General features: G+C 39.4%; 10 protein-coding genes and 1 non-coding gene across 17 annotated transcripts; 5 read left to right on the top strand and 6 right to left on the bottom strand.

The window, feature by feature from the left end:
* The first annotated feature begins 73,296 nt into the window (after window positions 1-73,296).
* Window positions 73,297-109,785, top strand: lrmp (lymphoid-restricted membrane protein). Of its 5 annotated transcripts, none has more exons than XM_059325548.1 (39): window positions 73,297-73,489; window positions 74,735-75,462; window positions 77,057-77,167; window positions 78,172-78,352; window positions 79,738-79,796; window positions 79,882-79,957; window positions 80,972-81,130; window positions 81,222-81,339; window positions 83,550-83,600; window positions 83,781-83,858; window positions 84,107-84,163; window positions 84,322-84,381; window positions 84,926-84,990; window positions 85,217-85,310; window positions 85,900-86,046; window positions 86,409-86,510; window positions 87,211-87,362; window positions 88,987-89,098; window positions 89,995-90,238; window positions 91,486-91,538; window positions 94,044-94,143; window positions 94,850-95,027; window positions 96,040-96,127; window positions 98,622-98,668; window positions 98,865-98,953; window positions 99,079-99,272; window positions 100,437-100,521; window positions 100,744-100,786; window positions 100,911-100,938; window positions 101,560-101,700; window positions 102,817-102,951; window positions 103,127-103,274; window positions 103,685-103,725; window positions 103,830-103,898; window positions 104,411-104,469; window positions 104,714-104,812; window positions 107,206-107,232; window positions 107,851-108,005; window positions 108,708-109,785. In XM_059325548.1, exons 2-39 carry the CDS (start codon window positions 74,790-74,792, stop codon window positions 108,848-108,850), a joined length of 4,461 nt encoding a protein of 1,486 aa, XP_059181531.1. In that variant the 5' UTR covers window positions 73,297-73,489; window positions 74,735-74,789; the 3' UTR covers window positions 108,851-109,785. The 5 variants fall into 5 exon arrangements, with proteins under 5 accessions (XP_059181531.1, XP_059181530.1, XP_059181532.1 ...); XM_059325547.1 differs by having other exon boundaries at window positions 103,827-103,898; XM_059325549.1 differs by lacking the exon at window positions 107,206-107,232 and having other exon boundaries at window positions 103,827-103,898.
* dnai7 (dynein axonemal intermediate chain 7) lies at window positions 109,636-117,067 on the bottom strand. The gene is made up of 17 exons (XM_059326391.1): window positions 117,011-117,067; window positions 116,669-116,686; window positions 116,346-116,427; window positions 115,491-115,579; window positions 115,214-115,318; window positions 114,871-115,008; window positions 114,258-114,392; window positions 113,968-114,071; window positions 113,709-113,867; window positions 113,417-113,573; window positions 113,247-113,337; window positions 112,378-112,547; window positions 112,143-112,302; window positions 111,838-112,052; window positions 111,587-111,745; window positions 110,281-110,394; window positions 109,636-110,177 (listed from the first exon to the last, which is right to left on the bottom strand). The coding sequence occupies exons 1-17, from the start codon at window positions 117,065-117,067 to the stop codon at window positions 109,902-109,904; spliced, it is 2,229 nt and encodes a 742-aa protein (XP_059182374.1). The 3' UTR covers window positions 109,636-109,901.
* On the top strand, window positions 117,063-118,513 carry lyrm5a (LYR motif containing 5a). The gene is made up of 3 exons (XM_059325553.1): window positions 117,063-117,212; window positions 117,441-117,513; window positions 117,603-118,513. The coding sequence occupies exons 2-3, from the start codon at window positions 117,469-117,471 to the stop codon at window positions 117,813-117,815; spliced, it is 258 nt and encodes an 85-aa protein (XP_059181536.1). The 5' UTR covers window positions 117,063-117,212; window positions 117,441-117,468; the 3' UTR covers window positions 117,816-118,513.
* A 1,153-nt stretch (window positions 118,514-119,666) lies between these two features.
* Window positions 119,667-129,033, bottom strand: slc5a8 (solute carrier family 5 member 8). Its single transcript, XM_059325552.1, has 17 exons — window positions 128,791-129,033; window positions 128,371-128,490; window positions 127,883-127,948; window positions 127,725-127,776; window positions 127,541-127,608; window positions 126,999-127,037; window positions 126,498-126,613; window positions 125,807-125,947; window positions 125,570-125,699; window positions 124,269-124,357; window positions 124,032-124,141; window positions 123,878-123,945; window positions 123,712-123,798; window positions 123,410-123,627; window positions 122,133-122,236; window positions 121,972-122,060; window positions 119,667-121,888 (listed from the first exon to the last, which is right to left on the bottom strand). Exons 1-17 carry the CDS (start codon window positions 129,022-129,024, stop codon window positions 121,769-121,771), a joined length of 1,851 nt encoding a protein of 616 aa, XP_059181535.1. The 5' UTR covers window positions 129,025-129,033; the 3' UTR covers window positions 119,667-121,768.
* A 3,605-nt stretch (window positions 129,034-132,638) lies between these two features.
* Window positions 132,639-164,098, top strand: utp20 (UTP20 small subunit processome component). Its single transcript, XM_059326450.1, has 61 exons — window positions 132,639-132,821; window positions 133,767-133,847; window positions 133,960-134,026; window positions 134,147-134,279; window positions 134,365-134,553; window positions 134,704-134,785; window positions 135,141-135,278; window positions 135,484-135,639; window positions 135,818-135,970; window positions 136,071-136,205; window positions 137,137-137,214; window positions 137,297-137,475; window positions 137,599-137,745; window positions 138,316-138,404; window positions 139,089-139,194; window positions 140,110-140,260; window positions 140,376-140,438; window positions 140,517-140,684; window positions 140,782-140,858; window positions 141,755-141,834; window positions 141,929-142,187; window positions 142,307-142,486; window positions 143,468-143,558; window positions 143,693-143,778; window positions 144,343-144,465; window positions 145,910-146,076; window positions 146,845-147,053; window positions 148,300-148,443; window positions 148,548-148,627; window positions 148,723-148,958; window positions 149,060-149,204; window positions 149,336-149,423; window positions 149,648-149,791; window positions 150,650-150,703; window positions 151,596-151,748; window positions 151,834-151,989; window positions 152,097-152,237; window positions 152,341-152,478; window positions 152,566-152,705; window positions 153,595-153,677; window positions 153,771-154,102; window positions 154,188-154,327; window positions 155,344-155,500; window positions 155,589-155,687; window positions 155,814-155,981; window positions 156,230-156,396; window positions 156,515-156,662; window positions 156,751-156,867; window positions 157,757-157,927; window positions 158,881-159,012; window positions 159,125-159,235; window positions 159,323-159,472; window positions 159,888-160,070; window positions 160,221-160,352; window positions 160,441-160,573; window positions 160,650-160,834; window positions 161,472-161,543; window positions 161,634-161,927; window positions 162,989-163,115; window positions 163,219-163,364; window positions 163,446-164,098. The coding sequence occupies exons 1-61, from the start codon at window positions 132,771-132,773 to the stop codon at window positions 163,599-163,601; spliced, it is 8,460 nt and encodes a 2,819-aa protein (XP_059182433.1). The 5' UTR covers window positions 132,639-132,770; the 3' UTR covers window positions 163,602-164,098.
* A 49-nt stretch (window positions 164,099-164,147) lies between these two features.
* arl1 (ADP-ribosylation factor-like 1) lies at window positions 164,148-170,323 on the bottom strand. The gene is made up of 6 exons (XM_059326454.1): window positions 169,858-170,323; window positions 168,423-168,560; window positions 167,424-167,505; window positions 166,288-166,399; window positions 165,571-165,749; window positions 164,148-165,323 (listed from the first exon to the last, which is right to left on the bottom strand). The coding sequence occupies exons 1-6, from the start codon at window positions 169,859-169,861 to the stop codon at window positions 165,293-165,295; spliced, it is 546 nt and encodes a 181-aa protein (XP_059182437.1). The 5' UTR covers window positions 169,862-170,323; the 3' UTR covers window positions 164,148-165,292.
* On the top strand, window positions 170,310-182,611 carry LOC131961183 (DENN domain-containing protein 11-like). The gene is made up of 9 exons (XM_059326453.1): window positions 170,310-170,917; window positions 173,054-173,153; window positions 173,387-173,545; window positions 176,307-176,463; window positions 176,571-176,709; window positions 178,173-178,304; window positions 178,429-178,579; window positions 179,685-179,753; window positions 180,167-182,611. Exons 1-9 carry the CDS (start codon window positions 170,527-170,529, stop codon window positions 180,360-180,362), a joined length of 1,494 nt encoding a protein of 497 aa, XP_059182436.1. The 5' UTR covers window positions 170,310-170,526; the 3' UTR covers window positions 180,363-182,611.
* Window positions 182,612-183,433: 822 nt separating this feature from the next.
* On the bottom strand, window positions 183,434-194,118 carry LOC131961182 (FYVE, RhoGEF and PH domain-containing protein 4-like). Of its 2 annotated transcripts, none has more exons than XM_059326451.1 (16): window positions 193,856-194,118; window positions 190,633-190,734; window positions 189,465-190,038; window positions 188,873-189,347; window positions 188,457-188,602; window positions 187,453-187,609; window positions 186,692-186,830; window positions 186,426-186,484; window positions 186,084-186,227; window positions 185,701-185,873; window positions 185,470-185,500; window positions 185,280-185,363; window positions 185,054-185,179; window positions 184,813-184,956; window positions 184,549-184,686; window positions 183,434-183,936 (listed from the first exon to the last, which is right to left on the bottom strand). In XM_059326451.1, the coding sequence occupies exons 1-16, from the start codon at window positions 193,980-193,982 to the stop codon at window positions 183,649-183,651; spliced, it is 2,907 nt and encodes a 968-aa protein (XP_059182434.1). In that variant the 5' UTR covers window positions 193,983-194,118; the 3' UTR covers window positions 183,434-183,648. The 2 variants fall into 2 exon arrangements, with proteins under 2 accessions (XP_059182434.1, XP_059182435.1); XM_059326452.1 differs by having other exon boundaries at window positions 190,633-190,731.
* A 4,551-nt stretch (window positions 194,119-198,669) lies between these two features.
* Window positions 198,670-204,571, bottom strand: nopchap1 (NOP protein chaperone 1). The gene is made up of 4 exons (XM_059326350.1): window positions 204,447-204,571; window positions 201,289-201,363; window positions 201,001-201,134; window positions 198,670-199,733 (listed from the first exon to the last, which is right to left on the bottom strand). Exons 1-4 carry the CDS (start codon window positions 204,505-204,507, stop codon window positions 199,545-199,547), a joined length of 459 nt encoding a protein of 152 aa, XP_059182333.1. The 5' UTR covers window positions 204,508-204,571; the 3' UTR covers window positions 198,670-199,544.
* Window positions 204,572-206,688: 2,117 nt separating this feature from the next.
* Window positions 206,689-259,782, top strand: slc41a2b (solute carrier family 41 member 2b). Of its 2 annotated transcripts, none has more exons than XM_059325829.1 (11): window positions 206,689-206,784; window positions 208,795-209,475; window positions 212,208-212,315; window positions 216,403-216,474; window positions 218,453-218,597; window positions 219,809-219,955; window positions 227,229-227,376; window positions 227,921-228,000; window positions 238,614-238,745; window positions 239,837-239,985; window positions 256,929-259,782. In XM_059325829.1, exons 2-11 carry the CDS (start codon window positions 208,933-208,935, stop codon window positions 257,112-257,114), a joined length of 1,710 nt encoding a protein of 569 aa, XP_059181812.1. In that variant the 5' UTR covers window positions 206,689-206,784; window positions 208,795-208,932; the 3' UTR covers window positions 257,115-259,782. The 2 variants fall into 2 exon arrangements, with proteins under 2 accessions (XP_059181812.1, XP_059181813.1); XM_059325830.1 differs by having other exon boundaries at window positions 206,695-206,784; window positions 208,890-209,475.
* A 4,037-nt stretch (window positions 259,783-263,819) lies between these two features.
* On the bottom strand, window positions 263,820-263,891 carry trnaq-uug (transfer RNA glutamine (anticodon UUG)). The gene has a single exon. It is a non-coding gene; the product is annotated as a tRNA-Gln (tRNA).
* Window positions 263,892-276,720: the final 12,829 nt, after the last annotated feature.

The following is a 276,720-nucleotide window of genomic DNA, read 5'->3' as shown; positions in this document are numbered from 1 at the left end:
TGTGCTGTGCTAGAAAAGAACTGATTCGTACCATAGACTTTACATAAAGATGGATGACATGAAAGTGAAGCAAAAACATCTTTATCGCCATCTGGCAGCTACCATAAATGGGTGGGACTTCAATAGAGTGGCCCCATTAGTCAATCACCACTGCGCAGTACAATGGAAGAAAGTGGGGACATGTCTTCATTCTTAATATAAAGTCTGGTTCATATACAGTGATATTTCATCATACTTGTATTTAAATATGGGAATGGGGATTGGCAGTGGGCACTTTCACACAGTTTCTTAGATGACTTTCTACTATGTAGGTAATTACCGTGACAGCAATGCTTTACTTATTTCAACGCATCCTAGTGTAGAAACCAAAAAATGATTTAGCAACCCGTTTTCATGTACAATGTAGATAAACATGTAACATGTGATGTAGCCATTATACCCATTACTATATTTTTATTGTGATGCTATCAGAACTTTAATGTTAATTGAACAAAAAATAAATAGAAAAGACAACAATGATCTATGGCCATGCCTGTGACCATGTGACTCAGCCAACTTGAACTGTAGACTGGAGCTACCAACTACCAATCAGCACGTTCATGGAGTATTTTTTAACCGTCTGTATGATGAAACCCTCCAGTAAACCTCTTGATGTCCAGACCAAACAAAAGCCTTTGTGCAGGCAAAAGCTTGCAACCACTTCAAAACACTTGCACACTGGACAGCTTACTCATCTAACCGAGGCCCCGGCCCCAGAAGGGGGGGGGGGGGGCAGATCACATGGTTAAGACTGTTATTGGTTAGATCTTGAATGCACTTTTATTTAAGATATGAGGAGCAGAAAATCTCAGTTACACAGTAACATTTATCTTTAGTCAGCAATAAATGGAAGCCATTGTACAAAAATAGCCCTTGTATAAATGTCACATATTTACTAAAACAGTTAATAAAATCAGGAGATAAACTGAGCATGATTTATTAAAAGAAACTCAAATGTCATGTGACAAGTATTAGAATCAAATCACCTAAATATGTTCAGTTCACAGCATTCATATTTAATCTGAACTTTTAATGCTAAACATCCAACACAGTTACTTAGCAAAAGTCGTCAAAGCCCTCAGATGTATGAAAATGATATTTTATGTATAATGAGAGGATTCAACGATTTGACTTATGGTAAGAATTGTTCATTTATAAGAACAATGTAAAAGCAGTTGTTAAAGACATCATAAAAATCACACTACCCGCCCTCTATCACCACTCTCTGCCCCACTGTCCTAAAATAAGAGTGAGAAGCCTCTTTCAGAAGAAAAGGGAAGCAAAAAAGGACATGTCACAAAGAAAAGCCTTCAGAAGAAGAGGAAGGAATTGAAGGCAAGACAAATGTGATTTTGCTAAAGTTATGCTTCTGAGAAATGACACAGAAACAAAGACAAAGTCACATTCACACCAGTTGTCTTGTGACGATCTCTTAAAAACACACACACACACACACACACACACACCAACACGCACATGCGCGCGCACACACACACACACACACACACAGAACCTAAAGCATGATACACCTGCTTAAATAAAATACTGTAAAACTGTTTTTTTCCCAGCGTTTTAAAGGAAAAGTCACAGAAAGTTAAAGATAATTTGCGTATCCACCCCGTGGATAAAACTAAATGGGTTTTTCTTGGCCCATGCTACACCCTCCTACCAAGTTGAATGAAAATCTTGTTGACAGACAAACAAACCAATGTATATAGAAAGAATAGGGAAATTCTTTAACAATTATAGGGGATTATGGTACATTCTAGAGAATTCAGCCACTGTCTTGTGCTCTAATGTAATTTCCCTGCCACCAATGTAAAATGCATTGACTAGAAATGTAGGCAATGTCCATGTACTACTTTAATTTGTTTACAAAATCCCACAAATAGTTTAATATGTCCAACATAGTGACATACATTTAACTTCTCAGCATAAAGTCTAGAGGTTACACACACAAACACACTACATTTCAAAGCAATCTGGTGAAAGTGAAATAAAAGCACATGACGTGTGGAGCAATTAATTTTCCACTAGAGCTCCAGTCTATCTTTGATATAAACTCAACAGTCACCATGGAGGAGGTCAATAGTGGGAAGCACTCGTTTGTACTCGCTAGACTTGAGTGTTTGTATTTGAGTTTGCTCTTGACAGCTGTGGGCTGATACACACACACGCACAGATACTAACTGCAGGGTTCAGTGAGAGCTCTCTGGACGTCTGAGCATCAACTATGGATTTGTGGAGGCCTGGATTCTATTGCAGATTTGCCCTTTTGACCCAATCACTGAAAGTTATACATTATTTTGCACAGCAACTTCTGCAATTTCTGCTTTGGGTAAAGCAGAAGAGGACGGGAAGGGAGAAAAGAAGATAACAGGCCCAGAGTTGCCACATCCAATTCTTTTTCCCCGTGAAAATTTCTTACTGTGGTTCAGGACAAGGAAACTTAAAAACTAGGCAGAACTGCCATATTAGGCCAAATTATTCAAATGGTACCTTAATAAAAAAAATCTTCATCAAATATCCTTCTTCAAAATGACTAACAGTTAGTGCTAGAGGTGTTGACTGCGCATACGAACATATCCTTCACACGGGATGTTCAAACCGCCTGAATTAGTAGCTTTTAGCAGTGGAGCTCCCCTTACTGGTGAGTGAGAGCACCGGTGTCAGCTCAGATGTGATAACAAGGGCCTTACTTCATTGTCAAAAGCTTATTAAAAGTCCACAAAAGCCACAGAGACAACCTTGAAGAGATTAAGCTGTTGCAAATAGCTGGCTGCTGAGTTGTTAACCTTATGTACTGCCTGTGCTTGTATGGATTGTACTGAACTAAATGTGAAAAGTTGAACCAGAACTGAGGACAGAAGATGTGTCACGGTATATAAACAATGATGAATTGTCCAATGATGGTCTGGACAGTCTCGGCTGTTTGTTTTCTCTCCTGAGATCTGGCAACCCAGAAGAACAGAGGCGTGATTTGGAAGGAAATATCAACAAGACAAAAAGAAGGAAAGGATGTACACGCTCTGCTCCTACCACCTACCTGTTGCACATTTCCCTTTTGGCAGTCACTAGACACACATGGACACATACACTTTACCCCACAGAGCTGTGACAGGGAGAAGAAAGGAGGAGGAAGGTTGATAAAAACACTTAGGGCTGTCTTGGGTTTGACAGGGTGAGTAAAACACACCCAGCACAGATCCCTCCTCATGTCCACACAAACACACACACACGGATGTCTCTATTCATTTAGACTGTCACACTCACACACCCCCAAGAGATCTCACTTCCTCTGTCAGCCGGCTAAATTACAGCTCTCCTTCTTCCTGTCTATCTCTCTTTTCCTTTCTTTCTGTCTCCCTCACTTCTGTCTGAGAGACAGACAGCAACAAAGACACATGTTTGGCATGTTGTCGCTCTCTTGCTGTCTCTCCCGCTCTAACACAAGCTGCTACAGCTTAATGTTTTAATGTGATTAAATGTTCCGAGTAAAACAACGACATTAGGGAGAGAAATATCATTTGTGAGGGGTTGTGTGGGCCAGTGCCCTAGTGTGCCCTCTGAAGACAGACAAGGACAGCCTTATGGTTCTCCTGGCTCACAACAAGACAGCTCAGCTGGTTCAACTGCTGAACTTGTCATTGTGGACAATCTGAACAGAACCCACCTGACTGTCAGCCAAACAAATTAGCCAAGACGGAAACAAGAACTTCACTTTCTATGCCAACTATAATGAAGGCATTAAATTAAGTCATTAGGGAGGAAACATATTGGAATGTATGTAAGTGAAATTATTCATGCATACCAACTAGATGATAAGGTCCAAGGGAAAAATGTTATCTCTGAGACCACCTGCCATAAAGTCAACTATGAGTTATATAACATGACAGCATCACTTTCATCCCCTGTAGTTGCTCTAACTTCCAAGGAAATACTAAATAATATGTGAAAAAAAATTAGAAAATTACACAATGTCAGAGAATTATAATTAGGAAGAGTGATAAAACTTTTTCCTGCAACATAGCATACTTTTTTTACATTAATTGCTTGCATTTTGCAACACAGTAATCCAGTAGAGACCTAATTTATTGTATTTATTGTTGTTATGATATATCAAACAATCCAGCTTCCTGCTACTACAACAAGTAGGTCATACCAGCAGCCAAGCTAATGCGTACGCTAATGTTACAACATTACAACAACTTAACACACTCAAAATTTTTAGTATGATTGTTTTGACAATATATAACTGGACAACCCCCAATTAAAATCACTAAAAGCATTAGCTTAGGTAGCTATACAGGTAGCCAAGTCATCTTAAAGTTACATTAGCTAACGTTACTTGTCGCTATTCCATTAAAACGACATCAGGAGGATCAACGTGACTTAACATAAAGTGAATAAAACTTGAGTCGCGTCAGATTAATTGTCAATGGTAATGGTGATTATTTAACAATTAGGAGATTAACTCCCATGATCCCAATGCTACTTCACAATGTCATCAAAGTCTGTCTTTTGTTATGGTTTTGATTGAAAGACCCCTAACAGCAGAAGTTATATAATGTGCATAAGAGTCTACAGCAGGCATGTCCAAATTATTCCACAAAGGGCCGTGTGGCTGCAGGTTTTCGTTCCAACCAAGCAGCAGCACACCAGACTTGACTCAGTTAATCAACTGATCTCAGTCTTCAGACAGTTGATTGGTCAAACTGTGTGCTTTTGCTTGGTTGAAACTAAAGCAGACACACGGCCCTTTGTGGAATAGTTTGGACATACCAGGTCTACAGCCAGAGGAGCTGTTGAAGTTCTACAATACTACAATGTCATTTAGCAGATCATTTTATCCAAAGCGACATACATTTAAGAGTGCAGGCAAAGCAGTGCGTTACGCTTAATGCTAACATCAGCATGCTAACAGGCCCACAATTACTAATTACTAATGTCTAGGAAGTACTATTTACCATGTTCACATTGTAGGGTTAGCAAGAAACAGAGTACAGATGACGCTGATGGGAATTTAATTGGTTTATGACCAATGAGATAACCAAAGACATTACAATTCATCCTTATGGGGGAATGAATGTCTGCATCAAATTCCACGGCAATCCATTCAATAGTTGAAATATTTCATTTCAGCATTTTTCAGTCACAAATCTGTCCGACACAGATACGACTTTATTTCAGTCAATGCTGTGGACTACGTCTGTCATGATACATGTGTAAGTATGACCAAAACGATTCTGTTTTTTCTTTACTTATGCCATGCAAAATATTTCGAGTGCACAACAGAATTGTGGCTGGACAGATCCAGTGGTGTTTTATGTGCACTGATGTAGAAAAAGCAGCAAATTGAGTAAATTAAGTCAGATCTGATTCAAGCCAAAGGTAGTTGAGAGAAATAAAAGATGGAGCTAACTGGTCCTGTTGTGTCAGGCTGAGGCTGAGAATCAAAGCTATGGGACAAACTCTGATAAGATGACAGATCAACCCAGTTTAAATTATATGCATCAAATTGATTCAAACATAGACAGATGTCTACATTTTACAGGACATTCCTAGAGGAATCAGACTGGTTTTGTGATCTGTTCTAATCATTTAAGGGGAAAATTTCTCCCCCGCAAAAATGTAGAAATACTTCAACTGTACATGTACAGTATATTCCATTTACTCTCTCATACACACACACACACACACACACACACACACACACACACACACACAAATCACACCCAGAAGTGGAACAAGAGCTTTAATTCTATCTCAGCGTGTAAAAAAATGCTATTCAAAAGAGATTAATTCCACAGGAGGATTATTCCCCACATTAGAGATAATAGGAAGTAGGGTGGGGGATGGTGGACAACATCTGATTTCACAAACATCTAGCTAATCCCAGGTGTAACACATGTTGGTGTTCAAAAGGCAACTACCACTAACTGTGTGTGTGTGTGTGTGTGTGTGTGTGTGTGTGTGTGTGTGTTCTGTATGAGTTGCATGTGTGTCTTTTCCTACCGGCTGTACTTTGTGCGTTTGCTGTGGGTGTGTGGATGCAGATACATTCCCGTAGGCCAAAACAGCAGCTGTGCCCCCTGGCCTTTTCCTTACAGTGATCACATTGATGTCAGTTTTGCTACCGTTTATCGTTGACTGACATATCCAGTTCATGAAAAAGCTTACATTTGCTGATCTCAACATGCAGTGTCAGGCTGGAAAGGCCTCTGTTGCAAAGGAAGTGATGTGATTTACATTTCTGGTAGGAGCCACAGCAATTTGAAATAAAAGACCAAGGGCTGAGTAGTTGGCATGGACACCAACAAATAATAGAACTGCAGGAACTGAAAAGAGCACCAGTTACAAAAACTTCACCAGAAAATCACAGAAATAGGGCGTAGCAGTCCCACCCATACCACTTGATTGAAAGAAACAGTTCAGTGGCTGTAAAACATGATGTAGAAACTGATTTTGACTGGAACATTATTATCACAAGAAGGCAATTGTTATTATAAAATGTTTCAGAGAACAGAGCATGCAGATATCCATACTGATACTTGACTGTATTTTTCATCATCTTCATCATCAAGCTTGATCATCACGCAAAACAAATCATGTCATGCTCTTTGTCTATTTTGAGGGTTATTCAATTTGTAGGCTTGAAGTGACTAATTTTTTTCAGTTGTAATTTTTCATAACAGTTTATATATCAGGCAGTCTCACTGCAAAGTAACACAGGGGCTTCAAATGAACTGGCACAATCAAAGCTCTGAAGAAAGCACGCTGTTGGCAAAATGTCAACTAATGGAATAAAGTCAACATTGCCACTACTTTTTTGCAATTTACTTTATTATATCTTAAGTTAAGCAGTTCTGAGTATTTCAAGGTCAAATATGTAACAATTTCTGCAGCAAATTTTTTTTAATCAAACTAATGGTCTTCATTTGGTAGGCTGTCAATCCTTTTTGATATATAATTGAAAACTGTAAAAAGACAATTTATATTATGTTCAACACAATAAACTTTTGTTTTTTGTAAATATACATTCTCAATTTGATGCATTCTGGGTTTTTTAATGCCGTTTTACACAGCATCCCCAAATTTTTTTGGAACTGGGTTGTAAATATTTTAACCAGATAAAGGATTTTAATAATCGGACGTCTCGATCTTAAATTACTAGAGAAACAAGTTGAGCAAATCTTAGCTGCAGCTTGTCTCACAGCCGCTCCGGGATGACCTTTGTCCACCGAACAGCATCAGAGAAATACTAATTTTTACAATTTAATTTTTTAGTTTTTACGTGTTTAATTTGGATAATTTGGCTCCCGATAAAAAGTTTGCTTTGGTCTTTGTTTGCATTGAGAATCCCGTTGCACTAGAAAATGACAAACTGTGTGTTTAAAATACAAGATACACACACATTTTTCAAAGTTAGGGCATATTCTTGATAAAATAAGGCCAAATGAATGCAACTAGAGCTGCAACTAGCAAATGTTTTTAATGTAGATTTAATTTGCTGATTATTTTCTTCATTAAATCGATTATGGGACTTTTTTTTTATTAAACAGTCACTGAAGCAACAAAAAACAGCAGCACCAAAAACATTAATCCTGTGTGGCGTTATGAGATTGAAGCATTTCTCAAATAACAACATGAACCAGTCAAATAATTTCCTTATATTTACATGGCAGTAGTGGAATAGAGTATTAATTATTGTGTGTGTGTGTGTGTGTGTGTGTGTGTGTGTGTGTGTGTGTCAGTCAATCTGTCCACATCAACGACAAGGATGTTGGACCTACACCAGAAGGCCATTCAGGCTTTAAGATACAGATGCACACAAACATATGCTGACTCATTATGTGTGTATCAACCTTAATATGTAAATATTCTCTCAGTCTCTCGCTCTCTAAATAAATACTCACACACACAATTCTCTGTAGCCCACTTAACATGGATGGCCTCTGTCTCAACGAGCTCATCCCTGAGACTAAACACACACGCATGAACTGACATGCATGCACACACAAGACACAAATAAGACTTCTCATCACTTGAACTGCATTGTCTGTCTAGGCAGACGTAATCAAATCAAGGATGTCTCCCTCTTTTTTCCCTACTTTGGCTCTCTCTGTATTTCTCTCTTTGTTTCTGTCCCTATCTCTCTGTCTCCCTCTCTACCCCTAATGAGAATCTGGCTGCCACTCCGGGTGGTTGTTTGGTGCTCATTTCAAATGCTTCCCCACTCTAATGAGGGTCAGACAGCTTGGGTTCCTCCAGGTTAATTCTAGACTACAGCAATAAAACATTCTTTTTACACCCACGATAAATTATTCTAAAATTAATAACAGATTTAAAACGACTGTAATGGAAAAGAATTACCACAGATACATTACTATGGAGTTACATGAGGTATTTAAGCAGCAATAAGTCATTACAGCACAGTTAAGTCACTTCAATGATAAAAAACAGAACTGTAAAGTTACATTCAGCTTCATGAAAAAAACATGAAGTTTTGTATCAAGTCTACACTTCTGTCCATACTCTCTCATACGCATGCACGCACATGGGAAAATATTGTAACAGTCGGTCAGTTTTTTTAAACAAATATGCAGTTCTAGTCACAAATCAAGCACAAGCACCCACCCACCTTTACAAAAACACAACAGAATGAACAGGATAGGACGGGAGTCACTCTTGTTTGCCGTTGTGTAATGGACAAGAAATGTTTGTTTTACTCTGTCATGTGACTGAAACACAACAGTTTTTGTGTGGCTAGATGCATGTGTTATAGTACTATCGCTACTGGATTAAATTTGTGTTATAGTTTAGTCCCTTGAGACGTGTGTTTCACATCTCCATTTCATTATTCACAAAGTGTTAGCATGTGTCTGAGCGATGCTCTTCTTTCTTGTTTGTTTGTGTTTTTACTGTACACGAAAATATATCCAGTAGTTGCAGGCCACAAGTAAAGCAGGAACTAAGGTGTAACACTTTACCTTTAAAAGTACAAAAATAACAATTTTACCGCATCCACTGTTTCAAAAGGTGGTGCTTAGTACCTAAAAGCACATTTGTCAGCAACATCTTACAAACAGACAAGGAGGAAGGCACAAGGAAGAACCCTGCACCGTAATGTTAACAATAATTTTACAAAATTACATGCGAATACGGCTGCGAAAAAAACACACCTTTGCGTAAACACAAGGTGGCGAGATGTTTGGAAGGGCCGACTGCGCACTCATCCCTCCATCTGCACAGAAGTCACAGCGCTGCCTAATCATCGTCATTACAGCTGTTTGAAAAACTGTTTCCAAACAGGCAATCAAAGCCTGTCTCGATAATTAGCGGAGGGGAAGACGTCTTTGTGAGCGAACGGCTCCTCTCCCTCCTCCCACTGCCACCAATCTGAGAACACAAAATCAGATCTGTCTCCTATGAGAACACAAAAAACCTGCACATGTGTTTTTGCATGTGTGATTCATAGTGTGTGTGTGTGTGTGTGTGTGTGTGTGTGTCTGTCTGAATGTCTGTGTATCTGTGTGTCTGTGTGCGTGCGTGCACCGGTTGCACTTATTGTGCTGCCGAGACAGCTTGACTGAAAACAAACTGACAAAAAACATTTGAAGCAGAAAAAAACGGGAAAAAAACGCGCACACACAACAACCTGTCAAGAGCGAAATGCCTCTAATTTTTCTGTCATCTGCCAGCCGTTTAACAAGACGAGAGCGCTCTGCCCCCACACTCCTTCTTCAAGCCACGAGAGACAGAGATGGAGGGAGGAAGAGGAGGGGAGACGGAGAGGAAAAAGACGAGGGTGGGAAAGAGACAGACAGAGCATCAGATATGTCTTTTTCCTATCTCAAATCATTCGACTCACTTAACCTTTCCTTTCTCTCCAGGTTGTGGTCCTTCTATCTTTCTCTTAATCGCCCCCTCTTCTCTACCTCAGACAGGGGAAGAACAAAGTGTATATTTGAAACTATCAGGGGAGGCAGGGTAATAAGCACTTAGCCATTGGCCCTGTCTCTCTCAGACCAAACTCCAGCTCTCTGCCTCCAGCTCTCTCTAAGGGAGAATGGTGTTTATAGTAAAGGTCCTGTTCACTTTAATATGGCACATTATGCTGATGCTGCTGTCAGCTTACACAAGGGCACAGGTGGTGTGTGTGTGTGTGTGTCTCAGCATGTCTATTTCAGTGTACGCTGGCTTTTACATTCATTTATGTGCGTGCATGTGTACATTCACAGCAAATATGTTTGTGATGTGTGTGTGTGTAGTGTGTGTGTGTGTGCTTGCTGTCAGCTTGCCTCCTCTTGCTCCTCCAGCGGAGCTGAGGATCGGTGGAGACAGGCGGATAGATGAAATATTTAACTGTCGTGTGTTTAAAAGAACAACAGATGCTTTGTTCTGCTAATTAGCACTTAGCACAGAGAGCAGCTACAATGCAGTTGTGTGTGTGCATGGGATTGTTATCCAAACTCAGCTGGGGCTTTAAGCAGCTCCACTTGACTTGCCAAGTCCAATCCTGTACGCTCTTCCCCCAAACCTGGTCATACAAGAAGGTATTCAGTGGTACAAAAGGTGGTAGAGTAAGACCTCCAGCTAAGGATCAGCATGATGCAAGCAACTGTAAATATGGACCAAATTTAATGACAATTCCATAAAAGCACACACTTGTGGTGTCGCTAAAGGTGGTGATTTAAGTTGGGTTTAGTCAGTCGCTTGGCCAATCTCACAGTTTGCACCACACTTTGGACCAGAGCAAATGACATGCATTGAGATTTGGTGGTAAACCATCTTTTCTTTAAGGAAACACACAAATAATCTAATTATAATTCCAGGATTCTGCTGAAAGAATATTCCCCCTTTAACAAACACATAAATTATTCTGTAGTCATTTCATTTTACTTAATATATTTGAAAAAATTTATTAAATATAAATGCGTCCTTGATTTTGAGGTAGTTGTTTAAGTAACTTTAATATAAAAATGTTTGAGATAGAATCTACTTATTTTGATCACATTAAATACAATCTTTATGTGTATGTAATTCTAAATCAAGAGAATATTTGAATGAATCCAACACAATAGAATTAGTCTGTTTTTAATTGACAGGCACTTCCTGTTAAGTTGTAACGTAGTTAGATTTAATTAATAATATTGCATGCAATCTGTTCCCTAAATTTTATTGAGTAGCTATTGCTTATCTTTTTTACAGTGTACTTGAACATCAAATATTGGTTTCAGAAAGCAGCCTTCCAAATATCTTTGCATATTTATATCAGTACAAAATATCAGTAATCCATTTTTTTTTCCTCTGTAAAAATGGTAACAGCCTCAAAATCCCTAATGGTTTTGTCAAATTCTGCCGTTTCCATTCAGCTTTACTGATATAATAATACTTCACAATGTACATAAAAATAAATGAGTGGTAACACTCACTATTGGCAGTGAAACCCTTGTGGAAACCCTTTTAGCCACATAAGTTTCTGTACAAGTCAGTGAAAGCAGTACTACACTACTACACTACACCTTTGATTTTTTCTCATGAGTTATATCACTCTATACTAACCATGAGGGAAGCATTAAAAGAACCTTAAATTCTTCACCAAAGTTCTCAGGAGAGCCACCAAAGCAGTGTGACAGTACTAATTTTGTAAGTCTAAAATGATCAAATAAGAAAGATATTCAAGAAAAAAACAAAACTATGAACAACCTGGAGACGTAGGAAGGATTTTCTCACTAGTCCTCTGGAAGGCAGTTTGGCTTAAGGTAAAGTAGACATTCAGTTGTGGAAAGACTGCAATCCATTAGCCCAGCACAGCTCAGTTCAGCCCAGTCCGGTAGTTTTGTCCTTATATAGGGCAGGCTAGCGGACGGTCGTATAACACCCAAGTCAGACTCAGCTACAGCAAAACATAAATTAAGACAGAGACAACGGGGGCTAGTCCGAGAAAACACAAGGCTAAGACTGTCTGCTCTGATTCTGTCACACAAAACAAAAAGAGAAAGAGAGCAAACAGGGGCAATGTCATCCTGTACACAATATGGGTCATTATTACAAACACACTTTCATATCCTTTTGTTAGTGCGTTTTTCAGTAGCCAAGACATCACTATCTATAATGGTAACAGGAAAGGAGGGGCTTTGTATGCGTTAGTGTGCATGTGCGTGCGTGTGTCTGTCAGGTTGTTGTAGTGTCGTGGCCCCTCCTGTCCCTCTTCTGCCCAGAGATGCTTGTCTCCTCTCCTCTCCTCTCCTCTGACACTTAATCAATGCACTGGAAGTAGCCTTTCACACACAATCTAATTATATGGAAATGAAGGGAAACCAGGGGGCTCTATGCTAAGTGTGCTAACACACATGCACACACACATTCACTTGCACAACGGCAAGTACTCCCTGTGACAGAGAGAGACGGTAGGAAAGGTTACAGGCAAATGGGGTCTACGTTAAGTGCTACTCATATCAACAATACGGTCGTAACTGTAGTAGGTAAAGACACACACACTGCTATCGCTCTTAGCCTACATGTCATCTGTATTGTCTTGTTATTGGTCCTTATTGTGCTTTGTTTCTGTCCATCTATCAGTCACTGACACATGCACCATGCATGGAGTTGTAATCTTGTGCCTGTATGTGTGTGTGTGTGTGTGTGTGTGTGTGTGTGTGTGTGTGTGATGCTGTGAGTTAGACTAGGGTCAGGGTTAACTCCTATAATAAATCTGGCTTGTGCAGCCATTAAAGCCGGGATACTGCTCAGGCAATTGTCAAGGGAATCATCAATAAACTGTGACTGCTCAGCTCTCAATGCCTACTCATACTACACCGTCACAGCTCCCTCTTCCCACTCCTGGCTTTGGGAGTCACCACATGAGGATAAATACTGTAATGTTGGATGAATATCATATCCCAGGGGCAGGCAAAGTTTGGGAGTAACTGTTGCTTTATTATTGGCAAATATGGGAATTTTGCTTTATGTTCTTTTCAAGCTTGCAGAGTATGTTCTTGAATTCAGCATACAAGTGAGTCATAAAGATACATTGCTATAAACTGCATTTCAAGACATTAGGTGTAGAATTTTTAGGGGGCAATTTTCATCAATTTTGTCCAACAATGTTGTCTGCCACAGTGTCTTTTTTATACTACTGGTACCATTCACCAAGGTAAGACATTTTCCAGTAGACACATAAAGGAATCCATTTTTATGTAAACATTCATGTCCATTATATATAAAAGTACACATGTGATGTGTATGTAAGGAGAAGACATTGGGCTAAAGTTTCAAACTTAATGGTGGTATTCCACCACATCACCCAATGTGCCATTCACTTGGACCAGGAAAAAAAATGCTGGTAGGGTTATCAAATTCACACACCACCGATACAGTAGCAGTTAAGGTGGTTTGCCATCCCTTGTGGTTGGCTTGTTAATAGCGTGGTATTGCAATATCAATTTTATCACGACAGCCCTAGCTTATGACGCACAACATTGCCCTGGATGCATGCTGTGCATTTACAGTCCAAATAGCAGTTGTGATTACAACCTGCAGCACAGTCTGTTTTACAGTGAACATAGTTCACAGAAAGCAATAACTTCAGACTCATAGGCATATTATAATATTAATTTGATCCCATTATATAATGTACATGAATGTTTTGCCAAAAGGCGTCCACATCACTGAATACTGTTTGTTGGTCATTTCGGTGTGTGTGCGTACATGTCAGAATATGTGAAAGAAAGCGAGCGAGAAGATCATGATTGAGTCAAGCAACCTGACAGCTGTCAGTTGAACCTATTTCAGCTCAGACACATACACACACACACACACAAACATGTCAATTAGGAGCCCTGGTGAGCTGAGCAGTAGTGAGCTGATTGGGTCACATGTTTACTCCCTGCAGCCACTGTCAGCAACAGACCAACAATACAGTGGACACCACCTGACACAAAGACACAGAAAAACACACATATATGCACACATACACAAACAGTATGAGCAGTATACAGTCAGAAGTGTGAGAGCATCTGGTGAAATAAACAAAGCATATATAACTACAGGAGTAAAGCCTAGAAACACACACATGCAGACTGATACAAACACAGTCAGTTGCACTCAAACAACCACCCCTGTCACCCTACAGCTCCAGCTGTGAGCCAAGCTGTGTGTCGGTTAGAGGGAGGCAATAAAGAATACGAAATATGTAGAGCAATCAGAGATACTTTATAAGGGAAATTTGCAGTTCCACAAAAGCTAAAGCTTTTAAAGATTATTATTATTATTATGATTAACACACAATTTTACCAAATGCATGTCTGTGTTTGACATCACCATTGGATCATACCTGGGATACCAGTTGCATTTCAGCATAGGATATTAGGTCATTAAACAAACTGACAAGTTATTTGGGAAGTGAATGTAGCCAACGAAGAACACAGAGGACACTAGTTTATGTCCAGCAGTGAGCCATGCTGGACGACGTCATGACAACAACACAGATCAGAGTAAGGAAGGACAAAAGAGAAGAAAGGAGCGACACAGGAAGAATTAAGAGGATGTGGGCAAGAGAAGGGACTGGCCATGGTAACAATACAACAAAAAGACCAAAAGACTTTAAGAGAGAACAAGCGATAGATGATAGACAAAGTGATAAAGTCTGAGTGTGTGCGCGTGTGTGTGTGTGTGTGTGTGTGTGTGTGTGTGTGTGTGTGTGTGTGTGTGTGTGTGTGTGTGTGTGTGTGTGTGTGTGTGTGTGTGTGTGTGTATTCATTATAAAAGTGTTCTGATTGTCTTGGCGTCCTATCAGGTGGCATCAAACCCATGTGCGATCTGGAGGGGGAACTACAAAGTGGATCCTGGGGCCTGCAGAAAGAAGCCTTTTTGATCGCGCTAATTAAAAGCCATTTTGTTTAAAACAAACAGACACAAGTCTAATTGGCTCTTTTCCATAAGAAAGGGATGGATGTTGAAAGTGGAAGAACGCATGGAGGAGGGAGGAAGAGTGTGTGTCTGTGTGTGAGGTGGTGATGGTGTTGGATCAGAGGGAAGCTGTGCTCAGCCTGGCACAAACACTGTTCAGACACACACATGTAAACATGGAAGCACATACACATTGTATTACTGTGACCCACTATCAGCGATACCACTGCAAGTATACGAGGAGATAACAGGTGGAGATGATAAAAAAGAAAACAAACACACAAAGAAATTCATACAGCAATAAAAATTAAGTGAACATTTCTGTTATGTTGAACATATGGTGGAGTTAAACTGCCCCTAAAAGTTCCATTATTCTCTCTTCTGCAGGAGACGTTATGTCACTCTGAAACTTCAAACCTTTTTCTTTCTTCAAAAGCAGAGGGCAGTCAACTTTCCTTTATCATTTTTACTGTTTTTTTGCCTACCTCATCAGTGTTTCACCTGTTCAATGCTTTTAATGTCAAGCAGCAGCAGTAGGAAATTGTGTCAGCGATATAATACAGCTCTGATAAGTGTTAGAAGACTGAAGAGTAAAAAGTAAAAAATGGGATAAGATTGCAAACAGTAACAGTGAAATGCATGCATGCAAAATCATATCTGTTATCACATGTATGATTCCAGTGAAATCTTTTCCAGTGAGAAACATGATGTCTTCATTTAGAGACTTTTTTTTTACAGAGGAATACCGAGGACTGAGGAGCTTCATCACATAATGCAACCATAACCTGAAGCTCCATATCAGCAAATCCAATGAGCTTGTTGTGGACTACCAGAGGGACAAAGTTGTAGCCATGACAGTAAACAATGCTTTAAATATGAATAATGCTGCAAAGAAGCATATTCTAAAACGTGGATGTTTCACACATATCTACACCTCTGAAGCACAAAGGATCCATACAATCACCACGATAACATTCACCAATTCAGTATCAGAGTATATGTGAAATATGGTCACAATCACAATCCCCCTTTATTCCTGAGTTATGGTGTTACAAAAAAACATAATGTTCTGGCCATTATGTCACAGTGAAGTTGACATTTGACCTTTTTGGATATAAAATGTCATCACTTCAAAATTTTATCCTATTAGACCTTTGTGTGAAATGTTGTCTTAATTAGCGTATGAATTATTGAGTTATGGCCGAAAACAGTGACCTTTGGTCTTTCACCCCTCAAATCTAATCAGGTCATCATTGAGTGCAATTCAACATTTGTGCCAATGTTGGAAGATATTTTGTCAAGGCATAAATATGGGGTTTGATTTCATGAAAATTCTAAAGATTAGAGAAACTTTATGTGGCATAAAGTTTGTTTGAAAGATATTAGAAATGATGGTAAAGAAATTCAGCAGACGGCTCTCTCCACATAGATCACAATGGGAACATTCAATAAAGTCAATAATATAAAAAATATAAATAAATCGTAACTTTAGTTTTGTTTATCACTTTGTATCAAATCCTTGAGGAGCATTTGCACTTATATATACACACACACACACACACACACACACACACTGCACGTGTGTCATATGTACACACACACACTCCCTCAAACTCACACATGCACACCTGGGGCTCAACAGGGAACAGATTGTCTCCTTCCATCTCTGAGTCATCACATCACGGCCTGCAGCTCCTCCGGCTGAGTTCACACTGTTCTGCTAAAACTGACTGAAGTAAACTGAGCTGAGCTGGATCGGAGTGGGTGGACAAGTCTGAACTATACTCGACTGGACTGGACTAGACTGGATTGAACTGGGGTTAACGAGCCCTGCAAAAATTATATAATCCAGTTTAGCCAGTGCATTTATATTGTCAGGGCTGTGTGATTCAGTGGTGCCACAGTCGATATTCGACTTTCAGAAGTTAGCGTCTAAGTGGGAGCCCTGGGAGGAAGGAGGATTTGTGAGTTAAGTGGTGTATTCCTGTTTTTCTCTCACACACACCACCACACACACATACATATGCACATACACACACTACAGAAGTGGCACCCAAAGGCTATTTGAGCCATGAGAGCTGCGGGGGATCTTTTTCTTGCCTAAACTCACTCCATCATTGTCAAAGAGATACTCCTATAAATACAGCCATACACACACACTTTTGCCCACTTTATACACTAAGCTTGCAATGACCGACAAATACACAGTCTGTAAATGCACAAATTCTTGAAGAAAATGTTGAACATTTGGAATGTGCTGTACAAAGTAAACCTTCATCAAATGTTTTGCCTTGAAATGATAATACAGTGCCACCACCTATGTTTCCACAATCACTCACACACAAACAAACTCCAGACAAGGCTGTACCCACGTAAAGAAACATACGTATACTGTAAGCACTCACAAGCACACCGTCCCACTTTACAGAACCAAGTTACTGAGAACACACTTCATCTTTTCCTCACTGGCAAGGCCCAAAAAACTCACAATCTTTAGCGATTGTGTTTACAACTATGATAGAGGAGCGGGCGTCTTGAATGGGAGAGGCGACAGGGGGCAATTTTAACAACGTACACAATACACTACATTAGAGCAGCGCATCCCCGTCTTTCCGAAACAGAACATTCACTTATCTATATGATAATAGGAGAGCGCGGAGCTCAACGTGACAACAAGAGAGAGACGCAACACAATGCCGAGCGGCGCTTGCAGACAGAGCGTTCCGAGATGTAATCTGCTCCGAAGAGAACAACAGGGAGAGGAAAGAGAAAGAGGGAGATACAAGTCTTTATGTGCGACACAATTTGGAGTTGGTTGGATTGACAATGAAGCTGTCAACAACAAAGCGCAGACATCAGCCTGTTGTTAGGGAACATATCCGTGGAGGAGATATTGATGCTGAAAGGGGGATGAAATCCAGGATGAAACAGTGTGATACAGGAAGTACTGACAGCCATTACAATCACAGCTGGTAAGTGAAAGTGGACTGTGATTGTACACTTGATGCAGTTTGGATGAATTACAGTGTTTCTCTCTAATGTTTAATGTATGTTGAACAAACAGAACCTACTCTATGTGGAGCAAAAAGCAGCAAAATTGGGTAAAAGTGGATGTTTGCACCTGTGCTGAGTGGGGTTTCAAGTCTCTGTGTGAAAGCTTGAATGTATATGTATGATGGGCCTACTGAACTTAAACGGAATAGTTTGGGGAAAATGCTTATTTGCATTCATTTTAAGAGTGAGATGAAAGATCAATATCAATCTGGTATCTGTGCATGAAGTAAGTGGCCGGAGTCAGGACATGTTTGGCGTAGCTTAGCGTAAAAACTGATGGCAGGGGAAAACCGCTAAAATAGCTATAGCCAAGGTTCAAAAATAGGCCTCCCAACACATGTAAAACTAACTAATTACATCTTAATACGTAGCCTGTGTAAGGTACACATGAACATGCAAAAACGATCTATGGAATTTTCTTTTTCCTGAAGGAGCAGACCTCTCCAATCACCTGTTTGTCAGCTCCAATAAATTAATGCTAAATGTATGCAAATGTATGCTCTTATGTCAATGACAATGGAAAAAGATTACACTCATCAGGACGGGGAAATCAGTTCACAACTTTGTGGGCTCTCTAATGCGATCTAATGAGTATTACCTGCCCCGTCAATGTTTTTAAATGTAACATTAGAGTATAAAGAATGATGAAGTAAAGGTTAAGACGACAGGCTACTAGAGGATGTTACCTTTTCAGAGGAAGCCTCATATACATACATTTTGGCCTTCTGTTTTAAGCTTTGGCTTAATTTTTTTTTCTACTCTTAACCCTTACGCTACCTCTACACCTTAAGAGCTTTTGTTTTGTAAATGTTTACTCTGATTCCAGAATATTCACTTTTTTTTAAAGATGATTTTTTTGGGCATTTTTGCTTTTTATTGAAAGTGATAGATAGAAAGGGGGAGACAGGGGGGAGGACATGCGGCAAAGGGACCTCAGGCCGGATTCGAACCCGGGTCCGCCGCAGGAAGGACTCAGCCTTAATGGTACGCACTCTACCAATGTGAGCCACCGGGACGCCCAGAATATTCACTTTTCATTTAGCATCCCAACTCATTTTGAAAATGACAGGCTTTGGAAGTCTGATCTTGGCATTAAACAAGATAGATACATTATGCTAAAAAGAAAGCTTAGACGTGTTGGTGAAACTGGGCTAACTGGTTCCCCCTGCTCCCAATGCTAAGCTAGGCTAAATACATCCTGACATCCTTGCTCAAGCTTTCAGCAGAACACATTTCCCAAAATACTGACCTTTCCCTTTAAGATGGTATGTCACCACAGGACAATGAAAAACAATAATCAGTGAAAGAAAGAAAGAAAGAAAGAGAAAGAGCAAGTAAAGTAGAGGAGAAATCACAAAGGAATTGCACTTTCTCTTGGCTCATATGATCTATTATTAATCCAATTTTGCACGGACCCTTAAATTTTTTGGGGGGAGAAAAATCACATTGAGCAAATTAATGAGGTAAACGTAATGATCTGAGATGATCAAAGGATATCAGTGTTGGGCAAAGTATAGCCACCAATTAGTAAAACAAGCGCAGGAAAGGGACTAAAATATGCACCACCGCGCCTGATGAAAAGACAGGGTCAGAAAGAATGGACTAATTTCACAAATGAAACGACGTGCACCAAGACAGGCCCACATGTGTGTGTGCGTGTGCAAGGAAGGATGGGGGGGTGTATGCGGGTCATGTTTAGATTCCCCCTGGGTCTATGAGCAGAGAGAGTCAGGGAGGTCCCATAAGAGCAGCAGGAGAGGAGCTGGCTTTACTTTGATAACAATAATAAGGTATTTCTCTCTCTCCCGCTCTCCCTCTCTCTGTCTCCTTTTTTTATCCCGCTTTGGCACAATGAGCACTGCCGCTCTCGTTTGATCCATGAAAGAAGCTTGTTATGTTTTTTTGAAGAGTTTGATGCACAAAGGAACAGGAAAAAAAAAAGTTTGGAAATAGGCTGCATCTGTCCGACTTGGACTTTGGTTCATTAGGAAGGCCTCAAGGGGTGTACTTCTTTTTGTCGGTTCTTGTTTTGTTGTTATTTGAGATCTTTTTTGTTTGTTTTAAGAGGTGGGTGCTGCTTGACCCACAGTTTGTGTACAAGGTTCAACAGTGTGCACATTTGTGTACGCAAAGATGGATTGTTGCCCTGAAAAAAGGTAAAACTAGACGAAAGATTTTCACTGGAATGTTAAATGATTCCACTGACCCTTTAATATCCTGAAGCTCATTTAGACAGTCTCACAGACAAAAATTGGAAATTGAAAATAATGAGATCTCTGAATGATGAGGCAGCAGTTCACTTAGTTTTGTGGCTGAAGGTCTAGCTACAGAAACCCAGTATTAAACAGGCCCCTGGGATAAATTATTCAAACAATATTAGCATGTTGGTAAGCTGCAATGTTCCTGGTTCTTTTACCGTTATTTATTAACATCTTGGTTTATTAATTAAGTTTATTATCACGCTGCAGTAGGGGTGGGCGATATGGTCCGAAAAGATTATCGCGATATTTCAGAGTATTTTTGCCATAACGATATTCTTGACGATATTAAAAAAAATACTGTAAAAATATATAGAAATTTTAAGTCTGTATAAATAAATAAAAATCATACAACAAAATAAAAATCAATCATAAATTTAAATGTAGAGTAAATTGCAAATCTCAACAGTTGCCAAATACAAAAAATTACTCTTGACTCTTGAGTATAAGCAAATAATAAAAATGACCATCTCGGGGTTCCGGGGGGGCCTCCAGGAGAAAATTGTGTACATTTTGTAGTACAATGTGATCAATCTCATCCATTTTGAGAGCATTTAAATGTGAGCAAACACCTCACATAACGTTTTTCACAGTCAACAGGGCTTTCCACTAGGACATGGAGTAGCCAGACAGTGTTGAAAAAAAAATTGGCTAGGGGCATGTCCCACTGGATAATGTTTTTTCATAAAAGCCCAAATTTGATGCCTCTCACACATTCTAATGCAACTATTCCATCATATAAACTGATCTTATCATTGCCTATTTTATTTAATTATTGCAAAGGAGAATAAGGGTTCTTCTATGTTTTATTTAAGGCATCTTATTTTGACAGTCTTCTTGTAATTTCTGTGGTGGATTCTGTGCTCTTATTTTGAAAGCTGTATTTGTATAGCGACAGGAAGTAATAGTAGCTTATTGTGATTAAAACAACTTTAGTTGGTAACTAATGTTAGCTCGCGGCTAACGAACAGCATAATGCAACAGTGTGTTTGGACCTCTGACGACCCGGACAGGTTGATAGGATTTAGTTCAGCTCGCTCACATGCAGACGCACACGGACAGACAGGTAGGTGCTTGTTTTGAAGCGCAGTGGGAGGGCTAGAGATGGGTACCGAATTCTGTACTTTTATAGGTACCGGCCGAATTCTGTCGGTACTACCGAGTACCGATTCATGTAAAATCAAACGGTACCATGTTTCGGTACCTAAACGGCGTTAACTTTAAACTGATCATTGATTTCAATCTGTTTTCATTTAACGTCTTTGATTAACAAGCGTGCTGACGATCGCACTATTTTTTATTTTCCTCCTCGTCTGGTCCTGTCTGCTCACCACGGCCACTAGCTGCTGCCCTCTTCCACCCCGGTGCAGAGACGAACAGCCTGGCTCTGGGCCTGCTAGCCGCCAGCTGCTATCTCTCCAATGTCTCTACCCAGGCTTGGCCTTCGTCTGCCTCCAGATTGGACCTTCCTTATTCCGTTTGCTCTCTCCATTCTTCTGTAGACCAGTCATTAGCAGCTAGCAACTAGCTGCTGCATCGCTGGTCCTCCGCTAATACTCCGCTCTTCAACTCAGGAATATTACCTGCCACTTTACTCCAAACTGTCTCGCTGAAATTAAATCCCTCAACTCCTGCGTCATCCTCGATATGTGCACAGTGCAGCCCGACTCAACTTTGTTTATTCCAACCATGCCATGCCCACAATACTGTCTGACCGGTGCTGCGCAGCACAGCAATGATGTCATCACAACAAATCACAAGTGCACTTGCAACCCTTCTTTTTTTTTTTTCTCCTCCGTGCACTTGCCACCGCTCCTCTGCATTCTTTGATAACACTGCAACCTTCATGTTACAAAATGCACGTTCACTCAACAATAAAGCACTGCTCATCCCGGATTTTATATTGTTTTGATATATTTTTTAAAGTTTATATTTTGAGAAATAAATATGTTGAATTGAAAAAAATGTATTTTATTATTAAACAAATTAACATTTATTACCACATAAACGAACGCAAAAGTACCGAAAATTGGTACCGTTGAGTACCGGTACCGATTCCCAGGTACCGGGTATCGTTTCAAATGTGAAAGGTACCCATCCCTAGGCAGCTCGGTTTATCTATAAACAGCCCTACAATCAACCGGCCACCAGTTTCTGCTCCCCGGCTATCAAAGTTTATGATCCTATCTATGACAGAGACATTTCCCTGGAAACACAGCTAAAACTCCAAATCAGGTCACAGATATTGGTGTTTGCAGGTAAATTAATGAAGGAGCGGCATTTTTTTATGCAGAGCAACAGTTACTCTGAACACCTAAACAGGTCTTCTGGTGCATCTTGGATTGGTACTTCTGACTGACTTTTATATTGACCAAAATTATTTGAAAAGGCCCACAACTTGGACAGGAGACACTAATTCTCATAGAATTGACACTTAATAACAGCATCTTAATCCCAATCACAGTCAAGATGATTGAAATAAATTACTATTACTTGTACAGGTTACTGTATGAATCACACGCATAGCTCTGTGCTCACCAGATGAGAGGGGAGAGCTGCAGGAGGAGGTCTGGTTTTTTTAAAGCCATTTTTTGGGCATATTTTGGCTTTATTTGATAGTGTTAGAGATACAGAGCGAAAGGGGGGAGATGGAAATGCAGGAAAGGGCTCTAAACTGGAGTCGAACCCATCCCACTGCATTTCAAGGACTAAGCCTCAATGGTACCGGGACACCCCAAGGGCTGTATTTTTAAATTCTGGCAGAAAAAGTCCTACACCAGCTTTTTTTTTTTTTTTTTTTTTAAGATTTTTTTTTTGGCATTTTTACTGCTTTATTGGATAGAGACAGATAGAAAGGGGGAGACAGGGGGGAAGACATGCAGCAAAGGGACCTCAGGCCGGATTCGAACCCGGGTCCGCTGCAGCAAGCACACGGCCATGTGGTAAGCGCTCTACCAGAGTGAGCCACCGGGACGCCCCCTACACCAGCTTTAAGTTTAGGGTAACCCCTAACATAGACACACACTATTGCAATAACGCAAGTAAATATTCTTAAAAGATCATTCAATATATCAGGTATAAATAAAGATTCAGTCCAAACTCTACCTCTGCAACGGTGGAAAATCTTCACACACACACACACAGACAAACAGACACACACACACACACACACACACTAAGAGTGCCAGCTGCGAAGACTAAAAACTATGCTATGCTCATGGAGGCTTGGGTGTCACACATTACACACAAGCCTCCTGACTCTTCTCCCCTCCTCTCTTTTCTCCTCCAACTATTCATCCCTACCAGTGTCTTCTCATCCTGCAACATACTGCTGTTCATCTGTCCCAGTTTCACTCCATCTTTAAGGAGATTTGCCATCTTTTAAAGTCAAATATTGTAACAGCTCACTTACTAAAAGCCTCCACAGGGAATGAAAGCGTGCAGCACATCTCTCAATTTAATAACAATGGATCACTTCTCGCTTACAAAACAGAGGAGACGCAGGAGAAGGAGGGGGAGAGGAGAAGAAGAGAGAGAGGGGGGAAAGTTAACGGTTCCTTCTGATGAATTTTAATCCTGACCTCAAAAAAAAAAGACACAACTGAGAGGAGGGGGCTGGTATTTTTGTTTCATTTTAATTTTTCATTCTTGCTTTGTGTATTCTCCTAAGCCTCCGTATGACTGTGTTGAGGGAGACAATGTTAGGAGAAGCCACTTAAGCCCATTAGTCTAATAATTCATGCGTCTTGGCAGCGCACTCCTCAGCCTCGTCCAAAGTCTGCAGAGAGACGCAGAGAAAGAGAAGAAGATAGATAGATCATTAGATAGATGGATATAGAGAAATAAAGAATAAAATAGGGATAAAGTCTACAAAGGAGAGCAAAAAGACAAGGAGACTCAATGTACAAAGTGTGTACTTAAGTAGGCACTTAAGCTTTTATGAATTAGATAGATGAGGTGAATCCAGGTAAAACTCTGAATTTATACCTATAACAAATGAAAGGTGGTTTAATAAAAGAGTGTGCAACTCAATTTCAAGACAATATCAAGAAAATCATCTCTGATATTTAAAAAAACGAAGTGACAGGATACTATATCTATTTATGATATTGAGTGTTGAGTGGTCGATATCCAGACTGTCAGCTAGCAAATACGGATCTAAATGATACAATTTTTAAAATGGTTGAATGTGTGACATGTTTGTTCAGTGTCATGGATATACACAATGCGTTTTGATTATAATCACTGAATGTGAAAACTTTGTGTTACAGCAACACTTTACAGAGCATCTCTAACTTGTAGTTTGTCTTTCTTGTCAACTAAAGTTGTTGTATATTTCAATGCTCCAACTAACTGCACCACATCCACTGCATGCACCTAAAAGATCAGTCTGCAAACAACATCTGAAATGTGTGCCTGGGTGTCAATTTAATGAACTTTCTGAAAATTGACAATCCAACAAGCATGATTGATATCACAAAATAATATTTAACATATGTGTGGAAATGTAAGCAAAATCACAAGGAATCCAACCAAGCATATCCAACAAAAAAGGGAAAAGCATTAGAAGCTTTCTGTGTGCAGAATTCATTGTTTTGATGTTGGCAAAATAACATTGCATGCAACAAATCATTTAGTTGCACAACAGAATATTGTATAACAAAAACATGATACAATAGTGTCATCCTCATACAATTCCAATAAAAATCAACAATAGGATCTAGAAATATGGAAAGACAATCTTACATTATACACTTAGTTAATTTCTGAGGTCATGTTGGATTAAATATTATTTCACGAGACAAAAACATTCAAAACCACTTCTCAATTGTTTAGCCTATCTTATTATTTAACAAATGCCTTTTTGATTGCTGTTTATTGCACAATTTCTTTCACTTAAACAAACTCCATTTCAAGTATGCGAACATCTCTGCAACACTTGTGAACTGTTCCAATTTATACTCAGCTGTTATATTTCATCGTGCCATAAGTCACACAAACACGCTGTGATAGAGAGAGAAGAGGAGAAGGATATGCTCCAGCAGGCCGCCACATGTTGGGGGATTTGTTTACTGCTTCCTGTCTTGTACGAGATCAACACCCCGTTAAAGCACTGACACTCAAACACATACGGCTTTGTCACCTGAGCCCTTGTGTGTGCAGGTAGGTGTGTGTGTCAGTGAAAAAGAGAGAGAGAGAGGGTAGCTCATCAGTCGCATTGGGAAAATACCATTCAGAGACTGACAGATGTCTTTCTCTGTCTGACTCTTACCTGCATCTAACAATGTGTATCGCTCTGTGGGCCTGAGGACTTGTGCTACAAACACACACAAACCCAAGTAGAGTGTGTGTGTGTGTGTGTGTGTGTGTGTGTGTCTGTGTGTCTGTGTACAGTACATTTTTTTATCCGTCTAAAATGGAGCGGAAACCAATCCTTGATGCTACAGCCCGATAACAATACCAACCGCTGCTTGGCAACTGATACTGTATGACTGTAAATAACAGGCACACTTCACATTTAGCAGAGTTACATTATGACTTGGCAAAGGCTACAATTTCCTCTTCAAATAAACTAGCAGAGCAATTGTAGAAAACTGAATAGAAGAGGTCAGAAAAATAAATGCCTGATTATAAAATATATAGTGTAACATGTCAGAAATCAAAGTAAAGTAGCATGCACTTTCCCATTTGTCATGTACTGTATGAATCAAAGTTGGAACTTTCTAATGGTGACGTATGATTTTTACCTCAATAATGTTCTGTAGGTCAGTTCAGCCCTTACTAATGGGCTGTGACAACACTGTTCCATAAAGTAAATGGTTCAGTAGTTTGTTTTAGCGGTGAAAAAATAGATCACACAGAGGACACAGTTTTACGGTGAAGTCTCTTTAGACCTTAACAGCTTTGATTTTTACAGCTGCAGGCTACCATGATTGCTCAAATTGTCAATGAACAAGGAGAACAAAGTTTGTCTCCAAACTCTTAATGAACAAGAAACACTGCTCAAGGAAGTTCCCGCGGCCAAAGTCACACAGGCGCACACACTTACGCACACATTGCTTGAGCCATAAAGGCAGGCATTAGCTGGCAGGACGCCTAGACATGTAAGGCTTGTTAGAAAGGAAACTGCAGGAGAGTTTGACAAATACACACACACACAAAGGGTGTGAAATGGATGATTGGCTCATTATAGGGTTATGTTCTATTACTTGGCATTTTAGGAGGGAGACAACACATTGGAGAAAGTATTAAACTTTTACTCAAGTGTGTTTCCTGCTTTGAAGGTTGATATGAGGGATGCAACAGTATTTGTAAAGAGCCAATGCAGTCTGCGGTTGTTGTTAATATACTTGCCAACTGCCGAGAGGGCGGAGACATATACAGGCGTACACAGTGACGTAATGATGTGGCTCTCCAGCCTGTGGAAAGTTAGATTATTCAGTACACCAGTGACACTAGAATTTGTTTACTGTGATATGCAGGTTTTGCTGACAAGCAAAATGAAGAGATAATGTTGGGAGCAAAAAAGTTGAACAAAAAACATGTACCAAAACTTTATCAAAAACCGTGGCCTAAAAATCGAGGTACGGACCGTACCGTGGGTTAACTGTGCCATTGCACTCCGAATATGAAGGTGAGGATGAGATGTTTGCTAAATTGGCACAGCACGACTCTTACTTAAATTCAGAATGTCTGTATACATTTTTTGTAAATCCATCTAGTAAATGTTGAGATATTTCAATAAAAAAGTGAAAACTTTGATCTGCTGGGGGTGCTATGTGAAAAGTCAAAGGACCACCAAAGTTAGTAGAATGTCTCCTCTGGGGACCAGTATGTCTGTACTAAATTTAATGTATTCCATCTAATAGTTGTTGAGATATTGCACTGAAAAACAAAGTGCTAAACTGACTGACGGGCCAACAAACAGACTGAGATTGCCATCCCGAGACCCATGCCGATAGCATGAGAACTACTTTATCGGGCTTCAGTCCCTTTGATTTTTTAAAAGAAAATGGTGTTAACCATTAAGCTACACTGACTATACCACCTACTACAAATCATCATGGATAATACTGAACAATAGGCATAATTGGTACAGAAAAAGTCTAACAACTGGCCTCTAAGTACATGAATCACACTAATCTTGATTAACAGATATCTGCATTTGAATGCAGAATCTGTCATTAACAGGACAAGTTTTTGGTTTCGGTTGCATGCAGGTAAACAATCTGTGTGGTATAAGCAATAGAGGCATAACATACTGGCTTAAAAGGCAATCTCAGAACCCATCACTTTCTGATTATCTATCTAACGAGTTAGCATTTAATTATCTTTCTTTTATTTATATACATTCATTTGCAGATATCTATTTATACAGATTAGTCTTCTATCAACTACAACTCCATCCTCATGTCTTAAGTTGCTAATTGGTCTTCAGAAAAAAAGGAAGTCTTGTCCAGTCTATCTATTATCTGGATATTCGCTGGCTACACCAAAACACCAGAAGTATCTTGGCCTTTGCCCCAAGAGGCTAAATTGTCATCACACCAAAAGTCAATAGCTTCCAAGATTGCAATCACACAGCTCTGTCAACAGCCATTCTGTGAGCGTATTGTATGTGTCCTATTTTGTCATAGCTTTAAAAAGTAACAATTGTGATGGTGGTACAATAAAAGCTGGATTTAAGGGTTGTCAAGGAATTATTTTTGTACTGAATCAAATAACTAAACTAGTTGTTTTTCATATGTAAAATTAATGGAAACCAGTAGTTTGCTGATAGATGAAAAATTAATCTAAAAAAATATATTTGTCTCACTAGTGGAAAAAAAAATGCAAGTTTGAATAATTCTCATTCAAAATTCCTAACTTCATTTTAAATTCTAAGACATTAATCCGTCTAAAGATACCAAAATGAAACGACAAGTAGATACAAATGTAAGATTGTCTCTCTGTGACAAACACCTGGAAACCACTCTTATAGTTCTTTAAAATAATCCATAAAGTTTCCTAAAATATCAAGACACACAGTTCAATCCGATACTGTAGCAATTTCAGTAAATACAACAAACAAAACTCTTCCTACACAAATATTAAAGCAAGTCATGCCTCACAGAGAGCTACCTCTCTATCGGTTTCTCTCTCTCCCCTACTCATCCACCAGCTCTCCCTTGGTTTCCGAGAGACAGGGTGGTGATTGGCGGAAAAAAGCCCCCCTCAATCCAATCCCTAATCCTCAGCAGGCTTTCAAACATATGAATGGAGGAGGACCGGCAGCGGCTCTCTCGCTGTTCTGATCTGAGCGTTATTTTCTTTTTCTTGCAGCAATGGCACTGACAGAGGCAGCGGAGAGGAGCTGGTGCACGGGAAAAGCAGAAAAAGGCGCTCAGCCACCACTGCCTGCCCTGCTCTGTGCGCTCTGCGCCTTGGATAGCCGAGTCACACTGACAACGCACCCTTGTAACCATCGCTTCCACAACTTGTGTATGGTGGGAGGTATTGCTGTCTCTGTTACGACTTACCGGATGCTGCGTTGTTGAGGAGATTGTCTTTCCTGTGACTCTGTCTTTATCCGTCTCTCCCTGGAAAAGGCAGAGAGGTGATGGAGGTCGGGGAGGCTGCTGCAGCTGCTGGTGATGGTGGTTTGGGTGCTCACATTGATTTGTGTCACTTCTCTGTCTCTCTCTCGCCACTCCACCTCTTTCCCGCTCCGCTCTCTTCACTTCACTTCACTTCATATTACACACACATGCACGCACACACATAGACACAAACACACCAAGGTTTGGTTAAATTAGACAAGCCTGAGACACCTAGGGGAGGGGATGTCAATTTGTTTGCTCTCCAGAACAGGCACTACCACAGAGCCAAAACAGCAACCAACAGTACAGTGCAGCAGGCCAGCCAGCAACTCCCAAAAAAACTTCTCCTATGTAGTGTGTAAAAAGGCTACAACAACATAAATCTAACACAATTTCTTCATGATACATCATAATAATGACAATTCATTAGCATCCCAAGAATTACAGTCTGGAGTGGTCCCACAGGCTCTGTGGGTATTAGAATACAGTTGTGTAGCCATATTGGTCGGAGCTAATTTTGCAAACAGGATTGAAAGCATAGTGGGCGAATCTGCCCTGAAGCAAGATGCAGCTGTAGCCTGTCAAGATGAATAACTTTTAATGTGTCAGTATCAGGAGTTGTTATGCATGTCAACGCCACACAAAGCGTTATTATTCATTTAACATAGCTGTTTGTGCAAGCCAAGTTTCTGCTGGCCTCAGTGCTAGGCTCCGTTGGGTAACTAGCAGGTTAACAAGCCAGCTATTGCACCTGTTACCCTGAAGTTTGTGATTTTACAGAAGCACTAATTCCTATTTTTATATTAACAAAGGATGGAATAATAGTGTAATGTGAATTTCACTGTAGCTACAGAGAAATGTCACCTTGTTCCACTGCCACTACATGGCCATTTTTTTTTATTTTTTTTTTTTGCTGCCATGCAGATACAACATGGTATCACCCTGTTTCATAGAGTACAGCTGGCATAAATGTTTTTGCTAGTCGACCTTTTTCATAGCTGACATTTTGACATCTCATGGCAGGAAAAAAACACATTAATTATGGCTGCATTTTACTTAAGGTAAGGCAAGATAGTGGTTTTGTGGATGCTGGCTCATTTGACTAGCTTACTGGGACACTTAATGGAACTGAGCCATTGTTAATTAATGATATCAATTTCACCTGTGCTTCTACCGCTATGACATGTAACAATGTCTGGGTATCATTTTCTTATATTTCACCAATAAGCACGTTTTAAACTTCTACTAGCTACTGCTTATTTTCCACTCTTCCCCTTTCTTTTAAAGATATTTTTTGGCCATTTTTGGGCTTTATTGATAGAGACAGAGTGAAGGGGGAGACAGAGGGGAAGACAAGCGGGAAAGTGCTCGGATTCGAGTCGGATTCGAACCCGCTTACGAGGACAATGCCTCTATGGTACGCGCTCTACCAGGTGTGCAACCGGGGACGCCCCTGCACCATAGCCCTGCGCTCAAGTGCATGCTCTGGCTTTAGCCCATTATGACCATAGACTGTATATAAATAAGATTATGACGCAGTTGACATGACGTTAGCTGACTTTAGTCGGGTTTTCAATGGCGTTCGGTGCTTTCAATTCAAGCTAGGTTGACTTAAAGCCAATTGGTGGTGGTAAACTGTTTTTCACTCACATTCACCGCGTTGTAAAAAGGTTAACTTTATCTTTAAAGTATGAAACACTTACCGCTCCGTGGGCATGGCTGTGAAAAGTTAGTAACATTACTCCTGAGCAACTGTCAGGCCGTCTAGCTAGCGAAGATGCGCAAATGACAGTGCCCGCCTCCTGCATCGCCATTGGTCGGAGCTGCTCTCTCCTGGCTCACTCATTGGCTGACTTAGCGCTGTCCGTCATCTTCTATTTAATGACGATAAAGACTTTTACATTGTGAGGTGGTGGAAAACAATAGATATCTATGGTGACAACTAGCTGCTATTAGCAGTGGCGGTTCTAGACCAATCTTACTGCGGGGGCCAAGGAGAGGTGAATGTTTATTCAGATAACATTAAAAAAACGGCAAAGGTGATAGTTAAGCATTCAAAACTTTTATTTTAGCTTATTCAAATCGCATTTAAGGGTATTAGGAAGAGGGGCATCCCGGTGGCTCACACTGGTAGAGCGCTTACCATTAAGGCTGAGTCCTTTCTGCGGCGGAGCCGGGTTCGAATCTGGCCTGGGCTCCCTTTGCCGCATGTCTTCCCCTCTGCACCCCCTTTTCACTCTATCACTTTCAATAAAGCATAAAAATGCCCAAAAAATAATCTTTAAAAAAAAAAAAAAGTATATTAGGAAGATACAAATACATTGATTGAAACAATGAGACTAACAAACAATAACCTTTTATTTTTGTCCGACAATGACATTTCTCATTTTTGTGCACAATTACTTTTTTTATTTTGAATATGCAGTACAGTGAGAATGAGTATATATATATATATATATATATATATATATATACAAGCTATTATTGCACAATTCAACTTTTATATAATGTATACATTCTGGGTTCCTTTTGTGTACAATGAGATATTGTTTGAACAAAAAATAGGCAAGAATTGTTCCGTGGTTCATCGTTATAAATGTATTATTATCATCATCATTATATTATTTATTTGTAGGCCCCTGTATAGAACCACCACTGGCTATATTTCCTTCTATACATGGTTTCTGCCATTTTATGTAGTTCTTATCACGCTGATGTTTTTTTTAAGTGTATGGGAGGAAGTGAAGACGTGTCGTCCATTCTTTATACAGCCCCACAATCATTGCACCAACAACATGATTGTGTCACTGGCTATCCCAGTGCTCTGGGCAGCAAACTAGCCGCATCCCATACAGACAATGATCAAAATTATAGCGCCAATCAGTTTGCATACAGTGGTCCTGAAGTGTAAGGAGTAAATAGACTGTGATTGTAGCTCAACAGCTTTATAGTGTGTTTTTGTTGTATTTCCGAATTTAAGAATAACTATACTTATGAATACCTGCTATGGAAGCCCTCAAAAGCAAGGTTAAAAAAAAATTCACCTTGCCTTTCAGGGCTTCCGTAACCTCCTGTAAATCCACTAGAAATTGGTTGTACACTTATTAATAAGTTACAGTACTGAGTTGGACAGAAATCTAACTACCAACAAGTACTGGCACAGCTCAAGCTCTGGTTTGATGAGTGTGAAAATGATGTGAAATGGCCTTCACAGTCACCAAATCTCAACCAGACTGAAGAGCCATGGGAGATTTTGGACTGATGTATTGGACAGCGGGGATATATTTTCAAAGAATGATGTTTATCTCTCCAGAGAGATACTAAAGCAAGGAACAAGCTCTCTTGTATGAAGTCTCTTGAAGTATTTTCGAGTACCACCAGCCAGCTGCAAAGATCCACTCTTTCATTTCTGTGAAATCAATAGCAACAGTCTACTGAAAAACAGGGATGTTTTTGGTCTGCCCTCCACAGTGTGTGTTCACACACCCGAGACAAACATTTGTGTCAGTCGACTGTTGCCACAGTATTGATTTAATAAAAAAGAAAATAGAAAAATAAAATTTGTCAGTGCTCATCCTACTTATATGAGACTTTTATAGGGAGCACAGAAGCATGGCACGGTTGCCAACACTGCACTGAGATCCTTCTATTTATCTGCCATTATCTTAAATTCAGAAAAACTGTCAAAAAAAAAAAAAATATATATATATATATAGCTTTAGCTTATTGGTTTAGATTTATTAGTTGTGTGAATTGGTGTTATGACAAGCTTCCAAGCTTTTTATTTACAACAGCATCACTGTTTCACTACTAGACCATATAAAATGATGCTCACTCACTGTACCCCACCCTCTCTCCCTCCATGTATGCTTACTTGTTTCTAATGTGCGTTTTGCTGCCCACTGTACCTTGTAAATGCCACAGTATGGCTGTGCAGAGGAGAAAAAGGGCTCTGGGGCAATCAGCAAAAGCGCGGGGGCAGAGCGGATGTGCTTCAAAGGCTGTCAAAACTATATTATATGGTTGATCCCTGTCCAATTCACTTTCACAGTTCAATAGTTACTGTATGTTAAAGCTGGAAAAAACAAAGGCGCTCACTGGCGTCTCCTCAATCTGAAGTTAGCTCACACAAGAGGTGTGTGTATATGCGTGTGTGCGTGCGTGCGTGCGTACGCGTGCATGCGCGTGCGTGTGTGTGATGGAGAGGAGGTTCGTGGTCAAACGAGGGGAACGTCTAAATAGAGTGACCGCATAGGTCAGGTTTGACACACTTTATTATTCATTCACTGTCTGTCCTCAGCTGGGCTTAGCTCATCAGCACACACACACGCACACACACACACATATACACGCAACCTCCCCTAGGTGCGGCTTTTACTGCGCATATGCGCCTGGACGATGCACAAATGTCATGAGCAATAACTGGGATGTCACTCCAAATTCACTCCCCTCTCTTCAGCGTTTAGCAGCTAGCTAGCTCAGGGAACAGGCTCCCTCTCTCTGTATCTCCCTCTCTCTCACTCACTTTCTACTTGTGTGTGAGTGTGGTCATGTTTGTGCCCTGACTTCTGCAAGTCTACCTGTCTGATGCCACCCCCAAAGTTCAATAAAATTCAGCTACAAGAATCTGGAGTATCAAGATAGTGCTCCGAAAGAAAAAGGCAGGTAAATCATTCTTTTAAATGCCCCACTGGTACAAACTGGTTTATCTCGGTGTCAGTTACATCGTTTTGCCCTTAAAATTTGACTTACATTTCCTTTTTGTTTTATATGATATCCAAATCCAAAATAAAACAGCTACAGTTATTATTGTTAAAAATGACTAAATGTTTAAATAAGCGAGTTATCAGAAGAAGACCTAAGTAACTGGTCTCCATGCAGGACAAGAGCTCCCACTGAGGACAGTGAGTTCATGTCCTCTGTATTTTTTCTGTGAATTTTTGGTGTTTTAGCTGCAGAGAGTTTCCATTCTACAGTTAAAACACATGGCGGTTTTTAGACGGATTCCAGTGCTTATAGAATCAGCATTGAAACAGCAAACACCACTTAGAACCTCAAGTTTGAAAAAAGAACAGCAAAACATTATTCATGAGTTTTACATTTTCTCATGAATTCCTTTGTAATAGCAATAGTTATCTTAGAGTTCCTGGTTGTTGTGCATGTTTTTGTATTTGTCTTGTGTCTCTTTGGAGAAATATTGTGTCTCTTTGTGTCTGTTTGCTGCTGTTTCCATCTCTTTGTAGTTGTGTTGGTCTCTTTGTAGTCTTTTTCTGTCTCTGTAGTCATTTAATGTTTCTTTGTGGTCAATTTGAATCTCATCCTGGTTGTTAGGTATCTCTTTGAGTGACATTTTGCAGCTGAAGGCCAGAGGTGCCCCTTACACTTCGGGCCCCCAGGTCAGTGCCCATTCCCTGATCCATCCATGTTGATCACCTAGATGAATTATAAAATCTGAAGGAAACTTGATTATAGAATTATAGAAACTCCTGCCCATATTTTTGTTTGGGCAGGAGAATGGGGTGAGACTTGAATTTATGACCTCAGTATTTCTGAAATCCTGACTACAGCCCTGTCTCTTTGTCTAATTGTACTACAAAGACCTACATCTTTTCATGCTAATATGACATACTAATCTGTTTTTTCACAAAGCAATTTAGTTGTAAGGGGTTCAGTGTTTGGGTTTGTTTGGGAACCTTTCCAATATTGGTGTTGGTCTTTTTACTTCAAAACTGGGCATCAAAAATGCCCCAATTTGTTTAAAGCTGCTCCAAATCAAGATCATGTGCAGCCCTCGCTCCATCTCTCTCTTTCTCCTTATAGCTGCATGGATGTTGCTGTGTGTGTATGTGTATGTGTGGGAGGGATGGGAATCATAAAGCCTTAGCCATAATATGAGCATAACTTTTATTGCTCGATCTAAGAAAGGTCTTATTGTCAATTTCGTCTCTTTTCTCTTAGCACAAAACTGTCTCTGACCTCTCACCAATTTCCACGGATTCCTTTGAAGCTACTTTTTATGACCCCATATAATTTTTACAATCTGTTGAAAATTTCAATCAGGAATAATATGTTTGATGTAATTCAGTCCTTACGGAAAATTATATTACATATAACCAGTAATCATACACCCATTATTGAGCAAAAATGTAGAATTGAATGTTATGGGCCAATGTTCTGGGTTATTTCATGATTTTCTCTGGCCTAAAAATAGCTTTGCAGCCTGTCTTTGATATCATTAACAAAAACAAAAGGCACACACACAAACACACAGTGAGCATCGTGTATGACTTCTGAATAGCTTGTAGTACAGCTACCTTCCCAGGATTTGGCAGCCTGTGCCAGACCCCTGGGGCCCCGAAGCTTGAGAGCCGGGCCAAATGACACCCTGCTGGGGCGACAAGGCAGGGTCCTCCCCCAACCCACCTGGAACAGTAGGCCCCCAAAAACCAGCACATTTTCTTTTTTTGGATGGGAGAACCCATGATAAAAACAAAGACACTAGATGGCACAAATCAGTTCTGTGTGTTGGCTCATGGCTGCAGCAATTAAAGTCAGTCAAATAGTTGCAGGAACACGTTTCTGTCTCCGCTGAAGTTGCACTTGTTTTGCAGATGCGTCTTTAGACTTTGTTAAATAGCTGCTATTATATTCATCAATGATATCAATGCAGGATGTCTATTTATGAACTTGTTAAGATGGTAAAGATACTTATTATAATAAGCTGTGGTTAATACCCTCTGCTGTTTCAGGAAGGCAGGATGTGAAGAAGAGGGGTGACACACACACACACACACACACACACACACACACACACACACACATGCATACAAATTACATTCAAATTGAAGGTTGTTCACTTGATACTGTCTCCAGTTTTTGGTGATGCAGTAGACAAGCAAAGTATTATAGAGAAAATTGCAAAACTATAACCCTGGTAAGACAAAATTGCTGTTATTTTAATTTAAGACTTTAAATTCCTTAAGCAATAGCATGTATAAATCTAATTCTGCATTGCCCAACTACATTTAGTAGATTTCACACAGAGGAGAGATCATTTTGAGAAACATGTCTTACCTCCTGTCATGTACTGTATCTCCACAGATGCACCGCGCTCACATAGCTCAGGCTTAACCCCCCTCTAGTGACTGCAAACTAGCATTACAATCACACCACAGCAATCTCCAGTTATTAGGAAGCAGCTTTCCCCCTAAGCTTACACTGCTGGTTCTACAAGTACAGTATACGCTCTGCTAGACAAATATATCATGATATATCCATCCGCCTGGCTGGGCTATTCCAAGCCTGAGAAATGACAGAGAAATGCAGGAAGTCGTTGGAACATAAACAAGGCGCAATGGAGGAAGCAAGGGTCAAGGCGGTGCTTCCTGTTCCAAAACCACCTCTGTGTGCCTGAAAGTATAGACACTTGGCAGCAGTCACACAGAGGAACTAAACTCTTATTATTATTTTTACTGTTACTAATCCTTTTGTTCTGCATATTTTCTTCATCACAATTGTATAAACTTGAAGCTTTTTCTCTTGTGTTTTTATATAAGTAAATACATTTTCTTTGGTGTGTTGTTTCTATTTCTTTTTTTTTTTTCTAAATCAGTTGCTATTGCTATATATTATTCTATAAACTGTAAAAAATAAAAAATAAAAATAAAAATGACTTTTTCCTACTGAGGGCAATAATAATAATAATAATAATAATAATAATAATAATAATAATAGGTATATATACACGGTTGCCCATGAAGTTGGAATATGTTGATTTTTTCAGACATAATCCTGTAAATTGTGGTTTTATTTTTATTGTGATATGTTTGGAAGAGATAGATAAAGGGTATATATTCTCAAAACTTTATTAATCAGTCAATAATAAATCACATTGTCACAATCATTTCATGGAAAGAGGTTAAAAAAATATTTTGTTCCCACTTCATGAGCAACCATGTATATATAGAATAAATGGTTATTTAAATTAACATTAACCTTTACCCACAAAGCTGTATAGTATACTTTACTTTCAAGGAGATATTGGTACTAATAATGATATTTAAATGGAATAATACTGAATGTCTCAGATGTGATAGAGTTACAAAAACATAGAAATAACCAGTCTTTTGCAATTTGGGATTTTTGTCCACCTGCTTGCATCATTCTGCAGCCAGCTTTGATTTCCTGTGTTTTTTTCAGTGACTAATTAATATTTTTGCAAATGAATACAACCTAAAAACCTGTTCAAAGTCATTTAGGGGTTATGAAAACCTCCATTGTCAGATGTCCAGTTTGGATTAGATTCATTTCCCAGCCAGACAAAACGGCAGCATCTGGCCAGCATTATCATAGCATATCATAATGAATTCATAATCTGGTATTATTGAAGCATTTGGTATTATTCTCAAACTCAATTACAGTAATAGGAGTGTAATGATTTCAAAGGGTTTACGTATAGGGGTGGCAGACAGGACGTAACCTATCTCGTTCTCATTCTCACACACTGACAGATTACCTCCAAAGAAATCACCTCAGTCTCCATTTTGATTGCTACTCTGAATAACCTTTTTCAAAATGTGCTCACTCAGTTTGTCTCTTTCATTCTGCTTTTTCTTTGCAGGCAGTCCAGCGCTGCAGCCCACACGTCGCTTTGGACCACAATGCTCGCTAGATTCCACTCAAATGTCTTATCAGCACTTCAGAGAAGATGCAGTGTATCGAAATTTAAGGGAAGACATATGGTATACATGAGAATTATCTCCACAGACTTAGTGTAGTGTATACAGCAAGAGCATCTGTATCTTAATAGTATGAGCAGTGGTGAAGGGAGAATGTGAAAGCTCTGAGGGATTTGGGAGAAAGGATATGATTGCATTTATGTCCCATCAAGCAGCTTGCTGGATCCAGGGGAATGCCTAATATATATCTGTATTTGGTCGCCAGCTTACATCTGTCTGCTTATGGATTTATGACTTCAAAACTATTTGGGAAAAAAAAGGCGCCTCTCGACAGAGCCAGTGACTAATAACTAAAGCCGACAGGGATGGCAGGCAAACACACACACACACACACGGATAGACGTAACGACAAGGCTCGGCGACAAGGAACAAAGGAGTCGAAATCTGACACATTCTCTCTGACAGTAGGATAAAACTCACTCACCCCTCGAGCCATGCTCACACACACACACACACGCCACACACACATGCACACAATTTACTTCTTCCTCTGTCACACAGAGTTTTCCTCACAAACATTACATTTTCACACATAGAAACAGTCCCGTCCACATGCTAAACCTTTAAGATCTTCACATTAAGTGTGTTTATTCTCATTTTATTTAATCTTTCCTATACCAGGAGGTTTGGTTTTTAAAAGCAACACACATTTGTATAACTGCTCTTGGATCCTGAGACTGTGATGGATATTGAAAGGTTGAACACAGTGAGAGCATTTTGGCTGCAGTTACTGAGTCCATAAAAATGTAACACGTGTTATAATTCTGTCTCAGACATAGAGGTTGCTTCTCATAGCTGTTTCCAAGTTGGTAAAATAGCTTTGCTGCACCGAGAGTCTTCAAATCTCTAAACATATCTGCTATCTTCTTCTTCTTCTTTTAATGAGACATACAGGTAAATAGCAAATATGTAAAGCAGTATATCTGACAAAAACAACTCAATCCATATAGAGTACACACATTTGTATAATTGAGTTTTAGTTCTCAGTTACTTATGTTGCCTTATGTTTGATTCTTTAAAACACATAAGCTCCAAGTCTGTTCAGAGAGAAAGGGATGACATTTTCTGGAAAATTAAGATTCTGCAAAATACAATTAAAGCATGCCATGCATCCCTGCAAAAGTAGACATGTAAGGTTAAAACTTTAAAAACAGCATTCATTGACTTGTGGCCACTCAGTGGCAATAGAACAAGCTGTGAAGACACCATTGACAAATTGTCACAGTATTATTTCAATGTCTAGTGGACAGGGAGAAAATGCAAGCATTCATTTTAAATCCAGCTAATAAAAGTTAGCCACAATATTCACTCTTCTTTTACCATGATTTAGGTCTCCACCAACTCCTGAGGGAAATAACTGTAGATGCTAAATGCTTCACGAGCTAGTCGCTAACTTTATCTGTTGGTGCAGGGCAGCAAAATTATGGAAATAGTTTCCTGTGGGTTTTTCACAATAACATCTTTACATTGCACATATACCCCGTTTCCACCAACATTGATTGAGTTGAGTTATGAGTATTTTATCCCAAAATAAAAGGGTTTGGAACCAAAAAAGTTTGCATGTTTTTATCGACCTGAAGAGGGAACTGTGGCAATATCAGTGTCTTATTCTACAGGTTGGACAGACAGGATGGAGAAGGCAACAATGAAGAAGTCAAGTGAGAAATTGTTGGGGAAAAGTGAGTGGATTCATGCTTGTTTTTCAAATTCAAATTCAAATTTAATATTACTTTATTTATTCCTGAGGGGAAATTCAGTTAGTTAGAGTCTGTTAGCTCCGTTAGAATGAGACAGCCTGATGGCTGTAGGAGCGAAGGATCTTTTGAATCTCTCCGTCCTGCAACGGAGAGAGAGGAGCCGTCCACTGCTGTTTTTTTGGTCCATAAAGATGTTTTGTAGCGGATGATCCTGGTATTTCAAGATGGCCTCAAACATGTTGACAGGTCATCTCTCCACCACCTCCTACAGTGTGTCCAACCTGGTTCCAACCACAGAACCAGCTCTTTAGACCAGTCTGTCAATAACAGAACAAAAGATTAAATGTAATCAATGCAACCTACAACTTTGTATTTCCGTTGTGCATTGTGAAACAACCTCTATTGATGACACATCCTTGATTACAATGGTTCCTGCTTGGTTCTGTAGATGGCGTCAAGGGTCCTGAAAAGAACCGGTTCAAGAACCAGAGCTAATTTTGTGGAAAAGGGGCAACTGGTTAGTTAACCAATTGTTGATATAAAATATTGATTAGAGCAGCTTTAATGCCATAATTTTGTTAATCCGTAGGGCGGTTTCAGTTAGCATCACAGTCCACATAATCCACTTTAAAAGCAGCTCATGTCGACTCCAGTTGGTCCGACTTGATCTCCATTCAAATACATACCTAATACTACATGGCAGGCCGCATGGATTCTGACATCAAACGTGGTGCTGCACAACAATTGTGGATTGTGATTTTAAAATACATAAAGACAGAGACAAATGAAAGAGTCAGCGCTGGCGGTAAGATGAAATAATGAAAGAGGCAGATAGAGAGAGAATGAGAGGGAAAAATTTAAGGAGGTGGAAAGGTGAAGAAGATGTGGATGGGTGGTGGGGGGAAGGCAGATTGTGTGTGAGAGAGGCGTTTAATCCCCAGAAGCATCCTGACGGCAGCTGCTCTGTACAGATGGGGACGAAGGGATGCTGAAATACACACACACGTACACACATGCACTGTGTCACAGAGAGAAAAAAGCACTGTCGAATGTTGGAACCCTTTTCTAACACCCTCGAGGATCATGCTAAACATAAGGTAAGGGAGCTTGGTTGTGTTCCATTATTTCCCACTCCACTAAGGCCACTGAAGCTGTGTCATCAGCTGATTAATGAACACAATGCTCTTCCTTTCTCTCCGTCTCTCTCTCAATATGTTATCTAGAGTTTTTTCTGCTGCAGCACAGAAGTTTGAATCCCTGGATTGTCTGGGGGAGTGAATGTGTTGCGTCTGGTTCATTCCTTCTGTGTGGCTGCATGTATGCAAACTCCATAAGAACTCTCTTTATCATGATCAATACTCCTAAAAACTGCAAACACCAGCTGCCACTGCTCTCCAGTGTGTCATAGAGACAGAAGTAAATGAGTCCAAAATTTGACCTATGACCTCGATTGTTAGGCCCAACGCTATTTTGACTACTTCCACTTTTGCTCTTACTACACTCTCATCTGCTACAGTCTACCTGTGGCTGAGATGCTGATGGAACAAGCCCTTTTACCTGTTGAGATCTCTAGTAGGCATTAACATATAAATCTTGGGTATTGGCAACAAAATTACTTGGTTAGGTTAGGAAAAGATCGTGGTCTGGGATAAACTGGAATAAAAGTGTGTTGTTATGTAGCTAAAAAATATGTATGTGAGTATGTTACACATGTGAAATAGGCTAAGTACTGTGTGTTACATTATATATGTAACTTTAAAAAAGTTAACATTGTCTTTTGGAGCTGGACACAGGACACAAACAGCAGTCTCCTGCGTCTAAATAATGTTGTTTGACCCATCCGCCCACCCCAACGGTCCGGGTACTATAGTATAATTCCTTTTTCTGTCCAAACGAAAATACGAAAAAAGGAAAACAGTGCCCCCTTTTCCTTTTTTCGTTTTAAACCAAAAATGAAAAAACGGATTTTGCTATCAGCATCAAAAAACGAAATAACCAAACAACCTAAATGAAATAACGGCCGTTATTTGTTTTTTGCAAATTCATTTTTCCTTTTTTCGTTTCTCATTTGTTGATATGACGTCGGACACATCGGAAGCGGAAAAATAAAAGTCCCATCAAAATAAAAGTCCCGTATTAATAAGTACTTATTATCAAGCATAAAAAGGATTAAAAAACGTATAATCGTACACTAGTATAAGCTACTGTTCTCTGAACCATGCATGGTTCACATTTATTAACATAATTATTATTGATTATTAATTATAATCATAACTAATGCCAGCGGGTGAGCCAGGCATTAGTTATAGTAGCCTATACTGTGTTCGCTAGCATAGGCTACTGTTCTCTGAACCATGCATGTTTCACATTTATTAACATAATTATTATTGATTATTAATTATAATCATAACTAATGCCAGGCCTAACGTCATAAATGAAAGCTATCGCTATGAAAGAGTTTGTTTTTTAGTTGTAGGACATTAAAAGATTCCCTTTGATTATCACACTCAGAACATTGTCATATCATTCAATTACAGCCATAGGCGGCGGGTGAGCCTGACGTTTGGGAAGCCTATCTGACCACATGTTATACAGCCCGGTCGCCGGTGCTGATCACTTCTGAAGTACCTTTATGTTGTTTATCTTATCACCATGGCAACGCGTTGTCACCGGCAACTTGTCAGCATAGTGACGAACGGGCAGCAGCTGCAGCGACAACCTCACACACATTATGAAAATAATTATTATTAAAAATGAGAATTTGTGAAGTTATCGCTTCAGTGCTGATGTTTAGCCACAGGGTAGCGCTGTTATTACATGAAGACTAGACCTGAGGGCTTTAGTACGGTGGAGGCTCAACCAGGCTCTGTGTTCATGTTCCGGCTCAACAAAACCTGTAGCCCCGGTTAGAGTTAACTGATTTTATTTTCCGGATATTGTCCGGCTCTGAGCTTTGTGCTCTGTGCGCGTTCTCATCAAAGGAGCTGCGATCGCGAGCAAGCTTCCCCCATATTCCAGGGATTTATTATGACGCAGCTGCTGCATTGCGATGCCACCCTGGCTAAACATCAGCACTGAAGCGATAACCTCACAAATTCTCATTTTCAATAATTATTATGTTTATAATGTGTGTGAGGTTGTCGCTGCAGCTGCTGCCCGTTCGTCACTATGCTGACAAGTTGCCGGTGACAACGCGTTGCCATGGTGATAAGATAAACAACATAAAAGTACTTCAGAAGCGATCAGCACCGGCGACCGGGCTGTATAACATGTGGTCAGATAGGGTTCCCAAACGTCAGGCTCACCCGCCGCCTATGGCTGTAATTAAATGATATGACAATGTTCTGAGTGTGCTAATCAAAGGGAATCTTTTAATGTCCTACTTCATTTACCTTGAAAAAAAAAAAAAAACTCTTTCATAGCGATAGCTTTCATTTATGGCGTTAGGCCTGGCTTTAGTTATAATTATAATCAATAATCAATAATAATTATGTTAATAAATGTGAACCATGCATGGTTCAGAGAACAGTAGCCTATACTAGTGTATGATGATACATTTTTTCCCCTTTTTTTATGCTCGATAATAAGTACTTATTAATACGGGACTTTTATTTTGACGGGACTTTTATTTTTCCGCTTCCGATGTGTCCGACGTCATATCAATAAATGAGAAACGAAAAAAGGAAAAATGAATTTGCAAAAAACAAATAACGGCCGTTATTTCATTTAGGTTGTTTGGTTATTTCGTTTTTTGATGCTGATAGCAAAATCCGTTTTTTCGTTTTTGGTTTAAAACGAAAAAAGGAAAAGGGGGCACTGTTTTCCTTTTTTCGTATTTTCGTTTGGACAGAAAAAGGAATTATACTATGATACCCGGACCCCCAACCTCCTCCCTATGCTGACTTTTACACTTTTTATACAATGTCATCTGACTTCCTCCTTTATAGCAGCCCTGAACATGAAAAAAAATTAGTCTAGAGGGGTACATGGAGTGTCAAAATTTGACTCGTAGGGCGACTGACCGAGCTGGGAGTGAGAACACATTGTCTGCCCCACCACAGACATTTAGATATATTTTGGGCATTTTAGTGCTTTATTATATTATAGTGATAGAGGGGGCACAGAGGGGATAAGACATGCAGCAAAGGGCTAAAACTCAAGGACTCAAATAAGGATTAGGACTCCCTAGTGGAACGCACTCTACCAGTGATACCCCTTTTAGACCAACGTGAACCTAGTTCTAGTGCCGGGCTGGTGCTGGTTCGCAGTTGGTTCAACTTGCGAACCTTTTCAGAACCTGTTTGCTTTTCTTCAGAATAGAGAGCCACCTCAAGTCTCTGCAAGCATAATTTAAGGATGGCAGACTACACCGTCTGTTTACAGATGTTGCTCCTGGCTTTGCGAGCCAACATTGGCATCCAAACACGACTGGTACAACACATCTGTGCTGCTCGTTTCGCATGCTATGGACGGTGATTACGTTCCTATTAACAGTGAACGTAAGATGTTGATGTTAGCCTTGGTTATAAGCTAATGTAATCGAGGAAAAACAGGCTAGCATTACCGTGCTAAGCATTAGCGTACTAATGCTAGCCTAATTAATGCTTAGCACGCTAATGCTAGCCTGTATCGATCACATTTCAGTTAAACAAATAAAAAATAATAATAAAATGAATGATACATGTTTTAGTTGGTCTTGTTAGTCACGATAATCCTGCCCCCAGGCCCTGATGTAAACAGTTTGTGATTTGAGACCTTCAAAGAGTTGCTGCCACTCTGGAACCAGTTTTCTTGGACAAGAACCGGTTCTTTGGCTGTCAAAACGTGAAGAACTGGTTTGAGATTAGGCACCAGCTTCGAACAACCCTCAAGGCTACTACTTTTTGCACTAGCATTAAATGTTAGTACTGGAAGTACATTTTGCACTGCAGATAGTCAAATCCGATCATAATTACAAGAGATACCGGGCTGCTCTGCTTCAAAGTCAGCCTTCATTCCTTGCGAAGGTGCAAATTGAAAACTTTACCGAGCTACCCTTCAGCTCTGGACTTAAGGTTAAACTCAAGTCAACTCATTTAGCACTTGTCAGTCAGTTCACGCAAACTCAATACAATCAGGTAAAAAAGAGCCAATATATAAAAATGACACAGCAAAGCAGAGTTCTTTACTTGATGCTCCATAAAGTATAACCAGTGCTTTTAAACTATTAAACATCAACCAAGTTTCAGCATTGTCAGTGTCTTATCTGTCAGCTAAAGTCTGTCTAAATAAACTGCTGAATTGTACAGAAGAGAGAGTCTGTTAATAATGTGAAACAATGTCAAGACTGTGTGGACTTTTCACTGTTGAAGGCAGGAATGTGGAGCAGCTGGAGGAGATCCTTCTGAAGCTCCTGTTAGATATGTGAGCTATGTGAAACATCTCAGCTCAGTGTTTGAGAGTTAGAGTGACTGCATTGTCTTTCTGTCTCGTCCGTGCAGGAGTTTGGCGCCGGGAGTTTGCTGCTAAATTGGAAACAACATGAACAATCAGAGCATTTTAGAAAAACAACACAAAAAGAGTGTGAGAACAGCCTGTTTGCATTTTTGTCTCAATCTTACGCATTTGACCATTTTTAACCCTGTTGCCGTTTTTAAAAGTGCTTTTGGCGCCGTCACCTTGTTAATCTATCATCGCTTGTTCCATTTAAAGGTGGAGGATTTATTGTCAGCTGAGACGCGGAGGTGAGGTCACTTCATATCAGAGTGGTGCGGACTGCGACAATAGCCATTGTTCCTGGGACCGACAGGAAGTGTCTGCATGGGACTTCCTGCCGCAGATAGTGTACCTCTGGAGGGCAAAGAGGTGTGTGTTTGTACGTGGGTTCATGTGTGTGTCATTTGTTTCTTTAGTTGATGTCATCTCTCTTGTTTTGTCTCCGTCTGAGCCCCATCTCTGCATCATGGGACTAAGTTTTTGTCATTGTTATTTTAAAATAAATTGAAGGTACAATGAATTACCTACTTTTGTTTCAACATACAGACTTTCCTTTGCACATAATAACTTGCATATTGGCAATTTTGAAACAACAGTCACATCCAAAGGGATTTTATTTCATTCTTACAACAAACGTTTGTACTCTGATGTAGTGGTGCTGATGCAGTGATTTTGAGGCCAAAAGGCATGTTTTAGATTGTCTGAGTAGCATTGAAACAATATTTCTTTCAAGAATATTTTTAAACAAGTATTTTAAACAAGTGAACAACAGACATATTTATTTAACACAGCACATCCATTATGACAATAATGTACAATCTTGTCTCAGTCCCTCAACCATATATATATATATGTGTGTGTGTGTGTGTGTGTGTGTGTGTGTGTGTGTGTGTGTGTGTGTGTGTGTGTGTAAATATATATGGATACTTTGTCCTTTGAGTGATCCAGTAAAGTGCTGGAAGTTGGACTTCAGTAAAATAAAAGTAAATATACAAGAAAAACAGAAATAACCTTATATGTGCATTTTCAAAAGTTTTCAAAAGTTTTATCCAATTTTGCTGTTTCCATCAAGTTTTTCTCATGCAAATCTTCAAATCTGCATAAAAATTAATTGATGGAAACACGACTACTGTCATTGTACAGTTTTCAAATGGATTTAAAATAAAAAAGGATTAGCAAATTACCTATATTCAGTAACATATGATATTTAATCCAAACCATGATTGTTTTTAAGTGAACCATAAAACATGTACTCTCTTGTTTCCTTAACTAAGACATGTGGTTTTGTAGCCCAACAAAACTGCTACCAGCCATTTAATGGTGTGATAACAACATCAGCACATTTAGTAGACGAAGCTTGCACCTTCTAACCCATATGTATGAGGCTGGTAACAACTGATTACAGCCAATTAATGGGCTAATAACATTCAAAATAGGTCCAAGGGGAGGTGAAAGACAATATGTAACATTTGATGGGAGTTCGGGGCATGTCTACCTCTCCAATGGTGCCAAAATGGAGACCAGAGAGTTGGGTAAAATTAAGGACTGGTCATGTTGGAGAACATTCCTCTATTAGCTTTCCATGCGAGGACACACACAGAACATGTGGGTAAAGGAAGCCTCACCCCTTCTTACATTTGTTACAGTAAAGATCTACATATAGGTACATACGAGATAATTTGGCTTTAGCCACATGGGCCCCTTGGCACGACCTCAAACCATAACAGACAGGGGTGGGCACAGAATAAACCTCCTAAAACCCACTGCCTGCCTGCGGATGGGTAGAGTTATGATACAAAAGAACTTGTTTGTTTTAATTGCTGTAGTCTAGGTTTTGTTTTAGCAATATTCTAAACAGGCAAATTTTAAGAAACTTTTGAATGAAGCATCATAAATGCATTTTGACCTTACAGGTTTTCTGTTATAAGCTTTGGCTCGAAAAACGTTGTTGATCTAGCCCTAACTTTGCCCGGGCAGGGTTTTTTTTTCATAAGTCATCTGACAGTAAAAGGTTTAAACTTGACATGATATTTCACTGTGAAGGCGGTCAATAGGCATGTATGTAAACTTGCCTTTTGATGGAATCTAAATGAAACAGGGAAGTGCAACAAACATACACAAAAGAGGGTTTATGTGATTGTGATCAGGTCCATGAGTCCCTTTCTCCAGCTAGCCATTAAAAAGCACAGAATGGCATCACTCTGCAGTGAAGAAATAATCTGCTTGCACCCAACAAAATTGCCACTTAACTGCAACAATATCACAGTGTTTGATATGTGTCGGGCCGACAATAGGGCCTTCCGTACCTCTTTAGTTCTCAGTGTCTACCCATGTAAAATTATAGCCACGATCAATTTTGATAATGCAAGGGAGCAGCGGTATCCGGCAGAAAAATAACCATCTTGATTATTCCTTCTCATGGAGAATTTTTTTCTATTCTGTACTTTCTTTCCTTTTTCCAAGGTAATGGTAACAATTTTCTCTTTTCAGTCTCACTCGAGGCCTCTTTCTCTCACTCACTGGTGAAATGTGGAGCCGTTGTTTTTTGTTTTTTTCTGTCTTTTTCTGTCTTTTTCTGCGATGCTGAAAGCCTTTTGACCTACAAAGTAGGGTTTTGTTGATAGATTGATGCTTTCACACAGTGACATTAGCTGAATCGCCGGTGTTCAGAGGCCCGCGGTGCCACTCTGGAACAAATGCCCTGGAATTTTCCCAAATAATCCCCCTGTGTGCCTGTCGGTGTGTGGTGCAGCGTTGATCTCCGGGGAAAATGGAAAGCATCCATCTATATATTTGTCTGTTTGTCAGTCTGTCTACCTACCTTTTTACTAATCGTTGTCTTTATCGTGGGGGAGGGGGGGTGGGGGGGGTGGAGGTGCAGTAACCTTTGATGTGAAAGGAGATATAGATGAATATAGGGGTGGAGAGGGGCAGGGGCAGGAGACGTGGGATTTTGTGATGACAGCTATGGTATTAACACTTGGTGACACTGGTACAACATGGCATTATACCTTGACAGCGAGAAGAGAGAGGGAGAGAGAGAGAAACAGAGAGAGAAAAGATCAAAGAAGAGAGAAAGAACATTTCTGTTTGTCACATGAGAATGAGATGTTATCCATTAAACATTTTCTAAGCCTGCATTAGTTAAGATTGTTGTGTAGAAATTTACAAATTATGCTACGATAATTGCCAAGGTGGTGTTCCAGCAAAGAACATATTAGACAAAACACAGCCTCCCAGTGAAGAAGAGCTGCATTACCAATGATTTTGAGTTGTATTTCTGACAGGGGCTTCCATCGTTTTAATTCAGTTTAGTTTGAGATAGTATAATTACTTTAGATTTTAGTCAGGGTCAGGGATTAATCTGAATATAAGAGTACCTATACCAAACCTAGTTTCTATCTTTTATGCATTCTGAAGCGATTTCCCTTTAAAAAAATTTAAAAAGCAAAACAAAACTGTTCAGTTGGTTAAAGTTCGCCATGGTCATAGTCTGGGTCATCCTGAAAAGGTTCAATTTGGAGGAAAATATGAATGCCGTAATGTAATTAGAGCAACATTCCCTTTAATTATTATTTTTTTAAACTGTACAATAAAATGCCTTGTAATTTTACATGGCCATATCCAAGGTATCTCCTGAACAAAGATTACATTGAACATTTCAGAAAAACCTGAACCTGAAGGAAAAAATTTCCATTTATATGAGTTTTAAACATTTCCATTGTATTATAATATAATTTGATTTTCCCTGAACAGTAATGTGTGGTCAAACTACGTCAGATTGTGCATGGCCATAGAAATACATTTTTCTTTTCAGCAAACATAAAAAAATCTTTGATCAAACTAGGACTAGGCAAACATTTTATTTGGTATATAAAGGCCAGATGCAGAACACTTTCTGGTCCCAAGTTTGATGAAGAAGCTGACGTCTGATGATGTATGTTTATTAGTTTAAGTAAGCAAATGATACCCACGTTAAGCTGCAAATGACTTACTGACCTTATTAGCGTGCTAACGCTAATTCACGGTAGCTCGCTATAGGCCGCTAACTTCATTGACAAGCTAAGTTTAACGTTAGCTTAAAAGATATCATTAAGGTTTTTTTGTTTTTTTTTAGCGGCTATTAGCCCTGCTACCTTAACACCGGTGATCTCAATACGAGCTGGGGGACAGCGGAGCCGCCAAGAGACCTTTCGCCTTTCAACTTTCGCTCTAAACTATTTAAAACACCATCTACAGCTAAAGAGAGTTTCGCATCTGCTGCAGCCATGTTGGAGCCGTAAGAAAACTACAAGCTTCCGTCTGCCGGGTAGTACGCGTCATCGCCTTGCCGTCCCTCCCCGTTCTGTGATTGGATCCCTAAAACAAGGCTAAGAAACCTCCCTGGTTTCCAGACCCTTTGGCAGTTCGAAATGAAATCGAACGCGCAAGGCAGTCTGGGTATACCCAGGCTATAGAGGGGTCTGAATAGTTGCTAAATATAGAGACAAGTCGATAAGTTGGCAACACAGTTTGCTGTGTCAGTCTGTTGTCACGTTCGGACTCCGTTGGTTAGCCGCTACAGAAGAACCTGTATGGGAACAGAGGCCAAGGGGAACTAACTAGAGGGCGGAGCCAAAACACTCAACTGCTTTCCAAAAAGTACTCAGAAAGTACTCAATCGAAACTCGCCTTTTGTAAAAACGTTATTTGAGTCTTTCTTTGTCCTTTTTGGTTGGTCTAAGCACTGTTCCCATAACAGCATGGATAGACAGGCTAGCTTGCCCAGATTTTGCAAATGACGGATCACATTACCGCAGGGTTTTTATGGTGCTACTGTTGTGCTATGCTGCTCTGTCTCGTCTGTTTGTGTGCTGTCAGTGCCATTTTCTAGCATTATCAGTTATAGATCCATTTTGTATTGCTTGAAGAAATGGACGTACGGCGTAAGAGCTTGTGAAAATAAACAGTTGTGTGAGTGTCACAAGCTACTTAATGCTTGACTAGTTGCTTATTTTGCTGTTTGACGCTGGTCAGGTCGTGTACAGCAACTTTGTTTAATGCAATTGAGTTTTTTTTCAATGCAAGCACTCACCTGCCACACCAGTCACACATCTACAGTGAGAATAAACTGGAACTGCAGAGTTGTAGGCTGTGAAACAATTAGCCTCAAGATGCTAAAAGGCTCAATAGAGCTGAGAAAAACTGCAATAAAATGATGATTCTCTGATTGTTTACTACTCACAACTCATTTTACACTACACATCATCATTTCATCCATTATTTATACAAAATGTTGACCTGTACAGCATAAATACTGAAATTTAAACTTTCAAAGCTGAAAGTCAATGTGTTTTGGAAATTTTAGGTACGTTCTTCTATGTAGGAAGAAGCGGCCTATGAGTGTGTGCACAACAGAGAGGTCAACTGGAATGTACCAAAAACATTGAATCAATTGAAAACAACACAGATGCACTGAACGTGTAAACGGTATCATCAATGTGTCATTAAAATGCATGCCAGAGTGAATTGTGTCTTGCCAGGGCAGCCTGAGTAATGTTGTCTTTACATTCACATACAAGGTATTGTCAAGGCTTGCTAGCACTGGGTCACAGCTGAGGGGAGTTCAGAGGGTCCAAGACCAGCACCGCCAACCCCCCTCTGCCCAAACACACACACACACACACACACACACACACACACACACACACACACACACTGCCTTGTCAAAGGACCCTTTGTGTGCTGTTGTTTTTTCAGGGGAAATACTCTCTTTATTCCTCTGTGGGGAATATAAAGCAGCGATCACCTAATCACACACACTGAGAAACCCAGTCAAGCCCACCACACACATACACACACACACACACACACACACACACACATGCTTTATAAAAATACATATGCGAAAACACATACCCTGCACACACACGTTTGTATTGACACATGTAAATGACCACACGTTTGCACACACATTTCGAGACATGGGCAAAGGCAAACGCTCACACACACACACACACACACACACACACACACACACACACTTACAATGGGTCATTTATGTCCCTCTCTGCACCCCACATTCATACTTGGCAGGCGGGTGACGGCTCTGTTGTTTCAGTGACCTGGAGGAGAAGTTATGTGCTCTTAATTTATACATCAGGAAACACACCTCTCTCTCTCTCATACACACGCATACACATGGGTTTTCTAAGATAGAGCTGTGTTTTATATGCACTCATAAGTCAATAACAGGCTTAATATTAAAAGAGAAAAACAGATTTCTGGAAAAACAAATAAGAATAAGCCTCCTTCCTTATTTGGAAGAGAGAAAAAAGAGAGCGGGAGTAAAGTAACCTGGGAACCTTGAGCTGCCCCAGGGCAGAGTGTAATATTGATGATGGTTGCAAGACCTCAACTATGGACACACGCAGTGGTGTGGCAGCAGCATACATGCACACATTCAGGTCTAAACCTTACAAAACCAAGACAGAGGAGGTGCTGTTGAAAATGAAAATATCTAAAATAAGACGGGTGTGTGTGTGTGTGTGTGTGTGTGGTACCCACTGAGCACTGTGCTCTCCCATGGGAACACGAGCACAGCTGAGAGTAAATGGCAATTACTGTGTTTAACTGTTTTATCCGCGCTTAGAGGCAACCATACATCGCCGATTCCACAGAACATCATTAAAGCGCATTTAAACACACACACACACACACACACACACACACACACACACACATACACACACACACAAATACACACACTGTTACGTCTGGTGGGTTATCCATGCCTGTCACATCGTCATTTACTCAACCACAATGGAGTGATACAAATACCGGTAGACATATTTCAATATTCTGCTGGAGCAAATTATGATATCTGATTAGCAAATGATGGAAAAGGGTGTCACACACACACACACACACACACACACACAGATTCGCCAACACACACATTTGCACAGTTCATTTTAAATCGAGGAATTGCAGCTGATGGATAGACCAACAGTTAAGTGTTATGATGTGGTCATTTACTATGATGATTTGTGAAGCCAGTGCAGTTAAATAGGACGTTGGTATGAGACAATAACAATGTGTTACAGTACCTGCAAGGCTTCAGTTTAATCAGATTTTATTACATTCCATTAGTTCACATTAGATGTCAACAAAAAATCCACAATCCACAGATAAAGTAATTTTATGAAATGTAAAAGTATAACGTAATAGAAGAAAATTACAGAACAGAAAGAGGAAGAGCAATGAGAGAAAATGATGCCAAGTCACAGATGCCAAGAGAAAGAGAGGAGAAGAGGAGGCAGAGGCATCCTCTGCACTTTAACCTCTCCAGTAAGATGCATTTATGGATTTTGCAGCCAGGTCTCAAAATTATTCAGTATATTTAGTACACTGACAAAGCATTTGAAAAAAATGAGACAGTAAAATACTGAAAGAAATTGGACTTTTTTAATAAATTACAAATCCTAAAAATGAACATGCAACTGCACTGCAGACGCCATAATCAATATAAATATGTTTTTGTTGATGTGTAAATCTTGGCAATTGCTGTCATGCCTTAATTGAATGCATTTTAATTAGATATAACTATGTCAATATAAGAAACATATACAAGACAAAGAGAAAAAAGAAAAAAACGTAAAAGAAAAATACATACAAATTAAATAAATAGACATAATAAATAAAGAGAATACACAAATCTAGATATATAAAAAATAAAAATAAAAGCTTTTTCAGCTATTTATCACCAGTGTCTTACTTCATCCCACCATAGCATGAAGTGTAAGCTTTCCATCCTGCTTCTAGCAGAGGAGCATATCAATCAAATTCACTCCCCTGACCCAGTATAGATTTAATGCTGTTTACATTTATAAGTCGTACAGTAAAGCAGCTTGAATTTGAGTTTGGAAAAAAAAATGTAGAGAAAGACGAAGAGAGCGAATAAACAGAGTAGAGAAAGGTACCTTCTCTCCACCTTAATGTGAGTTGGCATTTGACAGGGATGTGTCAGACTTGTGTGAGTAATGAGAGAGAATGACTGTGTGTGTGTGTGTGTGTGTGTGTGTGTGTGTGTGTGTGTGTCTTAGAGAGAGAAAGAGCACTAACAGAATCGGGGAGAGAACCTCACTCTAGCTGCTGTGTTGGTATGTGCTGTTGCTCTACAGACAGACAGACAGACAGTTGTTCATTGGCCAGTTGGCTGCCATGGTCGCTGGGCTGGCACACTGAGGTGGTCAGCATGAAATGGGTGGCACTGCTTGTGTGTGTAAGAATGTGTGCGTGCATGTGTGTGTGACTCACTCCCACCTGCAGGGAGACGGAGCGGTGCCAGCCGCCAGGCCTGGAGAACATTACTCACCGTCAGGACCGACGTCTCCTTTAGATACACACACACACACACACACACACACACGCACAAAAATATTCAGTACACCACTGAATTATAAGTAGGTGTCCTGCATTCCAAGACAAAATGCGCCCACCTGCAAATAAAGTACATGCTTCACCCAGAGGGACTGAGAGAAGAAGCATAGAGAGGTTTTAATATTTACACTGCTCCGTGGTGGCAATCTAAAAATAAATAATTTCCATTTCAATTTTGAGACATTGTCATAATAATCATGAACAAACACTGTTGGCAAGAAGATTGGCAGCCTCTGCATCTTATGTTATGAGTCATCTCATCTAATTTTATAAAATAAAAATAAAAATCAGCTTGGTTGCTTTATGGCACGAAATAAGAAGAGGGTACTAATGTCGAGCAGTAAGGGACTGTATGAAAATGATTGGGGTAGAAAGTGTGCCTGAACATCATCTTTTTTAAAGACCTTTTTCTTTGGGTCCTACAAATATTGCATCACCCTCCCCACTAAAGTGCACAAAGAATTTAAGATATTCATATGTTCATGCATACTCATTATATATATTTATACTGTATATTTCCTATATTGTTTCTCTAATATGCTGTATTGTGATATATATCAAATATATATATTGCCCTACCACCAAGCCCTATGTTAATGGTATAATCATTTTCACTTAAGTGCAATTAGGAATTTCATAAACTTGTTTAAAAAATGCCCCTGCATATTCTAACCATTCTTTACTTTACTACCCTTCCTTCAGAAAAAAAGTATTTTAAAAAATGATGTCCCTCTCCCTATTTCCAAACCCTCTATTAATTTCCGTACTGGCCCTAAAGTGAGCTCTTGGCCTCTAGATTTTGGAAGTGGTGAAAAAAAAGCCTCAAAACACTTTTCTGATTACTTTTAATTATAAAGACAAAACCATTATCCAAAGAAGCTACCACCTCTTTGCAAAGAAAAAGAAGATGGTTTATAATGGGAAAGTGTTATGATCCCACTGGTGTTGATCCAACTGTGACATCTTAAATTATAAATTATTATATACATGCATGCCACATCTTTAACCCCTCTGCTTTACTACATTCAATCTCCAAAACCTGACCATCAGGAGAAAAAAAAACTGTCTATTAAAATCTGATCTAGTTAGTACAGAATGAGGTGAATACCAGAGCAGCAAAATGGCAGATCTTTCTCTTCTTCAGTACAAAATGAGACTTCAAGTGCCATGTGACAGCGGAGCATCTCCATTACAACACTGATGAGAAATAAAACAGCTTTTACCACAAAGCAAATCAGGCTTTGGCTCTGAAGCTGTGTGAGTGACACTGATCTCTCTGTGCATGTGTGTATGCCTGATCTTCATCCATCCATCTATCCATCCATCCATTTACTCTAAGCTCTTAAGCAGCGCTGCTGTTAAAAAGTCCCCTAAAACTCTAAGCCAAGAGCGATAACATGAGCGGCAGGAGGATAACGTTGATGTAATGTCAGACACACACAACTGACACCCAGTGTTACTCTCGTGTTAACAAAACCCATCACGGTCTGTCTGTCCGTCCGAAGGCGCGCACTAATCTGCTCTTAATCACAAGCTCTTATTTACAAAAAAATATATTTTTTATTAATGCAGAGGAGGGGGAGGGGGGTGAGGGAGAGGGAGAGGGGGATGATGGTGATAGTGGTGATGGTGATGATGATTTTGTGATTAAATGATGCCATCGTTGTGTTGGTGGATTAGGACGGGCATGGAAATAGATTAGTTCTGCAGTGGTTTTTCATCATGATTGGCAGGCCTCCAAAAACTCACTCCCTCTCCCTTTTCTCTCTTTCCATCTCCCCCTCTCTATGAAGCAGAGCTGTGTGTTGGGGTGTATGGTTTGTAGGCTGCTAGCACCACCTGCTGGCAAAGAAAGCCATAACTTCTCTTTCATTTAAATTGGACGGGACTGTGCAGGGGTTAGGGAGACGGCTCAGCCAAAAAGGTTTCTGAGGCAAAGGAAAGGAAAGAGGGAAGGAGGAGGAACACAACACATGAAGAGGCTTCCACACAGTGTGCATGTGATTCAATGAAGTGTGTGATAAGTATGAAAATTATGTCTTAATGAGGAATATCTTTTGGAAGATTCCTTGAGTAGAATTCCAGAGATTTGGAGCTGTTCTGGCTACACTGTCCTTGAAATTACTGAATATACGACTAATGTGTTTCCTCATTGATCTATATTCACTAGCAGCATTTTTCCAATAAAAAAAGGATTCTGTTCTTGTACCACACAGAAGTGGTTGGGTTGGATGCATTGGATGTAGTAAGCACATGACTGAGGCGTTAATTACTCCCCTGTGGTTAGATTTAGGTAACAAAAACACTTTAATTAATGGAATTTTTATGATTTTGGTTAAATATTCTAAAACTAACTACGCCCCGTCTCTTTTTGTCTGTATTTAATCAAGCCCACAATCTCTCTGCAATCCAAACAATGTGAGTGCCTAACCTTTAAAACTGTTAATCAAGCCTGCTATGCATGCCACGGGCAGATTATGAGACAATGGGACCCTGGCCACAGACAAGGAAAAGTCCCCACCACCTGTAGCAGCAAAAAACAGACTTTATAATTGTTTAGCTTCCTTTTGTTGTTGTTTTGCCTCTCTGTGGTTGTTTGGAATCTTTTTTTTTTTTTTTTAGTAATTTTGTCTTTGTGGTATTGTTGAGTCTCTTTGTCATTGTTTTGTGTCACTATTGGTTGTTTTATCCCTTTTCATAGTCACAAGTGTCTTTGTGTTTCTTTGCAGCTGTTTTGCATTTCTTTATAGCTGTTTTGATCCCCTTTTAGGCTTTTTTGTCCCTGTCTTGTCATTTCATGTTAAGCATGTTTATGATACTTTTATGTTTTATGATATTTTGAAAGTGATGGCTATGGCCCAGATGCTTTGGGCCCCTGGGCCTGACAAAGTCTGCAAAGAGAGGATGTCGGGGTGGATGGATGAGTCAAACAAACACAAGACTTTGACCCAGGAGACCGAAAGTCAACAATTAGTTAACAACATTATGGACTTACTTTCAAAAGTGAATTAATGTACCAAACTTACTTATTTTAAGCCAAAACATGATGATATGATCTTTTCCAAAACCTAACCAATATTTTTGTTGCCCAAACTTAACCAAACTGTGACTGTTTCACAATGTTAACCACATGTCTGTGAGAACATGTTGTGGGTCATATGAGAGGGTTGGAACAAACAACCTATGTGGTCGTATGGGTTGGAGGACTCGCTGATATGAATCAGAATCAGATTCAGAATCTATTACTTTATTGATCCCTGGGGGGAAATTGCTTTTGTTACAGTTGCTGATGTATAAAAAATAGAAATAAATAAGTATGTAAATAAAAATAAAGAATAAAAAGAGCACACTACGATAAATATACAATATAAAATATAAACGCAACAAGTCTTAAGTAAATAGAGATATGTACAAAAAATAAAATAGAAATATGAAATATAGACATACACTTGAAGTAAATAGAGAACAACAGTGTGACAAATTGAATTATTGCTCTTATTTCTATAGAAAGTTTATATTGCACAGATTGCACAGAATTATTGTAAATAAAGTTATGAATCATGTGGTCATAGCTGCTGAATATGGAAGCTTGTGGTGGTCCAACAGCTTATGGAGACACTGGTTTTTTGTTGATTGATCCATCTTGATAAAGTGCACATAAATGGCTGGTACTGTGGAGCACTCTGTGTTGTCTGTGAGACAAATCAGATTTCGATGTCTGGTCCTTTGTGTGAAGATTGCACGTTTCTATTGTTGGTTTGTTTTTGTTTTAAAATAAGCAGATTTGAAACTCTGAATGACCCAACTTTGTGTGTTCACAAAGAGCATTTCTACAAAGAACTCTTTCTTTTGCTCTCTGATTTTACCACCATCAAAAGTTGTCTGTTGATGTTGATGTTATCCTTGAGGTTTCACAGTGCTGGACATTTGTCGATGTGTTGTGTACAAATGCAAGGTGCTTAAAGGACATTAGGGTGTTTTTTTTATTCTGAGTGTACTATAAATGTGTGAAGTTCTGGAAAGAGGGACGGACCCTTCAGCATCAGCAGCCATTGCTCCTCTCTGTGCTTCCTCATTAGGGATTCTGAGACAAACAGAACAAGCAGACACACATATGTATAAATGCACTACACACACACACACACACACACACACACACACACACACACACACACACAGTTTGATTCTAATTGGGTGACCCAAAGCCACTGATATCATCTGCTATGGTGTGAGACCACAATCTCACCCAGAGCAGCCTCTGCAGTCACACCGCCTCCGAAGAAGACTGGAGGAGTGAGGGAAGGAGGAAGGGTAAAGAAAAGACAAATAGAAGACAAACTGGCCTGAGAAGGAAGGAGAAGAAGAGGCAGAACACAACAACAACAACAACGACAAAAACACAAAGTGGCGCCGAGTTCATTAATTAGAATTTCAAATTGGACAAACTCAAGATGACAGCGTTGCGCTTGTCAAATCAGATCATGCCCCGGCGGGGTGAGAGAGAGGGAAGAGAGGGAAGGAGGCACACTGCTCAGAGCCAAATACCACTCTTAGTAGCTGAATGGGTGCCATCTCTCTCTCTCTCCCTTTCCTTCTCTCTCCATTTCCTCTGATTACGCCGACCGCCTCCCCTCTGTCCCTGCCTGAATGTCACGGCCGCCTTAACAAGAAGTGACAATTAAAACATCATCGGCGTCCTCGGGCTGAATGGGAGCGGCCTGCCGGGGTCCCTGCTTTCTGTGTGAGAGAGAGAGAATAAAAGAGATGGGGGAGCTGGAGGGAAAAATACTATGAGCTGAGAGAAATAGTGAGAGAGATACTTTGGCAATACATACTCAATATTTGTGCCAATAAAGCTCAATAAATTGAACTCAGACAATGTTTGGATGTTTATATAAGGGATGGGACAAAGAAAACAACCCTGAAACATATGGTGTACATCATCAATTCTTTAAATCACCATGCAATGGTAAATTCAGTAATGCTGTGCCATGCAGGAATCAAATGAAACCATTCGTTTAATACAAATGTGTGAATTTACTGTCCTGTAATCAGATGTAATGAACACTTTCATGTTTGTAATACAGTTAATGATAGGCCTACTTACAATGAATTTACTGGGTACACCTGTACAGCTGAATTTAAACCAATAGTATTTATGTATGGGGATAAAAGAACACAGGCAGCACTTTTACCTCACAGCAAAAGTGTTGCGGGTTCGAATCCGGTTTGTGGCTCTTCTGTGTGGAGTTTGCATGTTCTCCCCATGTCAGCGTGGGTTCTCACTGGGTCCTCCAACTTTCTCCTACAGTCCAAAAACAAACACTTTATAGGTTTAATTGGTGACTCTTAAACACCCATAGGAGTGAATGAGAGTGTGAATGGTTGTGTGTCTCTATGTGTCAGCCCTGCGATAGTCAATGTCAGCTGGGATCGGCTGCAGCCCCAGTGACCCGAGTTCAGATAAGCAGTTAAGGAGAATGAATGAATGAATGAATGAAAAACAGATTCAAAAACAGTTCCTTCCCAAAAGCAATAACCACCCTGAACTCACATATGCACTGATTTCATACATGGACACAGACTCTCTTACTGTGCAATATTTTTTAATGAACAATACCTGACATTGTGCAATATCTGTCCTTCAACGTGCAATATATTTATGGATAACACTGTATAGCATCATATCTGCTTTGGCAAATTGAAAACTGTGCACCTCACCTCCCTTTTATGCCCATGTTTATATTATATAATATATATTTTATTTATATTTACTTTCCTATGTTTATATTGTATATTTTTATATTTTATATATATTTTATTTACTGTCGCACTGTTTTTTGAAGCCAGCTTTTAATCTCATTGCACATGCATATAGTGACAATAAAGGCATTATATTATATTCTATTCTAACACCAAAGACTTCAATCCAATCCAATATGACTATTACTATGGCAAATGTGCCAAAGATAAATCAGAGTGTAACTTCTGACAGATCCGCTCAATGCCAGTGTCTCCATCACTTCACACCATCTGAGAAACTTTAACACTTTTACATAGTTATAATTATTGCCTCAGAGCCTCATTAAGTAACTTTCCCAGTTAACACTTGTCGAATCAAAGTACATATCAATAGAATAGCAACTTAAAGTTGCTGTTTAGTGTTCCCAGAATGGTCTCAGTAGAGCTAACATGTCGTTAAACAATCACGCAATGTGTCCTCACCTGTCTGGATGTCATTTAGATCAGATTAGATCATTTTAATGATCCCTGTGGGCGAATAATGGAATGAAGAGCTTAATTTATAGCTAATAATCATCAAACAAACTATTGTGAGCATCTGATTGGCAGAAAAATAAAGGAAAATAAAGAAAACGTGCTGTGGTAATTTCACCAGTGGCCTAGATTAAGCAGGGTAGATGGTGTTTGACGTTTTGAAGTATGTTTTGTGTGTGTGTGTGTGTGTGTGTGTGTGTGTGTGTGTGTGTGTGTGTGCACTCACTGGGCTCTACACCAGCTGTGCCACTGCACACAAGGAAAGAGCTGGCGCCAAAATGAGCTGTCTTCACAAAGAGCCAAAAATCATCCAGCACGCACTGGACCCCCTTGCACACACACACGTGCACACACATATGTGCATCCATGTAGGCACAGACTGAGGCAGATATACAGACAAGACCTCAGTTAATGAGGCATGAATTTAGTGTTGGACACAGCTTACCTCCTGAGTTTTCAGTTTTAAACTAGTACAGTGCATCTTGAATTATGTTGCGTGTGTGTGTGTATGCACGTGTGTGAAGAGCCAAACAGCCAAGGGCTCTCCGGTTTGATGGCTTTCTGTTATGACTCCATTATGCTGATGGCTTTGGTTCGATTCCAGGTTCTCTGTGAGTGTGTGTAGGGTGGCAGGAAACCACTTACACTCCTCAGCATCATTAAGGATTGTGGAAGCGTCTCTGCAGAGCCTGGCTCATCGCTAAAGTTCCTGAACCTCTGGAAAGTACCGCACTCTGAGCACTTTTATTGCACCTGGAACTATCCAACACATTTTCACTCCCAACTCGTCACATTCGGATGCTTGGTCAGGACCCCTCGGAACCCTTTTTAAACCCTCTCTGTAGCCATTTATTTAGCCATTTTTCAACAGGTTCCCAAACCTTTTTAGGTCAAAGACCACTAAATCGAAATTAATGAACCCCCCCATCTAATAAGATTTTGCCCGTCTGATTTGTGGTTTTAGATGTCATACTACAAAAAGTGTATGATCAATTATGAAATGAGTATGAAAGAGTTGTACATTCTGTCATTGTGTTATGAATGGAATTATAGTGAAAATAAAGATTCCCCTTTTTGATTGGGAATAAAAATATAGAATCATTGTTCTTGAAAAGTTGTCACAAAACTTAGCCAAATGTTGTTTGCTGGGTTGAAATTTGAGTTTAGGCAACAAAACTGGGTTAAATTTAAGAAAAGATCATGGTTTGTGTTATATTAAGAATATTTGTTATGTAACATGACTTACGTACATAAGATAAAATAAATCAGCAATGACTTTTCCCACTGGACACAAATTGTGTGACCAGTCCATCCACCCCAACATCTCCCCTATGTGGACTTTTTTGCTCTTTACACTGTTTCACCTGACTTCCTCTTCATGAAAGCCCTGCAAATGCAAAAACTGCAGCTAGTGGGGTATATATGTGATGCGTCATAGTTACTATTTACTATTACTATACTATACTATACTATACTATACTATACTATACTATACTATACTATACTGTACTGTACAGTACTGTACTGTACTGAAAAATACATTAAAATCCAAGACTCCATTCACACAAACTGCTTCATAACTCTTACTCAAGAAACATAAAATGTTTTCTAACTATAAAATCTCTCTTTTCATGTGTAATCCCAGCCACAGCTGTATCCTGGATGTTGGTTGGAAAGCAGCAGCCACGGAGGCTGAGTTACTGTAAGTTATTGTGCAGTATTGCATGAGACATTAGCCTACTTTTGTTAATTATTTTGGACAGTTGTGTGTTTGCCATTAATTTAAGCTTAAAAGGAGTTAAAGTGGGGCGACACACTCGCCGCAGAGCCAGCATATTGCAGTGAGTCTACAAATATTGCTCATACATTGTATATGTACAGTAGTTTTACTTGTTGCATTATAGTGTGTGCTTCTTGTATACACACTGGTCATAGTGCATGCATTTTTTTCAGACTTCTTCATTGCGGCTACAACTGACAGGTCCATTCGCTATGCGTGAGTCTAAACTGGAAGAGAACAAAGGTCATGAAAAGGTTAGAAGATGGTCCTTGAGCAGTAACAAAAACCTCACGTTGCTGAACACTAAACTTCTCTCGCTTGCCGCCGCTTAATTGCGAGCAAAACACAAATCAAAAAACAAAATCAAATATCCGTAAGCAAATCTGCAAACTCAGCCACCAACAGAACACAACACAACAGAGCAAAGGAACTATAATAAAAATCAAAACAAAATGTTCCCCAATCCGTGACAGCCGCAGAGACAAATCCAATTATTTGTGTCTCATGTTGCAAATTTGTTCTAATGGTCGAAGTGAGAAAGTAAATAAACGCCTGCGAAGGGGAAACAAAAGAATGTGATTTCTAATTAACTTGAAAGAGGAACAGCAGGGCGACTTAGTAAACCCATCTTTCATCTGCTGCCTCAGACCACTCGTTTGTTTGTTGCACAATGTTGTCTTCAAGAGGGGCGGGAGGAGGAGTGTGTGTGGGGGGATAACACTGCACTGCTTCCCTCCAAATGAAATGTCAACAGATTTAACAGCGCTGCGGAAGGAACGCAGCGTTTTCCAGCGTTTTGTCGATTTTATTGTTCATTAAGCTTTGCTGCCGCCCATTCTCCCACCCCCCCCTCACCAAATCTTCCTCCTCCTCCTCCTCCTCTCCCACTTGTTCGAAGCTTCATTTGCAGCATCTTGGCTTTGAAGATCACAAAAGGCTGAGGCAATAATTGGGTTTGTGCAATTACAGCAAGCTTAATGAGAGAATTCAGGAGTTTGTCTTGCCCCTATCTCCAACTCTCCACACTCCACCATTAGACCGGCAACTCTCTCTCTCTCTCTCTCTCTCTCTCTCTCTCTCTCTCTCTCTGAAGCACCGAGATGTTATCGGATATAAAGATGCAGTTAACACACATCATGCATACACACAAGGTCTGGATGATGGAGGGAGCAGATATGCTAATCGCCTGACCAGAAAGACAAAGCAACAAAAACAGATGAAACAAACAGAAAGTAAACAGAGCACAAGTGAGAGACAAAGCAAAAGAAAAGAGGGCAAAAGTCACTAGTCGAAGAGATTAGCCACATCAACTCATCAAAGAGTTTAGAGGACATTTAGGAGATCAGAAAGATTAAAAAATGAAACCCAAAGGCCACTATCTGCTTATATCATTTAGACATGTGAGCCTGCAGGACATCCAGTGCAAATCCAGTCAAACTTTATAATTCATAATCATCTAAACAACTAAGCAAGGACACACTGACCTTAAATTGTACCACAGGAATATTTGTGAACACAATGGTAAACCAGAAATTTAAAATCCCTTAAATTGTTTAGCTCAGTTCACAAATTTCAAATAACTAACTATCTGTAGATTAAAATGTAGTATCCAGATCCTGTTCCTGATTAAAAGCACTTTTACAACAATGTTAAAACAAATTCTATTACAAGTAAAAGTCCTGCATTTAAAATCCTACACCACGAAAAGTAATATCAGCAAAGTCTCAAAACTAAAAGCGCACATCCTGCAAAAATACAACCCCTCTCAATACTGTTTCATCATGTGTGAACATGTTAGATTTTATGATAGATGTATCATTGCACAGGTAAACCTGCTGTAGCTGGTCTAAGTGTATTATTTTGTACATGATAAATATCAAAGCAGCAGAAAAAAAACATGTTTTGCTGCATAAATATGTATTTTCAGAACTTTTCTTTGCTTTTTTTGTGTGAAATGTTCAGAGCGTTCGTTTAAAGTATCAAAACTAAAAGTACTTGTTTTCAAGAATCGCCCCACTCAGATTGTTATATATATTCCAAATATATTATCAGATATTTTATATTGATGCATTTATGTAAGGAGCGTTTTCATTTTGTAAATATAGGGCCAATTTAAACTAAACTAAAATACACTGTTATATTTTAAGAAAAAAATCTTTTAAAAAAAGACAAAAAAGTAAATTCACTTTAAACTGTTTTTCATGTTAAATCTTGACCTGAAAAGTAACTAAAGCTGGCAGCTAAGTGTAGTAGAGCAAAAAGTACAATACTTAAAATGGAAATGTTTAAGTAAAGTACATGTACCTCAAAATTGTACTTTCAGTATTTGAGTAAATGCATTTAGTTACATTCCACCACTGATTATTACACCATAATTGTGGCTGTGACTTTTGCAGTAATCTTTCAGTAATATTGTAACCTGGAGGTAACCTACCTAATATAAAAACTGAGCTGATGGTAAACAAGGTATCTTCACAGACTTGTTTTTTTTGTTTTTTTGTGGATAGATTATGCTCTGGATCAGGCGACAAAAATAAAAATGAAAAACAGTGTAACTGAGCGTGTTAGGATTTCAGTTTATGTTTTTATTTTTTTTGACCTTTGAGTGAGAAGAGCAGAAAGATTTGGTTTACTGAGACCTTTTAGTCTGATAGTCATCTCAGCCCAATGTGGGCTTTTACATGTTAGAAAATAAGGATTTAAGCTCATACACCAACTAATAATAGGCTCATTACACAGCAGAATTACAGAAAGTCAGTGATACATAACACGCTCATTAACGCAAATTAAGCCTTCAGCAAAAAACATTATGAATCTGTTTAAACCTGTAGCGCTGTGTAGACTGTAGAGGTGGCGTGTTTGTAGGCCATGAAAATATTACATCATACATATTGTTAAGATATTTCACTTATTATGTACTTGCAGGCAAGATAGTGGGTATACAATGACTGAGGACCAATGGGGGTTGGTTAAAATAATAACAACAGAATATTTTGATCTCACTGTGTCACATAATAACCACTTAGATAACATACAGTAATGCAATTATGGAGATAATGTTAGTTGTTGTTAGGTCTTGCATTTAAATCTTTTATTGTGTAGGAGCTTCCTTTTCTCCTACAATTACATCACTGGATGCTGAATTCAAAGTAACCTATCACTATGCTAAAATCCTGAGTCCTGAGGGTGACAGGAGTGTAAAAAACACAGATGCTTAACCAGCTGTTACTGAGCTTGGAGAAACATCTGTGGGAAGTGTGTGTGTGTGTGTGTGTGTGTGTGTGTGTGTGTGTGTGTGTGTGCGTGTGTGTGTGTGTCTAGTGTAGTGTATCTGTGCGAACACCTACGTATATCCAAGAGTTCCTTTATTAGCCATGAAGACAATAGTGAGTCTTTATCGTGACTGGGGACGTCCAAGTTCTAAAATACATAGACACACACAAGTTAACGATCAGATCGGCTCTGTAAATCGACTTGTTACAGTGTAAATCATCAGAAGCAGAGAGAATATTAAATAAAAATATTATAATAATAAAACAAGAAGCCACATGGTCCTGACAACCTTCGAAAAAAAATTAAACTGCGCATGTGGCCACAAGAGGCCCAGAGTCTCAGCCTCAACCAAAGCACTGAGCTTCTAAAAGTTTAAAAAGTATTTATGATTACTTTGTTACTTTCCTAAAGTCCAACTCTTTGAAATGATCATCAAGCAGGTTGAGAGGGCAAAATTAAAAGAAGTAAAGCTAAGGCCTATACAACCAGCAGCTGTTTAGCTTGTAGCTATTTTTGACTCAAAATGTACTAGCATCCTTGACTCTATCGCCCCTATGAGGAAAAAATCCGTCAAGGCCCTGTCTAAACCGTGGATAAATGACTCTATCCGAGCTCTCAGGCGCTCCTGTAGGCGTGCTGAAAGGAGGTGGAAGAAAGATAAGCTACACGTATCTCGTGAAATAATGCAGGACTGTCTTTTGGAATATCAGAATGCTGTTAAAGCTGCCAAAGCAGGTTACCTCTCAAACCTTGTCTCAAACAACATCAACAGGCCAAAGGTTTTGTTCAATGTTCTGGACTCTCTTGTAAACCCATGCACCACTGATCCCATTGTGCCATCACCTGCTCTCTGTAACAGTTTTCTAGATTTCTTTGTCAACAAAATCTCTGCTCTGCGATCAGTACCGCCTGTTGTTGCCTCTGACCCCTCCAGCTCCCATATGTGCCCTGCTGTTTTTGACCAGTTTAAACCTTTATCGCCGTCTCAGCTGTTGGATGTAGTGCAGAAACTATGCCCCACAACTTCCCCATTCTGATAGCTTTCCCCCTCGTCTCCTAAAAAAGGTTTTTAATTCTGTGGGCTCATTCATTTTATTACTGTTTCATGCTTGTTTTAGCTCAGCCTGTTTTCCAGCTCCTTTTAAGCATGCCATAGTGCAGCCACTTATCAAAAAACCTAGCCTTGACCCATCCATCCTTGCAAATTTTCGGCCTATCTCTAAACTCCCCTTTCTGTCCAAGGTGTTAGAGAAAGTAATGGCTACCCAGCTGGTATCATTTCTGGAAAACAATGACATTTGTGAAAAGTTCCAGTCTGGTTTTAGACCTCGACATAGTACAGAATCTGCCCTTCTAAGAGTTTTTAATGATCTTATTTTAACTGTTGATTCTGGATGTGCTGCCATCATGGTGACATTAGATTTAACCGCTGCATTTGACACGGTAGATCATAGGACCCTGCTCTCACGCCTGGAGCATCATGTTGGTATCAAGGGTGCTGCCCTCATGCTGCTCCAGTCCTACCTTACCGATAGGAGCTTCTTGGTGCATTTGGGAGAATTTTCTTCTAGTGTGACCCCTCTTACTTGTGGGGTGCCTCAAGGGTCTATTCTAGGCCCTTTACTGTTCACACTGTACATGTTGCCCCTTGGTTCCATTCTCCGCAAACATAATGTGTCTTTTCATTGTTACGCTGATGATGTTCAGATTTATCTCCCCATACAAACGAACTGTAAAGACTCTGTACAATCTTTACTTGACTGCATAACTGACATCAAGACTTGGATGAGCCTCAGCTTCCTAAATCTGAATGACAGCAAGACAGAGGTCATTGTGTTTGGGCGTCATAAACATCACAGCGACTGTGCTGATGCTCTGCCCCCCTCCCTGGGTTCAAAAAAGTGCTCTGTCATTAGGAGCCTTGGTGTCACTTTCGACAGTGTTTTTAAACTTGACAAGCAAATCGGCTATGTGGTCAAAAGTGCCTTTTTCCAGCTGCGACTTCTGGCCAGGGTAAAACCGTACCTCTCTCCTAGTGTATGTAGGTCTAGACCAGCGCTCATTGCGACGCCTACAACTCGTACAGAATGCTGCAGCGCGTCTTTTAACAGGCACAAAGAAACGGGAACACATAACCCCAGTTCTGGCCTCTCTACACTGGCTTCCTGTCCGTTTCAGAATAGATTTTAAAATCCTGATGTTTGTTTTTAAAATTTTAAACGGATTGGCTCCAGCATATTTGACCGAACTGATACAGGTTCACAGACCGACTAGAGCTCTGAGGTCTGCAAATGAGTCCTACCTGGATGTGCCTAAATGCAGGCTAAAAACAAAAGGCGATCGCTCTTTTGCAGTGGTTGCCCCGAAGCTGTGGAACAGTTTACCACTGCATATCCGGTCGTAAAAGACATTGGACAATTTTAAATCTTCTCTTAAGACTAATTTTTTCTCCCAGGCTTTTGAACCTGCGTGAGAAGAAAGTTGTTTCTGTGTGCTGTATTGTACATCTCATCTCATATATTATTAGATTAAATTGTCTTTTATTTTTATTTTGTGAGTTTATTGTTATTCAATTATGTATCTTGTATTGGATTGGATTTTTTGTTTTATAAATGTTAAATTTAAAAAATGTAAAGTTGTGGTTTTACCAAGCGGAGGGTGACTGGCTGCAAAAAAAGGGTGTATAGAAATCTATGAAAAAATGGCCCCACTTCTTGCTTGATTTAATACCTCTAAAAATGATGGTTTCATTTAAATTAAATCGAGCAGCAGGGTATGCTCTAGGGCGGGGCTGCATTGTGATTGCAGTTGCTGCTGCAGCGACCTGTCAGTAATAATAGAACCTCTATTATCTGCATTATCTATCTGCACATTTGCACAGATTTTGTCTTAAAACTGGGACCCTTACACAGTTACTTAAAAGTTAATTGTGACATTTCTGTAGACTTATAATAAGCGTTTGATTGTAGCCAACTAACAGACACTCAAAAGAGTTGACTGTTATAATGCTAGGCTACATTTTGTTTTACTGTCCAAATTATTACAACAGTTGATTTAAATTATGGATGCACCTTGCCAAACAAATTAGCTAGCTAGCATTTCCTATGCTAACGGTAGGCTACCTGGCCCAGTTGGGCTGGAAACCTGTGTAATCCCCTCAGCTCCGCTCTCTCCAAACATGGTCGCTTCTGGCTCCCAAAAACCAAGCTGACGATGGCCAAACTTGCTAATAGCTTCCATTGCTAGTAATAATAATAATAATAATAATAATAACACAGTGGAAACAGACTATAGTAGTATATAGTGTAGTATACTAGCAAATGAATAGTCTATTAAAACATTTATTTTTGTTAATGTAATTCAGCAACAAGCAAGGGACTGGAACTGCTATCTATCTGGGTGATGCTGCTAATTCACTGGCTGCACCGCCACCAGTGCTTAAGAGCAATCTGGCACTAACCAAATCAGTCGATCAATATCCATATTGTTATGGTACTAACAGAATTACATTGATGTTGCAGAAAATCTATTGATCACATGAGCTAAAGTCAATATTTTATTCTACAGTACTTCAATGTCATTTAGCAGATGCTTTTATCCAAAGTGATGTACAAATGAGAGTGATACAACACAAGCAAGGATGAAGTCAAGACACATAACAAGAGTGAGTGCTGTGGGTAAAGTTTGAGTCCATTAGGACACAGTACTTTTAGGTCGCGTCCACCACCGGGGCACTACAGAGAAGAAGAGTCTGGTTTGAGATGCAAAGGCCTTCAGTGGCGGAGGAGCCAGACATCTTTCATGGGCTGGTTGAAGACCAGACACGCAGCCACGTTCTGGATCATCTGCAGAGGCTTGGTGGCAGGAAGACCCGCCAGTAGAGAGTTGCAGTAGTCTAAACGCGAGGGCCTGAACCAGGAGTTGTCGATTGCTCGGTCAGATAGGGTCTGATTTTCCTGATGTTGTACAGGGCGAATCAGCAAGATCTGGAAATTGAGGACACATGAACCTTGAAAGTCAGTTGGTCATCAGTCATGATACCCAATTTTCCAAGTATTGGTTGGCTTTACTGGTAGATTCGGGGATGGGGCCCCTGGTTCCCTAATGTTTGAAAAAAAAAAAAAAAAAACTCAACAAAAGTGCCCTCATGGATGCCAATGTGGTAGATAACACATGATGAAGTGCCCTCCAGGGTGTCCTTTCAGTGGACAAAACCTGGTTAAGTGCTGCTGGTGCCCTTATAATTATTTTCAACCCTGCCCCTCAAAGATCCTGAGTCCAGCAGTGCTTGGCTTGTTTTTATTGGCATCCGAAATCCATAGAAATCGAAACAGCTGCGGAAAGAAAATCACACCCATGGCTCATAAAGGTAGGACTTCAGAGTGATATTGATCTTCTCATCTGACGCTCAACAGTAAAATGCTCTTGATAAATTGTTGACTATATACTATATAAAGTAGATACATAGGTTGGTAGTAGATTTCAGTTAGCGTTAGAATACTATGAACTCTATGACATAGTCTATTTACTATTGCAAGGGCACAGCAATAAAAGCCAGTCTGTGCAGCTGTCTCTTACCTCTCCCTGGTAAACAACCCTGGAAATGTGAGCGACCAGGGTGGCAGTACCAGTGCAAAACATCTCTTTGACCCACTGTTGCTTGGCAGCGGAGACCAGCTGGCTCATGTTTAGGTAGCGCTCTGTCACCTTAAACATCCCCGTGCCCCTGAGCAGGACACAGTTCACAGTATAAATACAGAATGCAGCTTGTTATTCATGTGCAGGTGTTTGTTAAACAGAGAAAAAACGTATTATTATTAGTGCATGTCTACAGCTGTTAAAGCCGACTGACAGCTGATCCAGCTGTGATCCGCTGCCATCGTCATTAGAAACGGACGTCTCATGTCTCTTAAAACGTTTCCTCTCTCCTCACTTCGCTTCCCTGCGTCTCTCCATGCATCCCCGGTGTGCGGGACAAAGAAGCAAGGAAACAGCGCAAGTGAGGGAAGCAGGGATGCAAATAAGAGCTTTGGGAGAGGCCCCGAGAGTGCAGATGTAGAAGACCTGGAAACACTGACTAATCAGAGCTGCAGACTTAACGAGACAGGCACTAAAACTGAGTGTTTCAGACAAAGGTGAATACAGGTATATTCAAACATTCAGTATGAGAAAAAATAATATGTTTTTTGAACATTAAAACATGTAAATATGTTCTATTAAAAAACCCAAAAATGAGTATGAAACTGAAAATAAGCATAGCAGGACCCTTTAATAAATGGTTTGAGAGGGCTGAGTCTTGGTGTCATAAAACGTATGGTCAAAAATGTATGATTTAAAACATAAAATCCATTTCATTGTCACAAATCCTCTAAATGATTACCCTCAGGAGATGGCAGAGACCAAAAGACCATTTAACTTGTTGTCTGTAACTCCATTTCCCCCCCAATCTGTGTTTGGCCAGCAGGGGGTGCTGTAACATTAACTGTGTGACAGGCTCATTTTACAGATTGCCTCAGGCAGGTGAACCCCAGCTCACCCCTTAGTGACCATACTGATGCAAAACCAGACTCCAGCCCAGTGACACAGTTACAGCAATGAGACTACAAACAGAAAGGATCTGTGATCAGGCTATTACTTTATGTATATCTGCAGTGAAGCTATCTTTCTCAGCTATCACATTTAGAGGTCAAAGGTCATGGTTCAATCCAAAGTAGAAAAGCATCAAATTAGCATTGAGAGGGCTTGGATCTGAGTCCATTACTACCTTTATGACACTGCAGTAACAGCAGGTTGAGGAATATGTGTCACATTTATCAGGAACAAGGGCTGAAGGACTGAATTGTACAATACTTCCTTTAAAGAGACTTGTCTTGTCTTACTGGTCTGCATTTCAGTTACTTACCTGTTCCAACTGGCTGGATTAACCTGGCTCTTTATCCTCTCCCTCCTGGTGCAGAAGGTTGCCTGCACTATAATCCCAGATTACAGCATTGGAAAGTGGCAGGCGACCACAGTGCAACACCAGGTGAAAGTGGTCACATTTTTACGTTTTGGATTTATTTGGTACTTTATTTTATCTCATAGATTATTGTCTCTGATTCAGTGTTACCTCAAATGCCCATATACATGTTAACGTTCAATAACTGTTCCTTTTTTTCTAAGTTTGACTTCTCTGATAATGTTTATCTGCATTTTCTAAACCAAAGCCAACACTCATCCATGTGAGTCTGTGTGTGTCTGCACATGTCCAACTTAATCTCTACCTGAGCCTGCTGTCTACTATTCAGGGTCAGAAAACAAGCAAAGCTCCAGCTACTTAACGTGAGCTGGGAAAGTGGATTCTGCTGAGCAGGCTGCACCAGTCAGAAGAGAAGGACAAGCACAGGAGTGGATGCTGGCTTTGTCCTTCCCCTAAAAAATGGCGACAATACGGACATTATTCTACTGAGAGCAAGGGGACTTTTTCCAAGCACTTGGATATCCATTGGGGTAGTTTTCATGGATTTTTCGCTAAAATAAGAACACTGCTGGATGACTGCAGCTATCTGGGCCTTTCGGCACTGCTCATGGCAACATGAGGACAAGAAGCAGTGTTTCTGTGTGGAGCAACAGGGGGGATTTATAAGTGTCAGGAAGACAAGGAAACATCAAGATGCTGCAGCTGGAGCAGCTACTGAGGGTAGGTGCTCTTAAATAATAAGGACATGTAGAAGTCACAAGACAGTTGTAAAACTTCTGCCAATACCCTTTAGGCTTGGAGTGTCAGCCACTGAGCTTGTGGAAATGTACCTGTAACAAACAAATAAAAATGTTGCATTTACAAACAGATTTCAGATGTGCACTATTTTCTTTAAAAGCAAACTCAAACAGATGTTCACAACTAAACATGCTTTATAACTAAACAGATATGTGTCATCAATGTGTAAGGAAGTTGGTACAGATAAGGATAACCCAATGGACTGGAATAACTACTTAAAAGAGCCAGTTACTGTCATGAAACCACATACTTTTATACATAATTTTTTCTCACAATACCATATTGCAAATCCATTCCTATTGTTTATTATTTTATTTTCATATACTCATGTATATATGTACATTATTGTTTATTAGTGCAAATTTTCTTCAACTTGTTGCTCAGTTTATTCTGTCTTTAACTTCAACTATTTGCTTTTCTCTATTTAAGTACCTATGAGAGCATTGTAAAACCAGAATCAAATTCCTTGTTTGTTGCATGCAAACATGGCCAATAAAGCCTGATTCTGAACTGATTCTGAAACTATGTACTGTCATTGGTACTCTTGTTAGCCTACTGTACATTTCTCTAAGGCAAATGTGACTTTTAATTGATAGTATCGTGATACATTTTATTTTCCATCCATGTATACAACAAAAGCCACATTTTATACTTCACAAAAATATCTTGTTAAATACAAGTATACAGAAAAACTACCTTGTCATAGAATTACTGTATATCATTGGCCTTCACAAACTACATATAGCATTATATATAGGCTAAGAGGTGAACCTGCGTGAAGTAGGCCCATATGTCCCAAACAATAGTAAATAGGATCTTTTAATATAGGCTATTAATACTTACTGTCTGATTAAAGCACAACCTGTGTCACCCATATTTATCCCCAACATTCAAAATGAATGAAAAGTAGTGATAATTGTAGAACAAGTTACCTTCAGATGAGGAGAGAGGCATGAGCCAGAGGTTGCTATGAGGGGAAATGAATCTGGCACCTTTAAGTATTCTCCCATACTTTCTGTTTGCTAAGGTTGACACCAGTCTCATAACTGTGTTTACGCCAAAATACAAATGAGCCCAATTAATGTTTGGCACCCCTGACTTAACATTGATCCCCGCCCTGTGAGTATGGTGTGGAGTGGGTTAGGTGTAGGTGAGGCACTAAAAATAGGAATGGACAAACAATTTATTGGACTTTTTGGATGACCACCATATCGTCACACTGTTAAAATAATCGCCTAAGTCACCGGCCGGCCACCTATGGTAAAATCGCCTACATCCTCAGTTGATCAGATCATGTGATTTTACCCCTTTAAGATAATGGCCTATGTCAAGTGTGTGACTAAAGCTGATTTATTATGCCTAAGTCAAAATAAAATGTGACTTTTTTTGAACATGCCTTTGTGACTTAAGCAAGATATGGTAACACTTTATTTTGAAGGTGTCTACATAAGAGTGACATGAGCGTGTCATAAACATGACACGGGATGTGTCATGAACATTAATGACACTTTGAAGAAACATTAATGCTCATGATACTTGTCATGTCATGTTTCTGTCAGGCTTGTGTGACTCTTATGTAGACACCTTCAAAATAAAGTGTTACCATATCTTGCTTAAGTCACAAAAGCTTAAGTCGTTTATTTCTCTTAAATTACATAATTTACACACAGTGTTATTACTATGTCAATAGCCATCCTTTGTTACATCTGTTTTTGAGTTAAATGATCAATAAATGTCATATGTTACACTTTTGGTGAAGTTTTTTGTGTTTCCTGCTAAACTTGAAAAAATGAGTTAGGCGATTATTTTGACGGGGTGATGTTATCATAAATTGTGTTGTGTTGTATGTGTGTGTTGTCTCCTCTATTTGTATCTTACCTATGTACTGCTGTCTTTTATATTTTTATTTATTTTTATTTTTCTAGGGACTACGGATGCAAACTAGCAGTTTTGCTATAATCCGGCATATTTACAAAGATGTTCATTTATGTCCACTGCCCCTATCCAAAAATAAAGTGTTAAAGTAAAGTAAAGTAAGTGCCGTGTCCCCTTCACGCCGCAGGGAGGGGTGTTCCCTTATTTTTAGAGTCGTGAACACCCACTTTGGTTTTAACTCTTTCCGTCTCCAGAGCTCAGCTTCGCACTACCTGTGCGCGTGCTCTCTCTGCGTGCGTCGGACAGTTAGCCAAACATTTCGTCGTGGATATTTGCTTCTACAAGCTTCACCAGGTAACGTTAACGAACAAATATATCATGCTAGCCAAAGGCTATTCGAGAGACTAACACAAAATGTGTTTTAAGGCTTTGTGGTCAGGTGCATTTGTTTGTGTGGAGGTAAATCTGCTCTCGAAGCGCTGACAAATAATAAAAAAAATAATAATCGTAGAGCAGTGGCTGTCGTAGCTGTTTCCTTCAAAATCCTTCGATTCTCTGCTTTGCTATTTGATATGTTTGTTTTAATTAAGTTGCTTATTTTTGCACAGGTACTGCAACGAAATTAATTATGATATTCATACCAAATGTTTATTTAAACGGCAGGAAGTTAATTAAAGAAATACATAAATGCTGTTATGTTAAAAAGTAGCAAACAGGAATTAATTAGCTCGTTTGCGCACCTGGAGCCTAAGTAGGTGATGCTTTGTATCTCTGTACACTGAGAAGGCAGAATTAAAAAGTCTGACACGGACTGGATTGCATAATATAGATTTTGGTTTCATTGTATATCTCTTTATAAGGTGTGTTTGTGGTTACAGGGGGTTATAGTTTGATTCCCCATTCCTCATTTTATTTCCTCTCCATGTTTTTCATTTGTTCAACCCTCTATTGACTCCTGCTTGTTTTATATTTCTTGTATGATCCCATAGCTGTAATTTTTATAATTGTGCTACATATTGAACTAAAAAAACAACCCCATTTATTCTGACATGTATTGTGTTTCCACACTACTGCTCTGCCTGCTCACTTTATGCCCCTAACCCAACTAACCTGGGGTTAATCCAAACCAAGGATGGTAGTCCTGCATAGGCTGAATATGCAAATTATGCACTACCTTAAGGTGTTATGCTGCACAGTGTTGATCATCTACTTAAAACACTGCCATGTGGTTAAATTTATAAAAAAATAAAAAAACGTATTCATTTGAATTTGTCAAATTTTTCATGTTAAATCTCGACCTGAAAAGTAGCATAAGCTGGCAGGTAATTCTAGTGGAGTAAAAAGTACAATATTTGCCTCTAATATGTAGTGGAGTAGAAGTATAAAGTAACATAAATGGAAATATTCAACTAAAGTACAAGTACTTCAAAATTGTATTTAAGGTCAGCACTTGAGAGAATGGACTTGGTAACATTCCACCACTGACCGGCAGATTAACTATGGCTTTCTATGTTTTGCACAATATTTTTTGTCCTTTGTCTCCATTTTATTAACTGTTCATGCAATTAAACTGAATATTTTCTGCATCTCACTCCTCAGACTTCAGCCTCTCCTCTCTCCAGGAAGCCAGCACTGCAACCCTGCCATCAGCAGCATGGACTATTACACGCCCCAGCCCAGTCGTCGCCACAACCCTGTGGACAGCATCTGCCGCAAACTGCAGACCATTCAGTGGCGCGGTGACAGAGAGCCCAACTCACCTTTCCAGATACCCAAACTCTCCTCCAGCAATTACGACAGCCCACAAAGTGGCCTCAGGCACAACCTGGAGGCCATCCTGAAGAAAGGGACCCTGCACAAGGACGAGGGGGAGAGGGGAAAGGGAAAAGGGATGGGCATGCCAAGCCCTGCAACCTCCCAGAAGAGTAACCAGGGTTCCTCTGTCCCTATGTTCACCTCTTCCACCCCAGCATGCAACACCTCCACGCCAATTAACGTCACATACACTATAACTAGCACTCTGGGGGAGAGGAGAGGTGCTGATGGGAGTGATTTAAGACAGGTTAAGACATGGCAGAGGCATTGTTCGACACCTACAGCCCAGACCAAAGACTCCCCTTACTTTACATTCACACGAGGACCCCAGTCAGTGCAGCCCGAGAGCGAGAAGCTGAGCAGGAGCCCACCTTTTTCTCGTACCTTCACCCCAAACCACAGCACCCTCTCCTACAACCTCAACTTCTGCTCAGCAGAGACGGGGAACTCAACAGAGGTGGAGCTGCCCTACCCAGCCCTTGTTGTGAAAAGACTGTCCATGGGAGATGGAGGTAGGATTGGTAACAACTAACACTAACTGGTGGTCAGGTGGATTTGTTTGTATATGCAGATACATTTGCAATCAAGGGGCTTATAAATATTTTAAATAGTTGTAGTCAGAAGCTTTTAGCTCCTTAGGGAAACTTGTCGATTTTCAACCGACTTTGTCAATGGGATGTTTTGTTTTTTTCCAGGTAGAGTTTTCACAGTTACTCCAGTTGTTCTGCTGTCTGCCATTTACGAAACCTGGGGATAGCTTAGGGCTGGGCCACTATAGACCACTAGTCATATTCCGATATGTTAAGGCTGAATATCGATATACGTTATATATCCCAATATTTTTATTGCAAAGTGAGAGCAAATGTTCAGTCAAAGTCAAAGCCAAATATGACATGTCACAAGTAGTTTTATTGAAACCATTTATTTAAGTGAACATAAATACTGTATAACAACAGGAGTACCTTTTTTTCAAACCAAAGCCCCAAAAGTGCACATTTAAAAAACAAATATCTTAAATGAAAGTAGCCTATGCAATTAAATAGGCCAATCTTTTTCTGAAATAAATATATTTGTATGAGAAATGAATAACAACAAACGAATAATAACAAAAGAATAATAACAAACATTACAAAAGAACTAAATATGATATCAGACGCTGTATGAACAGTGTTTTATATAAATTCTATTATTCCATATCACATTTAAAAATATATCAATATATCTTTTATATAGATACATCACCCAGACCTAGAATAACTACTGTAAACAAATTGTTGAGATGCCTCTTAGCAAACTCAGCAACATTTATGTCCAGAGCCTTTATTATGAAAGGCAAGAAATGAGGGAGTGAAGCTGTGATGCACTGCCATTGACCATGTTAAAGACAATAAAAAATGTTTGCTGTCTCTGTTTAATCTACAGAGCCACATGACACTCATAGTAATAGGCACAGCTCATAACCCTTGGCTACACTTCTAAAAGCTATCAGAGGGAACAAAAGCACTATTCAGTGGTTGATGCACTTTCTTTGTGCAGTATGTTAAATGAGCCTTCCCTTTTCCAGGAGATTGTACCTGGTGGCAGATGGAATTGCATTGTGCAGGTGGCCCTTATTGGGCACTAATCTCAACACTAATTGTGTAATTTTCCTATAACCATTGTTATAGTCAACATTTACCTTTTTATAATAAGTTAAAGCAAAAAAAAGGGCTGCAGAACTCCAGCACTACAAATCTCTTGGCAGTTGTTTTTTTTTTTGTATAAATATCTGTTTCAAAACCTACATTATTTCATTTTTATGCTTAAATGTTCTCTATCTGCAATCACTACCACAGGGAAAGTGCTGACCTGACACCCAGTGCAACCAGTCATACTGTTACAGCTCCATGTTACTAAAATGAACCATGCTGCACATGATCAATGCAGCATGACAAAAAAGGGTTAATGGAGATCCCCAGTTTTCAGTTAGCAAACTAACCTGCTTTATGTAACTTTGTAATGGCTTGTGTGGCTTATAGAAAACGTACCATGTGTTTTCTTTGCTACGCAATTCAATACACTCGTGTACACACGTTTGCTGTGTTTGTGTTGCATATTCATGCTTAGGATCCTCAATGGCCTCTGAAAACAAGAAGGAGAATATGGCAGAAATCAGCCTGATCTGTGAGGAGAATCTGCTGGATACCATCTTCCATGCCTGCGACACCCAGCGTAGAGGTACGTTCATACTGTCATTAATGGTTGGGTCACACATTTCAGTCTTGTGAGTTTAATGATGAATTATAGCTTTTCATTGAGCAAAGTTTTCACTCGACTCCTTAATGTCACACAGTGTCAGCATTGTCTGATTCTTCCTCTTGTGCCTCCCAGCATTGGCTACACAGTCTCCTCCATTTATGTCGGGATGCTTTAAATTTTCTCACCAGTTCAGTTCAGTTCAGTGTTTTTTTCAAAATTATAAATTTTCTGGAGTGAACCATCTTGTGCAGCAGAGGGATGGGATATGTTCTCTTAGTACAGAGGGTGTTGTCATTTTTTTTGTGCCTGATTTCCTTTTTTTATTTTTCCCCGAAGAGGAAGATTACCCTGCATTATTTTTGTTATTTTCTCTTCACCTCTGCATTTTATTGCACCCTAAGTTACAGTCTCCTCCGTTGTTTGTCCTGTTGAGGTGATGCGTCTATTTTTTTCATTCAATCTACCTCATCCTCTCTGGGTCTATTTTTATGTAAAAAATAAAAGATAAAAATGCCTAAAGTAAAATTGTGAAGGTCTTCAGTTAAAATGTGATTGAACATTTGTGAATCTGAATTAATTGTGTTAGATTTTGAAAGAGCTTAATTACACTATTGCTGTGGACATATAGCACATTTCCGTCTAATTTAGCTTTGTGTTATGTTGTATATGAAATTAGACCATTTTGGGGAATAGTATCACATGTAAATATGTGAAAAAAGTAGTACATGGAGTATTGTCAGCGGTTGAATCTTAGTGAGTTTCACTTTGTAAATCTAGTCCAACCATTTCTGTTCTGATGTGTGAAGGCTGAAGAGCATTTTAAAAAGTGAAGAATTAAGAAACCAACTTTTCAAAACAAGTGTTATTTCTCCTGTTGCTTTGGTTACTGCTTTTGCTGCCGTGACCTCATAGTTGTAATAGGGTAAAATTATCCAAAAATGAGAATATTTTTCTTCAGTGTCTCTGTTATTGTCATTTTCCAGGTAAAGTGTATGTGTCTCACATTGTGGATTACCTGCGGCACACCACCAGCCGGAGCTCAGAAGACAGTGGACTAGAGGACCTTTGCAACATGCTCGATCCAGAACAAAAAGACGTCTCCATTGACCTGGATACGTACCACGCCGTCATGAAGGAGTGGATTGATGACTGCCGTAACAACAAGTACTGAACAGCAGACATACTACATCAAAGGCTATATTCAAAAATATTAGTATGCATATGATCTTTTATTTGGGAGTGCACTTAGAAATGGGAATTTTCAGGGCTAGTGCCGTAGTTTGGTGAATGAACGTCCTGGAATATCTAAAGTCAAGCTTTTGTGAGCAAGTTTCCAACTAGCTGATGTGGCCTTAAGCTGTTTGATAAGATATAAGCTTTCTGCTGGCTCTATATCTTCTGGTGAGGTTTCTGTGTTGCTAGAGTACCTATTCTAAATTGTAGGTGTGACCTTGACAAACTTAAAAGTTTTATTTTTAGTGTGAAACTTGACTGCTTCAGAGGTGAAAGAGTCATGGAAAATAAACAATGTGTGCAGTTATTGGTGTATTTCTTTGTAAAAGCGAGTGGGCAACAAAAGGGGAGTACTTTTGACCAGGTTTTACTCTTTAATTTTGCATTTTCTTCTTCCTGTCTTTTTTGTGTTGGCTATTATTCCCCTCAAGATCAGCGCTGTGACTAAATCATTTGATCCACATTTGATTTTTCCTTCTACACATTTTCCAGTTTCCAGCGTCTTTAACATGGCATGAAAAAACAAAGACAGCTTGCATCTTGTGCTTCTATTTTAGCCTTCCAGGAAAGAGCCACTCGTATATTCTGTTCAAGTTATGCAAGTAGATATTGTGTAGGTGGACGATGCATCAGATGAGAGATTACTGGTGAGAAATTTTCCCCCATAGTTTTAACTGCATGTATCTCCCTTTTAACAGAGTTTCTTTTGTCTCAGAGGTTTGCTATGACTCTGGTGATAAATTAAAATTTAAAAGATACATACTATATCTGTTTACCTCTTATGTAAGTGGCCACATTATATAAAACTGAGAGAGAAGATGTGAACTCTATTATTTTCTGGTGTCTAAAAATTGGCCTGGTGTGTGGGCTGTAAATAAAGCTAAAGACTTCATCCTTAGAAGTGCTGCAACTGCTGTGAGGTCCAATGTTAGTGATGATTCATCTTGTTACCGACTAAACCAAAAGGTCCCTGCGTCATCTGTAGGTAAAGACGAACTTGTATCTATTGCGTGGCTGGCCACACACAAGCATAACTGTCCATGAGTAAGAACTGTGCAGCAGCCAGCGAGCTCTGTTTGCAGTACAGCCAGGGTCTGTTTGTACATCATGTAGAGGATGGACTGAGCAGAGGGCTGACTGTTTTTGTTGCTTATTGTACAAGGCACCGACAAATTAAACAGTTCTACAAATCATTTCAGCATTTTCTCAGGAGTCTAAAGGAATTCACATAGTTCATGGCGGCCAAATCCCTTAAAAGATAGTGAAAATGATTGATCTTGCACATTGTGATGTTATATTTCTCTTTTGTGGCTCAGGGAAGACATAACTGATGACATGACTCAAGACTCGGTCAAATTAAGAGACAGCCTGTCTGGTAAGTGTGCTTATAATCACTTGTATGTTTAATAATTCCTGGAGATTTAATAATTTGCATGTGTTTGGATCTCTGTGTGTTTTAGCCAAGAGGTCCATGTTGCTCAATATGACCTCAGGGAGCTTGGAGGCCTTTGGAGGGGAGGCATCCAGAGCAGAATTGTAAGTGATGTCTGTGAATTAGTGAGAGTATCCATGTTTTTTTGTAAATGGGCAATACCATAGCAATACCATACCTTTTTTATTTGTATGTATGACCACCCATGCCTGGCCCTGAATGAGGTTGGGGGTGAATATGGTTGGAATGGTTTCCATGTTGCTGTTGGATTTACTAAATTAAATGTTTTTAATGCTTTATCGTACATTTAATGGTATTCACCTACATTGTATTGGTGGAATTTCAGAGATGTTTGTCTTAAGTGGCCAGGTACCACTTGGGAAAAGCAAGAACATTTGTTTTTTATTTATTTTACAGTAATTTGGATTAAGGATTGGATTAAGGGCCCTTTAAATTAATTTGAGGGGGAAGTTCATCTCAAGAAGCACTTTGAAGTTCCAAAAGACACTAATGCAACCTCAAATATTTAGGAATACACCCATAAACATTTTTTTGTCTCTTAATGCTTTAATTTTGAGCTGCGTGACATGTTGAAAGTTCTATCCATGTGTTAAAAATAGACATATATTTGCACTGAGGCAACTTCTGTGTCTACAGTAACTGACAGTGTAGGATTAGTACAATACATTTTTGGGCTTGCTGTGTGTTGCCTTATTTTCTATGCACGTTGTTGGATAGATAAGTTCTCTGTAATAATCTACTTGACATGCTAGACGATAATTCTAAAGATAAAATGATATTTTTTACTGTATCTGCAAATAAAAGATTTCCACAGCAATAAAGTAACCTGCACACAGACCCTCTCTCTTACAGTTTGGAGACACATGCATCCGTCCTGCTGCTGTGTGAGGGCAGCAGCAATTTATTAAAGTCAAAGAAAAGGGGACTTTATTTTATATTTGTTTTGGTCAGTGTAAGAAGGAAAGCGGATGTTTCAAGGCAATAGGGTGAGAGTTGGCAACCCTGTGATAGTGAGAAAGATAAAGCTGAGCACCAACAGGGTGCAATTTGGATATCAGGAGGGACCAGTTTAACCATTGTGTGCGTTTTCTTCTCAGTGAGACATCGGAGCTGGTTTACTGTGTTGCCGACCTTCAGATGAGCAACCAAAAGCTCCAGGAGGAGGTGAGGAAGCTGAAGCAGGTGGTGGAGGGCATGGAGGACACCAACCAGAAACTGGCAGAGGAGAATGAGGATCTACGCAATCAGGCCAGAGTGTAAGATGTACTTTTAATGCAAAGGCACAGTACAAATTTCTTGCAGCACGTTGTAGTTTGTTGACTTCCATCAGCTTGTCCTCACACACAGTAACCAGCAGCTTACCCAGAAGGAGAAAATTCTGAAGGAGGAGGTGGAGGAGATGAAGGCCACTCTGAGCTGTACAGAGGAAGGCAGAGCTCGCGCCTCCGCACACAGCAAACATGTGGTCAGTCAAACTTTGAAGCATATATATATATATATATATATATATATATATATATATATATATATATATATATATATATATATATATATATATACATACATACACTGTGTTCCAAATTATTATGCAACTGAGTTTTTTTTCTCAGATTTTCCTAAATAGTTGATGCAAATGACAGTCAGCATAATTTAAGTCATCAACCGTTAGTTTAATGAATTGTAATGTAATTGGACAAACCTCCCAATGATAACAGTATTTTTTCAAATATAAAAAACTTAAAATGCACTGTTCCACATTATTACGCACGACAGAGTTTTATAACATTTTATAGGTTTTTAAGAACTGAAAATGCTCATTTTTGGATTTTACAGCATTCGGAGGTCATATTTACTGAAATCAAAAGCTATTTCAATCAAAATCATCTTAACAGGTCAAGTTACATTTTAACATAGGACCCCTTATTTGATAGCAGCTTCACAATTCTTGCATCTATTGACCTTGTGAGTGTTTGGGGAGTTTCTGCTTGAATTTCTTTGCAGGATGTCAGAATAGCCTCCCAGAGCTGCTGTTTGGATGTGAACTGCCTCCCACCCTCATAGATCTTTTGCTTGAGGATGCTCCAAAGGTTCTCAATAGGGTTGAGGTCAGGGGAGGATGGGGGCCACACCATGAGTTTCTCTCCTTTTATTCTCATAGCAGCCAATGATGCAGAGGTATTCCTTGCAGCATGAGATGGTGCATTGTCATGCATGAAGATGATTTTGTTACGGAAAGCATGGTTCTTCTTTTTGTACCATGGGAGAAAGTGGTCAGTCAGAAACTCCACATTCTTTACAGAGGTCATTTTCACACCTTCAGGGACCCTAAAGGGGCCGACCAGCTCTCTCCCCATGATTCGGCCCAAAACATGCCTCGCCACCTCCTTGCTGACGTCGCAGCCTTGTTGGGACATGGTGGCCGTCCACCAACCATCCACCACTCCATCCATCTGGACCATCCAGGGTTGCACGGCACTCATCAGTGAACAAGACTGTTTGACAATTAGTCTTCATGTATTTCTGGGCCCATTGCAGCCGTTTCTGCTTGTGAGCATTGGTTAGGGGTGGCCGAATAGAATAACTGATAGAATAACGCATAACTGCAAGCCTCTGGAGGATCCTACACCTTGATGTTCGTGGTACTCCAGTGGCACCAGCAGCTTCAAATATCTGTTTGCTACTTTGTAATGGCATTTTAGCAGCTGTTCTCTTAATCCGATGTTTTTGTCTGGTAGAAACCTTCCTCATTGTGCCTTTATCTGCACAAACCCGTGTGTGCTCTTAATCAGGCACAAATCTCTTAACAGTACGATGATCACGATTACGTTTTCGTGAAATATCTAAAGTTTTCATACCTTGTCCAAGGCATTGAACTATTTCATGCTTTTCAGCAGCAGAGAGATCCTTATTCTTTCCCATATTGCTTGGAAATGGTCATCTGCTTAATAATGTGGAACGCCCTTCTTAAGTAGTTTTTCCTTAATTGGGCTCACCTCGCAAACTAATTATTACAGGTGTCTGAGATTGATTTCAGTGATCCAAAGAGCCCTGAGACACAATACCATCCATGAGTTTAATTGAAAAACAAAAAATGTAATCTTTATGACACTTAAATACAATTTGCGTAATAATTTGGAACGCGGTGTGTGTGTATGTGTGTGTATATATATATATATATATATATATATATATATTCCATTAAAACATCCATTAAAATGCTTGTTGTTCAATGTAACCTTGCAAAACTGGAAAATATAGCCATGTCTTAGTTTTTCTTTAGTATTGCAGAACAGGATTTTGATTACACCTCCCTCTATAAAACAAAATGATACATTACATTTATGGATATGCAAATAGTTTGTCTTGTGGTTTTCATGCATTTCAGGCACATACTTTTGCATTTTGGCTTATGTACTGTAACAGAAAATGTTAAGCACAATTAGAAAAAAATCAGCAAGCTTTCACCAAGGCTTAGTGTGTTAGCCACAGTTGGCACTCTTCAAAAAAAAGTCCACATCCCAGACCAGAAATGTCATCGAAACGTACAATATCTTAGGGATTTTTTGTGGACTTTTTGTTTTTTAATGTACAAGTTATCAGAAAGTTATAGAGTAAATGACTTAGGACCGATCATGTGTTTCCATAGATGCTAATGATTAATTTTCTTTTTTTCAGGAGAGAGAGAACCAGAGTCTCATTGCCAAGATTGCTTCTCTTCAGGAAGAGGTACTTCACTGTCCAAAGAGAACTTTTATTAGAGGAACTGACAGTAAAATTAATGACCTGACTTCACAGGGAATCAATAATACAACCATTTATAGATAACTTACAGAGAGTATATTGTTACAAGTTTGTACACAAATGGATGTGACCAGCTGCCCTAACTACCCTGTGATTGCTCCCCAGAACTTTAAGGTCACCATGGAGACAGACGAGCTTCAGAGGAGAATAACGGAGCTGTGTGACATTAACGGTGACCTTCAGGTACCTTTACAATCTGCCCGTTATAAGTTTTAGATTTTGCTCTGCATTATTACATATTTACTCTGCCTCTTAGTACTCCACTCACACAGCCTTCTTTTATTCTTTCTTCCTTGCCCTCAGGCATTTATCTTCATTCCTCACAAATGACTTTGCATATTGCGGATCTGTCTCAGACAAATTAATGTTACTGCTGCCATAGGACTGTGTTTTCTTTATGTTGTTATGTAACTTCCTTTCCCTGTCCTCAGGTGCAAATTCACTCATATGATGGTGTTGTTGGTGAAAAGGAAGCTTTGATACGAGAGGTCAGTGCTATAGTATCCATTTTTCTGTTCACTGTTCTAATCACTTTTCATATAATATTATTTTAGAAAGTTTTAATTTCTTGGTGAAGGGACAAATTATTTTTCCTGTTTATCTACAAAACTCAAACTGATCTTGTGTTGTTTACCTCCTTTTACAGAAGAGTATACAGATAAATGAGCTGAAGTCAGCAGTGGAGGAATACTCCTCCATCACAGAGGTGAGTGTGTTGAACTTCACATCATATTATTATTTAAGTTTTTATTTGATCTATTTCCACTGCTTTTAAACTGCAAACTAATTTTTAACTGAATTTGGTTTGTAGAAAAATGGGCAGTGATTCTGATTTCCTGTGCGCAGTAATGTAAAATAATTATGTCTTAATCATAAAACACTTAAAGAGGCTAAGAAATACTTACCATGAACTTAAAGTAGTGATTTTATTTTCCAAAATGTATATGAATATTTGGGTTTAGATGTTGAAAGCTAAATGTGATTTTCTAGTTTCACACAAGCAAAACCTTAATCTTGCTATGTGGGAACTTTAGCTGACAATTCTCTGCCATGTCTACTGTGTTGCTACAATTATCAGCATGTGTGTGGTGAAGACCGACTGTGTGAAATAAAACACCTGCTGTCCTTCCACACGCGGGTCTTGTAGTCAACAGATTTGTTCTAGTGGAGAAGGGTTCAGCAACGTAGTTGACCTCTAAATAACTAATGCGATGGACTGAGTCATGCTGGTTTACTGTTTTTGATTCCAGCTGCTGAGGGCAGACAAGAGCAGGCTGGAGAACCAGATTCAGATGATGCATCCAGCCCTGGCTGGGTAAGTGCACCAAGAATAACCTGGGCTTTGAGAAATAATGGCTTTAGGAAAATATTTACAAAGCAGAAATATTAGCCAGCTTTCACACTATGACTTTATGGAGGATAAGCCCTCTGCCCCAACTAAATCTTTTTTTTTTATTTTATTTTTTACTTATTTTCTAATTATTGTCTTTGTAACCTGTTTGCACTACACCTCTCCACCCCCATCTCCCTGTCTCTCACAGGGCTGGTCTGTCCCTGTCGGTGGCCTACAGGTTGAACCAGAGCAGTTCAGGATCCTTGCAGACAGAGTTGGCTCTGGCACAGTCACCACTGGAGGTCAGCACTCCCTTACTCTGTCTGCTACATTTGCTCACCTTCTATAATGCTCTCTATTTTTCTTCTTCATTCTCTTAGCTCTTATTTACCTGTTACTTTTTGCCTCACATTCTAACATTATTATTATTATTATTATTATTATTATTTTAATTTCTCTGCACACACCGACACATAATTTATGACTGCTGCATCTCTTGGACATATTCCTTGTAGAGGAGAAACTTTTGCACTTAAAACCTTGAATGCACCCTACACAGATGGAGCATTCACCCTGATCAACCACTGACGATCAGCCACAGACGAGGCTGGTCTAGATGTGTTGTGTAATCTGTTTATAGAGCCCCTGATCTCAGCTGCAGTTCAGGGAAGTTTTTTGCCTCCAGGCAGGTGATTAATCTCTAAAAATATTTCTTCAATAAACTGTAAGGCTTCCTGCATAGGTCAAAAACGACAAAAGGCACTGTCTGAACATTATGTGCAGTTCTTCACATGCTGTGTACAGTCCAGCCTCTATATAAAAATTTCACGGATAAAAAGTGCGTGAAGTCTCTTTTGCTTGCTTTTTTAAATAGATTGTTATCTCCTGCAGGCTCCCCATGGACTTGACCATTTGTCCACCACTATGAGCTTTGCCTCCCCGCTGGATGAGACACTGGACAAAGAGGTGTTGATTATGCTGCAGGGACCCAATCCTGAACACATGGCTCTGGAGTTCAAGAGCCTTCTTAATAAACTGGTAACCAAGCATGATTAAGTGTGTATAAAGCCCTGACTTACACTAGGCTCTAGTGGAGAATAATTATAGTTATCTACACAACAATTCCATTGTTCTCTGTAAAAGAAAAAAAAAAGTATGTTATGTTTGACTACAAATTACTGTAAATGTCACTCCAATTAGTATGACTTCAGCTACAGAAGATGTAAAAAGCAGTTTGGTACAAAGACAAACCTTTTCAAAAGTTCAACTTGATTGATAATCATCAACCTTTTTGCAAGGCATCTATATTTGCATGAATACATTTTAAAACAAGCAATTGTATTTAATTTAATCTAAAAATATTATTTTCTCACGACATGTATCCTCTTTACGTTCCTCAGAAAAGCGAATTCAGAGAAGAAACCGACTTCGTCTTGTCTACAGCTAGAGGCTTGCTGGACGACTGCACACAGCCAACAGGCAACACCACTACCAGTCTGCAGGTCAGATAAACTTCACAGAAACGTTTAAATTCTGTGGTCAGTGTCAGCCAACCTACAGCACTCAATATAAGCGAAGAAAGGTTGCAGATCCACAGTGTTCTGCAGTCTTTGTGCCTGTGTGCATTCTTATGTTTGATTTCAGGTTGAAAAGGTCCGTCTAAGTACTTTTATTATTTAAAAAAATCTATGAATCATGGAATTATGTAAAGTGATCTCTATCTCCCTCTCCTTCCACTTGTTGCACTCCTTTTCTATTTATCACTGCTGATCTGCTCTTTCACTCCTTCCCACTCACTATCTCTCCTCTCTAGAGATCTCTCACTTATATAACTCTCCAACAGGCCCCATCCAAGCAGTGTTGTTTAGTCAGTGTGTTGTACCATGAACACAACCCACTCCCCTCCTCCCTCACAACTTTCTGTATCTCTCCGTCTCTCTTTCTCTCTCCCCCCTCCTCATGCATTGTTGCCACTCTGCATTCATTAGCCACGTACTGCCATACAGCAGTAAACATAGCAAATGAGACAGAAATCATTAGTGGAGCAGAGCTGTAGCAGTAAGTCTGCTTTCTGTTGGTTCTTTGGTGTGCCGGCTGAAATGGAAAGGGTTTTTTTCAGTTAGGTGTCAGAACCTTTTGGAGGTGTGAAAGCCACCTAGCTATTACGGCCTTGCGGCTGACCCTCGCCTTGTCTTGCCACAGACGCTGCAGGCCGAGCTGGACACGAGGAGGACAGACTGGGCCATCAGCCTGGACCAGCTGGCCCAGTACACAGACTCACTGGAGAAGGAGCTGATCAAAATGGCCAGTAACATGAGGAGGTCCCGCACTGAGATCCTGCACCTTTCAGTCAGGTGAGCAAAGCTTTGCTGTCTGCAGCACTCCCTGTGAATGTTAAAACCAGTGGGCAGTCGGTATGTGAGCTGCTGAGCGCCGCATGAGTGATGTTTGAGAATTTGGTATGAGAGCAGAGGAAGAGGAAAGAGACGGACTGGCAGTGAATCTTCTTCTGGCTAATTAAAGACAACTTGACTATAAGGTAGGAAAACTTTTTTTTGAGGAGGAGGTGCTCTTGTGCAGTAGTGATCTCATTGGTTGGATTAAACCCTGGTAGGCAGAGCTTAAGTATTCATGTTCTAGCTAAGTAAGGTAATACTGGTGTCACTTGAGAAGACTTGGTAGGAAAGCTAGAAGCTGATCTTCCATGTTTTATACAATCTTATAGCTGTCTCTGTAAATTTGTTAAGGTGCCTGTGGAGCTTCCAGAATCTTAAATTCCACTGAAGGAATTAATACAAATAGGTTACTAGCCAAAGCTATAGAGGATTTTATGTATCTAAGAAATTATATAGAAGTCAATTGCTGTGTCTCATTTGGACACTTCTGTGTGTATACTGTGTACACCCTGTACTTAGTTGTGTAGTGCATGTATTTCAATAGGGCACATTTTAAATAGAACACTCGGCAGAACTTTTGTGCTCTCAGCAGAACCACTTCTTAACGCTACTACCAACATTTAACTGCGATTTTACTCTTAGTGCAATGTATTTTGCCAGTGCATTTTGTGTTAATGGATACCTGCTAGTGTGATGGCATTAAAAATGGCAAATGCAATTATGGAAGAACCTGAATTGAGACATAGCACACACTTCTAAACTCACTTGATGTCAGACCTCTGCTAATGTGGGTAGTATATGTGCTATCCAGTACTCTGTCTCAGTTGACCAGTCAGTTGTGCTGATTGGGGAAAGACCTGTCAATCATCCTGACCTCAATGACCCCCCCTCCCCCAAAGGGCCCGCCTCACTAGGTCTGGTTCTGTGCCAACTCTGGACTTTACTCTGACTCTGTGATGAGTTTGACTTGGGCCTTGTGTGTGTCTGTTTGTGTGTGTGTTCATGGAGACGGACATCCCCTTCAGATATATAACGGAGCTAGAGAGTGTGAGACCAGAGAGGGAGAACTGGTCAGGCTGTCCATCTTGGATTTACTGGTGCTTAGTTGCCAGGGTGACCTCAGGAACTTTAATACTGTTTGGGAGAAAATAAAACTGAAGAAGGCTCATTGTAGGTATAGCTTTGGCTCCTGCTCTGGAGTGCTTGCGCTAATACAGACAAGAAGACAAAGGGCTAGGATCAGGGTTTTGTTGGAGGACACATTTGAGGTTTGGTGTAGTCTGAGATTAGATGGTCGGGCTGGGACTGGATCTACAAAAGTGAAGTGAAGAAACCGTTGCTGGGCCAGTCGGAGAACTGGCGGTGGTCACCCTGGGCAACAGAATGGGACACTGCATGGGCCTGCGGATTGGGTACAGTATGTTCACTGTACTGTCTTCTTGGATCTCTTTGCATGTCTTTCCACAGATCTCTGGACACTGAAGAGTGATTTGATAATCTGGTTGTTTCTTCCACATTTCACCTGGGGGAAAAACAAGGTTTTTCTTTTTTTATTAACAACATTTTCTGTTGTTGCATACAGGGTGCAGGAGCAGGAGAACCAGAAGCGGCAGCTCTGTGAGGAGCTGGAGCAGCTAAAGACACCTCAGGACAGCAGAGAGGCCTCATGCCAGACACCTGCACCAGAGGAAGAGGTCAGAGAGGAAGGGAGGATATATAAACTAAATTCAGTAAACAGCAGCAGCCACTTGCTTTCACTATACATTGTTTTTTAGACTAAACTATTAAACTAACGCGATCAGTGAGGTGTCACCTACACTATTTGAATGTTCACTTGCATGAAAGTCATTATTTTTGGAATACATTCAACTTTAATCATTTACATGTGTGTTTTTGTAAGTATTAACTTTGTATATTAGAGGCTTTGCTTGCAAAGCAGTCACAGAGCTCTTACTGTATTCAGACAGATGGAGTATCTGGTAGATGAGAGTTGAGTGTGAGTTGGCGGCTGAAGTGGACATGTGCACCCACACACATGCAGAATCAGATGCGACCACACACCTACGCATTGCTCCTTGCACAAAATGCACTGACACGCTTGAACATTTCCTACAGCACCATTGTTTTCACTGCAAAACAAAATGAGTTTGGTGGTGAGGTGGATAGACTGCATACAGAAACCCCCCAAAATTCAGTTTGTACCTTAAAGTAGTTGTGTCAGTATATGTGTGGATAAGGGAAGAACTGATAATGTTATAATAATGTAATGGTAATGTCTCTTTTCACAACAAAAAGATAATTTGGTTTCATTTCTATTTTGCTGACAGCTTTGTTAATAGTGGTCTTTAATGTATTCTTTTCAGAAAATACTTTACATTGTGTCCAGTACTTCTTTGATTCTTTTGATTTTTTTTGCCAGTGGTGCTTTCAGCAATGGTGGAGGTCATTGCTGAACTTAAGCCTTGTCACCTTCTGTTGGATTCTGCCAAAGTGGGATCTGTTACAGTCAGACTTCTGCAGGCTTTTGTGCATCTCAAGTCTCCATTCTATTTATTAAGACCTCCACTTTCCCACTTTATTTTAATTTTAGCCTGGAGATGAGTTGGATTGGGATGAGGAGTTTGCCCTCCAAGACTTCCTGAAGAACGAGTTAGCAGAGAGGAATTGCAAAGAACAGGGTGGGCGAACAGACCGAGGTGAAGAGGAGGACGGGGAGGAGAGGTGGACAGTGGTGGACACAGCTGGAGAGGGAGAAGTGAGGGACACATCCACTCCTCAGTCTGCCCTCATAGGGGAGGCCCAGCCTGGGCACGGTGCAGCAGGAGAAGGTCAAGGTGAGTGGGGACACTAATGTGAACATAATGGACATTCAAAGAGAACCACTCAATGTAATAATACAAGTGTACTCTAACTTTTCATTTCAAACTGGCTTTCAACAGATTAAAACTTCAAAATTTTTCTCAGGAAAGTTTGGGAACTGAGGAGTCTTTCTTGAGCCTTTAAAACCCAATATAAACCAGAATTAGCCAAGAGCTAACTGAAACCTCACAAAGCCAAGACAAATAGGGCTCAACAAAGTTTAATATTTTTGTAGCCCCATTCTGCCCCCTTCTAGTTCTAGTTTCAACTCGGTGGAGTTTAGCCTTGAGCTAACCTTAGAGAATGTCAACTCAAACATGCTGCTGCTTCATCTTAGCATCAGAATATTGAAAAATACTCAAATTGAATCCACTTTCCTAGAACATGTCATCATTGATATTGATTATTCATTATTTCAGCTATTTAAGTTTTTCTTACCCTTTTTAAATCCCTATTGTCATGACTTTAAGTTCAGTCACATGTCCAGCTGGTGCAACAAATTGCAGGTTTCACCATCTCTTACAAAGGATAAACTCTACAGGTGAAAACGGTGTACGGACTCTGTTATTGTCTTTGGGTGTTGGTTTGTGTGTGTGTGAGCAAGAAAGAGTGTGTGTGTGGATTATCCCGCTGTAATCCATGGAAGTCACAGGGCACTCAGCCACCCTTGAAGCACCAGTACAGTACACTCACTCACTGTAAGGATACACACACTCTGAGGCCCTTGGCAGTAGACCCCTGCCTTCTATGGCTGTTGTGGCCCTGGTCTTATAAAGGTTGTGAGTGTGTGTCTGTCTGTGTGTGTGTGTCGACACAGTATGTGAAATCCTCTCTTCCTAAAGGTCCTTGTATGGCCAGGTGCACGACCGGTCTGAGGCCATGAAGTGAGCTCAGTAATCCCCCATTCCTCTGCCTGCATGAGCGGCTGGCAGGCAGTGAGAAAGAAAATGAGAGTGTGAATGTAGTCATTAATGCCATGTTAGCCATGCATGGTATTTTAACCTCTCTGCCCCTCCCTCAACTCAATGCCTTGCATAATAGACAGTCTGACCTTTTATGGTAAAAGGTGGGGTTGCTTTTGGATGGCTGTTAACCCCTATAGATGAATTGGAAAAGTGTTAAGGCTTTTATGGAATACCTTCATTGTTCAGTCAGTTTTGACCTTTTCTTTCCTACTTTAATTTTTCCCTGATTAATACTTCTTCCTCTGTATCTGTTACAGACTCTGCATCATGCACCAAGTCAGAGCCGGAAGTGAACTGTCAATCTTTGCAGGTAAATTGAATTGTAACATTTTCCTGTCTTGGGATAAGGTATATGTGTTTTATAAGATGTTAGCTGTGTTTGAGATTGTGCATGGATGTGATTATCCTTTTTAATAAGTTTTGGTTTTTTTTAGGAAAATCTTTCATAGTATATCTTTTGAGGAAAGTACAATGTATGGACTCACGACTAATGTAATGTCCCTCAATCATCACGTATCGTCCACTGGAAGTGTGTGGTGATGTCTTTACCCATTTCACCCATTTGCTGTTTATTTTAATTTTGCTGCGTAACACCAAAGTGCAACATCATAAGCACACATTGAAGAGGAAGCTACAGAAATGGCAAAGGGCACCAGAAAAAAACAACGCAAATATGTCTTGAAGCAAAACACCAACTCGATGTTCTAAAATGAGAGTAAATCTGCAGTCGGCTTTTACTTTTTGCTGCTTTTACAGTATGTGGTGCAACATTGGGCTGTATTTTGGCACAAATTTGACAATTGCCTTGAAGTAGTTCAGTTAATTACAGAAATGTTTTACTTGCATTTTAATAAATATAATATTCTGGATCCCTAAAAACAATATCTAGAAAACATCAGAAAGCCACATTTCTTTCACTTGCTGCAGCATGTAGCATTTAAGAGTAAAGTCAAAGTTCATCTTGAACCTCATCTGCCCTTTTTCCAGTGGGGAATTACTAACTCCAGGCTTTTTCAATCTCTGTGGGACATCACAATTACATTCTTACTCTGGGCTGAAATAATGCCATGGCCTTTGGGGAAAGCTTGTTTGACGATCCATGTTGAGAATAAAAGACAAACCACATTATTGTCGAGGTGACAGTTTGCTGGTTTTTACCCCCCACACCTGCTGAAAATGGGAGTTGCTTCTATCTCAACCACAAACAACTACTACTGAGGTTCTGAGCAAGACGATGAATTTCAGCCTGCTCAATTTCAGGCCAACATTTCATGACTGTACTGTGGTTGTACTGGGCAGCTGCCATGTGTGTGACAGTTGTGTAGCTGTGTGTCAGCAGGAAGCATGACAATACAAAAACAGATTTGGTTCTGAGCTAACCCTGGCTTAAAAAAACCCCAACCTTTTTAAGAAATGTTTAATTTGAGACACAGATCTCTTCTTTTTTTGGAGAATATAGTTACACTTCCTTTGCAGCGGTGGGAAGGAAGTAGGAAGTTTTTAAACTTATGATAAACGACTTCAAGGTGGATTACAGCAATGACACTTTATAGGACCATGTCCTGCTGCTGTGGCATAGGGTTTACCTGTGAAGTATGAAGAATTTGTAGTTAATATTATAGAAAAACCTTTCAGGCTGCTGTTGATTTATATTATTTTCACTAGCTTATGAGTATGTTTAGTCTCTTACATTTGTATTGCTGAGGTCTTTTCACAGCAGTGAGAAAACAAAAATACAGAATTTTCACATTTAAAAATATCCAAAATTTGCATTTGTTATATATAAAAAGTTTTGGATTCAGAGAGGAAAGGCTCTTGGAGATGCATGGGATTTGAACGTTTAAATTGACATGTAATTTAATTTCACATTTCTTTTACATTTGATCTGAAAAGACATGAAGATGGGACTTTTTTGCAAATTCTTCCTGGTAGAAATGAAATATGCAGGAGCATCCTTGAATGCTTCAAGTTATCTTAAGTCTACATGTTATTAGGGTGATTGTTACATTGTACACATATTATTTTCTCTCTCTCCTATTTCACACGCTGAGCCTCTGCACTCTCTTTATCGCTTACTTCTCCTCCTTCTACCATTTGCCTACCAAATAGCTCTTAACAATCATTATTCACAGCCGCTGCTCACAGGCAGCAGTCTGCATGTTTGTGCTGAAGCTGTTCGTTTCCTTATATAGAATGACAGTTATGAAATGTGCAGGTCACACTGGGGTAAAAGGGATAAGAACTTGCTGTTATTGGCAAAAGAAAGGATTATGCACTGGCATTCGAAGAAAAACATGTATTAAAAAATTGTATGCACCAAATAAAAATGCACGCTATACACTAAACTAATTATTAGTTAATATGATCTCAGTGTATTTTCACACTTGCTGATCTTGGATGTTATTCATTTGACTCACTTTGAGTCCTCGATGCTTAATTAATTTCATGCCTGCAAGGTTTTTAAAACTAATTTAAACACTCCATCATTGTTGCAGTCAGCATGAAAGTGATGTTTGCTTTTGAATTCCTATGAAGATGACAGTAATTGGGGGTCTTTCCAACAATCCATCACTGATAGAACAGATGCTTTGTGCTGTCTGTCAGCTGTTAGATTTTCCTGACTCCTTATGCAATGTCTTCTCATCTGACAAAGATTTGTTTCTATTGACTGACTGTGGGCCTGCTGTTTGCTACATGGTTAATGTGTGTTGCTTATTTGATCTCTTCACCCCTTTTTCTTTTTGAATATTTATCGTTTTGCGTGTGTGTGTGTGTGTGTGTGTGTGTGTGTGTGTGTGTGTGCGCGTGTTTTCAGGAGGAGGCAGCAGTGCCATTGAGCGCCCACTCACAAGCTGTCAGCATTAGACACCCAGAGGCGGATGCTCTCCCTGATCTGTCCCACTCAGAGAACAACAGTAAGACCTCCGCCTCCCTCCCTCTCTCTCTCTCTCTCTCTCTGTAATTCACTCTCTATGTGGCTCACACTATCTTTCTGTTACACTTTCTTCTTCCCCCAACTGTCAGCTAGTCGCTCTGCGTGCATTTACAACTTTACCAAAGAGTGAGTCATTTCCTGGCTCACTTGGAATGTTTGCTATTTGTTTAGAGGAAAAACACTTTAGCAAATTTTAAAAGATGAAGGTCAAACTCTACTAAATACCACAGTGTGAACATCGTTTTTGTTGTTCTTTTTTTTCAGTCATTCGGTGCTGTGTAAAATGATGCACTTAGTGACTACAGCAACACAAATGTTATTAACTGGATAAGTAATTATTGATATCACTTGTGTTCATTGATTACTGCTTATTTAGCTTTCCAATATGAACTACACGAAAAGAGAAATGTTACCAGATTTTAACAAAGGTTGAAATCATTTCCCACAGCATTAAATAAAACATTTAAGTGCATATATTCCTTTTGCATTAAGTTCACACTGAACTACTATGTTCTGGTGTCATCAAAATTCAGTCTGGGAAATGCAGCAAATCTGAAGTCTGATCATACTTCTATCTATAATAAGAAGTATGGGGGGAAAAAATGACATCAATGACCTGTAATCATTTAGTGCGTTGACCATAATTGAAGTGTAACTTCACACTTTTATTTTTCTTGCCTCTGCAGATGCCGAGGCTCATGAGCCTGCAGAAACACCCTCCTGTGATCCAGCCCAAAATCTGAGCAACTCCCCTAAACACGACCAAACGGTCACACCCAGTAACATCCCTTCCACAGAAGACCAGATGGTTCCTCCTGACAGCACATCGCCTGGACCAGATGAGGCTATTACCCAGACTGAGAGGTGAATAAAGACATTGATATTGTATTCTATAGACTGTGTACATAATCAGAGTATTGGAATGCATTTCTCCTCATGAAAATATCATTACGTACATAAAGCATGGCATATTGCAAGACTTTGGTCCAGTCACTTTGGAGGAATGTTAAAATATAATGGTAATTTTGCCATGAAAATTATGTTCTGCCTTTATTTTTGCTGAGCAACCAATTTAGGGTGATCACTGTACACAGGACTTTTCAACGGTGACACAGCATATGTTTCTCGTTATGCCTTCTGAACCATTTCCCATGTCTCATCTGATATAATATCTGATTTTACAAAACAATGAAAGCAGTAAAGGAAGACAAAAATATAAAAGGACGGTTGCACACCACGGACATCATGCATCTGCTGGTGACCGAGCTGTTAAATAATATTCACCTAATATGATGATTTGTGTAGATGGGTAAAAAGAGCCTGCTCCAACCAAAGCTGCAAAGCAACATTATCTATTTTATGTTCTTACATAGTTTATGCCCTAATCGGGGCATACCTAACACACCTCACACCTAAACAGGAACTTTATCCACAGGCACACCTGTTCAGTTGGTGTTTGAAATGGCATATCCCACCTGAGGGGCACAAAAAGGAAATTTCCCTTACCACACAGCCTCACCCTGCATCCTGACTCATTTTCATAGCAGTATAAACTATCCCTGGTAGATCTGAAGTTGATGGGCATTCTCAATAGCCATAGATGTCACAGTCGAAGTCACCATTTTACTGAGTTTCGTCATTTCCCTATGACTTGGTCCACATTTGCCAGTCAAATGGGTGTTTTCCTGGCTGTGGGAGGAGTGTGTAGGCTAATTAGTAAGTCCTCAGCCATGCTTTGCATATAGGCACAGTCCAACTACAAAGACACAGGCTGTTCCTCATCGCTTTTACTGTTTCATACTATAACAGTTGTGACTTACAAACACAAGTGAGAATATGGATAGTGCTTAACAGTTGACCTTTCACCTGTGGTCAGCACCCAGCCCACCAGTGAGGACCACAGGGGACAAGAAGAGAAGGAAGGCGAGGCGGACTCCAGCATAGGAGCCATGAGTCGTATAAAGGTTAGTAGCAGAGGGGAAGTGTTTTATGCACGGGGGAATACAGCTTCCTCTATTCTCTTCAGCACCAGCTCCCCTTAGCTTCCCCTTCCTCTTTTTTGACCCTCTCTCTTTCTCTCTCTGCTTCTTCATGTGTTTAATAGCTGAGTGAGAGTAGGTGTGTTTTGAATTGAAGGGAGTTCAGTTCAGTGGGCAGGGCAAGGGCTGGCTTTCCTTCAGAAAGACTGAGAGGGAGTTCTTGGGCACGAAGAAGAGGAGAGGGCAGAGATGTAAAATTAAGGGAGAGATCAGAGGTTCAGGCAGCCATCATTACTGAATGCTCAAGTCTATGACTTGGGGAGGACTGGCTATCGGCTTCCCTGAATGCTTTTGCCAAAGGAGGCAAGTACTATATATTTAATATGGCTTACTAATAGGGCTGGGCGATGAGGCCAAAATCTTCTATAGGTCATTTAATATTTCCTTAAAATTATATATAACGCTTTAGTTTTTTTTTAAAGTAATTTAATAAATAATCTATTTGAAATAACAACATGGTAAAACTTAATTGTATATACACCTGTGTGAATTAATAACTTGTTAAATTAAAGGTATTTTTTCAGGGATCCGAACATAAAGGGCATCCAAATGACATGACATAAATATTGCCACAATGCAGTTTAGCTTCTGGTTTTTCGACATCATGAAAGAAACAATGTGGAAAAAAATATATGCATGGTAGGCATTTTTATATCATTTGTAGAAGTGATTTTGATTGAAGTATCATAAAATATTACATAGAAAATGAAGAATGCCATTACCATTTCCCTGTATGCAAGTTATTTTTTTTCATTGAGTTTAATTAACGCTCCAAAAGCCAAAGATATTCCAGTTACAATGATGTCAAATACTTCTTATTTGAGAGGTTGCAACTACAAGGTTTGGCATGTTTGCTTGATAAATGACTTGCATGATTAAAATATTATCAAAAATGTTGTCAGAAGGACTCAAAAACTAACTAACGTTAATATAAAAGCAGAATAATTTGTTAAAAGATTGCTGCGAAGGCCTGGACACAGTGGATCATCACTGTGTCCTCTGTCTGTCTGGACCAATTAGTGTTTACAATGAGTTGCTTTGTTAAATAGTCTATACAATAAGGTTGTTTCATGTTAACTACGCCCAGACTCGGTTTGCAGTGTTTTCATGTCAGAGCCAAGGCTCTCTTGTGTTGTGATGTTGCTGGTTTGGACCCTGCTGAGGGATCGATCAGTTTGGTTTATTTAGTTTCCTACCTGCTGGTGGCGTGCTGGACTACTTCCCTGCTGAGAGATCGTCTGAGGAAGCCAAGAAAGGCTGGCTTTGACACTGTGGGTGTGTTCAGTATGTCAATAAAATGCAGTTTTCCACTTAAATTGGCTGAAAACCTTTCGTTGACCAGGCTTCTGTAAGGCTTTTTATGATTCAAGGAACGTTTTTTAATCTGCCAGCGAGTTCATTGGGTTTCTAATGAACAAAATCATTTGAATATATTCAAATAGTTGTTTTACTTGTAAATGGAAGATATTTTCATAGGACATCTCCCTATATGTATGTTGGGGAATAGAAAGATTAGAAAGAAAATGTTTTGGGATTTTTTAAACGTGTAATTAGCTCACAATTCATATTTTTTTTAAAGATGTCATGAACCGTCCCAGGGAAAAAAATGGGGAAAATCAAATATTTTCCCTGTGACAAAAATCCCTACCATTTTTATAAATGATAAACATGACTAATGACATGACAGTTTTAGTCAAGCACATGGTACCTGCAGTGACATAACTAAGATGTTGTCGCAGGACATGATAAAAATCAAAGTTGTTCTATGTTATCACTGTATTATTTTGTAAAGAAAAGCTTAAAATGATGTCAACTTTTGGAACCAAAATTTTTCAACCAAATGTGTTAGATTTGAGTATGAGGTAACAGAACAGCAGACAGTTTTGTTTTGCTTCCCAGTTTCTATGGATGTAGATAAACATTGACGTCTCTTATGGATTTATACTCGAAGAAAGGCTAAAGGCAGGTCCCTCCTATTTCAAGCTTTGTCAAAACGGATATTATGCATAGTCATTACACAATATCCCATTGCATTGCTCTGAGCGCTCACCTTGCTCCATTGTGTGAGTGTGTGTTCCATGACTGTGTATGCACGCAGTCCGCCTCCACTACTTAGCACTGAGCCAGTGTTAACGTGTTCTCTGAGCACCCCTCTCAGCAACACACACTCTCAGAGCTGCAGGGCTCTCCATGAAGCAACACATTATATAAGGAATCAGTCCAATCTTTCTCTTCGACACACTGTACAGCTTAGATAGCATTTCACTGCCATGGGACAGGTACGCTACATGCATGTGAATGAATGTGTCTTTTAATCATTGACCGTTTCTTGTAATGTGGGGCAGAAAAAATGTGCCGCAAGGCCACCTGTTGTTTTTCTCACCCCCCTCCGTCCTTCTCTTACTTTGGTCCATCTCAGAGCCTGAGCCGGGACCAGTCGGCAGACAGATCAGCAGCGGAGGACAGGTGAGTGATTCACTGTCAACTGTTCAGGAAACCTTTTAAACTTGCCCTGCTCTACTGTCCAACTGTGGTAATTATTGTTGAGGATTTGAGTGATTTCTGCAAAGTGGGAACTTCACTAAAAGCCAAATGCGTTATTTAGAGACATTAAGGCTTAGATTAGTTTATTATGTAAAAATGCACTGTATGTGTGTTCCAGCACGTGTCTGCTACCTGTGTTGGTTGAGGAGGAGGAGAGTGTGCAGGACAGTACAGCCGAGGTGCCAACAGTAGCCGCCAGCATGGAAGGTAGGAAGACAATCTGTGTGTATGAAGCAGACAAAGAGAGACCTTTATTTTTCTGTTTGTTTACTCCCTTCTTACATCTACGTGTAACTTTGAACACCCACACACCAACTCTCCTTTCCTTCCAGGGACAGACCGGCTCACCAGCAGCGGAGCGACCACCTTCTCTGACAGCAGCTCTCCTCAGTCAGCATCGTCGGTCACGTATGCCAGCCAATCGGGGAGTGGCATAGGCAGCATGACCTCTGACCCCAGCCAATCGGAGGACAGTGCAGCCAAAAAGGACTCCCTCCCCCACAGTGGCAAGAATAAAAGGCAACTGGTAAGACCTGCTCTACTGCCACCATCTTCTCAACTGACTACTGATTAGTAATTCCACATATTAAGTCGAGACGCTATTAAACAGAGACACTAGTTTTTTTTCCTGCACTGGTTAAATTTAAGGCATTTTGCCTCTGTAATGTTTTTTTCTAGCCACATTTGCATATTTAAACACAAAAAACCTCTAAAAACGTGTAATATCTATAATCAATTCAGGAAGTTTTAAGGTGATCTCTATTAGTTTTTACCTTTTAGTGTCTCCCCTTATTTAAAGTAATATCCTGACTACTGCTGGAGGTGTAAATTAGGGTCATTATACTAAAATGTGTTATTGTATCTGCATTTTATTTAAATATAAAGTAACTAAATATAAAGTAAAATTTATATTTTACAGTTTTCTAACATGTACTTTTTTTTTCATTATTATAATTGTTATATCTATTACTAGACCCTAAACTGAGCTCAGAACAGAATTTCTAGCAGGTGCTTTGTAATACAAACAATTATAAAAAAAAAAAAATTCAGCTGTTACTAGCCATCCTAATAAATATATATATATATATATATATATATATATATATATATATATATATATATATATATATATATATAAAAGAAATAAAAAGAAATGTACATGCTAGTTTTGGTTCAGTTTTATATTTTCTTCATAATGCTTACTTTTTTTTGTTCAACACATGTTTTGTCATAGTTTCAGTTCAGACTAGTTGAGAGTGGATTTTATGAAACACCAGAACCATTGTGAATGCATCCAGTGTCATTCAGTTTATATTTCCTTGTGATTGATGAGATAGTGCCTGTGGTATCTTTATTCAGCATGACTTTATGACCTGAAGAGAAATGCTGTCTTTCCAGCTATGTGAGTGTGTATAAAAAAGAGAGCAGGAGGAAGGTAGAGTGCATAGTTTCATTTCCCCTCCGCACAGGATCAGATCATTTCATTAAGAGCCAACTCAAACTATCTGCTTTGACTCTTCACATTTCACCTGTATTATGTAAAAGCTGTTGAAGGAGAAGTGAGGGAGCGAGTGAACGGAGCAATATGGATGTTGAGGGCATTGTTAGCATGGAGGGATCAGAGTTAAAAGGAGACCAGGAGGGGGAGGATGAGCGGAGAGAGGCACTAATGTTTGTCCGGACGCTGCAGGAGCTGTCACGCAACATGGAGGCCATCGAGGAGCACAAGGTCCAGGAGGACCAGAGTGAGACCAGCATGGCCACGGAGAAGGAATGTATGTGTAATAAATTTGCTGTACACTGTTGCATACTAAATATTATACATAATATTTACCACCTGTCTTTTGATATAAAATTGAATTTGTTTAATGAGAGCTTGTACATCTACTTTGAAAATCTAAATGGTGAATGTACCATTTAATGCCTTTGACAGGTTTGGCAGGTATTTGTTGTGCCAGATGATTCACTTGCTTATCATTTCTTTTTCATTTTTTTAGCGGAGACGTCAGATGGCACCCACAAAGAGGGCAGAAGGGACAGGTAAGACAACACATGATCATAGTAACACAACGGAACACTTTAATAATCTATCACATTCATAATCATCCATGTACGTATACAAAGTCTTGTTATAGAGTCATTATTGTCATCTTTTTATCTGCAGCCTGTCACCTAATGACAAGGAGATTGAGGTATGTATATCATGACATCTAAGAGCTGCATGCTGTAATTAGTAATGCAAGTAATTACTGTGTTAGAGACACTTTTTTAAAATCATATGTCTTAAAAACAGGACACTTTTTGGGGGGGATTTATTTGTGTTTTAAGGTAGATCGTCTAGCTATCTGCATTAGAAAAATATTCAGACAATCTACTTACAGACTGCTCAGCACAAATTCTAAAGTTGGGTAATTCTTTTCTATACACACCATGTGTCAACCCTATGTGTGCACCCATCAGAAACACTGACGTTCAAATTTAGTCAACATATTAGTAAGTTACTTTCAAACCATCAACATAAAAAACTGACATGTCTTTTCATGAATGCACCAATGGCATTCTTTGTGTATGAAACGTGAATGTTTTTACAGGGAAGTGTGGGCATTTAATGATTCATGTTGTGTTACTTGCTGGCACAATAATGTTGTCTTTGATAGGTGGAAACTATTATCTTAATCTTAAACAAGGAAATGTTAGAAACGTTCACCTCATCTGCAGTCGGCAGGATATAATGTCATGTACTGTATGTAGACCGTCAGTGAGTGCCAAAAAAAACTTGAGTCAAGTATCTTTTTTTTTTTTAATGTTTTCAGGCTGAGTTCCAGCGTTTGGCATTGGGCTTCAAATGCGACATGTTCACTCTGGAGAAGAGACTCCGTCTGGAGGAGAGGTCACGTGACCTGGCTGAGGAGAATGTGCGCAGGGAGGTGTCCAGCTGCCAGGGCTTACTGCAGGTCAGTGTGCATGTTTGTCTAACATTCAAACTTTCTGTGGATGGAGCGCTTACTTAAAGAGCCCCCTAAATGTCTGACCTTGACTATGCAGGCTTTTATCCGTGCAAAATTTGTCACTAGAGAGGTATTTCTCATTCCTCTTCTGGACGAGGAGAAGTCTGTGCACTTCCTTTAAATCTGAGATTAAAAGGTACACCAGGCAAGCTAGATTAGGCACATCACAACTTTGAAATCCAATCAAAAGCGGTAACACCACTTCGATTGCAAAAATGACTGGTCAGTAAAGACAACATGCTGTATGTTTCACAGCCTCTTACTCTGGGTCAGCCACTGCCAACAGGCTAACAAATGATGTGAAAAAGCTAAAAGATGCTAACTTTTAGTCAGTGATTTGGGTGTCGTAATGGTAAGTAGTGCTTTAGTGCAAAAAAATAAATTTCAAAATCTGGTTGGCATACCCAGTGAGTGTTGTAAAGGCTGACTGATGCAAGCTGTGCTAGCTTTGACAGACGGGTTCAAAGTTTATTTAAGAAACTGTTTAATGAGTTTTCTGCAGTCATTTTTGGCTATTGTAAATAAATGAGGTGAGAGCTGCATGAATCGTGTTAGCACCACAATATACAGTCATGAACGGAATTATTAGACCACCCTTGTTTTCTTCAGTTTATCATCAACCTTTTCCATGTTTTCTTGATAATAATCAAAATCATTATCACGAAAACCATGGAAAATGTCTAGATATCAGCTCTTAAATTAAACTCTTATGAGCTATTTTTTGTTGTAATTACATATGTCCAAACAAATGTACCTTTAGTTGTACCAGGCATTAAAATGAACAAGCAATTGAAGAAAGAGGGTGGTCTTATAATTTTTTCCTTGACTGTAGTAGAGGGAATGGATTTTGTATCTTGTTCTACAGCTTCTCTTGTTGTCTATATATAAAAATGTGGACCGTTAACCTGCATCAATAACAATCAGTGATTATTTTTTAGTAAATTAAACTGAATTAAATGTGCGTTAGTGATTGAGTGGAAAATCCTGTGATATTAAGGCGCGGCCTTTCTCTTGTTCGTGTCTTTTGCCAACTCTCTCTTCGTCCTTCTGTTCTCCTCCCAGGCTCTGACTCCTCTGTGTGAGGATGACAACCAGTCCATGGAGATCATCCTGAGGCTCCAGAAGAACCTGGACATCCTCATCCAGTCCATGACCAGGGTGTCCAGTCGCTCTGAGATGCTAGGAGCTATTCACCAGGTGGGATAATGTGTGTGTTTGTGTTGCCAGCATTTCTTTTCCTCTGTTTTGTGGTGTGATGAAAATATGAGCTGAACTCCAATTTGTATTCCTGTGCCAACAAGAAAACCGCTTGTCCTGTCTGGTGATTTTGATTCTGATGCTTTAATGGGGCCTGTGTGTGTGTGTGTGTCAGGAGAGTCGTATTGGTAAGGCTGTGGAGGTGATGATCCAGCATGTGGAGAACCTGAGGAGGATGTACACCAAGGAGCACGCCGAGCTCCTGGAGCTCAGAGAGGCACTAATGCAGAATGAGAGGTCGTTTGGATCACAAACTGAAAGAGGTAGGGAATGGTTGCATAATAGTTGCATCAAAGTGCAGTACGTTTTTCGACCGATGTTAACAGTTGGCACCAGTTTTGATATCTTAAATTCAGAGACAAAATACTTGTTGGTTGACAACTGTAATCACATCCACTCATAATTTTCTTTCAGAACTAAATGAATGCTATAGTTGGCAAGAGACTCTTGAGATGCATCTTGCATTGAAATTTATATTTTAATGCTGGTTTCGATTTTACTGTAGCTATGTTTAGTGTTAAACCTCCATATAACATTGGCTTACTATAGTGGCGTGTGCGTGCGTGCGTGCGTGCGTGCGTGTGTGTGTGTGTTTGTGTGTGCGCGCGCTCAGTGATTGCACACACAAACAATAAATAAACATACAAGGTAACGAAACTCCTCCTCTTTTTAGATGACTTCCGTGGCAAAAAGCAGACAACACAGTACTACAAGGTGAGCTGCAGTTAGGCTTAATATGATCCCAATGTTCTACTTAACTCAGGACAGTTGTTTGCTTGATATGTTTATAATGTTCTTCTGTTTTTATGCCCCAGCAGTCGTCAACCCGGCGGGTCAGCATAGCAGCAATCCCCCGCACTGGTGGAAGCAACATGCACTTTGACATGGTGTGTGCCATTTCTTTTGTTAACGAAAGCTTAATTCAGCTCATGTAGCAGGTCCTTCAGTGAGCAAGTTGTCTTATTTGCACCCTTAGTACATTACAAATGAAAGCATGATTCAATAGAAAGTTAGCATCCTGCTAACTAAGTGCAAATTGTTCTGAAGGTTGAAATATGATCCCAAAAGTGTCACAAGTATATTTTTTATAAACACATTGATTGCTCCCTCTATAATGACATATCGACATTTAAACTGTGTGAAGAAAAATTGTTTTTGTCAGAGAGTTTATGCTACAATTCCCTAAATTCAGTGAAAGTCAAAGCATGAAAAATGTAGTATGGTTAATTTACAAATGTTAAGTCTCATGCCGTACTTGGCCCAAATGTATGTCAAATGTAGACAGGTTTTAGTATGACAGACAGGTTTAACATGTTTGTTGTTATCCCTGAGTTTGTACAAAGGAGCAATTTTGTGTTGATTAATCGTTGACTTAAATTGTTTGCTTTTCCCACCACAGTCGAAAACGCAAGACTGCTCAGAGGCTGAAACAGAGCGACTGACCAGGCGATCCCCATGGTAGGTACAAGTTAAGGTGTTAGGGTTTGGGATACATTTTCCTGGATTGTAATGTGTAGAGTGACACGTGTAGGGGAGAGTGTGCTTAAATGAAAAGTAACATAAAACACTCCAGCATTGTTTCTGATGTGCAGGAAGCTACTGGCTGTGGTTGTATTTTTCAAGTCATCAAGGCTTGCTGTACCATGACATGAGGGTTGTTGTTGTTGTTGTTATGCCCCTATGTGATAACAATGGTTTCCAGGAATGTGGCAGGGAAGAGCAGTGCGCGCCCCCCACTAAAGCGCTTTGTTAGCTCTGCGGCCTGGGTTGATACTGAAGAGCCCTCTCTCTTGATGAAGGGGTAAGACATGCCAAGAAGAAGGGTACCACGCTGGCCGCATCGCACAAGTTTTTCACAGTTGCCCCAGATGCATAAACATGGCAGTTTACTGGTGTGACATCATCATTACCATACCACCCATGAAGAATACTGTGATCTTTCAGTCCAGTTTATATTTTTCAAAATGACCTTACAGTGGATGTTGTATGGAAATGTAATAGTACACAGTGTAAAACTGGTTGTGATCACCTCTGGTAATTGGTGCAATTAAATAACAAACAAACATTGAAAGAAAATGTTTTTATTTGCTCATATCTGTCTCCATGCTGACAGACTTTAGCAGTAAGCTTAGAGCTTAGACTGCTGGAACAAACTCAAAACAACATGTTATCATTTGAGCCCAGTAAATAATCAATAATGATGACATCAAACCACAAATGGCCATTTTTCATGCATCTGGTCCCTCTTTGCATGGGGAAGCGTTTATCAGAAGCCAACATCCTTTTTTACCAGGGAGTATTAGGGCATTTGTTGATTTTAAAAAAAAAAAAAAAAAAAAAAAAAGAGTACAGAGCTGTGGCAAGGGGGTGTTTTTTTTTAGGAAAAGTATTAGTCGGGAATTTACAAGAACAAAATCGGATTTAGCAATAGAAAATACTTCAGCCAATAATCACAATATTGGTCTGGGATTTGAATAGTCATGGCTAAACTTGAGAATATCTGATTTTTTTTCTTGCAAATGTACGACTAACATTTTTCTCTAGATATTAACCCTCTTCCCAGACTCTGCATAGTCTTTTTTTTTTTTTTTTTTAGCTACAATGACCCAAATATGCTTCTGTGACATCTTTCCTTAATGTAAAATTTAAAAGCAAGAGACTGTTTGGACTTTTTAAAAAACATTTTGCTGGCATAATTTAGCTTTCAAATGTTTGGATGAGGAGAGTAGAATTTGATAAACTAAGCCAAAACTGGAGCTTAGTTGATACGAATGAAGCACTTTTAATGCTCTCCAAATATCTGAAAGGTTGTGAAATTGCTTTGTGGGTTCATGATATAATATTGAAGCATGTAAGTTGAATTGTTTTGTCTGCATTTTTGTTTTGCAAACTATCTTTGTGTGTAGCAGGGGAAAGATAATCACTGAATACTTTGTGGCTGCATATGCATGAAATGTGCATGTGCAAATGCAGAATCGGCATGGTTTTGTGGCCATGCTTGTATTTGAATGTGCAACTGAAAAGTGCGTTTGTGAATGCCTGACCCACGCGTGCCCACAGGACGGCCTACGACAACACCGACTGCCAGTCGGAGGACGAGCCGAAGGAGGAGCCGGTGGCAGAGAGGAGGAGGTCCAGTCTCAGTGAGCTGGGCAGCAAACTCACCTCCCTCATTCTGCCCCTCAAGACGTTAGTCCAACCAAAATACCCACCATTAACCTACTGCAGCACCACTTTCTGCCAGAAAAGCTAAGAGGCTAGCTGCATCCTGGAAGAGTTCATCATTTAGCCATTTTGAGGTTCCAGTAGCTTCGAACTGATTGTTTGATCATCTGAGACATGTTGGATATTTTTATTTCTGTTTAAGGTTAAACATGATTTCTGTGGTGTTTTTGTACTTCAAAGATCACAGTCATCAATGTTACCAGTATGTACATTTACTATCAAAGTTGGTGTCTGATGGTGGCACACTGTAGCTTTTACACCATTGTGGCTATCGTTGCTCATGCACTATATGTTAGTGTATAATGTTCCCTATTCTGTTTTACAAAATTGAGAAAATAATCTGCTGGAGCAGTTTTTAAACACCATCAAATGTAAAAGATTTGCTGGATATTTTTTCTGAAATTGTAATAGGGAGCAGCAAATTATACTTTAGATTATCATGTATGTGTTACAAAAACTCATTGTAACAAAAGGCTGAGTTAGTGTATGGAACCTCCTAAGTGATGAAATTCTTCCATTATATGGGTCTGTGCTGGACTAGCTTCTTCTTTGCTCCAGGGGTTCATCGGCTTTTAATCATGTTGACAGAATGTTTTTACTGGAAGGGCCAGAAATGGTTTCCTTCAGCTTTTAAAGGAGCAGTTCAGCTCCAAAAGTGAACTGTTCCTTTAACTGTCTTGAGATCAGTGTATGCCAGTGTGACAGGGATTTTAAAAACATCATTTGTGTCTCATGCATGGATCTCAAGTTGTGATTTGCAGTGTGCCGCTAACAAAGCATCTGATAACTAATTCTCTTCACCCGGCTTAGACTTCTGTCATTTACTAACATGTTCAGCCGCCTTCACAATTTTATATGCAAACTACTACACTTGGACTATGTTCTTTATTTTTGTGGGTGTTTTGTGCAAACAGATCATGTGTTGTTCTGAACTGTCCTTTCCTCTTTTCCTCCCTGTGCATTGCTCAGGAGTCAGGATGAGCTGTTTGTAATGCTGTAAGTGTAGGGAGGAGAGTCCAAAGTGGAAGTGCTTGTGGATGATTTCTGTCTAAAATAAACAAAAACAAAAAAACAACAAATGCATGCATAAGGCCTGTATTTATCAAGTAGGAGTGCCAATCAAAGGCCACTTACAGCCTCATACTGACTCTTTAAATGACTGTAAAGTGATTTGAAGCAGCACTCCTACTGTTGACAGATTCCAGGCCAGAATTGTCAGCCGCCTTTGCCTTCCCAGTCGATGCTCAAATCCACCTCCATGCCAACCGCTTTTAACTGCACTTCTGACAGCTTTTTCATTATGCTGATGATGTGAATGGTTCTGCATCTTTGACACTGAGACAGGTGGTAAAATGCGCTTCATTGAAGCCACTTTAGATTGCACCAAGCTGCAGCTAATTCACCGCCTGTCATCCATTGCATTAGTTACCACAAATGACCTAGTTTTTATTAAAGTGTCCTGTGGTGACTTTCCATTACAGAGAGTCATTGTCATTGAGTCATTTATGGTAACTTATCTCTTGCTTTGTCTTGGACCAATTTCTTATTCTCTTATGCCTCTTTTTATATCAAATATACGGTAACATTTTGTACTCTTGCATTGCCCACCTCCAGTCCAAGCCCTTCCTCCAGTCCTACGTCCACAGACCCAGGAATGGCCCAGTCTCTGTCCCACAGCCTGACCTCATCACGGGCGGCGGCGGCGGCAGCTGTAGCCAGAGGTGGCAGAGGTCTCTGGCTTTGGTTGGCCATGATTGTGGTGCTGGCAGGTACGCTATTGTCTATAGTACTTATTTTAAGATCATTCTTTTCAATCTCAGATCATAAAAATACTTTGCTACTTGGATTTGACAACAAAATAAACAATCCACTCTCTACAAATTATAATTATTTTTTACATTTTAGTCTGTGTTGTACATTTTCCAACCATGAAACAGCTGCTGCTCCTCATAAAGGGACAGTTGACCCTCAAAAATGCAGATATGCATATAAAGGTGCATCTCAACTAATTTGAAAATGATGGAAAAGTCTATTTCCCATAGTTCAAGTCAAACAGCCCCAACCAAGTATTGATAGCATATCGATGGACATTTTTTTCAGAGGCCAACATTTCCATATTGAACATTTAACTTTTTAAAATTGGTCTTCTGTAGAAGACACTGAATTTTAGGTCTTCATTAAAAGTTAGCTATAATCATTATAATTAGAAGAAATTAAGACATGAAATGTTTCATTCTGTGTGTAATTGATCTATATAATGTGTTATTTTTTTAAATGCACTCGCATCAAAACTATCTAGATTGACAAATAGCACTACAGATAAGAGAAAAAAAATTACTTTTGATTTTGGGGTAAACTATCCCTTAAATGTAAGAGTAACTGTCAAATAACATTTTCCCAAATGCACAGAGGCACAGAGTACCGTCACGTCTCATTCTGTGTACTAGTAAATATTGATTGTTCACCTGCAGGTCTCCTGGCACTGCTGGCCAGCCTAGTGATGCAACCTGCGGTAGATGCAGCCCCTGTGGGGACCGGGGACTCCTGGATGACCATCCAGCAGCTGCTGTGGCCCTACACGGGGCTCCGGCATAACGGACAACCCCCCGTCTAGCTCCTGAGATTCGGGGTGGATGATGTTACTGCCCATCAGCCCTCTGCAGAAATGATCTGTGCACGGTGGTGGTTAGGAAGAAAGCACAGTGTACCACTCCTGAGCAGAGGCTGTTGGGATGTTTACTGGTGCCTGAAGATTCCTAAAACAAGACTTGCATTGACACAGGCCAGGCCTCAGGGGATAGTTAACCCTACGGAGGATTTTATGCATCACATCACGTTTGCTAAATTAGTTAGTCTGTGTGTGTATGCGTGTGTCTGCGTTTTAAGAGAAGAAGCAGTTACAGGTGGTGGAAGCCAGTGTCCTTTCTGGGCTGCTCAACATCCTTAACACATCATGATGCAGTTTTCCCTGCAGTCAGTGCTGCTGGCAAGAGTTTACCCGGACCCGACACAATCTGTCAAATCAGGCTTGATCAGTCATCAGAGCTCATACAATGCTGACCAATCACGTCACATCTTCATCAGAATGACTGCACTGATCCACTACGTCATACAATGGGCCGCTGTGCAGTTTTCCATTGATAACCACCACACACAGTGGCTCCAATTGTGCCACATGGCTTTTTAAACAGATTTCATGCACTTAAGGAAACAAAGGACTGTCAGCCTTTTTAATGGAATTTTGCAGAGGAAATTTTATAACTTTTAAGTCTATTAACACTGGTAATAAAACTTTTATTTTAACTGTTTTAAAATTGTTAAATCTATATTTATGTGAGTTTGATAGTTTTGAGTGTGGATATGTGAATATGTTTATTTTTGTTAAGTTATAATTCTACATTGTAACAGTCTTCACACCAAAGGGTTTTTTATTTTCCTCTTCAAGTACTTGCTGTGGTTGTCACCGTTTTCAACTTCATACTCTTTTGTATGTTCCAAAGAAGATGTATGGAACTTTGCACAAATAAAGTAGCCAATTCTACAATCCAAGATGTGTTCTTATGTAAATCCAAAAGTACATTTCAAGTTCAGATTTAATCTCTTTAATTTGTTGATTTTAAAAAAAAAAAAAAAAAAAAAAAGCAATCTCATGTGAAGTTCATAAGTTATGAATACATGAGGGGTCTGGTGGCACAGAGCAGGCTCTGCACTGTATCCACGAACAGATAATTGGATTCTCTGGTCTTGATTATGCCGTCAGTGCTCATGTTGTCCTGCAGCATGTGAATGAAAGTGGAGTGAAACTCACTTTCAGGATAATGGTCTGGAGAGAAGGCCTCACTGTTCTTTGTGATTCCTAGCTTCTGACTCCTCTGAGCGCCCAGCAGGTAGAGACTCCATGAGCCCCTAGGCACCGGGTCAGGGCCATGGTGCTCACACACCTGGCAGGAAAGAGAGAAGAAGCACAATTTGTTCATTCCAAGTTAGCAGGGAAAGGGATAGAATGCTAAATTTAATCACTGTTTCTACGTGTGAGCAGAATACCTGCATGACTAGATGCTCAGCTCCACATTTGGCATTCCACTTGCTCCATGAGAAAGCGCAGGCAGAGGCAAAGAGGGCCATCTGTTCGTAGGCAGCATGTTCTGTAAGTGGGTCCTGAAGAGGAGAGAAACCACACAGTACATTTATAACATGGAAATGTTGGACTGTCATCTGGTGATATGCAAGCAACTTTTAACAGTAAAAGTAAAGTAATACAAGTTTGCATGATGGGAGTAGGTGGTTTACAAGTGAGTATTGTGGCATGGTAAAAATGTCCATATACATTATAATGGTGATTAGTTCAAGCCAGAAACATTTCATGTTGCATTGTCTTTGCATTGTGCCACAATCCAATCATGTTACTACCCCCATCTGTCAAAAACTTCCCTTTCAAAAATCTGATTTGTTAAATTATTTTTAGAGCCACACTAGAAGAACTGCAGTGGTGGCAAAATTATTCTGAAGTACTTATAATGCAGAATTGACCCACTCAGATTGTTTTATATATTCTAAATATATTATTGGATTATTATTGATGCATTTATGTAAGCGCCGTTTTAATTTTCTCAAGGTAGTGCTCTTTAACTACTTAATATACTGTTATGAGGTTTAATTTAAAAAATGTCTGATCACTTTAAATGAATCATGATAAATCTTGACCTGAAAAGTAACTAAAACTGTCAGCTAAATGTGGTGGAGTAAAAAGTACAATATTTGCCTCAAAATGTAGTGGAGTAGAAGTATAAAGTAACATAAAATGGAACAAGTACCTCAAAATTGTACTTAAGTACAGTACTTGAGTAAATGTACATTCCACCACTGGAGCATTGTGACCGCAAAGTAAAAAAAAAAACGAATACCTCAACCACTGTAAGATGGATTGCCATGGTATTTTTCTTGGTTTTCATGGTATTTGACTGTGGTGATGCCCTGAGTTTTCGTGTAGTGCTACTGTAGCAGTAAAGATGGACTTATTTTGGTTCAGAGTGAAATTCCAACATCTATTGGGAGGATTGCCATAAAACGTGGTGCACACATTCACACTCCCTCAGTATGAATTTTATTTATGCACCATCACCAGGCCAACATTTCCATCAATCTCAGCTTAGCAAATGTAAGCATGCTGACACACTAAATAAAATAGCGAACATGATAAACATTATACACATTAGCACTGACAGATCTGTGGCTTCATGCTCAACCCTGGTTTGTGCATTCAGTGCAGATTTGGTGACAAAAAAGCGTAACCTGACTCAAATCTAGGATCTTTTTCAATTCTGAAAGCTAACAGGTGAAAGATGCAGACCTTGCCGCAGGTGCTGATGTATTTCTCCGTGTACTCATTCACAAAGATGTTGATCCCTGTGTTGAGCATGGCTCTCTGCAGGGCGGGGCCGCTCATCCACTTCCCTATGAGGTGAGAGAGACCTTTCTCTTGGTCTGACTGCAACATACACTGATTGCTCTGTAGGTCAAATATGCACAAACACAAATTAAAACACCCACACTACATCTTTTGATTTTTTTTCTTCTGACATGTACTCTTTAGTCTCTTACCTGGATCGTGATTCTGAGGTCGATGAGTGCCCCGTTGACAGTGAAAAGAGCAGAGTCTTGGCTCAATGGCCTAAGCTCCCAACTCTGGAAGGGAAAGTTGGCATACGTTTCCTGCATCAGTACAAAGGCTTGGAAGGAGTCCATCTTGAAGGATATTTTGGCTTCTGCCTCCTCATAAGACACATCTGTGATACCGTCCATCCTCCAATGCTTCACTGCATGGAAAAAATACTTGTATTACTTCTTTTTTACATTTTACTACATTGGAAAGGGTATTACACAACGTGTGTTCCTGAACGTCCTACGTGCAGCATCCCAGCGAGCCACTTGGGGAGTTTCCAAGAAGACGACAGAGTCGGGCAGTGTCACAGACACCCCAACAGGAGGGCAGCTAAGAGCTTCACTATCATCTAGGTTAGACTTCTCCACAGGGTAGGGGAACACCTGGAGCCCTTTGTCCAAGAGCTAGAAAAACATGAAGGTAACTTTAGCTGCTGGGCTTAGTGTAAGCAGCAAACACTGAAACCCTTTTCTATTTACCTGTCTAATTTCCCAGCCTTTGACCTGGTGGGCTTGCGGCGGGAGGTGGAACACGTCATAATAGAAGACCCCACCCAGAGGTGTATACTGCAGTAAGTCCACCACCTGGACACACTCACCGTTGTCCATCATTGTTAGCTGCACTAAGGGAGAAGCCAAGTCCCCCTCCGCTGAAGAGAGGAAAAACAGATCATCAATCCATTTTTGAAAACAATTATTGATGTCTTAACCCCTTATCATTCAGCCCTCTTTATAGAGAATTGGGGGTGGCGGCAGTGGATTTTTACACATGGGGAAGCTGGGGATCCAAAGTATATAGTTCAGAACATTAATATTTGGCTGTCTGAAGTACATTTCCAGTTCAACTATGTCCCATAAGTTGTTGCAGCAATGTTTGAGTTGATACCATTTGTTACACACATTTGGTGCTGAATTTGGCTTTTTTAAAATTTATTTGAGAATGGATAAAAGTGCCAAGTACCCTCCAGAAAATGTACATAAAAACACCAAGACCTTTGGAGCAACTTATAAAAATCCATGCTGGGATTTCAGAAACTTTGGTCATTTTGGAGATTTCTGTATTTTCAGCGATTGGATGATGAGCACTTATGTTCTTTAAACTGCTGAGAAACCCTCTTATAGTCAACATACCCAGGAAAGCTATGATATCATGATGTGGTTGGTACCAATGGATTCCTCAGGTCTTCTAGTTTCATATATCACTAACAGGTTAATCTACATTAAAAAAAACCCTGCCTAGACCATGTATTAAAAGACCTGTCAATCATTTTCAGAGACAGCAGGTTGAAATCCTGTATTTCTGGATTGTTTTTGTGTTTATATTTGGATTGTCTGGCTGAACATCTTACCGCCAAGTGCTTCCATCTGCGTCTGTATCAGGCTCCCTTGGCCTTCTGCAGGCTGCGCACTGTTTATCCTTGACTGTTCACTGGCTGCACTCTGGGAGATACAAACACAATGAGAAAGCAAACATCACAATTAATTTAGACACCCAGACTAACAACTTGTCCAATCCTACCTTCCTCCCGTCAAACCCTTGGATGGACTGCACCTCCAACTCGTCAGCTCTCTGCTGCTGTACCTCGTTGTCTTCCTTCACTTCCCCCTCTCTGTCTGTCTCCTCCTGCTCAGGTACATCTATGTCTGCTGGGACCTCCTCAGCACCTGCAAGAGACCTGTGACCAAACATTATAAGGAAAGAACACAGAGGGAAGGGAGCATGGTTAGGAGTATTACCAGCGTATTATGACTGGAAAGGTATTCGTAGTAGCATAACTGTAGTTGTGGTAAAAGCACTATCAGATAGGTACCTGTGACTGGGTGTGTGTATACTCAGGTGGGCCATCCTGGCCAGCAAGGACAGGTGATCATAACGTGTGTGGAGGATCCGCACGCCGATATTACTCACAGCCAGCTGTTTGGGAAGCTCAAAGCCCAGGGCCGCCTCTTCAAAGTTTAAACCTTTAAACCTAAATGGACCCATTGGAAAGAAAGAGAAATACTAGATATTTCCTTTTATTGTCACATTTAACCCTGATTATCTATCTGTAGTAGGTTCCTCACACATACCTTGGGTTCTTCTTGAGGTTGGCCCAGAGACACAGTGTAAGGTTGTCATCTTTGACTACAGTCTGCATATTGCCTGTCTCAGTGTCAATGTTTGCACTGGCCTTCTATAAAAAAGAAATGAGAATAGTTCCAAAAAAACATCACAGTGTTTGCACATCATATCTTGGACTTAAAGTACTAAAAAGCAACCCATGCACACACTAATAAATCATTTTTATTATATATAATCCTTCTTATAGTTAAGAATGTGTGACAATGTGGAGGCACAGGTAAAACTATAATCCACGTACCTTGAGGATCTCCTCAGTGGTGAGGAGGTGTTTAGAGTGGATTAGCTCCTGCAGTTGTATGAGACCCTCCTGGTACTTCTGGCCCTCTAGTGGATCTGTAACATCTCTGAGCAGACCCTCCAGCTCCTCAATAAGCTATGAGGGACAAAGTTCATTTATTTATTTATAATTCTTAAATGTCATTTAAAAAAAAAAAGTTATTTAGTTATTTTCCCCAGCAGTTGTCCTGGATACTGTGTAGGTAGAACATATCAATATTGTGACGACTATATGGAATTTTATGGCCATCTGTGTTAAAAATGCATACTGTTCAGCACTTTGGATAAAAGTCGGGAGTGAAATTATCATAGTAAACTGATTATAATTTATTTATAGGATAAAGTGAGCAGTTTAGAAAAACTATTCAATCGTAATTATATCAAAATAGATCCAATTCATATTTCTAATACTTAAAAAAAATCAAATCAAACATTTCTTTCCTTAGAAAACTGTAACCCACAAATATTTGGTGCTTATATCTAATAAATAATTAGTTAACTAACTAATTAAAACTGAGTCAATTCACTCTGTATTGATTAGTGAACTAATGGCATGTACACATCTACATACAGACCTGTAGAGCAAGGTTACATTGCTTGAGCACGAGTGTGATGTCAACCTCTGGGTCATCTCTCCATAAGCTGATATATGTGTTAATTTCCTGCTGTACTGCTGCGTCCGGGGTGCCGTCACAATGCATGTACTTTTCCCACTGGACACAGACAACATCACATGTGTTAATGTCAGACATAAGTTAGATGAATTTGAATTAATTCAAAAAACATAATACTTTTTGTATCAACATTACGGTTTTGTTTTTCCATGCTGGTATCTGATTATGTGTGGATAAGAAAGTATTACTGCATTGTTTGCTCAGGAAATCATTGGTAATAACACGAGTCACACATGCCACACACCTTGGCTTTCTCCACTGCATCTGTTTTCCAGTTGGTCACTGCAGTATGATTCTCCTCCAGTAGATGGCGGAGTTCGTTCAGCTCATCATCTCGGCGCTCTTGGTCCTGTCACAGCGAAGCAGCTTGCTTAAGACAACAGTGAATATCTACAGTGTATATAGCTGGGTTTATTTGAAACATAATTTATATTCAAGAGCAAAACCAATCATATAATGCATACCACAGCTATTGGGCATGATTGATATAGTAATAAATTCCATTTCCAGGGACATCTTACTTTTAACTCAAGCCTTTCTAGCTCCTTCTCCTTTCTCTCTCTTTCCAATCTTTCCTGCTCTTCTTTCTCTGCTTGCAGCTTCGCTTCCTCTATAAAGCAAAAACACACAATGTGCACACACAATACTTTAACAACATGTATCCTTTTTATTCCTTAGTGGAAGCCCAAGACAGATTAGGTATATTATCATAGATTTCTGCAGGTTCAAGCCCCCTCTTCAGCCACTGAATACCTGTGGGGTGGACATGGAGGTGGTGCCAAGTTATAAGTATCTCTACAAAAAGGGGCAGAGCTGCCTCTTTTTCTTAAGGAAGCTCAAATCTCTTGACATCTGTAGTAAGATGCTGCAGATGTTTAATCAGTCTGTGGTGGTAGTGTGTTGTTTTATGCTGCAGTCTGCTGGGGAGGCAGCATCACACACAGAGATGCAAGGTGGTTAGACAGACTAGTCAAAAGAGCTGGTTCTGTGGTTGGAGCCAGGTTGGACACACTGGAGGAGGTGGTGGAGAGATGACCTGTCAAGATGTTCCAGGCCATCCTGAAATACCCAGATCATCTGCTACACAACACATTTATGGACCAAAAAAAACAGCAGTGGACGGCTCCTCTCTCTCCGTTGCAGGACGGAGAGATACAAAAGATCCTTCTCTCCTACAGCCATCAGGTTGTCTCATTCTAACAGAGCTACCAGACTACCTGAATTTCCCCTCGGGGATAAATAAAGTAATTTTGATTTGATTGGATTGATTGATAACAGATTACTTCTCATCAGTTTCCTGTAGAGTTTAACTACATGCCAATGGTTCCAATGTGTTCCTTAGTCTGCCCCTGTTGAGAGACAATTGAAGGGCCTACCTTCCTCTCGCAGCCTCCTCTCCTCCTCCTCTTGCAGCTGCTTGGCCTTCTGGGCCTTGGTCAGCTTACGTCCCTTGGATGACTTTGAAACCAGCAAAACATTACAAATTAGTGTTGAACAGTGGTAACTCACTTCTAAAAAAAGGGTCAATTACTGAGGAACAGGGTGGGTACAGAGAATGTAAGTGGCAATTACTGTAAGAGTTGAACGGTTTACTTAATTCCTGCCTGCCTGCATACATCTTCAACTACATGCCTATGGTTATCAGATTAATGTAACATATCTATAGAATCTAAATGTGCTGACTGACATTTGCTCATACCTTTCCTTTCTTGGGTGGCTATCATGCACAGGAGGAAACATGGAGAGAAAGTTAAAGAAGGTTTACAATGCGAATTCAAGACACAGTGGAAACAATTGGTGAGAAAATAAAGAAGGAAAAAGAGCATCAAAATAAAAGGTTCTTCTTCCTGCTAACGCTAACTTGAAAACTACGTTTTGTGTTAACGTTATATTAACTATCATATAAGTTAGTTGGTTGTCTTTACCCTTACTTTTTAGGTTTTGTGACATTATGATAGTAAGTGCGGTTCAAACAATATGAATATGTCAATATTTTAGGCCAAAAAGAGTAATTTATTCGAAAAACAGTGTAAAAACTTACCATACTGAAAATAAAAAGCGCTGTCGCGTCTAGGTCGCCATAGAAACGTTTACGCATGCGTAGTTATCTGTTTTTATTTGCGACACAACGCAACGACATACGGCTGTGTGTACAGCTGGGCTGCCCAGAGGAAGGACAAAGGAAAGGAGAAGTGTCTTTATTATCGTAGCACTTGAATAAATTCACCAACAGAAGAACACATGTAAATATAAATGCACTGTTTAATAAGGTTGTTCGTTGAGTATGTGGTTAATCCAGTATTTGTTAAATGCTAACTGACATGCTAGCTGCTCAGCTGTAGCTGTCGCAACTCTTTCAATGTAGCAGTCTGACTGATTATATTGTTTAACTGGCTTCTTCTCGCCCACCAAATGCTTCTGTCATTGTCTTCTTAGTTATCAATTTCTCTTTCATCTTCTTCTTGTTTCAGAAGTGTGCGTGTCCACCTCGTTGCTGACATGGCCAACCCTCTACGGGCTGAAGTTATCAAACTTTACAAAACTGTAAGTGTTTTAGTTGATGACACAGGGTGTTTAGGTTCGGTTGTGTCCTGTGCTGGTTTTAATTCACGTGTTTGTCATCCTTTAAAAAGCTGCTGTACCTTGGCCGTGAGTACCCCCAGGGGGCAGCTTACTTCAGGGAGCGCCTGAAGGCATCTTTCATGAAGAATAAGGACGTGACAGACCCTGAAAAGATCCAGAAGCTGGTGGCCCGTGGCGACTTTGTCATCAAGGAATTGGAGGCTCTCTATTTCCTCAGGAAATACCGAGCCATGAAGAAGAGGTATTACGACCCAGAAGAATAACCACACACACACACACACACACACACACACACACAACATAACGTTAAACAGCACTGAGTGATCCTCCAGGCTGTGAGGCAAGTTCAATCAATCTGTCCATATTTAATTCAACATACCATGCAAAAGTGTTATTTTTATGTACACACCTCTAAAAATGACATGAAGTACAGATTATTCTGCAGAAATATTTAAAAAAATCCAAGTTACCTTTTATATACATAGATGAACACGGCTTGCTCACAAAGGAAATTGAAGATCAGTCAGTTGGAAGTGCCACAAAGGGGTGATAATGAAGCTGTTACACAATGTGCTTTGTATTTTTTTATACCTAAGTTATACCGTAATGGCCAGTGTTGTTCTAAACTGTGGAAGCCTACGTTTCAGACTGACTGATCAGTATTGTACAATGTATTTTCTGTGTATATATTTGTAAATACATGGTCAAACTTATTGAAGAGTGAATGTACATGACTATGTCTCAATGCACTATTAGATAGAAACGTTTTGAAACAGTAATAACTGGTGTCATAATAAATATTTAAAAAATCACAGCAGTGTTTTTCAACAGTTTAACTCCTTTACTAACATTGTTTTTATGAGATCAAGAAGTATGTACGAGGAATACTTTTGAGCTGTTTTCAAAGGGAGGTTTGGAGAGATTATGCAGAATATTTGAAATTCCATCAAAAAACAAATTATTAAAATTCTGTTTTTTTATTGATATGAAAATGTTAGAAATGCCCCAAAATTCCCTACAATTGCAAGGTTAGGAATTCTGACATACTTGATTTTTTGAGAATTTCTTAAAGGGATAAAATGAAATAAAAAGGTAATCAACTGAGAAAGTCATTATAATTGTCATAGAAAATCTTTTGAAAATTGTTGTCTTATTTTTGGCACCTGACAAAATGGAACAGAAGTAACTAATTGTCTAATAATAATACAACAAAATGACTGACTATGCCTTTATTATATATTTATAGTTTTTATGAGGCATTAATTAACATAATAACTATAAGGGAATTCATTTAAATCATAATATATACCCTGGATATAAATTATTTGCAATTATAACTTGATGTCACAATAATCTGTGTATTGTGCATCTTAATTGGTATCTTTTCAGGTGCCAAATATTGCAAGTAAAAATAAACCACTAGTGTATTTTTGTCCTATTGATTTTACACTACAAATGACCTCTTGTTCTCACAATTACTGTATGAGTCAATCATTCCTCAGAGACAGTTATATGTTTACTTGCCATCACTTTTCTGTCTTTAGCGGTGAACAGTATGGACCTCTATGGTCGGTGAATCAAAATACTGGAAAACATCACAGAACCACACACTATACCATTACTCACGCACAAATCTGAGAACAAAACCCACACTCACCTCATACGTGCTGGTGATGGCCAGCCAATAAAAGACCGGGAGATAAACCACCATTGTCACTGGATAGAAGAGACCAAACAATGATTGGCTCCACAATGGTACGCCTTGAGACTATGGATGTTTTCAGTCAACAAGTAATGAGTAATAACAAACAATTAGGTTAAAATTAGAACTACTTTGGACAGAAAGCTTTCAGCTTTTGAGAAGCAGCCGGCTGCAGGTGAAAACACATTTCATTGCAGTTAAAAAAAAAAAAAAAATCAACTTCTCACCCCACTGACAAAGGTTCTCATTTTAAAAAAAAACTCACTCAGCAGGCTTGATCAGATATAAAATCAGTCAGGAAAAGATTATTTTTGCATTTGGACTCCTGCATGAAGCCTGTCTGCTGTAACCTTAGCTCAGTTGAGTTCGCCAGCACTACAGCAGCTGACAAGTAGCTGGCGCTCAGTGACAGGGAGACAGGCAGAGCTGTCAGGCTGTGACCCCATGTTAGGAACTCCCTGGGGCTTCTCTGGCCCTTGTTCACCTACATGTAGAAGTCCCCAATGGCAGCAGAAACCACCAGCATGAGAGAAAACACCACATAGGAGACAGCTACCAGAGCTCCCGGACTGTTTGGTGGAAGTCAGACCAAAACTTTAAATAAATTAACTCTTTCTACATCTTCTCACTCAACAACGAAAAGCAGAAAAATGGCCTTGCTACCATTTATCTCTTAAATGTGAAAGTCAGTCTGCTTGTACTTGTTACAGTATTTTTTAGTCATTTAGGAAATAAATGGTGTTCAGGTAGTATACCAGTCCTTTTGTTATATGATTAAGAGATATAAACTGATTGCATTTGTAGCACCACTAGGGGTCAAGTGCAATGCGCTTTAATACATAAACTGCTGAACAAGCATCTTGAATTTTTTTAATTATTTTTTTTTATTGTTGTTTGCAATTAAAAAACATACAATCACAAAGAAATAACAGTACAAGAAACAGATTTTTTTAAAAGTGCAGGAAAGATCAAAAAGACCAAAGGGCTTAGAAGCGACCCTCGCTCTTAAACCTATAAATAACTATCCTTTACTTAAATTACATAGCTAGATGAAAATAAAAAAATACAAACAAAATATAAACAAAACACTATGATACAAAGGTGATCAGGACGCCTGTAGGGATTTTTTGAGCTTGGTCTTAAAAGTATTTAAAGAGGAACATGATTCTGTTAGGTTTTTTATGTCATTCCACAGCACTGCACCTTGATTAACAAATGAGAATTTGGCAACGGAGGTCCTACAGAAAGGAATATGTAATTATTTCTTCTTGTAAGATGTGCATGATAAAGAGAATTAAACTCAGAGTAACTATGAAAAAAATTAGGTAACAATGCAGGAAGGCAAATAACTAAACATAAGAACCCGTTTGATACTTATTGACCTCATAAATTTTAAATAGTTGCAATTGTTTAAATAATGGTTTAGTTGGGGCTAAATAATTAAAGTTGGTGGCAGTTCTTACAAAGAATTTCTGAAACCTATGAATTGCTTGTAAATAAGAATGGTAAGTGCTCGCCCAAATTATATTACAATAAGAGACGTAAGGATAAATTAAACTGTAAAACAATGTTAGAAGTGTGCTCTTTTTCAAATGGTGTTTGACCCTTTTTATAATGCCCAATGCTTTTGAAACCTTCTTACAAACAAATTCACAATGATTCTTAAAACAGAATTTTTCATCGATGTAGACACCTAAGAACTTCACTGATGAAACTTGTGCAAGTGCACTGTCATTGATATAAATGTTGTCTCTCTCTGCATTGTAAATCTTGTTCTTATTTCTAAAAAAATAATAAAGTTAGATTTCTTGACATTGATTGACAACTTATTAAACTTGAACCAATAAGAAAAATTGATGAGCCCAGCATTTCCTTTAGCAATAAGGGATCAAAGTTCTTGTCAGTGACAAAGAGATTTGTGTCATCAGCGAGTACTATAGGTGACAATAAGCTTCAGGTTATCTCAAAGAATTCATCAGTTATTGCAAAGTAGGATAAAAATTGATTGGCTTATATAATTGAAATGGATTGATGGAAAAAAAAAGTTAAGCAGATTTATATCAGCAAAGTCCAAATATGATTCTGACAAAGTTTAGGTATGATAGGCCCAACCGGTTTTGACATGTTCACAAAAATAGGATTTGGGAAAATTGAGAAAAGTTGCAAAATTTTACATATGGAGTAAAGAAGCAGATGAATATCACCTTGGGGACTCTACAAATTCTTTTAGCAGAGAAGATGGAAATAGGAAGAAGAAAGAGAGCAAATCTTTCCATTCAACAATTTTTAAAATTTAATAAGTGCATTGACAGTTGGACAGGTTGTCATCCTAACACAGGGCTAACACACATAGACAAAGATTTGCAGTTGCATTCACACTTTTTCAATTTAAATGAACCTGACCTGCATGTCTTTAGATTGTGGGGCAAACTCAGGGAAACACACAGACTTTTTTTCTGTAATTCATTTACATTTCTGGTATTTGACGATTAAATATATATCAAACATTGCATTTCAGGTGGGAATGCTGGGTTTTGTTAAATCCAGCTCAACGTCACAGAAAGCAGGATTAGTGCTTCCAACTTTCTTCTCTCTGTCCTTTGCAAGGTCAAGTTGTCCTGTTCGTTTCATGACCTCAAAAAGGAAGAGCACAGAACAGAAAGTCAGTAGCTGTTATTAGTCGATAGCATTTGGCATTTGACTGCTGCAGCACTTACTCTGTCTTTCAAAAACTTGAACAGGTGATAAAGAGTTGTGTCTTCTTTCATTAATGTAAACTTAGATTCTGCCTTCACCTTCCAGCCTCCTGAGATACACATAGGAAAATGCATCAAAATCTGTACTTTATTCAAAAAATGCAACAGAAAATATTATTTACCTGTACAAAGGCTGACCAACAGTCCCACACTGATGGTTATGATGGTTCCGATAGGACTGAAGTAAACGTAGGACAGAGAGTACCAGTTATCTGCAAAAGGAGACCTGGAGGTAAAAGAAAATAGTACCAGAGGAGTGAAATCTTACACATACAGAGAAAACTATGAAATCAACATTTTAAAATGTCTTCTTATGGATGTTCTATATAATTAGACTCTCCAGCAGAGATCTAGATAAACACAACAGGTTTGTTCAGTGTTGGTAGTTATAGTATATGTGTAAGTAGGACAAGTAGGACATATTCGGCTTTGGAGTGAAAAATTACCGGCTCAAAATTGCTTTGTCATCACTGGAAGTTTAAGTGTCACCTCAGTGATTGTTTGCATAAGCAACAGGTAGTGTAATGTGTGTGCAAACTTGTAAGTTATGTAGCGTTAGCTAGTGTTTACCTTTGATTTAACAGGAGATAACTTCAAATAAAAAATAAAAAAATACTTTATTTAATTAAATGTTATTAAATGTTGCAACTTTTCTCAATTTTTCATCATCACTGCCTGAAAACTCAGGCCTGAACTTATAACTTTACAATAAACAGCATTGTTCATGCAAGTGTCATAAAATTTTTATTACAAGTGAATCCTTCCCAAAGCGTCTTTAGGAATTTGATAAATAGCTCTCCTCTTTACTTACCCCTATTGTTTGGGCATCCAGGCACACAACAGCTATCCACCATGTGCAATCCATATAAATCCAGCTGCTAGCAGTCATTTGCCAAGCAATAGTCCTGCTTTCCTGCCAATATTGATTTTTGATTTTGTGATGTCAACTACCAGACCACAAAAGGTAGAACTGCTACTACAGTGCCGTTACAGTCAATCCCCAGCTGCAATGATGGTGCAGATACGCTAAGATCGCAGATGCGGAAGACGCGCAAACCCTGACCAAACAGAGTAGACTGGACTTTTTGGGGAGTCAGGAGATGAATGGTCTTTTTATATACAGACAGTATGAGAAAAATAATGTGTTTTTTTTAAATATTAAAGCATGTAAAAATGTTCTAACTGAAACCCAAAACACAAGTATGAACCTGAAAATGTGCATATGCCCTCTTTAAACTCAATACTTAGAAAACATCTTATTAACATGATATCCCAATGTTCTTGTGCTACCATATCATCATATACATCCTTAAAGGCAGGCATTACCCTTAGTTCAACTGAAGACACCAAATATGGCAAATAATGCAAAACAACAAACGTTATACAGTTATACACTTACCTGCCATCAACATCATGTACTGATGTTATGCTGACTGAAGTTGGCAGTGTTGGCAGAGCAGTGGAGGTCCAGTTGAGGCTGTCAGTGATGGTGAAGTTGCACCCCTTGGTAGTCAGTGACAGGGGTCTGGTCAACTCGGAGGGGGGAGGGTATATCTGGGCTCCAATGCCCACCCACAGGGATACAAGCAACCCTGACACAAGACCGGACAAAGCTCCCTAGAAGCGATTTTAATCACTGAATTATTGGAATCACAGAAACAACAAAAAAAAAAAACTGCAGTTAAATGAGGACAGGCTTACTTTGGAGTTGGCAAATGGAAAGAGGATACCAATTGTAAAAATCCCAAGTAAAGGACCACCAATGATCCCAAATATACTGATCGTTGCCTGTATGAAGAAGAACATATCAATTAAGCTGCACACTTAATTTCTATAATAAAAGATGAACAAAACAGATCCACTCTACCTGTAAGATCCCTCCCATGAGAGAAGCCACTCCAGCCATTCCAATGGATATAACCCCATATGTGAGAGCTACAAACAGCATTAGGGACGATCAGTTTAAGTATTCAACAGACTGATCATTCATCTGATACTGAACATGAGGGCAATCTACTTACTCAGTCCTTTTGAGGCCCATGACAGGTGTTTCTCAGACATGTTAGTGCACGGTTTGATAAGGTCCTCTACTGTCACTGCAGCCAGTGCATTGATGCTGGAAGACACTGTGCTGGGGTTGATATAAAACCCACATAACACAGTTTACCCAAAGAAGAACCATCATATAAATACAAATTCTCCCTGTGTGAGTTTTATCTGTTGGGTGAAATAACTTCAATGTTAAGTACTGTCTTAACCTGAGAGATGCACTGTATGCAGCTGCAACAAAGAGTCCAGGAAGGCCAGGAAAGTTTCCCAAGATGTCCATCACCAAATATGGCATCAGCTGCAGAGAAGAATTGACACTAGATTAACATATTTGATCAGGAGAGTTGAAGCCTAACAATGCATACATATATTCATTGACATACAGTTCATGGACAGATAGTAAAACAGCAGACTCTTGGGCACAGATATGTAAGAGACACCCAAACTGAGAGAGTCTACTTCACATTTTGCGTCCCCTTGTAGTCATTTTCTCTCTATTTGTATTACTTTTTGGTCTCTTTGTAGTACTTTGTATCTCCTTGTTGTAAGAGTAAAATCAATCATAACCACACACACACACACACACACACACACACACACACACACACACACATATACAGTCATAATATCAAAAAAATATTAGACCTTTGTTTTCTTCATTTTCTTACAACTAAAGGTACATTTGTTTGGACAAATATAATGATAACTAGCCATTTTCATGGTTTTCCTGATAATGATTTTGGTTATTATCAAGAAAACCATTGAAAATGGCTAGATATCAGCTCTTAAATTAAATTCTTATGAGCTATTTTTGTAGTATAAAGCCTATATATAGTCACGTATTACCCTGCTGTTGAAATGGTGTTGTACCATCTTCCTGTATGTAATTTTTCATCTGACCTAACCTGTCCTTGGTAGATTTAGTTGGTGTTTACTTGCTTTGCTGTGTGAGGGGATGAGGGAACGTTCCGTTCTCATTAACTTTATCATTTCACAGAAGTGGTTGTGCTCAATGCCAAGCTCCCTTTTTTTTCTTAAATCTCTGATGCTGTAACCACAAATATGAAACTGTATCTCATACATTCAGTGAGCTGAGTATGAGCTCTGGCCTTCTCCCCCTTTGTCATACTTTATTATTCTGTTTTATCACTTTGTTCGCTTCTCCGCAAGGAAATGTCATTTTCACCACAGTAGTCTTTTTTACAGCTATTTTTTAAAATCATTTTAGTTTTCTGTCTTTTTCTAATAATTTTGTGTCTCGTTTTGGTTATTTGATATTGGTTTTTAGTTATTATGACCTTCCTTGATATCATTTGATTGATTGTTTTGCATCTATTTACAGTTTTTGTCTTTTTTAGTCATTTATGCCCCTTGTAGTAACTCTTTGTGGTCACCATTCGGGTTTGTTTGTATTTTCAGTTTGTCTTTGTGGTAGTTTTTCTCTGTTGTCATCCTCTCTTCCTTTGCAGTCATTGTTAAATTAAGTAACCTTTGTTACTCTCCATGGTACCTGGTCAGGAGCAGAAACCAGTCCAGCTGTCCAGGGGTCACAGTTCTTATAGACTGAGAAGAGGCACATTCCTGCAAACACTGAACACAGCAAGGTGGACCACAGGCCAAGCAGGTTGATGTAAAGAGATCTGGGAAAAGGGAGAAACACAGACTAGCAAAGCACATGGACAAAAACATGTAAGAATGATTCTTCAGTACACTAATTGGTCCTGGTTAACGTCTCTCCATGACTCACAGTCTGGCATGAGTGAGGCTCTTGCAGGACATGTATCTCTGGACCTGGGCCTGGTTGATGCCATAGATACTGACCCAGACAAATACCCCTCCAATGGTTATGGTCCAGAAAGTGTGTCTCCTCAAAGGGTTTGTATCAAAACTAGTGAAACAGAAAATGACGACAGTTTGAATTTAAGCAAAAGATGGACTTAAAATAAAAAATATTTTTCTGAGTTAGCAGGTTAGGTGACATTTATGGACTTTACAGGTTAATGAAGAACACCTAAACAGTTGACCAGTAGTTTATATGACACATTTTGTCTCTTTCACACTTATTCACTTAACACACTTTGCAAACTTTTATTGTCCTTTTCGTGTAGAATACAGACTTAATAGCAGTCAGCTTCTTAAGGATAAAGCTTGGAACTAAACTTTTCAGCACCATGGATAGAGACAGACCAAACTAACTTGAAGGTTTCATTACATTACATTACATTACATTACATGTCATTTAGCAGACGCTTTTGTCCAAAGCGACTTACAATAAGTGCATTCAACCTGATGGTACTAGACATAGACCATAGGAATCAAATAAGTACATAACTTTAAGAGCTAACTGTCATTGCTTAAGCACATAAACACAACAGATTGTAGTAGTGTACTTCCTGTTCCTTTTGTTGACTGTTTCCTTTTCCTGTCCTTATACTCACTCCAAAACGTTGAGTCTTCCTCCTTGTTGTGCATCAGAAATGATGGGGAGGACTCCACCTTGTACGATCACAGACCTGATGATGACAGACAGGAAGCCTGCAAGCATGACACCAAGCTGGAGGGGAAATTTTGATAATTTAGAACGCTTCTTTACCTGTTTTTGTCCCAGCAGTGGTCCTAATTTGACCAGTTTGTTACATTTAAATTATTGCACATGGACAACATGTTAAGTCTAATGCATTATCCAAACATGAGAATAAGTGCTGATGATTTGAATTAAATTTGGCAAAGATTAAATGACATTTTCCACTTTTTGTATAAGTGCAGATCAGTTTCTTGCTGTGGTGGCCTATAGCTGCTGGTGAAGAGTGTTGAGAGAGCTACTGGCAACCACAAAAAGGTATGACAGATGTACAATAATACCTCACTTGGTCAAATCTGATGGATTAGCACCTGTTGCACCATACTAACCACCAACATGTTATGTTGCAGAGGCCTACCTGAAACACATCTGTCCACACCACTGCCTTCAGACCACCCTGTAACAATACAGACCACAAACAGGTGACGTGTTTACTGTACATTCAAATCCAGGAAAAAATCTGGAGAAAGCCCTCAGTGATGTCAACATTTATTTATATATACAGGTGCATCTCAATAAATTAGAATATGATGGAAAAGTCCATTTCCAGTAGTTCAAGTCAAATAGCCCAAACCAAGTATTGAATCACATAGATGGACGTACTTTTCAGAGTAATATTCAAATTTTTTGAGACACTGAATTTTAGATCTTCATTAAATGTAAGCCATCATCATTATAATTTTTAGAAATTAAATAAATTAAAACATGAAATGTTTCATTCTGTGTGTAATTGATCTATATAATGTGTTATTTCCACTTTTTGAATTGAATTAATGACATAAATAAACTTTATATGATATTCTAATTTATTGAGATGCACCTGTATAAAATAACAAGTTTATGAATTTAAATTTTATGCACAGCAGAACTCAGTTGGGCACATTTACCGTAGTTACATACCAGTGTGCAGTAAAAGGTACAGACCACGCCTGTGGAAATAACTACACCCCACAGATCCAACCCAGTCACTGCAGAGAGAAAGAGGCTTTCAGACACACTCAACTGAGCAGAACCATACAGCTTTAAGTGCCCTCATGCAGGAGTGTTTCACAATTGTGACGGCTTTGGACTGAAAGCAGCATACCTTGGTTTAGAGCCAGAGCTGGGGCATAAATGACGATTCCGGTGTAGAGGATCTGTGACAGAATACAGACACAAATAACCTTCAGGTGTCAGATTTGCTGTTTGAAAAACTGAGTGGTCAAAGCCCCGTCATTATGTGTTGACTGGCATCTTACTCACTGTCTGAACAATGAAGAGCACAGTTCCCAGCAGACGGGTTGCTCTGTTGAAACGCAGCTCCAGATACTGAGCATAGACAAAGAACAGACAATATGTAATGTACATATGTATATTTTATCATATTGTGTTATCACAAATCGACCACTGACCCTGCTTTACACAAAAGTACTGACTCATTTTACTCCTAAGGTGCAGTGTTTGAACTGATCTCTAGCCACCATTGTTCATGTCTATTCCAGGGGTTTCAAAACAGAAACTTCCTAAGTATGAAATCCCATCTTATCTCAGTTTAGGATGACATTTAGAATATTTTGGTATAAAATAAATATGTTTCAACAAAGACATGCTCTCTAGTGTAAGACAATGTTGAATATCTAGGTCAGTTATCTAGTATTTTATAGGTAAACAAAGCATTTGATATATTTCATGACTTTGGGAATAGAACAGAAGAGAAAAGCCACACAATCTTAAAACCAAACCACACTCACCTCATACGTGCTGGTGATGGCCAGCCTGTAAAAGACTGGGAGAAAGATCTCAGATGTGACCACCATCGTGATTACATAGGAGAGACCATAAAATCCAATACTGGCTCCGTAGCGGTATACCTACACAGTTAATAATAATATGACTTAGTAATGTTTTTTTTTCTTGTTTGTATTTGTATATATTGTATATTTGTATATTTGTACATTTTACGATCATACATCCATGTGTTCCCTTTATAATTACAATGGTCTGATGAAGAAGCCTCATAACAGCTCATAAGTTATGTTCCTTAAAAAATCCATGAAACTGCACTAGGAAAGTGATGCATTTCGTCCCACTAAAAAGTTTTCTTGCATTTAAAATAAATCTGGTAATAAGAGAGATTTAATTTGTCCCTTTGGAATCTGCTGGGACCTTACCTCAGCTGGGTTGGACAACACTGTGATGGCTGACATGAAGCTGGCAGCCAGGGACAGGGAGACAGGCAGGGCTGTCAGTCTTCGGCCCCCCATTAGGAAATCCCCAGAGCTTCGCTGGCCCCTGTCCGCCCAGGCGTAGTAGACCCCGATGGCAGCGGACACCAGGAGCATGAGGGAAAACACCACATAGTCTGCTACTGCGAAGGAGCTGGTGACCGGAGAGACCCCTGACATTTTGGTGGAAGTCAGACCAAAACTAGAATTAAAACTTTTCACAAAGTTGTTCAAACCGTCCCATGTGGTTTGTACTCAGAGTACAAAATCTGATCCTCTATGGATGAATGGAAGTCCTGATACACCACCTTCTCATTCGACATTGAGCTGAGAGCAGGACCACGGACCGAAACCTTTTATGTGTGTGTACGTGTGTGAAAAAGAGGGAGAGAGAGAGAGAGAGAGAGAGAGAGAGAGAGAGAGAGAGAGAGAGAGAGAGAGAGAGCATTCCAGGCAGGTACATGTGGAGTCAACAGGAGAAGGAATTGTTCACCTGACCACAGGCTAAAGCTAACATAAGTCCAAACCTTCTGACACACACACACACACACACACACACACACACACACACACACACACAGGCACAAATTTGAAACATATCTAGTAGAGGATGGAAGCTGTCAAAATATAAAATCAAAAATGATGATATAATGGATGATATAATAAATAAATGAATATGCCATTGAATGTAGCAAAAAATAATAAGCCCACAAATTTATATTTCTGTTTTAATAAACTTTATTGTTTATTTACCCTTATATTAATTGCCCCATTTAATTCCCCCCTTTAGTTTTTTCTAATTAATTAATTAATTCATTTTAATTTTAAATGTATTTTAAAATATATGTATTCATTTTAAAATGTGTATATTTACTATTTTCTTTACACATTTCTTTAAGCATGTTTTCTTTATTATGTAAATACTGTCATTCAAAGTATGTCATGGGAACTAAAATATCCATTTAGGTTACATTTTATCAATTGATTTATTCCTACATTTATTTTTATTATTTTTGGTACATAATGGCATATTAATTTATTTATCGAGTCATGTATTTATTTTTTAATTAGTTTAAAAGTTGTTCATCCATGACCTAGCACCACTCCTCTCAGTCTCCTCCTATTCTGTTAACACTGTTTAAACGTATCTCTCATGTGTACAGTATCTTTGCAATATTCACACTTTTACACTTAGAAAACATGTATTCAATTGGGGTGATTCTAGACAGTATGTGTAAAGATACATTTATTAGATAAATAGATGCAAAAACAAGCACACCACATTTTAATTTATATGCTGTTGGTCTTTTTTGTGCAAGCCAACTGTCTTGCTTGTCTTTTTGTAACTTTTGGGCACAATACTCCCCTGTGCCAGGTTTTATTAATTGCCTCTGAAATGTGTGTAGGAGATACTGATAAGGAACAGACTTCTGACTTTTAAACAACCAAGCAGGCAGAGAGGAGGCAGCATTTGACTAACCTGTGGTTTTATTAATAATTCAGTTAATGATATGAGAAGGTGTGAGAAGGGACTTTCTGGATTTGTAAGCCACTTTGTGGTGATCAGAATCCTATTGAACACTTGTTGTACAGACTTGGGTGTCCTTGTGTGGTATTCACTTTTGATCCCATTAATCATTTTGCAGGGTCAAACTGACCTGACCTTTCAGCATTTGTCTGTAATCAGTCAGGAACTAAAGTGAATACTTTAGTTTTTCTTTATCACCGAACATAATTTGACACATAAGTGTTTTTTTGTGTCGTTTTTTTGTTTAGGTATGTATTGTTACTTCTGTTTGAAATGTTAGTAGTGCTTTGAGAGTTTTCAGAGGTGCTTGTCTGTTCACAATAGTGATGTATTTCAAAATGCCTAGCTTGCTGTAAAAGATCAAGTGTAGTGTAATTACAAGTAATAGATTTATGTTCCCACCCTGGTCAGCTTCTATTTCAGTACATCTTATCTCAGGCTGTATGATGTGAAAAATGTCCAACACCAACACAAAGCTGTGTGTGTGGGTGTGTTAGGCTACTCCAAGCAAAGATTTAGAAAAGGTAGTGTGAAGAAAACAGCCTGAACTAGAAAATCTTGGATCAAACACTAAATAATTGACACACATTTGCAAAGGGGTAAGAGGCTGTGAGCAGTTTTTCTTAGTTATCTATGAAAATTAATAAATCATCATATCAGCACAGTACACCTACTACAGTAGGTGCCTGCATTTATAGATGTGGACTCGAGTCACACGATGTGAGTTTGAGTCAGACTTGAGACACATATTTGATGACTTTAGGGTCAACTTAGCAAAATTATAAAAAATGTGCAACTGGACTTGAACTTTAACACCAATGACCGGTGACTTCACTTGAACTTGAGCCTTCTGACCCAAAAACACATGTATACCTTCCCCATACGCCATGCTATGTGCTCGGAAAGTCAGCACTACTTTGTTGATGATTGAGTTAATTTGCACTTGTTTTAGCAAACTTCTTGACAAGTTTTCTGAAGTGAATACGTTTTTACTTGGGACTCGACTAAAAGTACTTCAGACTAACTTGTGACTTGCGAAACAATGACTTGGTCCCACCTCTGCATGCAGTAGGAAAACTAATATACCATTACTAATTAGCGAGCATTGGAGATATACTGTCAATGAGCTGTTTAATGTGAAGAAAATTTGTTAAAATTACGTTTTTTTCCAAATTTAACTTGGCAAGACTATTATTCCAAAATTACAAATGAAGGACATAGTAGAACAAAAGCTTGCTTCAAATGGGGCAGGATTTTAAATTAGCTTTTTACTGGTGTTCAAAACTATCATTTTCTTCATTACAAGAGTAGCTAATGTACGGAAGACGATTGGGGCCAGGTAGGAGAAAAAAATAACGAGAGGATTTTTTTTTCAATATGCAGTTCAAGAAAAAAGTCGAAATAATGAGAATAGAGTCGAAATAATGAGAATAAAGTTGAAATACGATTTCGAGAAAAAAGTCGAAATGACGAGAATTCGGTAAAGTTGGAAAGATATTCCCAGATTTGTGTCAATAAGTCATCAGAGTAACATTGATTTTAGAGAAACGGCGTCTATCCAAACAGTTTTGTTGATATAAATGTCATGAAATGAGCAATAACTACAATATCTACAGAGGGTCTACTACAATAAGGGTGTAGTTGTACTAAAATCCCCCTACACACAAATGGGCCATTCTTGGTAGTAGCTACTATAAATATTGTTTTGGGGAAAATCTGCTTTTATGTAATTTAGGTGAATTTTTAAGACGTATTATATTATATTATATTATATTATATTATATTATATTATATTATATTATATATAAGTATTTTCTCAACATTGCATTTCAACCTTATTCACGCCATTGTATTTCGACCTATTTTAGAGTCTATGATATTGACTTTATTCGACTTTTTACTCAAACTTAATAATTTAATTAATGTATTTATTTATTTTTTCTCCTACCTGGTCCTAATAGTCTTCCGTAATAATGAGACACGGGAAATTTGTTGTTGTTTTTTTTCTATTTCTTTTATTTCTAACTGATTTAAACATGGTGCGGTCGATTTTTTTCTTACCTCTATTTGGTCAGTGGTTTCATGGCGAGTAGTTTCAGTTTTTCACCAGTTTTTCACCTAACAAATGTAAACGAAGTCAGTAGCGGGGAGGCGTGGAGCCTCAGACGAAGGCGGAAGTGAAGGCAGATATCTCTCTCGCCTCTCCGCTTGTCTTCGCCTACCACGTGGAGTAAAAATTACCCAGAATGCATTGTTCAGCATGGCTGCTCCCTGGTGTCGGCGTGTGTGTAAACAGTAGCGAAGAGAAGAAACACTTTTTCTAGTTTTCATGAATCATTTAAATCTCACGAGGACATTTGGAATACAAGTAAACACGTAAATAAGCAGCAAGACAAAGATGAAGATTAAATCGAAGTCTTCGTATCACAAATCTGAGAACACCTACAGGGTGAGAGTCACTAACTCACTGCAGCATGATGCTAATAGAGACACACGGAGATAAAAACAACCGTGTTAATGTAGTATCAGTTTGTTTGACAGGTATTTTATGACCAAACATGTAGCGAAAAACACTGTTTCTTTCACTCAGATAGTATACTGCCCTACAAAGCCTAACTGCAGTAACTATATTTTTGGTCGAAAATATGTTATAACTAGAAATGAACTCCTTTATGTCTGTTTTATCTTGTGACAAAGTTTTAGATTTCAAATTTGCTTTATTTCAGAGAAATAATACTGTGATACAGTATAGCCTTGTATTTCTTCATTGTGTTGAATAGTGAAGACAAGAATAATAGAAATGATAAGTTTATTTGATAGGGAGATTATTTTCCAGATAGTAATTCAGTAAAAAAGTGAGATAAAATTATATTTAGACTAAAATATAACATTACTTTATAATATCAAGTCTAAAATACACAAATATTTGAATAGAATTGTAGAATTGTTAGAATTAGAATTAGTTAGAATTGTAGAATTGTTTGTGCATCACTATTAGAACCTTTTACAGCAATGCAAAACCAGAGTGCAGTAACTACATTTTTGGGGACAAAGGTTAAATAAATCATCATGATGATTATTCATCATGATTTTTGAGCATAAAGATGACATCATCAATACATGTAGAAATATGTGTCTTCTCACTTACCTACCTATAACTCATTTGACTTGTCAGTTAAAAAATACAAAAAACTTTAAAGCAATTTTTTTCAGTTTTACCCTTTGCGTAGTTACTGCAGTTAGGCTTTGTAGGGTAGTACAGTTTAATATGTTATGGAAGAGATGGCATTTAACCTGTCTTTAATATAATTCTATAATTAGATGATAATTCTTAGATCGGTTGTCTTTTAACTGTAGCAGATGATAACCCCTTCTGACATGTTTTATTTTCCAGTTTCTCACTTTTGCTGAAAGACTCGCCAATGTCAACATTGATGTCATCCATCGTATTGACAGGACTGGATCTTATGAAGAGGTTTGTACAGTCAGTAACTTCGGAAACATAAAGATTCATCTTATTTATTTCACAAGCATGTGTGTTCGTGCTTGCATCCGATTGTTTAATGACTTGTTTGCTTCTCATTCAGGAAGTAGAGACATACTTCTCAGAAGGACTGACAAAATGGAGAGACCTCAACTTGACAGAGCATTTCAGTATGTATAAAATATAATAATCATTTGGTTTATTATCACCTGTAGGGACAAAAATAGTGTAATGTTTCTACTAGTAAACCGGAAAATGCTGTTTGTAACGTGAATGCCTTTCTTCCACAGCTACATTTCTGAAAGAGGTTTCCAACCAGAGCCAGTCATTCAACCTGCTGGTTTTTCATCAGAAGACGATAGTGGAGACTCTGAAAACACACCTGGCTGTCAAAAACAGTCTGGCCTACCAGCCACTGCTGGAGTAAGTTGTCTTGTGTTCACCAGATTATAGAAATTGTTGTTGAATTAGCAGATGAGCTGTATCTCTCCTCTCCTCCTTCCTCCAGCCTGGTGGTGCAGCTGGCCAGAGACCTGCAGACTGACTTCTACCCACACTTCCCTGACTTCTTCATTCTGATCACCTCACTGCTGGACACCCAGGACACAGAGGTCCTGGAGTGGGCTTTCACCTGTCTCTCCTACCTGTACAAGTACCTGTGGAGGCTCATGGTGAAGGACATGCCCAACATCTACAGGTGGGAAATAAGACCAGTCAGACTCTGTGGATGCTTTGCCGATGGATCTGTTTTTTGCTTTTTTTTGCAGCATTCACCTATTATTGATGTGTTCTTGGAGGAGTGCACATTTCTTATGCAGGAATATTAAAATCTCTTTTCACCCCACAGTTTATACAGCACACTGTTGGAGCACAAGAAAGAACACATCCGCAATTTTGCAGCAGAGAGCTTCTCTTTTTTGATGAGAAAGGTGAGTTATTTGCAGACTGCTCAACTATATATAAAAAAAAATCATAATCACAATTATTTTACATGATTACTCATTGAATTTGTAAACACCATGCATTTATTGTACAGGTGCATCTCATTAAATTAGAATATCATAGAAAAGTTTATTTACGTCAGTAATTTAATTGAAAAAGTGGAAATGTCTTGTCTCTTGAACTCTCAAACTTTTAATTTTATTGTATTGGTGTTGTGCTGCTGCTGGCATTGCAATTTATAAAGATTAATACAGTTCCTATCTATCCATCCATCCATCCACCATCTAAAGTTAAACTACTTACAGTAGTAATGTTTGAATGATGTCTCATTGTGTCACACAGGTCCCAGATCTTGATGCCCTGCTGAGTCTTGTGTTCTCAGACCTGCAGCAGCACCCAGACAAAGCGGAGGGAGCAGGTCAACTGCTGTTTGAAATGTGCAAAGGAGTCCGAAGCATGTTTCACTCCTGCGCTGCAAATGTGAGTTTCTTTTCTCAAGAAGTGGGCGCTGTCGTGTGCAGAATCTTTGTGACGGACAGAGATTTCATTTCAGAGTTGTTTAGCATGATGTGAAGTGTTGACGTCTGTTGCGAAGAAATCTAAAGCCTTGTAATGTGTAAATGAGGACTGAACAAAGCTGGACAATAAAATTCACAGTAATCCTGAATTTTCTGTTACCCTCCAGGCTTTCACTGTCGCTTTGAATAAGCTCGGACCCTCAACCAACCCAGGAGCCTCCCTGCCGTGGGACACTGTCAGGGACGCTCTGGATCACATGGCCCAGGCTGCGGCCAATCACGTCGAGAGAGAACACATCCTGGTTTTGTGGGAGTCCTTACAGGTGGGCAAGGTGTTTTAATGTCAGTCAGAGCATCCCAAACCCCTCCCAGACACTCAGACACTTGGATCTAAAAGGCATTGAAGATCATCGTGTGTGATCAGCCCTTTCTCCACCCTCTTAAGGATTTCTTGTTACTTTCCCCGTCTTGTGTGTGATGGTGGTGTGTCTTCATGTGCAGGTCAGTGTGGTGGAGGTCCTGGGTATTATGGAGGTGAAAGGAGAAGAGGCGGAGCAGGCAACAGAGCAGCTGGAAAGGCTGCTGTTCATTCTCCACACCCTGGTGTCCCACAAGGACGGAGCCAAGGTCTCCAAGCCAGAGGCTGTCTGCCAGGTAAAAGAACACTCATTTGAGAGATATTGTTATAAAAGCTATCCCCTTTAATAGGGTATTTTTGCTGTATTTTTGTCATGTTATTTGCTCTTGCCTACAGACGGTGTTGCGGCTGATTCAGAGCTCGTCTCTGTCGGCTTCTTGTTCCCGCCTGCTCCTCCAGATCACCTCCTCTCTGCTCCTCGGGGAGAACATCACTCTGCGCAAAGAGCTCATTCAGGAGACTGTTCAGAAGGTGTGTATTTGTGCCAAGGACTATAAATAATGGACATAGTGACAGTGACGTCACCCACTGGTTTGTGGCCCGTTTGAGGCATCGAGTTCGGTGTTACACTCGTCGCCATCTTGTGTTGCCATCTTTTTTTTTCGGAAATGGGGAGCAGACCATATCTGGACTGTAGAGGAGCGAGAGGGATCTGATCACTGACTACACGCCTCTCTACACCTCAACCTGACTGAGAGAAGTGCTAGTTCATGTTAGCATTAACTGAGATGTTCATTTTGGTCAACAAAAAATAAAAACAAAATGTACGTTACTTACCTCAGAAAAATAAACAGCGACTCCTTGGAGTGTCTATTAGTCCAACCAAACACTGAACAAGACATTTTTAATTGACAAAATGTTTAAAAAAGTCGAAGTTCTGAGACCAAACTGGTAAACACCCTTTATATATATATATATATATATATATATATATTTTTTTTTTTTTTTTTTTTTTTTTTAAAGTTTATTGACAATATACGCATTGTTCTGCTTTTCTCCTGATGACGCTCGCCTTGTTAGTGACCTGTCAATCAAAGGTAGCCACGCCCCAAATTGTACACTATTAACATCAAATTGTCTTGAACAAGATTTTTTACTTGCGATTGAGACCATAGTGTTGTCCTGAATTTTCTTCTGAGGTAATAAATCAAGTGAGAACTTTTCTAATTTTGTATTGAAATGAATAGACTGAAATGCTTTGCAGCTGCTGTCAGCGCCCCCTACTGAAATTTTTGGTAGAATGCAGCTTAAGGCACTTCCTGGTTTGCCTCCCTGCTCACACCATGAGGTTGCCGCCTGGTTTGTGCTGAATAGGAGAAAATAATCTATTTCTTTTAGAATTTTTCAACATGTGCAGTTTAAGTACATGTGTATAAATGTGTCTCTCCGCCTCGTTCACAAGGTGTTTGGCGGCACAATGGGGCAAGATCTGATCCTGGAGTTCACCAAGGAGATGTTCACCATGAAACAGTTTGAACAGGTGAGTCGTCACTAGAGTTACATCCAGGATTTTTCTCTGATTTCAGTTCTCCCTGACTCTCCTCTCTGTCCCTCTCCTCCAGCTCTTCCTCCCCAGCCTGTTGCGCTTCACAGCTGGGTTGTTCGGCTGTGGCGATCCTCTGTCTCGCCACTGTGGCCTGGATGTGCTGGTCAGTCTGATCCTCGCCAAAGCTCCGCCCCCCACAGATGGCTCCTTGGCCTTTGAAACCTACCCACTGCTCTTCACGGGGCAGGCCACAGGGTGAGATACTGCAGCAGACATGTCATGTTTCATTTGCATCAGATACATTCTGACTGATGCATTCTAAAAGTCTCCCTGAATGTATTATTTTCCTGGAGCTGAATGTGTTTGTCTCCTGTTTAGCAGTCAGGAGGCTGGTAAGACCAGCAGTTCAACATCAACAGTGCCAGAGCTGGTGCTGTCCCTGATCCAATTTCCTGAGGAGCAGAACCAATCCATCACTGACCTGTCGCTGCCCTGGGCCGCCCTGGTCCTTCTACCACACCTCAGGTAACACACACACACACACACACACACACACACACACAAAGGAAAATCTCTTCTCTAACGTTGGTCACATAGTCATTGTGTTTGTTGGTGGGTTTCAGTCTGAATAACCTAATATACAGTCATGGAAATTATTATTAGACCATTGTTTTCTTCAAATTCTGGTTTACTTTAATGCCTGGTACAACTAAAGGTACATTTGTTTGGACAAATATAATGATAACAACAAAAATTGTTCATAAGAGTTTAATTTAAGAGCTGATATCTTGACATTTTCCATGGTTTTCTCGATTATAACCAAAACCATCATCAAGAAAACTACGGAAAATGTCTAGATATCAGCTCTTAAATTAAACTCTTATCAGCTATTTGTTACCATTATATTTGTCAAAACAAATACATATTAAGTTGTACCAGGCATTAAAATGAACAAGAAATTAAAGAAAACAGTGGTCTTATAATTTTTTTCCATGACTGTAACTGCAGTAGCTGTAAGGTGATGCCTGTTTGGTCTGACTGATGTATTCTGTTTATTAAACTGATCTTTTCTTTTTATGTTTTTCCATTTTTCAGGCCCATTACTTCAGCTAGTGTGGTTCCTGCTGTGACTGCCTTCTTAAACCACCTCTTGTGTGAGATTGAGACAGAGAAACTGGGAAAAGGTTTGTGATTTCTCGTTTTATTTTTATGTGTGAATTTGTATGAAAAGTGTTAGAAGAATAAATAGCAAAATGTGCATGGCAACTAAAATGGCTATAATTATAAGTGTTGCAATGGGTGATTAGTTTTTTAGTAAATTAGCAGAAAATATATCTGCAAGGATTTTGATAAACAAATTATCTTAGTTATGGAGTAAAAAAATAATTTACATTTGTTAGTAACAGCTTCTAAAACTCAAATATTTTCTTCTTTCTTCACTTTAAATTGAAAATTTTATATTTTGGGGTTTTCAGGTAATCTGTCAAAATAAATAAGCTATTTGAAGACATTTGGGCAGAAGGGAAAAATAGTTAATAAATTATGATGATAAGTTGCACCTCCATAAATTACACTTAAAAAATACATCCAGTCGACATCACAAATTGTTGAAATGAAACAATCGAGCCAGTGAGCACCGGTTGTTTCTGTACATTATCACGGACATTAAGCAGAAAATTTAACCAAAAACACACACTTGTCTATAAAGTATGATCATCAACAGCGTTCCTCAAAAGTTCCTCATTAGGAATCTCCTTTAAATCTGTTTCTCTTTCGAGTCTACCCGGACAAGCATGAAAATGGAATCAAGATTTTGAATTATGCATTAAGTTTTTCTAGTTCTGATGTCTTCCTCTTCCATCCTCCAGCTGGCCTGTTTGTAGCCAGACAGGCCCTCAGCTGCCTCCTCAGCCTGGACGGCTCTGCCCAGCTGCTCTCACTGGTCACTGTGGACAAGATCAACTCAATCCTACGGTAAGGACCGCATGTCTGTGTTTATAAGCCATATGTAGCTTTATTTAGTTTGTGTGTCACAACCATAGACCGTATATAAATAATGGACGTAGTCACTGTGACGTCCCCCACTGGTTTGTGGCCCGTTGAAAGCATCGAGTTCAGCGTTACACACATCACCATCTTGTGTCGCCATCTTGTTTCCGATACGGGGAGCAGACCATATCTGGACTGTGGAGGAGCGAGAGGGATCTGATCACTGACCACACGCCTCTCTACACCTCAACCTGACTGATTCATGTTAGCATTAACTGGAGCATTAACTGGGATGTTAGGATGTTATGAAAATTCAGTGTGAAAGGGTCAAAGCTATGAGGCCAAACCACTGAACGTCCTTTTATATATATATATATATATATATATATATATATATATATAACATTATTGACACGTTACCGTGAAGACACATTGTTCTGCTTCTCTCATGATGATGGCTCGCCTTGTTATTGACCTGTCAATCAAAGGTAGCCACGCCCCTTTATTTTCTATTTTCTTCTAGATGGGGCCATTATTTGAACTATTAACATCAGATTGTCTTGAAGAAGATTTTTTACTAGCGATTGAGACCATAGTGTTCTGAGGTAATAAATCAAGTGAGAAGTTTTCTCATTTTGTATCGAAATGAATGGACAGAAATGCTTTTGCAGCCGCCATCAGGGCCCCCTGCTGGAATTTTCACTAGAATGCAGCTTAAGCCACTTCCTGGTTTGCCTCCCTGCTCAGACCCGGAGGTTGCCGCCTGGTCACAACAGATTGGTAATAACTGTATAAATAGAAATAAAACTTTTGTTTTTGTTGCTGAATGTAACAACGAGGTTCCTTTTACCAATAACTTAACAGTTTAACTCATGACTGTCATGTTTATTACGGTTACAGGAAGTTTCCCACAGACCACTCTGCCCTGTTGCTAGGAGACCTGTACTACACCCGCCTGTCACTCAGCGGTGTTTCAGAGCATCTGTCCCACAGTGCACTGCTGGAGCTCCACCAGATCCTGCACGCCAACCTCTCCTCCAACATCTCCAAGGTATGTGTGCAGTATACAGCTGCATTTCCACCTATAAGCTGCCAGAAAATATCAAAAGATTATATGAATATGTTGATATTTTTACCAGCAATTAATGAATTGTTTTTTCTCTCAGATCCGCCTGCTGACTCTGAGGATTCTCTCTCAGTTTGAGGCAGAGCTCCCTCCGCAGACAGAGGTACGACTGTCAGTCCTGATTCTTATGAAATTTAAATACAGGAAACAGTGCAGCTCATGTTTCCGCCCCTCTGTCCAGGGTGAGGAGAATGTGGAGGTGCAGCCGGTGTTTGCAGTGTGCCTGCAGGCTGAGCTGGTGCCGGCCTCAGTGCAGGACTACAGAGAAAAGCTGCTTCACCTCCGGAAGCTGAGACACGACCTGGTGCAGCGCAGTCTGCCTCAGGGTCCGCCCGGCACCTTCCAGCAGGTACAGAGCACGCTCTCCTGTATTAGTGTCATACTGATTATTTATTATTATGACTTCTATCTGTACACAAATGTAACAGATGATTATTTTCCCTCAGGTGCCTCTGCGTTACCTCATCGCAATGCTGTTTGTCAACTTCAGGCCGCTGTGGGACGCAGTCATTGAACTTCTCGTGTGAGTATAAAAGGATCCCGCCGAAATAAATTCTTCTGAAATAAACACACTTATGATATTTTGATTCATTGAGTGGTTCACATTTTGTCCATAGCGCTCTTTTTTTTAATATAAGGTGAACGTTTCTGTACAGTGGATGTACATGGATTTTTAATTATTTTGTCACTTTGAACACATTGATTTAAAATGAGAAATGCGAACAATGCTAAGGCCTCACTGATGCAGAACTTTGTCTGAATTGCTTGAATAAATAAAACAAATAGGGCTACAACTAACGTCTGCGATTGTAGTGATATTCTTTTTTTTAAATAAACATTTTAATTGAAAAAGTCATGTTTTTTTCCAGTAGTATATTGTCAATAGTATAAAATTACATTTACAGTCATTTTGGTCAGCTCTGTCCTGCGACCTTGGCGTAAGTGCCAAGACTTAATGGCAAATACACCAAATTGTGCCGTTTTTAAACGTTACATGTTCCAGTATACGTACATTGAAAAAATATTTAGAACCCTGTAACGATTATATTCATCACGGACCAACCTACTATTTATTTTCTCAATTATTTGTGTGGCTTATAATATTTCAGAAAATAAGGAAAAATGTCCATCCCAGTTTCTTAAAGTCCAAGACAGTGTGTTTAAATGTCTTCCAAAACCCAACATTATTCAATTTAGTATGATATAAAACATGAAAAAGCAGGAAATGTTCATGTTTTAAGAGGCTGAAAACAACATTTTCTGCCAGTTTTGCACAAAAACGACATTAACATTTAATCACTTATCAAAACAATTAGCAGTTATTTTTCTGTCGATCAACATAGATTCATTAGTCGACTAACTCTTGCAGCAAACAAACAAATATTCAACATGTTAAATGAGTTTCTGTCCTCCTCACAGGACTCATGCTAGAGGGATGGACAACAAGGACTTCTGGAGGGTCTACCATGAACACCTGGAGATGGTGGCAGGGCTGGCTGGTAAGGCTGCAGGATCCTGGTGCTTCATATGATCAAGTTTTGAAATATGCAAAAAAATGTGGTAAACATAGATCTTCCTTTCTGAATGTCATAGAAAAAGAATTGCAGGAGGACAGTGAGGATGATGAGGAAGAAGAAGAGTCGGGTCTGCAGGGCGAGCCGGGCTGTGATGTCATTGAAAGCGGGGACATGGGAGTGCTGTTCCTCGAACAGGTGAAGTTGACCTCCAACCCCAACGAGAGGACGGACTTCCCCAACTTCCGCAGCCTGCTGTGGCGCTGCATGACCCAGTTTCCTGAGAGGGTGGAGCCACGCAGCCGGGAACTGAGCCCTCTACTGCTCCGCTTCATCAGGTCAGTGATGAAGACGAGAGCGGTGACGGATATTTAAGAAAAAGAATAATCGGATTGATCATTTTCTGAATACACTGTCAGTCTGCTAGTACCGACCCTGGTGTTTCTTTTGTTGCCAGGAATGAGTTTTACCCCGCCGACCTGCTGGTGGCTCCCACTCAGGACCTGAGGAAGGTGGAGGACGCTGCCCTAGAGGAGTCTGGGATGGCTGGGGAGGAAGAGGAGGAGAGAGAGGAAGAGGAGGCAGAGGAGGGAGGCAAACAGCAGAGGAAGGCTCTTCCAAAGAGAGCTGCTGCCAAGTAAGACATCACAGTCACACTCATTGTTGCTTCCACCTTCCTTCTCATAGTCGTTACTGACCATAAAACAAATTAATTAGTTTCCCTATTTTCATAAATTGTGTTCTATTTCCATCATAATATTATGTTGTTACGCAAAAATAGATGAAATAGTAAGGATGTCCACTAAAAAAACTTTATGATAACTTACTTTCAGATAATATAATCATAATTTAAATTTTTTTTTATTTAAAGATACAGTGAGTAGGATTTCTCCAAGCTTGTTAAATATATCCATTTGAACTTTGTTTGCTTGGATTTTTTCACTGTATTTGCATTTTTTTTCCTGTGCTGTGTCCACCTTTCTCAAGGCTTACTCTTGGATGTAGCTTAAGACCTGGCATCTGGTTGCTAAGAGTTTACTGAGCCCAGCCCTCACCCCACGAACACACAAAAAACAAATAAATTCAAGCAGAGGCAGGGTCTCTACAGACACGTCCACACACTTGTAATGGGTCATAAATGATTATTTCGAGTCTAAATGTTTTTGTATTTGTTTGGTGAAACTCCTACTCATTGTGACGTTACTAAAAGAAGCCACATTTCTTTAAATTAAATTGTTGATGTAAATGTGGATTGAGCTAAAAGAGCCTTTCCTACATAAATGGCCTGACATTGACTAAATGTAGATTCAAAACTGATCAGGACCTCATCACAGAAAGTAAACAAGATTATAAATCTGACCAGATTTTGAAAACAGCTGTGATTGTTTTTCAATAATAGCAGCATACAAGTCAGGGCCAAAAAAGTACTGCAGTTTGATACCTGGCTCTAAACACTATCAGCTCGTCAAATATGACAGGGATAAAGAGCACATATAGTTTATACCGTTGAGATATATTTCTTTAAGACCATTGTATCTGTATTTGTGTTATGTTGTTTTAAATATAATTGATATATTTAAATATAAATATGCGGAAATTTTCTTTTATTTCCGTCCAGACAGCTGATTGCCCATCTAAAGGTATTCGCCAAATTCACCAACCCTCGTTCTCTCTACCTGGAGAGCAGCCTCAGTGAGCTCTACAACCAGGTAAGCCTAACACCTCACACACCTCGTCTCAGACAACCAACATGGACCTTTTCTTTCTTAATATATTACGGTTGAGTATTTTGTAAGGCATGATGTAGTGATGATATGTGATTTATGTTCCTCTCTGTTTTCAGTTGCTCTGCCATCAGGACCAGCAGATCCAGAGAGTGGCACTGGAATGTGTTCTCACATACAAAGACTCCAACATAGTGCCATACAAGTAAGAAAACTACTGTAACCACCAGAAAAGGAAAGCAAATATACAGTGATGGCTCCCTTTAAGCAACAATCTCCCATTCTTTCTTCTCCTCAATGAGGTCATTGTGAGCATCCTCGATAGGAATCAGAGCTCTCTACGGTTACAGGCGGAGGAATGTTAACTTCCACCTCAGTGCTGACATCATTGTCAGTTATCAAGCTCTCAGTTTCCTGTACCTCCAGCCTTCCTGCAGACAGATGTGTGTTTCTGAGGAAGTTTAGCGTTACAGATGATTGAGTGTGACTGTTTGTTCTGCATCAGGCTGTCACACTGACCTGATTCCAGGAGTCAGTGAACAGACCCTGTGATTCAGCTTGTCATCAATCTATACCTTATTAAATGGTTATTAAATACACATGTAGTATTATTATGATTTGGCTCCATTATGGGCAATTAAGAGTTTTTAAAGAATCTTTAAATTTATGATTGTCGTCTTGTGAATAAGTCTTTGTACAACACATTGAACCCCTGCCAGCTGCAGGGTGATGTGTGTTTTGACCCCTGTTTGTGTGTGTGTTTATACAGGGAGAATCTTGAGAGGCTCCTGGACGACAAACACTTCAAAGAGGAGATTGTCCATTTCAATATTTCAGAGACGGGAGTGGTTGATGCTTCACACAGAGAAGGACTCATCCCATTGCTCATGAGGTATGTGTGTGTGTGTGTGTGTGTGTGGCAGAGTTCATTTTTTCATGTGTTTTAGCTCCCTCAAAGGGATTGGTATCACTGTCTGTACATTTAGCTTAGCATGAAACCAGGTGGAAACAGCTAGCCTGGTCCAAAGTTAACAAAGTCCACTGCTAAAAATAATTAATTAACACATAGGTCTTGTTGAATCTGTACAAAAAAATGTCAAGATGAAGGTGAGCCTATATTAGGGATCATACATCACAAAGCAGGGCGAGACAGTCAGCATTACTCTGTCCACATTTTAGAAAAATAATCTTCTGCCAGCTCCTCTTAAGTTTCATTTAATTATTTTTTTTACAACCAGGCTATTTGTTGCCCTGTTTCCAGTCTTAAGGCTAAGCTAATGTTAGCTAGTTGTTGCTTCATATTTAGCGGACAGACGAGAGAGTTATCTGTCTTCTAGTTTATCCCACGGCAGGAAAAACCGTAAGTGTATTCCCTAAATGTCAAACAATTCCTTCAACTTACTCAGAATCACTTACAGCTAAATGAGAGTATTTTTTATTGACCTATAAAACAAAACCCTGAGTTACATATTAGCCAATCAAACAGTCCATATTAAACTGCTTCTCATCTGCCGGAAAGCAGCAGCTGGCTTTTAAACAAGAGGAATGTGTTTGAATCTTTCACAGATTCCCTGTCCCCAGCCAGTCTGTCTCCAAAACTTACCTTGTTGACTTAAATATATATATATATATATATATATATATATATACAGTCATGGAAAAAATATTAGACCATTGTTGTCTTCAATTTCTTGTTAATTTTAAGGCCTGCTACAACTAAATGTACATTTGTTTGGACAAATATAATGATTACAAAATAAATAGCTCATAAGAGTTTAATTTAAGAGCTGATATCTAGCCATTTTCCATGGTTTTCATGATAATAACCAAAGTCATCATCAAGAAAAGCATGGAAAATGTCTAGATATCAGCTCTTAAATTAAACTCTTATGAGCTATTTTTTGTCATCATATTTGTCCAAACAAATGTAGCTTTAGTTGTACCAGTCATTACAAAGAACAAAAAATTGAAAAAAAAAAACTAGGGTGGTCTAATATTTTTTTCCATGACTGTATATTGGTTTGGTGTTTCATTTATGCAGTAATATGAATGGAAACTGCCTTTTCCTCTACTGGTGACTGCTTGTTTTTTTTCTACTCATTTAGAAAACATCAGACATGAACTTTGGAAAAATTACACCTGTTCATACATAAATGATTGAAACAATGAAAGATGTCATTTTTTACTTCCTGTTTAAAAATTACTTTGCCCACCACAACTACAAGAGGCATTTTTTATTGATTTTCTATTTCAGGAGTTACTAATGTACAACAGAAGTAACTTACACTTTGGTTTGGTCTCTCAGTCACCAGCCCTGTGTTTGTTGTTTTTGACAGGATCCTGTTCGGCCGTCTGCGCAGTAAAACAGGCAGTAAGTTTCAGGGGAAGGCGAGCGCCGCCTCCCGGTCCTCCATTATCCTGCGCTTCCTGGCAGGCTGCCAGGCCGAGGAGCTGGGGATGTTCATCGACCTGCTGCTGGAGCCCGTCAGCCATCACAGCCAAGGTAGGACAACACTGTGGTAGGAAATGAAAGATGTTCTCAGTTGTTAAACTGAGTTTCTAAACCGCAGACAAAAACCTTGTACACTGGCTTTAGAAATGATTCAGACACTTTTATTTTTTGTGCACTATTATGTCACAGAAGTCATTTGAATAGAAAGAACTACAATTTTTGCCCATCAATCTACACTCAATATGCCATAATAGTTCTTTCATTTTGCACCAGAATTAATAATACTCAAAAATGGTAGAACATGGTATTAATTAGAATCTGTTTATAGTCTGCCACTTGTTAAGTTCTCAGTCTACAGTTATAATAAATTATAAATAAATAAATAAACCAATAGCAAAAAATGGCCATAACAATTTTAATTCATTAAGGTGATATATTCTGAGAAATTAAACTTTATATTTTGTAGTTAAAGTTTTAAAGACGTTAAGTTTTGCTTCATTTTACACAATAATAAATTGGATGTGGTATTTTTTGCTGGTATAAAAAAACCCAGAATAGTTTAAACATTTCTGAAAACATTTCTCTGTGCTTTAGTAACATGTGATAAAGATTTATAGACAGATGAAGAAGACACAAGAAATGTATAGTTGTTTCTTCCACCTACTAGCAGCAAACTGCATTTAGACTGCAGGGGTCGGTAGGCTTGAATGATTCTAAAGTATACAATATACCAATGCTCCCCTGACACTCAGATGTAAAATAACCCCAACAACAACAACAGCATTTTAACAGTGAAGTCCCTTGTCAATCTGTCCTCAGGTTCCTGCCTGGCAGCAGTGGAGAAAGCAGTAGCTGAGACAGACGTGGGTGCCGTCCTGCCGCTGGGCCGCCAGCACAGCCTGCTGAACATCATTAATGTGGTGATCCAGAAACTGGGCCACCTCATCAACATCTACCTGCCAAAGGTGCTGCAGATCCTGCTGTGTGTCACCGCCTCCGTCTCCACCGTCCTGGACAAGAGGAACCAGGTAATCAAGACACACTGATACCATTATTTGTTTGTTTTTTACACAGATTTTTATTATCAGATTTAAAAACTACTAAATTAAATTGCCAGGTGAAACCTACCTACCAGCTTTTTAAAAAATATATATTTTACTGTCAGTAGATACCCCACCTCCTGTTGTATACATATTCTATAGTCTATAGCAGTAGTTCTCAACCTTTTTGAGTCGCGACCCCCAATTTAACATGCATGTTGTCTGTGACCCCCACTTACTGAACACAATCTCACACGCACAGTTCAGATCATACAAACTCAATTGATACGACGAATTTTGGACAAATAATGAAGCAGACAACAACTAAAACATCTCTCTGACCAAAATGACCAAAGATTACATAAAATTAAGCAAAAAAGGAATCAAATTGACCAAAAAAGACACAAAATGACCAAAAAAAGACACAAAATGACCAAAAAAGACACAAAATGACTAAAAAAGGACATAAAATGACCAAAAAAAAGGAAACAAAATGACCAAAAAAGACACAGATTGACCACAAAATTGTCAAAAAAAGACACAAAATGACCAAAAAAGGCACAAAATGACAAAAAAGACATAAAATGACCAAAAAAAGGAAACAAAATGACACAAAATTGCCCTAAAAAGACACAAAATGGCTCTAAAAAAGAAACAAAATGACCAAAAAAGACATGAAATGACCAAAAAGACTAAAACACATTACCATGGAGACAGAGCTGACTTCCAAAATGATTTGGCGACCCCCAGAAATCACCTCGCGACCCCAATTGGGGTCGGGACCCCAAGGTTGAGAATAGCTGGTCTATAGCATAGTGTCCATCCAGTGACACCAGAAACTAAAAGCTTTGTAACTCCCATAAGGTTTGGCATAGATGTTTGAAATGTTTTACTGCTGTGGGTGACAACATGTAGATACGTATGTTGTGATCTGCATATTTCTAGCATACCGAATGTTGAAGTTATTGTAAGTCAAATGACTTATTATAGACAAGGACCAAAAACCTTTTTTGAGCCATGTTTGAACTGATTGGTTGGAGTTTTAGACAATGAGATCTCATACATGCATTTCGGCCTTACAGTTCTTCTATTAGAAAGTTTTCCATTTGGTATGACAAATTCCAAAAAAGGATTGGTGGAAAAAGGTTAAAAATGTTTTTTATAACACTGTGCAGCTGCTTTCAGAGATGCAGACCTGGCTCCTAGTGTTGAGTTTTTCCTCTGTTGTCTGCAGCTGCGTGCAGGTTGCATCAGTCCTCTGAAGAACCTGAGGCGACTCGGCATCCTGAGGATCCAGGACTTCTTTGACAGCTTCGACTCCTACAGCTTCAGTGGAGACGAGCTGGATGCTGTGTTGGAGGCTGTGGTTTTTCCTCAGGTACGTTTTGCAGACAACCTTTTTGTTTTATGTGGGTTTTTTTTATTGTGTTTTCTTCTTTGTTTTTGCCCACATATGCCTGGTTAACGTTTCTTTCTGTACAGGTGTGTCGGCTCCCCACAGAGAGCCCTTACTCCCCCACCCCTCTGCTCAAACTCATCCATGTATGGTGCAAAAATGCCAGGTTAGACTCTCCCAACTCTTGTATCTATCTATATTAGTAGTTTTCATCCAAAGTGAATTGAAGGAAGTACAATTTTTTCTCTCTCCCTGTCTCAGGTACTTGCCCCTCTTGGCCAAGCCGAAGCCAAACCACCCTGAGTGTGATATCCTCCTGAACGTCTTCGCCCTCCTCTCAGCCAAGAACGCTTCCACAGTGACCATCGCCGTGGTTATGGACATAGCTGAGTCCCTAGCAACCACTAAAGACTTTGTTGCCTCGGAGGCTGAGACGGAGCTGAGTGTTAACGGCTGTGTGTTCCCGCAGCCTAAAGAGGGCGCTTTTGTCACTGCAGGTTAGCAGTGTTGGCCTTATTTCATCCAGAATACACAGACTGTAAATATCTTCCAACTCTAATCGTTAAATTAAATGTGCACGTTGTTGTATTTCCTCCAGACTCACTGACTCAAGGCTCCAGACTGCTGCTGCCTCACATATCCACCCTGCTGCAGTACCTGAGCGGAGTCGTACGCAACACAGACAGACTCAAGAAAAAGAAGTTCAGGGCACAGGTGGCCAAAGAGCTCAACATCCTCTCCAAGTTAGTGTTCGATTCTAATGAGAACATACTGTGTCATTTTTCCTTTTCACTTTATGTAACATTTATCTCTTGAAAACTGCAATTGTCTCATGAAACTATTTTTTTTTAACGTATGTCTTTTTCTCTGTCAGGGTCAGTCGATTCGTGAGCGACAGGGAGCAGAGCTCGGTGCTCATCAGCCTGTTGCTGCCCTATCTGCTGAAAGGCCACAATCCTCAAGTAAGAATAACCACCTATTATGTTTCTGTAATAAAAACTGTCATGGTCAAATGAGATTGGTTTCATTTTATAATTTAAGGGACCGTGGTCATTGATTTTGGTCTTACAGTAGGTTGGATATGCAGACATCAGAAATGTTGTTTGGGCCAAGTTTGAGGTCTTATAACAGATTCTCCATCTCCATGCTGCCTATGAATGACTTTAATACTGTGTGCTCATTTCAGGAGACAGAAATTGACATCCTGGCCACAGTGCAGAACCTGCTGCGACAGTGTGTGCAGCCCTCCGCCTTCCTGCGGCCGCTCTGCAAACTCTTCTCCGTCATCCACAACAAGCTGCCCAGACAGGCCCTCACTAACGTCTTCCAGGTACGGCAGAGAACCTCACTAAACATTATATTTACAGGTGTACTGTGTTTGTAATTTAACACTCTAGTCCCTAAGAGCGTTTTCTTCTTTTGCTCTTTTTTTGTAGTTACTATGGCCTTCTTTTTTTATTGCAATATGTACAGTAAACTGCAGCTCCATGGAAACAGCACAATCATTGCTTAAAGTAGGGGGAACTTAAATATCTATTTTGTGCAGTATAACAGTTATAACGCCATATATCATTAAAAGAAAAAAAACGAAGTTAACTTTCATTGATAATTTATTTTACAAAAAATGGTTAAAAATACAACAAACATTTGAAAGGATTTTTTTTTGGAAAGTATTTTTCCAGGTTCCTACAAGTGTTACCACTATTGTAAAGAAAATGGGGCTCCACATGCTATACATATTGAACTATTTACATTTATATAACCTCTCTTACAGCAACTCATGTTCTTTCTGCTCTATTTAAACAGCCTGAAATTGAGTTATTATTATTATTATGTGACAGTTCGTCTGAACTGAGTCATTCATGACTTCCCAGTTTCAGTGAAGAGTGCGGAATTTAATGTTTTTTACATGATCTGGTTAATGCAAATGGTTTATTTCTAGAAAATTTTAAAATGAAAGCTGTATTTGTGTGTTTCCAGTTTATCACTTGCTGTTGTGTTGTGGTAACCAGAAAGACACTGTTTTTCTTTTATGGGGTTTTGAAGTAGATGGGGCTTAAGATATCTTATATGTGTTTCATTAAAGCATGTTTTAGTAGAAACCTTAAATTAGTATAAACGTAGTATAAAGTATAAACCTGAAAATGAGCATAATATGTCTCCTTCAATTTGTCTGCTCTGCTTTCAGACTCTGTCAGATCTGGAGCCTTCACTCACGTACATCACTGATTTAACAACAAAGGTAAGATCACTTATTCCATTCACATTCAATATTATGTTATTATTTATTTACCAGGAAGATCAGTGAGGTTTCCTTCAAGTCAAGTCAAGTCAATTTTATTTATATAGCCCAAAATCACACATCACAGATTTGCCTCAAAGGGCTTCACAGACTGTACATAGTACGACACCCTCTGTCCTTAGACCCTCACAGCAGCCAGGGAAATACTCCTTAAAAAAACCTTTTAACTGGGGAAAAAGAAGAAGAAACCCCAGGGAGAGACAGAGGAGGGATCCATCTCCCAGGACGGACAGATGTCAATAGATGTCGTTGTACAGGGCAGGTCAACAGAGTAGAGTAGAGTAGATAGAGGTTGAAGGGGGAGAGGGAGGGAGGATAGAGAGAGACGGTTGAGAGGGAGAGAGACAGAGAGGAGCAGGAGTTCTGGGAGGGGCAGCATTCCCATCTGGGGCCGAACAAGATCCACGGCAGTGAGACCAGCAGGAGTGATGCCAAGCAGAACCACAGCACGACACCCTGTGAAAGAGAGAGCAGAGAAAAGTGCGAGTACTCTGGGAAAATACAAGCTCATGTCATGTATTATTGGGAGATCAGAGAGAGAGAAGAAAAGAGGGGCCCGGTGTGTCGTGTCCCCTGACACATTGGACCTATAGCGGCATAACTAGGGGCTGGTCCAAGGCCTCAGCCAGCCCTAACTATAGGCTTTGTCAAAGAGGAAAGTTTTAGGTTTACTCTAAAATAAAGAGAGGGTGTCTGCCTGTCTGGTGAGACTGGCAGAGCCTTAAATTATTAAACCCTCTAGAGGTCCCGCATTTAATGTCTGGTGTCTATCGACACTCTATCAACTACTTGTTTACAACCAGTAAAAAACACTCATGTTTCTCCTCTGCAGCTTAACGCGTTTGACAGTCGACACTTGGATGAGATCCACTTTGACGTGCGTCTCACGGCTTTCCAAGACGCCACCAGACGAGTCAAAGACATGACGACTCTGGACCTGGACTACATCAACGCCATCATGCACAACTGCTTCCACACCTATGAGGTAAGCTGGTTTGTGATACAGATATCCTGCCCAAAGTAATACTAATTTAAGAGCTTTGACTAATTTCCCTCCTTTCACCCTCCAGATTGGTGACATGTCACTGGGAGACAACGCCACCTTGTGTCTGTCTGCAGTAATCACCCAGCTGGCAGCGGTCGGGGCTGGAGAGCAGCTCTACAAGGACATCGTACAACACACCATCCTGGACGCAGTACACAAGGGGCTTCGCAGCAAGACGGATGTAGGAAAACACACATTTCCTCCTGTTTCTGAACACACAAGCTGAATCAATCTCACTTAGTATGGAGCATGTGATAAATTATGATCTCCTCCTCTACTCTCCACCAGAGCGTGCAGCATGAATACACCACCATACTGGCCTGCCTTGTAAAGACCTTTCCTGCCAAGAAAGAGTTCAGAGACCTGGTGCAGCTCACCAACTACAATGACCTCGAGTCTGACTTCTTTGAGCACATGAAGCACATCCAGGTAAGAGAGAAACCAGGAGCATTCTCTCCTCTACCTCCCTCCTCCCTTTTATCTGCCTGTTACACACAAACTGACTGATGTTTGTTTTCTTCTTCTTATTTAGATCCACCGTCGGGGTCGTGCCCTGAGGAAGTTGGCCAAGCAGCTGATGGAGGGCCAGGTGGTGATGACGCCTCGCTCTCTCCAGAACTACATCATGCCATACGCCACGACGGCTCTGCTAGATGAAAAGATGCTCAAGGTGACCCAGACGTACATTCAAAACTTTAAAAGAAAACCATGTTTTGTTTGTTTGTGTGTCTGACCGTCCTCTCCTCACACTCTGCAGCACGAGAACATGATCTCAGCGTCGGTGGAGATGGTGGGCGCTGTGTGCCGCAGGCTGACCTGGTCCAAGTACCTCTACTACCTCAAACACTTCATCCACATCCTGCAGACATCGCAGGCTGAGCAGAAACTGGCTGTCAGGTGGGATTGTCTTGTAAATCATCCCTTTTTTATTGTTTTTTAATCATAACATTGCTTTTATATAACTCTCTGAACTCTGCAATCCATCGGAGGGCTTTGAAAGGGTTTTTTTGTTTTGTTTTTTGTTCTTAAATGCCAAAATAAAATAATTTATCATAGAGTGACAGAGTTTTATATTTCTGATGTGCGACGAATGTGAAAAATAACCAAATCTAAGCTTGAAATGGTGATATTTCATCAAAAACACTATATTCTATATCGCTTATTTCAAATTTCACCAAAAATATAGTTTGTACTAACCAGATCCTGTAAAAAAAAAAAAAACATTCTGGGCTCCTCAGTGCAACTTGGAATCATGTCATGTGACAAAAATTCAGTGAAACTTTAACTGAACAACAGGCTGTTCACACAGGGCTGAGAGGAAAGGACAAGAGAGTTATACAAAATTAAATTGTTTAACATGGATAGCATATGGAGGCCCTGTTTCTTTTTTGCAATATTGGTAACACTAAATATGACATAATATAGATAATTAAAGAATATATAGATTCTGTTTTTTTAACAAGTTATTAAAGAAATTCAAGTTATGTCTTTTCTTTTATGATTTTGGCCATTATAACTGTGTTAAACTGCACAAAGGAATGTTGGAATTCTCCCTCCTTCTACGTGATTGTGCTGTTTCCATAGAGGTACAGGACTTAAATATTGCAGTGAAAAATTAAATGTGACAGAACCAAAAAAAACCCTGAAACAGATCAGGGTTCAAGGGGTTAATTCATGACACTAAATTTAACATGATTTATGTGTTTTTTGTTAACTCTGTAATAAAAAAACCCTCCCATTTCCCCTCTTTCCTTTCCCCCCTTGTGTTGTACCACTTTTACTCCAGTTTGCTGGTCACAGTCCTGGAGTCTTTCCATTTTGACCATCAGACCCTCAGCAGAGAAATGGAGGCTGCCAAGGCCAGAGAGGGTGAGTACAAAGTCAGATAAATGAGATATAATGTGTCAAATTTCAAATTGTATAAACAAAACATCCTAAATCAAACTTCATATGTTGATCAAGCTGCGAGTGTCGTGGTGGAGGCAGATGAAGAGGAGCTAGCTGCAGCCGACGAATCAGACGCAAGTGATGATGAGGAGGAGGCCATGGAGGTGGACAGTAAGGCTGCTCCGTCTGATGTGCCTATGGAAACATCCACCACCACTGGAGAAAAGGATGTCCCCTCTGAGGAAGCAGCCACCTCTGAAGCCAAAGGGCCAGCTGCTCCTAAACCCTGCGTAGTGTCCAGCGGGCTGCCGCACAGCAAAGAGGAGCTGGAGTCTCTGATCAGCGCCATCTATCAGACTGTTAATAACAGCGTGCTGCCTCGCCTGCAAAAGTGTCTCAATGCTAAGGTATGATGTGCACACATACTATGGTTTAATGTGTTCTTAAAGCTCTAAACAGCAGCTGAATAGTAGAAGTGTGTGTGTCATGTAGGTAAAACGTGATGATGAGCACAAGGCGGTGAAGTCTAAGGAGGTGAAGGATGAGGAGGTGGTGAGGATACCGATAGCCTTCGCCATGGTCAAACTGATGCAGACTCTGCCTCCTCACATCATGGAGGCCAACCTGCCTGGGTACGCATTTACTGTTTACCAACAATGATGATGTATTTTTGCGGGCGGAGCCTAACTGGTGGCAGAAAGTTTTTGAGGAGGGTCGTTTTTTGACATCCCATAAAATGGTGTTTTTCTGGACATATTATGCTCTTAAACTTATCATCAGACTACATTTGACCCCTTTTAAGCATTTTTAGGCATGTTAAAATTCGACCATTTTTGACAAAAATCGATAGACTATAGTATGACTTTTTTTTGGTAATTTTTGGACATCCCATAATATGGTATTTTTCTGTCATTTCTGGCCATATTATGCTCTAACAGGTACCAACAGACTATAATTGAACCATTTGAAGCATTGTTGATTGGTATTTTGAAATTTGACCATCTTTGACGAAAATCGACATACTATAGTATGACCTATGAAATCATCTGAAATTCCCGTATTTACACAGTGCTCATTTCATACATACACACAGATCAACACTTAAGAGCTGTGCGGCTGCAACCTGTGATGATCAGTTAAATTAGAGCAGGAATTTGAAGTCAACTGCTCTCTAGGAAAATCACATATGTAATTAATAATATATATATATATATATATATATATATATATATATATATATATATATATATATATATCAGAGAATTTTGGATGATTTCAGCAGTCCAGTCCGTCTGTTGAATGGATTGCAACCATTAACGTGTCTGTCCAGTTCAAAGGGATTCTTTGACAAAAGTAATCGATATGAATGAACACCAGTTGTTTTTTAAAAACTTTTTCTGTTCTGACATCCAACAGCACAGCAAGACAGCTGAAACTCTTCTGTTTTCCTGTTTCCTTATTGTTTTTATAGATTGCAACTGTATTCCGCTAAGTTTTCTGCCACCAGTTTGAGCACGCAACTACCACTGACGTAGCTGTGGCGTTGACTCCAAATTGGTCTATATACAGGACCGCTTAAGATGTTGCTGTAGTTTTACGTCACTTTAGTGAGATGCATATTTTGTCTGTTTGTTTGTGTGTCATCCAGGATCCTGATCAAAGTGTGTGTGCTGCTGAGGAACCGTTTCCAGGAGATCCGTGACGTGGCGAGGGGAACTCTGGTGAAGATCCTCGAGACTTTGGGCGGCAGGTATCTGCAGTACCTGCTCAAAGAGATGCAGGGGGTTCTGGTCAAGGGCTACCAGGTAGGAGAGCACACAGGGACACAACCATGGAAGCATCTCACTGTTGTCTTTGAAAGTCCTAATGTTCTCTGTGCTCCCCTCTACCCAGGTCCACGTGTTGACATTCACAGTGTACCAGCTGCTGTCAGTCCTCAGTCCAACCATGAAGAGTGGTGACCTGGACTCGTGCATGAACATGCTGATCGATGTAAGAACGCTTCACATCACAAACCCAAATAGAGTCCACTATGTCAAATGATAAAGATAGTGTTTTTGTTTTTGACACGTAGTCATTTTTTTACCATCTTTTCTGTACTTCTTCCCTGTTGGTCAGATCTTTAACAACGAGCTGTTCGGAGCTGTGGCGGAGGAGAAGGAGGTGAAGGGGATCGTCTCCAAACTGATGGAGGCGCGACACAGCAAGAGCATGGACTCCTACGAGCTGCTGGCCCACTTTTGCAGCAAGGAGAGCATCACCAAGTTAATACTGCCACTGAAGGAGGTGAGAGGGGCTGAGGTGGCGGATATAAAAAGGCATGCTAAACCCTTGTGCAAACCTTTAAAAAACAATCGGACCCATTATGACCCCTGAAGACAAAAGTGCCTGCATTATATATCCATATTATTTTCCACTCATGCACAAGGATTAAATATGCAGTAATGATTATAAGTTGCAAATCAGATGATATTACAAGAGAGTCTTTCTTCCTTAAAACAAAAGTGACATAAAGCATTTAACTTGGCTTTCAGATCCTGGAGAATTCATCCAGTCTGAAGGTGTGTAACCGGGTAGGAGCCGTGCTGCGGCGACTGATCCTGGGTCTGCTCATCAACGAGGGCATGACCTCTCGGGATATCTTACTGCTGTGCCACGGCCTGGTCAGCGAGAGTCTGCCACTGCTCACCAAGAGAGACCGGTACGCACACAAACACACAAACAAACACACAATCTCACATCAGTACACAGTTAATCACTTTGTCGTTTATTTACCACCTACCCTGTATGATGCTGTGTATATGTGTGTGTATTTGTAGAGAGAAAGCCTCAGCTAAGCCTCCCCCAGACCCCAGACTGCCCCCGCCCAGCTGCCTGCTCCTGCCTCCAACTCCTAAGAGAGGAGGTCAGAAGGCTCCGGTCAGCAGCCGCACCAACATGCACATCCTGGTGGACGCTGGCCTCAAGGTTGAAACACTCCCCAAGCCAGGATTCAATAATGTAATAGATTTGTTTGTTTTTTCTTTACAATCATGTGTGTCCTTCTGTTTTTCAGCTGCTCCACCTGAGTCTGAAGAGATCCAAAGTGACGTCGTCAGACGCCTCGACTCTGGAGATGCTGGATCCGTTCGTACTGCTGCTGCTCGACTGCCTCAACTCCATGCACGTCAAGGTACTACAACTTTATGATTACATGGGTACATTTTATCCCCATAACTTCTTAGCATCTGATCTCTCAAATAGGTAAAATTACCACACGTATCAACAGAGTATAATTGACCCATTTTAAGCATTTTAAGGCATTTTAAAATTTGACCCTTTTTCAACAAGAATCAACACTTTTCAACAACTTTTTTTCAATTTATTGACATCCCATAATATGGTGTTTTTCCTGTAATTTCTGGCCAAATTATGTTCTAATATGTATCAACAGACTATAATTGACCCATTGTAAGCATTTTAAAATTTGACAAACTTTAATACTACATGTATCAACAGACTATAATTGAGCCATTTCTACCATTTTTAGGCATTTTCAAAATTTGACCATTTTTGACAAAAATTGAAATGCTATAGTGTGACTTTTTTTCAGTTTTTTGACATACCATAATATGTTGTTTTTCTGTCATGTCTGGCCATATTATGCTCTAATATGTATCAACAGAGTATAATTGGGCTATCTCTAGCATTTTTAGTAATTTTAAAATTTGACCTTTTTGACAAATATCGACAAACTATAGTATGATTTTTTTTAGGGGTCATTTTAAAGATGATTTTTTTTTGGCATTTTGTTGCTTTATTGATAGTGAGAAATAGAAAGGGGGTGATAGAGGGGAAGACATGCGGCAAAGGGAGCTCAGGCCGGATTCGAACCAGGCTCCGCCGCAGCACATGGCATACATGGTTAGCGCTCTACCGGTGTGAGCCACCGGGACGCCCCAGGGGTCATTTTAGGACATCCCAAAATACTGTGTAAAAAATATTTTGTTACCTAAATAAAATTGAGGTAATAACTTTTACTCCCTCCACCCTCCTCTTCTGTCCCGCTCCCTCCCTCCCAGGTGATCACAGAGGCTCTGGTGGCATTCACTTGGCTGTTGAAGTTCCCTCTTCCAGCCGTGGAGCAGAACGCAGAGCAGCTGACTAAGCAGCTCTTTGTTCTCCTGAAGGATTACTCCAAAGCCGGAGCCGCCCGGGGGGAGAACTACCACCTGGTCCAGAACTGCTTCAAGGTACCACAGATAATAACAACACATGTATGCACACACCTGAAGATAAACAGGTGATTCCATCTGTCACTGTGAGGAAATTCCCCTTTAGTTTTGTGAAAACACAACAAAGTAGTTGTAGACAGGAAGTGTTTATGCTCCTGTATTATGAAAGCAGCTTTCTGGAATATTATGAGACTTTTGAAAAGAAACAAAGAGTAATGCAATATTATTATTTTTTGGAACACCTCAAATGAAATCATGCAAATGTCATGGATTGGATTGATAGAGAGTACAAACTGAAGTAGAGGTAGTAACGTGACATCACCCACTGATTTGTGGACTAGAGTTTGGCATTATGGCCGTCACCATTTAGATTTTTTTGGATCGTGATTGGACCATATTTGGACGAGAATGAGGAGCTGGAGAGGACTCTTAATTACCAGCTAGTGCTAATAGCTTACTTGGTGATATTAAGTGAGATGATGATTTTGGTGAGTGATAAACAGACAAAATGTAGTTACTGGGAAAAAAAGCCAACTCCTAATGCAACATTTATATGACCAAATTTATAGGCCAAAATGTTAGTTATGATTAGCAATGTGCACAGTCCCATTAAAACACACTGCTATGCCTCTGTTGTGATTGACAGGTTGCGGTGGACAATCACAAGGTAGCCACGCCTTAAAGCATACTCTACCTAACATATTTTTTACTCTAAACATAATTAACTAAATTAACATCAAGCTGGATGAAAAAAGTTTACGGAGGTTTGAAATTAAGTAAGAAGTAGAGTCATTTTCTCATAGACTTCTATACAATCTGACTTCTTTTTGCAACCAGTTTATTCGCCCCCTGCTTTCCATGAGAAAGCATTGGCTTCACTTTTGAGACCCAGAGGCTGCTGCTTGTCAGAAACCTAATAAGGAAAAAGCAGATAAAACTGCAGCATTGGTTTCTGTCTGTTTGTCTCTCAGGCCATCACCATACTGGTGAAGAATGTCAAAAGCAACCAGATCTCAGAGATCCAGCTGCAGGTGCTGCTGGGGTACGCGGAGGAGGACATCTATGACCAGTCTCGCCAGGCCACCGCCTTCGGCCTGCTCAAGGTAACATGAGTGCATGTTGTGCTGTGGTTTTAATGAGCAGGACAAATATGAAGATTAGAAATGGACAATTTAATTCAAGGTTTTTGAGATATATTTTTTGTATCTCCTTCAGGGGATTCTGTCCAGGAAGCTCATTGTTCCAGAGATGGAGGAGCTGATGAAAAAAGTGGCCAAGCTGTCTGTCAACGGCAGCAACGGGATGATCAGAATTCACTGTCGACAGGTACTCACACTTTTTCCTCTCTGCTGTACACTTAAGGACAAAAATGTTATTAAGATTTTGTATTAAGCCAGTGTTGACGTGTTGCAGATCTATCTAAAATACCTGCTGGACTACCCTCTGGGGAGGAAGCTGAGGGAGCACCTGGACTTTGTGGTGGCCCAGCTGAACTACGAGCACGACACGGGCAGGGAGTCTGTGCTGGAGATGCTGGCTTACATCTTCCAGACTTTCCCTCAGGTGAATCTATGAATATATATCTCAAGTCTGCATGTGCAAGAAGTGGACCAAAACAAACAACCTTTAGGGTAGTTAAGGAGTATTTGCTTTTTCAAATATGTGGAATTACATTTATACATTTTTATTCATTTATTTATTTTTTCTTAATTTTGTTGTTTGACATTATTTATTTTCTCAATCAGATGATTCTGTCGTGTTTTGTTTTTCTGATACCTTATTCATCTTGCTGTATGTTTTGATATTTTGTGTTTATTGAGAAAAAAGCAAACACCACCCTGTTCAGATACTTCTGTGAATAATGCTTCACAATAAAAAAGCATTAGTCAATACCGCATGCATCATAACCCAGATTACTGGCATATAATCCATAATTAACAATTTATCAGACCACTAACACATTTTTTTGTTTGTTCAGAAACTGCTGTTGAAGCACAGCGGCTTGTTCTTCGCCCCACTGGCCCTGGTCGTGGTTAATGATGACTCAGCGCGCTGTAAGAAAATGGCCTCCATGGCCATCAAGGCCCTGCTGGGCCAGCTGGACTTGAACAACCAGAACATCCTGTACGCCCTCGTCAATACCTGGATGAATGCAGAGAAGGTAAACACACACACACACACACACACACACACTGCTAGGGCAAGACATTTATCCATAAGGGAATCTAAATCAGCTGATAGTGTGCTTTACAGTACTTCTCTTGACTTCAGTATGCCTTTAATAGTCTTTAATCTTTTATTGCCCTCCCAGGCCAGCCTGCGGCGCCTCGGAGCTCAGGTTTGCGGTCTGTTTGTGGAGGTGGAGGAGGAGGCGTTTGCCCGTCGCTTGGACGACCTGCTTCCTCTGCTGGAGAAAGAGATAAACCCTGACAACTACGAAGATGTGAGGCCACGCATTAACTGTATCTTTGGCCATGAGTTTGCAACCCGAGGAAAAGGAAGCATCTTAACTCTTGTCTCGTGTCTTTCAGATCGAGGAGGAGCAGGAGGAGAAAGGAGCAGACAGGCTGCTGTTCAGTTTTCTGACTCTCATCACCAAACTGAGCAAACACTGCGGCCTGCTGGAGCTCAACAAGCCTCAGGACACACTCAGTCGCATTTGGGGTAAAGGACCGTTCTACCACACCAGCTCTTGATGACACATTCAGCACACTTGCTCATTTTTTCCTCTTCTCTTCAGGTCACATTGAAGCCCACCTGCGGTACCCTCACTGCTGGGTGTGGCTGACCGCCTCACAGCTGTTTGGTCAGCTGTTTGCAGCCCATCAGGGGGAGCAGCTGGTCGCTGTCTGGAGAGGAGAGGGAGGAGATCGTTCTCCACTGTCTCCAGCCACAGCCTTCATCACCAGCGGCCTGGACAAGAAGGTGAGGACTCGTCTTTCCAGCTGTGATCTAATTTCTGCATCTCATTCTCACATGTGTCAACAAACTATAATAGACCCATTTCTAGCTAAAATCAACATACTCCAGTAAGACTTTTGTTTGAGGGGGGTCATTTTTGGACATCCCATAATATGGTGTTTTTCTGTCATTTCTGGCCATATTATGCTCTAATATGTATCAACAGACTATCATTGAAAAAATGTAAGCACTTTTAGGCATTTTAAAATTTGACCATTTTTGACAAAACTCAACATACTTTTCTTCAGTTTTTGGATATCCCATAATATGGTGTTTTTCACTATTTTTGGACAAACTATACTACCACATGTATCAACAGACTATAATAGACCCATTTCTAGCATTTTAGGCATTTTAAAATTTGACCATTTTTGACAAAAATCAACATAGTATGACTTTTTTTGAGGGGCTCTTTTTTTGGACATCCCATAATATGGTGTTTTTCTGTAATTTCTGGCCATATTATGCTCTAATATGTATAAACAGAGAATAATTGACCCATTTTAAGCATCTTAAGGCATTTTAAAAATGTTCAATTTCGGCAACTCACTCCTATTGTTTTTACTGTTTTTAACTTTTCTGCCTTCTTCTTGACATTTAGATGAGAGAGCTGGCGTTGTCTTTCTGCCATCAGCTACAGTCAAAGTACCTAGACACGGCGTCAGGAGAGCAGGTGCCCAAACTCCACCGAAACACATTTCAGTCAAAGCTTGATTCAATCACATGAGATTTGATTGACAGGTATGTTGCGCTCTGCCCACAGGTGATCAAGAACTTGCTGTTCGTCGGCAAGGTGATCTACCTCGTTTCTCCCGAGTCTGATGTCGCTCCTGCTCAGGAAGAAGTGAAAGAGGAGGAGAAGGAGGAGCAGAACGGAGATGACAAGGAGCAGGAAGAGGAAGAGGAGGATGAAGATGACAAGGAAAAGGAAGAGGAGGAGGAAGAAGAAGAGGAAGATGACAAGGATGATCGGCCTCCTTCCCTGCTGTGGTTGATCAAGAAGCTGTCGCTGATGGCCAAGAGAGAAGCAGCGTACACTCCCAAAGTTCCCCTGAAGGTACACATACACACTCAAGTTCTTTGGTTGACTTCAGACACATCAGGTTATGAAAGACAGTTGAACAAACCCTTCACAAAAGATAGGAATGTTTATAAAAAAAGTGTATGTACAGTGATGGAAAAAAAAATAAGACCACCATTGTTTTCTTCAGTTTCTTGTTCATTTTAATGCCTGGTGCAACTAAAGGTACATTTGCTTGGACAAATATAATGATAAGAACAAAAATAGCTGATAAGAGTTTAATTTAAGAGCTGATATCTAGACATTTTCCATGGTTTTATTGATAATGATTTTGGTTATTATCAAGAAAACCATGGAAGATGGCTAGATATCAGCTATTAAATTAAACTCTTACGAGCTATTTTTGTTATCATTATATTTGTCCAAACGAATGTACCTTTAGTTGTACCAGGCATTAAAAGAACAAGAAATTGAAGAAAACAAGGGTGGTCTTATTTTTTTTTTCCATGACTGAGCCTGAATTTTTTTTTTTTTTTTTACATACAGAGTGTAAGAGAGAAAACTTGAGAAAACAGTGTTTAAATATATAAGTAGGGTAAAAAATGTTTTAACTAATAGCTATTACTATGACACATTTATTATTTACAAGACAGTTATTTAGGTTTCTGAGATTCTATGGTTAAATATGCAAAATAGGCATTATCCAATGCTATCTTTTGGTGAATTAAGGGGAACTACAGACACAAATAGACAAAGTGTAGTAAAATATACACTTAAATGATTATTTTGGATGTTATGGAAGCAGAATAGTCCAAAATATTAAAAATGACTAGCGCACGAGCCTCACCTTAAGTATAATTTCAGGACAGGGTGCCAAAATGTATTCATCATATTAATAATAGAGTCAGGGTTAATAGTTTTATTGCTAAATATTTTCTCACTAGTGATAATTATGATCTTCCAAAGCCATTACCATATACAACACCATAAACCAAAACTGGCATTTCAATTTATTTAAATTCTGTCACTGAAAACAGTTTTTTTTTCTATTGTCGAAGTTGTAAAATAATTTTCTTTCCCTCCCGTCTCTCCTGCAGAGAACATGTGTGTTTAAGTTCATGGGAGCGATAGCCATGGACCTGGGGAAGGAGCGACTCGGCCCCTATCTGACCACCATCATCACTCCTCTGTACAGGGAGCTGGACAGCACCTATGCAGACCAAGGTAAGTGCTCTTAAAAAGCCTGAAAAAACTTTGTCCAAGGTTAATTGGTCAGACTTCCTACAAAAGTAGTGATTCCACTGAACCGTGCCCTGTTTCTGTCCAGATCCCACCCTGAAGAACCTGGCACAGGAGCTGATAGAGCTGCTCAAAAGACACGTGGGGCTCGAGAGATTCTCTCTGGCTTTCTCTGCTGTCCAGAAGGAGTTTTCACAGAGGCGAGCGGCACGCAAACGACACAGAGCCATGCAGGTATGATGGTTGCTAAAGCCCATACACACAAAAAACAAGTTTATTCCTACCATTCAATTTGACTCCTGTTTTTCCCCTCAGGCGGTGGCTAACCCAGACATTGCAGCCAAGAAAAAACTCAAGAAGCACAAGAACAAAATCGAAGCCAAGAAGAGGAAGATCGAGTTCCTCCGGCCGGGATATAAAGCCAAGAAGCACCGGAGCCACGCACTCAAAGACCTGGCCATGGTGCAGTGAGCCATGTGGGCGGAAACACCGCTTTACCAAGGACACTAGGACGAGATGAAAGCTGGGCAGTTGACCCGGGAATGTGACTTGTGTGATTTAGCTGGACATATCCATGTTTTTATGGGTTAACTGGCTGTAGATTCCAAATTGTTACATGATGACTTTTACTGTTGTAATTAATATGTGAAAGCAAAACTCACATTGGGCCAGGAAAGACAGAAAACAGATGTACCACACCTGGTTTGCTTTGTGTGTGAAGAACGAGGATGTTGTGAAAAGCCCAACTAACCATGCTAAATGATGATAATCTAATCCATCTCTTCAGTTAGGAATCCACCATCCTACTCTTTTTGTACAAGGAAATGGAAAAGAAGCATCATGTAACAGTTGTTACACAGCTGGATGTCCGAGTGTTGCTAATGAACTCTTTTTATCCCTGCTGTGGATCAAGTGCAGTTAAATGTACAACTTTCTGTAATTAAAAAAGATGACATTTTTACTGATAATCTTCTGGCATCACAGTTTTGAAAATCAAACAGCCTTAAGACAAAATGGTACAATCACTGATAGCAATCTTTACTGAGAATCATTTTCACTGTACAAGCAGATATAAATATGCAACCATAAAACTTTGAGCATACAGTTAGTGTTCAGTAACTAAATGACTAATATGCCAAAGCTGCACCCAATGACTTCAATGGAAAAAGGCTTTTAACTATTAAATTATTTTATAAAAGAGAAAAAAAAGTGGGAACACAGATGACCAGGAGGAAACAAAAACAGAAATCCATAACATTGTATCTGCCTGACTATATAGTACAAAAAACAGCCCAGGCTGCAGTAACACTTGGTCAGAGGAAGTATAGTGGATAAGGACATTTATTTATTTTTCACTTATTGAGGCCAAATTTGCGAAAAAAATCAGAACGTTACCTACAAGCTGGCAGATTGTTTACAGAGGTATGTCACATACAAAGAAGGATTTAATATTTGCTGCACTGAACATAGAAATTCAGTGTTGTATGGCTGGTCCAACACACTATCAAAAATAGTCTGAGTTGGTGATCAGGCAGCTGCTGATCTCAATGTTTCTGACAATGTTAATGCCTTTATGGGAAACACTGCCACCCAGTGGATCTTCAGTGCATCTTGCTGACGTGAGTGCCAATCAACTACTGATAACGCAAACCCCTTAACCCCTCTGAGAAGATGAAGCTACAATACATTGTAAAAAGCCTCAGGTGTCTTTACAAACAGAGCCTTGCAGATTCCTCTTAATCCATGATAACTTATTTCAGTGTTGACATGTAAAATTAGCAACATTTATCACATCTGTTCACAGGTATTGCAGATTGTTTTGCATTTCCAAACAAATGAAGATATTAACTAGTCCATCACTGATGTTGTACAGCTAAAAAAAAAAAAGCTTCACTTGTGGCACCAGCGTTGGGAGCATTGAAGGGGCTTAGTGTGTGAGCATGCCCGGTCCAGATGTTACTGCAGCCTTCATTTGTAAGTCCCAGGCTTGAAAGGCGATAGGCATTGGGAGGGCTCGGCCAAGGCTTCAGTTGGGTTGGAGACGGGGAGGAGGAGTGCAATCATGGGTCCAGTGGAAAGTGGGTGGTGGAGGTGGGGTCAGTCACAAGGCTTCATACAGAAGGGTCAAAGGTCAGGAGTATATACACAACGGGTGGTAGCCTTTACTGCCGACTCTTGAGGGAATCCACCAGCCTACAAAGAGGAAGAGCAAATACAATTCAGCCTCAGTAAACACAGAATAGATAACATGCTGTGTAATATGAACCAATACTGAATAGTAATGTAGTTTTATGAACGTCTGTATGAGCCCTCCACCTTTAAAATAGCTGGAGTGCTCAACACAAATGCAGCTCATACCTTATTTCCTACTTCACTTTATACATTAAATTACTCCCATTTCCATTACTTCTCTCTAAATAAAAAATATGGTAAAACCTACCATTCCATTGCCTCGTCGAGCCCTACGCCTTTTGTGGCCGAGGTCTTGAAGATCTGCCATTTTCTGTCTTTGAGGGCAGGAAGGCCCAGAGAGTTGGCCACCTCAGTGGGTGTCATCGCCTGGTCCATGTCCTGTTTGTTTGCAAATACCACCAGGATTGCTTTCTTCAGCTCTTCCTCCTGGAAAAGACCCAAGGTCACAACATGAAATCATCAACAAAAAGACGGAAAATTTAGAATAGCTAAAACATTTTTTTTTTTTATCACTGTAATGGAAGCAAAAAAACAGCTACTAATACTTCATGAAAGTTAACCACTCTTTAACACCTCACTTCTAAAAAGTTGTTCCTCTTTCAAAAAACTGCTATAAAATTATTAATTAATATTTTTTTACTCACACTTTCTGAGTTCAGTCCTGAGCATAACTACCAAATATTATTTGGATTTATTTATTTTTTAGATACAGTTAATTATAGACGCAAATTACATTTTACTTCTCACACTATCTTGTCAAGTACCAGTGTTGACCTCATGGCTGCAGTAGAGGAAAAGTGATGATATTCTCAGACTAGAATTTACCCTCTGCAGACATTAGATGTCAAGGAAATCTATCCAATAGCCTTCTAGTAATTTCACTCTGGAAAAAGTGTCCCCACAGCTCTGCCACAATGATGAAATGATGGTAGTTCAGGTTGTAATTCAGAATAAGGCCACTTACCTCCAACATGGCCACCAGCTCAGACTTTGAGATGCCCATCCTGTCGCGGTCGCTGCTGTCGACGACGTAGATGACTGCATCTGTGTTTGAGTAGTAACACCGCCAGTAGGGCCTGCCGAGCAGAGAGGATGTCAGACGGGAGAGGGGACAAAGGAAGATGGAGGGATAAAAGAGAAGATCAAAGAGTGAGTGAGCCAGATGCAAGGAAGGTCATTTCCCACATAAGGTACATCTCAAACAATTAGAATATCGTGAAAAAGTTCAATATTTTTTGTCAATCATTTCAGAAAATGAAACTCATATTATATAGATTGATTACACAGAGTGAAATGTTTCAAGCCTGTTTTTCTTGTAATTTTGGTTTAGAGATAATAAAAACCTGAAAGTCAGTGTCTCAGAAAATTAGAATATGGTGAAAAAAATACTCATGGTGTCACACCATAATCGGCCAATTAACTCAAAGCACCTCTAAAGGTTTCCGGAGCCTGGTGATATCTCACTCTGGGTCAGTAGGCTACACAATCATGGGGAACACTGCTGACTTGCCAGATGTCCAGAAGACAGTCATTGACACCCTCAATAAGGAGGGAAAGCCAGAAAAGGTCACTGCTAAAGATGCTGGTTGTTCACAGAGTGATATATCCAAGCATATTCATAGAAATCTAAGTGGAAGGGAAAAGTGTGTCAGGAAAAGGTGCACCAGCAACAGGAATGACCGCAGCCTTGAGAGGATTGTCAAGCAAAATCCATTCAAGAATTTGGGGAGCTTCAGAAAGAGTGTTCTGAGGCTGGAGTCAGTGCATCAAGAGCCACAAATCCACAGACGAATCCTCGACATGGGCATTCCTCAAGTCAAGCCACTCTGAACTGAATACAATGTCAGAAGTTACCTGGGCTGTGGTTTTTGGGTTGAGTTTTGGGTTTTCATCATCTGTAAGCCATAATCTTGGAATATTTCACTCTATGTGTAATCAGGCTATATAATATACGAGTTTCACTTTCTGAAATGATTGACAAAAGATATTGAACTTTTTCCACGATATTCTAATTTTTTTTAGATGTACCTGTATATACATTTCCACATAGTTACTCCTGGGAGCTCTGCAGCACAGCCACCATCTGCCACTTCCACCTACCTGATACTCGTCTGTCCTCCCAGATCCCACACCTGGAACTTCAGGTTTTTGTATGTGACTGTCTCAACGTTAAAGCCGATTGCTATGTGGATAAACAAAACAAATGAGTACAGTGAGAGCCTTATTATTACCACATGGATATGCAGTGAGAATTCCCTTTTGTGTGCTGCAATTATAATATGCACTGCAGTACACAGTGATGTTGTATTGTTTAAGTCTGTGATGGGCATAATTGACTTAAATTAGTTGGAACATACAGTTTCTCTTATACAACTAATTGGTTATGGTTAGCTTCATTATAAAACTTCAAATCTACAGTACCCCTGTCTATATTCCGATATAGATATATATATATATACCCAAATCAATTAACCACAGGGACAATGCCATGGGAAAGTGAAGTCTTTGGGGCATGGTGGAAGGACTCATCACAGTTACTCCCTTGGGAGTAGGGAATATGCATCTGCACATTCACATTGAAAAATAACAATAAAACACCGCTAAAATTGAACTGTTGTGCAACTGACTGCACACAGCAAAACGTCAGGATTTTTAAATGCAACATGTAATGAAATCAACACTTGTTTGCAAACCTGTCTACCGATGACCAGAATATCTTTAGAAGACCTCATGATAATAATCCTTGTTATCCCACTTTAAAGTAGCAAGTTTATCTGTATTCCTCCATGGCCTTCAAATCTGACTTGTTTGATTTGTTGTTGATCAGATTTGTTTCTCTCCTGGTATCACAGCTGTCTTCCCTAACACCAGCTATCAACTGTAATTTCAAATCCAGTGAAACTGTTAATCAGACTAGTTGCCTCTCCTTGTAAAAGAATTTGCCTGCAGGATAACGTGTTGATGTCAATCATAATATAATTACTGTACATTAATAGGCTGTTCACATACCACTATGTGCATCTGATAGAGTGAGAATTTAACCAATATGAACCTGAATAAGTATGGATGAATAAAGAAACAGAGTAAACTAGTACATACTGGGGATAGTGGTGACCACCTCTCCAACCTGCAACCGGTACAGAATGGTTGTTTTTCCTGCACCATCCAAACCCAGGATCAGAATCCTCATCTCCCTGCTGCCAAACAGGCCAGCGAAGATACTAGAAAATAAACCACCTGAAGAATAAACACACAGGGGAAGAAATTAGTGCTGAGAAAAGCAGTATTGATTAGGGCTGAACAATTATGGAGTGCAATATCCAAAATCGCAGAAGGCGCAATATTTTTTTTCCAAGGCAAAAAATGTGTCAGATTACAGTTCTGAGTTATAATAATCATATTTTACAGAATTAAGGAAATGCTTTGTTTGGTACAGATGCTTGCAATAAATTAATAAAATAAATGAATAATCACACCACGACTATTATATACATTTTTCAAGGAAAATACAAATAATGATGCAAAAACAATCAGTCCTAATTATATACAGTCATGGAAAAAAATATTAGACCCTTGTTTTCTTCAATTTCTTGTTCATTTTAATGCCTGGTACAACTAAAGGTACATTTGTTCGAGCAAATATAATGATAACAAAATTAGCTCATAAGAAAATAGAGTAAATAAATTTTAAATTTTAGAACACTTGACACCCTTCAAGTTGTATTATTACTATGTAAATCTCCTTTTATATGTAAACCTTATTATTTCTGTTTTGGTATTTGATTTGACTCCACCTGGGTTTTTGTTTGTTTGTTGTTGTTTTTTTATTTATGTATTGCTTGCTTTTATTTTTCTGCTATTATTCTGTTCTTTCGTGTTGATTTGAAGCATAAATTAACATGCATCTTCTTTATTTTTGAATGTAAACGAAAAGGAAAAAAAACAATAAAGAGAAGTTGAAAAAAATAAAAAAGGAAATGGTTTGGTCAATGGTTAACCAACTCCCATAGGAGTTTAGTTCTAAATTACACGAACAAACAGACAAATGTGAAAGACAGGAAACGAAAATAAGTAATATTTTCCTTTTCGTCACCTGAAACCAGCTCCTGTCCTGATTTGCATGACAGTGGCCTAATTCACTGTCAGTTTGTGGTTAAACAGGTTAGCTGTGGTTAGCTTAGCTTCACTAACTGACGTTATGGCATGCATGATTTAACTGAAGACTGCAGGTTGCTTTACATCTAGTTTTTTTGATGCCAAGGTGTTAGTATAATAAACAGCTAAGCATTAAAGCTGGAGACATAACGTTAAAGAGCTGCCAGTGTCCACACAAGAACACCATGGATGGAAAAACACACTGTAAATAGCTAACGTTAGCTACAGCTAGCTAGCAGGCAACAGTCGCACTGCGCGATAAATGAAGCAAACAGATACAAAACAGAGATAACCCCATATCTAATTATTCATACGTATGTAGTTTACAAGTACAAAAAGGTCAAAAACATATTTATCGACCATTAGTTAAAATACTGACCCATTTCGATGAGACCACGGTCCTTCAGTCAGCAACACAGCGGCAGGTTTGACTTCTTCCGTGTGGCTGACGTGTCGCTGAACTATGTCACCAACTCTCGCTTCAATTTCTCCTCACAACATTCGACACATTTAAAATGTCACGTTTAACCGTAAAATTGACTAATACCACACATTTAAAATGTCTCTATGACAAAATTGACATATTAAGAGTCTTTTAGATTTTTACACGTGAAGTTACTTTGTGAAAACATTAATCTTTTCATCGAAAGTGCTGCTTGTGAAAAGAAGATTCACCCCGACGCTATGGTAAAGGGTGCATTCAAGAGTCCAACTCTGAGTGGCGTTACCAAATGTTCAATAGCTATTCTTTGTGAAGGGAATGTGACAGTAGCTGGTGAAGGGTTTTGAACGCAACTCACACTAGACGAAGGAGTTGCCCTCTCCCAACAGCATCAAATTTATGATCACCTCAGACAAGAAAGATTATAAAGATAGATGTAAAAGCTGCTACGCGCAACGTTAATTTAATGCAAAAATGCAACCTTTCTGAACAGTTTACAATAACTTTACAATGCGGAAATTGCTCTGAGCTGTAATTATCAACGGATGGACCTGGTGCCCGTCGGCTGAGACATCATTTACAATCCGCTGTGAGACCGCCGACAGGATGGTGGAGCGGTCGGACCGAGCCCCTCTGCTGGACTGGGAGGAGGTTCCGTCCGGCGGAGCGGCACCGGCGGCAGCACACGCCAAGGACCGACTGGCGAGTCCCTCCAACAGCCGGACCTTATCAGGATGCTCCGTGCCGGGGCTTGGGTGGAGCGGCGGTCCAGGGGGTCCCACTCCCAGCAGGTCTGTCTCCAACGCAGACGGCTGCAGCGCCCCACCCGCGACCTCCAGCACCCCGGCGGGCAATGATGAAGCGCTGCATCCCGACGACGAGGAGCATCTCTCGGATTCAGGATCGAGGGAGGTGTCGCTGGAGGACAGGATGGTGAAATGGGAAGAAAAGGACCAGATTGTGTCGGTCTTTGTGGTTACATTCAATACAAGATCAGGTGGGACATAAAATATGCAACATGGAATTATCATTGCTTTTTAAATAACAGACCAAATGAAGGGAAAGGATCATGTTTATGTACAGGAAAAGAGAAAATAGATGAAGCCTGCCTCGTCTATTGCAAGCAATTTCTGTGTCTGACGCCCAAAATGAAGAGCGCAAGTCTGCAGAACCTTCTCCTACAGGTGTGGCTTTTTCTGACCTGGCCATAAGTTTAGAGACGTGATTAAACGCCATCTGTAACCTAACTACAGAACAGACACGTCAGGATGAGTTGTGTGATGGAAATCAATCAGCTGGTCGTTTCTGCAGAGCAGGCCTATACATTTTTAATGAGGGGCATGTTGAAGACAGGAAGAGCCCCTGTGAAATAGTAGCCAACCAGGTTACTTACCTAGAGGGCTGATCAATGTGAGAATCATAAGACTTTATGTTTAAAAAGAATAGAGCAAACATCACTTGATTGCAACAGAGATTCCCTGCAGGGTGTAGCCAGGTGCAGTATGCTTTTGCAGCATGTCTTAACATGAAACCAATATAGGTTGAGGAACAAGTTATAACGATGCATTTTAAATATTTGCGCACTGAAAGGTCACTGATATTAGTACTCCACCTGATAGGGGGTTGGCCTCAACCTGAAGCCAATAAGTATGACTCCAGGTAGATTAGCTGGATCATTTGTCTGTACAATCAATACTGTACAACCCTGGACCTTCAGTCCACTGATGCCACATGTTTCCTTCATAACAGAACCAGGATTCACCGGGTAACTCATGAGATACAATTCAACACATTACTGTTTGCAATACATCAGGATATTAACAGAATATACATTGGGAAAAATCTATGATATGAAATATAACAAGATATTTGGTTTTGGTGCAACATTATACGTGTACCAATAGAGGAAAACATACCCTTTATTCAGCATATTGCAGAATTGTACAAGTTAAAACAGTGTATAACAAATTGCACGGATCTGTAGCACTCAAAGGAAAAATATCTGCAGTTTGTGTGCTCAAATGTCACTCATGGTAAAATAAAAAGCAAAAATATTTCTCTGCCTTAGCATAACAACAGTATGTAGGCTTTTAGGACAATCACACCATTCCTACTGACATAGTAAGTGTTTCGTCTGCTATCAAAAGGAGCAATCCACCCAAAAATCCCTTTTTAAAGGTATCCCTTTTAATCAGGTGTAGGTAATGTACTTACCTGTTTTTGAGGGTGTAATATGTGCAGAGTTTTTTTCAATTTTGGGGGGTATTTCATTTTATATATATATTTTTAGAGGGTGCAGTTGAGAAGAGACAGGATATGAGGGAAGTGAAGAAGGCTAAAGACATGCAACAATGTCATTAAGACAGCCTGACGGTTCATTTTTTAAGCGGACAAATGAGATTTCCTAGAACATTTCTGAGTCTTAACTGTACTCTACCAAGTAGAGGATTAATTAGAATAGGATTAGGATTAATTTGAGTTCTCCACTTATTATAACTCTGCAAAAAGAAGACAGGAGACAACATTAATTTGACGATATTTTCTAACAGAATTTAACCAAGTGTTGAGAGCCACATGATACGTCACAAATCAAAGCAAAACATTCTGATTTTGTGGCTTTGTTAACGGAATGTATAATAAATAATGAAAATATTACACCTCTAGTGGCCTTTTAATACTGGTCTATCTGTGCAGGAACAGCTTTGATAGGCACTTTGCATCGCATGATACTTAAAGCTAAATGCTTAAAGTCAATACCAGCTGTCAGAGTGGTAACAGAGCATCTTTGGTGTTCAGCCGCAGGTGGATGATACAGACCTGAAGGCTCATAACTGAACTCCTATTTCTGTAGGAACTCCACTGGCTTATAAGTGCAGCTAATGATTAGATTGAAAACCACACTGGCTGAGTCACCTTCTGTCTCCCTGCTCCTATCAGACCATATTTGCTCAGCTGCCGCTCGAGCGTCACCGAGCTGCCTTCACATAATGAATTCCAAGGAATCCAGTCAGGCTGTTGTTTCAAGAACATAAAATGAAACGGTGATAATATATCTACAGTCTGGGCTTGTATCGGTGCTTGTCTGCATGCCTGTGAGTTTTAATGTTATCTCTCTGTTGTGTGGGTGTGATAGGAAACATGCTGGAGTGGTGTCTGCCCAAAGACATGGACCTGGAGGGAGTGGAGTTCAAAGCCATCGCCAGCGGCTCCCACCGAGTCACTACAGACTTCATGTAAGTTGTTTGCCTTCTTTGCATCCTGAAGGACACAACTGAGTAGAGGAAGCAGCTTTTCAGTATTAGGATGCGGCCCCATGTCTTACTCCTGGCAGGACAGAGAGACACAAGTGTTGCCTGGCAAAAAAAAAAAAAAAAAGCCCAGCCATCTGGCAGTGCTTTTGCTTTTCATGACTCATGGCTTCGTCTGTCTCCCTCTCTCCCTCTCCCCTGCACCCATCCATCCACAGATACTTCCGGAAAGGCTGCTACTTCGGCCTCGCCTGCTTTGCCAACATGGCCGTGGAGAGCACGGTGGAGAGGGGGGCGAGGATGAAGTCGGTAGGGATCCTGTCTCCTTCCTACACCCTGCTCTACCGCTACATGAGCTTTCTGGAGCACCAGGTCAGGTAAGAAGAGCTGCTGTGTTCGACTGGTTGGTCTGCTTATGTACACAGCAGGAGCTATTACTCTCACTGAGCAGAACTTGTCGCAAAAAAGTGAGAAACGCACATCATTTCCCACAGCCTAAAGTCATCACTTTAAATTTCTTGGTTTGTCCGAACAACGTTACAAATCCCAAAGATATTCAGTCAACAAAATCAGTCTCACCACAATAAAGTGCTGCAGGGAGGAGCTATTATTGTAGACCAACCAGGATGTTAGTTTGCCCAAGTTCCTTTGACAAAAAGCCAATGTTGTTATTGGATTTGGATTTTTTACAGGAAATAAGTTCTGGCACCTTTTGTTCAGCAAATTAATCTTCACAAATGAACACCACTTTTATGATTTTTAAATCGTAAATGAAGGTAAACGATATCATTAGGCTATAAATGATCTATATCACTGTCACATGACTTCAACATCACCACCACTAAGCTGACAGTGATGTTTAATGTCCCCAACAACCTGTGTGGCATTTGACATGTTTTATGCTGTGGAACACAATGTGAAAATCACTTAAGCTTGAGTTGTACACAGACCCTATTTCAGCCATATAACCAAAAACCCATTCAAAAACACCATCAACTTCGAGACGAGTGAACTGGGGGTGCAAATTTGCCATCTCATGTCCAGGTTTTAGGTCTCATCTATGATACTTCATGTTCATTTAGTAGCTGTTTTAAGTTTTTGATCATATCAGACAATCTTCTTCAGAAGATTTTGAAAATGTAGATGTTCAAAGTTTTATTTTTCCAGACACTGTTAGGTCTTCTCGTGTGAATACATTCAGTTAATAAAACGGAAACAAAACCTCATTTTGAGAAGCTGGAACCAAACTACATATTTTCCCGTTTACCTGTGGAGCCATTTATCAATCGAGATTGTATTGGTGTGAGATACAGGGTGTTGAAGATATTGGCAGCAGAGACACATCTTGTTGCAGTTTCATGTAAGAAATATTTTTCCTGTTATAGTTCTTACATGAAACTATTCAGAACCAGGTCTGTGGATTATCTTGAGTAACCAGGTCATAATTTCTGGAAAGAGACATTGTTTTTGAATTGAGAGGTTTCAAGCTTGACATTATTAGTCCACATGTAAGTTCACATATGGCCACTAGGGGCAGCTAGATGGCCCTTTTGACTCTCCTTAGCCTAGTTCCTCTTCTCTCTTTTTCCTCATCTCAAATTAAACCACTCTCACTCTTTCTATGACTCCCGTTTTCTCTCTCTAAACAGCGCTACACTTGCATTATCTTTAAACCCCATTAATGATTTTTGTGGACAGGCCTGTGTACTTCAGAGTTACACCCCAGGATTTGTCACAGCCCTGCCACACTTTCTCTTTGAACACAGCTCACTCTTTATTCAGTCTCTTCTCTCCCCGCTCCTCCTCTCTTCACAGTTCCCACACTCTGGCCTCTCCTGGCCTCCAGTCATGCAGCGGTCATGCTCCTTACTCATCATTCCCCACGTTAGCTCGCTCTAGATTTCCCATCTGCTGACTGCCATAGCAATTATATAAAGGGCTCACTGTTGATCATGAGGTGGTTAAGAATGGTTAAGAATTTGTGGATACTTTCCCCTTTTTCTCTCCTGTTTTTTGTCTCTATTTCTAACTTTGAGTCTGTTATTTGTCTTGTAGATGTTTGCAGTGAGCAGAACTAATTTGAACAGGGAAATGCTAATGTTGCTAACAAAGACAAGAGTGATAAAAGAATATGTATGTTGGCGTAGAATAACAGCCTACAATGTGTTTGTAAGCCTTGGTACAGTAGGTGATACATTAAAATAAAAGCTGCTGGTATATCAAGAAAATTGAATCTTCAAATCAAGTACCAAGAAACCTGCATTCCTAGTCTTGATTACTTTAGCAGAACATACTAATAAAGCCTTCATTTTAAAATATCACATGCAGTTGCATAAATTTGCATATAGACTTGTAACAGCTGGATTAATACCCTGTGCCTGGTTCATTCTAAAATGCTAGAAAGAGCTTTATTCAAGTAGCATGTGAAAATATGCTGTGACCATTGAACTTAAAATGATGTAGCTAAAGTAGAATGGGACAGATTTAGTGGGTATATATCTGGAGGGAGCAAACTAAACTCGACAATAACCTGATCAGTTTGGTACAGTACATCTGTAATTGTCGCTCTGTACTAATGCCACTTTATTGAAAACAAATAACTGCCTTTCTTAAATAAATGGGTTTTTTTTAAGTTTGCTTATGTGCCTGTTTTTGCTGTTATATTATTTTTTATATAATTCAGTAAAACTTTAAATTATATAAATATGTTAGAAAGAGGGCTTCTGAATTTTATAACATTTGGAAAATATTTCTGGAACTGTTGAGGAATGGAGATATGGAGGAGGCGGTGGGACAATAAGATAATGAAAAATATCTAATTTGTTGTTGGGAATGTAACCTACAGTAAGAATACTCGCCACAGTTTAATATATTTTTTTGTATTTTTTATTTTATTTATTTGTTTTTTTTTGTTGTTTTTTTTGTTATCTACATTTATTTAATTATTCATTTGTTTTGGTCCTTTTCAGTATTATTGATATTTTTATTATTATTTCCATTGCTGCCATATGTTTGTGAAGTTTTGGTTGTTGGATGTTGTTATATTAACACAAAAACCAATAAATATATGTTTAAAAAAAAAAAAATTATATAAATAGAATTTACACAAAAAAGGTATTTTTTTGTCCCCTGCTCCAGGCTTCAGCTTCAGTCCCCAGGCCACTACTCTCCTCTGGAGGCCTTTTATGAGGACAAGAGAGCACTGCTGCCTCCCAGTGGTGATGGTGTTGTAACTGCATGTCCAGCCAACGCCTGGGGAGCAGCCATCAACCACAGCATGCACCCTGAGATGAAGGTAGTTGGCACATTTCCACTTTTACAACTACCTCAGCTGGTGTATTCTGTTTTACACAATATAACACATTAATCTTGTGTGCCTCTGTTTGAATACCTGTGGACTAGATCACCCACCCTGCAGGCTGCATGTCCCAGTTCATCCGCTTCTTTGGAGAGCAGATCATGGTGCTGTGGAAACTGGCTCTCCTCCGCAGACGCATCCTCATCTTCTCCCCTCCGCCTGTGGGCGTGGTCTGCTACAGAGGTGAGAATAGATTTATTTAAATAGAAGTTTAAAGGAATAGTTCGACATTTATGGAGTTATGCATATTTGATCCGACCCCCGAGTTAGATCAGCGGTCAGCAACCTTAGAAATGGGTGCCACTCGAACGCAGTTTCTTAACCGATGGCACACTAGCAATAACTGCTAAGAGAGTTTTTTTTTAAATGAAGTGCCCTCTCATCTGCATGGCGAATGACCTCTCGGATAAGGATGGCAGCATTCTTCCATAGCTCATATTTCTGTTTGTTACACTTGTTTCTCCCTTTTCGACATTTGCTGCTATTGCAACATTTTGTTAACGAGGGAATGTCATTTAAAGCAGTTGAAATGGGAACGGTGCATATTATTTGTAACCACAGTGGGTAAAAAAAGTACAACTATTTGTTAAGTTTATCCCTGATGAACAAGATTGCTGGAAGGTTGATTTAATCTCTGATATGATGTTTTCATAACCAGATGGACTCAATACCCAGTACTTTCTTGGTTTCAATTGTTATAATTAAATACTGTTGAACCCCAAACTGGCCACAAGATTAGAACAGATAAACAGTACATTAGGCTATATGCATCATCATAATTATAGATAGATAGATAGATAGATGGATGGATGGATGGATGGATGGATGGATGGATGGATGGATGGATGGATGGATGGATGGATGGATGAATAGATAGATAGATAGATAGATAGATAGATAGATAGATAGATAGATAGATAGATAGATAGATAGATAGATAGATAGATAGATGGATAGCAGCCACCGCCTTCCAGTTTTAGAAACACATTTGACTAAAAAGGAGGGGACGGGAGGACCCAGCTTTACATCCCATAAAATCAAGAAGCCCTCTTGACCCCCTGTGAAGCTTTGTTGACCCCTAGTGGGGGTTGAGACCTTCAGGTTGGGAACCAGTGGCCTATACGGATGGAATAAATAAGCTAAATAAAACAACAGATCTGTTGGAGATTTAATTTTTCATGTAGTGCCATAATAAACGTAATGTTAACCTTAATGTCGACATGGCACACTGATTAACAAGAAAATGTAAAAATGGCACTCAATATCAAAAAGGTTGCTGACCCCTAAGTTAGAAGCTTGCTCTTGGAGATATGAAATAGTGCATCTTATGAATGTAAAATCATTCATGTAATTAAATAAACATTGTAAAAAGAAATAAATAACCAATTCATATTTTACTTTCATAACAGTGTAGAATCTTTTACAGCTCTGAACCCCCTTACATGTGTTCAAAAATGGTGTCTTTTACTAATTTATTGTATGAGTCTGGGGATTACACATCAGTGACATTCAGTTTCTCTCCAGCTGTATCAGCGTCGGACAGCCTGCATGTCATTCACACACTCACATCCTGTGTCGTTTTACATCTCTCCCACACTCATGCATCATTTTTCTAATTTCACCCTCCACCCCCTCGTCCCTCTCAGTGTACTGCTGCTGTTGCCTGGCAAACATCTCCATCCCCGGGATCGGTGTGGCTGTGCCCGAGTTCCGCCCATTCTTCTATGTTAATGTGGCCGATATCAGCGCGCTGGAGAACGAGCTCTCCTACGTGGCGTGTAAGTGGATGCTCGAAACATGATAACATTTGTGAAATGCCCCACTGAAAAAACATTGGGTCTAATATACATCTTTAGCATGTCTGATTATCATCTCCCGTATCTTAAATCTTTTTATGCTTAGGTACTACTGAGAAGATCTTTGAGGAGAAGAAGGATCTGTATGATGTGTATGTAGACAATCAGAATGTAAAGACCTACAGGGACGGCCTGAAGCCTCTGCTCCGCCTCAGCACTGCAGACAGGGAGAAATATCGCAAACTCACTGAACAGAGGTAGGTAACATTGCTTACATTTCATAATAATTAACAGGGTGGGAATTAAGAGTGAAGGCTTGTTATACATTTAGCCAACGAACATGTATTTCCCATGCAAGCAGAGTTTGATACAGGTGCATCTCAATAGATTAGAATATTGTAGAAAAGTTTGTCAGCAATTCAATTCAAAAAGTGAAAATAACACATAATATAGACCCATTAGACACAGAATGAAACATTTGTTGTCTTAATTTATTTAATTTCTTCTAATTATAATGAGTATGGCTTACATTCAATAAAGACCTAAAATTCAGTGTCTCAAAAAAAATACATTTTTACAAAAGACCAATTTTACAAAAGTATGTTAAATATGTAAATGTTGGCCTCTGAGAAGTATGTCCATCTATATGACTCAATACTTGGTTGGGGCTGTTTGACTTGACTACTGGAAATGGACTTTTCCATCATATTCTAATGTATCGAGATGCACCTGTACATCATATTTCCTCTGTGCCATAAAGTATAAAAAAAAAACATCAGGGTGCCACACTATTCATTTTTGTCAACCACTCATACACCATCCTGATAATACTTCAAAATGTGTGTTAATACGCAGCTGAGATTAGTCCCCAACAAATGCATTATTTACCGTTGAGTAAAACTACAGAATGCAGCCATTTTTGTAATAAAATAGCAAAAATAAACATTGGTGCTTTATGTTCAGTATCAGTCAATTACTGACTATTTCAGTAAAGAATAAATCAATGAGACAAACTAACTGAATGAGAGAGCAGTACACCAGCAACTCCAGCACTCTTGGGTAAAAATTGCATCTGCTACTTTGGTGTATGACCAAATACTTGCAAAACTAATTCAATTTTGTGATAAACATTAGCAAATATTAGCATGCAAACGCACTATAAACTAAGATGGTGACCCTGGTAACTTCAGCATGCTCACATTGGAATTTAGCTCCAAGAACCTGTGTGCTTCAATATAGCTTAATGCAGCACAATGTGCATCAGTACATTTGACAGTATGAATTATAAATACTGTGTTCTGTCCAGTAGGCTTTCAAAGAAACAGCTACAAATAAAGTATGTGTGTCTGTGTGTGTGTGTAGGCAGATGTTGTTGTACTCCCAGGAGGAGAATGGAGACTGTGTGTCCAGTGAAGAGGATCTCTTTATTCTGTAAGTAACACATGATTCATTTAACCAGCCAGTGGAGTGATAACTACTGATTAACCACTGTGCGCAGAGAAGACAACTTGATCTTTTCATTTGAGAACAGTCAGCACTGTGGCAGCTTAGAAAAATTGAATCAAAGAGGTAATGAGCCAGGCAGAATCTCCTGACCTTTCTTCTCCTCTTACAGTAAATGTAGTAATTAAATCTCACACGGGGAAGATGTGTGCTTGTACCATCTTATCACTGCTACTGTTTAGAGACGAGATGAAATGGAAAATACAGGGTTGTGGGAGGAAAGCATACAGCACAAGGAGGATACAACAAAGGGGAAAGACAACTTTGTATTTGAATTCTAAGAAGAACCATGTGACAAAATCTCAAACTACCAATTTACTTCTAAATCTTGACTCATCCAGGTTTTTCCTGGAGCAGAACAACAGGATTTTCCAGACCCTCAGCGAGGTGGCAGGGAGCCCCGATCCCACGCTGACCCAGGAGAGTGTGAGGGCCATGGGTCTGGATCCCCATGGAGACAGGCTCTTCCTGCTCCACCTGCTGGAGATCTACGGCTATGACACCCTGCTGGTGTCGGAGCAGCTGTGCTGCAGTTGAGACACGACAGATGTCTGGCTTTGCGCCTTTCATCACTGCTGGTTTAAAAGGGGAGTTGATTTGCCTCGAGCAAATGTTGAGTGCTGCACTACTGGCTTCTTGGAGTCTTCAGGACTGTTTGAAATTTCAGTTTTTTGTTGTATATCCCCATGTTTCTTTTGTTCACTGCGATTCTGCTCCTTCACAACCTGATGGCAAGGGCGACATCAACGGTTAACTCTCATGTATTATAACCAAGAGTAATGTGGTCAGTTCAACTTGATGCAGCCTGATGGAGACTTAAGATGGATTACTCACCACTGGCTGACATGAAAACTGGATCGTATACAGCTGCGGAAATTCAACACTGAGCCACGTTTTAAGCCATGGATGGCAGGTCCAAACCCCAGATGATGATAAGATCAAATAAACACTAAGGTGGCTTGAATTGTACTTCAACATCCAAGTTGAATGATGAAGATAAAGCCAGTGATTTGGAGATTTCCAGTCAACAAAATGTGCACTGAGGATTGATGTATAAACGTGAAAAAGAGGTAGCCGTCCTGTAAATAATCTTGTTTTTCCTTTATGTATAGTGTGTCAGTGTATGTGTGTGTTATGGGGTCCGCCTCTCTGCCAGTGTTGCTTTCCTTGTATCAAGTGCTGGATTTAAACATCCCAATTTTAAGCCTCTATGTCCAAATCAGGGCCTCCTTTCTTGAAATCTAACTTATGTCACTACAAGCAGGTCAAACCACTTTTGCCATGTCTGTAAGCACTGCTGTTTGAGAGGCACTTAATGCAACAAGTGTTTGCCTGTTTGCTATTTAATGTTAATAATTCCTTTTGGCCTGAGCTTAGACCAAATCAGATTTTTTAAATGATGTCCAACAGGCAAGGGTGATGTCCACATGGGCATAGAGGCGATTTGAAATTGCTTATTTGCACCCGCGCTGTCAGCTGGGCCTGCACTTCAGAGGCATAAGCTGTCACACAATGAGCACTGTTTAGTCTTTATTGCTTTCCTCAAAGTTCCAGTTGTGTTTGCAGCTCTAGTATCAAGACAAAGACAGGCCTTCAGGGTGCGAGTTCACAACTTCAGATGATTCTGAGACACTGACTTGATTTATTTAACAGCTAACGTCTGCAGAATAGATCATAGAGAATCGGTTAAGCTCTGTACATTTTGAAGCGCACCATTGCAGCATATGCTTTAGGCTTTGTCAATAGAGAAGTTGCGCTTGTTTGCATCTTATGCTGTGTATTGCTGTTGACACATGGTCATGCATAAGTGGCATAAAAAAGGTTCTTGGTTATTTGCAAATTAAGTAAGAATGTTAAAGCTGCATTAATCAGATTTTGCCATTAGAGGATGGAATAACTAAAAAGTGACAGATACATTTTACAGGGGAGCAAGCTTGTCATCTTTTGGCAGAAAACATTTGGGGTTTCAAGCTTGAGTTAAGTTTTTGTTTTGATGTAGCAAATGCCAGCCATCACAATTTGTTTGTAATGTTAGGTGTTAACATTATTTCCATGGCCAAGTCTGACATTAGCTAGCTTATTGTTATTCTAAATCCCACCCTATTGTTATTCTAAATCCCCCCAATCTTGTATTACCTTACTGATATTAGCACTATGGGACTACTCATTTAACATTTACATTTTGTCAATGACTACAACATAAATTAAGTTCCTCATGCAAAGTGCCAACTAACTTAACATAAATAATAGCACCATTTGGCTCAGTTTTCTTTAAGCCAAGATAATATTTTGCAAGACAATTTGCTTTTGGATTTGTTTTAGAACATGGGACTAATTCATGAGACATTTAGCTGAAGTATACATTATTTATGATGTAGTTAATCAGTGCTTGATACAGTAACTGTCATTTAAGAAAAAGCTCACTTAGCTCAACAAAAGTTGAAATGAAACAGCCTTGTGACAGTTTCTTTTACTTGTAGTGGTTGTGAAATCAATTTAACGTCATATGTCAGCCCCATCTTTTAATTGACCAAAGAGAGTGCGATTGCTAAAAGCAAAAACACATCAACTTTTAGCCTATTTACACATTAGCGTTCACATGGCATCTTGTGTTTTGCTTTCTTTTAGCTTTTCTTTGGCTCTACAAACTCGTGAAAAAAATAGCTTTTAGCTGCTAGCTGCTCAGCTTTCTTCAATAGCAAGCTGCCAGTTTTGTGTGTCCTGTTAGCGCTGGACAGGAAGCATGCATCGGCTTTATCTGAACATTAGTTCTAAGAACAACAGTCTATTGACACTGGAAACATAGTTGATGAGAGTAGTAATGTGGAACCATTCATTAAGTGTTTCATAAACCCAGAACTAGCTTAGTGGCTTAAAAAAAAAAAAAAAAGCATCATAGAGCTGCAGAGATTAGCAATAATTCTCTGCAAATTTGAGTTTGCGAATCTAAAAAAAATACTGATTAATGCAGCTTTATGCATTTTTTTGCCTTGGATGGGACGTTTTTCATTTCAGCCTACATAACTCCATTAGAACAGGTACATTTTTGCTACTAGTATGCAACATCAAGGTCAGTGTTTTGGTGAATTTAGCACCATAACTGCAACGCGACTGCAATGATAAAGCAAGGCTCTATTGAAATAACACTTAAATATCACTTAAAGTCAATCATATTGTTAATGTCCTTCTGAAAATGATGATTTTTTTTTCTTTCTGATTGAAACATGTCGCACACTAAGCTAACCTGGTGCTTTGGTTACTCTGCACATACGAACATATTGTTATTAGTCATTTTTGGTTTAACAATGATCATTGGTCTTTTTTTATGTATTGTGTTTATTTAGAGTTTAAGTTTAGCTGTGATTCTTTTTGAGTGTAAATATTCAATTGCTGTAACATTATCTGTCAAATGGGATCAGTTGAATGTGTTTTCTAAGGCAATTATGATCCCACAGAGCCTTTGTGTATCACTGAAACCCTCATGCAATTATGTGTTCAACTGTCTGCTGTAAGAAACCAAGTATATTTTCACACCACATTGCATGGCACCTTAGATCACATGTACAGCGCTGAAGCAACCGTCTGTGTAGCTGAAGGGATAGTCTGACTCATGTTAAAACACCTTCACTTTATTTATTTTACTGTAAACCATTTCAGAAATAAAGTGCATCGCCACTTGTAAGGAAAACAGTTCTCAGTCTGAATATTGTCATCAACCTTTACATTCCTGAATTTTACTTCTAGATTTCATTCATTTAATTACATCAATAGACTTTCATCTGTGTACATGCATGTGTGAGTACTTTCCGTAGTGCCTGAACATTCAGTAGTAGTTGTCAGTGACGATAAATCCCCTTTCATCTTTGACACCGTTAATGCCACATCTGGAGCCATTGGTGGGGATGTCATGGCCATTGAGCGTGCACTGTCTGCCTGTCACAGCAACTTTCAGAGCCGTCAGCCAGCTCTGTTTGAGGTCCAGTCCATCGCAGGAGAAAGTGTGGGTGGTTTTGGATTGGCTTAAACAGAAACAAGGCTGACCCTGGAGCTCCTGAAGGGAATCCTCCACACTGCAGCCCAGTAGAGGGATACTGGAAAGGGGCTTCACATCCTGGAGAAAGAAAAGCAGGTGTTACAGAATCAGTGGTATATCAATGTTAAACATAGCTGTAAGAGGTTTTGGACATATGGAAAAAAAACGTGAATAAATGAGTGAAGAAACTGACAAAACCCAGGGCACAAAATAAGTTGCTGAACGGTTTGGTTACACTGAAAATGATGTGAATACTCCATGTTCTACATAGGACTAAGAGCATTGCTGCCACAACAATATTTTTTAACTAACCAGGAAAAAAACATTAATGTTTTAGAAAACACAGACATTACTCTAACCTTTAGCTGTCTGGGGAAAAAAGTCTGCTTTTGCAGTTAATTGCGCAAGAGCTCATCACAATATTTGCAGTGTTTCCCCTTTTCCCATGTGGGTGATTGCATGATTGCACATGATGACTGAGTTTGAGGGGGAGTGACTGTGGTGACATTTGTTTATGACAACATCACACGCATATCCAATAGAGACAGTCCCACTCAAATATACAGACGAAATGAGTATGTAGCATCATTAATTAAACTTAAAAAAAAAAAAAATGCCATTAGTTTTTACATAATTTAAAAAAAAGGGATAAAACAGTACATCGCATTGTTACATTAACCCTATTCCTACCTGTGGGTCAGTGTACAGGTGGAGGACCAGAGGTTCAGTCCGGGTGATAACAGACCACACCTGTTGCCAAGTCTTGGGGTTGTCACCGTATAGCAGGAAGCCACTTATTACACAGTCACTGGACACTGGTACCTCCGACTGGGAGAACACATAGAAGGAAACACAATGCTGCTAAAGACTCATAACATCCGTGTTATGTTGCTTTATGCTCCTAAAAAAGATCAGACCTTCTTTAACCTTTAGAAAACACACAGGAAGGCTCACCTCCAGTATCCGTCTCTTCTTGCCCTCCACCCTCTCCTCTCTCTGACTGGTCAGGATAGAATAGCAGGCTTTACACACTTTGTTCAGCTTGTTGCCGTCATACTCTAAAGGCACTTTATTGTCTGAACACTTCCAGCACACCACCTGGGGAGCAGAGAAACCATCACTGCCACCTTGTCCTGAAATAAGGCTTTGTCTGGATTGTGTGTTTGGTACAAAGCTGTCACATGTCGTCACTCACGCAGCCGCAGGCTCTGCAGTGATGTCTTCTCCTGGTGAGTGCGTTGAAAGGGTCCTGGCATTTCATACACACGCTCACCTCGTTGTCCCTGATCCAGCGAGGGGCACGTCGGCCCAGTTCCTCAGTCTGTAAGACACATGCACTTCAGCTGGGATGTTTTATAGTCTCATTTTCTGAATAGATTATAAATACATACAGCCTCCTTATGGAATATAATCAAACTTACTGGTTCTTCTACATTTAGCTCCTTAGAAGCCAATTTGAAGGTTTCATTTTTCTTCTGAAACACATCAATGGCTCCTTGAATTACCTAGAAAAAAAAAGTTGTTTTAGAAAAATATTGAATATTTTCCAAATCAATGTACTATTTAAATTACTAAAACACTTTATTAAAACTAAAAAAAAAAATCAGGTACCTTTATCCAGTCATCTCTGTCTTGTTCAGAGCTGGAAAACAAAAGAAGCAAAAACATTAATTATACATTAAGTGCACTTAGTGATTATGTTCACAGACACATCCACTTTCCAACTAGAACAGCTTCCACCAAGGCTGCACAATCATCAAAGTGACAAATTTACAGGTAGACAAGATTACTGATAATGAACAAAATCAACTCAGCTAGTATGACTACTTCACACATACACACCTGGCCTGCAGCTCAAGGGTTCTCTCCTTTCCTGAAACCTGAAAAGTATATGGGTGATCTTCATTGGTGGTCTGCTGCACCTCCATGTTGTCCACCCCAATCCTGCAGCGGACGGTGAAACGCTGCCCAACTAAACTGAACTTAGGACTGCAGCACAGCAGAAAGTTGTTGAACTGTGGAAAAAGGATATACACCATTATCTACAAGGTTCCCTTCATGAAATGTAATATGTACCATCTGTATTTAGGGCACTCTTAGAAAAAGTGCAGTTTAAAATAATTCTGTGATTTACTCTATGATAGAAAGAGAAAATAAATGCACATTCAAAGGTTTTTTGACAGGTAATGAATAATTTTAGACATATTTGTCCATGTGTTTCTAACCAGGAATAGGTGCCTCTCCATGGCGGATGTGTTCCTAGCAGCAAGCTTGAGCAGACGACCTTCCCTGAGAAACTCGTTGGTCGGGTTGACCACCTCCTCCTCTCCAACCATCTCATAGATCTCCAGCAGCCGCTTCAGGCTCTCCTGTAGAGAAAAAAATAAAGAGAAACACTGAAACAAGATCTGAATGAACACAGTTATGGCTCTTAATGGTACATTTTGGCATGTTAGTGACAACAGATTTAATTCAGGATTGACAATTTAATACAATTATTAGTGTTGAAATTAAATGAAATCTCACTTAGCAACATGGTAAATGATGTGGTATGTAATGGAACGTACAGCTTTGTGGATGGCGCTGTTTGAGTGTGTGGCTGCCATGGAAATGGTCTGCAAGGATTCTGCAGGAGGAGACAAAGGAAGAGGTTCATTCTGCTTATTACAGACATAACGACCCATCAGAGACAGACTGGCACTTTATGAAGGAATAGAGGTACCATAAAAATAATACGCACACTTGGAGCCAAAGAAACTCTAAAAGATATTCCATTATATAGATTTTATAGATTCCTGCTCAGAGCAAGGATATTGGTAGACAGCATACATACTGTGAGCAAGATCATAATCTGGATTATCCTTGGGCAGTTTCTTGAGGTAATCCCTGAGCAGCATTTCATAACGTGGAACCCTCTGGACTGGTTCCAACATGTGGTGCTGCAGGGTCAGGCTGCCACACACATCCTGGCTCTAAAACAGGACAACATAAACACGATTTTTACTACTTTTAACAAGAACCAAGGAACATGTTCACATCACTCCTGTTTGAGTGTCCTTACACTGGCTCCCAGTATGTTTTAGAATTGATTTTAAGATTTAACTGATTACTTTACGGGCCCTTCACTCCCTGCTACATCTCTGACCTCTTAACAACCTACACACCAGTCCAGGCAGAGGTCTCCTGACTATTCCAGAGGCCCGGCTGAAAACTAAGGGGGACAGAGCATTTGCAGTCAGGGCCCTGAGGCTCTGGAACAACCTGCCCGAGGAAATCAGCTGAGTCAGTGATCTCTTAAGTCTCTTCCTAAAAGATACTTTTATCGGAGAGCCTTTCCTGATTTTATTTTTAACTGCACGGAATGTGATTTTCTAAAATTACTTTTAGCTGTTGTTTTATGTCTTTTTAAGTTGTCTTTGTAAAGCACTTTGTAACATGTGTTTTGAAAAGTGTTCTATAAATATTTATGACTAGTATAATTTTTATTATTATTATTATTATTATTATTATTATACATAGCATCTCACTCAGACCGCTGTACTTTTAGGTGCATAGGAAAAAGTGCCATCACATACCCTTTAGCTTATGTTTTACCTGTATGTCCTGGATGATGTTTCTGAAGGCAGAGGAGCGTTCAGTCCAGGTTCTCACCAGCTCCATGGCCTGATCAAAGTTCCTGACGTAGTCTGCATACATCCTTAGGAAGGGTGCATGCTGCAGCAAAACAGTACCCAGGCCTGGGCTCTCACACCTAGATTTGGTGAAAGTGCAGAAGGTCAACACATTTAAAAAAAAATAAAAAAAAGTTAACTTTGAAACTTTCACAGTGTATTTTCAGTTCATGAAAGCTATTTAAAACATTTTGGTTGCCTAAAAATGCCTTGTTGTACTAAAAGACAATCTAATGAGTCAGCTGCTCATTTTATCTGGTATGTATAATTTGTTGCAAGCCCGTTATTTAATAGCCAAAATAAAATAAAAAAATAGAATTACGGATGCACCTTGCTAAACAAGCTAGCTAGCTAGTTCTAGCATTAGCTGGTAACTTAGCATCCTCTTCTCAAACACAACCTTCTCATCCAATTATGGCCAATTCTGTCTCCAAGTAAAACAAATGGTGATGGCCATCATGTCAAATTCAAGTCAAGGCTTCAAAACAGTAGTCCAAAAACCAATAGGTGACATCAATCAATGTCAATGTCCATTTCTTTTATATGCTATACAAAGACATTCAGCATCTTCCTGAAATGTACTAGTTTCCATCAGTCTTCAGCAAGTAATGCAGATGATCAGTTGAGGTCAAGTTTAACTGGTCAAGAACAGTATTTTTCCTTAAAAAAACCTAGATTCAACCTGCTACCACAAACAACTGTATCTTCAATCAAGAAACCTTGCCACCTCGCCACCACCATGTTTAAACAATTAGTTAGTAGCATATGCCTTGGAAGAGCTTTTATCAGTTATAAAGTGGTTTGTAAAAGTGTACCCAGTAATTTGAATTTTCACATAGCAGGTAGCAAACTTTTACTACTTTAAAAGGGCAGAAGAGGCATATATATTGTCTATGTTTATGACATAGCATCACCCACATCACCCACCAGTGGCTGATGCAGTTTTCCAGGTCAGGTAGCAGGAACTCGTTGTGGAAGGAGTAGATGGAGGAAATGTTGGAGAAGATATTTCTTATCACCTCTGGAGGGAATGAGCCTCGAGCTGCCTCCTCTGTAAGGCGCGAGCAGAACACCTGAGTGGGAGTGGGAGTAAGAGATGCATGACATACTGAAGTTCATTTCACACTTACACAAGAATGTAAATAAAGAGACACGTTTGATGTGAATGTGGAGATAAAGGATATCACTGTCATGTTCCTTATAAGAATGACGTTTAAGGAGCATTATCTATGAAACAATGAAGAAAAGTCTCTGAATGCACAAAAGTGCCTCCATTTCTTTTTTTTTTGCATCAAGTACATTGTATTTTATGGAGGAAGCCACAAATAGATGACCACACTGACCTGGTCTAGCAAGTGAAGACGAGTCACATAGGCCCGCTCTGTCTGCAGGAGTTCATTGGCAATGTTGTATAATTTTTTGTCTGCGTTTTCTTCCTCTTTTGGCTCGTCTCCTCCTCCCTCCCTCATCATGTCCTCATCATTTTGTTCACCTTTAGTCTCTTTGTGGATCCTGCCATCTTCTGTGGTTGGCTCATTCCACTGGCAGGAAGACTTGGAGCCATATCCTACAATTTTTTGGCCTTCTTCCATTTTATGATTTATTCCCTTTCCATTTACTAATGCACAATCTTTCCCCTGCACTATGCCAGTCATTTGTCCTGGGGAATGCACTTTGCCGTTACTTAACAGATGAGCTTCACTTGTGTCATGATTGAGTCTGTGGTTAACTGGTGATTTAATGGTGATGCTTGGTCCATGGCAGTTGGGTGATTGCAGTGGTTTCAGTGGAGAGCGTTCAACTTTTTCAGTAGGAATCCTGCAGACATGAAGCATTAACATTGAAAATGTAAGTGATATTTAGAAATGATCAGATTCTATGTAGTGCTTTACATACTATGGGAATATATTCAGAGAATCAAATTTAAATTCAAACCTGCTCTCTTCCAAGTACATGATCAAGTCAGGCACGCTCAAAGATTTTCCCGTTTTCTTCTCTTGTCTTTCCATCTTGCTGCTTGGGATTCTGTGCAGTCCTAACCAGGATCTAGAGTTGTTAGTAGGGCTGTAGCTCCCCATCCTCACAGGGCTGGGGGTCCGCAGTAATCCTGCGAGAGGGCTGTGGTTTCTTGGGGACAACTTTGCAGGGCTGTGCCCTCCTTCCCTCAATGGGCTACAGCTCTGAATACCTCTTTTGCCTGGACTTGGAGATCCTAAAAGAGGACTGATTGCAAGATGTCGAACCCCCTGAGTATATCTGTCAGGGCTGCTATGTGCTCTAGACACTCCATTCAAAAAACTGTTCCCTCCTCCTCTGATAGGACTAGGGGAGCCTAGACAATTCTGTTCTGGGCTGACACAGGACACGGAAAATCGATAACCTCTGGAAGGACTCTGGTCTTGCTCTGTGGAGTCAACTTGCTGAAGTATTAATTTCCCTGTAGTGGGACTGTAGGCTTGAGCTTGTCCTGTCCTCAGAGGACTCTGAAGGTGAGCTGGTTTAGGAGGCACTGCAAAGAGATAAACAGCATGGTTAGGTCATTTTTAATCTCAGTAAACAAAAATCTACATATAAATGTAGAAAACTGTTCATAGCGAGCCCCTTTATAGCCAGAGTAGCATTGACCAATAACGTTTGAGCGAGCTCTGGTTCCATGCAGGAACTTTTCTTTTCTCCATTTAGATGCATTCATATGTAGATATCGGTTTATAGAGATACGCTGAAATGTTGTTTGGACCCTTCTCGTGTGGGAAATTGTTAATTGTACAGTAAACAATGACCAATGCACAGAAGAGGAAGTCTAAGGCCAGTTTATCCATTATCCAGATATCTACTGGCTACACTAGAACACAGAATACTGACTGGTGCCCCCAGAGGAATAACTGTCATCAGCCTGTTAGCCATTGAGTTCTGAGATGATAATTCATGGTTATAGTACGATACCTTGAAGGTTCAGTATAGTCAACAAAATATTTAGTGAAGACAGACAGTCATCTCAAAGAATAAGGATGGATCTACTGATTAACACTACTTACAGTAATAGCCTTGCATGGAAAGCATTTATTTTCAGGTTGTGTGTGTAGGCTCCTGGACTTCGACATACCTTGTGGTTTGAAAGACGATCCTTTAGCTGGGCTTCTTACGTTGTCCTCCTCTGCCTCTGCACGGCCACAGCTGTAGGAGCCACACACTCCACTGCTCACTACTAAAAGAAAAGTTATTTACAAAGTTACTATTTTAACCAGGATGTGTATTTGTCCAGTGACCGCATGGCAATGTTTTCTGTCTACAGTGCTTCTTTCAAAGTCTACTGAGGCTGTATCACAGTTATACAACCTAACATTGTCTTAAACATAGATAAACAGAATGCAATGATTTTCTAATCCTTTGTGATATATATTCAACTGAAAACTGTACAAAGACAATATATTTTACTTTCAAACGCTTTTGAAAATATACTCTTTATTCTGAGTTTGATCCATTCTGTTTATTTGTACTATTTGGAATTGGGTTGTACTTGATGAAATATTGAAAACACAAAATGTCAATTTAGTTTGCTGCACCTTCACAAAAAGTGGAAAAATCTAAATGTAAAGAGTTTTCAACTTTGGGATCTTTACGACAACTAAAATTTTGAAATCTGAGGAATCTATTTTGCTGAATCCTTGGAAACTACATACAAACTTAAACCATGTTGAGGGTATGATTCAGTTCCTCCTGAGCCTTCAACTGCTAACAAATATAAACACAGAAAAAACTCACAGTACTGTAGTGTGGCTAATTTCTTGGTTGATTATTGTTATTGCTGAAGCGTTTCTTCTAAATGGTTTTTTATTGCATCTTGTACTTCTATAAGCACTGCAGGTTATATCTGTACAGTATTCTGCCATCCTGATATCTTGTATGAGGTCAGTGGTATGAAGTCGTCATGTGAGGGCCATGAGCCTTTTTTTATTTATTGTGTATGTGTTATTTGTAGCACACTGTGAATGTATTTCCCTTTAGACTAATAAACCATCAGAACCAATTGTTTTGATAAATTCTGAATTCAGAATAAAAGCAAATATACTCTCAACTCCTTTTCCATGCATGTACACACAAACTGTAGCCATTAAAAAAAAAAGTAACAAATTCCTGTGTGCTCATTCTTGGACCAAAGACTTAATCGGTTAAAATTATTAATTAGTACAAAAGTAGAGAATTTTCCAGGTGAGGATTACTTTTTGCCAAGAATCATAGTTTAAAGGGATAATTCTTTGTATAGTATACACTGGTTTTGTATTTGATCTAACACATTCAATGCTATTTTATTACTCTCTGAAATCTGACCATTTGACTGACATTCTTACTTCACAACAACTCACTGCTTTCAAATTGTGTAACTAATTTAAAATTGTGTAACTATTTGATTTCTTACCTGCAGATTATATCCAAACTTATGCAAGATTATCCAAAACTTGTATAACAAAGTAGAGCTTTGCTGTTCACTCCTGGCTCTGTTGAAGTGTAACAGATTTGTTTGTCATGTGCAGAGGGCTAAAAGCTGACTTTCTTAACAATGCAATACTTCCGCTTTCTCACTTCTCTCTTTTCTCCATAGAGTCTAATGTTTACCAGTTTAACAAGTTATTTTGGGGTCTCAGAGGCTACATTCAGCACTTTTCTAAAGAGAGTACTACCACGACCACAGAATCTTGTATTTGTTCAAAAGCACTAACCTCTAGGTAGAATACAAAACCGTTCAATTATTCAAAATCCTGTAGCATTTGAGCTTGTTATTTTCAGTCCAGTTCAAGAGATATGGGGGGGAAAACAACCTCTAATTCAGGAATAGTTTAACAACAAACTTTAACAAGCTTTTAAATGCTTAGCTATCATACTGTATTTAAAGGACAGAAATGGGAGTGAATCAGTGGCAGTGTGTACATGCACACCAGTATTGCATTATCATTCACAAACCAACTAGCAAACAGTTAAAAAGGCTGGTGGAGAGATGCATCCCCAATAGAAAAGCCCACATTTCTAGTTGGAAGGAGAACCTACTTTTAAAAATGATAAATAACTTTGCTCAACAGGTTTTTGAATATGCGCAACTATTGCAAGATCAACATTTTCATGAAGGTGGTTGAAGTAATGAAAAAGGGAGACTGTGTTTTCACAGCACAAGTCTGCCACTGGCGGAAAACCTTGAAGAAGAATTGTTTTTTTGTCATAAAGAAAACAAAATGGCGTGACTCCAGAAGCTCCACTTGTCTCTATTTCAATTCGATAAACATATTACATTGCATTCAGTATGCATGGACATGTAAATGGAAGATTTTTGGAATATTCATTTTCTTTAGACATGTATACAGCTTGGTAGGAATACAGCCTTTTTCAGAATAACGACTATAGTACTCACTCATCTTATCTGGACTACAATCAATTGCTGGTTGTGACATATCTACTTCTTCTAAATTTTAACATCCCTCTTGCAGAAAATAGCATAAAAAATTAACTAATGGCCATACTTTGAATATTTTGTGAGGGTGCTTGCTTTAACAAGCCTCACAGTAGGCCAAAGAATAATTTGCATCGTTGGTTGGGGGGATGGATGGCACTGTTGAATCCAGCATCTGACGGTACCATTGGAGCAAACATACTTCTTTAATCTAAACAGATAGCTCTGCCTCTATAGGGGAACAGAACGGCTTTGTGTGTGTGTGTGTGTGTGTAAAGGGGATTGACAAATGCCGGTCTCAAGACACACAGGCAAAGTCCAGGCTGAATCAGGGGAAAGAGATTTTCCTGTGGTAATCCAACAAGCTAAGAGGCTAAATACCAAGTGTAGTGCATACAATGTCATTATATTCACAATCTGACAAGGGAAAATAGCACGTACTGATGTAAGACCAGCACAACTCTATGTATTAATGCCCTTATCAGCTGCCCTGGCCACCCTCTTACAGAGCAGTTTGAGCCTTTATAATCTGGTTAATCTGGTTGGTGTTAACACATACATTTGCCTGACATATTGCAAAATATTAAGATTAATATCACAGTGTTTCCAAACAATAACCACATATATCCATTATCTTTGTCATAAGCTCCACTAAAACTCACCAGTATATGGTGACAAGAACAATATGAATGTAGCTACTACTGGTCACTTTCTATGCATTTTAGCAGGTATAACAATCACAGTTTTGTAGTTTTGTTATGCAGCCTTCACTGAAAGTAGACAATATAGGCCTAGTACTCGATTCTTATTGTGGTTTTGAGTAAGTATTTCGGTTAGAATTAATGCCCTAAGTGAAAAAACTACTCTTAAATTATAGGTACGTCACCTGTGTGTGAGCTGAGGCAGTCCCCCGCAGCACCTTTGACCTTCCGTCTGACCGCCACCCGTCTGAACTCCTCCGTCTCACGGCTGCAGTTCAGAGTCAAACTATGCCTCTTCTTCAAGTCAAACATTGTTATAAAGGAGCCAAAGTTCCAACTTCAGCCAATGGTTTCTCCAAAAGACGGGTAATTTGACGGGAGAGAGAGAGAAAGCAACGTCACCCCAAGACTCAATTGCTTCACGTGCTCAATCACCACATCTAATATCTCTACAGCTGCTCGACAAGCCCCGCCCACCATTTAAATCACCGGAGACACTGACCAATCAGCCGCCACTCAGCCATCTTTCACCTTGGCGAGGAAATCTCTAAAATCGATGAAAATTGGACGATCTTATCCATTTACATGTCATCACTTTAACCCTCCTGTACTCCTGGGGTCCTTTGTGACCCCAAATCATTTTAAACATAAGATTAATATAGGTTAACTTTCATATTTTTTTTACAGACGTATATGTATCTGTGTTTGTGTGCATATATAGATATAGGCATTTATTTATTTACTTATTTTTCATGTATTTATCTTTCTACCAACATGTTTTTTCCCTAGTTTATTTCTTTATTAATTTTATTTTCATCATAATTATTGCTATCATTATTATTGTTGTTTTCTTGTATGTGCCTTCTTGTTCTATGTTGTTCATATGTTTAAAAAAAACTTTCATAGAATTGCTTTAAATTTTCAGCATATGTACCCCTCTGCATCCTTTATATATATTAGTATATTTAACTAAAATTGACCAATAATAATGGAAAAAAAATATTAAAATTATATTATCAACGTGTTGGTCACGAGTTGCCTTAAAAGGTGAAAAAAATAGTTGGCAATAATTTTTTTCTACATGTTCTCAAACCAGTCAAACCAGTTTTTATTTTATTTTTTCTGACATCAAAAAATGAACAATGCTTTCAAAACTCACTATAACTATTAAAAAAAATCAGGTTTTAATACTTTTTTTTCTCTTGAAATTAGGCCTAATTTTGTATATTTGACTAAATTGACCAATAATAATGAAAAAATATGAAAATGATACATCATTTTTTTGGTCATGAGTTGTCTTAATAGCAAAAAAAAAAAAAGAGTTGGTAATACATTTTTTCTAAATGTCCTAAACCAGTCTAATGTCATGGGGTCATTTTTGACCCCTGAGCACCACAGGTGTGATTCTTTTTTTAATTTTTGCTGACATCCAAAAATGAACAATGCTTTCAAAACATAAGTTTCACTAAAAGTGGACATAACCTACTCTGTGCATTCCCATCAAGAAATTATTATTTCACTTTAACTATTAAAAAAATTCAGGTTTTATTACTTTTTTGTCTTGAAAAGAGGCCTAATTTTGTATATTTTACTAAAATTGACCAATAATAATGACAAAAAAAAAGAAAATTATATATCATGTTTTTGGTCATGAGTTGCCTTAAAAAGGTTAAAAACCACATGTAAGTAGTTTTAGCCAATACATCTTAATATTTCTTAATGAAGCACAAATAAATAATATATTATATGTACAAATACCAATACTTATAAATAATTGGTAAAAAAAAAAATCTTCATTGGCTCCAATTTCTTCAGGGATAATACGGTTAATTTCATGCAATAAATAACTATAACTACATATGAATGTAATAATTTTTAAATTTGTGTTACATCTGCTTTTTGTCACTGGTGAACTGGTATTCACACAACAGTGTGTGTTTACATTTACAGACCGAGGTGTTTACAGACATTGAATTTTATTTACAAACTTTATTTCAACCTGTTTCAACCAACAATAAAGTAAATATGTTCAGGACACATCCTAACTTATTTACATCTTAGCATAACCTTTTTTTATTTTTTAAACTCAAATCAGTTAATGTCATCAAATGTGCAATACGTATATGTGAGCTTCCTCAAACTGTTTATGGGATTGTTTGCTTAGTTCAGCATTTAATTAACTCAGCAGAGTTCAGTCAGAGCTTTTCACGTTCACTGGTCTTTCCTGCCCTCTAGTGGAATTTCTTGGTACAAGATTGTGGAAAGAAGCAAACCAATTTTTTTTTTAATCACACAAAGGGTTGTTACCTGTGGTTTAACAGATTGAAGGTATGACCAGGCATCATATAGATCAGGGGTGGGCAATTCATTTTCACACAGGGCCACAAGACCAATACCACGAAGGTTGCAGGGGCCAGACCAAAACTATGAACTAAATTCTGCTCAATATTAATTTAATTGCTTTATAAAATACAGTAACTTATCTGGTTTTGAGCTGCTACTGATAAGAATGCATGTTATGTAAAACAAATATAGCAGTAAAAAGTAGTAAATACTCCAATCACTATATCTCTTTTCAATTTATTTTAAAATTAAAACACACCTGTAAATGACGATTAGCAAGGTTCCTATTGGTGTTTTCGTATTATATAGCTTATTTTTCATGTTTGTAATTTTTTTTAGGTGTTTTACAATGTTGTGATGCTTTTATTATTGAAAAGGTGCCGTCCAGTATGAAACGGGTGCTTTAATTTTGAAAGGTAGTGACAGGAAATAACAGATGGAACGGTGAGAAGAAAAACGATAAATAAGAAAAACGGTAAATAATAATAGTGCGTCCTCAAATTAATATAAAGTTGATATAAAGTATCAAGAAGGCTCCTATAGTGGCTGGCTGACAGGTTTGTTAAAGTTTATTTTCTTCTCCAATATGACCAAGTGCAATGACAAAACAGCATTAAAATGATGTAGCTCAGTGCTGCAGAGATGCCTGAGCTACAAATTTTGTTCCTCAGATGTAAGAAAGCATGCTCATTTGGTACAGACCCCAACAAATGTCGCATCATCATGATTATAATAGTTTTTTTGCAGTGAAAATTTAAACTAACTAAATTGTATTATGCTGTGATATCTATTAAAAATAATCTTGTTGTGATTTTTCTTACCATTTCCTGCAGTCATACCTCCTGGCACGTCTTCCATGGCCTCTGGTGCATCCATCATGCCCTCTACTTTGTCCGCTGAGGCTGGAGTGGATATGCAGGCTGAAGATGGAGATATGGTAAGTGTGCATGTGTTCAATTTTGATTATGTAGATGTATAATTATGACACAGTAAAAGCCCTCACAAACTCCTGGTGTGGAGAGCACCACCCGGTGCAAGTAGTGCACCTGCTCAGTGGCCTAACTGCTGTCGGTTGGTGGAGAACATTTCTATTAGACTCTGTGATCTCCACCGAGGCCCAGTGAAGAAACAGTGGAGGCAAAAGGTGTGTCCAGTTCCACACTGTTGACACTGGACACAGCCAGTACCGTGGCAGAGTGTATTGCCCTGCGTTTGATACACTCACCAAACAGCTGTGGTTAGAGGAAATGAGGAAGACATATTCTAAATAGCATGTAATATAGGCTATTGTAAATAAATAATCCAGTGATCCGAGTTCAAATCTCGGTGGAACCTTACTTGATTATCCCCAACTATGGTCTTAACCCTGTAAAGTACACTGAAATCACCTTGTAAGGGCCAGTGGCAGCTTTAGGCAGCTTTCCAAGTTGTCTTAGGGGGACATAGTATTTCCAGACATAAAAACAGCTTTTGAGTTTGAACCAGGCTGTAAACACGTTTATTTCTACTGTGAAATCGATCATTTTAACATGAGGGTCAATCTAACTTGCTCCCTTCTGCAGCCAGTCTCAAGTGGCTTAGACTGCTTTAACCAAGGTTGTGAATGCTTTGTTCCCTGAGTTATGGACTGTGGCTCAGGAGAAAAAAGAAATGTTTTACACTCGAGTTGATGTGATATAACTCTATGGATATAACCAGACCAGAAGCAACAGAAGGAAACAGGTGGAGAACAGGGACCACCTGATCTGCTGGACCAAAATAGTTGACTCCCTGTAATTATTGGACAAACATAAAGCAAGGATTTAACTAGGTTATTTCATTCATAATAAGATACTTTTAATTGCCTGTGTTTATTGAGCACAATACAAATGCATGTAATACAAACAAATTATTCAGTTATCTGGATCATGAATAAGCCTTTTCAAGTTATACCCACAAAATTAAGTAATTTTCAGCGATAAGTAACTTTTTTTCAAAGAGGCACAAGTATCAAAATATTGATATTTATCATTTCAAACAAGATTGTGCAGGTTAAAGAGAAAACATCAGTTGTACAACCATGACTCCAAAAAAGGTTGGGACACTGGGTAAAAAGTAAATACATCAGAATGCGATATGGTGCTATCGATTTTTGACATTTATTAAATACTGTACTTTGTTTACCTTATCAACTTCATGGCGTTCTGTAAATAAACTCAAAAAAGAAAAGACTAAACTGGTAAAGCTGTATACATACTGTCAGTGGTGGAATGTAACTACATTTACTCAAGTACTGTACTTTACAGTACAATTTTGAGGTACTTTACTTGAATAGTTCCATTTTATGTAACTTTGTACTTCTACTCCACTACATTTTGAGGTAAAGATTGTACTTTTTGCCCCACTACATTTAGTGGCCAGCTTTAGTTACTTTTTAGTTCGAGATTTAACATAAAAAACAAAATCAATTTAAAATGATCAAACATTTGATTAAACTTAACCTCATAACAGTATATTAAGTAGTTAAAATGAGCCCAGCCGTTACAAAATGACAATGCTGCTTACATAAATGCATCAATACAAGTAAAGTAATAATATATTTGCATTATAAATAATCTGAGTGGGGCCATTCTGCATAACAAGTTCTTTTACTATTTATCTAGTTTTGAATGCAGGACATTTACTTGTAGTGGAGTAATCCTACAGTGTGGTATTAGTACTTTTACTTACGTAAAGGATCTGAATACTTTTTCCACCACTGCATACTGTTCATATAGCCAAAAATATGGCTGTATATTTACAATAAAAAAGTTAGCAGTTTAAAGATTAAGTATGAGGCCTTTCTACATTTTCATTTGAACAGATATTGAATTTAACATATGTCAAAAATGATTAAGCAAATGATCCAACTTCTTTTTATTAACGTTTTAGACAGCATCACAACTTTTTTATGAATCGGGCTGTACAAATCAAATATACTTTGCAACGCTATGAGCAAAAGATTTAAACTTTCTGACATATCAGAACCAAACAACATGACATTTAGTCATTATCTGCGAACATCCTAGAAGAATCAATACAAGTGGATGTAGCAGGCTATGTGTACGGGGCTTTATTGTCATTGCCATTTACCTCATGAAACTTCCCTGGTAACCCGTCCTTCTCCAGAATATCACATGAAAGCACAAATAGTTTGGAGGTTAAATTGACTGTGTAGAAGCTCATGAAATGGCCAAAAACAAGGTGATTCACAGTGTCACACCAAAACACTTCATGTACAATGAGAGCTCAGCTGATGGACAGACTCCAAAGGCACTTTTGCAGCTATAACCACCAAATGTACAAAATGATATTTACTGTTCCCATAGGGATTAGGAAGATTTGCATCCCTCCACACAGGAGCTTCCTGTTCTCTGTCTCTGTGCAGTGGGTTAAACTCCCTCCACATCTGAGGCAGACTGAGGACAGTCAGTCACTGGTCTATTTAACCCGCATTACCTCAGAGGTGAAAGAATCACAATATCCAGCCCAAAAGTCTTTGAGGCCACATTTCTACACTCCTTGTTGATCAAGGACCTGGATGTTGGCTTTTTTCTTCGTGCTTTTACCTCCAGGTAGTTTGAGGTTTTGTTCTGTGACCTCGTTTTCCTCCTCAGACTCCGTGTCCTCCTCAGAGTCTGAAGCCTCCTCTTCCTCTTCGGAGTCGCTGTCTGACCCGCTGAGCTCCACCAGCGCTACATCCTGAGGACAAGAGTAGGATATTTCATGACTCGATCAACTGGATTGGATAAGTATAAGCATTTCTATTTTTTTAATAATTTGTTTAATAATTGTTTAATTGTTTAATTTAATTTGTTAATGTTTTTGTCTGTTTTCCCTCCCCTTCACACGCACTCCATGAAAGCCATTGCTTATGGTACACTTGTAAAGGAAGAGGGATTTTCTTAATTTAATTGAAGTATTGTCATGCAGGTCTGGTCTCAACTAGGGTTGCAAAAATTTTCCATGGGAATAAACAGGAATAAACCAGGAATTTACAAAATTGAAGGTTGGCCCTTAACAGGGAACTTAAATATAAAACACCTTTTTGATTTTCTATTCCGACCATTCTCTGTAAACCCTAATGAAAATCCAAGTAGTTTGAGACCAGCACGTCTGGCACCAACAACCATGCCACGTTCAAAGTCACTTAAGTCATCTTTCTTCCTCATTCTGATGCTGCTTTCAACTTCAAGCCTAAATGCATTGAGTTGCTGCCATGTGATTGGCTGACTACATATTTGCCTTAACGAGCATTTACACAGGCGTAGCATACCCTCCGAAAGATGGTGGACCCGACTGATGGTTTTCACAATGTTTATTTCCATACAACTTGTGAACTTGTGCCTCCTCGGGGGGTTGCTATTACAGTCAGCCTTCGCCGTTTTATTATTGTGTTACCGTCACGGCTTTATTTTCCTTTGTTTACTTTAGCTTTTACTGCCTTTACTGCCTTTACTGTCAGCTTGTACCGTTGCAATTGCTTGGTTTTACCGTAAGACACAATACCGCCAGGAAGTAGGAAGAGAGTTGGCGATCCTTCAAAACAAAAGCTCATTACTAACATTAGCTCAAAAACGAACAATAGGCACATAAAAAACAGATGAATTGCATTTTTACCATGAACTTAAATCATGAATAATATTTTTATACCCAAATCATGTTAGAATGTATTTTAAACACACTTTTAAGGACTTTTTAAGATTTAACCCATACAACAAACACAAGCTGCCCTCTAGTGGACAAAACGAGAAACAGCCTTTCACAAAACCAAAAAGTGGTTTGTTACAACAGGTGTACCTAGGAAATAGCTGGTGAGTGTATAGTGCAGTGAAAAATGAGGCCACAATGAGTAAAATGTGGCACGAACAAACAACAAAGAAACTGCATGGTGCTCAGATGGTTAATGTTTAAATGTACATTTCATGTTGGAGGTTTTCTCATTGAGAGGAAGCAGACAGACACTCACCATCTCTATGACCCTCTCTGCCTCCTCCACACTCTCAATGTCGAAGTGTCCAGCAGGAGCTTCATCCATCTGCTGCTTCAGCTTCTCGTTGGCCTCGGCCATCTGAGGCAGGAAGCTCTGCAGCCGCTCAAACACTGAGGCACAACAAAACAAAACGCACATCATCATCTTACCTCTGGGTCAAAGGGTGTTTGTTCTTAGTTTTACTGCAAACAACTAATATCCTAATAATATCTGAACAGACACTAATAGAAAAACAGCATGCAGGGAACTGATGTTTGGTCTCACCACTGCTTCTCGGGACCCTCTCTGTCTGGAGCGGTCTGCCAGCTGTTGGCTTGAGGCGAAGTTTCTCACTGAAACCTAGCAGCGCAACAAACAAGCACACAAGTTTTAATAGTACCAGTTTCTCTTCAGTGAAAGGATCAAGTCAAAATACATAATTTGATGTCAAGTGTTGAGAAAAGGCAGTACAGAGTCACAATAGAGTAACATTCTGGTTCTGGTTCAAAGTTTTCCAACCAAGTAGCATTTTTACAACAGTGTGAATGCTGAGTGGTGTGCAGACTACAACATAATGACAATTTCTTTTAAAATCAATACCATAAACTCTGCAGCTGTACCTGTCACATTGATTAGAATATTGTTTCCTCAATTTCAGCTAAACCATGTATGATGTTTTGACAAATTCATTATAACGAGCAAGCGGCCATTAAAAACTCTGCTTTTTAGGTTCTTGTATGACGTGGAGATTTCTCTCATAGAATACGCATCAGTGGAATATTAATTGAATAATTTTAGATTTATTTTGCAAAGATATATTGTGTTATCAGTAAATATCTTTATTAAAACTCCTTAGTATACTGGCAGCTGAAAGTTTTTTTCCTGAAAACGAATTGGCTATAGTGGGCTCAGTTTTAATAATTGTTATCATATGAAACTAGCGGTCCTAAAACATCCATTGGTACATTCAATGTCATGAATTATGCTCCAAAATTAAGCTGAATTTTGGTGAGGGGAAAACTGACAAGCCTATTTTCAAACATGCAATTTTTGCAGGAATCACAGCATGGATTCGTCTATGGCGTTCCTTAAGAGATTCAACTATTTTTTTGACAAATTTAATAAATTCTCAAGTGGTAAAAAATCATACAATGTAGCACCAGATTTATGTAACAAATGGTATCAACACCAAAAATTGCAACAGTAACTTAATATCCTGATGATGATTCAACCCATATCATATAGTCTTGTCCAATTTAAGATTATTTTTTATTTAATTAACATTAATAATCCACTGTACAGAACATTGTTGTAATTGTTACAGTAACAACAAGTTTATTGCAGGAAACTGTGCTAACAGAAAAGTAAACCGTTTCACTTTGGAATTAAATTATAATTCTTTATTAATACTATACTGCCCTACATTGTCAAACTGCAGTAACTACGCAAAAGGTAAAACTGAGAAAAACTGCTTTAAAGTTTTTTTTTAACATGTTTTAACTGGCCAGCCAAATGGGTTATATGTAGATAAGTGATATTACACTTAATTCTACATGTATTGATGATGTCATTTTTATGCTAAAAAATCATGATGATTTATTTGACCTTTGACCCTAAAAATGTAGTTACTGCACTCTGGTTTTGTATCGCTGTAAAAGGTTCTAATATGAATGCACAACCAGAGGGGAGTAACTATAATGTTGTTGTCTTCTTTCAGCTTTTATATTTTGTTTTCAGTGAATAAACATTTTCAAATTGATTTAATTATACCACTATTCAAAGATTTGTGTCTTTTAGACTTAATATTATAAAGTAATGTTATATTTTAGTCTTAATATAATATTATCTCACTTTTTTACTTTATTACTATGTAGATAATAATTTCCCTTTCAAATAAACTTATAATTTATATTATTTTTATGTTTAAATTAGAATATTATCCAAAGCAGGCCGTGACAATTACTGCTTGATTTTTAGTTGGATTTTGTGTTTTTTATATCATTTTTTCTCTGAAATAAAGCAAAATTGAAATGTAAAGCTTTGTCACAAGATAGAACAGACATCAAGGAGTTCACTTTTAGTTATAACTCAATTTTGACCAAAAATGTAGTTACTGCAGTTAGGCTTGGTAGGATAGTATAGTTGACAAAACATTTCCAGAGACAAAACATTAAACTTTTAGCCTAATGGAAGAGATAAGTCTGTGAACCTTCGCTGACGTAGAATGTATACAGTAGTTGTGAAAAACCCAATACGGACACGCAGTAATACCAGCACGAAGGTGTCATTATAAGGGTCAGTGACTAATAAGGGTTGGCAAGATGTCAAATGGTGTAACCACAAAAAAATTATAAATATTAAATACTTATAATATTAATGCCTGTGGACCCCTTGAAACTTCAATTTTTATTATTATTATTATTATTATTATGTATTTATTTATTTTATAATTTTCTCTTATACGTTTATCTTCATTCATTTATTTGTTTTTTCTATTTGTTTTATTTTTGTATTTTTTGACTATTACTTTGGTGTTTTCATTTATTTTGTACTTGCCTAGTCTATGGATGTATTGGATAAACTGATGTGTGCTCTGACAGCTGATATAATTATGCATCCAAGGAAAATCCAATAAAAAATAATTTTGAAAGAAATTTGGGGGGTGGGAGGGGGGTTGTCTATTTATTTTTCATTATTATTATTATTTTTTTCGCTTTTTTTATTTTTCAACTCAATATTGTTGATATGTTTGGTTGGTAGTATTGCCATTGTTATTAATTTATTTTTTGTTTGTTAAGCTACACTACCATTGCGTATCTTCATTGTTGCTGTTGCTATTATTGCCCAATGGATGCTTGCAACACCTGCTTGTTTGTTTGTTTTGAACTAAATAGAAAAAACAATAAAAAATTGATCACAAAAAATAATATTAAATACTTAATCCACCTACCTTGTATTTAAGTGGATTTATGCATATAATTACTTCATTCTAAAAAACATCAAATGCATTTATTTTTTTAGTATTTCTACATTTACACATTTTGTCAATATTGAGCAGAACATATTCTAAAAACCACCATTTTTTTTCTAAAGTTTTGACAAATTATGTAAAATTTGTTATAAACCATAGCGTTGAAATATAAACGTGGATTGTATTTTTTTCTCATTTTAGTTCACATTTACTTTCCTGTATATAATCAGATTTTTATGGGGGGAAAATTACTGGTTACACCAACTGACACTGGGTTAGTTATTTATACAGTCTATGGTTAGATCACGTCATTGACCCATGAACATATTAATTGAATTAGTAAACCAACTTAAAGAAGCTGTAACGTTAGTGAGCTAACATTTTAGTGTATCGTAGCTAAACACTGTGTTTTTCTTTCTCAAACTCGCAGCATTTTCTTTCCAACTCTATCCTCTAATAAAAACAGTCAAACCTTCTCCGTTCCCACATGACAGCAGAGCCTGGGAACTCGTTTTCTTGGTGTTTAATTCCATTTTAGAGGCGACACGACTGTGTTTGCATCGACATGTGTATCACTAGTGAAAGCAACATCCGGGTGGAAGGTACGAAATAAATTATGAAGCAATGATTCATATAGCGCCCTCTACTGTTTCGGAATACTTTGGGAAATTACACTGTGAAGTTGGTAGTAGGTAATACACGCTGATATGCACGTATTACAGCATCGTAAAATATCTCCATTTCGATGGGGCCATATCGGAAAATGTAATAAACCGATTATCTTAATACACGGTCGTAATTTTAGGGGGGACACGGGGGACATGTCCCCTGCACTTAAGATCACAAAAGACCGTTTTTGTCCCCTGCAGTTTTTACCGTCCAATAGAGAAGAGTCAGGCACTAGGACCAAGCGGAAAACGGCCGCTCAAGCTGAAGCCTGTTTCATTTTGTTTAATTATAGTTTAGTAATAGTAATATAAATAGTTTTCCTCTATAACCGTATCATAAAAAAATGATGATTGTTAGGTCAAACCAAAAAAGGGAACAGTAAACTTAAAAGTAACAATAGAAAACTAGAATAACTACTAGAAAACATAGTGAACTGAAAGAGTTTGAGTTTTATAAAAAAAAAACACCTCTGAAAGCAAAATTTCATCCATGTCTTAATGATATGAAGCTGGACAACTCCTATAGCAGCAAGGTGTACCCTGCGCCTGCGCACTACAATCAAAATATCTGTGTGGCACTTTTTGTTCTGACTTTAAAGCTTGTATGTGTAGCAAGATGTCCCACTCTGACTTGCTTTTGGCCTCCCCTAAACCCGTAAGACGGAATTGACCCAAATAATGATAATTTTGTACATCATCATGAATTATCTTTGTATTTATTGAGTGTGCTTGAAAAAGCACACTATATACTATTCACCAGGCTTAATCCTAGATTTTATTTTTCCGTTTCTTCCGTGTTTTTGTGTGTGCTATGACTTTTCTAAGGGTTTCGGCAAATGTTTTTCAAATTATTCAGAAAAAAACAGGCCAAAAAATCTCCCCAATGTTATCCTATGGAGAGGCTAGAGTGGATGACGTCACCACTAGCGTGTAGAGGGAGAGAAAATTTGTCAAAAAAATACATTTGGAAACTGCACTTGAGGCTGCAGATGCTACTCTACAGAAATAATCTATACATAGAAACGTAGGAAAATTCATCTTCTCACTCACATTCGTCTGCTAAAACTGTCAGACTTATATTTCAGGCGGCAACAGTTTGAATTGTAGTCTAATGTATGGGTGAGAGTCACAGGCAAGAGACATGCACACTCAAAATTTATTTAGAAATTTTCTAGTTATTTGTCTTTACCGAGAGCTTGTCTTATTTGATATAGTCATAAACTGCTATAAACTTTTGCTACAAAAATAAAGTGAATACAATTTGTAATGATTACATGCAAGGGAAAACTCAACCCAATTTTGCACAAGCTGTATATTTTGCCATTAAGCTTTTAACTATGTTCCGTTCGCATTAATTCATGTCCTTGCTGTGAATCAATCAAACAGTATCTATTCAGTTCTATGCGCCAGTGTGGATCACAGACTGTGGTGCAGATTGCACCCACCAGGGCCGGTTCTAGGCAGGCATATATGAGGGGGCAGTCAGAAATGTGAAGGGGGCATCATGTTGACACATCATGCTCTGACACTTTTCTTTCTGTGCTTATAGCAACAATGCTTTCTTCATTGTTCTATGTGCCCCCCCCCCCAACCTGGAGAAGTGGATTGCACTTTGTCAGGCCGCTACCTTCAGACCTGTCCAGGTGTCCCACCTGAAGACTAAGCTCCCGCTGGTTTAAGGTCTTAAGGGCACTGAGGCATGCAAACCCCCTGACCACAATAAGGTGGCAATTTCTGAAAAATAAAAATAAAATAAATGAATAAAATAAAACACCCTTCAACCAGATTTCAACCAACAATTGTGTATCGTGTATCCCTTTTTCGGCGGATTTTTCCGATATTGCAGATAATTTTGTCAAATTGTAATGTATATTCATTTTGTGAGTATATTAAAATTTGCTTTCTCAACTTCTAAAATTTTGATTTGAGGGGGCAAGACATTTATTTAAGGGGCTCGGCCCGCGTAGAGCCGGCCTCTGCACCCACTCCTTTTCAAACGGAGTAGTTCATCTTTCTGATGTAAACGAGCTTTGCTGGCACTTTTCGCTGTGACGCGGCTCTCTGGCTGCCTTCGGCTGACTGTCAAGAAAGAAGACTCCCATTCCATCTCTTCTCCTGGATAAATGTCTCCGTCACAGAAAGGTAACTTATGGAAGGTTATAAAAATACGGTGACGACTTGGATAAGTCATTTGCTATTCTTTTATGTACCGGATAACATCGGCAACTGCATTCTCCTGCGCATAAGCAAGTAGGGAGCCGTGGTTCCTACTGTTTTGATTGCTTCCCAGCTAGCTAACATAGCACAGTCTTAGCTAACATAAACAAATATCCACAGCTAACGTTAGCAAATAGTTTTGTTTTTATCAACGTAAACGGAAAAAAATAAAAAGCTTGTTCTGTAAGAAGACGTTGAACAAACGCGCTGCCAAAGTAGCAACGTTAGAAGACATTGAGACAGACAGGTAATATAAAAGGCCTGAATAATGATGTATTACAGATAAAAAGATGTCCACACTATGACCTATAGCAGGGATGGACAACTTCAAGGCTGGAGGGGGCCACAATTTTTCATGGACACTACCACAGGGCCACATATAGGACCGTGCACTTAACCAGATATGATGAAACTGCAATTTTTAAAATGTTTACAGTGCAGTAACTTAACATATTTCATGCTCAAATGCATGTATAACACTTACTGTGCTTCCTTTTTTTTCAATGCAAGAACAGCAAACCAACATTAATGGCAAGAAGTAATTTTGTGCGTTTTTATACTACACTTTTAAGATTTCATGCTCAAATGCATGTAGTTGTACTGAGGGCCACTTCAAGTGAGGGTGCGGGCGTTCTAAATAGGGATCAACCGATATCGCTATTGAAATCGGAAATTGGGCGATATGGACAGCCCTAATAATAGCTCAAATAGCTAAATCAGGTATAGGTGACAATGGATCCGATCTATTCAATTTATTTAGAGATTTATATACCATATACATTTTATAGTCATTTTTTTTTTAAATTACTATTAGTTTTGAGCAGCTTTTGCTGCATTTAAATTGACTTGTACATCCTATTATTTGTAGAGTGTAGAGCACAATGTATTATTTTAAATTGATGTATTCATTTGTTACATTTTATTTAAGCTAAAGCAGCATTTTAATCATCTTATGACTTTTTAAAGTCAAAACCATATGTACAATAGTCCTCCACCTTTTCTTTATCTCTTGCTTCTCTCTCAAACATAAACTGGCTCTGCTCTCTGCCACACACACACACACACACACACACACCACAACCACAACCACCACCACCACCACCACCACCACCATGGTGTTCTTCATCTCAACCCGTATCTTGTGCTCTCATTGGCTGCAGTTAGACAGATTCGCTGACAGATTTAGCATGCGAGACATCTGGAATGTGTCGGCGAGCCCCTCGGCTTGTGTCTTTGAACAGTTCACACATCATAACCGTCGCCTCTAGGAATGAGAGCCAAGCCAATGCCGATTTGACTCTGATCTGGCTTTTTTCGGGGAGCTCCAAAAAATGTTGGTGAGAGGAAGATCGTTCCTAAAATGCAGTGTAAACTAGCTATGACACATAAATAAATGATCCAAGTCACTTCCACACAGTGAGGCATACAGCTTATAATTTAATAACTCTTAGTCTTAAAGGTTTTTGACCTTCTGCTTCAACTATGCTAGTTTTCAGTCGTACAATAACTAAAACCTGTTCAACAGGATTTGCGATTCATGCTGCATGACTCTCTCACTTTCACAAAATTTGTCCAGAACAGAATTGTGACAGTGACGGGAGACCAAAAACTATTTTGAAGATGCAGTGTCTTAAAGGTTTAAAACAACCTGTAGCTACTGTAATGATGTGGGCACTTTTAATTCAAACTCCTGTCTCTCCTGTTGATGTAAAGTTGCACAGGTTTCTTCAAAGCTGACTTTGTCGTTGGAAAACAGCTGTGACACATTAAGAGCCTTGGTTCTCTCGTTTCCAATAATGCAGGTTTTTGTTCCTCTTTATAAGAAGTGACTCAGCTGTTCCGTGTCAGTATAATATAAACTTAAATATTGCTTCAGACTGCCTGCTCTCTCAGCTATTCTCTCCTCTGTTATATTTCCTTGTGTATTTTCCTCAGACTGATGAGTCCCTGAAGCTGATTTCCAACATGGATGGTGCACCTGAGCCAGTCTAAACCACTTTTACTGTATATCATTTTTACACTGCTCTCAGACTGGATGACTGGAGATGAGACTCTGCAGGCCTACACCACATCATGAGTATCCAGAGTCTGGGAGGAGCTATAGGGGATTCCCTGGGCTCTAGCCTGACGGTGCGTATGAGCGGAGCAGGTGGCGGGTGGAGTGCTCTCTCTCTCAAACCTGTTTCCTCTGGCCGGATCTCCTCTGTGTTCCAGACCATGGTTCCCACCGGTTATACCAAGCTACAGGAAGAGCGGCTCGCCATGGTGGACCTCGGAGCTAAGCCTGAAGTCAGTCCGCTTCAGAATGGCTACAGACAAGAGACATCACACATAGAAGGCCGACGGCTCCTGGACCGGGCCTCTCGGTCCTCTGTGACTTTATCTGACTGTGGAGATGGAGGCTACTCTGAAACTGAGCCCATGCTGGCTGAGAGGAGGCTCTCCGGGGAGGAGGCAGATGAGGAGGAGGAAGAGGATGAGGAGGAAGGGCTGGGGTCTACTGCGCAGAATATGCCTAAGGAGTCACCACTGGCCATGGCGCTGCAGATCTTGCTGCCTTTCCTGTTAGCTGGTTTTGGAACTGTATCAGCTGGAATGGTGCTGGATATTGTGCAGGTAAGCTGAGCCACAATGCAACTATTATTCAAACTGCATAGCTGAGAGCTCAGACATGGTGGCATTTAGGCTGATTCCAGTTTATTACATCTTGGGTCTTTTTCATAGTTGGAGCCATTGTTTTTATCAGTTATGATAACACTGTATCAGCAAAGTAATTACTGAGATGTGGGAACATGGTGTCATCACTAGAACAAAGTCTGAAGAGGCAAAACACAATCAGTCAGACAATCAGGCAGGTTCTATGCAAACCCAACAGTTTATCCAGATCATCTAAAGCACTTTATTTGCAGTTAAAACCAAAAGTGAGCCCACTTTTGGTTTTACCAAATTGTGCTCAACTACCTTATAATAGTAGGTCATAGTTGAAACAGGGAGTCTGTATTTTAAATCAAGCATGGGCTGAATCTCTATGTCCACACACACAGATGCATATTTATGGGGCTGTCCCACTGTCAAATCATCAAGGAAGGAATAAGAGGGAAAACAATTCACAGAGTTATGACATTAAAAACGCGGGGGAAGCACCTAAGCGATAAAAAATCAGGAACACGTGTGTTTAACCTGGCATATTACATTTATACAGAAACAACTCCAATGATTTTAACTGACACGTATTAAATACATGAAATCAGAGGAATGCAAGCATAACCTGTATAGAGAGCAAACAAAATTACGTATTTTTGTAGGCCAAACCGAAAGTAGAATCACAATAGGGTCTATTGAGAATTTGCCTATATTTTGGATCATGGCAGAAATTATGCTCTGGGGAAAACAAACATTTCGAGTAAAGTTAAAAGGTAACGTAATGCTATAGTGAACTACACCATGGTCACTACTGTTTTGCTTCAGACAGTCTCCGACAAGCTAACCAGCGGATTTTGACAAGCTAGCCTAATATATATTGTTTATTCACATTAGCACTGAAGAACACGACTAGAGGCTGTAAGACGGACTAGTGAGAGAGTTACCCTCCGTGTCCAGCGTGATGACGTTTAATAACCCCAACAACCACTATAGTCTCAATTAGCCACTTGTAAGCAACAGCCTTTTTAAGCACACATAAAAACTCCAAAATTCACAAGTGGTGGTATTTTCTAACATATTTTATGTTGTACAACAAAACACAAACATCTCTCTAGCTTGTGTTAACAACAGACCTTATTTAAGACATCTAGGGGGAAAAGAGGTACTGCCTCAAGCAAAGGAGATCAAGTATCTCTATAGTGAGGGTCGAACGGAGTGTGAGATGGACAGGTGGTTTGGTGCGGCGTCAGCAGTGATGCGGGCGTTGTACCGGACCATCGTGGTGAAGAAGGAGCTGAGCCTGAAGGCAAAGCTCTCGATTTACCGGTCCATCTACGTTCCAACCCTTACCTATGGTCATGAGGTCTGGGTAGTGACTGAAAGAACAAAATCGCGGATACAAGCGGCTGAAATGAGCTTACTCCGTAGGGTGGATGGGCTCGAACCTTAGAGATAGGGTGAGGAGCTCAGACATCCGGAGGGGGCTCGGAGTAGAGTTGCTCCTCCTTCACGTCGAAAGGAGTCAGCCGAGGTGGTTTGGGCATCTGGTAAGGATCCTCCCGGGCGCCTCCCGCTACAGGTGTTCCGGGCACGTCCAACTGGTAGGAGGCCCCGGGGAAGACCCAGGACACGGTGGAGGGATTATATCTCTCGCCTGGCCTGGGAACGCCTTGGGGTCCCCCAGGAGGAGCTGGACGTTGTGGCTGGGGAGAGGGACGCCTGGAATGCCCTGCTTAGCCTGCTGCCCACGCGACCCGGCCCCGGATAAGCGGACGAGAATGGATGGATGGATGGATAACCAAAAACCCATTCAAAATCCTCTTTGAGTTTGAGGGATTAGACCCCATAGCACTAAAATGCCAATTTACTTCCGGGTTTAAGGACTCCCTATTACACACCAAGTTAATTCGTCCATAAGCCATTCACAGTATTGCAATATCAACTTATCGAGCCAAGCTATCATGTCCGTTGTGTTTACGCAAGTGTTTTTTTTTATGTAAGAATGTCACCAACATATTAGCTAACATGACTTACTACGCTGTATCACCAAGTCGAATTCCTAAATAATGGTACTGAATTCACCACATAACGTTATCTACAGTAGCTGCATGGGTAGTCAACTCCTCTAATGTGAAGTTAGCAAGCTAACTTTCCACAGGCTAATGTTTATGGAACTTATGGTGACTGTTTCATTAGAATGAAATGACATAACATGGATAACTGTGATTAATCATAAGGTGAATAAAACTTAAATTGCTTTAACATTATTCTGCCTGAGTCACGGCAGATAGATTTTCATCAGCTTGGGTTGTTTAACAATGAAGACAACAATTTCCATAATCCCACACTACTTCACAACATCATCAAAATCTATCTTTTCTTGTTATTTTTTTATATTTTTTAAGACCCCTAGTGGCAGAAATGACAAACTGTGAGTTAGGGGTGTGTTTTTGTCTTGATTGACAGATATATCCGTTGCTTACTTCATGCATCCAGAAAATTTAGAATTTTTTTGCTCCAAGCTTCAAGCATTAGCTAACAAGATGGCCGTGATGTTTTCAAGATTTGTCACCTTTTTTGAATTTCTGCCAGGATTCTTTACAAGTGGGACAAACCACTCTGTTGAGTCTACTGGATTCAGTAAACGGCTTCATAGGTGCATATGCAAATGGTGAATTGTTGCCTGATATAAATGTCATTCACAGCACTGGGAAGCATTCCAGTACATCACAGAGATTTTCATCTTGGTACCTGCCCTGCTTGGCCTCAAGGGAAACCTGGAGATGACTCTGGCCTCAAGGCTGTCTACAGCGGTGAGGCAAACACACACACACAAACACACTGACTCTCTCTGACCACAGTCAGAACGACACACTACCAGGGAAGTGTTTTATATACAGGATGAAGTGTGAGGAAACAAACTAATTAAAGGTTTTATGCTCAGCTGGAATGGATTTAGCTTTTCTCACTAAAACATTTAGGCAGTAAAATGTGTAATGAGAATAATTGAATGCATATACTATTATGTAAAATAGTCAGCTTGCATGACTGAATAACTGACATCTCATATATCCTCAGAATGCAGTTTCAGCTGGCTTCAGCTAGTTTGACTGACATATGGTCGTCCTGTTTTCTTCCTATAGATGACATGTATAATTTTCTGACACAACGTGTTCTTGTTGTAATTAGATGGCTGGAGTCCAGCATCATGCTGCATTGACTCTGTTTGCCTGTTTTTATGCTACAGACTAGTCGACAGAAAGTTTTTGTTGTGTTGCAACATTAGAAAAGTTTCCAGCCAGCCCAAGTGGCACTTCAGGGACAGAAAAGTAAAGCCAATGCAGAAATGTCTTAAACCTGCATTCTTCTTGGGGCCAGCAGTGGGCAAATCCACTGGTTCCAAAAAGAAGTCTGGTTGTATATAAGTCTATGAGAAAATGATCCTACTTCTTACTTGATTTATTACCTCAATAAACATTCTCATGATGAGATTATGGTTTCAATTGCTAATTTTAGTCCTCTTCAATACAGCATGGTGTTCATTTTGTAAAACGTGGTCCTATTTAGAGTACTATAGATGATAAAGCAGGGCATACTTTGGGGCAAGACAAATGTCTTGTTCAGTGTTCGGTGGTACTAAAAGACCCTTTAAAAAGTCCACTCTTCTTTGGACCATGCTGACTTATCTCTCGACACCTCACGATACGATTATGACTTAGAGGGCTACGATGCAATTATAAAACAATAATGGCTGCTGAGGTCTAGTTAAGGGGACTTCGTGCCCACGTCCTTAGAACTGCCATCACATTGCTTTTTTTATTTATAATCTTTGAAGATAGAATCATGATGCATCTTATTATCAAGACTTTCTTCTTTTTTTCAAGCATTTCACTAACCTCTCAAATATGGTCACTTCTGGCTCCAAAAATCCAAGATGGAGACAACCAAAATACCAAACTAGAGGCTTCAAAATGGTGGTCCACAAACCAACGGGTCACATCACATGTTCCACTTATCTCATACTTTCTGAGTCAGCCTCACAACACGTCCTTGTAGCTGCTGTGGTCCACTAGATGTGTGGTGTCATTGTGTGGGTGTAGTTGTTTATGAGGCGTTACATCATTTTTTGTGGTGGTGTCTGAGCTCCACAGACTAAGCCTCTTTCAGTGTAGCTGTTATTGTTCACCTCTGTGATGTTCCACTCTGTAATTACAGCTGGTACGTCTTCTGCTCTGTCAGGTGGAATGGAGAAGAAAACAGGAACTCTGGAATACTGACCTTGTTTGTCAGTGCAGCTGCCTCAGCTTTCACTGCCCCCATCTAAGTTCAAGTTATAATTACTTTGGGAAGTTTAATGTAAGAATTATTTTGGAGCATCTTGAATGGATTTTGGTGGAAGAGCTTTGCGGATTAGGAATTAGTGGAGGAATTTGCTGATCTAGCAGAGTGAGGGGTGATTTCCTGCAGAGGGAGGTGGGACGCACTGCTGCAACCAGGATGGTCCAACAGTCAGATGGCAGATTTATGGCTCCACTTTTGTCCTCCCTGCGCAAACAGTGCAAAAAGTGAGAAGCAGTAAGGAGAGAACAGGTTAGGCAACAGAGAACCACAAGTGCAAATATTTGCAGCACGTGATAACCCATGAAACTATGTCATAAACCAGTGGAATTACAATCCTATTACAATCGTGTCCACAGCTGCCTGAAGCACTTAGTCAGCAGAAGCTGTTGGACACTTTTCAGTGTATCCACGTCTTTGTGTTTGTCTCTTTTTACTCAAACTCGAAAAGCAGAAGAATCCGAAGAAATGATAAACCGAATTCTCTCTTTGTTTGGTTTTTGGCTCTTCCTTTTGGCCTCCAGCTCTCTGCATACAGGCTCCACATTCACACTGCTGTGTCAACACGGACAGCAGAGCTCAGTGTGAGCTGATACTCCTCAGTGGTGTCCCAAATAACTATTTGTCTTTGTATTCATGTTCTCCTCAGGCTCAGCTATGAGACAGTGGTTCAGAGTGTTTTCCATTTTATCACAGCTATTTCAGTTTTTGAATTTGTGAAAGTGTTACTTACATTTCATACAGAATGTATCCAATGTTAATCCAAATTTGTATAGACTTATGCATTGATATGGGCAGATGGAACCTGTCCAGTCCAAAGGCTTGTGTATATTTAAAACCATGGCTCACCTCTAGCTCAATATCATTTCTGTGGTAAAGCTGCAGAACAGAGCCTCAAACTCCAAGAACACTGCATGTTAAATTTCCCAAAATGTGAATAGAACTTGTGGGCTTGTGGTTATGACATGGGAAGTTGTGTACAAGATTTTCTTGTGATCAAGTCATGAGAACACTGGAGTGTGGACAGCAAATACTCCTCTCTGTCATTCTTTGCTTCTTTACATATGATGATCCCTTTGGGAATATCAACACTTTCCTCAAACGTATTATAAAATACCAAAGGAAAACTTGATTCAACAAAATTTACAATGTTTTAACGTACCATACCCTGAAAAACGAACTTCCATGGGCTTCATCATTTCTAAAAATGTCTCCAAAAATATGCAGCAACTCAGGGGTGGACTCCTTAATGTGGGTGCCTTAATGTTGAAAAATAAAATCACGGCAGAAGTGCCCTCCAGGGTGCCCTTTCAGTGGTGCTGGTGCCCGACCGCATACAGCAGGTGCCCTTTCTTATTATTTTTGCCTCTGCACATCAAGCCCTCCGAGTCCGCCAGTGTCACAACTTGTGAACTCCGGAAATAAAATTTCCACTTCTGAGGCTCTGAATACCAGTGGGGAGTTCATATGGACTTTTTTAATGAACACAGTGAACCTGACCCCATTTGAAGACTGCATTTTATTAAACCTTCCCTGTCTGGTTATGTTATGAATTTGTAGTCTCCAAGCCAAGCTTAAAAGACGGCTCCTTCATAATTTCTTGACAAAACTTTATTTCTTCTTGACGGGACAAAAACTCCTTGAGAGCCACAGAATACCTATATTATACAACTGTATACACAGTCTGTTAACCACGACTACATATCCATCTTCATGCATAAAATCAGTGGAAAGCTCCTTTTAATTGATTAATCAATTGTCAGGAAATACACTGGCAACATCATCATCAACATCAGTTAATCTTCTGAGCATTTTTTAGCTGCAACCAGCAGCTCGGTTGGATGGTTGGATGGTTGGTTGGTTGGTTGGTTGGTTGGATGGTTGGTTGGTTGGATGGTTGGTTGGTTGGTTGGTTGGTTGGTTGGTTGGATGGTTGGTTGGTTGGTTGGTTGGTTGGTTGGTTGGTTGGTTGGTTGGTTGGTTGGTTGGTTGGATGGTTGGTTGGTTGGTGGGCAACCAACCAACCATCCAACCAAGCAATTTTCACACTCTCTAGTGGACACAGCTTTCACCCGAGAAGGCTGGATTTGGTATGGAGCTTAAGTGTGTTTTTGTGGTTGTGTGTGTTGCAACTGTTGTTTTCAAGCCAATTGAACTTGTACCAGTAACTAAGATTGGTCTACAAAGACCGCCAAATTCTATTTTTAATCACTTCATTTCAGTCCAGATTATAATGTTTTTCACCTGTCAAAGACCAAACTAAAGTTGAAAAATAAATCACCAGATCATTTTCTATTGGTTGTAGATGTAGCAGTCATTAACTGTATTAAATATGATTAATTCATTTAATTCCGCAAATTTGACATGTCAATGTTGATTTAGTAGTCAAAGGGAGTGCTTGTGAGTCAGAGTCTTATCTCTGCTTGAGTTTGGAGACACATTTTAGTCTGCATGCAAAACATTATCAAACTACATTATGGGAGAGAGAAAACTTGTGAAATGTTACTAATTGTTTCCTTTATGTTTTTTTAATCCTTTATCCTGTCCTGTTTCCCAACACAGGTGAATGTGGGCAAGATGGATTCTCCCATAGAGAAGTGGAATCTCATCATAGGCAACCTGGCACTGAAGCAGGTAACGCACACAGTCTTTATGTACATGCATGCACAGCCATTATTGCCTTTCCATTATGTGTATATCAATTCAGTGATTTTTTTGAATTAGTCCCACTTTTTATATTTTGACTTGCGTTTTTACAAATATGCCCTATGACTTTTTTTACTCGTAAACGCAACTTTACCGATTTGTTTTCCATATTTAGTCATGAAAATAATCAAATGAAATTATGACCCTGATTCCAAAACGTTTGGAAGCTGTCTAAAACATAAATAAAAAGAGTTTGAAAATTTGTGAATTATTTTTTAAATATATTTTAATTAGAAACTGGGAGATGACAAGATATTTAATGTTCAGACTGATAAAGTTTATTGTTTATTGTAAATTCATTTTGACTCTCATTCCCAAAAAGTTGCGATAGAATTTTACCACTCTATTTCATCGTCTTTTGTTTTAACAACACTCCGAAAGTGTTTAGGAACTGAGGCCACTAACTGTGAAGTTCTGAAAGAGACATTCTTTCCCATTCTTGCTTGATATACGACTTCCGTTGCTCAGAAGTCTGTCTTTGGTCTGGACTGCAGGCGGGCCAGTCAAGTACCTGCACTTTTTCCTTTGAAGTCATGCTGCTGTAACATGAGCAGAATGTGTCTTAGCATTCTCTTGCCTAAATAAGCAGGATTTCCCTGGAAGAGACGTTGTCTGGTTGGTAACATGTGTTGCTCCAAAACACATTTGGACCTTTCAGCATGAATGGTGCCTCCTCAGGTGTGACCGTTACCCATGATGCCATGGGCCCTAACACACCCTCATACCATCACAGATGCTTTTGGACTTTGCGCTTGTAACAATATGGATGGTCCTTTTCATCTTTAGCCCGGAGGACACAACGTCTATGATTTCCATAAACAACTTGAAATGTGGACTCGTCAGATCACAGCACACTTTTCACTTTGCATCAGTCCATCTCTGATGACCTCGGGCCCAGAGATGTTAGCGGTGTTTCTGGATGTTGTTGACATGTTGTTGATTTGCCCCTTAAATGCAGAGATTTCTCTGAATCCTCTGAATCTTTTAATGATTTTATTGACTATAGATGGTGAAATACATGAATTCCTTGCAGTTATTTGTTGGGAAACATTGTTCTTAAACTATTGGCTTATTTGTTTTTCACAAAGTGTTGAACCTCATTCCATCCTTGCTTGTAAACAACTGAATCTTTCCAGGATGCCCCTTTCATACCCAATCATGATACTATCAGCTGTTACCAATGAACCCGTAAACCTGTGGAATGTTCCAAACAGCTGTTGAACATTCTGCAGCTTTCCTGGTCATTTATTTTAGCTGGCATCGAATTCAGAATAAGCTTATATTTACAAAAATCCATTAAGCTGATAAGGTAAAACATTAAATGTGTTGTCTTTGTACAATTTGTTCAAATGATCACTTTGTGCTTTAATAACATTGTTCACAGCATTTGTATTTGAGGTTGTATATTTAATACATGCATAACATGTCACCTACATATTATTTATGTAACCCTAAGGATGTTATATGGTGTGGAATATCTATGATGCACATCACCACCACCAACTGTTGTAATTGGTTGGATCTGGGTGGGCGTTCACTCAGACTGTTTTATTGATCTGTATGTGTTTGCATGTGTGTAGTTAGACCGGGAACGTTCTCTGCTAATCATCTACCCACACAGTGATAAACACACCATCACACATGCAGCTTCATAGTGTTTTGAAGAACTGTTTGTCCGACATGTTGTGCAACACAAAAGCAGGAAGTGTTATGTAATGGATTGGAAAAATCTACCTGGATTGTATTGTAATGTTTTTAAAAGTATTTCAGAGTCATGTTTACATAGAGCATAACCTACATAACATACTCTTAGCACTGTTTCCCTGTTTTCACACACATAGTACTGCTTGTTTTCTCTATTCAATAAAAAAGCACAATGATAAATCCCACTCCCTGTCTCCTCCAGGTTCAAGCCACAGTGGTGGGTTTCCTGGCCGCCGTAGCAGCCGTGGTTCTTGGTTGGATCCCAGAAGGGAAGTTCCAGATGAGCCACGCTGTCCTGCTCTGCTCCAGCAGCGTGGCCACGGCCTTTATAGCCTCCCTGCTGCAGGGTAAACACATACACACACACACACACACACACACACACACACACAGTTCAAAATAAACTGTTAATACTGTCTCTGTGGAGAAGCTGGGTCACTTCTGTCCTCCTCACAGCCTGTAACAAAAACATGTATTTCTTTCCAGTTTTTCCTCTATGTGCACTCAACAGCAGTGCAGCACTGCTGTCAAAACATAAGCACCACCACTAAATAAACGCAATTAATTCCAGTATTTAATGGTAACGTTTGGCTGGGATGCGCCAGAAAAATTACTGTTACTGGGAATAACTCTAGTTCAATGAGCAGAGACACATACCAGCACACAGAAATAACGAGGCCGAGACGGAGCAGCAGTACCCCGTGTGTCAGCAGCACAGATGTCCTCATACACAATAACCTTTTATTTTAAGGTTCATAAAATGTGCACACGTAAATGTTTATGTAGCATATTACCCCAGACATCTCTGTAATGTTACGTTACAGCAGCTGCAGTGTTATTATCCATGTTTATTTGCATATAGAGCGCAAAGAGTGATCAGATAAGCCAGGAACCATGTTAAACTGGGATATTTACAAAAATGCCAGAGCGAGAGGTGGTGGGAGTGTGGCTATAGATTTACCTGGGCCACTCAAATGCCAAGACCATCATCTTTTAAACCAGTGAGGCGATTTGAGTAATGTGACTCTGATAGCTTAATTAAGAACGGAACAATATCCAATACTAATAGTAAAGAGGGTTGTGTTAATTGGAATTCTTTGATACTCATGAAATGTTTAGCATTTTCTTATTGAATTGCTGAAAATGTGTTCATTCAGCACATGATTCGGATGAGAAAAATGTGCCTAAATCATAAAACACAGAATTCTGGAAAAATACAAAACGGAATTTGAAAAAGTTTAAACGCATTTCATAGCCACGCAGGCTTCACAATATTGATTTGACATTATTTGTCTTGTATTGTATGTTCAATAAAAGTGCATATTCTCAAGTTTTTAAACATGTCATTAGATGGAAATGGACAACTGTGTACAGATATGTGTCAGGCCTTCTTGTGTCAGTAGATGTGGTGAATATCTTCTGGCGGCAGAAAATCAAACTGCCTTGCTTTAAAATCACCAGAGTGGAAACACTGCACAGCCTGGTTATATGATTATGTGAAAGTAACCAGTTAAGTGATGACCGTTCAAGTTCTCCACCCTTTTTGTGTCATGTTCAGGTATCATCATGGTGGGTGTAATTGTGGGTTCCAAGAAGACGGGCATTAACCCAGACAACGTAGCCACGCCCATTGCCGCCAGTTTTGGTGACCTCATAACCTTGGCGATCCTGGCCTGGATAAGCCAGGGCCTCTACAAGTGCCTGGGTAGGTGAACAGCTTCTACCTATAGCTCACTGCTACAGTCATAGGCAAGCCATATAACTACATCAGTGTCTAACCATGTCCCACAAAGAGCCAACAGTCTGCAGGTTTTTGTTACAGCCAATCATATCAGCAGGGGATTTTACACCATGCTGAAGGAGTGCTATCAGTAGATGAAATCCTGGTTGTTGAAGAGTTAGAGTCCACACTGATCTTTGTTCAGGATTGTACACTGTGTTCAGTACAAAAAAGTGAAAGTGCCTTTCGGTACAAAACTACAGGGGCAATATACTGTTAATTTTACACTCACAATATCACTAAGCAAAAGGGTGGGTGGAAAGGATAACCAGAAGTAGAGACATTTAGAAGAATATGTGTCCTTCTCGTAGGCTGTAAATAAATAATGGATGTAGTCACGGTAACATCACCCATTGGTTTGTTGACTGCCCGATTGAAGCATGGAGTTAGGCGTCATGGCTGTTGTTCTTGCTTTACGTCAGTTGCCAACTTTGGTTTGTGATACCGGGAGAGACCATATTTGGACTGGGCGTGACGACGAGAGTATCTAAAAAGAAACTCTTAAGGCTAAAACAGAATGTACGTTATCTACCAGAAGAATCAAACAGCCGACTCATTGTCGTGTCAGTTAGTACTACTGAACACTGAACAAGACATTTTTAAATGACCAAAATGTTCAAATAAACTTTCATTAACTGAAAACGCACAGTAAGAGGGTCAAAGTTCTGAGAAGAAAACATGACAAACCAGTTTGCGGCTATTCAGGTATACACAGTGCCATGGATATACATTGTTTTATTTTTCTTCTATCCTGATGACAGCTCACCGTGTCAGCGACCTGTTAATCAAAGGTAGCCATGACCAAATCATACCCTGCTTAATCATAAATTTTCTTCTAAATGGGACCATTATTTACATAATTAACATCATATTGTCTTGAATACGACTTGAAACTAGCGATTTAGTCCATAATGATGCCACGAGAATTTTTCTGAGGTAATAATTCAAGTGAGAAGTACTCTCATTTTGTATTAAGATATATTAAGATTAAGATTACAGGTTTAAGGCACTTCCGCTGCCGTCTGGTCCTTCTGCATTACATCATTTCACCAGATACATGCCGCTTTTAATTTAATTTGAAAACATCTTTTTTTTTTTCCAACAGAAAGTTTAATATTAAGTGTGACAGAATAACACCAAATATAGTGAGTGCATTATGTTTGCAACATCTGTTGTCCCATCAGTCCATGATTAAGATAGCTGATAACAATTCAGCACTAGTGATGATATGACAGTATAAATCGTCACAATTATATAATAACATTATGTTTTTAACAGACGTTGTGGTTTATGATTCTTTTTAAGCTTGTCACAAAATCATACTTTAAGACTGAGACAATGCTAGAATATTTATTTCTTCCTTTCTACTTTTTTTAATGGTCATTTCGACTTTTCTCTCAAACTGCATAATGAAAAGAAAAAATGCTCCTACCTGGCCCCAATCCTCTTCTGTAGAAACCAGTTGTGAAAAAGAGAGAGGGAAAAAAAGGTTGTCTAAATGTGTCATAAATCAGGAGAAATACAGGAAAACTATAACTCTGGGAGGAAACTCCGAGAGGAAAATAGAAAATGTCAGGCTGACATTCTATCAGGCACTTTGATCCGTGTAGAGCTGATGATGCAGGAATGTCTAATTAATGAATACCGGTCAATTCATGTGGCTTAATGCTCAGAGCTGTTGGTTAGTTTGTACAGGCTTAGTGTGATCATGGACCCGACTGAAACTAAAGAAATGTGCAGCAATGGGTGAAAAAGGTAACACATAACTCAGTAACATGACTGATTAGTCTATTTTTTATTATCTGTACATGACATATACATACATAAGATGATGTAATATTATTGCTAAAATTATATATAATTTTGTCCTAGTTATAATAAGCTTTGGTGATACAAAACACATTGACAATCACTTAATTTGGTCCGTCATGTCCGTTAGAAATGGTTTTAAATCCACATCTTTGACTGTAGTAAGACACTTCTCTCAGTTAGCCAGCAGAGGGCCCTCCTGCCTCACTCTGTAGCAGCACGACTCAGTTACAGAACACACCGTCTCTTTTCCTCTTTCTGCACATTCCACATGTTTAATTCATGTCACACCCAGACCTTCGTTGCACCACCTTGTATCACTTAATACAGCAAACACTAGGAGCTGTTTCCTCTGGAAAGAGTCTCATATTAACTCTGAATAAGACCTGTCTGGTCTCATTTAATGACATAGATGTTCACCACAGTGAAAGCAACAATTTAACACTGTGAGCTAAAAGTCTTAAACCCACTTCAGATTTCATATTGCCATGGCTGGGCAGCAGTGGGAGGCTGTCTGGCTGTGTCACTGTCAGGACAGTGGCTCTGTTGTTCTTGAGCGCGGCCAAGCCGACACTGTCCTGCTAAATTGGAACTAATGGTCAGTTTACTGTCAACTAAACAGCATTTAAATCACATGATTATCTTTGCAGATAAGAACTTAATGCTTTTAATTTCATAGTAAACCAGCTAAGAAGAGATGAGACACCGGCTGGACATGGTTGCTTCAGGAGCCGTATTGAGCCCAGTCAGGTTTATTTATGAAGTGCTTTTAACAAACAGGATTGTTACAGAGTGCTTCAGTGAGAAGACTCTGGAATAGATAAAAGCAGGGATAATGAGTGCATGAGACGGAGCACAAACACCAAGAAATAGGGCCAAAGCTTTTGAGCAAGCACAGTATGTGGCAACACTGGGCCATTTCAGGGTTGTCCACAAGAGAATTGAGTCTATGCTGTAGACAAAATGGGAAGAGATGGCTGGCATTGAGTTAAATGAATATATCGGACTGGGTCTAGACTCAAATGCTGAGAAACCGAATGCACATACAAGTCATATATCCTACTATTATGACAAATTGCCCACAATTACAAAGAACAGGAAGAGCATCGTCAATGTATTTTAGTATTTTTAATTCACCACATCATTACGTGCAACCAAAACTGGCAGAAGGCTGGGCCTTAAAAAGTGCCAGAAAGCAGAACTGCTCCATGGCTAAATGCCTGGATTAAAGTATTTGGGTTAATATATTTAACAGACAACTTAAAGTAGCAATTTTCGACAAAAAAATACTGTATAGAGTTACAAAGTAGGAGTGGTTTCTGAAAGTTTTCTTTTAAGATATCCTCAAAGTTCTTCAACATAGACAGACAGGACTCTTTGACTATAATGACATTACGGAGGTGTTTTGTGGCCATCAGTTTTAATAGTTTAACCTTTTTTTTTTTTTTGAAATCATGTTTTCTACATCAAGTTGGCATTATAGATGACTTTGATGCTTCATTGACATGACAATGGGCGAGAGGCGGGGTACATCCTGGACAGGTTGACAGATCGCTATCACAGGGCAGACATCAGTCACCAATTAAACCTAAGCATGTTTTTGGACTGTGGGAGAAAACCGGAGGACCCAAAGAGAACCCATGCTGACAAGGGGAGAAATTGAATTTGAACTTGTGACAGTGCTAACCACTACACCACCGTGTAGCGCTCCGCTAGACTAACCTCGACTTAATTAACTATTGGTACCAGGTCCTCTTGTCTATTTTGTTTCCCACTTTGGGATAGTGTGAAATTTAAGCTGAACAATGCCATGTGAAACTGCGGGGATATCATGTTCGGTGCCACACTCACTGTATCCTTTAATCAGCAACAATTCTGACTGCACTTTGTCAATTGGATGGGATAGTAAACATAGTGTATGGCTCAATGTATGCCCTGGTTTTAGGGCTGCCATTCTTTAAAATCGGGGGGGATCAGAATCCCCCCCTGAAGGGTTGTTTCTGCAAGCTGTCCCACATTGTGCAAGTGATGATTCTCTCTGACTAATCAATGATCTGTACTCTCGCTTGGAACCTCAACCAAAAAAAAACTAGTGGTTCCAAAAAAGTACATGGTACCAACCATAGGACTGTGACAATATGCACTGTTTCTTACTGGGGTGAAAAAGCAGTGTATTCCTGTGGTTTGCAGTTAGCTGCGAATACCTCCGCTGCCACCGATGTCACTGAACGTGAACTGAGACTCAACCAAAACAGTAAAGTTGTGGGCTGTTAAACCAAAACAACAAGCTGAAAGATGCCAAAAGCTCAGTAGAGCTGAGAGGAACTGCCATCTTCTCTACTGAGTGCTTCACACTCACTGTGGAATTCACAAAGAAAGGTTTGCAGCCGCTAATAGCACCATGAATTGTGCATCAATTGCAACCGCAATCTGCCACATTTTAAGGTCCGATTCACAAAAGAGATTGTGTTAATGACATTACAACGCAATCACGCCCATTAAGCCCTTTTGCCTCTGATTGCAATTATCCATGTGGCAAAATATAAATCCACTTGAGGCAAATGCATCAGTTGTGAGGGGTGAAGCCCGAAAATACTCTCAATTGGACGTATTAGAGTTCGGCAAGCGTGTCAGAACTCTGCGATTAAGTCAAGTAAGCTGTTGTTGTTGTTTTTAATGGGCCGGGCTTGGGTGGGACTCATTTAACTCACATTCTGTTTTATTTATGTTTTAGACAGTGTCCCAACTTTTTTGGAATGGAGGTTGCAGAAAGATGAATGGGACCTGATATCCTGAAATACCTCCTATCACTGTTAGATAAAATACATACAAGCAACATTTATTTGACACTGAACCCCAGAAGAATGTAATTTAAATTTGCTCTCCATAATCAATTAAGTGACCTCATCAACACACATAGTGACAGAGTTAGAATAATCCTCTCTGGGATCCGTGGGTAACCCCCTGAGTGAATATATATTCCTTGGCAGTGAAACATCTTACTCGTCTCGCTGGTAGTTTTTACATTTGGATGCCGGGTTTTGAATGTACTTCTGTCATCATGAAGCATGCAGTACTTATCACTATTGGGATCATTATTTTTTTCCCATGCATTAGAAGCATCTAGCCATTTCTCAGCTAAAGGAGGGAGTTGGCAGCTGCACCGTTCTTTTTCCTGGCAGAGCGATTTAGCAAAATGTATTCTACCAAAGACGGACAGGAATATCAATTGTTTGTTCATTGGTTTATTCAAAGCAGCAGGGATACTCAATGGCAGGGTGTCAGAGGTTCATGTAAACGGTTTAACCTGTAGAAGACCTTAATTTGAACGCGGCTGATTGCCAGCTTACTTTGTGCATGTTAACTCTGTGTCAGATTCCCTCTCAATGTCTGGAACCTTGCTTGGGAGGGAGGTGGGTTGATCGGGGACAAGGCTCCCCTCTTAAATGTGTGACTCAGTATATCTTTCTCAGCTTCCTCTGCTCGAGCCCATTATACCCTGAACTGAACATTGGGCCATTTCTGTTCTCCAGCTACGACTCTATGGAGATAATAAATCTGGAGTGTTTCCTAATGACAGTTATTTAGTGCTCGGAACACGATCCTGCTAGAAACGTCTGGTGGGTTGCGCTAAGCAGGTGCTTCACTCTAATTACTCTTTTTCAAAATAGTTGTGTTGTAGTTTGAACAAAGAGGTACAGTTGTAGAGAGAATTCCTGTGTTGGTGTGTATTTCCTCTCGGTGCTCCACTTTCCTCTTGCATTTAAAACATGTGCAGCTCAGGTGGGTTGGAGGCTTAAGTTGGAAGGGTGAATGTCGTGATCATTCCAGTGGAAACCTGTGCGATGTGAAGGAAAGCTGTGAGAAAGACATTTTTCAGAAATTGTTTATTTGCAGCATCTACTTTAAATGTTGATGGAGCATATTTTTCTGGGACTGCCAGTCTTTTCGTTTCATTTAGTTTGTTTAGTGTACATCATGTTTCAAGAAATAGGAAAGAAAGTCAAGCGCTTTTTTCATTTAGAGAGTTCAACTAACTCATGGCTGGAACTTTTAGCCAAGCTAGTATGGGCGATGGGGTGGCAGTGCTGATCGGCTGGTCCACCACTTGGGCTCAGTTTTAAGTAGACCTCAAGAAATATTGCATTGATTGCCATGTTGTTATACAGATTTTTAATTTGCACATAAAAAAGTGTGGATACACTGTCATTTAAATAAATTCTCGAATGTTGAGAAAAAATTAATTATGCTTGGCTTGAGTAAAAAAGTTGGTGGTGTTTGGAAAAAAATGAAATGCATCAAAGTGCAACAGAGCGCAAAGGAAATTACAGATCTGTGGCAAACACACACTGCTTATGCTTGAAGCATTAATGCAGCCGGCAAAAGTAAAAAGCTAACATATGCTATAGTGAACTACACCACAGTCGCATGACTTGAACATCAATACCGTTAGCTTCAGTAGCTCTCCGACAAGCTAATCATCTGTTTTGACAAGCTAGCATATCTTAGTCTAATAAATTGTTTATTTACAAAATTTACAATCTACTAGAGTTTGCAAGATCTAAGAAAAACACGACTAGCTGTAAGGTGGGCTAAAGAGAGACGTATCCGACGTGGTGACGTATAATGTCCCCATTAACCACTGTAGTCTCATTTAGCTACTTGTTAGCACCCACCTTTTAATGGACATGAAAAAACGTCAAAATTCACAAGTGGGTGTAATTGTTAACGTGTTTTATGTTGTACAACAAAACGCAGACATCTCTTCAGCTTGTGGTAACCACAGACCTTATTTCAGGCTTCTAACCCAAAACCCATTCAAAATCCTCATTGAGTGTGAGAGGTTAGACCCCATGGCCCTTAAATGCTAACTTACTTCTGGGTTTAAGAACTCATTAAAAAAAAAGACGTACATGAAGCATGTGCAGTACACATTTTACACAGTACTCCGATCTTTGCTGCTGTATAAACTCATTCTAACTTGTGTGCCCACGTGTTTCCCAATATTGGAAAAATGCTTCTGTAGTTACTTTTATACATTTTCAACATTCAAGGACTTTGGAATGTTGAAAATTCGTCTATACTAAGCTACATTTTTTGGCTTCTTTAAATAATTTTTAAAAAAAGAAAACAAGCTTCTCAAGCCAATTGGTGGGTTGTGGGGTTCAGAGGGTTAATGCAGGACCTGCACTTTCTGGGGCTTGTTTAAGGTTAAAAATATTAATTTAAGCACTGTAAAAATGGAAACTAAAAAACTGCCAGTGGTTTGAAGAGTACCCAGGTGTTTTCCCTTGCATTTCCCTAGTGCAAGTTTGGATAAGCTCCAAGCTGCAGGCCAAAGATGAAAAATGAATCTGGAAAATTGAATGCATCTCTTCCTCTTCCCCAGATAACTTCCCATATGTGTCGTCACTGGTTTGCGCCTTCTTCATGTGTCTGACTCCTCTGTGGATCGTCATCTCCTCCAAGCACCCAGCCAGCCGCACCCTGCTCTACTCTGGGTGGGAGCCAGTCATCACTGCCATGGTCATCAGCAGGTGTGTGTGTTTGTGTATAAAACTGTGCGTGTTTAGTCTTTAAAGGGGAAAGAACGGCTATTCTGCGTCTGCAGCTCCCAGTGTGTGCTTTGCTTGATGACTCATCCCCTAAACAAATTGCAGCACCCAAGCACATACACCCTCGGGTCCCCTTGAGCCTGGCAGCCTAACTAATTCAGCCAGTGGGGAGGGAATGGTCTCATTCGCCTCTCACTACTCGGTGCAGGTGATACCACATTCTCAGGCTTTTATAATAGAGCAGTAAGACAATAAGAATACTGTCTCTAGACAAAACAAGCTGAAAACTGTTGAAACTCTTGTCTGAGTCTACACCACTCTGAGCAGCTGATGAAGCTTTTTTAGTGCCATTTACAGATAAACACACAAATTCACTGAGGACATCATTTAGATGAAGAATGCTCTGTCTTTCTTGTTCCGTGCCTCTTTTGTCTCTTTCTGTCTTTTAAACACACACACACACACACACACACACACACACACACACACACAGCAGTTAATGATCTAATTATGTTGTGTTCTGCAGCATCGGAGGGCTCATCTTGGACAAAACAGTGTCTGACCCAAATCTTGCTGGCATCGTAGTGTACACCCCGGTTATCAACGGTGAGTCACAGCTTTGGCACTGTTTCTTCCTTTATTGTGAAAGGCTTCAAGGTCTCACTGTTTGATTTGCAATCGAGTGCCCCCGGGCAAGAACAGAAAGGGAGGATCTGGTCAAAGACTAGATCAGAGGTTTTAATATAATAGCTTCCTAAATTCTGGGGGATATAGAAAAGAGTTATGCATATGTAATGAAAGCTCAAAGCGTGTGTAGCTAGATGGCTTTAATCCCACATCCTGTATTTGTCCTTTGTCAAAGTACAGGACAGAGTGGTAAAGGATTGTGCTGTGATTAGTAAGGTACATAAGCTAACCACCAGTTAGCCCAAAAGACTTGAGGCAGAACGTGTGTGTGATGGGGCTGCAGCTATTGATTATTTTAATAATCAAGTATTCTACCTTTAATTCAATCGATTAGTCGAATAATGTAGAACCTGCAAGTTTCCCTACAAGAGCTGCAGCGGTCTCCCAGACTGTCATATGTAATTTAATGGTGTTCACAATCACTTTATTAATGCATTTTTTTGATAAAGTGACTTGCAATAATGGTAAATAAACAAAATATCACAGAGTATAGAGCAGGATCAGCAACTTTTTCTGTGTCCCGTGCCAATTTACAATGTTTGCATTTTTTTTGGAGCATTATGTAATTTACTGCTGCTGCACAATGCTTTACAATGCTAAAATTCAACTAATAAATAATTTGAACCCTACTGTATTGTCAGTTCCAGGACGATGATGTCATATAAGACATATAAGTGTGTCATACATACATGCAATACGACATCCTAAATATCTGTGAATTGCTGCATGCGAGAGACTTACTTTTTTGGCTAGAAGCTAACTGTTGTTCCATGGTATCCCACTCAGGAGCTTTATAATCCAGCATTGAACTTCAGTGTCTTTCTTGAGACTTTGATCAATCAATTTTGACCAATGAGAGGCTGTGTTCTTGACTTGTTCACCTTTTCAGAAGCTGTGTTTCTTACACTGGGGCAGCTCTGATCTCAAATATATTGCAAAACAAACTAATGAGTACAATAGCAAAGCCTTATTATAATATATATTGTGGAGATTCTATTTTACACATTTGGATCGTATCTCAAGGCACGCGTCCAGGGTGTATTGACCATTACACTCTATAGCATTAGTTGTTGCTTTGGCACTGTTTGAATCTGCAGTGAGAGGCTGTCTAAATGTGGTGAGAATGACTCAACTTCCAGTCTGTTTTCGTCTTGTTACCTTAATGGAAACATTCAGGTGATCCCATCCTAAATGGACTGTTGTAAGTGAATTCACAGATATACCAGACTTCAGTTCAACCACATCAGGACACAGTTTGATACAAGTTGTTGCCCATTTAGCTTGACTAACCCAACTAACCAGGCTAAGCCCACTAGCATACTATAGCTGATAGATAACTTACTAGTACACTTCCAAAACCCTCTGGGTAAATTTCTGTTTTGTGAATGCGAGTATTTCACATTCACTAGACTTTTTACTGAACCACATTCTGAACTGAACGCCCTGTACCGCCCTGTTTATGATTTGGGTTTTTTATTGAAATAGCTCAACAATTATTGGGTGGATGGCCATGAAATTTGGTTCACATATCCAAGGCATGTCTATGTCATGAAATGATTGCTAGAACTTTATCATCAGGGCTGAGTTCCAATCTGCGTGATGCTTTGGTTAATGACTAAGTCTGTTAGCATGCTGATGTCAGCGTTTTAGCTCAGAGATGCCTAAGGACAGCCTCACATGGCTGTAGAGTCTAGACTGACTTTACCTGGTTAAATAGAGGTTAAGTGATGGTGTGTTTGGAAACCAAGGTGCCAGTTTAAGGTCATTTTGGCTAAACTACTTGAAATTCTGCCTGATCTACTGCATCCCCAGCAGATCTCCTGAGCAGCTGCTTAAATGAGGAGGAGGACAATAAACAGCTCTGAAATGATAGCACTCTCTCCTCCCTCAGCAACTATCCTGTAGATGCACATAAGACAGAATGTATTTTTGGATACTGCTGCGCCGTTTGAATTTTTATAATATAGCCTGTGATGTTTATTAACTCCTGACACTCTAATAAAAGTAGGTGACATCCTGCATTTTCCCAACTGCTGCACTACACTCTGTTGGTCTGAATTGTCAGTGTAGTGTTTGAATTCTGCAAATCTACAAACCCTGTAGTTTGGTCTAAATGTTCTGAATACGTTGATGTCTTCTGCATTTCCATAGCTGCTGAGACGTCTGTTGCTTTCACATATAAAGTCCGGTTGGACTGTGCGATTCAGTGAAGTTACAGCATTGTTGCATTTTTCATTTGGTTTAGTTTGCTTCCACACTGAGCTTTGTCAAGAGCAATAAGCACTGTAAACACATGTCATGCTGTTGATGATGTCCTTTGTCTATTGGACAGATTATATTTTCATTCTCATCCCAAGAGCTGCCACTTTTTTTCAAATCAAGTTGCAGACCTTAATGTATTGTTGGCAGGGTTTTTTATGCGGCATTGGTCCGCTGTGTGATTGAATCCATTAGCCCCCATTTTGTCGTTAAATAATTTGAAGGCTATGTTGTTTTTGTGTGCATTCTGTTCTGACCATATTGGGATAAGGGCCTTTACTTCATCATTAGACCACGTCTGTCCATGAGAGGTTTTTCACCCTGCTACTACCCTGCCAAATTTCTGCTGAAATTCAACCCAGAATGCTCTGTGTTTAAGTTTGCTTCCTTCCTTTGGTTCAGAATGTGTTCTCACCTGCAGTAAACCAAACTCTGGTGCACTTAAACCAAACAGACTATCCGACAAAACACACCAGAGTTGTGAAACTCTCAGGTGTGTATACCCATTAGGGTTAAATAAGATGTGATTTCCATAAAGTTACATTTTATATTCAGCAATAACTTGAGTAAATGTTCAGAAAAAGTAAATGTTCAAATGCAAATCTAGGACAGAAATGTTGACTTTAATTTGTTTCTAGAAATATTTCTAGTGGTAAGTGAAGCATGTAAAACACAGTGGTTAGCTGAAAGGTTTCTTCATGACATTCAGTTGTAACAATGACAAACCTCAGTTTTATATTACAAACAGATAAGCTGTTTAACTCGGGAGTTTGGATACAGAGAAACTCTTGTTGTTTATCTCGTTTATCCTTCTCCGTTCTGCAATTAATGCAGTCTTTGACCCTCAGAGCTGAGATATAGACAAAGTGTTTATATACAAGATGGATGACACGCCACAGAGTCTATTTGTCTTGTGGTGTGCAGCTCCCAGGTGTGAAAGCCTGTGCTCAGTCAACAGTCCCTGGATAAATGAAGGTTACTAAATAAAGACTCCAAATGCTCATCAGCATAAATAAGTTGCCTAATGAGACTGGTTCAGGCAGTAGGCCACAGTCCGTCTGTCTCCACTTCATAAAACTGGTCTTCTTCCATTTCCTCTCGCTTCTATCTCTCACTGCTAACTGGCTCAGCCACGGTTGCCAGGGCCTTGGCACCTCCACAACGAGAGATAAGCCTTTAATTAAATGGCATTAATGAGAGACATTTAACGAGATGGAGTACGATTCTGACTGTAATTGGTTTTCCGTCGAGACGTATCCCGAGCACAAAACAGCTGGGGAATCAAGCCTGTGTCTGTTTGCGAGGGCGAGGACGTTGTATTTTGTGTGTGTGAAACCCAGGTCTGAGCAAACGCTTTAACCGTCTCAGATTTACATTTTATTCATGAGGGAGGAAACTGTGAGGCGGGATACTCGTGTCTTTCAGCTGATTAAAATGCACCGATGGTCCTGTTCTAATAAAAAAATAAAATGAAAAGAAAAGGCAGACGGAACAGAAAGTGTGAAAGGATGGTGTGTGTTTGATGAGAAAGGAGTGGGGAAGGAGATGTGTAGACTGTGATAAGAAAAGACAGGTTAAATGAAAGATAGAGGGAGAAAGCCTCCAAAACTGACCTCCATTAATTCATTTAATACATTATTTTAGGCAATTTCCCCAGCAAGAAGGCTGCCGAAATTATAATAATAATTAAATTCTTAAAAGATATTCTGGTATGTTTAACCCTATAATCCCTGAGCAGTTGTAGGCCGTTTTTTGTTCCTGTCACATTTTCCTCACTGTGGCCTCATTTTTGTTACTTCAAAGTTCAAGTTCTTAAGTTCATCTCTATGGAATCAGCACAATCATGGCTCAAAGTAGGAAGGACAGAAAAATGTCTGCTGTGCAATATAACACAATGCGATAAATCAAAAAGAAAGAAAAATGGTAAGATTGCTTTTTTTGATAATATATTTTTCAAAATGTGAATAAACCTATATATAAAACATTTTTCCAAGTGCACAGAAGTGTAATCAATATTGAAATAAAATCAGGGCTCTACATGCTGTTCATATTGAATGATTTACATTTGAACAACCTCTACTTGCAACCTTTCTTGTCCTCTCCTCTGTGATCTGTGTAAACAGTCTGCAGGGCAGTCCAAGTTTTACTGAATTTTTGTCACATGACCGTCAGTTTCACAAGACTCAATCATGGCTTCCAGGTTGTGCTGAGGAGTGCTGATTTAAATTTTTTTTTTTTTACATAATCTGGGTTGGGCAAAATTTTAAATAAAACATAGAATAAAATGATTTGAGTGAAATATCAAAGCTTTGATTTGGTTACTTTTCCTGATGAAAGTAATTCACACATGATCCATTCAAGGACCTGACTGAAAGTTGAAAATCTGACAATTTTGCCATTTTTTTAACCGTTTTGGTCTATGATTAGCTGTGTATTTTTGGCATTTTAAAAACCAAAAGACATGCATTTCAAACCTACCGACACATTTTGGGCTTCAGAGGGTTAATCCAGGTATTGAGAAAGTGTGTAGCAGTTAATTTCCTGTTGTACTTGTTCTTATTCAACTAGATTGTTTAGCTACAGTATATTACACCAGAAATAGCCTTGGTGTTCTTGCCCCTTATTTTGAATTTAATTTCAGTTTCAGGTGTCATTAAAAAGCTTTTGTTCTGGCTTTCTGAACCCACAGCAACCATATTAAGTTATGCATCTTGTTCTGCAGTCTTCCACCAGACAGCACTCAGATACGGCAGTCTTTAATCTTTGCTTGTCATCTTGGCATATTTGCCATTTTTTCTTTCCTTCTGTTGTTTGTTTTCAGATAAGGTGTCTGCTTGCTTTACATCTCACTTCCACCAATAAGTAATTTTTTCCCTCTTCTGTCCATGTTTTTCTTTCATTATATTTTATCTGTGTTTGCGTTATTGCGTCACATTCTGGTGTTGGAGCCGTTCAAATAAACAAAATGAAATTAAACCTAGAAAGGGAGGAGCAGAGATGAGACGAGGAGGCAGACAGTTCCTATGTCTCCCCCCTCCGGGCAGAGCGGCCCAGCTGCAAGGAGCCCAGACCCCCTGGAGTTCCCCACGTAGCCTCGCCACAGCCCCGACCTCCTCATCTTCATTCCTCCTGTCAGACCCAGTGACCTGGATAAGCCAGAATGCCCCCAAACCTCCTTCACTCTACCTCTGCCCCCTGCTGAGGTTGTAAGAACACCCCCCACACATCCCAAACGCCCTCAAGGACAGAAAGCCAGGAAGCCAAAATCAGTGCACAATCCAAGCACACAATAATGGTAATTTGAACCATGTGTGGACCAAAAAATATGAGCACAACTTATATTTAATATCCCAAATGTCCCATGTTTTTGGTCCAGATTTGCTTCTCCTCACATACATAAAAGTCAGAACGCTGAGTTGTCATTGAAGAAATCGTCATGTGGTCATAACCAACTAGATGATACGATAAAAACTACACATAGGCTATTTCACCGAAGTCATTCAGGTTACATTTGGAAAAGTGCAGGTGCAAATAAAAACATTCCTGATGTAGCTACTTCAGTGTCAGGGTCCTGGTATTGTTCATGCTGGTTGATACAGTCATGGTTTACTGGGGCACTGACATAGATCAAAGCTAGTGTTAGTGTTATAGTATAAAACATTTGCATTTTGCTGTTATGACAAGTCAAGGGCTGTGCCTGAATCAGATTGTATTTATTCTTTTGATTTGGCTGTTCAATATGAAGATTTGACTATTTGTTTCTTTTCTTTATATAAATGATCTGGCAATCAAAAAATCTATGCTCATCTGTTTTACTCATATGCAGTCGTTCCAGGAGTATAATGTTGGCTGTTTTGCAGATTTATCCTATGCTTAGTTACACGGACATTCCTAGACTTTAGACTTCTGTATATTTCGAAATGGTATCTTAATGTTTTGTACCACTGGATTAATTGTGACTTTCTGCAGGATTGCTGACTTGTCCTGATTCTATGATGGGTCAGGTTGTACTGATTGTTTTCACATGTGTATCGGTGCCTTTAAACTTCAGTTTAGCCTGTCATGGCAGATCCATCCTCATGAGAGCAGCTTAGCGTCGGGTTTTCTTGTTTATTTCCTCATCAATCATCGCATCAGACCTATAATGTGCACCTGCCTTTCTATTTTTTATGCCCTATTAAATGTCTAATTTCACATCTGGCCATGGAACAACGGTGGAAAATTAGCCATCTCACTAACACTCTCACATATACACTGGTAGTGATCGATATGCATCATTACTATTGGCAACTGGGTGTATAATGATACTGCAGGGGTACTCGGAAAGCATAGATATCCACCAATATAGCTCGCAGTGTGAACGTTGTGACTTGAAAAGACATTCATGTGAAATTTCCATTAATTAACACATTAATGCAGCACAAATGCCTTATCTTGACATGTTAACATCCATCCATCCATCCTCCTTAACCACTTATCTGAACTCGAGTCACAGAGGGCTGGAGCCAATCCCAGCTGACATTGGGCGAGACACAGCCTGGACAGGTCTCTATCAGGACTATATCAGGGCTGACACATAGTCTCTACCATTACAGCTATTCACGCTCTCATTCACACCTACGGGCAATTTTAGAGTCACCAATTAAACCTAAACTGCATGTTTTTGGACTGTGGGAGGAAGCTGGATGACCCAGAGAGAACCCACGCTGACACAGGGAGAACATGTAAACTCCACACAGAAGTACCAGAGTTAAACCAGCGATCCTCTTGCTGTGAGGCAAAGGTGTTAACCACTACACCACCGTGTAGCCCACCAGGTTAAAAAGAGTTAAATATAATTTTTTATCAGATCCGTTATTCAGATCCCCTCCAAAATTTAGTGGGATTTTCCTTGGCCAATGTTATACCCTTCTACCAAGTTTTAGGAATTTGCCATGTAATTTTCCTGTAATCCTGCAGAAAAACAAACACGTCAAACTGAAACATAACCTCTTTATAGAAATAGAGGAAGTAATAAAGGTAATGTATGTGAAAATAACAAAGGAAATGTGAAAAGAACTCTCACCAGAGAGTCATTCTCGACTACCTGGCTTCCTTTTAACTTTACTGGAGGAAAATTTATTCTCTGTTGTGTCAGTTTTTGTCACTTTCTGTAGTAGAAAGTTCACTGGAATTAAGTGGATTTCATTTTTTTTTCAATCAAAAATAACTTTATATATAAAACTCTTAAAAAAACCTCTTGCATAAAGAAAACTATAACCAAGTCAAAGTCGACTGTTGTGTAAGCAGAAACATTTGTCATCTGCAACACAGTGCAAGTTGATGGTGATGGCAAGAGACAGGTCAAGAAAACCTTGGGTTTTATGGGGAGTTGTGTGCTGGACCTATTTCTTGGCAGTGCCAGGTTTGGTACTATCGTATCTGTACCAAAACCAGGCCTCATTTTGCTGGGCGATATATTGTCACTGAAATAATCGCGATAAACAATATTATTGTAATTTTAAGACCATTTAATGCCTCCGATATAATGATAATATAATAGCATATTTTTTTAAGTTCACCCTTTTAATTAGGAATGAACTTTTAACCGGGTATGTGTGGAGGAACTGCCTGAGCCCCGCACATGGTGAAACTTCGACACAGAGCAAAGGAGAGAACAGAAGCAGCCGAACACAAATGCTTGATAAATCCATATTGTGATCATTGTGACAGGCCTTTGTTTGTGAACATTTTTTTTTCACAGCCAGGTTAGTTGCTCTCCCCTGCCTCCATTCTTTATGTTAAACTAGGCTAACCACTACTTGACCCAAGCTCCATTCAACATAAAACTTAACACTGAACAATTTTACCTCTTTTCCACCAAGGCAGTTCCAGGGCTGATTTGGGGCCGGTGCCTAATCCTGAACCAGTTCCTCGCTTTTGACTGCCAAAGAACTGTCTCTCGGCCAGGGAAACTGGTTCCAGAGTGGCACCAACTCTTTGCTGGTCTCGAATCACGAACCACTTACTTCAGAGGCTGGGGGCGGGATTATCGTGACCAAATAGACCAACTTAAACGTGTATCATTCATTATATTTTATTTTTTTAACTGCAATGTGATTGACACAAGTTAGCGTTAACAACAAAGTCTAACATTATCATCTTACATTAAAGACGAGCAGCACAAATCTGTTGTACATGTTGTGTTTGGATGCAAATGTAGGCTCTGAAGCCAGGAGCAACATTTGTAGAGAGTCTATGTAGTCTGCCATTTTTGTTATTATAGTCACGGAAAGTGGAGATGTATACAGACGTATACAGACGTATACGATAACATAATGACATGGCTCTCTAGCCTTTGGAAATAAAAACTGGTTCTGAGACAGTTCACCAATTAAACCAACTGTGAACCAGCACCAGCCCAGGCCAGGTTGCAAAGGTTTGCGTTCGAAAAGGGGTAATAGAGATCTCAATATAAGGAAAAAAAGCAAATGAGGTTATTGAACTGTTCCTTTTTAAAACCCACATCAGATCAGTGGCATATTCTGATGGTGAGGGCAGGAGTGTGAAGCGAGAGGACGGTGACAGACGAGGGCACAGTGAGCGTGAAAGCTCATTGTGAAGTTATGTCTGTTTACAGGCCCTGTGGGAGTGCTGGTAATCCTCCAATAAAATGTCACCAGGCGGACAAAGAGCCACAATAGATTGAATTAAGTGGACATCACCCTGAGGTGGTAGCAGTGTCTAATTTAATATACTCACCACAATAACAGGCAGGGTTTGAGGGAGGGGAAGTCTCAGACACACATCCTGCTTCTTATCTTTGTCTATGGTTTATAGTACACAACCACGTTAGTGACTAAACGTATAGAAGATCTATTTACCCGCAACACTGAAAGTATTTGAATGATGCATTTTTTATGATTCTGAATAAAGAACCGTCTCGCTTTTCTGTTTTTACAGACTCAAAGAGTAACTCCTTTTCCATCTCTTCTGAGCCGCACCTGTGCGCACCTGTCAGCCACTTTGTTGTTGCTATCTGTATGTATGTGAGCTCTCCTGCAGGGCTCAGTCACCAGGCTGTGGCTACAAGGATGAAAGACACAGCAAGTTAGTTTGTGTGTTTCTTGCTAAAGGGAAGGTGTGATAGCTGCAGTATGTGAATGTAAAGTGGCCCTGTATTTTGTCACTACAGATGGCTTCCCATTCTCGTGAATGTTCATCTGCTTGACAAGGAAAATGGCTGTGATTCCTTTCACTGTCTTGGAATAATTTTGTAGTATTAGAAAAAGAAAAAACAGTACACCACTGATTCACAAATGTTCAAGGGGGTCGAAGCAGTTATTTTTAATGGGGACAAAATTCAAAGATGAGAGGAAATTCTAATAAACATAATTTGGTAGATTTATAGATTAATATGACTCTACGGCTTCTTGCATTCATCCTGGTGATAGATATTGATATAGAAAGATATCATGATGGATAGATATGGTGATACATGTCAGTAGGGATATAAAAAATACACACAATTTCACGATTAGGAGTTCACAATACGATTTTTGGTAGATTGAGTGTAATTTATGGGTGAAAATGATTCCTTTGTGTCTCAGACAAAAATATACAAAATATCTTCTTGTTTTATCAAATCAAAGATATTAAAAAATGAAAGTACAAAACTGAATTTTAAAACAAATCCCCCCTAAAATAGATTCATTATTAAAAGACAAAAATAACATTTAATCGAACTTAATGTCATATAAATAAATAAATAAATAAGGTCTGTCATGGATTTACTTACTGTGTTCCACAGTGGCAGCAACTAATAAAAAATAATGCTGTGTAAAAATAAAATGCTGTATTACTGTTATTGAGTATAATTCCCTGATATTGTATGATTCACACTAACTCTGAAAGAATCATCTGGTGTTTCCTCAGAAGCTAGAGCAGCTAGAGGGGGTAAAAACTATATGACGCCATAGACAGGCGACCAAATAAAAATGTAAAACTACAGATTTCTCTGGTTTAAACATTGTTGGAAACATTTGGGATACTTTTAGTGCACAGCTCAACAAAATATATAAAATAGGTTAAGTTTACAGACAATTTAATACATAGATATTACATGTTCAATCTTCAAGTATTGAAACTGCTATCAAAATCAAAAATGTATTGTACTTTGTCATCCTTTCTCTATTTCCCCTGAAAAACAGACAATACATTTACCTGCTTTTACTCTTTCTCTTCACCTAACACTGAACGCTCTGCTCCAATCATGATCTCTCCTGTCTTTCTAGGAATCGGGGGTAACTTGGTGGCTATTCAGGCCAGCAGGATCTCCACTCATCTGCATTTCCACTGTGCCCCTGGGGAGGTTCCTGACGAGGCCAAGGGCTGCTACTACCCCTGCCGCACATTCTGGGGTACAGGTCAGTACTCTTGTCCATAAATTTAATAAAATCACTCTTTGGCTAGGCATAGCTGTCAATGATTTCACTGCAATATATAAGTACTGCAGCTCTATGGAATCATCAAAATCATGGCTAGACGTGCGAACAACTAAAAGAGTGGCTTTTGTGCAGAATAAAACAGTTATAATGACATAAGTCACAAAAAAAGAAAAAACCCCAGTTATATTTCTCTGTTAAATATTTTTTTTACATTTGAATAAATGGAATTTATATATGAAACACTTTTCCAAGTGCCCACAAATGTCATGAATATTGGAGGGAATATTCCTAAAATTAACCTGTATTGGCATTGTACTAGCATTTTTACATCCTCCTGTGATCGCTCGTCTCAGCAAAATCCATCATGGCTTCACATTGTTGCTGATGAGCATAGAATTTAATGTTTTTTAGAGTATCTAGTTATTCCAAACAGAAATATCACATTTCAAAGCTCCGTTTCGGTCCCTCTGCCTTGTGTCTTTGTTCAAGGCCTGTCGGAAAGTTCAGATTCAGGCATGTTTCAGTTTCTTTCAGTTGCAGTTACAGTTTCTTTCTACGATAAACAGCGTATTTTTGCCGATCTCTTAAAGAAAGGATATTTCATGTTGGGATCAGAGTTTTAATACTCTGCTGAATGTTGATTATTAGCCTCAACACATTTGTTATTCACACAAGCATACATGTTTGAAGTGGGTTTAGATATCAAGGTCTATGGAAACGCTGTCAGGATTATAATCAGGCTATAAATTGTGCAGTAAGTTCACAGTTTGAAATGCTGGTTTTCAGCTCTGTGCTTGGTGAACTGCAGTGCTGCTGGTTCTCTGTCCTACCAGGCAGTTAATTGCCGTGCCCTGTTGTCCCAAGTGTAAATTAATTCCTTGTTAGAAGTGTAGAGTGAAAACCAGCAGGACTCTAAATCCTGTGGACAGGAGGTGGGCTCATTCAAACGGCACAGACTATTCAGTCATGTATTTCTAAAGAGTACACGCACACTTTTAGACAAAGAGTGGCTCCCTCTCCCTCACATTCACCTCAAATCTTCGTTCCCTCATCCTTTTTACATTTTTTAGGAGCCAATCATCGCTCTGCTCAGGTGCTGCTCCTTTTGGTGATCCCTGGTCACCTGATCTTCCTTTACACCATCCACCTGATGAAGAGCGGACACACCACCCTGACGCCCATCTTTATGTCCGTCTACCTGGCTGCTGCTATGCTGCAGGTGAGCACATAATGACTGTTAATGTGTTTTAATATGTAAGAAGCTTTAGAATTTTAGAAATATTTTGCATTATTTCGCATTCAAGCACAACCCAGTTACAATATAGCAGATATACGTTTTATTTTCAATATGATTTTCACTCCAGAGCAACTGTTTAAAGCTGTGCTAATCCATATTTTAATATTAACAATGAATCCTATTACTATGTACGAGTTACCAATAGATAAACCCATTGAGCTCCCTTCAACTCTACAGAACTTTTTAGAAATTTTACACTTATTGTTTGGAGTTGGACATAAACTCAAAAATAATGCTAATACAGAAATGTTTTGTTTTCAACTTGCCCCCCAAAAAGATAATTTAGTAATTCATTCTTTTTATTTGTTTATTTAATACCACAGAAAACCCTTTTAGGGAGAAGCCTCATTTACAATAGTATATAGTAGACACAACTAAAATCAAGTAGCCGTATACGAAGAATAAGATACAATCAATAAAATTTGCAATTAAATCTTGTAATGTTGTCTGCAGAACTTACAGTTTTATTGAAGAATATTTCAAGTATGTGGGGCACAGTAAAAAAACACAGATCTTTTGAAGCGTGTATGAGGTTTTGGCACCTGCCTTGTGAGCAGGCACAATGGCTACTAACATGGCAAGAAAGCAGGACTAAGAGTTTCTTTAAAAAAGCTTTATTAATAAATAAAAAACAATTCTGTAAGCCAATGCTGTAAGCCAGTTTTTTTGGTACAATACACCAGGGTGTGTTCCATAACTGTCTCCAGTGATGAATCTTAAGGCTGAGTGATATATTGCATCTAAAGGCTTGAGAGTGGAACTGGCCGCCCACCCATAAATAACATCACCGTAGTCCAAATCGGGGAGGAAAACTGCTTGAACAATTTTTTCTCTGAAATAATGAAAAGCATGATTTTCTATTCTAAAAAGAAGGTCCAATTTCATCTAAGCTTTGACAGCGACACATCAATATGGGTATTAAAAGCAAATTTAAATCAACCCAAATGTCTAAATATGTATAATTTTGCGCTTTCTCTGTTATGTAGTTATTAGAAGAATTAATTTCACGTTTTTCATAGTCAAGATTTCTTACATTGGAAAATATCTTTGCATGCTTTAGAACCATTTTCAGATTCAGCAGGTGTTTTTGAAAGAGGTTAAATGACAGCTGTAGATTCAGAGTGACGGCAGAAATAGAATCTGTGCAGATATTTATGGGGAGATAGCAGGTCAACGGTAGACGCCACATAGAAGTGATGTACACCATTTGAAAGCTGGAACCTTAAGATGAATTTGAGATGCATCTTGCCATTGTGGCGTTTTTACCACTCAAGAATTCAAGAAAAAGCCAAAAATCCCATGAAAACAAACCCATGCTGTGATTTGAACCAGTTTAACATTTTAAAGATTTCTGTAAGAATTGCCTTTTCTGTGATTAGATGGCAAGCACTTCTGTTGTGGAAACTGCTGAGAAACACCTTATTGTTAATATACCAAAGACCTATTGCACCCCCTTCACGACAACAAGTCATGACCTAGTACCAATGGATTCCTTTTATATGATACCATATATTCAATGTGGCTTTAAGACTGAGTCAGATACAGTCTTTGAAAGAAAAAAAGTTGGCTGGGCACACCAGCAGGTCGTCGGAACACTTAGGGGTTAAATACTTAACTGTCTTACTGGATATTCACTCAACTGCCACTTTATTATGTACACCTGTTCAACTGCTCGTTAACGCAAATATCTAATCAGCCAATCACATGGCAGCAACTCAATGCTGAAGTTCAAATAGAGCATCAGAATGGGGAAGAAACTTGATTTAAGGACTCTTTAACTACCCAAAGTTTAGTTAGTTTCAATCAAACTCTTGTGCGGTTAAATCCTTGTTACGGTTTGTTTGATCTTTGTTTGGTCTCGGTCCGTTTCCAAACAAACCCTAGTGAGGTTTGTGGCTCCTAAACAAATCCTGAGGTCCCATCATAGCATAGAGATGAAACTCGTGTCCTTCAGTTTTACTCTGTAGGCTACCACTGAGCTAAAGCTAATTTCTCATTGCAGAATTATCAACGTAATGCATAAAATAATGTAATATTTACCTTTGTGGTAGAAGTGCATCAAGGCCGTCCTTCTCTGATTATATAGGTGTCTGATTGACACATATTGGCGCGTCAACAGGCGCTCGTTCTGAACATTTTTCTTTTCAAATGTTTTTGGTAGAACGCCAGAGCAGGATTACAGCTGGTATAATCAAAGGTACTCGGGGTATGTTCGGCTCCTTATTGCTTTGTTTATTTCCGTGTTTACATTTTTCACCACCAAATTTCCAACCAAAAAGAAATAAACTGCGAGTACATTTCGAAACGCTCCGCCTTCGTACAAGCCCCTCCACAAATCTTTTTTTTTATTTGGTCCACTTGACTTTTGTACCCTTAACTATTGCAAGGCTATATAGAAGGTTTATGTCGATTTTGTTTGAAATGGTGTTTGTTGATATGTTCACCCTGCATTGCTCACCATAATCTGTAACTATTCAATACAAGTTTGCTTTATGACCTTCAACAAGTTCAGTTTTATACCTGCACAAACTCATCTTACCTGCACTGTTGATTTCCATTATTATTCAGAAGCAAACATTATTTTTCCGTCAGTCAGACGTGTGTTTCCTCTCAACACTGAAAAGCAGGTGTGTGTGTCCTGTGAATTCCTCGAGCGCTGTGGTTTCAGGCGACGCCTGAAGGAGTCTTGCTACTTGTTTTGGCAGCAGTTAGGATAATTATGAAGGAAAAACTTGTGGGTTATGAATGACTTCTTTTACTTTTTCACGTGCACCATGATTTGTGTCACCTCTGGAATTTTAAGAATTTAGTTGGTGTTTTTGTGTATGCAGTGGAAGCTTGCTTTGCTCGAAGGCTTTTAAAGACTCCCCTAAATCTTTAATGCAGACATGGGACATTAGGATGTAATCCTGGCCACTGAGGCGATGGAAACTTTCCAAATCAATTAAGTCCGTGGCCAGTAGAGCTGCTTTAAGTGTGCTTCAGTCCCAAATAGAACATCAAATGTCAGAGAGAGCCCCATGGAGTCGTGAGGGTAGAAAGAGTTTGGATCCAGCTTCTTTCACATCTTAATATTTGCAAAATTCTAAAGAGAGAATATTGATCAATTTATTGATTGGATTTCAAAACCTTAAACACCATTTTTAAGACGTTCGACAGTGTTTACAAGCCGTGTCAGGCTATGAGGCAGCCGAGATGCTGCATGTCAGAATAATTCATGAATGTCTTTGTTGTCTTTGTTGATCAGTCTCTGGGAAATTGCCTGAATCTCCGCTTTGAATGATGGTATTTGCAAGGTGTCATGGCAGCAAGGTTATTATGGAATGATTTTTTACTGAAGCATACTGCAGAAATTACTCATAGAATTACATCTGCATTGTCATCAGTGTATTATTACAGACACAGACAGAATAGCAGACACTAATTATTTGGCTGAATGCTGCACATAATATGGAAGTTTAATACTAACTGTGTTTTTCCTAATGACATATTCAATCTGCAGCTCATTTTTAGCACTGTAACATAGATAAACTCTGTATTAATCTCTGTTTCTAAACATAAATAGACATATAGTCTTTATTGTCCCACAAGGGAAATTTGTTTTTAAGGCCTGTGCATTTATATACATACGCTACTATACATAACACTACTTTTTTAGAGTTTGGAAATTACACGCACAGTCATTTTTATCACATTGTCAATTGATTCATGCATCAGATATTTGCCCTTTTCAGGAGATATTCATTAATTCTGGCCTCTGGACCGCCCAGAATCTGTGAAAAATCTGTCATCACATTCCACTCGACGATGTATAAAGACAGAGATCAAGTGATGCCAGAGAAGAGAGACTGGAGCTTTAATTATTTAAAAGACATGGACAGATTGAGATTGAACCCTCCAACTCAGAGGAGTAGCAGAAACACTACAGTTCTTACTATTGGACTCCTGGTGTATGTGTGTCATTATAGTTACAATCACTGTTTTTTTTTTCATGTGACCTTTGTCCGGAGTTGCCCTTTCACATATGTTGCAGACAGGAGGCAATTTGTTTTCTCACTTACTGAAAATACTCCATCTGGTTTAGGTGAGGGGTGGCGTCTGGGTAGAGCATGTACCCCCTCAACCAACTTGAACCCAGTTTTTTTGTTGGGCTGGTGCTGGTGCTGGTTCACAGTTGGTTCAATCTGCACACCGTTTCAGAACCTGTTTGCTTTTCCACAGGCTTGAGAGCCACGTCATTACGTCACTGTCAACAACAATGGCGAAATACATGCTCTCTCTACAAATGTTGCTCCTGGCTTTGTGAGCTTCCATTGGCATCCAAACACGACATGTACAACACATTTGTGCTGCTCGTCTTGAATGCTATGGACGGATATTACGTTCTTATTAACACTGAACGTAAGATGTTAATGTTAGACTTTGATGTAAGCTAAAGCTAGCCTGCTTACGATAGCCCGTATTAATAACATTGCAGCTTAACAAATAAAATAAAAAGAACGATACACATTTTAGCCCCCAGCCCTTGACGTAAGTGGTTCATGGTTCAAGACCAGCGGCTTGGCGCCGCTCTGGAACCAGTTATCCTGGCTGAGAGTCGGTCCTCTGGCTGTTGAAAAGATTATGCACCTGCTTTGAACTGGCCCTGGAACTACCTTGTTCGAAGAGGGGTAATGGAGGAGGAAGGACATGACACAAAGAGTATCCTGCAGAAATCACAGTCACATTGGTTATTAATAACTACAGGTGCTTCTCAATAAATTATATTGCATATTGCCGGAAAGATCTGTGCCGGATTTTCGCCTTGAGCGTTCATAGTGATCCCGCGAAGGCATGATAATCTGCCCTTTAGTAGTGCGGTCCAGCGTTGTGGAACAAGGTGGGAGGAGACGATAGCGACGTGCGACAGAGCAGCAGCAGTGCTGCACAGTAGCACAGTGCTAATAAGCTACACAGTTAGTTCTGTAGAAGTACAGTATGCATGTGCTGCAGCAGTATGTATTCACTTAGCGACCTCCGTTTGTTTACAACAGGCACCGGACACTCTGTGCACAGTTAGCAACGGCAGTTTGTTCACGATCAGCCGCAAACACCACCTGTACAGTTAGCATGACAGTTTGTTTACAATTTTTGCGGCGGGCACCGTGCCAAGTTAGCGACAGCAGCCGCAGTGAGCAGTGATTCAATGACTGTCGGACCAAGTGGGAGGCGTTTGCAAGACGTCACCGGATCATCAAATAACCCCGCTTCACCCCGATGGCCCGTTCATAGTGGTCCCGCTTCAATCAGTCCCACCAATTTTCCGCCTCGGTCACTACCTCTGCAGGCGAAAAATTGGTGGGATCACTTGATCCCGGCATCCCGCTTCAGACGTGTTCATAGTGGAGGCGACAGAGCTGTAAATGTCCCGGCATGAAACAGCACTATGAAAGGGGCTAATAATTATGGCTTAAATTTAATGAAGACCTAAAATTCAGTGTCTCAAAAAAATGTTAGTATTACAAAAGACCAATTTTAAAAAGTATGTTTAATATGGAAATGTTGGCCTCTTAAAAGTATGTCCATCTATATGCACTCAATACTTTGTCAGGGCTATTTGACTTAAACTACTGGAAATGGACTTTTCCATGCTATTCTAATTTATTGAGATGCACCTGTAAGTCTTTTGCCAATCTTTGAATGTGTCCGACAGTCCAATCCTTTTATCTTCTGGCATCCTAACAACACGAGAAGAATTTCAGTAAGTTACATAGCCTCTGCATGTTTGTCTCCAGCTAACACCCTGACGCAATCATGACGTCTGCACTAAAAGGATCTTTGCATCAAAGTAAAAGGGCTGACTGATGAGGATTCAGAGGCGTCCTCGACAATCTATCACCAGGAAGGAGAATGGAGAGAACTGTATAATTATCACACTCAGTAGTTAAGGAACGGGCCTGAGTGCAAGGCTCTTAGTGATGTCTTTATCTCTCTGAAAACAAATGTGTGGGTGTTTGAGGATTATGTGCAGGGTATACTTGTACAGTGGCTGCACCCTCAGTGAGCCTCTCCACCTATACTCTAACCCAGGCGCTAATGATGGCAATAAACATTCTGCCACTCTCATCATCTCACCTGACATTAAACTCAAGCGAACACACAGGCTTGGCAATTTGAGAGTGAAAAGTGAGGGCATGGGATGGTGTGCTTTATAGTAATTTTTAATCCCTGACCTCATGAGGATTTATTTTAATGATTTCTCCATCCACATTTGGAATAGATTATTTGGACTCTCTGAGAAAGAAGTCAAAGAGGCTCATTTTAGATTTGAATGAGGTAGACAGCAGCATTAGTTGTGGCTGTCAATAGCCTCAGTCAGTGCCCTCAAAACACCCTGATATGGTGTATTGCTGCATATCTGAAAAGTAAAATCACTTTACTGATGCAGATGTATTTTATTTAATGCCCTGCAGTAACTCTAAGTAAAGAAATAAATGTTTAATTCACACATGACCTGCATTTTAAACATCCAATTGCCTGAGACTCTTAGCATGGGCTCACATCCATTTGAGATTCACTATATGCAGGCCTTACAATTTTATATTTCCCCTGTGCCCAACAGGGGGTCAGACACAATTTGGAAAAGATGTCTGTAGCATGGTGGAATTTGATAATGTCATTCTGTTAAAGTAAAAGGTACTGTAACCGTCTGTTTCTTTAATAGCAGCGATAAGCGGAAATTGCACATGCTGCGGTTTGATAATGTTCCATTTAAAGTGAAAGCCATAGAAAATTAGGGGAGAAATTGAAACATTTCTGCAGAATAGCTCAACTCATTGTGATATCTCAGCGAGCCTCACGGTACAGTCACTGAGTGGAAAAGAAGAATGCAGTTAAATTGAGCAGTGTTCTGCATATTTTGGCATACAGTGGGTGATGGTTTTGCACAAATCAATAGTTAATATAAAACCGGGGACATACCACACAAGAGTGGAAACATGAAAACACAAACAATGCACAAGACAGCATGGTTTAACAATGCTGTGTTATCCCGCAGTATATTCAGACAAAGAATGAGGCAATGCAAAATAAACTAAGGCAACATAGTGCAATAAGCCACTGAGGTGTCAAAGAAAACTCAGGACAAGAGAGTAGTAGTTTGACAGTTTGGAAGTCAAAAATCTCTAAAAAGGTTACACAAAGTTTACCACCGTTACATATGCATTACGGTAATGTAATGTTAAATTTAATAATGCTAAGTCCAAAAGTCATGGAGTCCGCACATGGCCAGATAAAAACCTATAATAGCTGTGTTAAAAGCACTTTAACAAAGGGTGAACATCTCTTGCTCTGAGGCCCAAACCTCATTATTTCAGTCAAGGCTGGGTATCAGATGCTATCAGTGTTATCTTGACAGATCAGGCATTCTGTGCATCTAAGCTGTGAGAAAGTTGCTTGATCCCTCATCTCTCTGCTGAGCTTTAAGTCCTCAAAGCATTCAGGTATGCTCAAGAGTGAGGCACACAAAAACACATTATAACAAGGCTCTGTAAGGTTAGACACTAATATAATCTATTATACAACATTTTAGTTCCGACCAAGTAATCGGATTGGACGTCCATGAGTGCTCTTATACAGTAAAAAATCAATAGGACTTTTAAGTAGATATATCACTGCATATTTTTGCGCTTGTTAACGGTCGTTATCGAACGTTATCTTTTATCCCTCATCTGACAGAGACGCACAGTAACATCAATAGCACTTTCACTAATATTCTGTCTTGTTATATTAGCAGTAAATGTTATACAATCAAAATAGAAGAATCAGTATTCTTCTATTCGAATAAGAGGTATCAGAAATAGCAGTAGCAGTAATAATAATAATAATAGAAATATGACTAATAGTAATAGTAGCAGTGAATATAATGGAATGATAGCAACTGAGTCTGTAATACTGGCAGCAAAAATAATATATATATATGACTAGTGGAAGTAGTAGTAGTAGTAGTAGTAGTAGTAGTAGTAGTAGTAGTAGTAGTAGTAGTAGTAGTAGTAGTAGTAGTAGTAGTAGTAGTAGTAGTAGTAGTAGTAGTAGTAGTAGTAGTAGTAGTAGTAGTAGTAGTAGTGGGCTTAAAGCAGGACAATGGCAGCAGGCCGAACTACTATCCGGGCCCAACTGCAATCCATGGAAACGTGAGATGAGAAATAACAAAGACTCTGTGGAAGAAGTAAAGTAAAGAACATATACACTCACCAGCCACTTTATTATGTATACCTGTTCAACTTCTTGTTAACACAAATATATAACCAGCCATGCCAACAAACAAACATAGTTCATTAAAGTTTATTATTATTTAAAGACATTCAAGAGCTGATTTCTAGCCATTTTCCACGGTTTTCATGATAATAACCAAAATCATTATCAAGAAAACCATGGAAAATGTCTAGATATCAGTTGTTAAATTAAACTCTTATGAGCTATTTTTGTTGTTATCATTATATTTGTCCAAACAAATGTACCTTTAGTTGTACCAGACATTAAATGAACAAGAAAGCAAGGAGAACACAAGGGTGGTCTAATATTTTTTTCCATGACTGTATAAATTGGACATTAATGTTAACACATGAAGAGAGAGCGGAGGAGAAGCGTGCTTGGTGTATCAGTGGAAATCTTGGGCAGTCTAAGCCTATAGCAGCATTAGTAATGGCTGGTCCAAGGCAAGCCTTAGCCATTCCTAACTGTAAGCCTTTTCAAAGAGGAAAGTCTTAAGCATGCTCTTAAATGTGGAGAGGGTGTCTCTCATTCTACTTTTGGAGACTCTAGGAATCACAAGTAACCCTGCATTCTTGGAGTGCAGTACTCTAGTGGGGCAATAGGGTACTTTAAGATAAGATGGTGCCTGGCCATTTAGGCTTTGTGAGTAAGGAGAAGGATTTTAAATTCAATTCTGAGCCAATGCAGAGGCTATTACAGGAGGAGTATGCTCTCCTATCCTAGTTCTTGTGAGTACTCGAGCTGCAGCATTCTGGAACAGCTGGAGAGTCTTAAGGTCTTATTTGTGTTGGTAGAGCTATTTACCAACAAGTGACGTGGAGTGATGTTGTACACAAAACTCCCTCTCGTGGGATTTTGCTTAATTATGAAGATATGAACATGCCACTTGACAAAACCCTTTTTTTCTTTACAGTACAATGTTGGACGACTAGCAGGTGTGAAATTAGTGCTGTATCATACGGAAAAAACACATTTTCAGTGGACATTTTGTTTTACAAGACTTGAATTGAAGCAAAAAACAAAGTTTTGACCTGGTAAACCCCCAGAACAATAACAAAGACATGCAGGACCTGTATAACCCCACAGCTTATATATTTAATTATTAAGCCTCTGCATTTATGACTTGATGATGATGTGAAAAACATGACATTTTTTAATACTGAGCAAATTTTATTTACAAAATGCGACTGAAATGGCAAGCAATTTGACTTAAAGTTAAGATGTTCTTGTCAAACGTTTGGCACACTTCTTAAAGGATCGTGGTAAGTTGGGTCATTATAAAGGTGCTTTGAGAAAGTGAGCAGATGCTCGATGTAAACACAGTGAAATAGATGTTAGAAGATGTACAGAATGCATATGGTCAGTATGACTTAACTCAACCGTTGACACAAGACGAGATGCATCCAAGGATTCATATTGTGATTAAAATTCTGACTCTACCATCTGCATGTGGCAGCAATTTGTCAGACCAGGGTTCTTCAACTGTCCAGAGTCTCTTCCCACTGTAGCCTCAATTTTCTGTTCTTAGCTGACAGGAACCTCCTGTGGTCTTTTGCTGCTCTAACCCTTCCACTTAAAAGCTCCACATGTGTGTGCTCAGTGATGTTTTTCTGTAAAGCACTTGAAACGCCTGGTTACTGTTGCCTTCCTTTCTGATATAATCTGTCAGGGCAGTCTCCTCCGACCTCTCCCATTCAGAAAGCATTTTCACCCTCAGAACTGCTTCTCACTGGATGTTTTTTTCTGGTTTCTGAACCCTTCTCTGTAAACTCTAGAGACTGTTGAGTGTGAAAGTCTCAGGAGATGAGCAGTTTGTATGATACTTAACCCTCTAAGGTACGCATCATGATACCAGTAAGGAAAAAATGTGTGTGTTTTTTCGTCTTAAAATAGACAAAATAAACATAATTTGAAGAGATTTTATAATTTGTATTTTTTTTCTGGAAGTTCTTGGGGTTTGTTGCCCATAGGCAACGTACCATAACGGTGCACAATAATTGAAAAAGTGTTTGTTTGTGTTTTTTAACATAACTTATACATAATTTGAACACTATATATTTAATAAACATGTGTTAAAGAGTCAGTCGCTTCAACAGGGTACAATACAAAACATTTTAAATTTAAAAACAAGTTTCCATTATTTAATTAATTAAACATTTTTTTTAAAAGGGCCAGCAAATTACAATTTGAGTGATTTTTTGTGGCGCAAAATGGCAAAGCTTTTTCCTTTTGGAAAAGTCTGCAAAATAGGGTTTCAATATGGCCTCCTGGAGATCATGTGACAAGTTAAAGCATTGCTATTGGTTCCCTATACTCTTCCCTCTTTTTTAAAGTATCGCATCACTCAAAAACATGCATTGTAGAAATGTGACAGGCCAAAAATTGGTATGTTGCCTGAGGGCAACACTGTACCATAGAGGGGTAAACCACCATCAATCAGTTTCTTAGATCATGTTTCTTCCTTACTGCAAAGTTTTTTCTGTACAATAACTGAACCACTTGAACATGACTGCATTTTGTGTGTCAAGTGTTGCTTGCTGTATTCATGCCTGATAACCTGATGTCCACTGGTGGGGATAGCAGTATTAAAACCATTTGGGAAAAGAAATTCCCAGAGTCTGTGTCCAAGGCATAATGAGGAATTTCATAGAAGACCCAGCATTAGTGCAGGTTTAGATAAATTAGTTAAGCCCCTCTTTTATCAAACTTGGTGCCATGTGACATAGGTTTGGGCTGATGTACAATGCCATCGTTCATCGACCACTGAGCCCAAGATTGTGATTGTCAGTCCTGATAATTGTGCGACTAAAATGTATAAAGTTGGTAGTTTGCAGTTGTGGTCTGGTGCTTAATTGAGGGTGGATATTAAGAAATCCAATCTCGCCCGTCTCTAAGTAGCTTAAAGAGGGACCCGTTTTTAAAAATTGCAGTTACAAAAATTTTGTCAGTCTTGTTGGTCAGGATAATCCCACCCCCAGACCCTGATGTAAGTGGTTCTTGTTCAAGACGAGCAAAGACTTGGTGCCGCTCTTGAACCAATTTTTCTGTCTGAGAGCCGGTTCTTTGTCTGCAGAAACACGAAGAGCTGGTTCAAGATTAGGCACCAGCTCCTTGAACTGCCTTGGTCAAAAAGGGGTATATGAGTTTCTGGTTTTGAACCATTAAAATAATAAAGATATATAGACATATAAAGTGGGTTGTATCACTAGAACCTTGTTGCTCGGATACACATGCAGCAGAATAGACCACTTGAGTTGAAGTGTGAGATTGATGGAATATGCTTTTTTCCCTCTCCACTGACATATAACAAATTCCTGTATTTTCCTCTCTAAAGGAAGTGGGAAGTGAGCAAAATATAGCTTGTCAAGACAAATGTTTAGATTTAGGCGATCTGAGAGTGACAACAGATGTTGCAGAAAATGAAACACTTGTAAATCTAAACAAGACATCGATTGAGAGTTTGAAAGTTGCTTGAGATTGATGAATATGTAAAGAGCTGGTGCAAGAATGCCTTACACTTTATCTCTGTAAGAGCCGGAGAATATGGCAATGATATGATCATGCTGACCTGAGATCTACCAGGATGGGACACTGGAACAAACAGTATCATTACATTTGGCACACTAAAAGGAGAATACAAAGAAAAAGCTATACCTGATTTGTTGTATATTCAAGTAATTCCTTAATGTATTCAAGTCATACTCTAGAATAAGTTTTTATACAATATCGGGTCAACGATGTGAAACAGCTCGTAACACTCTGCAAACCAAGCATATCAGAGAGCAGTTATTCTTGAAAAGTGCAGCGAAATCTAATTATGTTTGCCCAGATGATAAATACCTGCACTGTTCTAGAGTAGCTAATAGTGACATTAAGTGATTGTGTTCTTTCAGGCAGGATTTGCAGTTTCTTTTGAGCACAGGATGGAAGGTTATGTATACTTGCGTACTTATGTGCTGCACAGAGGCAGTGGAGGCTCAGAGAAGTAAATCTGAGCAAACAGAAGAGGGAACATTGTGTCATGCAGAGCAGCTTAAAATAGGGATTTTATTTGAGTAAATGCTCACATTATATATGTATTATTTTATCATCAGTTAAGTCAGTAATTCCATATACATCCACCGAGGCCATGCTTAGATATTCACACCAACACACTGTGACTTAGGAGGTGCTCTTGAAAGTGAACTGCATGCTCTGCTGTTTCCCATCAATCACTGAGACAGAAATAAACATGGCTGAGATAACTTTGAAGGCTTGCAAAAGCCTTTCTCACAGTTTTATAAACCATTGTGAAGTGTTTTGGTGTGTGATATGACTTCAAACTCATGGATGCATTAAAGCAGCGTTTTTTAATCTAATTTCATCTCACCAGTAACTGAAGCAACACCCCAGTTCAGGCCATTGTGTTTTTTTAAACTTGCAATATTTCAGTCTCAACACGTGCTAATAAGCAATGGCTAATTAGCTAAAGGATTACAGGATTTACAGGAATGATAATTGTGGATGTCTTCATCAAGGTATTTGGTCCTGAATTACAATCAGAGACACAAGCAATGGTAAACTTAATTCAAAATTCCCAGTCTATTCATATTCATCCCAAATGAACATCCAGCCCCATGTGGGTAACCTTTTTGTGAATTAAACTTGCCCACAATAGAATGGAGCAAGAATTCTTTTGAGAGCAAAATTACATTAATGGTCGAATCCCCCAAACATGCACCACTCATCAAGTTGAATATTTATGCCATTAAGATCTGACTTGGAACAAGCTTTGCAGGAAAAAGAAGGATTTGGTATTTGAATAACAATAAAAACATGTTTCTACTGAGTGTCTGACCAACAGGTCTGTATAGATACTTAAAGGATTCATGTTCTTTTTGAAGTTTCTACATGAAAGAACATTTCCAAAACATTGCATGATTGCACAGGTTGGAGCACAAAACTGAATTTGTAGAGATTTTGCCCGGGCCTCGGTCCAACACTGTTTGTTGGAGAGCCAGAGGAATTGCATTCAACCTATTCTGCTCCCAGCATCCACAACAAACTCAACCACAGTCAGACACTCATTTTCAGCTCTATATTTCTGCCACCTGTGTAAGTGGTTTGTAATTGGTGAAACCGACACAAAAGCAGATGCAGGCAAACATGGCTATCTCAGGAGATCAAACAGTTTTATCTTGTAGACGCTCCGTCTCTTGCGCTACTCAGACGTGATTAAGAAACTGAATACAGGGACGGAGATAGACATTGCATGATGGATAGCCACTCCATTATATTTGTCTCTTTCATTTTTCATTTGGTTTTTCCAAAATGTGGAAATTGGATGCGACTTAATCCACGAAAGCGGACTGCCTGAAACTTTAGACTTAAGCTTTTCAGCCTTTTCCTCCCTTTCTTTGTTTGTGTGAGGAGAAAACTACGCTAATGTCCTCAGTGGGAAACTGTGTACTGTAAATGATGGATTATAGTTGACAGTTTGAGGCAAGTGATGCTACAAAAGCAACAATTGAAACAACTGAGGATGTCCAACTGTGCCACCCTGTCATTATAAATAAAAGACAAAGCCGTGACACCCTGGCTCGTGGATAGTCGGGTTTGAAAGCTTGTTGTTCCTCTGCGAGACGCTTTCATCGTGTCATGACTGAATGTTATTGGAAAGGAAAGCAGGAGGCCATGTTGTTCAACAGGATTACACATTCCATCACAAAAACACCCACGCGTTCAAAGACAAGTGGAGCTGTCAGCAGGTTATCAGAACTCGTACATTAGTGTGTTTTTCTTCACAGAAAACGATTCATTATCATAATCAATTATCTCTGCTACCTCATGATACCATCATTGCTACTTGTATTCTTTGCATGTCAATATATTTCAATGACTGCCATACTTTTTTGTTTTCATAATGTTTTCACTGCCAACTCTGGACAGCTCATTTCCCCTTAAATTATAGACTCGTCCTTATCTTTTAATAGACTTCTCTTTTACTCTCGGCACCGTTCCCTCCATGCGTGGAAACTTGAATTATGAATAACACTCTCTTAACTCGTCTCTCGGTCTGCTGCTCCGTCCATTACTCCTTCTCCTCTCTGTTCCCACTACAGTTTAAGTGTTTATGCCATTCTGCACAGCATTTTTGAAGCACTTATTCCTCCCTCACTTGATAACACAAGCTTTTTCTTGTCTCCATCTTGCTATTCTTTGGTTAAGGATTACACTCAGGCTACCTCTTCTTATCCTCTTTTCTTTAGCCATATTATTCTTTGTTATTGCCACGAAGAAGCACTACTAGCAAGTTAAAAGAAATGAGAAAAGAGAAAATAAATCAACAAGGGATCAAATTACAGTCAGGGGTTGCCCAATCAGGCCCATCTCAAAAGCATATTAGTAGAGCCTGACACCAAGACCCATTATTATTTCCAAGGAGGTTCTGTTTTCTTTTGGGTTTGTTTGTTTGTTTGCCTGTGTTGCATGGGCCAAGGAAGAACCCATTATATTGGAGCTGATCTGAATCACAGGACCAATTATTTTTCACTTTTGGTAACATTGTAAGAAAGGGCATGGCCTTGGCGGAGCTCTGCACTCTCTGAGTGCCCTTGTAGTCATTATTATCCCAATTATCATCATGAAGCAGATTATATAGCCATGCTAGTGGCTCTGTCACCCCTTTTCAACCAAGGCAGTTTCAAGACCGGTTCAGAGTCGGTGCCTTATCTTGAACTAGTTCCTCGCTTTCTGTCTGCCAAAGAACCGGTTCTGGGCCAGGAAAACTAGTTCCAGAGCGGCACCAACTCTTTGCTGGTCTTGAACCCTGAACCACTTATGTCAGGGGCTGGGGGCGGGATTATCAGCAAGACCAACTAAAACTATATCATTCATTTTATTTGATTTGAGTTTTACATTTCCATCTTACATTTAGTGTTAATAAGAACCTAATTGTCATCCATAGCATTCAAGATGAGCAGAACAAATGCGTTAAACATGTCATGTTTGGATACCAGTGTAATGGCAGAGCCAGGACCACCATTTGTAGAGACTATGTAGTCTGCCATTGTTATTATTATACTTGCTGAGGAGGCAGGGACATATACAGATGTAAACAGTGACGTAACGATGTGGTTCTCAAGCCTGTGGAAAAGCAAACAGGTTCTGAGACGGTTGTCAAATTAAACCAACTGTGAACCAGCACCAGCCCAGCACTAGAACCAGGTTCACGTTGGGTCGAAAAGGGCTACGTGAGGCTGTACACCAATGTGTGAGTTACATGCTATTGTCAGCAAGCTAACATATTCACAGTTTCAATGTTGTCATTCTCATATTTAGCTGGTATAATGTTTATCATGTTCGCCCCCATAATTTAGCCACAGAGTACAGTTGAGGCTGAGGGGAATGGCTTTAGATTTACAAGTATTTGGTGCTAATCATATTCACCTACTAATGGGGGTAGATGAAGAGTGAGGGGATCAGAATGATTCCTGTTCGTCCAATCATTGTTGAGACATTTTATCCAAAACCACAAACATGAACCTCACTAGCCTTGTTGTGTCAGAAGTTGATTCTATAGGTGAACACAGCAGAAAAAGTAAAGGTTTGGTTTTATTTAGCAAGTTTTTGTTCTTTGGTATCAGCTGGTATTGGCCATGTTTCATGTTGTCTAGTGACAAAGACAAATTCATAAATTATTGCAATATTGTTATTATTCCAAGACGGTGACATGGAACCAGCTCATGAGTCATGAATGTTTGCTATGTCAAAACAAAACAAAACATATTCCATTTAGCATCAACTCTGTTTCAAGGAAAATACATTTCAAGCGGACATAAAAACTGTTTTGCTCTGCTGAGTTTTATTGAATTTTGTCGTTTCCATTCAGCTTTTCTAACGCAATACTTCAAAATGCACTTGAAAAATAGCTGAATGGAAACACTGCTATTGTCAAGAACATGATTGAGTGTTGAATGTGTGAGTGTAATAATTTGAACACCAGTCCTCAGAATGTTGTCCTATTTTAGTTTTGAGGCTGTAAACAGATAAGTTAATCAAAATAATTTAATCAAAAAGAGTGACTTTATTTGTCTTGTCTACTGTGGAATTCCAAGTAGTCTTTGTGCAAGATATAATTAGATTGTTAAATGAATCATTTTGAGCATTTAAGACAGAGGAAAGAGATGGTCTGGCCCTGTCTAAAGCTCATAAAATCCACCTTGAAGCACCTCTGAATCAATGAAATGATCAAACATTTCTTGTGTGCCATTTTTTCATACAAAGCCTGAGCTTAAAAATGTGCCAGATTATTTCTTGGCCGTGAGTGTTTGCTGGACAAATAACAATAGTTTACAGTCTTGATGCTGTTTTTACTCTGCAGAAATTACAGTTATATTGATTTTCTCATCTAACTGTCAGCAAGAAAGCAAAGAAGCATATTCAAAACATCAAACTGTTCCTGTAATTATTGAATTTTGACTTATATAATTGTTTGTTTTCAATAGATAATTAATTTCCATCTCTGTATTAACTTATGTTGTTTGCCCCCTGAGGGAAGGGAGCATGTGAGCTTCCTGCAACATCTTCATACAAGTAAGCCGCAGTCTAACCCTCCTTTCGCTGTCTTCCAGGTGTTGCTGTTGTTGTGTATAGCAGACTGGATGGTGCACTCCATGTGGCGGAGCGGCAAAGATCCGGACAGCTTTTCCATCCCTTACCTGACCGCTCTGGGCGACCTGTTGGGTACCGCCCTGCTGGCACTCAGCTTCCACTTCCTGTGGGTCATAGGAGACCAGGACAGCGATGTGGGCGACTGAAAAAGACAAAAAGGCAAAGGCAGTGACTGGAGGCCAGCCTCTGCCATCCGACTTCTCACTCCCTTAAGCCCTGTGGGAATGTGGGTGCTCTCTGTTGCTGGCCAGCACATTTCTCTGCTTCACTTCACTTAAACCACATGATGGTTTGGAAACTATTTTCTGCTCCTGGCTTTTTTTCCTACACACAAAAGACATTATTTTCCATAATTTTAGACTGTTCTCTGAACAGATTTTGATCTGCATAGTTTGCACCAAGGCACTTGCATATTATATTGCTCGTCTTATTAAGAGGAGCAGGAGAACACTAACCACCACCCACAGTGCTGAAGAAACATTGCTGCTGTTGGCAAGGTGGTCCGATCTGCCAGCCAAGCATCAGTTGGAGGTCTTCTACTTAAAAAAATCTCTTTTGCTGGTGTATATTTTGGGGATTTACCACCCACTGTGTCACAAACTTTGTTACCTGCCTTGTGTATCACCGCTTTGCAACATCAAGTCAGTGGAGGGCACAGAAACGGCTGGGGTGGGGGCAGAAAAGTGAATGTTTATCCAAGATCGACTGAACACATGCTTTGAACTGCCATGTTAGCAGGTCTACCAGCACCAGGGTTGGAAGGGAACATGAATTTATATTGATGGTAGAAAAGTCAATATTTCTTTCCGTGTCTACATGTCTTTATTTTTCTGTTTTCCAAGTGTCCAAACTTTAACTATCCTTACAGTACAGTTCTATTTTGTTTCAGCATTTTGAGTTATCCCACACTGGTCTCTGCAAGGCTGGCAGCTTTTATAGGTACGGAAGTTTTTGTTTTTGTTCTTTTTTACGCTTTGTAAGATTCGTCCTGACAGGATGTTCTATAATAGGTCCCCAACCTTTGGAAAAGAAAATTAAGTTGAGTCTCACAGAACAACTTTGTAGCTCCTTGTTCTGAATTCAAATGATTCCATGCCAAAGTTCATCGTAGTGAATTATGCATACATAGGAACATGGGTGAATTAAAATGTTGAAGCAAAAGATCTTAAACATTTATTCATTCATTCATTATACTTAACAGCTTATCTGAACTTGGGTTTGCATGGGGATGGAGCCAATTCCAGCTGAATAATCCTTTTAAATTTCAAAACTATCTCCATGGCCAACAGCCAACACTTCATGGTACTAGTACAGTTGAACCCCCCAACCTAACCTAACCCTAACCCTACAGGTGTAGCAACAGGAAGCAGGAAGAAGGGGAGCAGGGCTTAGTGAATGGTCAATTATTGCTTTGGATCAACCAATCTGCAGATATGTTAACTTTATGTGTACCTTTACAGCCATTCATCTTTTCAGCCTCAGCCTCCTGTTATTATGTAAATGTTATCAGCCTTTCTTTGACATTCGTGTTCAACAAACCATGAAATCTGTATATTACGTGATCCCTCTCATTCATTTCCTGTTTGTTTGCCCTTTCTGATATCCTCGGTGGTGGTCTGGTTGTGCACACAGAGCAGTAGCACTACGCCAGGCCAGCAAATTAAACATTCCACGGTGGATGTTTGCACGTTAATCACATGCTGTTTACAGTGCATGTATGCATAGTATCTACATGCATGCACATAATTAATCAGCAGGTTTCATGTCAGCATAGTGTGATTTTCTACTCATTTCAGACTAATTTCATAATTGGTGTAAACATAACCTGATTAAACACCCGATTTCATTCCCTTTTTCTGAATATGCCATGTGTTTAAAAGGTCAGAGAAAACTGATACAGATGAAGCACACTGATTATTAGTCCCTCTGCCTCCAGGAGAAATTACTTGGGATAAACCTTTTTATTTAAAGCAACTATAAGGAACTTAATGTGTTGAGGTTGGTGGCGCTACTGGACAAAAGCAAACATTTGCATGAGCACCAGACTGCCATTAGAAAATCTCTCATTTTACTGCTGCAGGTTCTGACAGTCTTCCCCGCGAAGTCCGGGTTCTGGTTCTCCCATGCCTCTCTTCCCTCAAGCAGCGTGGTGTCAGTATTAGCTGTGTAGCTCTGCTGCTGATCGCTGTCGGAGGCCCTGCTGGAGTCTTACTTAAAGAAGGTTTTAGAGAACCGGCATGATTTTGTCAGAATCCGACCCACTGGCATTGTGGCAGGGGTTAAGGTTAACTACATAGAAATAGCCAATATTCTCACTGATGGTCTCGTTTACTAGGTCGTGTAGAGGCATCATTATTAAACTGAGAGTGATCAAGATTTCCTTCTAGTTGCTTTGGAGGAAAAATGGAACCACCTCCTTCATCTGATAACTCAGCAGCATATTGTGTGCATGTGAACGCAGCCGGTGGCTCTAATCAACTCCAATATGTGCCTCTTGAGATTCACTGGTTAACAAGGTATTTATCTCTGTAATGCCATTAATGCAATTTTCTTTCTTCAGCATTGTAATAATGTGCAGTGACTTCCTTTTGTACTCACTTCCAGTTCCATGACAGCAACTATTGTATTTTGAAGGGTTTCATTCCAAAATGATATCATTTAATTGCTAGCAGGAAACTACTTCTAAAGAGTGTGACATGAATTGTGTTTCAAGTGGATATATTTCCTTTTGGTATGAAACCTTTTTTTTTCTCGCTTTCGTGGCTCACATGGGCCAAAAATGTCTAAATAAATGTCTTTCAATTTGAAAAAGCATCTAATTTGTGGTTATTTTTGTTGAAGGGTTTAGCTGACAAGCGGCCATCCTCTTATCCTCACGGGCACACAGTGGTAGTCATTACTGCATAAAAAGGGAAAGACAGCCGTCACATGAGCTCTGAATGCAGCAGATGAAAGCTTAAATATTGAGTCAGGGAGGAAAAGCACAAGTAATGATTGAAATGAACAGTAAAAAAAAATCGTCTCTGTTTGCCTCAAGTAAGCCCTAGATATTATCTACGTTATTCGATGGTCTCCATGACAACACGACCAGGCAATGCTCATCCTCTTGTCATGACCTCAGTGTTTGGGAAAACGTGCATTTCTGCACAGATGTCACACATACGCCCACCTCCAACACATATAGTAGCTCGTTTCCCTGAAAAGTTCCATCTTAGAGAAGAACGTAACCAAATGATTCTCTCTGCTTTCACATAATATCTGAGATTTGTTTGCCATTAATGAAATGACTCCAGTGGTTCTGTTCCATTAATTGTATCCAAATGTATTGTAGCATCCATTGAGGATACAAAGGATAAATTGTCAAAATTTGTTGCAATTATTATATCAGACTACAATGAATGTATATCATGAAGAAATTCAAATCAAATTGGGTGATAAATTAATCTTGATTTTTAGGAACTATCTGATCATAGAATGAGTTTTAGTGGTTTACATAATATTACGAGGAGGGAATTTACAATCGTGGAAAGTAATCACAACAGCTTGAAAAGTGGAACCAATGTAGAAGTGCCTCAAATTTGTAATCTCTGTAATGGCCAGCAGGGGACGACTCCACTGGTTGCAAAAAGAAGACTCTTTGCATGAAAGTCGAAAGGAAAATGAGCCTACTTCTCACTTGATTTATTACCTCAGCAAACATTGTTATAATGAGTTTGTGGTCACAATTGTTAGTTTGAAGTCTTTTTCAATACATAAATGTTAATTTTTAGAGAGAAATACATGATAAAGCAGGGTATGTCTTCAATTAACTCTGTTTTCATCTTTGAACTTGACTCTTTGACAGTATTTTCACATCAGCTTCATTGTAACATTTTAGTTGCTCAGCAATAGCCATGTTTCCATCAATGAATTTCAATGCACATTTTGAAGATTTGCATGAGAAAAGCTTGATGGAAACACCTTATTTCGAAAACACTTTCGAAAATGCGCACAACATTTTTTCCGATTGCTTGAGGTGTCTTTTTCGAAAAAAAAAGTAGTAAATTCCCCAAAACGGAGATGGAAACGTGTTTTCTGAAAGTTCTGACGTAGTGAACATTTACCTCATGACTGATCAGCTGTTTCTGCTCTGCTGATTAAGACAAGCTGGCATGAAAGACCAATTATAAGTTACATTTACATTTAGTCATTTAGCAGACGCTTTTATCCAAAGCGATTTACAGGAAAAAAAGGGGAACAATCAAGGTATAGTGCAGTAAGAGCCATTAGTGCAGCAATAAGTGCTAGTGATGTTTCTTTAAGGAGTAGAGTTGTGGTGTGGTGCTAGGAGAGAAGATGCTCTCTGAAGAGCTGGGTCTTCAGGAGGTTTTTAAAGGTGGAGAGGGACACCCCTGCGCCCCAATTGAATATAATTCCTGGAGACATATTTTATCTCATGGGAGACCAAAGTTGTCTGATTAGCAACCTTTTTTCTCCTCTCTCTCTTGCTTAATCTCTTCTTCTACTGTTTTCTTTCTCGCATAATCTCTTCTTCTACTGTTTACTAACTCATTAGCCTACAGCAAAATTTTGCTTCAAAATTTGCTTCGACTTCGTGTTAACACAGCTATTGTCTGTTTCAGTGTTCAGTTGGATGAATAGACACTGAAGATTGCCCCTTGCTAACATCATTCCGGCTCTTGGGGGAGTGTAAAGTGTAAGACCACTTTTTTTTAAACAGTCTATGATTTTTGTCATGACTATTATGAGGTAAAAACAGTGAGGAAATATGAGAAAGACAAAATAATGTACCAGGAATGTGTACTTACACATATTTGATTGGCCACTGCAATGAGTTTCAAGATGATGTTGCATTGCATTGAGACCAATGTTTGGCCAGATTTTTTTACCCTTTATCAGACTGGTCAGTTTTCTGTAGCACTGTCATAAAGTGGCAGTTATCCAGACGCAGTTCCAGGAGAAGGCAATGAATTACACCAAGCTTTGTGCAACTCCAGTTGATGTTATAACCAATACAAAGCAGCAATAGTGGTTATTTAGGCCACAGTTGATGACAGAGACACCGATGCATCTTCCGCATTGTTTGCTGCAAACAGATAATTAAAGACAGAGGCCTCAGGAGTTTGGGAAGCAGGTGAACTCTGAATTATACATTATTTCATTCATCTATAGCATTATTCATTCATCTTTCAAATGGACAGCACTGGGAGGGATGTGGACTCATGACCTGAAATCCTGAAATCCTGTCTACAGGACTCTGTATCTGTTACAGTTCTGCCTTCTTGATGGATCATTAGCATGACAGCTGCCATTTTAGATGAGGACTGATCGGTGCGCTAATGTGGCAGAATGAAGCGTCTCAGTAGCCGCACCATTGAGCATCAAAGTTCCCTCAGAAGTATCCTCAGAATCGATTGACTGCAGCAGACGAGCTTCCGTACCTCCGAGAGCTGATAAGAAAAACACTGACTGATAAAAGCACAGAGGCGCCTCTGCAGTTGTGTGGCTTTTCGTGAAAACAGCCAAGCTAACATGTCAGCATGGAAATACGAAAACTTCAAAGGGAGTGTCACAAGGTGTGTCTTTCTTGGAAACAGGAAGAGGCAGTAATAGGATCAAAAGAAAAGGGGAGTACTCACAGAGCATGTGCGTGGTCTAAATTTTAAGTCCTGGGTTGTATAACCAATTGATTTCCTATATCTCTTTTAACACGATGAGAAGCATTCCAACACTGCACAACTTTTCAACATTGTCAAATGGATTTTCTTACCTCTCATGTGATCAAAGCCAGAGGCAGTACATATAGATTATTCATGCTTATGGATTGTCTGCTCTGAGAGAATCACTTGTGTTCTTCGGGTGAAGGACTTTATACAGTTTGAGAGGTTTGTATCGAATAACAACAGCAGGACATCTAAAAATACCTTATTATCAGAGCACTGAACAACACATGCCAGGCAAGCATCGGGCTGTCCTGCTGTATTATTAAAGCAAAGCTATGATTAATATATATCAGCTGGAGCGAGAGCACGTGTTGTGTTTAACAACGCACCTCTGTTGGTGTCTAGACGGTTCATTTTTCACGAAGGTCGATGGGACGCAGTGCAAGCTTGATAGATCGAGCTGTGAAGTTTTGGGGGTAGATGCACTCCAGCAGCAGTGACCCAGACAGGACCAGAGGGCCTGTGAAACCTAACCCCCCTCCGTCACTCATCCAGCCACCCTTGGGGCTATTAGCAGTATGTTAATATGGAGCCTGGAGACAGACGGGGTTTCTGAGAGGTCTGGCAGGAGCTCACAGCCAGCTCGTGAATCCCCCAGCAGCTCCCTGAGCGCTCAGGAAAACAATTGATGTTTCATACACAACATAATTAGAAACAGATTTCTCCAGAGGCCTGTGGGTCCTGCCAGTCAAGCCAAGTTGCTCAGACATGTTCGAACAATGTGTCACAGTGTGAAACCAGGAACTTTAAATTGCACCATAAAGCAGTGCCGTGTCCAGGCTTTTTTGATTGGGGTGGCCCAAGTGGGGCACCATTTCTATTTCCAATACTCACTAAAGACTGTTTCATGCATTGATGCCAGCAGATCTGTTCACTATAATTCTAAGCCAAATCCAAACGTTCACACTCACAGATTCAAGGAGCTTGAGCCACATTCCTGCTGAGTCGGTGAGGGCTTTGGGCATGATGTTAAAGTGCTTTGACCGTGAAGACAGTTCATAAAAAAAGACTGAGATATCAAAGTAATGTGATATGGCATACAATAATAGGCCATTCCCACTTATGAGTTAAAAAAAACACAGCCAGTCTCTGGTACTAACCAGGGGTTAACTTTCAGGCAAGCTGATGAGGTTCCACCGAGATTTGAACTCGGATCACTGGATTCAAAGTCCAGAGTGCTAACCATTACACCATGGAACCTTCACACTGTTTAAAAAAACAAAAACAAAAACAAAAAAACAAACATTTAACAAAATCAAATCCAGCAACAGATAGGCCTGTAGAAATATTATGATATATTCAATTATACAGCAAGATGACATGGTATACATTTCCGACAATATCACCCCAAGAGGTGCCGCGTTGGCCATTCGTCGGTACATTTTGATCAAGACAGAGTGGCTTCTGGTTTGTTTCAGGTGTCAATGTAACCTAAAACAACCAACACTGTTTCAATGTTTTAACTGTGTTGGCATTGGCTGTCAGACTGTGACATAAAAATAATAATACTTTTTATTTAGCAGCGCCTTTCAGGTCACTCAAGGACACTTTACAAGTTAAAACAAGAGCAAACAGATAACAAAACAAAACAAAGACAAAAACAATTAAAAGTGCTAGTAAAAACATCATGACATCTATAGTGAGAATGCTATCCTGAAAAGGTGGGTTTTGAGAGAGGATTTGAACTGAGGGAAGGAATCAATGTTTCGGATGTCCGGTGGGAGTGAGTTCCAGAGTTTGGGAGCAGAGCGGCTGAAAGCTCTGCTCCCCATGGTGGTAAGCCGGGCAGGGGGGACAGTTAGGTGGATGGAAGAGGAGGATCTGAGGGAGCGGGTGGAGGTGGCAGTGTGAAGGAGGTCAGACAGGTAGGGAGGGGCAAGGTTGTGGATGGCTTTAAAGGTATGAAGAAGAATTTTGAAGTTGATCCGAAAGTTAATTGGAAGCCAGTGGAGTTGCTGTAGGATGGGGGTGATCAAGTCATGAGCTATATCACAGACTTTTGAGCCGTTTATGCTTCCTCTTTCAGGTGAAAATCATAACAGAGTGACTCTCAGTTTCTTTCAGGTCTCACCAGTATCCAAAACAACATGCCCCACCAAACACTGTTTCAAGCCTTAATGCCAGCAGATCTGTTCTCTGTAATTGTAGGCCAAATCCAAACGTTCACACGCGCATTCATGGAGCTTAAGTCACATTCCTGCTGAGTCGGTGGGCATGATGGTGAAGTGCAGTTGAAAAGAAACAGACTGAGACATTAAGGCAATGTGATATGTCCTAAAGTACAGGGCCATTCCCACTTCTTAGTTAAACAGAGCCAGCTTCTGGCACTTACCAGTGATGTCAATAAAGACTGACAGTTTAGGTTCCACTGAGATTTGAACTTGGATCACTGGATTCAAAGGCCAGAGTGCTAACCATTACACCATTGAACCCCTATGTGTTTAGCCTCCAATGTGGAAAACCTTGAACTTAAGTACTAATCTATTCTTTTGTCATATGCGTGTCCCCTAACCAACAGACTACGGCCATCCTGACTGAAAACAGCCCACATTTAGTGACAATTTGATAAATATCATGATATAGCAAATTATACAGCATGACAACATGGCATTTCATTGCTCAAGTTGTTGCTCTATAGGAACACCATCCAGAGTGGTGCGCTGGCCAAGCATTGGTAAATGACGATCATGACAGAATGATTTCTCGTTTGTTTCATGTCTCATTGGAACCCAAAACAACATGCCTCACCATCACATAGTTTAGATGCTGAATTTCAGAGGACCTCTTAACTGTTATCACATTTTATTTACTATTGAGTGGATTTACCCATATTGTACAGGATCAGCATAAAGTAAGCATGTCTATGAAGATATATTGAAGGGGCCACTTTGAAAATGTAACCCTAGCAGCATGCTAAGCTATCTTAAAGACAGCAATGTCCGCCACACCATAAAGTAAAAGAGCTAAAGGTATCTGTGGGTGAGACTGGGAAAATCCAATCATTACATTGTATGACATGGTCTGTACCAATGCATGGGGCTTTCACATGACATAATCACCCCATGTGCTGTTGTATGACAGCTCTTGAAGCTTCACATCACATGGAGTGCTTGTCTGATTGTTATATACACCATGAATGGCTCTATATAGAATACAGTATATATGACACAAGACACTCATAAGTATTCTTGAAGACATATATGAGAGGCAGTGTGATGTCTTCGGGAGGGGGCTCTGACGTCAGGCTGTTTACTGTCTACAAGTGTGGCCATTCAGAACAGGCACAGCCTGTAGACGTGGTCCAGTGGCACGGTGCACAAACTACTTGATTTAAAGTGAATTGTGCTTTGACATTAACAGCTGAGTTGATATCTTTTTCTGTCGTGACTCCATTTTCCTGTAAAGGAACATTGGCTGTTTTGTATTGTGGTGTGAATATAATTATTTGATTGTTTATTTTTGCTTTTAGCCAAATGACATATCCAACCCAAATTCCCCAAAAGTTGGGATGCTATCTAAAATGTAAATAAAACTGAGTACCTTAGTTTGCTAATCCTTTATGAGATATTTCCAATTAAAAACTGAACTGAATATTTATCATTCAAATTGATAAACTCTATTGTTTATTGTAAATATAGACTAATTATGAATTCAATGCTGTGTTCACTGTGTTACATCACCTTTTGTTTTAACAACACCCACTAAGTGTTTAGGAACTGAGGTGTTGAAGTTTTGATCGCGAAATTTTTTTCCCATTCTCGTTCTACGATTTCAGATGTTAGACTCAAATTCGGAATAAGCATATATTTACAGAAATCCATGAAGTTAATATGGTACAACCTTCAGCGTTCAACCGTTTTTGGAATATGGGTTGTAGTTCTATTATATTTCAGATAAAGCAGACTTTTGATTTTGTTGTGAACTCTCCCTTTAACCTAGTCACATAAAAAGTATAATGCCTTATTGGAAGAGAATGCCTGCAGCATTACCTATGTTTCGCTAAAAAAGTCGCATGAGAAAAGCTTGGTGGAAACACCAAAATTTCAACCAATTGATGAAAACGTTCCTAATTTGCATTTTTTAATGCGACATTTGAAAATGGTTGCTTCCAAATTCGATTAGATTTTAATGGAAAGACGGCTTCTGTTGGTATTTGTAGTTTGACTTCACCTGTGGCCAACCACGTTAGAAACCAGCTGAGAGTGAATCTGACATCTCTGTGAATCAGTGTAGTTGACTTTTCTACTTGTCTGAGTTGAGGTAAGTGTTGCAAAGGCAAGAGTGACCAGAGCATCCATGTGTTCTTATTGGGTAAACAGAGAAATTCCTGACACCTTGGAGTGACATTCCTCTGGAGCCAGACAGGACATATGAATGTGTCCCTGTTGAATTTATTGAGCTCTGACGTTGATCTGCTTTGACCTACAGTTCCCTGTCCTCTTCAAAGACTTGTAACTCACACAGACAGCACCCCACTGTCTTAAATGTTAAGCTATTTCCCAGGAAAAATCCCAGAGACAGCTTGTAGTCAGCCTGGATGTGACACTGTGACCCCTGCATCCCCACCACAGTGTCCTCTATCTTTAACACTGACAGTAACTGTACTTTCGACAAGCTAAGATCGATATTGCTGTTGCCGAGGACGGATGACTCAGCCTGTAGTGGGTGCTCAGTGCTCTTGGAGTGAAACGCCGGTCGATCCGTCTTTATTTAGGCGGTTATCAATCTCATTTGGCACCAAACCCAAAGTGAGATAGCAGGAGGAGGCTGGCAGACATTACTTTGTGGGGAGATTCACAACTGCATGTGTGCCAGCCTGAGAACACCCCAGACACACTAATTGTCCATCACCGCAGAGGGACACAGAGTGAGGACACATTACAGGCAGAGTGACAAGTTTCCTCTGATCCTCACATGTCATCACTTGGCTCCAGAGGAAAGTATCTGTCCTTCACCCTCCACCCAGCCATGAGTGGGTTTAAGTGAAACACATCAACACTGATGGATCACCACATATGCAAGCTGTCACAGCTCTTTCACCTCCAAATCTGTATTCCACAACAAACACATTACACACACTATTTAACAAAAAAACAAGGATTTAATAGTTATAGTGATTCGCATTGCTGTCTGCTCCAGTCCCGTTGTTGATGCATGATGTTACCAAAATTTGCGATATCACACAAGAATCACAAGATCATAAAGTCACATAAAAAAACCTGTGTTGTCAGGCTGTGTGACCGACCTAGGCTTGGTATGGTATTATGGTATACCAAGGGTTTTAGAAGTTCCGGCTTTCTATATATATATAAATATTTATATATATGTATTAAACTGATGCTATAGTTTTTGATGTGTAGAGCACAGCACCCAGCACCAGAGGTCAGTCTCTTCTGGCATAAAGTAACAGGCAGTTAACCTAAAAAACATGGCGACTTACAGAATGAAAGTTAAAATGCCTCTTTCCTCTTTTGGTTGTATTGTGAGTTTATTCCTGATGATAAAGGTGAGTCGGTCGCCACGATAATCTGATTCCCTGTGATTTTTGTCATTTAATTTCACTAATGTAATGAGAAAACTGCTGTGTCACTGTCAAGTGGACCTAGAGAGCCCAACGTAAAGAGGTTAGCATAGATGCTGCGATAGTATCAGTTATATTATACATGAAAAAAAAGAGGAAAGAACAGCTCTGAGAGTTTTTCTCAATAGAAAAGATGTTTTCACTTTTCTCCAGACTGGCTACTGAGCAGTGATTCATCCAATCACCTGCCAGGTAATTTTTGAAAGTGCCTGCCCTTTGCCAAACTGTTCCAAAGACAGCTCTTTGGATGGTTCTGTGTAATAAACCATCAAGCGTGTCAGGTTAACGCATAGTTGCTACTAAAGCTGCCCCAATCACCATTTTAATTATAATTCATCAAGTAACTATGTATAATTTGAAAAGTGTGGCTCGCTACCCAGGCAGCAGTTAGTTGTATCATATATATAATGTGAGTTTTTGTTTTGTTTGGAAGTATTTGTTAATATTGTGTTAACAGAGTTTTTTCCGCAAATGGCAAAAAATCATTTATTGCAACTTCAAATCATTTTTTGATTATTCAGAATTTGGTGGTCTCTAGATGTTGCAGTAACATAAACGCTTATCAGACATTTTTGCCCTTCCTTCCACTCTTTAACTGTCCTTGTCCAAATCTGGTGCCTACATTACAATGCAACCACAATGCAACTCAACCGCCAACAGAGAGTTGAAAGTATTGAAATCTATCGGCCTGACAATGATTTAGCTTCTTGAGACAAAGGTGGATATTTCTAGGGTTCCGGCATAGCCAGCAGATATCCAGATAAAACAGTGGGATTAGCAACTTGACATACAAGAATGGAGTTTGAAATGAGAGACAATGTCTACAACTGGATTGGTTCTGTGCACATTAATGCAGATACATTTTATAAAAAGCTAAAAAGACAATAGCTGATGGGGTTTGAGATTGCATTACAATATGTTTTTTTGCTCTCCATGCGGACTGTATACCTGCATTTAAACAAAGCCTGCTCAAATTGATGTGAATTCAAGTGGTTTATACTTCTTGTACTACAAACTTACTACAAACTAAATGTCTTACAGTTTGCCCCTAGCCTGCAACAGAAATGAGCAGTGTGCTACTGAAGCTTGTAAGATCACTTTATTTCTAATTCTTCACCACCAGATAATTTTAATTTTGAAACTTGTCTTCAAACCCAACCGACTCAAGTGACACCACTTGGACATTTATCACATCTCACACAGTGAACTCCAGAGACACTTAAGGCTCTATACATTTTTTTCACACACACACAGTTCTCCTTTCAGAATCCAACTCGACCACTTCAGTCTTTTTTTATGGTTTTCCCCATCTCAAGTTGCGGTTTTAATTGGAAATACAAGGGAATTATGAAGCTACCTTATAATGTAGCTTCATCCACATCAAAAATGATCGATAAAGAGAATATATTTTGTATGATCAGTAGAGTGGAGTATGTTTTTATGTGCCTGTTTAACTGGAAAAGTTGGTTTTCAATGATGAAGAAACCACAGTGCGTTAACTTTACATTAGCAACAGAGGAAAGTGAAAAACAAAACAGTGAAGCCAAACTTTGATCAGACTCGTCCTTTGCCTCCATCCATTCATCAGCATACAGTAAGTGAAGATTGGCTGCTATCCCCATCTGTTTGTCCAGTGCCTGTGGTGTGTTTAGCTCATCCTCAAGGTGGAAGCTGTCTCAGTGCAGACAGCTCACCAGGATGAGTGGCATATAAAGTACAGCCTGAAGGTGAAAAGTTGCATATTATAACTTATAGAGTTATTATTCATGCTGAATATGTAGCTGTCCACCCAGTCATACCCAGTCTGGCAAACAGCATGTAATTGCAGATCTGCTGCTGGGGGTTTCTGACACAAGTTTAATAAATGTGCAGCAAACGGCCATAAAAGCAGGTCTAGTCCCACAAAACTATTTCATAAGCATGAATAAGCATTTTATTTCAGTATGTGGGTTGGCCACTGGAAAGGTAATACAATTTGCTAGAGTCTGTGTGGGTAATGTTTGATATCTTCTCACCTTAAGGGAGGTCAGAGGCACTCAGTTCAGTTATCACGTGATTGAATGGGTGCTATCAGCGGCTATCATCCTCATAGGCATGGCTTAGGAGGGGTCTGCTCCACCTACTAGTCTGTTCAGAAGGTTGTTATCAGCCCATTAAATTGGCTGCTTTATTATCATTTATTGTTCCACGCTGACCTGCAGTGGCCATAATAATGTATACAGGTGTGAAGAAAGATGTGACATCCTATAAGGAGGGATAGTGTCCACAAAAGGAGGAAGGTTGGTGGAAGGTTGATGGCTCTTGAAATACAGGATTTTAATCCAACAGACAGGGAATGGTGTCCCGTGATACATGTAAAACAAAAGGTAAATTATTTTTATATCGAGTGTCCTGACGTGCATAACATAAGGTATTTGATCTCGAGCATGATCTTTTATTAACGGACAACAGTGTAGTTTTGCCAATTTCTAACTCAGTTTTAAGGTATTTAATCCAAACCATATTTGTACATAAATACAACCACATACTTTATGTTCTAAACAGTAGTTTAAGCGCCTAAACCCAACAAAACTATAAGTGAACCATAACCCAGCAATTGAAAGGGCTGATAATGGCCTTCTGGAGCTACTAGAAGATGGGGCTGGCCCCTACTCACCCATATGCAAGCTGCTAAAAAGGATCATAAACTGTACTAGACCATGGAGTACCTTCAATCATGGTTCTCTGAAAGAACATTTCAAAGTTTGATGTTTACCTCTGTCGTGGCAATTTTAACAACCGCACTAAGTTAATGGGTTAGCTGGCCAAAAACAAAGCACTCAATACTCTGTTCAGCAAGATTTATTAGCACATTCGTATTCCATACACCGCAAAATCCCGAATGGCTCTTTTACAGTACAACAAAGTCCCGTAGACCGCTCGACTTATGTCTGTTGTAGTTCCCAGCATTGATTCTTTAGTAAGCCTCAATGTGGCCCTATCTTCCTGCCCTATACATCACATCAGGACAGAGCCTACTGGTCAACACGTTGCCCTCTCTCATGGTGTTATCATTGTTAAGTTCACAGAGTCAGTTCCCACAATGCCTTGTGTCTTGAATATCAAGTAGGTCGCCGCCTACTTCATGTCCCACCATGCAGGAAACACCAATTTTCCTTCACACCTCACTGTCATCCTTACTGTTACTAAAGCTTGAAATTTCGAGATTTGTAAAAAAAAAAAAAAAATCTGTGTGAGCAGCTCATTACCACTTGTATTTACATTCATTGTTGGACATGTAGTGGCAGCAATTATTATGAGTCATGTGACTTAGTATAAAGAGCAATACAGTCGGCATCGGGAGGTCACAGTGGATGGGTGTGTCACACAAAGGGACTATGACATAAGAGACTAAGAGACTAAAGCACTGAAATAATTTATGTCTGTCTGTTCCTCTGCTCCTTCTCAGAAGCCTGACTGATTCCATTAAAATAATTAGATTGATATGACAATTTATTATAAATACTCACTAAGACACTGCCACAACTTTACCATTTAGCTGTACTGACTGCTCTGTGGTGGGGAATCAGTGTTTTGCCTATGGGCACTTAAACATCAGTTTGCTCTGGTTAAAAGTCCCTCTGACCATGGGACCTCACCTTATACTATAAATTCTCCCTCCTGATGACAGATGACATTTTTATGGCAACATTAACCCTCAGGATGCAAACTGCCTGAAATGTGAGCGAAGAGATCGGCCTCAATTCTGTTCATTTAGCCCTCAACTCTAAATGTCGACATTTGCATAAATCAGCGAGTGATTTATCATCACATCAGATAATCCATTCAGTCTGGCTATCCTGCCAACACTTTTCATCTTTATGTTTGAAAAATGGACTAACTATGCATAATGTTTTACAGCAAAACCCTCCCTTACACTTGACGTGCATTGACAGTTCTTTATTACTGAACAGTGTGCTGCAGCTGAGGACAGGGTGCCTTTCTAAAGGACTGGGCAGTGCATTTCTGACTGGCTTTGTTAGAGAGCTCAGCAACCACCTGGAGGTTAGAGGATGTGGTGTGAATCTGGACATCCTGGTCATGAGCCTGCTTAGCCCAGTCATGGGAAACTGGAGTCAGAAACCTCAGGAAATTGGATATTATCTGCGATAATGAAGGATGAAAAGCATCTCTTCACGTTAACTTACTGCAAAGTGTCAGTTCAGCTTTCACGCTAGTGTTCAAATTCCTCAGCACGGTCCAGATTAATTATTCTCATCCCTGCATGCTAAATTTTATGGTAGAACAGGAGGCTACAGGATAACTAATGTCTGATCTTTAGTTAGACCTTATCTGAACTTTGCAGTTCACCATATTATGGCTAAATGCAAAACAAGACAAAACGAGGACTGTGGATCAGGTGGAGGGCTGCAAGCCGAGCTGCTGCTAACGTTTGCTCGGGAGTTTCTCTGATAACTTCAGATGACTAAAAATTCTTCATCTGGTTAAAAAATAGAGTTAAAAAAAACGACCAAGATCTAAAAAGTGTAATGTTAAAATGCGGCTTAAAACTGGATAAAAAGTAAATTTATGAAGGCAGACAACAGCAAAACTGACGCATGCGCAAATGAGTTAGGATGTCATTGACCGGCAATGGAGACCAGATGATGTGGACTGTTGCTGCATTCCAGAAAACCCAAAACTCAAAGTTTCTACTTATGAACTGGTGCAAATCCAACAATCCCGACTTCATGAAGAAACCGGAATATAAAATGTATAATGTTGTGTATAAGGTCAGGCTTTTTTTTCCCACTGTTTTATTTACGTGTGTACACTTGCCAAATAAACATAATTTTGTTGTGTTCAACCATTTTCATTATTTACGTTATGCTACGGTGGCGTTGTGCACGTGAAATGCTTTGAAGATGGGAAACTGGGATATCTGACCTCCAACTTTCACACAAACGCAGCATGTGTCCTTAAAATGACAGATTTCTCTGGGTTTGAACATGTTAGAAACATTTGTTACACTGTAAGCACACAACTCAACAGAATTATAACATAGGTCTAGTGCTTTTTTATATTTCAATTAGAAAATAATGCATTTTAAACTTTTAAAGACCTGTATGAATAGAATGAATAATTATAAAGAGCATTACCTGTTTTAAACCACATATTGGCACCTGATAATAAAGTCAAGCAGACTTGAAACATTGTGAAACTGTCCTTTAATCTTTGTTCTGATTCTTTGCTGCAAGTGTTTTTTTCTGTCTCATCAAAACTTCACAAAGTTTTTTCTGAGATTGAACTACAGCTCTGAAGCAGCCTCATTCAGTCACAGAACAAGTATCATCCTCTGTACTCTGTATAAAGTAGCCATAAAAATGTATTTTGTATTGGGTTTTTTCCTTGTGTAGCATAAAGGGACTGTGTGGGGCAAGTCAGTGTTGTAGAATGACAATAAATGAGCATTGAGCTTTGGATGGACAAAAGATACAGGTAATTTAATGTAAGGAAGTCAAACTTGATCAACATTCATAGGAATGAAGCGGACCCCTGGTGGCTGGCTGAATTATAGGTCATAAGCCCCTCCCCCTCCAAATGAGCAGGTGGGACATTTCACGCTTCTTTGATAGCTTTAATTTTTCTGGTAAGTTTTTGATGCTATAAAACAGGGGTTAAATGTCATGACTGATAGCTGTGGTTGACTGTGAGGGTGAGATATTTTAATTTGGTTCCAAATGATGTCACCAGCTTAATATGGCATAGAAGGATATTTTGGCTTCATTTGTGGAAAGTAACCAGAAATGCATCATCTATACATTATACAGTCTATGCTTTAAAGTTAAGAATGAATAGGAATTAGCTACGAGTTTTTGTAAGACCTCTTAATTAAAGTATATATTACATCATGAAGACTGAGTTGTCACAAAGCATCTGTATTTTTTTATGTTAAGAACAAAAATAAGGTTTCATAAGACATGCTAAAGATATGATGCATGATGCAACTGTTTGCCTGATTCACTCTCTGTTGTAATACATGACAGTTGTATTTCAGAATGGAAAACTGCCTCCCTTTCTTTTTCTTCTTCTTGGTTGGAACATAAGGCTGGTTTTCTGTTTTTGACCTCCACTGAACACACACACACACACACACACACACACACACATACACACTCACCAGTTGCTGTCGCCTCCCTCTAATGACAGGGTTCGTAGCTTGAGAGGGTAGGAAGGGTAATGTGTATTTCAGAGAATGGACCACAAGGTCAGCCAGGAGGAGGATCACTGCCAATTGTGTGTGTGTGTCTAAATGTGTGGTGGCTGAAGGGGTGCGGTGGGGGATTGGGGGGGTTAGGCAGGTGGTTGCACTCGGCTGCCCATCAAAACAACAACAGTGCTCCCTGTCATTTCAGTGTGTCTTGTTTGCAGCAGAGCACTTGCAGTGTTTCAATATAACAGCTTCAGTGTTATTATGTGAAGATGTAAAAAGATGTTGTCACCGGTTCTATTTCAGGCCAAGAGCTCAAACATTATTGTAAATGGACTGTATTCATGTATCGCCTTGCTCAAGGGCACACAGCTGAACCAAAGTAATTGAGAATTCAACCACCAACCCTTTTGATTAATGAACAACCTGCTTCCCCACACCTGACATATTTCTGTGGATGTATCTAGATCTTGTTATTTAACTCTCAGCAAAAAAAAGCAAATTTAGCACAATGTCAAATTTAAATCTAAATACATTTAGATAGGCATTATTTACATACATTTAAATATATAAGCTAAGTCACTTATTAAAAAACTATCTATACTATATATACTTAAATAGATGCCATTTTCCCCCGACCTTTGCACATTTTTGTGAAGGACTTCCAGTGTTTCAGCACAAACTCACCAATTCACTCTTCAGAAGGGCATCCAGTTTGGCACATACAGTATCTGACTGCAGCAGTCAGTCCACATCTGCCGTAGGGGTTTGGACACATTCCACTCCTCTTGTGTCCCACGCCTCTTGTCTTTCTGCACAGAAAACTGTCCAATAAACCTGAAATATCCTTAAAAAGTCTTTATTATGCATACAATTCCCTGGAAGTCACTGTAAAGCAGGACAGACTGCGTTCAAGGGTTACATTCGGTTTACCTCTACTACACTATGACATTTGTTGGTTTGTGGAGGTCAGAAAAGGTCAGTCAGTGGGTTGTATATTTTACTAACAATCTGTGGTGTTCACAGATGAGAGCAATCTTACCCTGCCTTTCTCTTTTTTTCTGTATTTTTCATGTGGTACTTTCTGGACCCGGGGCCTTTTCTTTAAAGCGGGCCACTTTAAAAGAACCACTGAATGCAGCAGAACACAGTGTTGGCGTAATGAGAGGGATAGGGGTCTTTGCAGGCTCAGAGATGGACAGAAACGGAGGCTGAGACACAAACACAGCTGCTGAAGCCCTAATGAGATGGGGCTTAGAACTAGCAGGTGTATCAGAGGCAGAAACATGATGGTATGATGCTAAAATCTTCCCAAATCTGATACATACTGTATGAATGATAGAAGAGTGTTATATAAAGGGTTGCAGAGGCCAAGATATCTGATCAGAAAATGTGCACAAAACAAAATGCAAACATAAAATCTTACTTCCTTTGTCATTTATTAATTCTGGGCCAACAGCATGACATGCATTGAATTCCAAATTCATACAACATTTACCTTATTTAAGAATGTGGGAGTTAGTTGAAATTTAGTTTTTTGCTGCTCTTCCATTTGACTGCGTCTCTCAGCTGAGCTAACTAGCTTTACTAATATATTTTACTCCCAAAAATCACTAAAAAAAGTCAAAATGGCTGCACTGTAACATCATTAGCACAATATACACTCACCAGACATTTTATAATATTCACCTGTTTAACAGCTTGTTAACGCAAATATCTAACCAGCCAATCACATGGCAGCAACTCAATGCATTGAGGCATGTAGACATGTTGAATGAGCTGCTGTATTTTATGTTGTACAACAAAACGTGAACATCTCTTCAGCTTGTGTTAATCACAGACCTAATATAGGCCCCCTAACCAAAAACCAATTCAATATCCTCATTGAGTTTGAGAGGTTAGACCCCACAGCGCTAAAATGCTAACTTACTTCCTGGTTTGAGGACTCATTCCTGTAGCGCCCTATAGAGTCAGCTACTGATTATGTATTGAAAAAAGGAGTAATTATGAATCCAGCCTATGTTTGCATACAACACATTCCCATGGCAATTTAATTGAATTTCATTCAGAAAAAAAAACACCCAGTGTGCAGAAGCTTCAGTTTAATGAATGGAGAGACCGTGTCAATTAGATCAATTTATAGGGGTAAAGCTCTATAAATAGCACCCATTCAGAGACCCCCTAGGGAGCCATAGACAGTGGTGGTGGTGTGAAATGATGATAGCAGAGACATTATATCCTCTAGCCAGGAAGATCAC

This window comes from Centropristis striata, chromosome 22 (genome assembly GCF_030273125.1).
Source record: "Centropristis striata isolate RG_2023a ecotype Rhode Island chromosome 22, C.striata_1.0, whole genome shotgun sequence".
NCBI lineage: Eukaryota > Metazoa > Chordata > Actinopteri > Perciformes > Serranidae > Centropristis > Centropristis striata.
This window is presented reverse-complemented; position numbering and strand designations above follow the sequence as displayed.

What these genes read in the sequence shown, in the direction of transcription:
- utp20 (XM_059326450.1), top strand. Translation starts at nt 132,771, where the DNA reads ATGAAGATTAAATCGAAGTCTTCGTATCACAAATCTGAGAACACCTAC. An exon ending in CGCCCGGCACCTTCCAGCAG is followed by an intron (nt 140,685 to 140,781) that starts GTACAGAGCACG and finishes ATTTTCCCTCAG; the next exon opens with GTGCCTCTGCGTTACCTCAT. An exon ending in TCCTGGACAAGAGGAACCAG is followed by an intron (nt 147,054 to 148,299) that starts GTAATCAAGACA and finishes TGTTGTCTGCAG; the next exon opens with CTGCGTGCAGGTTGCATCAG.
- arl1 (XM_059326454.1), bottom strand. An exon ending in GGAGGACAGACGAGTATCAG is followed by an intron (nt 166,400 to 167,423) that starts GTAGGTGGAAGT and finishes TCTGCTCGGCAG; the next exon opens with GCCCTACTGGCGGTGTTACT. An exon ending in CTCGACGAGGCAATGGAATG is followed by an intron (nt 165,324 to 165,570) that starts GTAGGTTTTACC and finishes TCCTCTTTGTAG; the next exon opens with GCTGGTGGATTCCCTCAAGA.
- LOC131961183 (XM_059326453.1), top strand. Translation starts at nt 170,527, where the DNA reads ATGGTGGAGCGGTCGGACCGAGCCCCTCTGCTGGACTGGGAGGAGGTT. An exon ending in TACATTCAATACAAGATCAG is followed by an intron (nt 170,918 to 173,053) that starts GTGGGACATAAA and finishes TGGGTGTGATAG; the next exon opens with GAAACATGCTGGAGTGGTGT. An exon ending in GGGCGTGGTCTGCTACAGAG is followed by an intron (nt 176,710 to 178,172) that starts GTGAGAATAGAT and finishes CGTCCCTCTCAG; the next exon opens with TGTACTGCTGCTGTTGCCTG.
- lyrm5a (XM_059325553.1), top strand. Translation starts at nt 117,469, where the DNA reads ATGGCCAACCCTCTACGGGCTGAAGTTATCAAACTTTACAAAACT. An exon ending in TTATCAAACTTTACAAAACT is followed by an intron (nt 117,514 to 117,602) that starts GTAAGTGTTTTA and finishes TCCTTTAAAAAG; the next exon opens with CTGCTGTACCTTGGCCGTGA.
- LOC131961182 (XM_059326451.1), bottom strand. Translation starts at nt 193,982, where the DNA reads ATGTTTGACTTGAAGAAGAGGCATAGTTTGACTCTGAACTGCAGCCGT. An exon ending in ACATCATCCAGGACATACAG is followed by an intron (nt 186,831 to 187,452) that starts GTAAAACATAAG and finishes GTCCTGTTTTAG; the next exon opens with AGCCAGGATGTGTGTGGCAG. An exon ending in AGAAGAGACGGATACTGGAG is followed by an intron (nt 184,687 to 184,812) that starts GTGAGCCTTCCT and finishes GTGTTCTCCCAG; the next exon opens with TCGGAGGTACCAGTGTCCAG.
- dnai7 (XM_059326391.1), bottom strand. Translation starts at nt 117,067, where the DNA reads ATGCGTAAACGTTTCTATGGCGACCTAGACGCGACAGCGCTTTTTATT. An exon ending in AAGGCTGGGAAATTAGACAG is followed by an intron (nt 112,303 to 112,377) that starts GTAAATAGAAAA and finishes ATGTTTTTCTAG; the next exon opens with CTCTTGGACAAAGGGCTCCA. An exon ending in CTGAGCATCTAGTCATGCAG is followed by an intron (nt 110,178 to 110,280) that starts GTATTCTGCTCA and finishes CTTTCCTGCCAG; the next exon opens with GTGTGTGAGCACCATGGCCC.
- slc5a8 (XM_059325552.1), bottom strand. Translation starts at nt 129,024, where the DNA reads ATGTCAGGGGTCTCTCCGGTCACCAGCTCCTTCGCAGTAGCAGACTAT. An exon ending in GTACCTTTTACTGCACACTG is followed by an intron (nt 127,038 to 127,540) that starts GTATGTAACTAC and finishes GTATTGTTACAG; the next exon opens with GGTGGTCTGAAGGCAGTGGT. An exon ending in TCATGGGAGGGATCTTACAG is followed by an intron (nt 123,799 to 123,877) that starts GTAGAGTGGATC and finishes TTCTTCATACAG; the next exon opens with GCAACGATCAGTATATTTGG.
- lrmp (XM_059325547.1), top strand. Translation starts at nt 74,790, where the DNA reads ATGGACTATTACACGCCCCAGCCCAGTCGTCGCCACAACCCTGTGGAC. An exon ending in ATGCATCCAGCCCTGGCTGG is followed by an intron (nt 84,991 to 85,216) that starts GTAAGTGCACCA and finishes TGTCTCTCACAG; the next exon opens with GGCTGGTCTGTCCCTGTCGG. An exon ending in GAGCCATGAGTCGTATAAAG is followed by an intron (nt 96,128 to 98,621) that starts GTTAGTAGCAGA and finishes GGTCCATCTCAG; the next exon opens with AGCCTGAGCCGGGACCAGTC.
- slc41a2b (XM_059325829.1), top strand. Translation starts at nt 208,933, where the DNA reads ATGAGTATCCAGAGTCTGGGAGGAGCTATAGGGGATTCCCTGGGCTCT. An exon ending in TGGTGCTGGATATTGTGCAG is followed by an intron (nt 209,476 to 212,207) that starts GTAAGCTGAGCC and finishes TGTCATTCACAG; the next exon opens with CACTGGGAAGCATTCCAGTA. An exon ending in GTACACCCCGGTTATCAACG is followed by an intron (nt 228,001 to 238,613) that starts GTGAGTCACAGC and finishes CTGTCTTTCTAG; the next exon opens with GAATCGGGGGTAACTTGGTG.
- nopchap1 (XM_059326350.1), bottom strand. Translation starts at nt 204,507, where the DNA reads ATGGAATTAAACACCAAGAAAACGAGTTCCCAGGCTCTGCTGTCATGT. An exon ending in GTCATGTGGGAACGGAGAAG is followed by an intron (nt 201,364 to 204,446) that starts GTTTGACTGTTT and finishes TTGCGCTGCTAG; the next exon opens with GTTTCAGTGAGAAACTTCGC. An exon ending in GAGGGTCCCGAGAAGCAGTG is followed by an intron (nt 201,135 to 201,288) that starts GTGAGACCAAAC and finishes GTTGTGCCTCAG; the next exon opens with TGTTTGAGCGGCTGCAGAGC.